We start from the raw sequence: 272,996 nt of genomic DNA, 5'->3' as shown, positions 1-272,996 counted from the left end.
TTGGTCAGACTCGAAATGTGTGCAAATTTTTGAGAAAACCTCAGCTGGACCCGCTCATTTCTGGTTTTCCACCCAGAAACTTTCATCCCAACCTTGGGTAACTATCCAATCAAAATTGTTACGTCAGATTGGTCAAGATCAGGTCCCTCGTTCCCGTATTCACCAATACCGTTCACGCGTTCAGCTCCCCAACGAACCTTTCTCCCATTATGTCCTTTCCAAAAAGCATTTAGCAGACCAAGCTTATACCCAGCTAGACTTTCAGGAATTTTTGTTAGAATGCGTTTTTAATATGTTACATGAATACATTCGTTGGGTCGGGACACGCTCAATTCCTGACTATCCTACCCTCCTAGAGCAAGTCACCTTGGTGGAACGAACCAAACACCTTTTTCGCAAACTGGAAAACGAAACAAAGACACATTCCACCACCGCGACCGATAACATAACGCAGGCTATTTCCGAACTAACAGATCAAATATCTCAAATTCGTCTCCATGTTAATATTCTTTCAAATTCCCAATCCGCATCTGTCCATTTTACGCCCTGCCGTCCCGTTCTCCAAGTCCTCATAACCGCTTCTACTCCTACAAACCATCCCGACCTTCTTCCCCGAACCCAACTCACTCACCTTCCTCCCACATTCCCATCCCACCAATTCTCTCAACCTCCTATCAACACTCCTTTTCGCCGACTCCTCCACATTTTCATTCCACTGCTTCCACTATCTCTTGTGCATCTTGCAATATGCACTCCCGTTCCCTCTCACATTCTCATACCACCAATTTCAGTACGCCCTCCTGCACTATCTGCAACCCACAGCAACATCAATGCTGCCAACACACTTCATCCTTACCTTGCCATCCTTCTCATAACTCCACAAACGAACCTTCATCTGCAAACAATCCCAAACAAAAGAACCCCAAGAAACGCGCTCCAGGCAAAACAAACAACCTCCTTCCCAGAATATTTTAACTACACAATCTACCCAAATACCTATTCCTCCCTACCCTTTTATCATCCTTTTTTCCAGTATCCCCCACCTCTGTTCACCCCCTTCTGCCCGTGGGACCACAAAAAAACGGCCTAAATTAGCGCGGGACTCACCCACCCGCGCGTTAACCACCCAATCTTCCCTCTCCTACCGCGAACAACCAGGACTACCATAGCCTTCCCTTGTAGTTTAAGGGTAATTCTTCCTATATACGAGGTACTTACGTAAACAAAAACTTACTTTTTTGCCTAGATAGTGATACAGACGTGGGATTATTCCCATTTGACATACGAAAACAGAACCGCATACTTTCTTCATGGCCTGTCAGATAAACATGTGCAATTAAATCGCGTTACTTTCCTCAAAATTTAATGATCGCAATTACTCCATTCTTTCTCGATTAGTTCTCTTCAAAAACTTTCCACCCCTTCTTTAGTCGCGTTTTGTGCAAGATCATCAATCCATTTTGGATTACTCAAAAGGCACTTTGTCCTTGAAACATTTTGGAAAAATGCCCCATACTGTAAAAGATAAAAACCCAGTTAATATTAACATCTCGCATTTGTTTCAAAAACACTCCAAACCTTAGGTTGTATTTTTTGCGCAGCGCACTACTGTTATTCCCCCTCATTCTGTTAGATTCGTACCACTTCCTACTAATGGTTATTTCCCTGACGCACAGTTTCGCCTACATGCACCGATTTCTAGGAATTTAAGTAAATGTTATATGCCACATACTGTAGTTTCCACACAAAACGTTGTTCTACCATTAGCTAATCTAACGAACAAAAAGGAAACAATTTCGGCTAATAATCCAGTAGTTATAGGTTCTCTATTTTCCCAACGGAAAAATGATCACTATCCTGACAAGCAAATATATTTTCCTACAGAGACGAAGATGCGGCACGCAAAAAAGAAAACCGTCTTAAAGAAATTGGTCACCTTATAGATATTAGTAAATTTCAGCTGTCTCCAGACATGAGTGAGGAACAAGAAGCCCAAATGTGGGAATTACTTTCCAAATAAGCCTTTTTATTACAATGGGCAAGTGACCATTTTACCAAGATAGATTCTTTTGTGGCAACATTAGATTTAGAAAACAGCACTCCATTTCAGTGTAACTCTTGTAATTCCGCACAAGGCCAAAGCGAGAGAATTAGTTATACAACTTTTGAACCAAGAGATATTTGAAAACTCAGACTCTCCCTATAAACACATCCTCTTTGTTCTAAAACGAAATTCTGAAATCTTAGAGCCGTATTCGATTTGAGGGTTCTCAATAGTAAATGCCGTACTTTGGCTTCTCCATTAGAGGACATACAGAACGTGATAGACTCGCTTAGTGATTCCACCTTTTTTTTACGAGTTTTGATCTTCATTCTTCTTTTTATCAGTTATCTCTTCATTCTGATGATCGCCTTGCAACAGCCTTTAGTTTAAAGGTCCTCTCTTTGCCCTTCAATCATATGCACCTCACTTCTATCCCACAGGGTTTCAAAAATTCATCTATTTTATTACAACAGGTACTGCAAACTATTTTTCGGGATTTATATACCAATAATATTACTTCCTTCGTAGATGACATGTTTATCCATGTTGATTCTTTTGACCACATGATGATAGTTTTACGCGCCATTTTTTCATACATTTGCAAAACATTCATTGCTGTTTAATATCAAAAAATAAATATTTGGCGCCAGACGTATTAAATGCTTAGGTCATATTGTGGAAAATCATACAGTCGAACCTGATTCTGAAAAAACCGCTGCCCTCGCCAATGCACCACAACCGACCACCATAAAAGGGTTAAAGAGCTTCGGCTAATTACTTTAGGAAACTCTTCCACCACATTTCTCTCATATTAGCCCCAGTTTATGAAGCTATTTCGAATGGATATCGCAAATTGATATGGACACCTGAACGGGACCGTGCCTTCGACCAGATGAAGCACCCTCACTTTCCCACCAGTTCTTGCTTTGGACTCAACAAAGAACACAGAACATAGTTTAATGTGCGATTCCTCCGCCCTAGGCGTTGGCGCCGTATTGTTACAAAAAGACCTTAGCTCTAATGTCATTCAGCCCGTCTGTTATGTTTCTTCCAGGCATCCAAAACCTCAACCCACTCCCGGTTTTTCATCAGGAATTATATGAAATTTTCTTTTCGCTTAAGAAATTAGAAAAATGCCTTTTAGCAAAACATTTTACCTTGATCACGGACATTTCTCTCCTCGCTATTAGGAAAGCTGTTGTTCCTAACGCAAAAATTCTCCGGTGGTTCACTTATATCAACACTTTCACTTTTACAATCAAACACGTAAAAAGCCAGTCCAATTCTATAGCCGACATGCTTAGTCGTTTTCCTCTAGACGTCTCACCAGATGCCATTGCCTTAGAGCAAGATGACACACCCGATGCCATCCTCTTTACCAATAATGACCAGACCCATCTACCCTTGGAAGCCACTCCTCCTACTGTTTTTACTACAATAGATAACAATACTGACCTACCCAATCTCCAACTTCAGGACCGTCTTTTTGGCAAAATTATTACGACTTTAAACACTAAAAATGAATCAGATCCGGCCTTTCAACGTCTCACAAAACAGTACGTTCTTAAAAACATCTTATATAGAAAAATGTATCCTGCCTCACAAATTCGTTTGCTACTTTGTATTCCGGACGCACAAAAACCTGCTTTATTTCAAGAATATCACGGTGAACTTACTCATGTAGGCTTTAACAAACTATTGGATGACACGCTATAAATATTACGTTCCACGTTTGAAACCTTGACTAGCGAGTGAACTCAAATCTTGCAAACAGAGTGCAATTTTCAAACGCAATTATTTGCCAAGCAACCCTAACATACAACGATTTTTCCAAGCTCCCCTATTTTCGGTTTATAGCTTGGACTTAGCAGAAAATTCATAGCCGGTGACCCAGAGAAATACCAATATTTCTATGCCGCTACAGAACATTGCACAGGCTTTACCATTACACAACCCATCACTACCCCAAATACTGAAAATTTTCTCCTCCATGACCAACCAAATCATAATTCCCTTTGGCGTTCCTTCCTGTATTTATACTGACCGTCAGTCAAGCCAACTTCCACTTTATCCCTGATCTTTCTCAAATCACTTAATATTACAGTTAAGTACGGATTACCATATCAGCATTTCACACGGCAAAGTTGAGCAACATCTGGGCATGTTACAAACTAGTCTTAAATTTCTCTGTCACTTTAACCAAAATATTTGCCACACGCCACTTCCGCACTTAACAGAACTCCGCTTACATCTCTGGTTGTCTCATCCCATGAGTTGTTATATGGAGTACCTCCTTGCCTACCAATTGATAACTTGCTGCATGTTGAGAAAGAACATCTCAATTTACAAGACCGTCTTTTGGCACTAAAGGAAATGCGGGATTTAGTTGAATACAAGAAGCATCAAGCATTCGTTGACTAAGAAAAAAGTCGAATCCAGCAAACCGCCCACAGAGTTCTTACCGGACTCTCAAGTTATGATTTTGGACACATCCTCTCAGCCTGGTTCTTGCAAACCACTGTCCAGACTTTATAAAGGCTCTTATCGGCTCGTATCAACTGTTTCTCCAAACGAAGTCTTAGTTGACATAGACGGTAAAACTACCCTTATAGGAAAGACTCGTTTGAAACATTATGTACCACCAACACCTAATCCGGAGTTCGAAATGGACTATAAGCGTTTTTTGAAATAATCTAATTAACGTTTTATGCTAGCAAAACTTCCGACTTCGTCTTTCGTTCTCTCATGCATTCACATTTCTACAGGAACCTTTTTTCTGTAACTTTATGTTAAATCTCCTGTCAGGTGGGCAACACACTTTACAATTTTTCTCTCGTGCATTATTTTCCGGCCATACAATGCATTCACATCTCACCTCCCAAATCCGGCTTTCATACTGAGGCATGGGTTCATTCCCGACATGACACCTTAACCTCCCGTCCCTTTCTCCTTTTCTCCTCCACGTACGTAAACCGCCACTTAACAATAGCGACCCAGAATTTTCTCAACCCACCCTTTCTTACAAATGCAAGGAAACATCATCTCACCCGCATTCAATTATTTCCTTTCTGTATCTTAATCTTGAACAGCTGGTTCTGTTCAAACACTTGAGCGCTCTGAGGATACATGAACGAAATCTGTTGAATACTTCATACAACTCACGCTCAATAGACATAAAGAAACACCCACCCTTCACCATTTTTCATCTATGACATAGCATCTTAATACAAAGTAACTAAATTTCGTTTCTTCCTACTTAAATATACGGTTAGGTCGTGACCCACCCCAACGAAATACTAACTCCGCCACTATGTCCGTTCCTTCCCCTACAATACAATACAATAAAATCACTCACTAATTCAGCATAGCCATATGGTTTATTTCTTTTACTTTAGGTGTTTACTTTATTTCCACAACAACAAAAAAGAATTTCTAGGTAATACTCACAAAATTTCTTCTTCCGGACTCTTACAATAACATCTCGTTCACACACAACCCAAACGAATACTAAACTTTCACCCTTGAACCTTCCTTTAACTCGCGCACAATTACGGTATAATCTCCGAGAATATACCTCCTCACGGATATTTATTCTGAATTCTCTACGATGCAGTATGACCTACTTTGGCTAGTGGACAAAATAGCCTCTCCATCCCGTTACTCTTCTGATACGAACACCAATAGCTAACTAACTAACTAACTCTATGGCCTATGGAACCCGGAGGTTCAGTGCCGCGTTCACAAAAGCTCTCCACTGACTTCTATCCTTAGCTAATTGCATCCAGTTTCTACTTTGTATTCCTATCTCTGCGAGATCCATCTTAATATTATAGCTAGTATAAAAATTATTTTGTTTCCGTTGACAATAAAAAATTACACCACATTATAGGGACTGAAATAATAATAATAATAATTCACTCCTACTTCCATCCTTTTTTCCTCCTTGCAGTTTGTGTTGTCCCTCGTTCCACGAGTTCCTGCCTTCGACTCCCGATTAGTTTCAATCACGGCTTTCTTCTTAAATTTTACTTGAATAATTATTGCCTCTTACAAACAAATTGCATTATTTTCTGTCTGTCACCGATTACATTTTTTTCACCCGTGACCTTTGTCAACAGTAATTCTTGTGATGCATACATTGTATCAAACATGTCCCATCATTTCTTTTTTACTCTCCATTTTCTTTTTTCTTTCCTCCTCCTATAATTCGATATCAAAATAACGAAAATCCTTGCCTACAATCCGACAGAGTTACTCATGCACCAGCGTACTTTCATTTCATAATCTACGACTTTGAGTTCCTTCCCATCAAACTTCCTGGACACTTTCTTCACCTGGCCATGGACAGCTATTTCCGGACGAGGGCTGCTGTCAACCAAAGCAGAGCCCAAGAAGAAATACAGCCAGTCCTGCTTCCAGTTCCTGTAGAAAACAAAAGAGATGCAGCAATCCTGCTTCCAGTCGTTCCAGTTCCTGCAGAACCCAAGAAGAGATGCAGCAATTCTGCTTCCTGTAGCACCCAAGAAAGGTGCAGCATCCTGTTCCCAGCAGTTCCTGCAGCAACCAAGGAGAGCTGCAGCAATTCTGCTTCCAGTCGTTCCAGTTCCTGTAGAATCCCAGCAAGATGCATCAGTCTTATGTCCAGCAGTTCCATTTCCGGTGAGGCCTTCTTACGGCGGATCATTGTTATTGATGAGATCTTGGCCAGAGGGTATGAGCCAATCCAATCCAATGAGTGGCGTCATCCTGCGTCACCGAGAAAAACAGTTTGGAATAACCCAACCAATGTGAAAGCTATGCTCATCATTGCATACGATTGGGATGGTCTAATCATAAACCATACCGTCCCCCAAGAACACACCGTTAGTGCAGAGTACTACTGCAATTTTTGCAAAACGACCTGCGAGCAACTGTAAGACGAAAATGACGCCACTTCCTGACGAACCCATCCATCATTCTGTATGACAATGCAAGGGCACATTCAGCAGGTACGGTCACTGATTAGTTGCATCGTTGGGATTGGGAAATGCTGTATCATCTCCCGTATTCTCCAGATTTAAGTCCCTGCGACCACGACATCTTTCCGAAGATGAAGGAACCACTTCGTGGGACACGCTTCCGTACAGTTGATGATCTCCGGGCGACTGATAGCTCCATTTGCACTATCCAGAGATTCAGCACTGCCAACAGCATCCAGCGGCTTCCACATCGCTGGAAACGCGTGATTCACAATGCTGATGATTACATCGAGGGCCTGTAAAACTTCGAACCTTGTAAGCACTCTACTTCTCAAGATATACCGTCGTTGCCATTAGTAAAAATTCAACCCTTGTGTACATGCAAATATGCGCTAAAAATCACGAATATATGCAAATATGCACTAAAAGGGATAAATATGAACCAATCAAAAGCTAAAGTTAAATGAGAAATTTTATTAACTTTTGGGAAAAAAAAGTTGTATTTATGCTCCTTGTTCCATTTCTCTAGACCAACTAGAGAACGAGTTATTGGTATTTCAAAATAACTATGAAAATTGCACTTCGTTCAAAAACTCGCACGGTATCTAGGGCCTTATATGGCGGTGGACTGAAGGTTAAATGTGTAAGTAAGGTAACAAGAAAAGAAAGACCTTTACAGACAACATGGTTCATATACCTAACCTCTCATAGAATTTCTTTCTAAACGCTGCATTCCGGAACTTGAAATTTTACGCTAAAAAGTATATTTTAACATATGTTGTTCACAACACAGGTTCCGCCTAATTAAGAGATTTAACACTTTTTTTACCATTAAACTCATGGCACCCTGAAATATTTCCGTTTAAGATAAATTTCCGTTTAATAAGGGGGCTGTTGAAGGCAGTTTTTACTATATTAAAAGTCTGTATTCAAAATCTTATGTTCTTGGTTACAAGAAAATAAATTCACTTGAAATTACCTTTTGAATTCAATTATGTGTAAATTCTAGAATATTTTCTTCTAGTGTAACATTGTCCGTTTGGAACAGCAATAATTTACAATGTATAATATTGATGCTTTAAATTGAATAAACTGATTTGAGCGAGACATGGAGCATGAATGGGAAGGAGGTAAAATTATTGAAAACATAACAGAATACTTAGTGAAAAAGTTACGTTTCGAGAGACCAAGGTACATATTGAAAGGAACACAAACTTGTATTTAAATACTTTCATAAACTGCTTAAAGGAAAACTCGGGAACTTATCTCACTGCGATATGTTTTAGATTTTGTAAACCAAATATTTTAATTGTTATGCTCATTTTCAAAAGGGTTGGTCATTTTTTTCTTCCGAAATACATTTTTCATCGATTTCTTTGGGATGAACTCTATCAAGTATGCAAAAAAAAAAAAAAACATCTGGGTTATTTGATAGTTGTATAAACTCCTTACCAGATTTCAAACTGCTATGAAAATATAAGAAGGCCAAAAAATTGGGCGCTGCTGAAGTTTGGGCTTTTGCTGTCGAACAAAATAGAAATGTCCTCTTCTTAAAACAAACTTACTTTCTTTGAAAATTTTACTTGTTTAGCATACAATTTGCAAAATATTTTTTTTCCTGAATTGTTAACGTCTTTGACTTCAATCCATTGTTTCAACAGATAACTTCTACAAGATGTTTCTTCCGGTAATCTTATACTTCCACAGGACCACACAATTTCAAATCCACACACACAACAGGAGCAACTTTAACTTCCGAGACGGGTAACGTGGAAATTTGGTTGTACGTAATTTGACACCGTCATTTATATCTTCTTCCAGAAAGGCCACAGTCATGCATCATTCCCGAAAGGATGAATCACTCACCCCTTTCTTATTCTCCTTTCACATGACTTTCGAAGATATTCTAAACAGACAAAATGAACCATTTCAAAGCTTTGAGTCTATTAGAAACTTGAAGAAATGAAATGAAATCTTTGAGTTTTACGTCCCACAGTTATGCCTGCTAGGCTAATGGAAATGGTGATGATGAGAAATGAATGAAATGTTGGGAGTGAAGAAAGCGGAAGGAAACGGGGGAACCCCGAGGAAACCCACGCACACGGTGTTTGTCCACCACAAGTTCACTTGGCGGGGTAGAAACTTGAAATTCCATTTATAAGGAAAGGTGTTGGACGTTAAAAATTATCAATTTGGTCGTTCCTTTAAATATGCATTTATATGCAGTAACGACGTAATCATGCACTATGCAAATATATGCACTATAAAACACTGCTATTTTACCCCGAAACAGCTGAAACGAATTTATGTTTAAAGAGCATATCAATATTACATCAGGAAAAAAACATGCAAATACGCGAAAATCCGAAGTCTACTGATGGCATTAAGCATTTTAGAGTAGTAAACAATTTTGAGGACAACGTTAGGATACAAGAAGACTTAAGTAGATTCATTACGTAGTGTAAAGATAACAGTATGAGTATCACTTGTTTAAAAACTAAGTGTATGAGCTATAGTAACAAATCGCGATACTACGTGAGTCAATACGAAATATAAGGTACTATAATGGAGGAAGTTGACGTAATGAAGAATTTGGGTGTAACGTTTGACAGGTCATTACGCTGTGGTGATCATGTACAAAATGTATGTAATGAAGCAAGAAAAATCATTGGTTACTTGTTTAATCAGTGGCCTGCTTTCTGTCAGTCAGATACTTCTGTACTCCTATATAAATTACTGGTAATATCAAAATTAGAATATGCATCGGTGATTTGGAAAAGTCTAACAAATACTTTCGTGAACAAACTTGAAATGGTCGGCAAGTGTTTCCTTAAAATACCTTGTTTTAATTTAGGACTGGATTATTACTCCAGCACATATTAATACTGGAAAACATATTTTGAACTAAAACCACTGGCTGACAGGAGAAAATTGATTGACAATGTATTTGTAAAAAAGATACTTGATAGTCGATGTAACTCGGACTATATTTTTAAAAAATGTGGATTTTAAAGTTCCTATATACGGTATAAGGGTAAAAATTTTATTGCAAGCACATAATACTGTAGATGCTATGATAGGAAACATGATAGATATGATAGGAAACATATTTTAATCTCTAGAATTTTAACAAATTACAATAGATGCATATTTTAAAATTACTTTTATTTTAGAATTTTTAGCATACCTTAGTAGTTGTTTTAATCTTTACTTTTAGTTGTTGACGTCTCAGTGTTTATAGGGATTGATATTAAATACACTGTCATAGTTTATCTTATTATCAATTCGCGTTAAATAATTAATCATTATTTATCTCTTTTACTATATTATAGTGTTAAGATAATGTTGTAAAATATGACCAAGTGCTGTATTTTTGCTGCATTTCAGTTGTTCTCAGCACGTAAGATTATGATGATGATTATTATTATTATTATTAAACTAACTGGTTTATTCGTTGTATTTCAATATTTATCATCCTACCTTGCAATAGGGATGCGTGAAGGAAGCGAAGAACATCCACAGTTCAGTAAATAGGTCTAAATTGGACTAGCAGTTTAATATTGTAAAATATGGATGGGAAAGGTTAAGAGCCTGCCTTACTAAAAATAACACAAAATTTACAATTTTTCTTTTGCTTGTTTTTCATAAGTGAAAGAACATAACAACATGCAACTTACCACAATCATAGACAATGTTCTACAACAGAAAATATGAACCTGAAGAATTTTCAGTGTTGCCATCCATAGAAATTACAGTGTTGCCAGAATAACAATTTCCCTAAAATCTAAGTTAAGGTAGCGACTAGAGGAACGAACTCAACTGCATTTGATTACGTATCATGTTGTTTTGGTTTCCTGTGAACCACTTTTTAAATAATAGTTGTATTTAGTTTGTAATAAACAAAATAGTTTTAACATACAGTTATTAAAACTAAATAATAATGCTATTTAAAAGTAGTTCACAGCGAACCAAAACAACACAATACGTAACCAAATGCAGTTGAGATCGTTCCTCCAGTCGCTGCCTTAACTTAGATTTTAGGGAAATTGTTATTCTGGCAACACTGTAATTTCTATGGATAGCAACACTGAAAATTCTTCAGGTTCATATTTTCTGTTGTAGAATAACATTATCTATGATTGTGGTAAGTTGCATGTCATTATCTCCTTTCACTTATGAATAAACAAGCAAAAAAAATGGTAAATTTTGCATTATTTTTAGTAGGGCAGGCGCTTAATGATGCAGATCTGTATTTACATTTGGCGTCAACAGATAAAGAAAAGCAAAACAAACAATAAAATGCTACCATCTATATTTTTGGACAAATCACTTTCAAAGTCCAATGCTTGTTACTTTTTTCATTGCATCTACTGACCATTTGAAATATAATAGTGACGAATGCTTTGGAAGATTTCCAATAAAAAGATTGCATATGGTCAATTAGCAACTTAGCTACTCTGTATCAGAGATAAACTTAAATTAGAATAATGGTCCTGGCAAAATATCATGATAAGTGCGTAACTTATAGAGTAAAAACTAATACATTTTTAAATAAATATGGAGAAATTACAAAAATGAAGCCAAGTTTACAGGTTTCACTGTACCCATTACACAATCTCTTATAAATAAATAATGTCATACTTTATTAGAATAAATAACTGCAAGGCTAATAAGTTAGGTATTTATTAATTATATAACGTTCTTGTTGTAATATAACGTTCTACACTATGTATACAACCTGTACAAATCTGTGTGATCTACTGAACACAAGACATAAATAAATAAATAAATAAATAAATAACATCTGATGTCTATGTTTAAAGATGTGATTGCCATGGACCCTTATATGAGTACCATTAAGACAATTGTTTGGGCTCCGAAATAAGATTTCCTTTACGCTATGTATTATTTTCCACACATTTTGCACTTGTTATCTGACATGCTTGTGACTTTTTTCTCACATTAACTTATCCCCAATTACTGTTATTGCTTATTAATCACGTTGTAAGATGGGCATAACCTGTTATGTACTACATACACAACAATTTTACTATCTTGAGCGTGTGGAATAATACCCAATAAAAAAAAGGTACTCAGTCATGTTTTTAATACAATTAGCCCTTTAGAGACGCAAAAAATATACGCTCTAGACACCATACAATCCTATGACAGGATATTGAACGACTTATTTAACAAATTACACGCAAACGAGGCTTATTAACAACACAGTCCACTCCGCCCAGATGTGTTTATATACCACAACCGCCCTATCCTTCCAGATGTTTATATACCACATTTGTGCTATTCATCCGTATTGTGTTTAAATACCGCATCCGTCCAGATACTCTGTTTATATACTACATCCGTCCTATTCGTCAGATGTGTTTATATACCACATCCGTCCTATCCGCCCAAATGCTGTGTTTATATCTCACACACGTCTTCAACGAAACAACTGATTGTGTGTTTATATACCATCCATATTTCTAAAGGGTATTTCACGTGGAGTAAAAGTTCTAGCATTGAAAGATGAAGTGAAAAGAGTATCCTATCTATACCAGTACTGTCAAAAATAAACAGAACTATTGGAAGGTTAGTTAAAGGTTACACTAACCTTCATTGTACACACAATATACCTTTATATATAACACTGTCTTAGGAGTAATAACCTTGAGGGAATTACGTAGTTCATATTAGAGTTCATACCATTTGTCACAACAGCTTTGGAGGCCATCTTTAGGGACCTTCATAACCCTCGTCGCAGACGTCCTGACTTCACCACCTGAAACAATCTCTGCCCTTCGTGAAACTGTTTACTTTTCGCAAAGAGGGAGTAATTACTTGGGACCAGATCCGGAAAATATGGAGCTATGGAAGGAAAGCATTGTTGTGGTGGAGGAACCAGTTATTGCTTTGCCACAAATAAGATCTTTACCGATGAACTGCATCATAAAGATGATGAAGAACAGCTACATATGCATGGCGACTGACAGTACGACCTTCAGGAATGAATTCGAAATTGATAACGAAGTAAACTTCTAGCACAGCCTTTTCCTTGAACCTGTCTGCAATAAATATTTCCTAGACAGGGTGAGAAAGGTGATTTCAAGTCGACAACTGCCGTTTGAATTGTGGGCTGTACAGGAAATAGGATGACTCTAACCAGTAATCACCTTGTTCAAAAAATCTAGATCTGGTCCACTCCATTGTTGAATTCTCCAGTGATCACTGTGCGCTCCTCCCGTTGTTCACATACACGTGGCTCTGCAAATCATTCGAAAAGATAGGATAAACCCAGCCATGAGAGAGTTCTGTCACGTTTGCCACATCATCTATGGACAGTGTGTGGTTTCGTCGGACCTCCTCCTGAACTCTGGCCATGATTTCTCCCGTTCTAGCAGATCGGAATTTTTTTACGTTTAGGTATGCATAGGGGTACGAGTTTTTCGCACTAACAATTTGAAAATTTCGAATTTTGTTTTTCATATTTCGCGTTTTGTCACACTTTCCAAATAAAGTTTTGCACTTTGTATCTCTTGTGGAAAAGACACATTAATATATACGATCCAGAAAGATAAAAACCATCATTTTCGAGCACTTTTGATTTAGTCTGGATGTTTATCTCCAGCTTCCCCATCACAGACAAAGTGTTACGGATCAGCACAATCACAAGGAAATGAATTGACACAACTGAACACGTCAGCTGCTTCAGCGTGTCATTCTAAAACGCAGACTTTGAACAAAGGTGACGGCGCGTTCAATTTGGCGCCAGCACTGGTGACAAGACAGGCAACGTGTTTTATGCGGTTGACCATGGCTAGCTAATTAAAACAGCTCCTCCCATCCAGCTGCGATAATAATAGCTAACGCACAACATGTTCTTTAAAGCCGTGTCCAAATCACTCAAAATGCACCGTTCATGCCTTGTTCTACCGTTCCGTCAGCGGAAAACTGGCGTTTTTAAATTAATGAAAACAGACGTACTTTTCAAATTTCGCGTATTGTTAGAAATTTCGCGCAAAACTGCTAACTTCGCGTTTTATCAATGAACGGAAACCAATGAAAATACACATAGAATATCATAAGACGTCAAGAAACTGAAAATTACTTAATTCTGAAGCATTTCGTTTTATCGCGCATTGCGAAAAACTCGTGTGTCTAGGTATACAACTACTTGTGAATTGCTTGTATCACTCGTGAATTTGGGTTTAGAGCAATGCTTTCTCCCCGTACGCTTGGCGTAGCAGACCAAAGTCTTTTGCAAATGCCTTAGCCAGTTTAACACACACAATTCTCACCCACTGATCTTGAAGCGTCATCTTACCATCCCGACGGATTGCGGTATCAGCACCAGCTAGCATTCACCGTAACATGGTTATCTTGATAATTCCACAAACAAAGTATCCACCGACACATGGCATAAAATACCAGCTAATTCCTCTATACAGCCACAAGCCAATCTTTGAGTTTTACATCCCAGGGTTGTGCCGGCTACGATAGAGGAGACAGTGATAAAGAGAAATGAATAAAATGGTGGAATAAAGAAAGTGGGAGGAAATGGAAGAACTCCGAGAAAACCCACGCAGTCGGTTTTTGTCCGCCACAAAGTTCACCTGGCTTGAACGGGGATCGGACCAAGGACCCCACGAACCAGAGGTGAACGCTCTACGGCTGAGCCACCACGGCCGCAGCCACAGACTGTTGTTGTAAACACAAGAGAGTGAGGGGAGGGGGGGAAGTTCACTTTATATTTTTACTGTACTAGTATACATATAATTTACACATTGTAATTGTCTAATAATCAAAGGAGAGAGAGAGAGATGGAAATCCTTCTTACCTAATTCAGTACATTTTACATTGCAGACTTATGGTTTATTGGCTGAAGGAAAAATCAAAGCGTTATTTTATTACAATACGCACTATCAAACACAGATTTGTGGTTTAAAGGGAGGAGAACTCTTCACAAATAACAGCCTTGTGCTCAACAGCCTAACACCTCTGTCTATTAGTCAATAAAAAGAATCTGAAAAAATTCTGATTATGGTGCATTCATAATTCTTACGATTAACCTTGAAATTGTAACGCGCAAAAATTGGATAAAAAGAGAATACGTAAAAATAATTAAATATTATCATCAATTCCCTCGAAAACAATTAATTTTTCGTCTACTGACAGATACTTTACTATTCTCAATATTAGTAAAACTAAACGTTTTGTTTGACTATGCAAAAATGAAGCCTTAAAAGTGCGTTAACCATAGAAAAATTCATCACAACTCGAAAGCAAAGGTAAAGCTCTCTGTTTTCGTAACTATAATTTATCAGTGTTATGCTAATTATTCATTGTATTTTTAAAAACTGTATTTAACCAAGTACTACCTTAAAAATTGTCAATTACACATAACAAAAAATGGAGACTTTCCAAGTAGTATTCATACTATTACAATCGTTCGATTTATGTTCCTTGACTCGGGACGGTGAGCGAACCAGGAACCCGTCCCAGCAGATGTGAGCGTCTACAACTCAGCTACCATGCTCCTATGACGATGTATGAACGAGCGTTGATACTTAACTACACAGCGGTGTTTGCATTCTGAGCTCATGCAATGTTGCTGACCAGGAAGGAAGATAAAGAATGCGTTTCACAGATTTCCTTAAAAGAAATAATAATAAAACCGTAAGGTTGGATAACCGACTTAACATCAGCACTCTGCTCAACCCAGCAGTATGAGTTCCTCGTTCAGGTAGCAACCACTTCAGAGCGCAAATGACGTAATATCCCACCTTATAGGAATATGAAGTTATTTGTATCATATTTCAATTACGAAACAGCCATATCTGAAATACACTTATTATTGTGACTTTTTGAAAATGAACAGTTAAAAAAAAAAAAAAAAAAAGTGGTGGTACGGAAGGTGTTCAGTTCTGGGGATCCTCGTCCACCTTCCACAAAAGCATTAGGACCTTCTGTACCTCATGTGGAGGCATTGTTATTGCTAATTTACTGTTGCCTCGCAACTAAGACCACATGGGCAGCGACTCGATTAAAATCGTCGTCTACTCGTGAACGTTGTACCAGTTGGAAACGAAACAGATTCTGTGATCGTCGTCACAAAATCTTTCAAACTGTTGCAAGCAGAATGCTAAATTCGTGATTTGTGTGGTTTGGCGGTTTTAATACACGACGCACGGAACTGTCACTCCTGAATTAGTTTTACGTTACAGAAGAAACCTGTAATCTTATCGTATTGACCTGGCAGTTATGTTTCACACTGTCTTTGGAATGTACGTTGAACTGGAATAAGGGACAAAGTTTCCATATTTCTCTCTTCATGAACATGTAACTAACGCTCGTGCTTGGTGTGTAAGTACTCTTGAGTTTGATTCTCGAAAAAATATTTGTCTCAGATCAAAACCAGTGTAGAAGCTAAGCAATATGTGCCGTCTCATACAGGTTTATTCCTGAGAGACGGTAAGTCCAATCAATCAACCGAACCGCAGCAGAAACAGTGAAACGAAGTCTGAATGCGGAAATATGGAAATTTAAGAGACGAATATTTGTTATGTGATCACAGAAAACAAGTGCAATCCATACCTTTAAAAATAAAAGATTTTAAAAGCCAACGAATCATTTATAATAACCCTAGATAATGTACTGACGAATCCGAAATAAAGCAACTGATTGTATTCTCGACAACACGGCTATTCAAGTGAAAACACAAGCGTAAAAATTTGACGTGAATAGAAAGCGTGACGTGCTAGTTGGAACAGCAACAATGACTTCATTAATAAATCAATAGGGATCCCCAACTGCGATGTCGCTAAAGGCAAGTTCAGAAGGGTGACAACTGGAGGCAACTTTTCAACTTCAGAAGATAGCTGTAAATGTTAATGTAATTCATACGACTATAACTTACAAAAAGTCCCTCTTTTCCCAAAGCATAAACAAATTAAAAACATGATTGCTATTATGATCATTTCTTTTTCAAGACTAACTTGATAGGGGCAGTGGGAGTAATTATGAGACACCCCTCATTGATCTTTAACTACTGTAGGATAAAAAGAATTAAGAGCACAGGCATTTAGTAATATCCTTCGCAATCCTCTGTATACATTTTTAAGTTTCAGTATATACAAGCTTGGATATACCATTTTTTAAAAGAAACTCATTCAATAAAATTTTGTTTTGAAATTTAAAATCCTATCATTAACTCTTATATCTACTAGTGCAGTGTTGGTGGAAGCCTGATAGGTCAGCAGTTATTTCAATTACACTTTTTTTTTTTAATATCATTTTGATTATATGGAGGGTAAATATGACAAGCATGCTGGAATCTGTCTTTGCATTCTAGAATGTTAAGTTTCAATAATCTATAATCTATGATATGTATTATAGATATTATATACTATAATCTTGTTTCTTAGTAACTTCCAAAATTGTAGACCTACATTATTTTGCTGAAAATACCATAGGTTGCGTATCAATATACTTAAAAAACACCTCTATGGAACCCGAAGGTTCAACGCCGCGTTCACAAAAGCTCTCCACTGACTTCTCTCCTTAGTCTACTGGATCCTGTTTCTGTTTTCTTTTCCTATTTCTGCGAGATCCATCTTAATATTGTCCTCCCATCTGCGCCTAGGTCTTCCTAATGGTCGTAATTTTCCGATTGGTCTTCCAGTCAAGACTTTGAAAGCGCTTCTACTTTCTTACATTCTAGCTACATGACCTGCCCACCTAAGCCTCCTAGACTTGACGACCCTAACAATGTTGGGTAAATCGTATAAATTATGTAGTTCCTCGTTATGAAGTTTCCACCATTCCCCGCTCCCGTTCCTCTTGGGTCCGAACGGTGATTACGGTGATTCGAACTTCACCTTAAACTGTAGGTCCACGTTTCATATAGCCTCAGCGCTGAAAACGGACTCTAAATTTCAAACAAACACAATGACGAAGATCTTTGAAAATGAGTATTAAAATGAGTTGTTTACAGCATTTAAATAAGTATTTTTACAAGAGTTCCTTGTTTTAACTGACTCATCACATAAATTCAAAGCGTAAAAAAAAAAAAAAAAAAAAAAAAAAAAAAAAAAAAAAAAAAAAAAAACGCAAGCAACACCAAAAATCACGCTACGAAATTGGCGCTTCCAAAGATTTCAAATGCGTCTTTTTCACGTGATCTTGACACACTTTCTTATACTTAAAAGCTTGGCCACACACAGGACACACGAAAGGTCTTTCATCAGAATGGACTTTCATGTGAGTATCTAAAGTTGATTTCCTATTGAATGCCTTATTACACACAGAACATACAAAGGCATCTACGTTGATATGAACTGCTAGAATATGCTGCTTCAAACTCTTATGCGAGTAAAAAGAGCTTTCGCACTGATCACATTTATAATCCTTTTGATTGAAATGAACCTTAACATGTTGGGAAAACAGATACTTCTCATAAAACACTTTCTGACAAACGGAGCACACAAGCTTCCCTCTGCCTGTATGACGACGGAAATGTTTGTCTAAGCTCTTTTTACACGTAAATTGTTTCCCACATGTGTCACACGTAAGTATTACAGTCTCTGTATGTGTTCTTTCATGGGAAATGAGGCTTTCACTTTTACAAAACGCACGACTACAGTACCTGCAAGGAAAATCTTTTATTTTTCTTCTTGAATGGGATTTTACATGCATTCTATAGCTCTGTTTTCTTCCAAATACAAGTCCACACACACTACACGTATGCTCTTCCCGAGGAATATGAGAAAGTAAATGTTCTCTGAAACTCCCTTTGTCTTTGAAACTTTCGTTGCACTCGTTACAGTGAAATCTTTCCAGTTTGTATCTCTCTTTAGAAGCAAGTTTCCTCAACTCTGCTTTTGTCCTCTTACGCCCTCCTTTACAATTGCGTGACAGATGTCGCCTCAGACTCCTTCTTTGTAATTCTTTGCCACACACTTCACAATTCATCAACGCTAAACGCTCCTCCGAGATTGCACGCGCTGATTTTAAATCTCCTTCAAAAAGTTTATCTTTAAATATACTATGCACAACTGTTGAATTATTACCGGTTTTTGCATTTCCAGAAACTACAGCGTTTGCGTTGGTAGTAAGATGTTCTATATTATTCTTTACCATATTTTCCTTGCATATGTTAGTCTTCTGGGCTATCTCTGGATTGGCAGCAACATTATCTTCTCTTATGCACCTGAAAAAAAGATGGAAAAGTACTTAGGCTACTCTAGAATGCAGAAATTTTCAATTGTACACGCTTTGCTTTAGTAGACTTAAATCCGATTTAAACTACTTGCACTGAAAAGCAAAACGTTTATCGTAAAAATTATAGACTTCTAACAGTTTCGTCAAGTATCCACTTTGGCTTCATCAGATACTATAAAGACAAGGGTATTGACAGATTATAAATATAAGAGACAGCGAAACAATTCCTGAATGCTGATTGGCTACCACAGGCTACTTCAGCCAATCTCCTTCAATCACATAAACAGAATATAAAACAAACAAAATTCGCTAATCCCTTTCCCCCCCCCTGTTGACATCATATACATACATATCTAATTTATAAAATAACCTTTACAAATAACTTAAATATGAATACTAAATAAATAGTAAAGAATAAATAATATTATAAAATAAAGAATAAATAAATTAATAATTCTAGAACTTACAAAAATAACCTGTGCAGTTAGCATATTCAACCTTTGGTGGACACACACCATGTGCGTAGGTTTCGCTGAGGATCTCCCGTTTCCTCCCGCTTTCTTCATTCCACCATTTCATTAATTTCTCATCACCATCGTCTCCTTTAGCCTAACCGGCATAACCGTGGGAGGTATATATTCTCTTCTTTGTTAATATATATATCCTCACTACGTACTACAAAAACAGACATACAATAGAACAGACTTAATGTATTTACATTATTATGTCAACGTTACAACGACATAATAATAATAATAATAATAATAATAATAATAATAATAATAATAATAATAATAATAATAATGGTGCCTTCCATTTCAACTCAGGCAAAAAAATATAAAATTATACCATCACCATCTCAGCTATTGTTGAAACTTTTTTTATAGCAACTAGACATGTTTTTAAAAGACCCATATTTTTTGTTTTGTCGAAAAAAATTTTCCCGTCAAGTAATGGACCATCAAAGACGGGGAGTACAATTTATGAATTGTAGAAGACATGGAAAATGGTCAACTTCGGAGCCTCACCATTCGGCTATGTAGACAGGTAGAGTTATAATTCTTGTTGTGGTTTGTACATAGGGATATAAATAAACTATATTTTATTATAGTTTGGTTTGCGCATGCGTATCTTTTTGTACATAAATTAACAAATGAACGTCAATTTATCTGAAATGTCGAAGTTTGCGAATTTTTTTCGAGCACTTCCGGTTCGAATTTTAAAATTCTGTTTTCACGGTTGGTAAGACCTAGTAACCCGCTTTCCGAAAAAGATTTTGTATCGCTTGTGTGTGCAATCGTTTTGTCGCAAAAAAGTTCAAGAAATTGTAAAATTTTCAAAAATCGCCATTTTTGGGCGCCATTTTCTCGAAAACACCATCTTTTAAAATTCTGAAATTTTGTCAGATGGTTCAACTTTACATGAATAATAAGTACACCAAATACCATTCTCGACCAATGCATCATGAATTAACTGCAGCCTTTTAAAGTTACCAAAGTTTCGTTAACTTTGATGTCACAGTTAGCAACACTGGGAACAACGAATGTGCAATGATTTCATGATGTCTGTGGTTCACATTCATTAAATGAAGAATAAAAGGTTTTCTTGACTTTTTTTTATTATTATTATTATTTTGATCAAAAGGCTCTCTGAAACAGTAAAATGAGCCTCTCCCTACTCCTCCGTTTTCTTAAACCGAAATAATCTGAGGTGGAAACTACGATAACGAAACACACAAATTTCAAGTTCACTTACTCAAAATTGTCTTCGGAAACAAAATTTCACTTACTTTTTTTTACTTCTCTTATGGTCTCCTGGAAACCTGTACCCTGCTGAAGGTCTATGTGGAAGCATAAACAGCACTTCAACTTCACGTAATTCATGATTTATTCATCATATTTCTGCTATGCACCACTGGTTACCATACATATATGTATGTAACAAAAGTTCCTTTTTGTAGATTTCTTAAATCTACACTTTGAATTGCAGAAGTTCGATTTTGGGGGAAGCATGAAGTTAGTTCATGGTGACCCGTTACTGCAATAAAAACTTTGCCATTTTCCGAAAGCCAAAGATGACTTTGTTGAATACCAGTTACCGGTCGCATACTTTCCCTTTTTTTCTTCCGGAAGTCGAATTCAGTTCCAGGCAACAAAACGAGAGTGATACCCGGAGTTTGTACTTGCACTATACTCACGAATTCTTATGCGGTTTTAGTGGGTGGCTCAGTGTAGAGCGTTCACCTCCGGTGCTTGGAGTCTCCAGCTGGCGGTTCGATCCCAGCTGGCGTCGTGTGGGTTTTGTGGTGGACAAACACCGTGTGGGTTTTCTCGGGGATATCCCGTTTCCTCCCACTTTCTGCATTCATTTCACTTTTCTTCTTCTGTGGTTTTAAAACTGTGTATCTGTTTTTGCCTAAGGTTATGCCCTGTTGCCACATTCTTTACCCCCCCCCCCCGATACCGTCGCAGAAACTCTTGCATGGCCGGTTTCACTGCAAAACCACTGCTTGATCGGACCTGTCTGCATCTCGAAGATCTAAAAGCAATTTTTAAAATGGGATTCAGCACCATAAGAAATCACTGACACGGTTTGGGAAATTGTACACTTATTTTCACGTATTCAAACCTATTTCTACAAAATATATTTTCGCTTTTCTTCGAGTATTTTTAGAATCTTGACTATGGCTATGAGTACATGAGGCGAATCGTGTGTTTTATCGTCGTTTATTACAACAAAACTATCAGTTATTTCATATTCCGGTAATAACTCTGAATTTCACTTTGCAGAATAACAGTCCAGTTTTCAACGAAGTCCACACGAAGTAAAATAGAATTTGTTACTTGAAATTTTATACGATGCTTTTCGGTAGCAATTAATTCTCTTTAGACTTTCTTGATGTAGTCATGAATTACAATTCTTACAGTGAAACCAGCAATGTACGATACAAAAACAGAAAGTGCACAGTTTTTTAACGAGATCATTGTTTTCCCATATGGCATACCTAACACTTTCATTTTCATCAGGATCAATAATTAAAGACTTCACAGTTATTCCTTCTACTCCAGGACATTCACCACATTCTTGAAGAAGACAGTTGTCATTTTCTACGGATCATACTACTAAAGGAAATAGGTCACTCATGACAGCTTCAATACGGGCTGCACCTTTGATTTGTAGCAACGCAGTAGGAGCTAACTTAAAATTCACACAACACACACATACACACTTCCCTCGCAGGTTGCGGACTGACCCACTTCAGTCGAATACTATAAAATTCCGAGTGACCCATTCTCATGCTGGGATTGTTGTTTAAAAAGTCAGTAAATTTCTTTGGAACGCGTAAGAAAACGTTTCGAATTTTTAAACTTTTTGTCCTTTTTCGATCACTGTAATGACATCGCACTTAATTGAGGCTTTGTCTGGAGCATTCCAAATTATCACTGAGGTAATAGTTCAGGCTTTTTATAGATCATCAGAATTTATTGGATGGTCATTTTAAGTAAACTTAAAATATGTGTGTTTCGTAAACGTAATTTCCACCTCAGATTACTTCGGTTTAAGAAAACGGAGTAGGGAGAGGCTCATTTTACTATTTCAGAGAACCTTTTTGATCAAAATAATAATAATTGTTCCCAATGTTGCTAACTGAGACATCAAAGTTAACGAAACTTCGCTAACTTTAAAAGGCTGCAGTTAATTTATGATGCATTGGTCGAGAATGGTATATGGTGTATTTATTATTCATGTAAAGTTGAACCATCTGACAAAATTTCAGAATTTTAAAAGATGGTGTTTTCGAGAAAATGGCGCCCAAAAATGGCGATTTTTGAAAATTTTACAATTTTTTCTTTAATTTTTTGCGACAAAACGGTTGCACACACAAGCGGTACAAAATGTTTTTCGGAAAGCGGGTTACTAGGTCTTACCAACCGTGAAAACAGAATTTTAAAATTCGAACCGGAAGTGCTCGAAAAAAATTCGCAAACTTCGACTTTTCAGATAAATTGACGTTCATTTGTTAATTTATGTACAAAAAGATACGCATGCGCAAACCAAACTATAATAAAATATAGTTTATTTATATCCCTATGTACAAACCACAACAAGAATTATAACTCTACCTGTCTACATAGCCGAATGGTAAGGCTCCGAAGTTGACCATTTTCCATGTCTTCTACAATTCATAAATTGTACTCCCCGTCTTTGATGGTCCATTACTTGACGGGAAAATTTTTTTTCGACAAAACAAAAAATATGAGTCTCTTAAAAACATGTCTAGTTGCTATAAAAAACTTCCAACACTATCTGAGATGATGATGGTACATGCTCTGCCTGAATTGAAATGGAAGGCACCTAATAATAAACCACCTTCTTTTCTTCTTTTGGACTAGTATAGAATATCAAGATCCGCTGAAATCATGTTATTGTTATAAACGCGAATAATATTGTTTTACACATATCTGAACTTCTCAAAATTACTTGGGATCATTTGGATAATATTAAAAGGGATGGTGACACTAGCAACTACCTTACGCGTGGAAAAGATGACTTATATATCATAGAACAACTGCATATGGAAAATTACATATCTATATGGGTGTAAAATCATATAATAAGCTATCTGGGTACATAAAAAATACCTACGAAAAGAGTTTCTTTGACAACCTAGTGCGCAAACTGCTATTAAATCACACATTTTATACAGTAGATGAATATCTTAGCAGCAAATTCTGAAATTCTGAAAAATAATCACATCCCAATTGTATATATCAGATGGTAAATACAAATATGCATATATGTAAAGTAATTACTAAAAAAATTCCATACATATATATATATATATATATATATATTTTTGTTATATACCGTAGATTGTAGAAATGGTATAAGCTATATATATTTTCACAACTTAAAAACAAGAGCATTGTTTGTTTTAAGTACTGCATCTATTTTATGTACTGAGGAGTTCTATACCATTTTGTACAAACGTACATCTCATATGGTTCACAGAATGATTATTATATCTAGTGTTGTAAAAAAAAACGTTTTTTTTCTCTGAAGTTTTTTAATAAAAAACATCGTTCTTTTTCATGTTTTTTTTTTCAAATGTCGTTTTGTTTTGGCAACTATTATTTATTGATTTATGTTGCAAATTATTGAAATAATCAACAGAACTTGAGTCGAAGCCCTCGTAAATTACAAATCGTTTGTTTCTTTGTACCTATACGAGCAAAATTGTGTGATTACTCCTTTCGAACCCAGGTTATTTTTGGCGTTTTCCTACATTTTCAGTTAGTGACTTATTGCTCAAAAACCATTCATTCGATTGATATGGTTAAGGAGTTGTTTTTTCAGAAAATGGATGTGGCTATTTTTTGGTGTAAGTTGCATTGCAGTGTTGCCACGGGTGGGAAATTGAGGAAAATGTAGGGGTGAGAATTTATAAAAAAAATCCCTAGCTGAATTTCAAAATTTTTTGTATCTAGCACAACTCCTGCTATATGGGTTCAAGACACCTAAAAAATTCTTTGGTGTGTTGACAAGGTACAGTGAAATCCTGAAGTCGCTGGCTTTCATTCAAAGAGGGAAATAAAAAAATTTCTGTCATCATACATATGAAATTTTGACACTTTTTACGCCTCAGAAGCAAAAATCAACAGGTATGCGGGGCTACAGCTTCTCTAATTATCCTATTGAAACTTTTTGAGGTGCGTTCTGTAGGGCAAAGAGGAAGTTTTCAGTTAGTGGTACGTTTGTTTCAATGTAGCCAGCTAGATGGGTAATAATAGAGGGGAAAAGTGATATTTTCCGAATTTCTCACCTAAAATCGGGAATTAATTGTTTTAGCTGGAAAAGCTGCCATCATACAGACGAAAACTATCTGAAAATAAACCTTAGTACTCCAAGAATATATCCTACAAGTATCATGGCGATATCTAACAAAGTAAGCATGAAATTTAAAAAGAAATATCTCATTCTACCTCAGAAATTCACCATTTTCTTACCATTTTCAGAACATGGTTTATTATAAACCTCAACTGTACTTCTTCTAATTATTCTATTGAAACTTTTTATGGTGCGCTGTGTAGGCTAAGGACACCCCAAAATAAATTTCTGTGAACTTAATTTATATCATCTTTTACGTAAAGGAACAGGCATTCTGGATATTCACAACTTTATAGCTATTCATAACATTGTATTACTGCTTATTACTATGTATTTGCAACAGAGATAACTGAAAAGGAAACAACAGAAATGTGAAATGTAACACAGACAGAGAATAATTTAGTTTTGTTTTACCTTACATTTATCGTGACTCTATCATTTTATGATGGCATTATGGGCAAACCCCGCAAGTATTCTACAATGTCTATAGTTCTGTACAATACGGCGAATTCTTTCACCTGTCTGAGTATATTTTCTTCTTTTCTTGGGTGGGTCTACTCTCTGACGCATTACCCTGTACACTAAGTCCCGCATTTTTGTGTCCTCCGAAATGTATCAACAAAGCGCCAAATCGATGGTTGGTCCATTTGAAGCTCCGACTGCATTCCACGATGAGCTGCTTAAGCGTGGTTGTTAGTTCTTGACTATGGTCATTGAGAACTCTGTCATACAAATTCCACATCCTTATTGGAAATAATAATCTTCTTCTTGTACCATGCGTTATAATAATTAATTATAGAAAAAAGTGCAAAAATGAAAATATGTACAGTATTGTACACACTTTAAGATAAATTTCATGTCTGACTCAAAAAGTCAAGTACACAGTGCAGTTGAGTTGAGTTGATTTTGAGTTTAATGTCCCTTTCAGCAGCGAGGCTATATGACACAGGACCTAAAGATTAACGTGGAATCCGAACCACATGAGCTCCCGCCGGGAATCGAACCCGGGTCTCGCACGCCAAAGCCGCTTACGCTAACTGCTTAGCCACGAAGGAGCTCTAGTACACACTACAGTATGAATATATAGTCACATCTTTAAAATAACTAAACATCCAGGGTTGGCAAAAACCATGGTTTTTATTTAAAAAACCAAAAAACCAGGTTTTTTTGGTTTAAACCCGGTTTTTTTGGTTTAAACCAGGTTTTTTTGGTTTAAATAATTTACTCTAAGTATTTATATTAGACATAGACAGAAATTAGTTTGTTTCGCCTTGGCGTTAATATGCAACAACAAGCTTATGCTGGAAGGGGTCACATAAGCTTAAAGCGGAATCCAAACCGCTTCTCGGTCTACATCCAAGAGAAATTGTCCATTTGGACACGAAACCGGGACTAATTGGTCACAAATGCGATTGCCGACTCATTCACGAAGAACTCCTGATAAAAATACGTTGTACTGATCTTTACATAGGCCTACTTGCTAATATAATTGTCAAGGGTCATTTCAGAAGGACAAAAAAATAAACAGTTACACAAGTAAAAACATTATACAGAATTATATATAAATAGAGAAACTCCCGCCTTAGCCATTGGGAAAATCCTGTTATTACTTTAAATTTATTTGCATGTAAAATTTTAAGGTCAACGTATCATAATCAGTACGCTAAAACTGAGGTATTAAATTACAAATTTGGTATGTAAATATCATTCAATAAAATTAAAGCCAAGTCAAATCCAAGCTGATGTTGGAAGCTACGTAGGCAGTTGATAAATTTTGCCAATTTCTATTAATATGTTTAAGCAACCTTTGCTTCTTTATAAAACAACAGGCATTCATTCAAGCAGAAATATATAATTTGGTTTCATTTCGTATGTTTAGGCTTAACATCCTTATGAAATACCAAGGTTATCACGGAGAAGACTTTCGCTTAGAGGGACACATCGAATCGCTACTTGGTTTACACTTGAAAGATGGGTTGTGGTTCGACCGAGAATTGAACATGGGTCCCCTTGATTAAAAGGTGAAAAATAGATAAACGCAATGCGGATGGTCTGATATGTGGAAACGTCACCATGAAGTTCACACGATTTAAAGCATTTTTTTGTTTTTTCCTTGGTTTAAACCAGCCAACCCTGTAAACATCAATGAAAAAGTGCGTTTTTTAACGAATTACATTTCTTCATTACATATGTCATATTTTATTAAAAAGAAATATTCTTTTAAAACAAAACCGCATAGTATGGTGACCGGGTATTCGCGACACGGATAGTCGAGAGTCTGTTGCAGTTCCTTCCCATTTCTTTTCAACTGGTAGAAACAAGTTGTGCATGATGATGTGCAGAAACTTTGCTGATGTTATTTTTAGTTTTTGCAAAATTATTTGTGGAAGCTTTTCGAAATTTCCAGTGCCTATTTTCATATTTTAGTGCCTAAACATCCGGACTCTAATTATGAAATACACTACAACATATGTAGGTAGGTAAACCTATTTGGATAAAAGGTCTTGCGCCCAAACGGCCGCGGCCAAACGTCTGCGTCCAAATGTCATGGATCCAATATTTTAGGGGCGTCATTTGAGCAGATCAGGAGAGTGTAATTCCCCTCCCTTGAATGTGATAAACCATATTTGATCAAATGTATAGTAAAAGACTGTATAAAAAGTGATACTCTTTATGTCGGCAAAGAAGGCTCCCCTCAACGCGCCGAAACAAATCTAAAATGACGCTGGTTTTAGCAACAAACCTATAGGGTTACGATAGCATATTGCTAGAGCACTTGCATTTGGCTTCAAAAGTCGAAGGTTTGATCCCAAGCCATGTGCGTTCATACTGGACGACATTGAGAGAGAGAGATTAAAATATGAAGACAGAGAGGGATGATTTACATATGCAAATTTAGAATTGGAGAAGAAATGATTGGACTTCATCCATATTATGACGAAATTTGTGATTGTGCGAAACAGAAATAAGTTTTCGAACTGCGAGGATCACATCAGGCAATTGCCGAATTAAGGTGAGAATTTTTTTAGAGCATCAGATGATTACGAAGGGAGAGAAAGATCTTAAGATGTGCGGAATTAAGAATTTAAAAATCTTGATCTTCCGAGACGGGTTTCGAACCACGAACCTCTAAGCTAACGAACCATGACTTTATTAATTCAGCCACGGAGAACTCTAGGCAATCATTCATATACTTGTTCTTTAGCGACGTTAAGAAACTAAAAGAATGGAATATTCCAAAAGTTGACTCGATGGGGGCAGTAAAAGTTTGTTACTACTGTGTTAACTGAGTTGCATTTGATAGAACCGTCTGATAAAGTAGTGCCAAATAGGCTACTCACACATAAATCACTTTTTGCGAAACTGAAGTGGAAAATGAAACAAATCGGGGTAAACATGTTAGAGTTTTGAACAGAACAAGTTTTTAAAAAGAAATGGAAATACGCATAAGATTGATACTTGGACGCAAACCTATATTTAAAAAAAAAAATAAAAATAAAAATAAAAAAACGTGCGTTTGCATCATTCTGTCTTAGATGAATGGTTAGCGTAAGGAACTCATACGAGATAGTCTTAGGTTTGAGTCTCGACCCTTTTTTTTTTAGCTACGCTCATACTGTGCATTCTAGAATTTCAATATGGAAATAAATGTAGTTGCAGCTAGTTTAAGCCGAAATTATTTTCAAATACGAGATTTGTTATTACATGCTTTTCTTTCACTTGTGATGCTTCAATTTTGATATTAAATTTTCAACTTTAACTCATTTCCCTACGTCATATCATGATGAAGTCTTGCACAATAACAACAGTCGGGCGGTAATACAATATTCCACTGTTACTGTGATATATTTATATATCTTTAAAAATTTTTTACTCAGAAAAAAAACGTACAGTGGATCGTATGACGCAACATGCGCAACTGAAGAAACTGCAAAAGAATTTATTATACATATAAATCACCATCTGAAAAATAAACTGTGTGAATATAAAATTTATGAATATAAGAAGACTCCTTAGTTCCACGTGCAGTAGTACTTTTTGCATTTTCCATGACATTAACAATATCATATTTATTTTCCTTAAAGCGCAATGGTAGTCCAGATAATTGCTGCGATTGAGAGTCCTAGTAAGGTGAACATCCCCAGCTATTCTGGTATAAATGTTCCTTCTGGTTTGACCCATATATCACAACTTATCACAGTGGCAAGTGACAGTGTAAGTCCCAGTAGACAGTTGAGAATTGATGAAATGCGACTTAAAGTTAGTTACATATTCTGCAATTGATTTTGGGGAAGGTTCTGAAGCATTAACACTATATTTTTTGTAATATTTTCTTTATCTTTGCAGAAACATGCGGAACCAACATGTCAATTCAATTCTCCATGTAATCTGGTTCGTTGGAGGGTGCAAGGCTTACAAATTTATTGTTTAACGTATTTCTACAATTTGATTAATGAAGATTTCTGAAAACCATTTTCCTGTCCTATTTTTACGATGTGGTCCTCAGGAATGTCTGAGAATAAAACGGCTCTCCTAAAAAAAAAGTTTTTCCAGATATCTTCTGAAACCAAAAGTTGGATAATCTCGCGTTAATATATTTGGTCCTGGCAGAAGATTCGTGATATAATAAGGTAATAAATTTACTTTTTCATGTTATATTCATGTTTCTACTTTTTAAATCTTTTTCATGCTCAAGTCAACTGATGATGAGGACCATGTCCCTCTAAAGTGCTACTGTTTTGTGATTTATTGCAGTAAGTATGAAGCATATCTTTTACCTCTTGTTGAAAACAGGAGTTTGAATACTGCTTTTCACTCACGCTAAGAGTGTTAAGGGGATCTCGCTCCCATTAGGGACTAAATTTGGATTTAAACGGAATCAGAAGTGCCACTAATTTATCGACGCTGAGAGCTAATGACGCTGAGAGTAAGATATTTTCGATATTTTTACATGGCACCATTTCACTCTCCGTTGTTCTAATGAGGGCTTTAATCGGACTTCAACGGCATCGGGATATCACTATCTATCTAACCGACCCCAAAAACTGTGGATTCAACACTAATATCGCTCGTTTTCTATCATTTTTATATTCCCACTCTGTCTTCTCCCTAGCAGTACTAGGGGAGGTCTTACCCGAACTCAAACCTTGACTAAAACTGCAGCAAAACTGCCACCAATCAACTTAGGGACCCCCAAAACTATAGATTCGACATTAATATCGGAATTTTGAATTATTATTACGTGTCACCATCTTCCCCTCAGGAGTACCAGCGGTATTTCAATTTCGCTTTAAACGGCATTGGAAATGTGACTATTCATCTCAGCGACCCCAAAGTCTACCGTTCGACACTAACATCTCGTCGGCGCGGATCCTTTTTATGTCATTTTCCCTACTCCCTAGGTGTGTTACGGGGTCTTGCCCTCTCAAGGGGGTTGAACTTGGACTTGAAGAGCATCGGAATTGTCACCAATCAGCTGTTGGATCCCGGAAACTATGGATTCAACAGTAATATGACTGGTTTTCGATCATTTTTATGTCTCCCCCTCACCTATCATGGGTCTTACCCCGACAGTAGTTTTTTCCAGACTGTAAATAATATGTGCAGTAAGTTTGGTTAAAATTGCTCCTGACGCTCTACAGTTACGCTAGAAAACACACACACACACATATATATATATATATACCCATACGAGGTGCAAACCAAAAGTATGTGGTTTTATTCTAAAGTCCACATTTTATTTATTTATTTATTATTATTATTATTATTATTATTATTATTATTATTATTATTATTATTATTATTATTATTATTTTCATTTCAAGAAAACAACTGGGCATCGCAGACCTCTATTCTTCGTCTCTACACAGTGCAGGTTTTGTTTACTAGATAGCAGCAGTTCAGTTACAGTGCATAAACGAGTAAGACGTGTTTCTGATACTGCCCGAAGACATGGCATTTTCAGCTGAAGAGCAACGGGTAATTGTGAAACTCTTCAGCGTAACTGGACGTTGCGCAGCCGATACTCGTCGCCAATTGGAAGGTGTGGTGCGGTGGTACTGATCTTGCAGAAAAGACTGTTAGGAAGTGGGTGCATGAGTTCAAAGCACGACGAACAAGTATGAAAGATGAGTAGAGGTCTGGACCTCCAAAAAGAGTATCAGCTGACACTAACATTGCCCGTATTGAAAATTTCATCACGGAAGACAGCCGTGTCACTACGCAGAAGATTTGCGATACACTGTGGCTAAGAATGGGAATAATGAAACCAATAATTACAAATGACTGGGCCTAAGGAATTTTACTTCTCTATGGATTCAAGAAATGCTTGATGACGATGAAAAAGAGGCAATAATTCGATCAAGTGTTGCAAATTTCACACGCTTCAGACGTAATTGGAAAGTGTTATGACAATGGATGAATCACAGATTCCATTATTCAACCCAGAATCAAAAACGATGCAGTGGAAACACAGATTCACTCCCCACCAAAAAAAAAAAAAAAAAAAAAAAAGTAAATAAATAAAATAGAAAAAAATGAAAATCGAAAAATCGTTAGGTGGCATCAAATGAAATGAAACGAAATGAAATCTTTAAGTTTTACGTCCCATGGTTATGCTGGCTAGCCTAAAAGAGAGGTGGTGATGAGAAATTAATGAAATGATGGAATGAAGAAAGTGGGAAGAAACAGGAGAACCCGAGAAAAGCCACGCATACGGTGTCTGTCCAAAAGGTTCAACTAGCGCGAGCTAGGATCGAACCAACGACCTCATGCACCAGAGGTGATTGCTCTACCACTTAGCCACCGCGGCATGAAATGAGAAAGTGCTGTACGCTATCTTCTGGAATTCCCAGTAAGTGATATTGCCCTACCTTATTCCGAAAGGTCACACAATTACGTGCGAGTATTTCTGTATACTTTTGGATACTTTTTTTTTTTTTTTTTTTTTTTTTTTTTTTAACTGACCGAGAAACTACTACAAATATCAAGTGGCAATTTCATCTTCCACATAGACAATCCACTGCCACACTTTGCTAATGTTGTGACCTTATTCTTGGCTGTCCACGGTATTGAATTTCAACAGATTTAGCCCGGAGTGACTTCTGCTCGTTTCCAAACATCAAAGATTCTCTTCGTGGACGCCGTTTAGCCAGTAGATCAAACCTAGAAAGTGCTATATTCCAGTTTCCGAAACATACCCCAAAAGATGACTATGCCACTGCCACATGCCACACAAAATGGACGGAGGGATGACAACTGTGTATCATAAAGAGGAAGTTTGTTCAGAAATACAAAGAAGTTAGTTTTTTATATTTCCTTGTTCTTGGAAATTAGAATGAAGAGAAACGTGCTGCTGCTGTGCACGTTTAAAAGGGAAAAAATGTGTTTTTGTACAATACAAATAACAATGGCAGAATAAACTAAATTTGTAGTCAGAAACAATATTAAGTATTGGTTGGAGCTATTATTTCTTATATCTTGAACCTATATTTAATATTGTTTCTGACTGTACAAACCTTGAGAAGAAGTAAAATCGTGATTTAATTTACATACTGTATCGACACCACATATTCGAGTTAGTTCTACAAAGTATTTTTCAGGCAGTAATGGGTAGTGGTGATACTGGTGCAGAACAAGTTTCGGACTTGATGAGATTTTGTTTAGAAGATCTAGGCAATCCTGGTCGTCCATACGCAACAGCAATAACCGAACCGCGATAGATATAACGGGAAGATGTCTGAGTGAGTATGCTGGAATTTCCTAGGCGGCACCCAACCCTATTTATCACATAACTGTGTAATACAGGGTTAGCTTAAATGATTCATCGGGTTTTAAAGCGCTGTTCATTTACAAGTATATGACGTACAAAGACAAGTGATACATGAAGAGAAAGATACACTCACCAAGTTTAAAAAGCCCGCCTCGTGACTCGAGTGCACGCTAGATGGCATACCTGCCATGGCACTGCACAAAATGGCAGAAATGCACGAGAAGAGTTTTTGTGTGTTAGAATATGCGAATTGTTCGATGTTACGAGCGTTCGGCGTGCAGTCGTACACAAATACGGAAAGGCTGCACCTGGTCACCAGAGCATTTTGCGTTGGTTTCGCCAGTTTCGTAATACTAGTGGTCTGTGTAAAGGGAAAGCACAGTGCGACCGCATGTCTCAGAGGAAATCGTGGAGCGTGTCGGACAGAGCTTTGTGCGCAGTCTACACAAATCAACCGTTCGTGCAAGCCGTGAACTGGGCATTCCTTTTCTAACTCCACATGGACATGCGGCAATTCAGTATCCTACACTCTCGCATTGTAACGACTCACCTTTCCCGACAGATGGAAAGTCGCCTCGTCGCTGAATATCTATGTCCCCGTAAATTCAACATCAACTTCCATAGCTTGCTGCATTCGGGTACAAACTCCAATCTGCGGACATAATCACTGGAGTCCGGCGTTGTAACAGTTAAAAACGGTACGGTTTGAAATGCAAACGCCGCTGCAGAACACTCCTCACTGCTTTCTGCGGAATACCCAGTTCACGCCTTCACAACATTTCGCTTATTCTAACACATAAAATCTCTTCTGCATTGCCACCATCTTGTAGAGTGTCGCCACAGGCCTGCCATCTACCGTGCAGGCGAGCTACGAGGCGGGGCGTTTACCTTTCATATATCAGCCGTCTTTGTACGTTTATACTTGTAAATAAACAGTGCTTTGAAATTCGATGAAGGTTAACTCAGTTTAATTGAGATTTTAGAAAAGAAGGTACAAAAGTATGGTAAAAGTTACCTTTTACGTTCATTTCCAGTGAAATCGTCTAGTTTATCTTCTACTGTGTCTACGAAAACTTTGTCTTCGATATCTGATTCCGTGTATTCCTTTTTTATATTTGGTAACAATGATTCTTCGTTTCCAGTCACATTTTCACATTCGCTACCTGGTAATATTGATTCTGTGTTTTCTGTTGCATTTTCATCTTCGCTATCTGGTAATACTGATTCTGCGTTTCCAGTAATATTTTCATGTTTGACATCTGGTGATACTAATTCAGCGCTTTCAGTAATGTTCTCAGTTTTGATTTCTGGCAATATTAAGTCTGTGCTTTCATTGAGCTCTGATTCAAACTCCTCCACTGGCTCTTCTTTTATATAAACAGTAACTTGGACTTCATTACTTTCAGTTTTCATAGAACCGTCTTCATTTTCCCCACTGAGCTCAGACTCCATCATGAAATTCATATGACTACAATGATGGATGAATTTCCATTGATCATCACAACTCTGCGCTTCGTTTAGGATTTAATTTCAAAGTTATACATGCAAGAATTTCTTCTGAATCCATGTTTCATCCTTCCCGTTCTTCATACAGAAAAACATTCCTACAAAAGAAAGAAAAATATAAATTTTAGTTTAATGAAAAACATATATATATACGGCTGATCAACAAAAACTGGGACTGACTATTGTACCGCAGTTTCCTTTGTCGTCGAACGCCGGCACGTTTGATAGTTGAAAGAGTTGTGTTTCATGTATACTCTCACTAGGGTGCAGCATTATCGTATCGGTAGGTTGGGAGTAATCCGCTGTGTTTAAGACACTGCTTTCATTTCGCCTCGCAACATGCTGTGTATATGCATACAATGGAGGTTATACGAGAAGAACAGTACGGAGCAATAAATTTTTTTTTTCACTTGAACCATACAGCTTCTGAAACATACGAAAAGCTCAAGCAAGCTCACGGTGAAAGTGCATTACCTCGAGCAACAGTGTTTCGGTGGTTCAAAGAATTCAAAAGAAGGGCGAATTTCATGCGATAAGCAAGGTGGACCTGGTGTTTTGGCCTCTGCTGTGACAGAAAGAAACATCAATACTGCTGCTGTGATTGCCCGGAGGATTGAAGGATCTCAATTATCACTAGAGATGAAACTTGATTAAATCACTAGGATAAAGAGGGAAAGCAAGCCAGTACAGTGTGGAAATCACCAGCTTCTCCCACACCAAAAAAGGCGAAAGCTATTCCATCTGCAGGAAAGGTTATGGTAATCATGTTTTTTGATTGTAGAGGAATGATTTACCAGCATGTAGTTGCCCCTCACATTACTGTTACAGGGTCATACTACACTTCCGTTTTGGCCACACTGAACTCCGCGGTACTCACTTTGAGAACTCTGAAGCAGTGGTGAAGAAGTGTGAGGCGATTCTGAAGGACACATTAACAAATGGCATGAACCACGTGTTCCAGGAATGGCAGGAACGTTATAAAAAGTGCATTCACTCAGGAGAGTGCAGGACTACTTTGAAGAAGATCATATAAACATATTTAAGTAATAAACACGTTTTAAAAAAATCAGTCTCAGTCTTTATTGATCAGCCCTCGCATATATTTATAGATAATTAAAAATAACTTATATAATCTTTAGTTTTATTAATTTTACTAGCGTTGACTACCTCTTCGCTGGGTTGAAATAAAAACTTAACATGCACTAGTCCAGTCATGTGTTGGTAAAAATTGACAACAAAAATTAAATATTACCATTGTGGGCTGAAATTGGATTTAAATGGCATCAGAAGTGTCACTCTTCATCTCAGCGACCCCGAAAACTATGGATTCCACTCTAATATCGGTCAATTTTAAATTTCTCCCCTCCCTCCCCTAAGTTGCACAGTCAAAGTGAAATGACAAACTATCCCAGCCCGAACCTCATCTATGTTGCAAATGAAATGAAATCTTGAAGTTTTACGTCCCACGTTTATGCCGGCTAGGCTAAAGGAGACGGTGATGTTGAGAGATGAGTGAAATGGTGGAATGAAGAAAGTGGGAGGAAACGGGAGAACATCGAGAAAACCCACGAGCAGGTGTTTGTCCAACACAAAGTTCACATGGCGCGAGCCGGGATCAAACCAGTGACCCCAAGCACCGGAGGTGAACGCTCTACCACTGAGCCACCGAGCCCCCCTCATCCATGTTGAAAGTTTGATCGAGATCGGACGGGTAGTTCAATCCGTGCGAAGTCACACAGGTAGTCATGTTCATTTTTATGTATTTTTCTGTATCACCCGTCCCCTTCGTTGTACCGTCAAAGTACAATGATAAAAGCACTCCCAGGCCAGAAAATAATCCTACGTACAACCAGAAGGGTGGCACTACTCTACTTCTATGCAAACAAAGCGATTAAACTTATAGTACAATAAATCAGGGGCTCACTTCGGCTCATGTCATCAATCTAAGATCACTCCACTTCACACTCACATTATTTTGATATCACGCTAACATCATCACGACCAGTCAACTTCACGCTTGCATCATGACGGTCTGTCAATTTCACGTTTACATCATTGGAACATAAACCTCACTTAAACTCACGCTTACATCATTTGGACATTATGCTCAGTCAATCTCATGCTTACATTATTTTGACAATACGCTCAATCAAACTGACGCTTTCATCATTTTGACATCATGCTCACTCAACTTTACGCTCATAAACATCATCGGAACATCATGCTTACTTGACCTCCGACTCACATCGACATCATCAGACCAACATCACTTCGACATGATGATTTGGAATTCGCGCTAACTCTGTCTCGTAAGATTGAGGTCGAGTGGCCCTGAATTTCAAGCTCGTGAGCATCAACCTTATGAGTTCAGAAACCTATACAATAAAACATTTTACAAAACGCTTGATTGCTGATTCGGATGAGTTATATATACAAGTCTCGCAAAAGTTTTACGAATTATTGATTTGTTGCATAAATAAATAGATTGGTGTCGATTATGAGTAACTTTAATAAGACTGAAGATAATGATTTATACTTGGATCATAATGTGAAGTGCTTGGGACACTTAAAAAGGGAAAGCTCTTCGAACAGGTCTTTTATTCACTGACGCCATTGTGTATGATGCCAAATCTACGGTTTAGTATACAATTTAAATAAAAAATTGAACCGAAGAGCACGAGTACAGAACACTATATATATTGTCAAACTTAAAGGAAAAAATGAAATGAAATCTTTTAAGTTTTACGTCCCACGATTATGCCGGTTAGGCTCAAGCAGACGGTGATCATGAGAGATGAATAAAATGGTGGAATGAAGAAAGTGGGAGGAAACGAAGAACCCCGAGAAAACCCACGAGCAGGGTGTTTGTCCACCACAAAGTCCATACCGTGCGACCTGGGATCGAACCACGGAACCCAAGCACCGGAGGTGAGCGTCAAACTTAAAGTACTCGGTACTTGTCAAACCCTCAAATATTCAAATCATTACTTTAGGAACAAAATGCAGAGATGTTATAAAAGATTGGATTCTCATTTGGAACCCATTATCGAACTACGTAACAAAGAAATTAATGGGATATAGAAATCTCCTAAAATATGGATTTTCCGTATTAGAATTATTACATTAGAAGTTTTGAAAATTAATCAGTTTTCGCTATACAGCCTGTTTCGCATAATCCCAGTATGTAGTACATCAACTTTTGCAAGGATTTAGCCTGGATATGTTACCCTTCTAACATTAAAAAAAAAAAATCTTCCATATTTTCCTTATTCTTATTTGCGCGGGTTACATATTATTATAGATTACTTTTTAAGTAACTATTTATTTAATAATCAAATCAGTCAAATAAGTATTCCCGCAAGACATCTACATTAGGTTTTAGCTCTTAGATTTAATACAGGACAGGTGAGACAATTGATTTCATTTGACTCTGAGTTTAGTGTCCCTTCCAGCAGCTAAGCTATGTAATTCATGGACCTACAGCTTAACGTGGGATCCGAACCACATGAGCTCTCGCCGGGAATCGAACCCATATCTCCCACGCCAAAAGCGAAATAGAAACAAAATTTACACCCTGACTGAAAATAACTACACCAGCTGTACTTCCTTTTTTTAAATCTTTAATCTGCATATTGTTTCTTTTTTGTATATCCTTACGAAATGATTATTACATTAGAGACATTTTAATCTCGACATTTGGAAAATATTAATTTGATAAATACCCTGCAAAAAGTAAAAAGCTAATAAAACTGTCATATTAAAAAAAAAACTGCTTTGGTATCAAACTTTACACTCAATTCTTGATATAATAGAGAAAAATTGATCTGTTAACGGTTTACATATTATTATAAATTATTAAGTGATGATTTACTTAACAATCGCATACATAAAATAAATATTCCCGCAAGATTTCTACGTCAGACCTTCGCTCTTGGATTTAATACCGATCTGGCCAGACAATTGATTTGATTTTGAGTTTAACGTCGCTTTCAGCAGCGAGGTTGTGTGAGACATGGACCTACTGATTAACGTGGAATCCGAACCAGATGAGCTCTCGGCGGGAATCGAAACTGTCTCTCCCAAACCAAAGCAAAATGCAAACAAAATTCACACCCGGCTTAAAAACAACATACATATATTTCTCTATGTTGCACCCTATTCCTTTTAAGGCTAGTTACATTTTCTTCTATATTGAAAATTTAATATTTTTCTCGTAATTTTCTGGATTATGTTTTATTTCAGTATCATTAGAGGCTTTGAAACGTGTAATGATACAGAAACATCGCGATAAACATGGCTCCTTTTAGATTTAAACATACATTAGGTTCTTAGAAAATTGCCCAACAGAAAACCATTTGTTTCTTGTTTCAACACACAAAGAAATGTCCCTCTCTTTTTGTCCGTAAATCTAACATTTCACAAGCTTCTAAACTATTTTCGGTTCGTTCGAATGAAGAAGGAATGTCTAATCCTTCAAACCTTTGTATGAAGTGTTTCAACTAGTTTTATCCTTTCCAATTCTCGGAATCATCCACCAAATGTGAAGTTTCATCTTTAGGGTTTTGAGCACAAAACTTCGCGAATCAAAATTTTGCCTGACCAATACCTCGCCGTCCAAAATCTCACGGGACAGAATCTTGCCTTTCGGGACGTAATCTCACCTAGAAAAAAGTCCTGTCAGTACAAATCCTCACTACAAGAACTTCCTCAGTGTAGAGTGTTTTATATATTGCTGTATTTAAAAACTTAAAAAGGTAACACATACATTATATTACAAGTGAAATATACGTAGAGTTTTGTTTTTCCTGCCCAAGACTGACCTTTCATTACTATTTAAACAGCACTGATTATGTTTTTGTTTTTCCAGTAATTTATAAATTCTATTGTGCGTAACTTGGGAGCTCAAAGCCTGCACTACCTAACATTTCACACGGTAACAAACAGATCAAAGTCTATCATCACGCTAAGTTTGATTCCGATCGGATAAATTTGGTTTTTGTTTCGAATTCCGGTGTATGGGTCTGTACTTCTTCAGATATAAGGCATACAAGAAAATTTTTGATTGAAATATGTTGGATCTTTTCATCCAAAAATAGTTGGGGAAACCTTAAATAGATTCTACTAGACACACTCAACAACAACATTGACAGGATGGAGAGAACATCGAGAAAACCATGGAGATGGAGGAACAAAAACGGGCGAAAACCACGGACATCAAAGGTTATAGAAAGTTGAATAATGAACCGAGAAGAGAGACGGAGAAAAGCAAAGAAAAATGCATGGAACAGATATGTGAAGAAATAGTGGAACTCCAATGGCATGATCTGAAGTATCAGAGAGCACAAGAATTAGGAGGGAGAGCTGACAAAAGTATACGCACGTTTGAAATCGAAAATGAAATGAAATCTTTAAGTTTAACGTCCCACGGTTATGCCGGTTAGGCTAAAGGAGACGGTGATAATGAGAAATGAGTGAAATGGTGGAATGAAGAAAGTGGGAGGAAACGGGAGAACCCCGAGAAAAGCCACGAGCACGGTGTTTGTCCACCACAAAGTCCACACGGCGCGAGCTGGGATCGAACCAGGGACCCCAAGTACCGGAGGTGAACGCTCTACCACTGAGCCACCGCGCCCCCCTACGTTTGAAATCGAGTAAGATCATGTAATCCCTGACCATGAAAGAAACTTTAGAACCTGGGAGGAATACAGAAAGGATTTGTATGATCAGAAGAACCGCCCAAAGGATACTGCGATCGAAGCAGATGAAGAGGTGAATGATGAACAAAAAAAGACCCAGTATATTAAAAAGTGAAAATGCACAAGCTTCAAAGAAAAAGTGAAATGAAATGAAATCTTTGAGTTTATCGTCCCACGCTTTTGCCTGTTAGGCTAAGAGGTACGATGATTAAAGAACGTGAATTATAACAGAAGAATTGGTGGAATGAGAAAGTGGGAGAAAACGGAAATACCCCGAGAAAATTAATAAACTTACTTGGCCGGGGGTTGAACCAGGGACCCCGCTTTACCACTGAGCCTCCGTGCGCTCCACAAACCTTCAAAGACATCCGGAGAAGGAAGGCCACTGGAGACAACAACATGCCAGCAGATTTGCTTACGAGATTAGGAGATAAATGAAAATACTCACTTCACTTATTAACAGGATCTACCTGAGTTGTGCATGACCAAAGGATTTTCTTGATGTTACAATAGTTGCATTACTCAAGACGTAGCAAGCAAAGAAGTACAGTGACCATAGAACCATTACTTTTTCTTCCCACACTGAAAAGATTATCGCGCACGTATAGAATAGAAGACTGGAAAGTAAGATAAGACAAGTGTTGGAGGAAGACGAGTGAAGGAGAAATATATAGCGTGAGGATTGGAAGAAAAGTCAAACAAACATGTAGTTTGTCCCCCCAATTATTCAACATTTAAAGTTAAGGTTTAATGAAGGAAGTATTAATGGGAATTGGAGATTTCACGATTGCAAGGCAGATCATCAACAAAATCATGTATGCGGATGATACGGTTATTATAACTAGAATAGGAGATGATGAACAAAATAGCTGACATAGGGAAACCATATGGAATGGAAATCAGCATTGAAACAAAAAAAATCGAACGTCATGAAAATATCTCGTGGAAAGCGCCCCTATAGGTCATAGTAGAACAAAGAGAACATGAAGAGGTAGATAGTTTCAGATATGTGGGAAGTATTTTGACGAAAGACGCTTACTGCACCAAAGAGACTAGGTCAAGAATTGCCACAGACAAGGAGGCATTCGAAAAGATCACTCTTAACTTGCAGGCTTAATACTAGACTAAGGAAAAAGTAGATCAAGTACTATATATGCAATATTTAACTGTATGATTCAAATACTTGGACATTACGGAAATTAGAAAAGAAATATTTAGAGACCTTCGAAATATGATGTTGGAAGGAAGATGTAGAAGATAAAATGGACGAAGAGAGTAACAAATGAAAATGTTTTAAAACGCATAGGAGAAAAGAGGACGCTTCTAGCCATCATCCTCCTTAGAAAGGCGAAATGGATTGGACACATCTTGCGAAGAACTTGTCTTCTTCATACCGCTAAAGAAGGAAATGAAGACTAGGAAGGAGAAGAATACAAGTGACCGATGATTTGAAAAACAGAAAAAAATATACGGAATTAAAAGAGAAAGTTGAAGATCGAGTAACGTGGAAGAAACAGCTCCAGGGCGAAACATTACAAAAAGGAAGTCCCAAGACCTCCCAACAGGCAGAATACTTATTAATAATAATTATCCTGGTCAGAATTGGTCATCCATGAAGTAGTTTTTTTTTTTTTTTTTTTTTTTTTTTTTAAATCTCCAGGACAAATGGCTCTACTAAATATATTATAAAAGTTTCTTTTTTGATAAATCAAACTTCTTAAAGAGAAGAGTAGCCCTCACAAGTGGTCTAGTGGATAGCGTGTGAGCCTTTGGTACATGTGCTCCTGGATTCGATTCCTGGTGGGAGTACAAAAAATTAAATTTCATTAATACTCATTTTCATGAATCATCCGTCTTCTTTAGCCTGTACGTTAAACTGAACTTGCATTTCACTTCACTTTTAAAAGAACAGTGATGTTAAAGGAGTACTGACAATGTAACACAAGTTCTTGAGTGTTTCCTATCTATGTGTCCATTTACGTGGATACTCGCCCTCGCTAACGAGCCACTTAATAAGAGACGTTAAAAGGGAGTTCGCTTGGCCCCGTATTTTAGAATTTTTTGGGTTTAAAAATGCAGATTTCGATGAGCTGTGTCCAATGGCACTACTTTTGATTTCTCAAAACGACCACTTCAAGGTCAAATTAGGGGTCAAAAATAAAAAGTGAGGGACCATTTGGGCAATGCGAACCAGTGACCGACTGGGCGAAATGGGTATCATTCGATTTGTATTCACACGTGCATGAATAATTGATATGTCATTTCCCGAAAATCCGGGATTTTGAGCAATGCGGACCAGTGACCGACTGGGAAAGTTTTCCTGTATTCACACGTACATGAAAAACTGATATTCCATTTTCCCGAAAATTCTATTTTTATCCTGAAAATTAACGAAAATTCAATATCCAAAATTCCAGATTTTCGTGAATATGAATTGAATGACACCCATTTCGTCCCATTCGGTTACTGGTTCGCATTGCCCAAATGGTCCCTCATTTTTTTTACCCCTAATTTGACCTAGAAGTGGGCGTTTCCGGAGTACCATTAGGCACAGTTCATCGAAAACTACACTTTAAACCAAAATATAAATCTTTGAGTTTTACGTCCCACGCTAATGCCGGTTAGGCTAAAGGAGACGGTGATGATGAGTAATGAATGAAATGGTGGAATGAAGAAAGTGGGAGGAAACGGGAGAACCCCGAGAAAACCCACGCACACGGTGTTTGTCCACCACAAAGTTCACTTGGCGGGGACTGGGATCGAACCTGGGACCCCAAGCACCAGATAAACCAAAATAAGTTTGAAAATACAAGGTCACGGTAACTCCCTTTAACCTACATCTTTACAGTGGCCCTCAGAGCTTCGCCACTGCCCTGCACGAGAATAGATGCAATGCTAGCTAGCTTCTAGTGATACGTTATACACAGGTTCGTCGTTTATGGGCATGATCACCTTTGCATTATTATATTCTGCATGCATATTGTAGACATATACGAAGTTATTAAGCTGCATCGGAATTACAGATTATAATAGATTTTTTTAACCTGTTTTGCGTCTAATATTTCAATGCAGTTTTAAAAGCTGTCGTTCAAAATAATAATAATAATAATAATAATAATAATAATAATAATAATAATAATAATAATAATAATAATTTTACGATTAAAATGAGTACAGATGAAAGAGGAATGTGGGTATTATATTAATTTCACAAGCGATGATGTATTTCCACAAAAAGTAAGAGAGGAGTAAATGAATGTTCTAGTTTACCTGTGTACCTATTACAATCATTTTCATATCTGTGTATAAACTCGGTTGTCTTTGTAACTTCTTCAACGCATATTTCTTCTTAAAAAACTTGATTCATTAGAAAAGACAACCGTTGGAGATGTCGTCACTCTTAAGAAGAAAAAAGCGCTGACAAGTATTACAGTGATAACCGAATTTATACACCGAAATAACAACAGATTTTAAACTTTCATTTATATGTTATGTACAATATCATATGCTACCTATTAGTAAATAAGAAAGGCGTATTTAGTATTCACAAGTTTATGGTTACCATTGCGAAACAAGCGCTATAAGAACTCATATTACTGTTGATATTTCTGAATACTCACATTAATCTTTGCAGTAGATAATTTATTTCTGTCACGAAAATGATTTTCTATACGTCATACATGTTCAAACAGTGTGAGAAACACATTTAAGTACAAACAACCATGATCGAAATGTACGGAAACTGCATGACTACTGCAGTGTATCACAAAACACAATTGAAAACTGTCCAAATTTTGTTGGCACTTTCTTAAAGACCTGCCCGATCGAATAAATGTTCGATATTCCACAAAACGAGCAGAGGACAGGAAAAATATTACGCGTACGAAGTTTCTAAGAAAATATTCATCCATAAATATATACCCACCATCGCTTCGCGCCTATTCCCTATGAACGCATTGAATAATACATACATACATACCAAAGCTTCGCACCTGCTCTCTATGAACACAACCCTCAGTTGCCCACCAGATTCACCCTCCCCTCAACAAGAACATACACAATTCGTGCTTATGAGGACCAGCTAGTGTAGGTTGGTGCATGTTATTCGCATGAATATCTGCTTTTATAGTATATGTTTGCAAGTATATTACTAGTCTCTACACATTTATTTGGACACCACATACGTAGTACAACCCTATAAAATTTTACGCAGTTCTCATTACTTTCATTTCTTTACCTGACAATTCACCCATTGAACACATTAGTTATCGGAACATTAAGTGCAGTTTGCCATAATGTGACAGCAAGAAATGTACAACCCCCTATAAAGAGACCCCTTTTGCGACACAAACAGCTGGGTTGGCAAAAACCATGTTTCAAACCTTTTTTTTTTTTTTTTTAATATTCTACTCTAGGTATTTATATCACATATGGACAGAAATAAGTTTATTACCTTGGTGTTATTATGCAACAACCGGGTTATGCTGGAAGAGGTCACATAACCTTAAAGCGGAGTCCAAACCGTTTCTCCACTTACATTCAAAACAAACTGTTTTACATTTGAACTCGAAACCGGGACTAATTGGCTACAAATGCGATACGTCTGCCGACTCACTCACGAAGAACTGATACGCTGTACTGATCTTTACATACTTTCAATATAATTGTCTAATTGTAAAGAGTCATTTGAGAAGGACAAAAAGCAGGGTTAGCTGGTTTAAACCAAAAAACGAAAAATGCTTTAAATCGTGTAAACTTCATGGTGGCGTCTCCACATAACAAACCATCTGCATTACGTTTATCTATTTTTCACCTTTTAATCAAGGGGTCCCGTGTTCAATTCTCGGTCGAATCACAATCCATCTTTAAAGTGTAAACCAAGTAGCGATTCGAGGTGTACCTTTAAGCGAAAGTCTCCGTGATAACCTTGGTATTTCATAATGATGTTAAGCCTAAACATACGAAACGAAACCAAATTATATATTTCTACTTGCCTGAATGCCTGTTGTTTTATAAAGGAGCCAAGGTTGCTTAAATCTATTGATAGAAAGTAGCAAAATTTATCAACTGCCTACGTAGCTTCAACATCAGCTTGGATACGACTTTGTTCTAATTTTATTGGATGATTCCTACATACCAAATTTTGTAATTTAATACCTCAGTTTTGGCGTAGTGATTGTGATACGTTGACCTTAAAATTTTACATACAAATACATTTAAAGTAATAACAGGATTTTCCCAATGGCTAAGGCGGGAGTTCCCGATTTATATGGAATTCTGTATAATGTTTTTACTTGTGTAACTCTTTATCTTTTTGTCCTGAAATGACTCTTGACAATTATATTAAAAACTAGTCCTATGTAAAGATCAGTACAACGTATTTTTATCAGGAGTCCTTCGTGAGTGAGTCGGCAATCGCATTTGTGACCAATTAGTCCAAGTTTCGTGTCGAAATGGACAATTTCTCTTGGATGTAAGCCGAGAAGCGGTTTGGATTCCGCTTTAAGCTTATGTGACCAATTCCAGCATAACCTTGTTGATGCATAATAACACAAGGTGAAACAAACTAATTTCTGTCCATATCTAAAATAAATTCATAGAGTAAATTATTTAAACCAAAAAAAAAAAAAAAAAAAAACTGGTTTAAACCAAAAAACCGGGTTTAAACCAAAAAAAAAACTATTTTTTTTTTTGTTTGTTTGTTTTTTCAATAAAAACCATTGTTTTTGCCAACCCTGACAAAAAGATAAACAGTTGCACAAGTGAAACCTTTATACAGAATTACATATGGATAATTTCAAAATACTGCAGAGTACAGAAGAACTGATTAAATCGAAGTTAGTTCACTACGACTTTTATTAGTCCAAGTTAAAGATATACAACGACTTAATTTGCATATCAATAAAAAAAGTGATTAAAGATAAGAATTATTTAAGTCCACTTTGGATCTAACCCATTTATACATAAACAGATACCAAACATACTTCTGATTTCAGTAAATGCCTCTCGTGGGGTTTGTTTGACCTCCCCCCCCCCCAAGGAAGTACGGTATTCGATGTATTTTATCAATGGTAAATTTTGTTATTAAAACGAAACAATATTTAGAATTTTTCTTTGATTGCAATTGCATAACAATAATAACAAACTATAAAAAAATCATAAAAGAAATGTTCATAAACTTATAAAAAGAAAAGTTTCTTTTGCAGTATAGTCTTTTTGAGTAATGAATGGGAATTTAGGTCTGAATATAATACGAATAATATACGGGAGTGAGACATGATAACCCAGAAATATGTGTTCATCAAGATTTTACGAACACTTACACTTTTACGAACATGTTTCGTTTTTTGGTTTAAACCAGTTGATTTTTTTGAAAGAAAAAAAAACAGTTGGTTTAAGCCACCTTGGTATAAACCAGCCAACCCTGACAAACATTAAGTGTTGCAAGAAACTCCACATAACCAGTAATTTTACTCTGACAAGCTTAACCTGAATTCGCATGGTTTTAAGGAATTTTGTCGGGGTTAACTTTACAACGCCGCCTGCAGCTGGTATATTCACTCAGAAACGATAAATCACATTCTATTAATTTTATGAAAACGGATCAAAACTTTCCTAACTTTAAGCTAACCTGTTCCTACCCCTAGTCTACTCATTCTTATCTTCCTCTACTCTACCCCACACTACGGGCCGTTGTGTCTCAGTGGTAGAGCATTCGCCTCTGGTGCATGGGGTCCTTCGTTCGATTCCAGCTCGCGCCAGATGAGCTTTGTGGTAGACAAACACCGTGTGTGTGGATTTTCTCGGGGTTCTCCCGTTTCCTTCCACTTCCTTCATTCCACAATTTCATTCATTTTTCACCATCACCGTCTCCTTCAGCCTAACCGGCATAATTGTGGGACGTAAAACTTAAAGATTTCATTTCTTTTTTCTATCCTACATTACTCTACTATACCCTTTTAAAGCGGTCCTACTTATCGATGCGCAGCTGTATCGTATATTGTAAAGTTTACCCAGGAAGTTAGGAATACCTTACAAAACATAGCGACAGCGAGCGAAGGAGGTTAGAAGCCCTGCAGGGTTCCATTAGGTATGGTTCCTTAGAATATTCTGCTCAAAGTGCACTTTTGCCGTTTACCGTTTTGTTGGCATGGCGATGTATACCCGGTTTAAATGGAAGTTATGCTTTAATCGTAAAATAGGTACAAATATAATTTCATACACGAAGCAAGGCTTCTCCCAACAATAATTCTTCAAATTTGACCTCAAAAAATTAGAGTAAATTAAAACTTATTTTGTGTTTTCATTGTGTTCATACATTTCACCTTAATTCTAGCTTTAACAAAAAGAATTCCACTTATAAGTCAACATAAAACAAATACAGAGCTTTCCGCAAATTATTGCTTTTTAAATTCAGGACATGACCTGAGTATATTATACGTCATTTGCTACGTCAAGTAAGATCTACTTAAGGTTGTAACTATTATCGTATTCGTTTTGATTTATCTAGGTAATAAACTGTAAATTTAGTATATCAGAATTTTAACGTATCAATTCATATTGTTCTTACCGATTGTTTTTCTTCAGTAAATCAAACAAATATATTACTCCTTGCACTTTAAATTAACATTGTTTACCGCAGGTTTCGATAATCTCTTGCTTCTCAGAGGACTAAAAAATTGGTTACGTATCTCAAACCAAAATAACAGTATTACTCAATTAATTATGATCAAAATTTGTCTTAATCGTTTGAGCTGAACTAATTACTAATTAAGAATAGCCTGTTGTAAAACTGGTTATTTTATGTTTAAATGAGTGACTTATAATTGAAAGGGGAGTAGTAGGACACTTGTAAGCCTAAAATATAGGTATATTACTATTGTATTTAATTCTATCGCCTGCACAAATTTGTTCTTTACAAATACGCTTTTATTTAAATTGTCTCTAAGGATAATCTGAACTCATCACTGCTACGCAACAGAATCGATTAATTCTAACTAGAAATCAGTTATGAAATGTGTACAGTGCCTCTGTGATTTTCACTTGACTATCAAGTCAACCACTTCTTTTCCCCTCTATCGTTTATTCCGGCTAATAGCACAAACAAAAATGTCAACCGCACAATCCAGCACAAATCTTAACACATTCGATTATATCGAATTTGAAATCAATTTTGAAATATTTTCAATGGTGACTATTGCACAATTTAGCAGAAACGTATCACAATCGGCTAAATCTACTTTCAAATTAGTTCTAAAATAATTTGAGTAATGGGGATTTTCACTTGACTATCCCCGTCTTATTTCCCTTATTATTTATTCCGATTGATGGCCCGACAAAAATTGTCAACCGCACAAATGTAACAAACTGACTGATCATTTTCGGATATATTTTAAGTAATCGGGATTTTACTTGGCGTCAAACTTGCATTGGCATCTTATTATTATTATTATTATTATTATTATTATTATTATTATTATTATTATTATTATTATTATTATTATTATTATTATTATTATTATTATTATTTAGTCTTGCTGAGAAGAAAGTATCCAAAATACATAGTCTTTGTATTGTAAATGTTGAATCTCTAACTTTTCACTCATGTGATATTAATCTTCTGTGAAATGAACTTTGTTTCTTCGACCAACAAAAACAAAAAAAAAAGTTTTTAAAAAGGAAGTCTTAGAAGTTAGAAAAATCGTTCTAATGTCGGACACTGGTCTTGCATATATAGGATGGTAATTTAATATGGTGTTTCAATAAATGTAAGTGTACTGCGAAACGGTTATACATTCTTACAAACTGTTACACTTACTCTTATAATAATACATTATTAAAACTAACTCTATGTCCTATGGACTCGGAGGTTCAATGTCGTGTTTACAAAACTTCTTCATTGACTCCTCTCCTTAGCCAACTGGATCCAGTTTCTAGTTTGTATTCCTATTTCTGTGAGATCCATCTTAATATTGTCCTCCCAACTGCGTCTAGGCCTTCCTAATGGTTGTTTTCCGATTGAATTTTCAGTTAAAACTTTGAAACCGTTCCTACTTTCTTCCATTCAGGCAACATGACCTACCCATCTAATCATCCTAGATTTTATGACCCTAACAATGTTTGGTGAACGATATAAATTATTTAGTTCCTCGTTATGAACTTTCCGGCATTCCCCATTTCCGTTTGTCTTGGGTCCAAATATTCGTCTTAGGATTCTGTTCTCAAACACCTTCAGTCTACGTTCTTCCTTCAGAGTAAGCGACCGTTTTTCGTAACCGTATAGCACAACAGGATGATTATCGTTTTATATATTTTAAGGTTTAAATTCCTCGACAGAATTCGCAACGACAAAATGTTTTGAATGGAATAAGAACACAAATTCCCTGCTTTTAGTCGACATTTAATTTCTTCATAAATATGTTTCTCTCTCTCTCTTTCTCTCTCTCTCTGTTAATGTTGATCCTAGATATTTGAAAGAATCCACTTTAATGCAAGTATTGTTTGATATTTTAACGCGTCCATAATTTCCAGTAGGCTATTACGATCTAGACGGACTTCAATGTATTTAGTTTTCTCTGCATTTACTTCTAAACCTATGTCCCTGCAACCGTTTAATAAGACCTCTGCATTTCTTTCTATTTTTCTCTTATCAGCCCCTACAAAATTAGCATCAGCCTATGCGATAACCTGGTAAATACCATTTAGCTCTAGACCATTGATGCTATCTTTAATTTTCCTTATAGCGTACTCCAGGACAAAGTTGAATAATAATGGCGAAACGCAACTCCTTGTTTCAGGACATTCTCGACCTGAAAGCTCGTGGACAAGAATTTTCCTACTCTGACTTTATTTTGGGATTCATTTAAACATGTTGGGCCTTATGCAGAATTGTTTTGAAGTATGATTAGCATCATACTAAAGGTCTGACTGCTGTAAGAACCATATGTTAGTCGAACTCTTTAGTATGTCCCTAATCATGCGTCAGAACGACTCCGCATAAGGCCCATTTTAACTAACCTAACTACCTTTTTCGATATTCCAAATTTTGTAAGAATGTTGTACAATGCTTATCTCCTGAGTCGTAAGCCTTTCTAAAATCAATAAATAATTTATGTACCGGTATCGTATTCCCACTTCTTTTCGAGTATTTGTCGAATGATAAATATCTGGTCGATAGTTGATCGATTTCGTCTAATCCGTACTGATAATCTCCAAGGGCCTTATGCAGAGTCTATTTGACATCTGATTAAAGCCATACTACGGAGTTGACTAAAGGATGGTTATCAAAATTGTATTTAGGCTCTCTGATTACGATGTAGTACTTGACGAAGTTAATCACATGTGACTAACTAATCTAGAGCAGAGGCTAATCTTTTACCTACGATTTAGCGTGCGGCACATTCCGTATTTCGTAATTCATGTATTTTCATTCTTACAGACTACGCATGCGCTCATCTACTTTTCCGTAGTTGCCACATTTATTTTCCTCACCGATGCATTGGGTTCTATAAGTTAATCATACCCAAATCATCATTTTAGTTTTACTGAAAGTAGACTCTGAATACCAAAAAGTGCATCTTCCTTAGTAAAGATTTAGTATGCTTACTAACTAGTCTGTGACTAACCTTTGATTAACGAATTCTCTCTTAATACCGCCCCAATAATTTAATCTGCGTATGGGGGCAATCTTGCTAATAGAATGTTTGAGAGTATTTTATAGGATGTTGACAGAAGAGAAATGCCTCGATAATTATTACAATCAGTTTTAAGGCCTTTTTTGTGAATTGGAACAATGATTGTTTCTTTCCACTCCTGTGGCAATTCCTCCATGTTCCAGATAAGAAGAATAAGTTTGTGTATTTTGTTCCACAATTTTTCGCCTCCATCTGAAATTAAGTTAGCCGGAACTTGGCCCCCAAATGTTTTTTTACTTCTAGCACCTACACTAATGAAGCACTAACGTTAGGAGTTGGTGCACTAATAAGCACTAACGATTGCACTAAGAGATGTCATTAGTGCTTTTGAATTTGGCGGTAATTTGACGCAATGAAAAATTCCGCATGCATTTCTTATGGGAGTTTTGTGACTTATAATTGGCTATATCTACACTAATAATGAATCACTAACGAAACTATTAGTATTTTCTAGAAGCACTAACGATACACAAACGAACGGCACTAATTTTTTGTTATTACTTGAAGTGGGGGGCCAGCCTGTACCATCGTTTTGACTCTAGAGTCTACACTAATGAAGCACTAACGTTAGGGGTTCGTGCACTAAGAAGCACTAACGAATGGCACTAGTTTTTTCGTTAGTGCTTGAAGTGGGGGGAAGCGTGAACTTGGCCCCTCAAAGGTTTTTAATTGTAGCTTCTACACAAATGAAGCACTAATGTTAGGGGTTGGTGCACTAAGAAGCACTAACGATTGACATTTTATCGTTATTGCGTCAAGTGGGAGCGCCAAGTTCACATACGTGGGGTTTGGGATACTGTAGCAACATTTCTACATTTCCTTCCCAGCAGTAGTGAAAAGAAAATGTATCACTATTGTTGGTCGGTACTCTAGGTCCACAGTTTATGCGCATATATTGAGAAAATGAACCATATAATGTTCTCCCCTTCCTTTCTTTGTATTAACAAAAATTTATTTGCGTAGTTAGTGAATCAAAGTAAAGAAGTGAGTGCTGTAGCTGCCAGTAGCGGTTCGTAGTCTGTACAAGCACCGGTTGCAATGTTGCAATATAAAGGTATGTAGGTACGCGCAAGTGTTCCCCTCCCCTAGCATTCTTGATTCTTATCCAAAAAATATTCAGGAAATATAAAGAGGAAAGTCTTTTAAGTAGAAATGACTAGATTTGTCAACGACAATAGATTTTATTGCCCCCTTAATTGCTTTTATGACTGTATACATTTGATGTCAATATGGCCGTGTCGGCCTTGGAGAGGCCGGCCCCGGGCTTGGGGGAAGTTTCTGGGGGAAGTGGTTTTATTACTTGTGCAATAGAGGTTGTTTGGAAAAGTGGAATGACCTTCTTTCTTGTTGAAACACGCTCCTATACGTTTATTGAATCGAAATTATAATCAAATTAGAATTAAAACTATGATTTAGATAATTAGAGCATTGGTATACGTCATTGAACGCGATCCCTAGCTTCAAACATGAAACAACACGATTTTTGATTGAGGATACGGCTTTGAATGCTGTTCTTAGCTTTAAACATGATTTAATACGTTTATTGAATCGAAATTATAATCAAATTAGAATTAAAACTATGATTTAGATAATTAGAGCAATGGTATACGTCATTGAACGCAATCCCTAGTTTCAAATGCGATCCAACACGGTTTTTGATTGAGGATACGGCTTTGATCGCTGTTCCTAGCTTTAAACATGATTTAGTACGTTTCTTGAATTGAAATTATAATTAAATTAGAATTAAAACTATGATTTAGATAATTAGAGCAATGGTATACGTTATTGAACGCGGTCCATAGTTCCCACAAGGTTTTTCCCCATTAATTTAATTATGATCTGACTTGTAAAGCTCGTAACTAATTGAACAGTCTTATTTGAACTAGAAAATTATGAATAATGAATATGATTATACCCTTTAAGCTCCAATGTTTAGCAACGATTTTTAATGGTGCTTTGTTTTACGGAGTAAAGTATTAAGATGGGAGGGAAAAAGGAAGGAAAGGAAGAAATATTTATTTATTTTCATTTATTTTTCTTGTTGCGAACTGCACTTCTTTCGTTTAGCTTGCGTGGTTCTTAAATGACAGACTTAACTCTGCTATTTTTCAGCGTTGCTCAGTACGAAATTCGCAGATACGCAAGGTTTTATGTTCTCTCCAAGCGCCATTGCAATACTGAGGGTGAAGAATGAAGTTCAGTTTTTCACACCCTATGCAAACAACCTTGCGATATGATTGGCCAGGAAAAAACCAGTTTGCTCCACCTCCAATGTTTAACCATGGGAGATAGATACCTTTAGTTTGAGTGAACGGGAGAACCAGCCCTTCCCCCACCTCTCTTTCCATCATCAATGTCTTGTGTGAACAAGTTTCTACCCGCTCCCCACCCTTCCCCGCATCTCTTTGTTCGCATTCTGTGTGATCAGGTTTCTACCCTGCGACAAGTGACACACATTTTTTCCCCACCCATCACTGCCACTCTTTGGCTGCATCCTGTGTGAACATGCTTATACCTTCTCTCCCCCCAACGGCGATAACTGACACATTTTTCCTCACAAAGGGTGTTTTTCAAACCAGTTCTGGTGGATGGTTTGCGGACAACAACCTCTTCCCCGCCCACTAACCTGTTGGACAAACAAGTAGGATGTCCTTGTACTCATTGCCAATAACCTGATGAATAAATGGTTGTCCTTCATTTTGACTACTGCAAAACAACACACACACAAAAAAGAACCTGTAGAATTACCACATACAATAATTGTCCTGTTCTTTTCGGCAAGATACAGGTTATTGAAACAGTTGTTGAAATGATAGCTATCTAGCTTACTGAATAAAGCCGGAATTTTAAAATTTAGGAACATTGTCGGCTGAACCCAACTAACGAATTTTATTGCTTGGTAAACAACTATTTGCTGTGAAAAATACGACAATTTGGCGTCTTTAAGGTATGAATTCAGACATGCTGGCGATGTTTTTCAAACTTTAGGCATTGTGTGAAAATTCCTTGGTATTACCTCTATAGAAAAGAAATATTTCCTTCGATTCGGCAAGAGACCGACAAAGGAATTCTTTTCTGATTCTTTGCAGAGCGAGGCAATGCTGTATTACAAGGCAAATTCATTTACTTTATTTTTTTTCTTCCCCTATTCCATTCCCCTTATGTTAATGAATAAATAAAAAATATATTATATAAATGGAGTACACATTTCCTGTATTAACAATTTTGCTCGTGAAGGCTTCTGCCTTGCTTCTGCCTTGCTTCTTTAAAGTGTTTTTCTGGATTTTTTCTGTGTTTTGTTCAAAGAAGAAGATAATATATTCAAGTAAGTTTTATATCATTATAATTGATTAGATATATTTGCATAAGTATCGAATGGTGGGACTCCTCCTAGAAAATTAACACATATTGTTTTTTCTTATGAAAATAATTAACACAGTGTAGAAACGAGCTATGAGTTTGCCAATATGTTTCAACTTGTGGGGAGCATAGCCCCCCAAACCTGAGGGAACCGCGTGTGACTTATAACAGCTTCTGTGTTTACCGAAAACCGAGGGGAAGCATACATGGGTGCATAGCCCCCCAAACCTTAGGGATCCGCGTGTGACTTATAACAGCTTCTGTGTTTACCGAAAACCGAGGGGAAGCATACATGGGTGCATAGCCCCCCAAACCTTAGGGATCCGCGTGTGACTTATAACGCCTTATGTGTTTACCGAAAACCGAGGGGAAGCATACATGGGTGCATAGCCCCCCAAACCTTAGGGATCCGCGTGTGACTTATAACGCCTTATGTGTTTATCGAAAACCGAGGGGAAGCATACATGGGTGCATAGCCCCCCAAACCTGAGGGAACCGCGTTTGACTTATAACGCCTTATGTGTTTACCGAAAACCGAGGGGAAGCATACATGGGGGCATAGCCCCCCAAACCTGAGGGAATCGCGTCCGACTTATATCGCCTTTTGTGTTTGCCAAACAGTGGGTTTACCAACACCGGAAAAGCTAGCTTCCTGAACGGTCAGCACGAAGGAACGAAATATATTTTTTTTAAATTGTTTGAAGACTATGTTTGAGTTTTGATTCCGTTTCGGTTGTGTTTTTGGACAAGTTAACCACAGGAAAGAGTGAAGAATGGAACTAGCATTATTATCATAGTTAAGAATATGTGGGGACACGAGAAATATCTTGGCAGTGTTAATTTTTTAGAGAAAAAATGCGTGGTGACATCCCTTAAGAAAACGCCAATGACGGATGGACTTATAGTTTTAGAAATGCGTGGTGACATCCCTTAAGAACCGTCAATGAGATACTTTATAGTTTTAGAAATGCGTGGTGACATCCCTTAAGAACCGCCAATGAGATACTTTACATATTAGTTGGTATTTCAGAAATGCGTGGTGACATCCGTTAAGAACCGTCAATGAGATACTTTATAGTTTTAGAAATGCGTGGTGACATCCCTTAAGAACCGCCAATGAGATACTTTACATATTAGTTGGTATTTTAGAAATGCGTGGTGACATCCCTTAAGATCCGTCAATGAGATACTTTATAGTTTTAGAAATGCATGGTGACGTCCCTTAAGATCCGTCAATGAGATACTTTACAGTTTTAGAAATGCGTGGTGACATCCCTTAAGAACCGCCACTGATGGACTTTACGACAAAAAATCAAGTGTGCAATTTCTTTGAATCTTTATAACTGAAATTGTGATTAAACAGAATTGCGTACTGTCCAATATTTTTGATGGTAGATTTTATATAAATACATTGTGTCTGAATGATTTGTCATGAATCTGTATTCATATTGGATTGTCTTTTCGGAAAATAAGCAATTTACACATAAAGAACACTTTTAGAACACATACATATTCAATATTTACTACAGATAATGTTCAAAATATATTGTTTAGTGTAAAATAATTAAGTTCAACAGAAAAGATAGACATTTGTCTTGCTTGTATCCCTAATATTTTAGAAAATCAGCCAGTATTAAGTGTTTTATATAAAGAGTTCTTAGATGTAGTGGATGCAATTTTCCAAGATACATGTGAATATTGCAATTTTACGTAAATGTGTAGACTTTTCTTTCCCACAGTTAGACTCGAAAGAAAAGAACTACGTTCATTGATTCATTTTGAATCATAGCAACGGACTTTTCCCTTTGAATTCGTGTTAGAATAGCTTGGCTATCACGAAACGTAGTGAATACTCAAATGGATCTTTTTCCAAGACATGAGAAATAAACGAATATAATTGAGTGAGAAGTGTTGGGAATATATTTGAAAAATGAACTTGCGTATTTTTAACATGTGTTGCAGTATTCAGAATCTTAATCATATGGTAGTCACATGGTTTTTGTACATACTAACTCTATATTAAGCAAGGTAATGAGTGAAAAAAAATAAATATTGGCTTTGTAAAAATGAAATGAAATACGAAATATTTTGTTAGGGATGCAGAAAGAGAATCCAATGCAGTGTGAACGCGCTCTTTTGCGTGGAGGAAAAGGGGGGGGCTATACCCGGAGTGAATTTCCCCTCATAACTTTTCCAAATAGTGAACGCGCTCTGTTGCGTGGAGAAGAGGGGACACTATACCCGGAGTGAATTCCCCCTCACAACTTTTCAATTACTGAATGCCGTCTTTTGCAGTGAGAGATTTTGGTTTTATCCCGTCTTTTTTGGCACTAGGATTTCAATGTAAATGTATGCAGCAATACTAGTAGAGGGGATCCCTCACTGAAAGACTGGGACTTCATACCCCAGAAATGATGTGGTACCGCACCACTTAAGTAAATATTTGCTCTGTCACTGAAAGACTTGGGTTTATATTCCTTATTTAATCCAATAGTTTTACTTATACTTGCTTGATCTTCAATACTTTGATAGAATATTAAGACCAACAGAATATACAAGCATATGCTATGGTTTATTACACATTGAAAACATATATACTATACTCACCTGAGAAATATACGGAACTTTGTCGCACACGCGTCAGCACTGCGGAACTTTCAACGCACAACTAATCTTTAATTATGACTTTTGCCGATAGGTGTCACTACTAGTTCTATTAAAATAGTATTAAATCGCTATTGCTAATGTACTGGTTCTGTTTTTTTTTCCTGGAAACATATTGGTAGTAGTAGTATAAAAAGTATAAGGAATCCGCAGACATAGTGTTTGTTCAGTTGGCATGACCTAGAATTGAACTACAGACCCCCTAAACATATGAAGTGAACACCTTACCACTTTTTAAATAAATAAATAATTTGTATAAATTCCGTTTTATAACATCAAAATTTTGATTGTTATGTTGTTGAAGTGGATTCATATAAGTTTTTTTTTATCGGGATTGAGATATAGGATTTTACAAGTGCAAGAGTTTTTGCGGATGAATTAGATTTATCTTTTATACGATGATAAAAGATTGATTTGATTTTATATTTCCGATCTCTAAACATTTTAACCTGTGAGATCAGACAATTTTCAGCGAGCACACTATTCGGGAAAAGAGGGAAATTAGGTATCATGCAAGACATTTGTTGGTGTAAATGAGAAAATCATTATTATTATTATTTTGACTAAATGCCCCGCCGGTAATTGGACCAGAACCGTTTGCTTTGAATACGTTTCCGGGTACGTCCGCGTCGCGACACCTTTATACCGGGAATCGGGCCCGGGGCCCGCTCACACTGAACGCAAAAGCGAAAGCAAGTACGCTACGCGGAACCACCCGCATTAAAGCCAAAACGCGTTAGCGACTACGCTGTGAGGGAACACTACTTCCCCTACCGGGAATTGAACCCGGTGGTGCTCGCACTGAATGCAAGAGTGTTAGCGAGTACGCTGTGAGGGGAACACTAGTTCCCCTACCGGGAATTGAACCCGAGGGTGCTTGCACCGAATGCAAGAGCGTTAACGATTATATTGTGAGGGAACACCAAATTTGATCTTAAGTTATCGGTACGTTTAGCTTTGGGTCTTACACAACACAGATAGTTTGCTTGTACAGATTTATTGAGAATTCGAAAATGTATAAAGTACTTTGCCAGAATCCTACATAGCTCTTGCAAACCAAAGATAGTTTTTATAGGCTAAAGAAACTGATTTTCGTACGTGGATAGAATAACAGAATTATTATTTCTATTAAGTATATATATATTGTACACATTAAAAACATTAATTATAATTGCACTATATTGGTGAAATTATGTTGTACTAATAATTTTTATTTTTTATTATTTTCCAGAAGAAAATGGATGAGTACCCACAACCATCAACATCATCATCCGCTTCTTCCTCCTCCCTTAACCATATCGAGTGGTTTGAAAAAATACATAATTTATTAGATGTAGCAGAGGGAAAGAAAAGGAGAAGAGATGAGGGGACATCACAAAGGACGAAAAAGACGCGCTACTCACCAGTGGTAGAAGTGGTTCAAAAAAGAAAAGAAACTACACCAGTGGAAGAAGTAACAGTGCCACTAACTCAAGAAAGAAAAGAACTTCGACCAGTGGAAGAAGTAGCAGTGGAAATAGTGGGGGAGCGGGGTAATAGCGGGGCAGCGAATGAAGCTGATATATATTTGAACGATGGGGAAGATTGGGTTATAGTGAAGGCAGGGGAAAAGTGGGATCGATTAGAGAAGGCAAGAAAATTGAAAGAAAAATTTTTGAAATAAATAAGTTGTATATATATTTGTAAATAAATTGTGTGTTTTTGTTGAATGGGTGCTGGGAAATTTGTGTTTTCTTTCCTATGAATTTTTAAATCCTTTTAACTTTTTAACAGTACTGAGGTATTTTGATAATAGTCTCAATAACTAATGTGCAAACATATAAGGTTTCTTCTTCCTTTATATATACTTGAAATTAATGCAGGTTCTATTTTGATGAATGGTTGAATTTTGAGTTTATTTTTCAGCAAGAAGTCTCTATTTTTTTTCTAAATTCTTAGAACATTCCTTGTAAGAATTAATCTGTTGTCACATGACCTATCTTCGGGAATCGAATCCTTGACGAGTGATATTAGAAAATGTTTTCGTACAAATAAAAATATTAAATGTCCAACACTGATGTACTATTCAGTTAGCCAAGACGATCATACTAACCACTTAGCCATGAAACAATTTTAGTTGGTACAGTAGAAAACAAACTGTACAAACCTTGAAGATTTCAAAACAATTGAAAAGAGAGAAAGAAAATTGCTTATTTGATTTTTCACCAGTAATATTTCTCTTTGTCTTGTGGTAAACTAATCAAAGTTTAAACTTGGATAGGCTAAAGGAGACAGTAATTATGAGAAATGAATGAATGATTTAATGTTGTTTCGTCTTGAAAAACTCCAAGAGAGTTCACTACAAGTCTAACTGTTGGTACTACCACTGACCCAGTGCTGTCTTATATTGAAATTTGAAATCAGATTCTTTACTAGTTAAATAAATAATTAGTGGTCTCTCTTCGCTATGTATTGAAATGATTTCCCCTTGACTGTGTATTAAAATGAAATGTGACACCTCACAATTATTTTGTCTAGGATAAAGCAATTGGTAAAATGAAGAAACTCTGAGAGGAACGCTTGGAAAATGCTCAAGAAAAAAGTTACAGACACAATATGTTCAGTCATAATTTTAGTTGGTCAACCCGGAATCTCAACCATCTAAGGTGAAGTTTGGTTCCACAATTAGTTTGAAAATATGTATTCGTGAGGATAGAACAGTAAGCAAGTGTATGTCAAGTCTCATTTTAACATTTAATTGGTGTAAACCTCCCTTGGTTTTGAATTTGTGAGCGTAATGTGAAAACAATCTTATTTTATTTGACATCACATTTGCGTGGCACGATTAAGGAAAACTTTACGTAAGATAGTCATGATTTGTATGAATTTGTTTGGAGTTCGCCATCATCAAAGCTATTTTCTTTGTAGTCCTTAGACAGTAAACTGATAGACTTTGAAGTTCTTTTAAACATTCTACTTGGGAATCAATCCTCTTATTACTTATTCTTTTGAGTATTTCTTTTATTGGATTATCGGCTTTGCGGTATGTATTTTGACTTACCAATTACAATTTTTTAAGAGTTCAAGCTCTGCTTTTGTGTTATTTCGTTTTTATTAAAACTCAGCTTTTGAATTCTTTCGTGTTATTTAATTTACATTGGATTATTTGCTTTTGCAAATTCAGAACACTCTTTGAGTGTGAACGTTAAAAAATAGTTGTTAAATGTTTCGAAACACTAAAGTCTATGAGCATATTAAGAGCTACTTGTGAAATAAATGGAAAATGATATTAGAAAACTATAAGTACGAATAAAATTTAGATGTCAAAGACATGTACGCTATCCGCTTAACCATACAAACTTTTGTTTCTTCTCGTTTCATCTCATAGGCAAGATAGAACAAAGAGAAAAACTATTCTTATTACTTTTACTGTGAAATCGATACATTGATCATTTAGTGTAATCTCCTTTCCTTATGCTCTGTAAGCTAAGAGAAATGAATAATGCTGACAATCAAAACAAAACAAAATGTACATTTAGAGGAAGAGAGAGAGAGGTCCAGAGATGGAGGGAGAGAGATGTACAGAGAGGGAAGGAGGGAGAGAGAGGAAGAGAAGGATAGAGAGAGAGAAGTTCAGAGAGAGGTCCAGAGATGTAGGGAGAGAGATGAAGGGAGAGAGAGATGAATAGAGAAAGGTATATATATGGAGGGAAAGAGAGAGAGAGAAGTTCAGAGATAGGTCCACAGAGGAAGAGAGGGAGAGAGAGAAGTTCAGAGAGAGAAGTACAGAGGGAGAGAGAGATGAAGAGAAAGATAGAGAGAGGTACAGAGATGGAGATAGGGAGAGAAATAGGATGTACACTACAAGAACTTTGTATTCAATAATCTTCATGGTTTTGCGGAATATGTTCCTATCTTTCTTCCCAACATTACGATCTTCAGAGTCAACTGAATTCCTCATAAGCAATACGAAGCTAGAACTAACCTAATGATGGATTTGTCAACAATTTCATAGTTCTCACTGTAATTTTTCGTATTATTTTAGAGAACATATGCGTAGCAGACTCCTTGTTAAAAAAATGTTTGAACACTAAATAATGATAAGTAAGCACTTCAAAATTAGACCTGATATATAGCTGAAGCTATTAAATACCAACAAGTTGAATGGGCTCAAGTCAGAAAGTATACTTGAACTGAAATCTTTATTTCTAGTGGGTATGAAGAACACCTCTTAAGACATGTGGGTGAATAAATGAAGGAAAACATGGGTGATGGGAATCGAATCACAAACTACCACATCAGAGATGTGTACCCTATTACATATAAAGCTATTTGATTGTACAACAGATAAATAAATAGGCGATATACTACACTTTATCCGTAAAATAAATTCCAAATTCATGAAAACGTAAGAAGGAAAGGGGGCAGAGGTTGATGTTGGAAACTTTTATAATTTGCTCAGTTTACTATAAATATTATTAGGAATTAGATTTTTTTCTTTCTTTCTTTGAGCTTATCAGTATTTAAGGACATGTTAGCTATGAAGGTCTCAGTATCTATTTATCTATAAAAAGTGTACTGCACTGTAATCAATATCGTCACTCGGAGATTTATCAACTGAATATGAGAATTTGTATAACTTTGTAGCAAAATAGCTGATTTGGACAGCGAGTACATCTGCAACATATATTCGCAACCTACACTAAACAATGCTGACAAACATTCTCGTTCTCCTTAAACAATGAAATCTTTGAGTATTACGTACCACATTTATGCCGGTTAGGCTAAAGGAAATGACGAAATGAATAAAACTATGAGGGAAAACGGGGAAAATTCCCAAGAAAAGTTACGAACACAATATTGTCCGGCACAAAGTTCACTTCTCAGATCCTTAAACAATTTATTACTCCCATTTGATCTTTCCTATGACCAGTATTATTTTAGGTAATCTTTTGTTGTACTTATCTGCCCACATACTTTTCTGCATTAGTAGAGCAACTACCCACATCCGGTTGACAACTCTGATGAATTTTACGCTGGAACCAAGTCAAAAGCAATACCAAAAGCAAATAGAAATGGGGAGTAAACCGCTAAGGCTTCAATGGGTAATAGGATAGGACGACTGTGGACAAAGTAGGAAACTCAGCATGAGAGAGAGAGACTGGTCAAAAGTAAGAAAATGATAATTAGATACAGCTTAAGAAAATTAGATACAGCTTAAGATAATCAATATTGGAAAATAACAAGAGCAAAGGACTACTTAAGAATCGGAAAATCTAGTAAACATTGTTAAAATCTTCCCTTTAACTTTTAAAGGGATTATTTATGGATCAAATCAAACTGTCACATTGCGTTGGAATCCAATACTCTAATTAAAACAAATACATGCAAAGGATCTATTGGTGTTCAGGTATCGTGATTTCTAATTATTAATCTAAATGTCAGTATATAGAAATTCAAGCAAGCGCGGGTAAACGGGATGGGTGACTTTATCTGTTTTAAAAAACTGTTGCAAAGATGAAATATTCAAGTTAATTTGCATATAAGAATCACTTCATAATCATAAAAGAAAAGCAGTTAAAACTAATGGGGGTGGAAACTATGAGTTTCAGGTCTACCTTAAACTTGTTCAAACCTGTTTTCATTGGTTAATCCAGATAATACAATACATCCTACGGCGAAACGTATAAATACCAGAGTTAACAAAGGTACATATAATAATCTTGTGCCGTTGTAGTCGATGAAAAAGATTTCTTCTCCGTATGGTGGGCAGTGAAAATATTTGTGCCTAGTGTTTTAGAAATACATAAAAACAATATTTTCAAACTGTTGAAAATTTGAACTGAAAAATGTCTAATGCTGAAAACGTATGGTTTTGTTTCTGCGATAACATTCGCATAACCACGCAGTGCTTAATAAATGCGTTTCAAGTGTGGGAATCTAAAAGAAGAAGTATGCTTCTTTGCAGTGGATGTGCACGCGGATTAAAAGACGCAATAAACCATGACTGTATTCTGTTAGATAAAAATATATTGAAAACAAAAGTACTAAGCATTGTTATGGATATTGATACACAGGATGAAATTTGGCATGAGTTTCAAAAGATGCACGGCAATACTTTTAATAAATTAGAACAGTTTTTTCATATATATGATGATGCCATTCATAATGATACATTTCTTAATCAACTGATAGAAATATTCTTGCAGAAAGATTTTAAGAAATTCTTAATTTGGAATAAAAACCATAGTGATAGTGATAGTGTTTGTGATTGAAAAATATGAAGAAATATAAAGAAATAATAGACGTATGGATGAAAATGTTACTCCTCTGTAGACGTATTACACATACAAAGTGTAAAAAGGATTTGGTATGACTTGATTTCTTCTGTGAACGTAAAAACTGATAACAAATGAATCTAACTGCTGTAATTCTCTAAGAAAGTTGACAATAGTTACTGCATAGTTCGGTATAGTGCGATAATTTTAAACATATGTTTGATAATGATGAAAAGAATGTGGTAAATGCTGCAAAGAACTGATTAACACCAATACAAATGAAAACTATGTACAAGTCAATTTAAAAATAATGAAAGATACGCTTCTGCTAGAATTATTTGGGAAATAAGTAATAGTAAGATATTCACTATAATACATGTAAGATCCTACAAACAATAACCACAAAAACATTGGGTTACAAACGTTTATGTATGTTAGTTATCAATTGGTTCTCATACAAGGTGTAAATTTTGTTTGCCATCTTTAATTCACGGGTATATTATACTCTTAACTCATTTGTTCTTCTCATAAATAATAATTATCTGGTGTTCAGAGGCTAGTTTGTTTTCGAACTTCTTCCCATCTGCATTAGTACAACCATGTTAATGGTCAATACTAACATTGGGATCAATGCACAAATCCTTAGTCTGTTTTAATACTAGCTCAGGATAATTCTTTAGTTTGTACATGCAGTTACGACGTTGATCAGTCTTACCCATTCCGAGGATGACAATATACATTGTTTCTTCATTGGGATGGAACACTTTTCCAAAGCGTTACATAATCTTCATATTTGGCTGAACCATGGGTTCGACCCTTTCCCTTGCGTGGATCTCCCTTCTTTCCAAATGTTCATTAGTATTTAAAACATTTTCAACTATATGGAACGATATATCGGGATTCAATTCCTTTTTAGGATGTCATGTCATGTACATCGTTTGTTTAATTTTGACGCGAACTTTCAATAGTAATACCGATAAAAATATCATCATCATTGACGTCATTTAGTGTATGTTCTTGTACAAATTCGAATAATGAACGAACATATGTTTGCGGTTCTTCGATACCACTAGTGTGCATACATTCAATGGTAACTTCCTTTCCACGCAGACCAAAATAAGGATATTGCATAGTTTTACTATTAACAATGCGAAAGTATTCCCGACTGCCTGTACCATACAATGTAGAACATATACTATGTTCTGGTGCAAAACTCGTGCTAACCTCCCGAAAAAACACCCATTAACTCGTCGGAATCATCGGTAGTTAAGACCGTAGTCTTCCCTACAGACACAAATTCACTAATTTTTTCACACGTAGCTTTCAGCATATTGTCTTGACGAAAGAAGCCTACACAGTACAGATCAATAATATCTTTTGCGGACTTGCAACTTTTCAACATAATAGTCGGTACACAGCCAAAATGCAGGAATGCTGCCTGCAGTAAGTTTACATATGTTTACCCTCAGACCCGTAGCATAGCGTTGCGTTAACACCAAGTAAAACAAAATCTTTTGTTTTGCAATAAGTGTGATCGTTATGTCCATTTTCCGTGCAATGAAGTGTAGATTGTTTCATGCATGGGTTCATCCTAATGTTATCTTCCATTAATTCTATTCCTTCATATACATGATACTCTTTCATGTATTTTTCTTTGTCTCCTTTGATTTGACATAAGGTAAAATCTTAAAGCTTCCTGATATATTTAAATGACTAAGCTCAGAACCAACAGTTCATAATTCCCATACTTCAATAATTTGCAGAATTTTATATCCAGTCTTTAACGCTTTATGAAGTTCTGGGGTACAATATGTATCTGTTAAGACATGTTGAGTGTCACAATGTGTGCATTCAATGATACCTTCTTCCTTACATGTGCAACATAAGCCAAATATAAGTCAACCGTTACACGTATATGTCCACTGTTACATGCATATTTCTTTACTTTGTGTATCATGAAACATTACAAGTGGATATAGTACTGTAACATTCAAATACTGAATTGTCATCCATTAAATCTGTATGAATAAAATCATACTTTCTCACACTATATTTTCATAAGATCATGTATATAATTAATGTTATTCTTAAGTTAATATTCAATCAAAATAAAAGTGGAGTTAGTCTGACGTATCAAATTAAATATTTTTTGATATTTAAAATACACAGAATCTAATTCAATACGTAAACAAATATTGTAATGGGGAAAACTTTTAAAATATTCATACTTATTTTCTGCGCATTTGTTTCGCGCATCCCCTACCTTTGCACTATAAATCCTGCGCATGCGTGTACTTGTACTAACACAAATAAAGTGGATGATACGTTGTTAAGATGTACAGTCAAAAGGTAGATGTTTCAGCAGTTGCAAAGCGAGAAATAAATAAAGACCTGCATAATGTTAAACAATTAAGAACATATTCTTCTTTTCATAATAAGAAAAGGAAAGGTGAAATTGAAACCAATCTTTCCTTATCGCAAAGTAAACATGTAAAATACATTTCACCACGTGAAAAACGTTTTGAACTTGAAAAACAAAAGAAAATTATTGTTGTACATCCAAATGATCCTGACATTCCTGAAGAAGACGCTGAAAAATATAGGATTATTTATCCAACACAAGAAATTAGCATAGACGATACTGTGTATAGACGAAATTTCAGATACCCAAATGAAATACCGTTTGAAGAGGAAGTAGTAGTGGTAGATCAAAATACAATTTCTAATGACATTCTGATATTCAATGATGTGAAGTGTGGTTGTACTCCTAATGAAGTAAATGAAGTTTGTGTAAAACAGTTACTAGAAAAATATAAACTTTCTGAACCATTACTTTGTGAAAGTTGTGCAATTCGTAGTGAGAAAGAAACTGAGCATAAATGTGTAAGTGAAAGTGATGAAGAATTAAATACTACTGTGTGGAATTTCCTAATTAAGAAATCAACACGCGAAGAAATATTAAAACAATATCTAAAAATTCATGTGAAATACATAGACGTAAACATTATTCCGCATCTTATAAACAAATTTAACTATACATATCAGCAGATTACATTTAATGATTATCACATTTCTGATTTAAGAGAAACATATCTTGAACACGATAAAAATGTGTATCAACAATCCATACTGTGAATACCAATGTCGTTTCCTAAATACATACAATTATTGTGAATATCGGTGTTCTTCTTTTTCTATAGATGAACAGTGTTTGTTATTATGTATTGACCGTTGGAAACCACAGCGAGAACTTTTGTGTTACGGGTGTTTTCAAAATCGCGCAAATTTAAATGAACGTGAGTGTATTACTTTAGACTATGATATGTTATGCTATAATGCATGGCGTAGAATGGTAAGCACACAAAGTTTTGATGACTTATATAAAGATTTTGCAACAGTACATTGTGATACTGAAATTGATGATTGGACATTTACATATACATTATATAACATTTTGTTAAACAAAGATAACATTCAGTTAATTACAGAGTTATTCTTACAAAAATATTTACATTATAATATGCACAAAAAGTAATAATGGAAAATAAAAACTTTTCTGCTAATCAATTACAAAATAATAATAATAACAATGTGTATAAATTAACAAAAAGAAGTGATAAAAGACTTTCAGCAAAAAATTGGCCAATATGTAATTGTACATATACTAATATAAATATAGATTGTATTAAACAATATATCAAGGAATGTTAAAATCACAAATGTATCTGTATGTAAACTATGTATATCTATATCTTATTGTAATTTGTAAATAAAATTTTATCACTGTATATTACTTGTTTTCATTTATATTATTTCCTTAGATGTATGATTTTAAAACTTTCTTTTGTGTAAATGCGTTTTACATTATCGTACTTAAAATTATTTCATACAACTAAAAACTTTAACATGTGCATATGAAACTTTAACATATGCATATAACAAAAATCCGTATGTTATGATCCACGTGCCTAAAATTTGTTTGTACACTTTTATATTGCATGCATGTGAGAAACTTCACATTTTCATTTTGACAAGTTGTATTTTCATTTTGACAACTTAAATTTTTAATTTTGAAAATTACATTTTCATTTTGACAACTTGCATTTTTAATTTTGAAAATTACATTTTCATTTTTTCACAAGTTGCATTTTAGTTTTGACAACTTGCATTTTCATTTTGACAAGTTGCATTTTTAATTTTGAAATTACATTTTCATTTTTCACAAGTTGCATTTTATTTTGACAACTTGCATTTTCATTTTGACAACTTGCATTTTCATTTTGACAAGTTGCATTTTTATTTTGACAAGTTGCATTTTAGTTTTGACAACTTGCATTTTCATTTTGACAAGTTGCATTTTTAATTTTGAAATTACATTTTCATTTTTCACAAGTTGCATTTTATTTTGACAACTTGCATTTTCATTTTGACAACTTGCATTTTCATTTTGACAAGTTGCATTTTTATTTTGACAAGTTGCATTTTAGTTTTGACAAGTTGCATTTTTATTTTGACAAGTTGCATTTTAGTTTTGACAACTTGCATTTTCATTTTGACAAGTTGCATTTTTATTTTGACAAGTTGCATTTTAGTTTTGACAACTTGCATTTTTATTTTGACAAGTTGCATTTTTATTTTGACAAGTTGCATTTTAGTTTTCGTAAGTTACATTTTTTAATTTTAATTTTGTTCAATCACTTCATATTTTTACGGATCGTATGTTATACATACTCTGAACAAATTTATTTGTGAACGTTTTAAAATTGGTGTTAATTATTTGTTTTTGAAAAACACTTTTCGACATTTATACCACATGTATGTGAAAAACTTTTGCATGTTATGATTTGCGTTTGTAAAACATTTTCTGCATGTTATGATGCTTGTATGAAAAACACTTTCTGCATGTTATGATTCGCGTTTGTAAAAACACTTTCTGCATGTTGTGATTCACTTTGTAAAAAACATTTTCTGCATGTTATGATTCGCGTTTGTAAAACACTTTCTGCATGTTGTGATTCACTTTGTAAAAAACATTTTCTGCATGTTATGATTCGCGTTTGTAAAACACTTTCTGCATGTTGTGATTCACTTTGTAAAAACATTTTCTGCATGTTATGATTCGCCTTTGTAAAACATTTTCTGCATGTTATGAATCGCGTTTGTAAAATTAGTTTCTGCATTTTTATATTACATGTATGTATGTAAAAAGTTGTTGCATTTTTAATCATACTATAATATTACTTCATAGTATGCATATTTAAATTCATTATTAGATCAGTTTCTGTTTTTATTTGTATTCTTTTTTCCCATTGCAAAGTCGGTGTTAATTTTTTGTTGTTGTTGTTGTATTATTTAATATCTCGTAATTATTTAATCGAACACTTTGTGTGAACGTATTAAGAATGCGATGAACAATCTTCTTATTTCGTTTTACTTACCGTAATACTCTTACATCAACATAGTTATGTAGTGTTAAATAATTACTATGTAAAATACTAAGGACACTTAAGTGTGAACTTAAAAAATCCTTTCTCATTGCAAAGTCAGTGTTAATTTTTTTTTATTGTAAATATATTAAAAAGTTTCTGTGGAACTCTGAACAATCTATGATTGTGAATATAATAAAAATTCTTGCAGAAACTCTGCTTACTTTTCTTAACACAATACTCATAAAGTGTAATTCATCAAATATTTGTTGCACAAATTCGTTCTTATTTATTTATGTGGATCTTTCGTTACATAAACTCTTCTTATTCAGGGTATGTTTTGTTTGTTACACAAACTTTGAGGATCTATGTTTCAAATCGCAAACTTGTAAAATACTCATCAAACTTTTAAATACTTCAAAGTATTAGTAAAATCAAGAAAAATATAAAACACTCATCAAATACCAATTTTAAACGATAGAAACCGTAAATGAGTTTCACTTTGTAAAATGCCAATGATAGCTTTTATTTAGGAAAGTTTCTTTTATTAAATAAAAATCAAGAAATGAAATTCGTATATATTTATTTGGAGATAAAGATATATACAAGCAAACAAGTATAGAAAATAATATACATGTACAAACACACACACACACACACACACATACACACACACATATAAAAATAATATATACAGATTATATTACATACAAAAAGAAATCAGTTTGTAGCGTTTCTATCTTTTTCTAATAAAATGTTCACTAGTCCTTCAATATAATTTGGGTTCTTTAATAAGTTGTCATAGTTTTCATGAAATAAATGTTCACTTCTTTTGTTAGCAGAATGTGATTTCACATAATTTGAATACACATTGTCTCTCACATTTTTGCTTGCCATAATTTTCCATGCTTCTGCTTCGAGAGTTAATATATTCACAAGAAGGCACCTGTGCCCGAACTGGTTGAAATAATGTAGGTTGCAACCAGGGCATAGTAAAACTGTATCTGGTTTCCACTTTAAAATACTATCTTTAACACAGGTTTCACTTACAAAGTCACTATTACACTCGCACTGGTACTGCACACGCAAATCCAATGGAACCTTTTGGGGTGAAGATGGATACTCCAACGGTGAAACACTTGGTGATGGCGTGCTGGGTTTGCACTCTTCTATCTCGTTGAATAACTTACAAATTTCTTCCTCCTCTTCCTCATTAAATAAATCAGGAGATGTTGATCTTCCTTCTTCTGGAAGTGTCCACTTTATCGTTGGAACTTGAAACTTTTGCTCCGGTGTTCCTGCTACTGATACTGGTGAAGTTGTTCTTGATCCAACTGGCGAAGTTGGAATTAATATTGGCTCTTCTCTTAAATCAATGATTTCTTCCTCTATAATGACATCTGGAGAAGCCGGTGAGCAAGTTTCTTCCTCTATAATAACATCTGAAGAACCCGGTGAGCAAGTTTCTTCCTCTATAATGACATCTGGAGAAGCCGGTGAAAAATAGCAAGTTTCTTCATCAATAAACAAGTCCGGAGATTCTCTATGCAATTTAAACTTTTTGTTGGGAGATTCAACATAGTCAAATGTAGAATCCCAATCTACTTCGTTGCAAAGTTGAATTTCTCGCTGTACTATACTGGTAGACGAATCCATGATGATACTATGTCAGTCTTCTCATCATACCCAGTATATAAGGAAAACTTATGTCGACGTCACATCACGTGGTACTTTAAAACACGCCCCCTTACATCATTTAAAATATTTTCAAATGTACTTTCCCAATTCTCTATACAACTTTCAATAGGTATAAGGGACGGAGAAAACATATGCTTACATTGCGTTTATGTGCTCATGTATCATTTATTGATCAAACATTCTTTTGAAACAACATTGTCAATATTATTTACATTGTGTTACGATCATTCACATCTTACAACGGTATTCCCTCAATAATGTTATTCATATCCTGTACTAATCACTTAAAATGTTATCTACGTACAAAGAAAAGTGTCAACACAATTCATACTGCAAAACTTCTTTTGTGTTTTCATTCGGTATCATATCAATGTAACAATCTTCTATTGCATTCAGTACCCCTTCATGTTTCAACATGACCAACACTTCTTTTGTATTTCCGTTCGGTGTCGCGTCATGTACCACAATTCGTGGTGCCAAACTTCTTTTGTATTCTTCGTCAACAATGTTTTATTACTGTGTTATTATCTACCGTAACCTTAATCTTCTTTGTATTCACCATCAACATTGTTTTGTGTTCACCTAACGCATTACCAAACTTCTTTTTATTACTCTGTTGGCACTCTGTGATGTTTACCTGTCACGACCTCAATCCTCTTTGTATTCTTCGCCGACAATGTTTTTTATTGTCATTTCACATACCAATAAACTTGTTTTTATTACTCTGTCGGTATTCTGTGATGTTTATCTACCGCAACCTTATTCTCCTTTGTATTCACCATCGACATTATTTTGTGTTCAACTACCCTGACGCCAAACTTCTTTTCTATTACTCTGTCGGCACTCTGTGATGTTTACCTGCCACGACCTTAATCTTCTTTGTATTCGCCGTCAACAATATCTTGTGTTCAACTACCATGACGCCAAACTTGTTTTTATTACCAATTAGCATAGGGGCATGATTCAACATGTTTACCTGCCACGATCTCAATCTTCTTTGTATTCGCCGTCAACAATATCTTGTGTTCAACTACCCTGACGCCAAACTTGTTTTTATTACCAATTAGCATACAGGTATAATTCAACATGTTTACCTGCCACGACCTCAATCTTCTTTGTATTCGCCGTCAACAATATCTTGTGTTCAGCTACCCTGACGCCAAACTTCTTTTATTACTCTGTCGGCACTCTGTGATGTGTATTAAACGTGTCGTCGGTTTTCCTTTGTATTTGTCTTCATGTTTTAACACGCACCTGTTACCCAACAACGCCATCTTTCCCTCTTGCCCAACGAGTTTCCAAAAAGCGCGCGAAAAGTTCAGTTCATGTCTTAAGTTCAGCAGCGAAAGACGTACGAAAACCACGCTCTGTATATGTACCAGCAATGCTTATCATACCGCAGTATACATATTCTATACACAAAATTTCTAGTATGCTCACACAGTGTTCGAGAAAATAAAAATACGATCCGTCAAATTAAGAAGTCCCGCATGAATAAAGTTTATTCCCTCCACCATTTTAATATGATCACAATCAAATTTAACAACGAGTATTATTATAAATAATACGAAAGAACAAAAAAAACAAGTTGCTATGCAAATGGTCAAATTAATTAATATAATCACAATCAAATTTAACAACGTGTATGCTTTAGCATACGATTTGGGAAAAATAATAAGGAGCTTGTAGGGCAAGCAATCCGTAAAATAAATGTTCCAATTAATTTATTAAAAGAATTAATTAATATAATCACAATCAGAGATTGTTCTATGGAGTATGCTTTAGCATAGGATTTGGGAAAAACATAATATTTTTATAATGAGCTTCTAATGAAGCGATCCAATAAATAAGCAGAGTATGCTTTAGCATACAATCCAATAAATAAGGAGCTTGCTTAGCAAGCAATCCAATACAAATTGTTCCAATTAATTTATTAGGAGAATACAAATAAAAGAATAATTAATTTGATCATAGCATAGCTGTTAGAAACAATCCTATCAAAATCATGTCCTTCAACCTCTTTTCTAGAAACTACTCCATCCCTCCTAACACTCAACCTTTTCCAGGAACCCGTCTAACCACCTAACAAACAGGGTAATAAAACCACCTCCCCCTAAACCTCCCCAAGGCCGACACGGCCATATTGACATCAAATGTATACAGTCATAAAAGCAATTAAGGGGGCAATAAAATCTATTGTCGTTGACAAATCTAGTCATTTCTACTCTTTTAAGCTCTATTTGTATGTTATTGATTAAATTATTTCTCTAATATTGATTTACTATATAAGCTATTTCCTTTTTTTCAAACAACCACTATCAATGTACGTTTATACACTATTTATATACAAAACCTCTACACTCATGTTATTTAACACGAGATAAATCGAATATATAGTATGTGCTATAAACCATGAATGATGGCGTTAATCCGAAAAGAAGAAAAAAAGCAAGAAAATTGCATGCACGCAGTTAAACAAAAGTATTTAATTATATAAACTATGCATTATTTTAGAATGGAAGGTCTTTCTTCCATCTTTTAGGCTTCAAATTTTTCTATGACTTTATTGAAATCTGAAATGCTGCTCGCCAAGTTTCTCTGCATAGAAAGCATCGCTACCGCAAATATTTTCCGCTTTATTTTCTTTAGGGTCCAGAAACACCTCTCTCCTCCGACAATATGCATTTTGTTAGCATTTCTTTGTATAAATATACGGTACAAAAAGTCCATTTTCAGAAACCACATATTTTTGTCTGTAAAGAAGCATGAAATCTAAGATGTTTTCCTTCGAAAATAATAATAATAATAATAATAATAATAATAATAATAATAATAATAATAATAATAATAATAATAATAATAAAGTTGTTTAACATTCCAGCAAATTAGGCTAAAGAAGACAGATGAGTATTGGAAGTGAATGATTTGATATTAATTTATGCTCTCCGCCGGAAATCGAACACAGAATCATGTGCACGAAAGACACAGAGCTAGGAATTAGACCAGTAGTAAGACATTTTCTTCTTCGAGACTCGATCGACCCCCCAGAATAGGATTTTTTTAAAAATAAATCTTATCCTAAGAATTTTCACCTTTGTATTATAAATGTTAAATAAAATCTATTGACTTCGAAAGACCGCCCCCCAAACTTTCAGCCTGGATCCGTCCCTGCTACCACCAGACTTATATTTGTTCTTTGCGAGTTTATGTTTTGTGAATAACTTCTTTCTTCCAGGCGTCTGTATCTCGCTCACCCTATCAATTGAGTCAAGCGCTGCTAAGCGGAGGAATTCGTAACTATTACAGAAGCTGACCAGTTGCGGAAAAAAGGCAACCGCATGAGACCAATACGGGAAGATAGGAGCGATGCAAGAATAAATCCACTTCCCCATGTTAAGAGATAGGAGCTCGCTGCCATATGCTCAATGTTACTGCTTCCAGTGGCAACGTTCGCTGCCACCGGAAATGTAAATCTCTCTCTTTCTTTCCGTTTTTTAATTGCCTTTTTTCAGAAATGCATCAATACTGTTTTGCGCTCAAGAGCAGAGGTTTATTTTTTACTGATACACTACTTTAATACTTAAAAATAGTTTTAGTATTAAAAAATATCCGGTTGCACAACCATGCAACATATAGTACCAGCCGCCGCTGGTAGCTGCTAGATTATGGGTTTGTTGTATTTTGCCGAATGGCGATTGAATGGTGTAATTCGAATCTATTGCGTGGTATATTAGAAGGATAAGAGCGCTGTTATTGGGTTCATTTCTCCAATGGTATTTCATCGAAATGATTTATGGCGTTTCTTTCCTGAATGCAACTGAAATTGGTATTGTCAAACAGACAAGGGCGCCGATTTCTCTGTAAATTTGGGGGGGGGGGAGATTCAGATGCAGAAGATATATATATATATATATATATATATATATATATATATATATATATATATATATATATATATATATATATATGAGAATTTAAAGACAAATTGCATTCAAATTATGCCAAATATTGTACATTCATAAATAAAATAGGGGGCCTACATGAGCTTTGGACGGCCCAGGCCCCGCAGGATCGGCGCCCTTTCAAACAGATTACGAAATGTTTTCCCTCGCAACTATTCCAGATATTGCAATGAAATTTGACACACATTACTATAGACCATACTACTTTCAATATATGTTAAATTTGGATAAATGCTTCAGGCGGCGCAAACTTTAAGGAAATGTTTTTTTTTTTTTAATTTTATCCTACATTTTCCTCCTTTCGTACATCATGCACATACGCGCATGGTACCATTTGAAAGCTTTTTTATTCTGAATTGAATGACGTATGCACTATGATACTCGGAGAATAGTACTGAATCGAGTAACTAAAACTCATTTTTTTTCTCTAAAAATACAACAATTTAAAAACGATAAGGGATATGTTTACACAAACTTTTGTTTTTTAAATTTGAAAGATCGATACCTTCATATGAGAAGATATTTAATTTTGTCAACTTGATGTCCAAAATGATGCAATGAGGGGTCTGAAATTTGCAAGATCCTTAACAAATTTGAAAAGTCCACACATTGAAAGAGAAAATATGAGATCCGTACAGTAAAAACATAGATAACAGCCTGAAAACGACTTCTTATGGAAGTTTCCTGTCTTTCAGAAGCGGTCATAATCCGATCTGTCATAAATAGGCACCACGCTAGAATATACTCTCGGCTTGTCAAGAATAGGGTCTAAACAATAACATACTGCAAGTTCGCTGAGAGCCTGGAGCTGACTGAAATTGTTCACAATTGGGCTCCGCATGTACTCTTTTGTGCTTAAAGGTACGTTTCCATACTCAAGACTCTTGTAGCTGTCATTAAAATATCTTGTAACCCCATTTTTCTGTTACTGTTTATTTATTTACAACTTTCTGAAAGCAAGAAAGATATCTCCACCCACGCGTCACTGCACTCTAATGGACAAATAGTGAACCTCCTCATTAAAAATGTGTATTTTGGTGCGCTTCTCCTCCCCGTCCAAAAGAACCCATCGTTTCCGAAGCGTCGAAACTTGTTTTTTCTTTATGTCAATGACAGGGTGATAGCAGGTAGCAAACGAGACGACCCAGAAAATTGCACATGGTTTCACTAGCAACATGTTGCATGTCCCTTTCAAGACTATATTTACATGGAGAAATATTTTAGGGTTGCAAGAGTTTTTTAAAATGACAACCGCAAGAATCTTGCAGCATGGCAACCTAGCTTTAGTAAATTAGCTTTTTCTCGAAAACTATGCATGATAATTTAATTTTATCCTTTAACAACCATTAAAAAAACATATAATTTATGTATATTTTGTATTGCATACCTGTATTTACATTGAAAACATAGCTCTTGTTAGCAACAAACAAATAAATTATCAGCTTTAAGAGGTAAGACTATGCAGGTAGCGTTTAGCAACGGCTACGTGAAGGAATCTTCTTTACTGGTCTAGTGACTAGCATACTTACCTTCGTTGCACAAGGTCCTGGGTTCGACTCCCGGTGAGAAAACTTGGTTTCAGACTCGCTTTGAACAATAGGGTTTCTCCTATACAGTCTTGGTGTTGACAAAGGACGTAAGACAACTCCGTCGTTGAAGGCCCCTAATTAGCTTCAAACATTTAAAATGTGTTTTCATATGATCCTGACAACTTTCCTTATACTTGAACGCTTTCCCACATTCCCTGCATTCGAATGGTCTGACATCGGAATGGACCTTCATGTGCGTATCTAATATTGTTTTCCTATTGAATGCTTTATTACATATACCACACACGAATGCACTCATATCAACATGAATAGCTTGAACGAGTTGTTTCATGTTCTTTAGTGAGAAGAACGCTCTTCCACATTGTTCGCATATAAAGTCCTTTTCGTTTGAATATAGTTTTAGGTGCTGCTCAAGAACGTACTTGCTACAGAAAACCTTTTCACAAATATGGCAGAAACCTCTCGCTTCACCTGCATGTTCATGTAGATGTGCGTTTAGTTTACTTCGTCTTGGACAGCTTTTCCCGCAAATGTCGCAAACAAATGGCCTCGGTCCAATGTGTAGTCTCTCGTGAGTCTTTAATGCAGAGTCCGTGCGAAAAGCTTCTTCACAGTAATGACATTTTAGGTCTTTGATTCCTAAATGAATATTTGTATGTTGCACATAGTTTCGTTTCCTTCGACACACAAACCCACAGGCGTCACAAGTGTATTCCTTCAAGGGGAAATGACACAGCAGGTGATACCTCAATTTCGCCTTTGTTTTAAAACTCTTGTTGCATTCGTTGCAGTCGAATCTCTCGATTTGGCGCTTCATATGTTGTTTGAACTTCCCTTCAGAAAAGAATTTCAACTTCGTTTTGCATACAGGGCAGTCCAGTAAGAACCTGTTATACATGTGGTTGTCTAATATATTTTTAAATAACACATCCTGTTCGTTGTTTGTATTCTCAGAGCTTTTAACTTCTGACTGGTTACTAAAATATTTATCCCTGTTCCATAAGTTGGCTACATATTTTATGTTTTAGGAGGATCTTCTGTTGTAAAACTTGTGAGTACATATCCTCCAAGTGTGCCTTTGTACACCTGGAAAAAGAGAAGAGATATCTTACAAGAATACTATGAAATATGGATGTTGAATTTAGCTAGATGACACTTATTATATTCAGAATGAATACACACAGAGTATTATTACATAAACATCTGTTCCATAACGTAGATCAATACCTTTAATCAAATCTTCTAAAGTAAAACTAAGGGTGACTCCAAAGTTGAACCCTGAATCTGGGGATAACCTATCCATGTTCTGAAAGGGTTTGTCGAGCAAGTTCCAAAACAGGTTTCAATCCCTTGTCCGGAAGTGACTCTACCCTTCAACTTGACCTATATATCCTATATATCAAAGTGCTCCGCATGACTAGTAGATTAAGAATACAATATGCACTACCCAACTATATCCTATATCAAGGTAATAAACTATATCAAGGCAATATGATTATTTCACTATAAATATCCTATATTAGTGAACCTCACTATCATGCAGTGACTGATCGTGAGACACTGTGAGTTACGTGGCCCTCACATCTTAAAAACAAAGGCCAAGTTCTGCCAGGCCATAATGTGTGAGTTACATGGTTTTCACATAGCCAAGTTCCGGCAAACAACACTCAGCCGGAGCTTTCTTACCTCTCATTATCTGAGCCTTGTCATGACTAAGAGGGCTTAAAACCTGAAGGGTGACCAATCGAGTTTATATAGCTACAATAATAATAATAATAATAATAATAATAATAATAATAATAATAATAATAATAATAATAAAATAAAGAGCTGTTCAGGTCTAGTAAATGAGTTCAAATTACTACCACGGCTAATTTTCCCTAATTAGTACGGTCATTCAAAATCAATTAAACGTTTTTGTACCGTGTGACCTATCAAACAACTCGTCTAGATGAGTAGTTGACGAATATATAATAGACATACTGATCTAACATCGTATAGAGGTTAAATCGAGGACAATATACAAATTCAAATACATAGACCGAATGTGTCACATTTAGCCATAGCAATGAGCCACAAGAATTAGTTGTGATACCAAATGACTTACTGGTGACTGAATATTATGGATAGGGTTGCCATAATTTCTTGATCCAAAATACGGACAAGCCTTAAAATGACGACCCATCAAAGATATGGAGTCCAAACACAGAACAAATATTTTGAAATTTCTTAATTAAAAATCACCTGTTTAGGTTATCACACAATTGTTTACTGTACTACTTAAAACACTATTGGAAACTAACATGTTTTACAATTTTTTCACTAACACAAATATAATAAATCATACAATTAACTTACGTATATTAAATCTAACCAAGAGAACTCTGGAATGGAAAAATGAGTCACCTTTAAAAACCTAACTTACTTTCTTAATAGTAACTAAAATATAAGTTACATGATGAAAACATAATTCTTTTCGTCTGAGATTTTAGCGATTCCCGACTCGGAAATCTCCGGGCAGCTCCAAAAACTGCCAAATACGGACATTTTTCTATTTCATGCTTTGTACTATACAGACCCAAAAATACAAACAGTCCGTACAAAATACAGATATATGGCAATCCTAATTATGGGTATGCTTTTCTCAGCTTCATAGATTCACTAATATAGAATATTTATAGTGAAATAATTATGTTTTTTGGTGTTACTCATTACGATAGGATATAATTAGGTAGTGCATACTATTCTTAATCTACTGCGGAGTACTTTGATATATAGGACATATACGTCAAGCTGTTGTATATATTGAATTGAAACTTTTTTGGACTCGACAAACCCTTCCAGGAAATATATAGATTATCCCCAAATTCAAGATTCAACTTTGGAGTTATCCCTGGTAAGACTAAAAGTAACTTTGTGTGACGGACAAGTACATTATAAACAGTAGTTAGTTTTTAAAAATTATAAACTAGTATTTTAGTATCATTATGTTGTATCTTTATGTGAATGTATAAAATGTGTACACTGATGTTAAACATTTTGTAATCTTTGACAAAACAATAAACTCGACAGTTTCTCAGGCGGAAAAGTAAATAAATATGGTTTGGTTTGTTCGAATGTAACGTTACTATATTTTTCATTCTTGGTAGAAGCATTGTCTGAGCAAATGCAAATAGGTAAAACTTCTACTTGGAAAGAAATTGTAATAATTTGATATGAAATGTCAAATGAGGATGAATATGTATATCAAGAATCACGACGGAAAGGCGTCAAGAAATAATTAATTCATAGAGTTACAAAGGTGTAAGAAAAATGTATAAAAGCTATAGTTTATACAGTGGCATATTTTGTGGCTACCGCGCTTACCGGTGGTAGCCTTAGAATATTACAAAATAAAGTTAATATAATATAAACTAATTTATATTTATAATTTTACACTTTACTACCTTCTTCCAATGTTAAGGGGACAACTACCTGGAAGTCAGTATAAGCATTAGTTCATTGCCTTAACCAACTCGTAAAGAAATGGCACATATTATTAATATTGCACTATAAAATAGAGTTACGCGTCAGCTACAACATAAGATAATATTTCCTGTGATTATGTCTTTTGTTATCTAAAAAAGTAACATATAAGAGGAAAACTTGGTGAGTTTTAAGATGAGTACGCAAGATGGCGCTTGCTGTTAGATTTTGCTACTCCTGTGCTCAATTTTATGAAATTTTTACTTACAAGCATAAATTATTTTATAAGTAGTCTCATTACGGAATATGGATATTATATGACCATTTTTCGTGTTATGTTTTACATTTTATCCAAACATAGTTCTATGTTTACGGAAATAGTTTTAGCGGCTGAATCTCATGCTTGCGCAGGACGTCATAATGCTTCGTTGCCAAACTTACATGTGTACTGTTGCAGTCACAGTAGTAGGGTAATTCCTTGTTAGCGTTTCAAGTTCAGAGGCGGAACCTGTGAATGGTGACAAAACTATTATAAATAATAAAAGTGGAAAATGGGAAAACGGAAGGAATCATATACAAAAAAGAAGAATCCAACTCAAAGTAAAAGATCGAAGAGCCAAAGAAAGCGAAGAGAAAGGGAGAATAATTTGAAGAAACAGCTAAGTGCTTTTTAATTTTTAACTGTTTGTTTCCACGTAAATATTATGCACACGTGTAATACAAAGGTAGTTGATTTTGACGATCATTTTGAACGTTAAGTATGTAATGTGTGTTCTTTCTGTTTTCTTCTTTCCTTTTCTTTATTTATTTTTGCTGAAACTCATTTTGCTTAGGTAAAATATTATATATTCTTGAAAATAATTTATATATGTTTTTGAGCTTTCATATATACACGAATAGTTGCTTCAACTCATTAGTGGAAAATACTAATTAATTTCACTTACTAGGGAAGATCGTGGGGTGATACTCTGGCTTCATACTGACACTATGCTCAGTTGACTCCTTTTTACATATGAAACAATTAGGCAACCGGAGAAATCCTCGAGCGCAAGCTTGTTCGAATTATGAGCGTTGAAAGTTCAAAATTGAACAGATTTTGAAAAAGGTTTGAAGTAACCACGCTTTTTGATATACACGCTTGTTTTGGTACTGGAATGTTTTCTTGGGTGCTCGACAAAATGGTGAGGTCAAAACGTACGTATTTTGCTAGGTAAGGAAACTTATTAAGGGAGAATTAATGGGTAATGGCGTCTTACAACTTGCAAATTGCATCCTGTTTGGCACACCGGGTCAATAGGCTAACAAAATGTATTTTCCACCAACTGTATTGTCATTCAAATGTCACTTTTCTGTGTGGCCACCTAAACATAAACAATGACATTTGTCTCCGAAACGCTTTGTCGCGGAATTAACTTGAACGGGACTCCCAACCCAGCTGGCCTCTGTGCATTGTGGAAAAAATGAAATAATTCGGTTTAACATCCAATGATTATGCCCTTTAGGCTAAGAAAACCGATGATTAAGTCAAGTGAATGGTGATGGGAGAATTGATGGAATAAGGAGAAGGGAGGAAACAGGAGCACCCCGAGAAAACCCATGGACATGATGGTATCCATTGTGGAAGACGGTGTTTCAATATTTCATCGCTAGCCATTTTTTTAAAATTTTCAACGGATTTTAATGGCGATTATTTGAAAATAGTGGCCAAACTTCAGGCAATATTTTACGGTATTCCGCGAGAAATGTGACCAAAAAACAAACAAATCGGCTAGCGATGATGTATGCAAACAGCGGTTTTCTCGAGAATAAAAGTCACCTGGTTCACAACTTTGAGCGCACATTCCTGCTAACCATTTTTTTCTTTCTTTAAATTTTTCGATCAATTGAATATCTTAGAATATTTCCTGGAGTTTGACCAATATTTCCCCACAATCGACATTCCAATTCTCTGAAAACTAAGTACATTGCTAGCGATTATGTATTAGAACACCGTATTCTGCCATGCACAAGCATAGGTCGATAGGGTTCGAAGTATCGCTCAGGAATTTCACGGCAAGTATGTCTGGCGCTGCGCGAGCTGTTTGGATCGCATTTACGCACGATTAGGGTCTAACTAATAAATAAAATACCGGTGGTATAAACTAATATTCGTATTCACCCTCAATGCCAGCCTTAGTAGATAATTTATTTGATTTAACTTCATTTTAACAATAACATGATTTTCGTTTTTCACATATGATACTATATTTTAGTGTGGCCCAGTGTAAAATTTTTGCTAAACAACTGATCCGGACAAAACAACAATTGGTGACAGAGCTTTTTGAGAAAATATTGGTCTTACTCCTAGCTACAGAAGGGGAAGAATCAGGCCTGTAGCCAGCCCGAAAATGTTGGGGAGGGGGGCGGTCCAACTATATTATAGTTCATCACCATATTATTGTTCATTTGCAAGCCTACCGTGAAAATTTAAGGGCGACAGTAAAAATTTAAGGGGAGTCCGTCCCCCTAGGCCTCCCATGGATACGGGTCTGGGAAGAACACTACAATATAGATCATCACAAGTTTAATTGTAAATACCACGGCGTTCTTCATTGAATTTTGCACGCCTTGCAAAGCGTTTTCAAGATAAATGCTTTGGTTCAATTTGAAGGACACAACACAGAAAGTGATATTTGAATAACAATACAGTCGAATAGGGGTATCAAATACATTTTATTAGCTTATTGATCCAGTATGCCAAATGGGGACAATTTGCTAGGTGTAAGACACCCTTCACACCCTTCCAAATGATTGCCCTTATCTTGCAAAATGCGTAAGGTTTGATCTTACTACTGTGTTGGGCATCCAGAACTCCCTGATGCCAAAACTGAAGCGTCTATCTCAAGAAATGGTTCTTTAAACTTTCTGAGAAATCTGTTCAATTTTGAACTTTTAACGCTCATAATTCGAACACGCTTAAAGGAGTCGACTGAGCATAATATCGATACGATGTCAGAGTAATATCCCGCGACCTTCCCTAGTTAATATTTAAAAAAATCATAAAACCGTAAAGCTTGATTATTTTTTTCCTACAATGAACAGAAAGTATGTGTATCTTCAGTTCAGAAACGAAACCACTCATGTAGAAATGCAAATCCTTTTTGTACTCCGGAGCTGCAATGGCTCCGTGGTAAGAATTGACATCTTGTATGTGGGGTCACTTTGCCAGGTGGGCTTTATGGTGGGCAAACACCATGTGTGTGGGGGTTTTCTCGAGGTTTCCCGTGTGCTCCTACTTTTCTCATTCTACCATTTCATTCATTCTTATCATCACAGTCTCGTTTAGCCTATATGACATAACCGAGAGACATGAATGTTTTTTTTTTTTTTAACGTCCTATCATTGTGTACCGAAGGAAAGGTGATGATGATGGCAATGAATGAAATAGTTGAATGAAAGAAAGGGAGGGACACGGAAGAAACCCACACATATGGTTTGTTTGTTGTCCACCACAAAGCAAACTTGGCACGAGCTGGGACCCAGCCAAAAATCTCACCCACCAGAAGTGAGTGCTCTATGTCTAACTCTTATTGATCCAATATTCTGGCCGTAAGTGATACGTGTACCACTTGCGGTTTCAACATAAGAATAAGGAGCGCAGATAGAACCTATGCTTGGGATGCTGAATTTATACCAACAAATAATTGCTTGTTATTACTTACCATCAGGGGCGTCATTTCAGACTTCGCTTGGAAGGGGCAAGAGCACCACTCACATAAGAATCTCATGTTTTGTACTAGTATATTACTAGAAAATCTATTAAAGCATATGTATTCCTCAAACTCTTTCCCCCTCCTGCCCTCTCCTGCCCTCCCTAAATGACGCCCCTGCTTACCATCTTTGCTCTATGTAAATTGAAATTGTGATAAGGGGCAATGCAGAGTGACTGGATGAAGGAGCTACAATCACTGACATAAGTCACGGTTCAATCTATAACATTTTCACGCTGTGCTCAGATTTCGGAATGTGTGCGCCAGGATGGTATCATGCCAGCTGATAGACGAACTGAAGCAGGATGTGTTGATGTGTGACGAGATTTTGCCACTCCGCAAACTTTCAGAAGAGATTCGTTATTTGGAATGAAATATCGGTGCGCTATTACATTCCGGAAGTAAAATATGAAATTTTAAAGTTTTACGTCCCACGATTATGCCGGTTAGGCTAAAGGAAACGGTGATTATGAGAAATAAATGAAATGGTGGGATGAAGAAAGTGGGAGAAAATGAGAGAACCCGAGAAAAACCACCCAAACTATGTTTGTCCACCACAAAGTTCACTTGTCGCGAGCTGGGATCGAACCAGGGGCGCCAAGCAACAGAGGTGAACGCTCTACCACTGAGCCACCACGCCCCATCCCGAAAGTAAGAAAGCGAGCATGCAATAGAGGCAGTATCCATTATTGGACACAATCATCTACAGGGAAGCTAGTACTTTCTTCTGGGACCAAAAGGGTGTCATTTTGGAGCATTAGAGCGTATGGAACTCAGTCAATAATAGCTTGTATTCCGGTCTCCAAAAGATGGTAAACCTACTATACGAAGTAACACGGACTTCTGAAAACAAATTTCCTCTACAACATAACAATACTCGGACTCATACTACTGCCTGTGCAATGGCTGCGATCATTGAAAATCTTTGTTTCATCCTCCTTGCGTACCGAATCTCGCCTCAGTGGTTTTCACATATTTGTATCTCTTAAAGGCACTAAAGAGAAAGAAGTTGCAATCTGATAAAGAGGTGCAACAAATGGTATATGACTGGTTGCGTAGCCAATTAAAAAAAAAAAAAAGTTCTGCAGAGGCATTGGGATACTTTGTAAATAATGGGAAACTTATTTGGTCTAGGAATTAATTCGTGCGGTTTTACAAAAGATGGCGTAACTAGCTTATTGTCCCATAGTTTCGTTGATCCAAACATGCGTTGAAAACTACTGTCATTGAGCATCTTGTTTAGTATATGTCAGTTGCTTGAAGCGGAAACAACAACATTTTTTCTTCAACTGAAAATGGCGCATTTTGTGCCTGATAAAGTGTTTTTGCGGGGAGTTATTCTTCATTGCTTTAACATGAAGAAAAGTGCTACCGCAAGTCATCATATTTTAGTGGAAGTGTTTGGTGACCATGCTCTAGCTGAGCGAACGTGTCAGAAGTGGTTTGCACGGTTTAAAGGTGGTGATTTCAGCTTGGAAGACCAAAAGCAATTTGGACAGCCAAAAGAATTTGAAGATGAAGAATTGAGAGCATTGCTTGATCAGGATTCGTGTCAAACGCAGGACGAACTTGCAGAAGCATTTGGAGTTGAGCAAACAACAGTTTCCAAACGTCTCAAAGCCATAGGAATGATTCAAAAGATGTCTTATTGGGTTTCATATGAATTGAAAAGAAAGACGTTGAAAGAAGAAAAACCGTTTGCGAATTGCTGCTTCAAAGACAGAAAAGGAAGGGATTTTTGCATCGAATTGTAACTGGTGATGAGAAGTGGATTCATTACGAGAATCCTAAACGAAAAAAGGCCTGGGTGAAGCAAGGTGAACCAGGTCCTTCACAACCGAAACGAGATATTCATTGTGCAAAGGTTATGCTGTATATATGGTGGGATTTGAAACGTGTGGTGTACTATGAACTTCTGAAACTTGGTGAAACTATTAATGGACACCGCTATCGACTACAATTAATGCGTTTGAAGCAAGCTCTGGCCTGAAAACGACCAGAATGGAATAACAGGCATAATAAACTTATTTATCAAGATGATAACGCTCGACCACATGTCGCAAAACCGGTCAAAACCTATTTGGAAAATGTCGGATGGAAAGTGTTACTCCACCCGCCATATTCACCAGACACTGCTCCGTCTGACTACTACTTGATCGATTGCATGAATAACGATTTGATTGGACAGCGGTTCACTTCTTCAGAAAATATCGAAAAATGGATCTTTGATTAGATTGCGTCAAAAGATGAGGAATTCTTTCGACACGGAATCCGTAAATTGCCTGAAAGATTGGAGAAAGTAGTGGCTAGCGATGGAAAATATTTTTGTTAACGTATTCATTTACTTTGTTTTTGAAATAAAGCTTCAATTTTTATTAAAAACCGCACGAATTAATTCCTAGACCAAATATATTGAGCGTAGAGTGGATTGTGTAGAAAAATTAAATTCATGTGTTTCATACTCGATCAAAATTAAAAGAAAAAGTTTTAAAGGTTTTTGACACATCATAAAACTAGAAAATTGTTGTTTCCGTAAGTATTTGATATGAAAGTGGAGATACAATTTAAACAACCGGTTCCTAGGTGAATGTCACAATTGAGCAAAGGAATATGCTTTGTCAACGATAAGGCCACGGGCAGCGGAGGCAAGGGAACAATGGCTTTACTCTGCATTTTCAAAAGGTGTTTGGTTGTTTCGAAACGTTTTTATCCAGAAACACACGTGAAGGCATATTATATTTGGTTACACCCATTAGAATATTTAATATAATTTAGAATATTTAGGCCTATTTAATGTATTCCACAAATTTATGCAATATGCTTCATTTTTTTTTTTAGGTAAGGAATTAGGTTTGGAAGATTTCTTTAATCATCTATTTTGTTTATTTCAGTATACTTGGTTTCATATCAAACAAACTAACCCCAGCCATTAGAGGGTTACGCCCTCTCTTTGGCATAGGTTTCCATACATGTTGATGGTGCTAGAACAGGTACAAGAGATGGTCTAAGTGCAATGTATGCTTCAATAATAATTGTTTTGCATTAAGCGTTATGCATATCAATGTATGTCTGGCTTTTGCCCCTTCCCCGCCCTTGGAAAAATCCTGCAGATGTTTCTGGATAGTCGTAAAAGTATTCTTATTTGGAACTGTTACAATCTTCAGGTGTGCATGTATAAAATGTGATCGTCTCTAAACACTTTTCTATTCGTAACTCATGTAGCAACATCGCATGTGTCGCAATGTGCTCTGCCATCTAGTGAGAAAGTTTTACCCTAAATGTGACTAGCGATCCAGCTTGAAAGTTTCTGCGAAATGTATGAATTTAGAAAATTCCACTAATTTTTTTCCCCGCACACTGTCTCGTTTCTTAGGAGGGCCGCGGTGGCTCAGTGGTAGAGCGTTCACCTCTGGTGCTAGGGGTCTCGGGTTCAAACCCTGCTCCCGCTAAGTGAACTTTGTGGTGGACAAACACCGTGTGCGTGGGTTTTCTCGGGGTTCTCCCGTTTCCTCCCACTTTCTTCATTCCACCATTTCATTCATTACTCATCATCACCGTCTCCTTTAGCCTAACCGGCATAGCCGTGGGACGTAAAACAGAAAAATTTCATTTCATTTCATTTCTTAGGAGAGTTTCAATCTGGCAACGCAGCGGGAAGCCGTCTGTAGTTACTCAACTGCAAGAAGAATCGTGTAGTTATGAACACGTTCCCCTTCTCTCCACCTTCGCCCGTACGTAAGAACGGGCTAGCAGGTAACACCAATTTCCTCTAAAGTAACCGGTTTCTTGGGCGTGAGCGAAAGTAAAGAGAAGTTATACAAGAACAACAACACATTTTGGGGGTCTCGGGAATTGTCTCGGATATCTTGAGCCTCGTTTCATAGCGGTTTGCGTGAACGCAATGCAAATTTTGTGTTTTACACTATTTTGCGATATTTGGCATAATTATAATTACTTGTTTCATAATATGCGTTATGTTGCGAAGGCTCTTACAGACTGAGGCTCTTTCGCTAATTGTCTATTTCAGCGTTCTCTATAAATCGCATACAGTGCTGCACCCACGGGGCTCCATAGGGGTGGACCCCTTAAAACATCCTAACTTATATTTGTACACTTTCTCAATATAACTATATTTGTTTTAACGGGGAAATATTTGATTTAGCATGAAAATTTAATCTTACACTTCATCTGTATTCTTTTTCTTATAAGAGGCCGCGGAGGCTCAGTGGTAAAATGTTTGCTTCTGGTGCATGGGGTATCTGGTTCGATCCCCGCTCACAGCAAGTGAACTTTGTGGTAGACGAATACTGTGTGCATGAACTTTCTCCCATTTCCTTCCACTTTCTTCATTCCGTCATTTCATTCATTTCTCATCATCACCGTCTTCTTTAGCCTAGCTAGCATAAGCGTGGGACGTAAAACTGAAAGATTTCAATTCTTTCTCTTATAAAAACAATCTAGTTCTACAACTTTTCCTTTGAAAATATAGGTGCAACCATTATTCGTGTATCACTTCAGGTTCAAAAGTTCTATTATCCCAAACTCCGGGTTGCATTGTATATTGGACACCCTGTATTTGTAACTGTACTGATACAACCGAACGAATTTGTACATTTCATTAATATTCCTTATTTTAATTGATTCTTCTTCCATTATAAATATAAGTTAACATAACGCTTTTGTTATACTGTACTTTGAATTGTATGTAAATCTGTTACGGTTTATACATTGACATGTTCCACATTTTCTTATCATTATGTAGGAAATGAAGTCGAAGTAATGCAATACATAGAGTTTCTAAGAAGATATCAGTGCTTGCAATGGCAAAACATACAGATGCTACTTCAGTAACTCAATTATATTAGTTTTTTTATATATATATAAAAAATACAGTGGAGTTCCGCTAATCCGAACTAATTAGGACCGAGCCCTGTTCGGATTAGCCGGAATAACAATTAAATCCCGGTTTGAAGCGGATAAACGGGTCTATTGTGTTGTAATATATAGCGTATAATATTTCAAAACACGTTTTCTGACTACAGTATATGTACTCTACTGGAAAGATGTTTAAAATGTTGGAAAAACTTGATGCCTTTATTTTCCCATGTACAGTAGTTTATGAGACGATGACGTAACTACGCGTCGTCCAATAGACTCTCTTCACTGCAATAAAAGACAATGCCTGAGTTCATGTCTTGCAACAAATAAAACTAGTACTGCACTATGGTACATACTAGTACAATATTAGTACTGTACGCTACCAGTATTGTACCTTCACTTTACAATACTGTATTTCACTCATACTAAACTTATAAGTTTCAATATTGTACAGTACGTACACTGTCTTCTATTTTAAATTTTGTGTAATTGTCGTAACGTGGCTTAAGGCCTAAATACAGGTATTAAAGAGAAAAATGTATTTAACGAAAGTTTACGTTGTTTTCTACGAAAACATACATCCTTTTTTATGCTTTCAGTTATTAATTATCTAAAACTGCGTATTTTCGCCACAAAAAAAGAACTCCCGGACCTATTCGGATTAACCAGATGTTTTGATTATACGTGTTCGGATTACCGTGACTCCACTGTATATTTAAATATGATTTTAAAATTTTAAATGTAATTTTATTTTTTTACTTTAAAAGTAAATTTACATTGGAATCGTGAATAATTATAGAAACCCATAACAAAATTATTCTGATCTACTACTATTAACATGAGCAATGAAAATGATGTTAAACTTTATTTTAATGAAAACAGTTGGAAAATTTTAAAATGAATTATATAATTGATATTGAATACGCTAACCATTCTTCTTGAACAATGTACAAGAACAGTTTTAAGAGCTTAGTAAAATAGCCATATTTATAAACTCATTCCCATATTTCTAATAAATATTCATCATTGACAAATCAAAAATGTAATAATAGGCCTATACTATTTAGTGTCGTTCTGTGTGTCGTAGACTTCTACAGTATATAGTAAATGGTATCTATCTCAATATCTCTGATTCTATTTATAAATAAATAATTAACTAAATAAATAAATACATGGTTTTATAATTATTATTTGCATGTATTATGTAAAATTACATAATTAATTTACACGCATTCGTTATTACGTAATTTGCAGTATTAACAACCTTTCTCACTTATCTTTCAATTAGTTATTAGTCTTTGATGAAAATGCGACTATTAATATAAGATACACTTATTGATACTCGCACGCATCCTATATATTCACAAATTTTGAACTTACAGGACCACCCAATGAAACGGGACAGTCCCGATTTCCGAATAAGCCAATATACTATTGGAGTGAAGTGGGTGGAACTTCCATTCTGCTGTTCAAGTCCAAATGGAGGACAATTTCTCTCGAATGTAAGCGGAGAAGCGGTTTGTTTCCGCTTTAAGCTTATGTGACCCCTTCCAGCATAATAACATCAAGGCGAAACAAACTTATTTCTGTCCACGTGCAATATAAATACACAGAACAAATTATTTAAACCAAAAAACCTTATTTAAAGCAAAAAATCGGGTTTAAACCAAAAAACGGGATTTTTTTAAAACGGTTTTTGCCAACGTAATACCAACTAACTTGATACAAAACAAGTCCAGAAGAACTTTCTCTTTCGTTTGGGGTCTGTCACACGTACCTATTAATATTCTCTTACTTAAACACAAACAAACTATTTGCTGAGCAAAACAATATATTCACATAAAAAAACTACATACGTGTTACAGTTTCGCCAACTAACACTTTGGCTTCGTCAGACATTATGAGATACAAAAGAAATGTACATTCTTATATACAAACAAGAGCTGAGACATCTTTATAAAACAATTCCTTGCTGCTATTAATCTTCGTGCTCGAGTTTTTCGAATGCCTTATACATACATACATACATACATACACACACACACACACACACACACACATATATATATATATATATATATATATATATATATATATATATATATATATATATATATATATATATATATATATATATATATACAGTATATACATACAAAGAATTATTCACAATTTTCGCAATGACACGTGTATATGATTTAACGACTCTATTGCCTTCAACTGTGTGGGTAAAATACGTATAACATCTTTATAGTACAATTAACAATTTAATTTAATCGTTTGTTTGTTTCTTAATCCGAGGTCGTCACATTGCTTGTATGCCAATGGATTGTGAAAGGAAATAAAATTTCCAGTCGTATGTCACAAGATAATGACTTACACGGTAAAGGAAATGGATGAATGATTTCAAAGCGAATTGATATAAAGAATCGGTACGATAAGAATGTGGGATGAAAACGGGAGAACAGCGAGAAAATCCACGTATATGATATTGTTCACCAGGAATTCACATAAACTAAGATAGAACCAGGGACCCCATATGTACCAGAGATGATCGCTCTACCACCAAGCCATCATGCCCTCTTGCAACAAGTTACCTGGGAATTGTAACAGTATTTACAATATACATAGACAATTTTATCTTAAGTGCAATTGAAATGCAATATGTATGGATACGCTATTTCAGCGGTAAGGTGTTTAAAAGTAGAACTTCAAACATTGGAGAAGGCAACACATATGGAGTCTGGGCCTCCAATAAATAAATAAATAAAACTTAAAAAAAAAAAGCTGTGTACAACACCAATAAGCCTGTCGTCCAGAAAAGGAAAATGAAATGTATATTACAAATTTACAAACAAAATCAGCTTCCAATAAATATAGCAATAAAACTGTCACTAGTTAATATCAAAATAATACATAATTGCGGTTGTTACTGGCTGAAACAAACAGCAGATGTTCTTTCAATGACACTAAAGGCAAGTTAGTGAGGTGTTAAATTTAAATTTTAAACAATATTATACATATTATAAAAGATTTGTCCCACTAAAATGGTGTGATTATTTTTTTTTTCTTCTTCTTAAGCCCTGATCGCTGGTCTAGTGGCTGGTACGGACACTTGGTCCCGGTGGGAGAATACAAACAATTTAATTTCATAATTATTCGCCTTCAATAATCATCCGTTTTCTATAGCATAATAGGTATGACCGTAGGACGTTACACTAAAAAAGAAATAATTTCACTTTTCCCTCTTATAACAGCGAAGAGATTGAGAGTAAGAGTGTTGATTTAGCTGCTTAACAGGTTAGATGAAATAAAGGGTAGTGCACTGTGATAACACGCGAACTATAATGATTATATACAGCACGGAACCATGTGTTCCATCCACTTCAAAACCTTGTTTGTTCGATATGCCAATGCGTGAACAAGAAAATGTTGAATACTAAACATGACCTCCTCAGCTCTCCTTGGTTATCTTTTACTTTCTTTGCTATTACCCACTCCTGCACCCCCTAAACTTCATTGACCCGATCTATATCTATAATAGGATCGTCCAAAGGACATTATTAAATAGAAGAAAATTGTAGTGACAAGATAAAGTGAATTGTTTGGTCAGTGCACCAGTTTTACCGTCACGTCAGAAGTAGAAAGAAAAAGTGCACACAATTCGTTACACGCGGTTGCTCGTGCGTGGTTAGTTATACAGAAAAAAAAAAAGAGGCAACGAAAACAGCCACTTATAGCGTGCACGAAAGGTTATTATCCAAAAATAACAACGTATATTTAGCTAGATAGGAAAGCTATTAAGAAAAGAATAACTTACAATCATATACATGTAATCTCTTTTTTTTTTCACGGCCGTATATTCAATAATAATAGTATAAGTTTTATTTCATTGTGTATATGTTTAATATTTGTACATATTTTAGTTAATATCAATAGACCAAATTCATTGTCACTTCTTACGTGTAATACAGAATATTTTATGGGCAAATATGAGTATTTAAAACGAATTCTCGGTGCTCGAGTTGTTATTTAATTAGGCTTTAAGTGTAAAACCTAATTTCAAAGCGAGAGTTAGGTTACGGTATGTACTTCGCTTTGATATGGAAGTAGTGAAGTATCCTTCGCGCTAGACAATTGCAGATAAAGAAAGGAGATAGAGTTAATATTCATTGTTTTTTTTCTTTTGCTTGTCAAATCAGGATAATTCATACATAACCGACCATTTTGCGACCAATCTTATCATTCAAGTCTTCCCAAGCTTGGATGGAGGTTGGCAAAGCATGTTTATGCATCCTGACGGAGGAGATGATTGGGAGAGTTTTACTTTGTGGTTAACGTAAATCGGAAGTGCAAGGCTAATTCACGCGACCTCCTTAATCAAGCGATAGCACCTTCTTACTCACAAGTATGAAAATCGTCGGTAGCTTTGTAAGGACGAGTCTTCGCCCTTACTGTATATATTAATATTAAATTAATAGTGAAGTATAATTATGCTCTTTAGATGTTTATAAATGTAAGTCTGGCCAGACGTATATATTCTATAGTATAATTAATAATTATATTCATATATATATATATACAGGGTGCGGCACGTAAAACCGACCCCTCGTAATATTCTGGTATATTGTGTTTTTGGCAACACTTAAATAATCTACCTTCCTACCAAGAGATGGCGTGTCACGGTCGGGTCGACTTACTTGACTTGCAGCAGTCACGTGCAGCCGCAGCCAGTGAAACTTGTCGAAACCAGTTGCGAAAAAGGCCTCGTTGTGTTAAGCCGGGTGAGTGTCAGTGTGTGATAATGCCGTATTCGATACCCGAGCGTGTTGCCATTGTTGAAGGGTTCATTCTCACTGGATCTTTTGTGAAAACAAAGAATTTGTTTCGGGAGAAATTTCCAGGACGTTCTGTCCCAGCAAAAAGCACCATTCAGGAATTGATTGAAAAATGGAGGCGTACAGGATCGGTTCAAAATGCTCCCAGGAACAGACGACCATCTGTCTGCACACCTGAATTAAAGATGCAGGTGAAGGAGATAATGACAAGAAGTCCTCGAAAGTCAACCAGGAGATTGAGCCAACAGGTTCATGCGAGTGAGAGAAGTTGCAGACGTGTTTTAAGGGGACTGAAGTTAAAACCGTACCGGATAAGTGTTGTGCAAGAACTGAAGGAGCCTGACCTGCAGAAGAGGGTGCATTTCTGTTCATGGCTGTTGAGCAATGTTGCCAGTGGTTTCTTGGATCCACTAATCAGGGTGGCCACTCATTTGGAATTTCAAAATTCCCTGACTTTTCCAGAAATTTTCCCGGTTTTCTAGAAAATTTCTAGAGAGATCTAAAATTGGTATATATAGGAACCTTGGGCAACTCAGGGACACGAACCCCTAAATTCCAGTAAAATTATTGCTTTTAATTATTCTTTTGTGATTCCAGGCCCCCGGGCATTTGTCCCCTATTCCCCCTCCCCTGTCGCCGGCCCTGCAAACCCGTAAACCATTATTAAACACAAATCATGTGAGTTATACGGCAAAGAAGTCCATGTGTTAAGAAAAAGAATTCCTCGAAAACATGGTATTTTGATCCAGGCCCATAGCTAGGAAATGGCCAATGGAGGTTGAGCCCGCACCCTGCGACAATCCTCAACTCCCTTGACTGAAATTTTCATTTCTTTTTTAAACAAATATATGTTTAAAAAGTAAGTTGTCAATAATTCTTAAATTTATTTTCTTGGAAAAACACCATTACAGAATTTACATAAAATCGGTTTAAAATTGCAAAATTCAAATCAAGAAACTGTTTTACTCATTATCTACTTATTATTCGTTAATTTGCAATCAAATATTTCTCCGGATTTAACAACAAATATACAATACATTCACCAGGTGTGCTTATTAGCAACCTCTGTCATATTGCAGTACAAGGTTATGCTATCGTTCTTTGACGTCACAAATGAATGGAGAGGACAATTATGGAGCTACCTGTATTAAGAAGTAGCGGACTTCGGTCTAGAAAGCCGGCATTAACAACTTTAGGTAGGCCCGGGTCCCAAAGGTTTTGTCGTGCCAGCAGTGGCGTGCGGTGGTTATGCAACCGGGGAACAGGTCGACATAGATGGGAAATATTGTGTAACAAAACAACGGAACTGAAGTAAATCAGCACTATTAAAATGTGTTTTTAAGAAATCAGAAAAATTTGTTTGAAGCTGATTTTTTTTTAAGAACAATAGTACATGCAGTAGCGGAATTGGGTGTAAAAACTAGGGGGAGGGGGATGCCATTACTTCAAATTGGTGGTCAAAAGGTCAAATATCTGTAAAAAAAAGCATGGCCAATTAATCGTGTGGCGCAAAAAGTACTGCCGTCACTGAGTACAAATGCATGTGGAATCCACACAGTTTTTGATTCCACATAGAAATACACGCATTAACCAAAATTCCACACATTTTGTGGAATTCGACACACATTCGGAACTCTTCCGGCAGAAATACTCAACTATCGTTCAGCCTTTATATTAATCACGTGACCACCAAAACGGGATGCAGGGGCGCAGCCCCGAGCGAATTCTGGAAATCAAGCAGCCATCGAACTAAACAAGTGTGTCAATTACAAAATGGTCCCGATTTCGCTCCAACTCAATTCATGGGCAGCACTAAATGACAAAAGAATATGAAGAAAGTATGCGCAGCCCAAACCAGCAGAGCTAGATAAACGAAACCTGGAAGGAAGGATAAATCTGGGGGCGAAGCCCCCAGCAACCAAAGCTATTTTGTATATAAATAAACCGGCTAAATGGCTAGGAATACAGCAGAACGTAAATTTTCTCCCGAGTAAAAATTCCATGTTTTTCATCAAAATTCCCTGACTTTTCCAGAATTAAAAAATTCCCTGACTTTTCCCGGTTTTCCAGGTTTTCCAGGTGAGTGGCCACCCTGACTAATGCTCATCATGAGTGACGAGGCGTTGTTCCACCTGTCTGGGTACGTAAATTCCCAAAACAACCGGTATTGGTCGACAGAAAATCCACACGCAATCCACCAGGTACCCTTGCATGACGAGAAGATTGGTGTTTGGTGTGCCATTTCCGCCACACGCGTTATTAGGCCCATATTTGAGACGACAGTGAACAGTGACGTGTGTATGGGAATCCTGGAGGAGTTTTATACACACTTGACCGAAGAGGAGCGTCAGTTATGTTACTTTCAGCAGGACGGTGCAACATGCCACACATCAGCTGCATCATTGTCCCTTGTGCATGAGATGTTTACACCAGAGAGGACAATCAGCAAAGGCTTGTGGCCTCCTCGGTCACCAGACTTGTTCACGTGTGACTTTTACTTATGGGGACTGTTAAAGGGAAGAGTATACGAAACAAATCCACACACAATTGAAGAACTCAAGACCAGGATCCAGGATGTCACCAATAGCATTACAACACAAGAACTGACAAGGGTATATATGAATCTCCTCAATCGTGCTCACATGTGTGTTGAAGTAGGCAGAGGACACTTTCAGCACCTGCTGTGAAGGTGAGTAGTCATATTCAATACATTACATTTCATTTTATGTGTTCACTTTACGGGCCGGTTTTACGTGCCTCACCCTGTATATATATATATGTTGATAGGATAAAATATTTTAATTCTTATTTTTGTAATTGTATATGCTGCGTTGTGTTTTCTTCTTGTTTTTTCAAGTTGCTTAACGTTATACTTTCGTTTTTTATATAGCTTTTCTAGTATGCAATGGAAAATTCCAGAGGGTAAGGACGGTTACAAAAGATTTTCAAACGATTTTTTGCGGATTCTTTTTAGTGAAAATAAGAAACAGCATAAAAAAAGAATATGGTCACTGGAGGATATATAAGTGAAGGGGGCCATTGCATTGTGCGGGAGTTGGAAATGAATCTCGGCTGTTAGAAGCCTCCCGTCGTTGTCTAGGTCATTGCCTCGCCTGGCAATCTTTTTTTTTTTTTTTAAACTTTTCTATTTGTTAGGGATCGGTTTGACTGATAACCGAATGACGGAGAATTAAGTTCTCTGGAGCCTGTAGACTTTTCTTAATTTTTTTTTAAATAGGCTTTCTAGAGGAACTAACCTAAATGGTGGTTAGAGCAAGGGAGAAATTCCTTGGGTCTGAGTGATGACCGTAGTTAGTATGGAAATATAGTTCAGATAGAAATAAGCTTGAGTGATAGCTTATCGGGATGAATGATTCCTGTAATCTTCTAGCTAGAAGAAAGTAGGATTTTGGGAAACTAAAAACCTCTGAGGCAAACTTCATTAAGGAACTATTTAATTTTTTTTTTTTTTTTTTTTTTTTTTTTGTTAGGCCAGAGAAACCTAAATGATGGTTTCCCTTTGAGATAAATGACCGTCTTTGGACTGAGTGATGTCCTTTGACATTTCTCGTTATTCTTAATTTTTTTTCATGTTTTTATTTTATTTTTATTTATTTATTTATTTTTTTTTTTTGGACGGAAGGTTGGAGTCAGGCCTTCCTGATAGATTTAGGGTAGGACTGAGCTGTGAAGAGATGACTGGTCAGTTAAGTCTGAATAGAGACTGATAGGATGTTGTTTTGCTTGAGCTTCAAACTTAAGAGACAGGGCTCCGAACTAAAGAGCCCTGAATAAGATTTCTTTCGCTATTTGGAGAATCCATTTTTTTAAATATTCTGATTTAATTACTGAATAAAGATTGTTCTTTACCTCGAATCTGGTTACAAGTTTTATTGAGAAGTATTCACCTGAGTGGGTTGGATTTTTTAAAATTATTATTTATGTTAGTGTTCCTAATTGTTAATATCTCCTAGAGAAGCCTGAAGAGACGTTAGAAAGGACCAGCGATAGAAGATAAAAACTAAAGGATGGAAGGAAACACTACATAAATTGGGGGCTCGTGGCGTGATTTTTAAATATTAGACGAAAGATAACGACCCACCTCATAATAGCAGAATTTTGTGTTATTAAGATCAGGCAGAGTATAGAAAGTAACCATGACAAGTACAATAAGCTTAGAAGAGCTGAAGAGCGCTTTGGGGTTAGAAGAAAGTGAGGAGGCTAATGTGGCCGATATACTAGAAGAAATTAAGAAATTAAGAAGTTCTAGAAGTAGCGAGGGAACAAATGAAACAATTTGTAATTGTAGAAAGCCAGAGGAAGTGATAGATATTAAACTTTCAACACCAACCTTTTCCGGTGAGAGGAATCAATGCCCTTTTGAGTTTCTCGATTTTCTCGAAGAATGGGCGAAACAGAAGAACGTGCCGGAGAAAGATATTTTGGACTTAGTACTTCCTGAAGTGTTACTGGAAAATCCAGGGCGCTGGTTTAAGTTCAGAAGGCCATTTGAAAACTATGCCGAATTCAAACATAGTTTTCTACAGGAACATTTCAGTTTTGATTATAATTCGGAGGTTGAAAGTATGATATCAAATAAGCTTCAAAACCCGGATGAATCGTTAGCAAGATTCATTAGAAGTATTGCAACCATGTTTTTAAAACTCAAGGACCCACCGACGGAAAACGAACAGATCTCAAAAATAATAGCCAAGTCCCACCCAAAATTTAGGCAATTTTTATATGGGAAGAATTTTGAATCGTTGAAACAATTTGAACAGGAATCATTAAGGATCCAGTCCTATCTTCTAGGAGAGTATAACTATATGCAGCAGGCTAGTTTTAAAAACTCAGATTATGCTCACGCTCTTGCAGCCATCAATAGTAGAGAAGGAATAGAAAAATCAGACGCGGCCCAGATAGCAATTTCCGCCTTAGATCCGGCTAAAGTAAATAGGTCGGGTAATGAGAGAAATACACGTAAATTAGTCAAAAAGAGGGAAAAAAAGTGCAATGCTTCGCTTGCAAGAAATATGAACACAAATGCTATGAATGTCCAGATAGGAAAAGAAAGACAGGAAAAAACGAAAACGTATCAGCCTCAGTTTTAGATAAAAATAGAATAAATAGGGAAAAAGAACCCTATTTATTTGGATTTTTTTACAAAAGGAAACATTATATGTATCTAGACAGTGGTTCTTGCATTAGTTTATGTAATACTAAGATAGCAAACCAATGGAGAGAAAGCTGTGCTCATTACGAAAAAAAAATGAAATTTCGCTGGCTAGTGGCCATACAAAAAGTGTTGCAGTTATAACTCCAGTTTTTTGTATAAAGTCTAGAAAGATTAAGCATAAATTCTACGTTTTGTGAGATTTAAATATTCCGCTCATCTGTGGAGCAGATCTGACGCAAGAGGTTGGCATATCTTTACACTTGAAAGATGGTGGGTGGAAATTCTCAAATGAGAATTACATAACTCCTTCTGCTAGACCAGATAGGGCAGAGGATGAAAACAGGTCAACATACAGTTACCAACGTAAGCGATTTAGAAACAGTAAAAACACTTCACGGGTATGTTTGCAAATAAACGAGCGTCGAGAGGGAAGAGAGAATATTCATGAAAAGATAAAAAGAAAGTGGGAGAAAAAATTCCGAAGCGGAAATTGTCACTTCACTAGGTCATGCTAGCGGAAAGAAAAGAAAAAAAACATATGGTTCTACGACGAGGGAGAGAAGAGCAAACGACCACAGAACGGAGGTTGGTGCTCAGGTGAGTAACCCTGAAGAAGGAGGGGTGAGTTCGGCGGACAACAGCCATAGTATAGAAAAACGAGGTACACAAGGGAAGATTCACAATGGAAATACCGTTGAAAAAACTTGAATATTTCTCGTTTTCAGCAGGGAAGTCGAAAAAAGCAAGAAAAATGTTTGTAAAGGAACCTTTAGTTAAATGTACAGTATTGTCAATAAATGACGTAATGTACCTAGACATTGGTAGCTCTATATGTTGCATAAGCCAGGGAACCGCAGGAAAATGGGTAAAACGGGGCGGAAAATTAAAAAGGATTCCATAGAAATTCTTTTAGCGTCAGGAACGGCAAGAACGAATGGCTCTATAACTGTTAATGTTAATTTTTATGGTCATACCGTTCGTCAAACCTTCCACGTGATTTCCGGATTGACTAAATCAATTTTGGTGGGGAGAGACTTCATTATGAAAGCCGGAATATCGATTCATTTAAAATCGGGTGGATGGTCTATAGATGATAATGAAACCCTAGTCTTTATTTGATCGGAGAGAAGCAATTCTTGAGATGAAAGATAATGAATTGAATCTCGTAAATGAGGAGGAAACAAATGAGATAGATCTCATGATTAGTAAAGTGAAATTAGACCCCCTCTCATGGATCAGTTTTTGGAAATAATAAATGAATACAGAGGAGTTTTTTCGAAAAAGCCAGGTTTGACTGACGTCACAGAGCACACGATAAAATTAAAGGATAAAACCCTTTTCACTTCGCGTTTGACGCCTTTGTCAGAAGAAAAAAGAAAAATTATGTCTGAACTTCTCGATATGGAGGCACAAGTGATTATAGAAAAAACTATATCTGATTATATAAGTTGCCCTATTTTGCATAAAAAAAGCAACGGTTCGTTCAAACACATGCTCGACAGCAGAAGGCTAAATTTAGCTACAGAGAAAGAACAAACGAGTATACTGGGACTTTTTGAAGCTCTGAGTTATCTGGTGAACAAGAAATATTACCTCAAATTAGACCTCGCTCATGCATACGCAAACTTGAGAATTGCGAAGGAGTGTCAAAAATACACTGCATTTATTACTCATAAAGGAGTGTACATGTTCAACCGAGGGGCATATGGTCTCTGCGGCCTTCCTAATACTCTAAACAGATTAATGCAGTTGGTTTTAGGGGAGTTATATTACACGAAAGTAATCTGTTACAATGATGATTTAGTGATATCCACTGAAACGAGAGAAGAAATGCTCAAACTTTTGAGAGAGCTCTTATAACGATTTAAAAAGGCCAATTTGACAGTCAGTCCTTCGAAGGCGTTATTCTTCACAGAAGAAATTGAATTTTCGGAGTTCCAAATAAAGCAAGGAATGGTGTCGTGCACAGAAGAAAAGAAGAGAATGGCGCAGCAAATTCAGAGACCAAGGACGAGAAAGCAATTGCAGTCGTTACTCGGTTATTTTTCATATTTTAGGCAGAATATACCAAATATGGTGTCACCGTCCTATAGCTCATTTTTTTGGGATTTAAAAGAAATATAGGAAGAATAGATTTATTCTGAACTTTATTAACCAACCCTCGTATAGTTCCAAATGTTCTAGAAACTCTTATCTCATCGCTTTGGTATGTCTCTTCGTCTGTGTTGGTAAGCCAGGGTAAGATTTTGTGACCATATATGGACATACGTTGCAGACAATGATTTCCTTTGTGAACGCTCTCTGAGCCCGGAAAAAACGGGAAAGTTGCAAAAACACTTTACTTCTTGTCGTCGCCCAACGCTGATTTGATTATTTAAAATGTCCGCACTTCTTCAGCCAAAGAGTGTGAACTCGTTATCATACGTCATCACCGGAGCGCTCCAGCCCCAAGAACATATACACAATAGCAAACTGAACAAAGCAGGCAGTCGCCCTGTGTCTAATCGACGAGAAACTTGTCGACGTCCGTTCGCGCATAGCGCGCCCTTCTAAAAGCAGCATTCAGGCTGCCTGCAATTATTGTACTACTAGATGGTTACGCGCATATAAACGTTCTGTGTTAAGTTAGAAGTGACGAAGTTTTATATATATACAAAAGTGACAGTTCGTATTTTCTCACAGTAATTTTTTACATAAGTGCACTTGTCTGATAGTGCGTCGATAACAACCCCATGGAACAGGACCCATACTTGCATCGCCAATTTGGGACTCAAACTTAGGACTGCAACTTCAGAAACCGTATATACTCGAATACAGGACATCGAAGGAGCAACCTCAACAGGCTAGCCGAAGAAACACGTGAGTTTTTTACCATTTTAAGCCACCACATTACTTACTATTTAAGCCACCACACCGTCGTGTTATTAATACTGAATTGTTAATTGTGAATGTATTTGAAACGTAAATGCATGTAATACTTGTGTTGATACAGTAATATTAAATATTACATTCTTTCTACCGAAAAGCAAGTTAATTATTTGTTGTATGTTTAATATTTAACTCTTTTATATGTGTAGCTTAACAAAAATTTTACGTTGTCTACATTTTCATCTGCCGTGCTCCCAGTCATCGCAAGTTGAAATTGTAGGCATGGGCAGTAATCATAATCGTCGTAGTGTAACTGGGAATCACAACTAAGAAAAAGGGGAATATATGAGAAATAAAAGACACTCCGAACCACGACGTAAATAACAATTACACTCGAAATGGCTAAACCGTAAACAGGACCTACTTCAATCTTCTGGATAAAATTGCATTTAATTATTTTAACGTTCATTTCTTAAAATATAACAACAGTAAGAACTTGAATCACGTAGTCATAAGCAGCCAACTTGGTGCAGAATCATGCGTAGATTGTTTCAACTCGTGAAGAGAAAGAAAAGAAAAAGAAAATAATGAATAGGATTTGAAACAAACAGAAAGTAAATATAATTATCACAGAAATATCATTAGCATAATTGGTTTTGTGAGAAATTAAAACATTTTATTTGTTCGCGAACTTTTCTTCCGTCAATTTTTTACAGCACGCACAAACGAAAACAACAAACAGCTGATCATAGCCACACACACACATACACACACAATTGTATTCATATATGCACCTTAGAGAGTAATGAATGAATAATAATTTGTTTGTTTATGTTAATTGTCTATCGAAACACTTTGCAAAATGAAATTTTAAAGTAAAATAACAGTTTTGTGTAATTGAAATGATGAGATAGTTTCAGAAAAGTGTTTGTTTACGCCACGTCATTGAAGTCAAGTATTTATTTTTAGATGGTTTATGTTGTAACTTAAGTAAATATGGAAGCGAATATTTTAGAACAATTTCAGGCAATGTTAACAGAACAATTAGAGAAACAGTCTGAGAAATTAGAGCAAAAATTAGAAAATAATAGTGAACGTTTAGAACATAAAATTGAAAGTAATAACGAGCGATTGGAATGCAAAATTACAGAACTAGCGAAGGAATGTACGCAAAATAAGTTAGAGCTAGAAAATAAGTTTGATTGTAAATTTGACCAATTGAGTACTGATATTACAACCACCAACAATTCTATTATAGAGGTACACGCTGGACTAATTACTGTGACAAATCAAGTTAATTTAGGAACTGCTGAGTTTAAAAACTGTGTAGCAGAATGCAATAAAAGCCTCGTCGAGTTTCGTAAATGCATGCAGACGGCACGGCTTAACCGCAATGAAGTGCAAGGCGTAAGTGAAATCGTAAACACTCTTGAATTCGCGCAGGCTCACATCGCGGAAGATAGATGCCTAATAGGTCAGAGAGTTAGCTACAGTCAGGAAAAGGAAATATGTAGTGTGGAGGTAGCAGTAAGCAAGGGATCGTTATGTGTACGTACAGACAATTACGTTTCTAGTGTATTTAGTGTCATTAATTTACCGGCTAGGGATGCCGATGGTTCACACGCAATGAATGGTAGCGTTGGGAATACGGGTACCCATCCTCTCCGAGAAGCCAGGGAAGGCTTGAGAGTTGAATTATTGTTTTTGTGTGATGATTTAGTTACAGTGTTGTCGCTTTTACGTCGCGGGCAAGTGGTCTTGCGCGACCTAACGGATTCAAATTTGTCTTTGGTACCATACACGGCCAACGTGAATTGCATTTTTGTACTGCAAATCTATTCCGACTTTACTAACTTCGAGTGCGGTAGTAAGAAACAGCTCCAGATTAGTAGTTTGAAGTGTAGGCCTATCCAGCGAATTTTGTTTTACGTGGTAAGCGCTTTATTTGTAAACAATTTGTCAGAAACGTTTATGGTAACTGAGCCTAAAAGTAATATTCTTACGCAAGTGCATGCAAACAGAGGGAAATTGTCACCAGTGAAAAAGTTGAAATGTAGTACCGAGGTCAAGAAGGAAAATGAGATAGTCCATGATAACCAATCGGGTCTTGCTAACACTGTAGTTTACATGAATTCAGTCTCAAGGCGTACTAACAGTGAATATGCCGTAGAAAGGAGTAAATTTGATTCTAGTGTTGTCACCTTTTATCAACTTAATGCGTTATCATTGCAAAATTGTAGAAAACAAAGGTTCAAATGTAGATCTACTCGGAAACAGCTGAACGTTCGTGATTAGGTCAATACTCGTCGACTTCAATGCAAAGTGTACTTGCAGCACGCACAATCCCGCACTAGGCATGCAGTGGAAGGGAGAGCAAGAGTGAGACAAAAGCGTTTTCGAAAACGAAAGTTAGTACCAAGCGATTGTAAGAGAAAGAGATCCAAGCGTAAATTAAAACTGGTATATCAGCGAACTTGTGAGAAAGTTAAGACGCGAAAAAAGTGTACGTCGACTCCGAAGAATGCTAAAAGGCTTAAGCGTAAATACGTGCGACTATTGTGCAGCAAATTACATAGTGAATACAGTGATAGTAGGTGTAAACGTAAAAAGAAATCTGTGTATGAATACATAATGCATCGTAAATTCAAGCGCCGTAAACAAAGACGCGTCATTGTGTGGAAGTTTGGTAAACACGTTGTGGAAAGGGAAAAAGTTCCGCGAATCACAAAAACTAACTGGAAAAGTACTCGTAAGCGTATGAAATTGCAGGCGTACAAGTGTAACCGGCACCGGTGGAAAATGAAAGTTGTAGCGTAACCAAAGCGCGAACTTTGCCCGAATTTGGACTGAATCCCGGAAAAGACGAGAAACTAAACACCGAATAAGACTTTTAAGTTTTTATATAGAATGAAAATAAAGATTATTACTCTTTTATTTTAATTATTCCCCACCGAATCTCGAAAGTTAGGAATTTGTTTTTCAGCTTTGAGTGTGTGCGCACCGCCCCTGACGCGCCCGTCCAAAGAAATCATCAATATCTATCCACCAACAGGTACGTTTATAGAAATATCATATTTTATTCTTTCTTTACAGTTTTGGAAGATGAAAGAGAAATGTGGGAAGCAGAGGAAGGACAGTATTGGAAATTTTAAATAGGTAATCATCTTAGATCGCGATTTCGGACTTTGAAAATTTTAGTAATACCCCTCCACTTTTGAAAATTATGGTTATCCCACTTTGGATACAGAACTTCCGTATCAAATTTTTGTTAGGATGTTTATGTTTTGTATGTCTTATTTCTTTTCAGGTGCTTCCAGTTTTGGGAACCAAATGCCATTAATAAAATTTTACCATTCCATTTTCTTTTGAGTTTTTATTCACTCACCTTTATGTTTATATAAACACTTAGCTGTCCCCATACCATTAGGCATTTAGAGATACTTAAAATTCAATTAGAGAAATACTGATGAATATTACAATTAATTATGAAATTTGGATTTTGAAAAAAAAAAATGTGTGTTCGTCAGTTAATGAATCTTTTCATTCGACTTTGTCATTAAGTATGTGCAAGAGCATAATGAGTTTTGTAATATAAGACTGGTTAGGCGTGGAAATACTGAAAATTAAATAATACTTAGTATGGTTTTTAAGTAATTGAAAATAATGTTGAATTTAATAAATTTGTTTATAAAACTATTCACATATAATGTTCGTTATGCAAAGTCAGTGGGTATTTGTTACGATGTTAATTAAGTTCAAATTTAGTTGAATTTAATTATAAAAACTGTTTTACAAGTTAAGAAGACGCAAAAGGTTGAAAACTATGATTCAACCCTTAGAGGCGTCACTATTTTCTTTCAAAATTAAAGTGACGAAATCGGGGTAGCGTCCGATTGGGTCTCAGCTAGTGTGTGATTTGGCAATTGTATACACACACTTCAAAATTCCATTTTGCCTTGTGACGTTTAATATATATATATTTAAGAACAAGATACTTAATTGACGCTTAAACATTCTGTATTTTTATTAGATGTTTATTTTTAATCGACTTAAAGGAATAGCAAAATTGCGTTTATTTTGGATCTAAGTAAACAGTCTTTTCTCTTCTTTTCCTTTGGCTGTACTGTATTGACAAGATAAAATAATAAGAGATGCATGGAATATTGTTACTATCTAATTTGTAAGTTTTGTTGTAGTATCGTGTCAATACGGTACACCCAACAACAACCAATACGATCTGGTATCGACGTATAAAGTGCCCATTTCAATTAGGTAGTATTACCTATAATACATGGTACATTTAAAGTGAAATATTTTATTAAGTGTGAATAATTTTGCATTGTAAATAATTCAATGTTGAAGTATTCTCGTTATTTGTTTAAGTTTGCGGCAGAACCTAGTTTCAGTTTAGTGAAATGATTCGGCAATCAGTTTCGTTCAATTTGAAAAAAAAAGGGGGGGGGACGTATAGTGGCAGTGAGTAACTGAGATACGCAAGGCAAAGGCCAGTTGTAATTTAAGAACTATGATTGGGCAAGAATGGATTAAAAAGGGTTAATAAGTAATTTCCATGTTGCGGGTTAATGCCGGTGTCAAAGGCTAATTGAAAAGCGGCACCGATGTTGAGTGTTAGGGTGTTAGCGATGATATTCGCATCGAAGGCGATCATAGCGTATAAGGCCTATAGAGAGGCAGACGCTTGTATTGAGGACCATGTATTATATCTTGCGAAGTGTACACGATGCAAAGGGCTATGAAAGGCCGCATCTGTGTTATTCGAGGTTGATTTTTCCCTCGTTGTTGTTAAGTTCCCAGCCATGGGTGCTGGAGGAGGCAAGAAGCCTATATATTTGTGCGTTTATGCTACTAAATGACAATGGTCCATAAGGTTGATATGTGTATCCCTTTATGTTCGATGTTGTGAATGATTAGAAAATACTTATGAGAAGCGCCCATGCTTTGAGGTGAATTTGTCCCTCTCGTGTAAATTGTCTTTTTAAAGACAACCGGAATATGGATTATTCTAGCTCAGTTTTGCAAGTGCCCATAACCCAGTTAGTCGCCATTAAACGTCCATCACAAAATTGTTGTTGATAAATTGTTATAACCAAGTTAAAATAAATAAATAAACTTAAGATATTAAGTTGGGATTTTAGATAATGTTTTTCAGAATTAAATTTATGTTATGAGAATACATCAACTTTATTACGTAACAGCAGGTGCTAAACTGTATTAAGGTTTAATGAACAAATTATAAACATTATGGAAGTTTGATAGTTAAATTTATCGTCGATTTTGAATTCACTAATTTTATTGGTTTAATTTCAGACAAAATTTGATAAATATTGTTTTAAATTTTGAAACGAGCGTATTTCAGAAATTGAGGGAATGTGAATAATAATTATTAAAGTAAAATTAATTGAATAACGAATATAACTCTCGATCGTAAGTGATACGGTCCAATGTAATGATTTATTCTCGGATGTGACTTACTCCCGGATGTGACGATATTACTGATGTTGATAAGTGCATTTTTGCCAGGAGGCCGCACATTTTCGTATCGGCTAGCGCTCTTTAAAGGAATACAATTGTAAACCTACTAATTTTGTAGGTAGGTGCGAGCCTAAAATAATTTATAGTTACTGAGTGATGATGATCTAGATGCAGGGCTGTAGTATCGAATGCCCCCCCCCCCCCAGGGTATTCTTAATGTCCTTTTCATATGTTTATTTTCTTAAAATACCTTCTTTAGGTCTAGGTACTGACAGTCCAATTGGGGTTGGAAAAATTTACCCGATTATGACATAGCTGTAATGCGCGAAACATTCAGCTGGGAGGGACAAGGTTTTAGTGCAGAAGCGATGTATTCAAATCATCGGGGAGTTCAGCGACCCCGCACACTCCAGTTATGTGAGATTGTAAGTCGGTGCCTTTTGGTCTTCGGGACCAATTCATTAACCTATATTTTTGTTTAATAGACGACTTACAACCTGTGTTGTCAACCAATGACACTCAGGATGGCACTTCGAAAGGCTTAACCGCCGTTTAACTCACGTATATTAAAATGTAATGCAAGTATATAAATTAATATTTTAACTATTTTGTATACAATGATAATGCATAAAAAATGTTAGTATATAGGTAGATTTTATTCAGTTTGAACTTTACCAGTTTTATGAATACATTTTGTATATTCAGTGAGAAAATGTAATTAGAATTTGAATTTCGTTCACACATCATATTACGTTTATATATTATGTTCGCATATTCGAATCATTATTTTGGAAGATAGATATTTAGAAATGAAGAAGTAGCCTTAATGTAGAAAACATAAAAAAAAGTTTGTTTTCATAGTTTTTACAAGTTTATCTATTGCTCAATGACTCACACAAAGGAGAGAGTACCTAATTTAGTTTCATTTTGTCTTACATAATTCATACAGGTGAAAAAATTTGGTTTAAATCACTTTGTTAGAGTTTTTACCTATGTCAATATGAGAGAAGCGTTAGTTGGAACTTTCGCTACATGGTTCATTTGAATAGAATGATTGTGATTAACGAATTATTTTGTTGTTTAACCGATTATTTTTATAATCAAAAGTTTGCAAGGAGAGAAAGTGTCGTTTCGAATCAGCACTTGTCAATAAACTCACATAATAATAATAATATGTAACGAAATTTAAATTGAATTTGGGAATTTGGAAAGAAATAATGGAAAGAAATTGGTTTATTGTAAAATTTAATAGTAATTAATAGATTCCATTATTTATAGTATGTTGAGGCAATTAAGTTTAAATCTGTTAGTCACGTTGGTCATCGAGCGAACAAAATCATTGCGTGTAAAGGGTTTCGAGCTGTATACGTTTGAGTTTAACTGAATGGCAATTGAGCAGTACGAATGAATTAGGGCTATATTTAAGATGCCAAAGGCTGTACAGAGCGGCATTCTTATATGAAATGAAATGAAATGAAATCTGTGAGTTTTACGTCCCACGGTTATGCCGGTTAGGCTAAAGGAGACGGTGATTATGAGTAATGAATGAAATGGTGGAATGAAGAAAGTGGGAGGAAACGGGAGAACCCCGAGAAAACCCACGCACACGGTGTTTGTCCACCACAAAGTTCACTTGGCGGGAGCAGGGTTTGAACCCGGGACCCCATGCACCAGAGGTGAACGCTCTACCACTGAGCCACCGCGGCCCCGGCATTCTTATATGAATTTGTTGTTACGGCGTACATGTACTTTACCGTGAAACCAAAGGCCATTAGAGGGCGGCTCACGTTTGGAGATGAATACTCCTTGAATACCTAGCTTGGGAATGCTAGAAGAGTAGAGAGAGTTTGTTCTAAGTGTTTAATGTTTTTAGAGGTGGATTGTAAATCCCTCTTGTTATGTGATATGCGTTTGTGACTAATGCCCGTAGAATCGAGTTGTAGTTTGCTTTTGCCAATAAGATGTTTGTTGAAGATGGGATTAGATCATAATCGTATCAGCCAACAATCGTACGTTCGCTAATGATATAAAAGATCCGTGCACTAGTGTTGATGCCCGCATACTTGTTGCAATAAATAAATAAATAAAATAAAGAGTTTACGTTTGTTGTGAGTGATGCTGATAATTAAAAAAAAAAAGTGAGTCGACATTGAATCCAAATTCATTTGAAACAACCCAATAGAGCTTCTGTTTGTTGTTTGAGCAATATGATTATTGAAACTCCATAATATATTTGATTTTGAATTTTTTCAGTATTTTTGATTTTTAGTAAATTGAAAATGTAGTATTTTGAATAATTAGCATGTGATTTACGTCATAACTATTTTACGAATTCTTGTTTTGAAATTTATTTTGGAATTATTAATATTTTGCATGTGTGAATATATATTAGTTGATATAATCATTTTGATGTTATATTGGATGTTTATGTTTAATAATCGAATGTTATAAAAATTTTGAATAAGAAAATTTAAGTATTAATCAAGTTTGTTGTAAAAAGGTGCATATATACACACACCATACTACACAAAACACAGATATTAGGAATTCCGATACTATCGTTTATTTCATTGTTAAGCTACACTTCCGAAATCGGTATACACATTGTTGCTATTGTTTAGTGGTTAAGTATTTTTTGTGTTAGTGTTCATTAGTACATTTATTTGGTTTGATATGTTTGAATATATCATGTGTTTAGTAAAAGATGATTGAAAAGTAAATCAAAGTACATTTAATCATGGTGAGAAACTGATATTTGAAAAAACAAAGTAAACAAATAAAAGGAACTATAAACTGGAAATATAAACGAATTAATAATGAACAATTTATTAATGGTGGCATAAAAGTGGCTTAATTAGAACTTAAAGGTGGCTATATAAAAATAAAAGGTGGCTTTATGAACCTAATAGGTGGCTTGTTGTCATACAGGGTGAACAACCTCACAGTTACAAAGTGAAGTGTAATATATACATTGCAGTCCCAATACACCGAATTTTCACAGTAAGTCCCCAGTGACATTAGATTTATATACAGAGTGTTCCGCAACATAGTGATTTTTCCAGTGACATTTCAGCATGGACCATTAACCCTTCGACGGCCAGGGTTCTCTTCACAAATTGAATCAATTTGCTCGGACACTGTTCAGGTCCCAATAGGTTGTCACCGTCCTATAGCTCATTTTTTTGGGATTTAAAAGAAATATAGGAAGAATAGATTTATTCTGAACTTTATTAACCAACCCTCGTATAGTTCCAAATGTTCTAGAAACTCTTATCTTATCGCTCTGGTATGTCTCTTCGTCTGTGTTGGTAAGCCAGGGTAAGATTTTGTGACCATATATGGACATACGTTGCAGAGACAATGATTTCCTTTGTGAACGCTCTCTGAGCCCGGAAAAAACGAGAAAGTTGCAAAAACACTTTACTTCTTGTCGTCGCCCAACGCTGATTTGATTATTTAAAATGTCCGCACTTCTTCAGCCAAAGAGTGTGAACTTGTTATCATACGTCATCACCGGAGCGCTCCAGCCCCAAGAACATATACACAATAGCAAACTGAACAAAGCAGGCAGTCGCCCTGTGTCTAATCGACGAGAAACTTGTCGACGTCCGTTCGCGCATAGCGCGCCCTTCTAAAAGCAGCATTCAGGCTGCCTGCAATTATTGTACTACTAGATGGTTACGCGCATATAAACGTTCTGTGTTAAGTTAGAAGTGACGAAGTTTTATATATATACAAAAGTGACAGTTCGTATTTTCTCACAGTAATTTTTTACATAAGTGCACTTGTCTGATAGTGCGTCGATAACAACCCCATGGAACAGGACCCATACTTGCATCGCCAATTTGGGACTCAAACTTAGGACTGCAACTTCAGAAACACCGTATATACTCGAATACAGGACATCGAAGGAGCAACCTCAACAGGCTAGCCGAAGAAACACGTGAGTTATTTACCATTTTAAGCCACCACATTACTTACTATTTAAGCCACCACATTACTTACTATTTAAGCCACCACACCGTCGTGTTATTAATACTGAATTGTTAATTGTGAATGTATTTGAAACGTAAATGCATGTAATACTTGTGTTGATACAGTAATATTAAATATTACATTCTTTCTACCGAAAAGCAAGTTAGTTATTTGTTGTATGTTTAATATTTAACTCTTTTATATGTGTAGCTTAACAAAAATTTTACGTTGTCTACATTTTCATCTGCCGTGCTCCCAGTCATCGCAAGTTGAAATTGTAGGCATGGGCAGTAATCATAATCGTCGTAGTGTAACTGGGAATCACAACTAAGAAAAAGGGGAATATATGAGAAATAAAAGTCACTCCGAACCACGACGTAAATAACGATTACAATGGCTAAGATAACTGCTTGTTTGACAGATGTCCTCAAGAAGAGGGTGAAATTTAAATGGGAGGAGATTCATGAAAATGCTCTGCAGAAATTAAAGGAAGCTTTAATTGCAGGCAAAAAGCTCTTACTGCCCAGGCAAGGGAAGGAATTTTTTGTTTGTAGATTCTTCAAATGTAAGCACGGGTTGCCCTATCGCAGAAGAATGAACAAGATACGCTGTGTGCCGTAGCATACGGTTCGAAAAAACTGACGGATGGACAAAGACAGTATAGCACGACAATGAAAGAATTACTAGGAATTTTATTAGCGGTAGAAAGATTTGAAGTCTATTTAATACATGCCTCGTTTGTGTATGTATATACAGAGCATGAAGCTCTTCTTACTATGTTGAAGTCCCATAAGCTTTCAGCAATGCTAACTAGATGGACGGCTAGACTGGCTCGATTTCCAATAGTGCTCAAGTATAGGAAGGGAACTAGGCACTACGTAGACTATCTATCAAGAATAGAGAGTGGTTATACACAGCCGATAGATTTTGAAGGCTCTGAATTAGCTAATGAACATTTTCCTTTAGAATCGGAAAATGATTCAGGATATTTTAAAATAAAAAAGTGGATCTCTGGTAAACTGTGACAATTTTCGAGGTGAAGAAAACTTATTGATAGATATTGAATTTAGTAAAAGAATGAGAGAGTTCAAGAAGGAGCTTAAAAGCAAGAAAAGGAAGAAAGAAGAAACCTATAGTGGGAAAAATGTAATTAGAGATAAAGAGAAAGCTGAGATGCTGCGTGAGTTACCTTTCTGCTTAATCGTAGAAGATAATAGGAAGGAAGAAGAGGGAAAGGAATAAGGGAAACACGAAATTTTTACAGACAAGACCCTGGTGGATATGAAGGAGGTACAGAGATTGCAAGAGGAAGATACGTTTTTTATCTCCAGTAATCCGATATTTAAAAAACGATATAACTGGGTTAAGTAAAAGTAAGATCAAAAAGCTGAAACTGAGTACGAAAAGGGCCTCGATTGCGAGAAATGGAGCACTTCTGAAAACTGTGAAAATTAAAGGATCAGAGCGTGATGTGATTTGGCTACCGAATTCCTTAAGGGCAGCTGTGTGTGATGTATTCGGGACACCCTAGTTTTAAGGACACCTTAATGAGGATAAGAAAAAAATACTTTTTGTCTTCTATGTGTAAGGATGTAAAAGAATTTTCGCAAGCATGTCTAGCTTGTGCTATTTTTAAGGACTCTGGAAAGGTTTTATGGCTTTATGTCGAGTTCCTTAGTGGAGGCCCCTCGTCAATGTGCTTACATCGATTCCCTGGGCCCCCTCAGCAGATCAAGTACCGGTGGACATATGTACTGTATAATTATAGTGGATGCATTCACAAGACTAGTGAGATTTTTTCCACTTCGAAAGGTCACATCTAAGACAGTAGCGAATTGTCTTATAATTTTTTCTGTGACCAAGTAAGTTTTCCTCGGATTATATCAGATAATCACGCAGTATTTCACAGTAAGCTATTGAGTGAAACGCTTGAAATTTTAAACTCCAAGGCAATTTATATATCTGCATATAGAGCATGTGCCAACAAGAGCGAAGTTTGGGTAAAACAGTGCAAAACCAGTATTTCCATCTATAGTGAAAAGCATAGTTACTGGTCGAAGGATATTAAGTTGTTAGAATTTGCAGTAAATTCGAAAACTTGTTCTTCCACAGGCTACATGCCTATAGAATTGACCTATGCGAGGGAGATACAATTTCCGTACCACCCGACGGAAACAGCTGAAGGGTCCCATGCGGTGACCGAACACAATTACACAAAATTCGTCACGGATCTAAAGAAGATGAAATCCGCCTACGAATGCGCTAAATTGACGCAGAGGAAGAGACACGATGAGTCTAAAAGGTTTTATGACCGGAGTAGGAAAGCGCATAATTTTATGGTAGGACAAAAAACGTGGGTTAAGGCAGTGAGATTATCTTGTGCTCCCAAGAATATATCTGGTAGTTTATTGCCAAAATACCTCGGTCCATATTTGTTGTTTAAGAAACTGGCTGAAAATACATTCCTAGCTCGGAACGTTTTTACAAATAAGATAATAAAAGTAAACGCAGATCAAATGAAAATATATAGGAAACCCCCGGAGTTTAGTAAACATCTTTTGGAGCAGAAAGAGGACTTTGTTCTGAGAACTCCTGAAATGGTGGGAAGGGGGAGACATAGCCCCAAAATTAAACTACCGTTCAATGAGAAGAGAAAGTAGCTTGGTGAGAAAGAAGAAAAAAGATGAGGGGTATTTTTTTTGTGGGATGCTCTTGTTTATATTCTTTTAGATCACTTACAGAATTTAGTTTAAAATTAGATACCACTGTGAACAGGGGTTAAAAAAATTTCCAGAGACATGGCTAGTAAGTTTAAGAAGCCATTCCCAAAGAAGTCAATTCCTAAGAAGAGAAATGTATTCACTTCTTGCAGACCGAGTTCAAAAGACCCGTTTGAACTCGAATTACTGTTTCGACTCGACGAAAGTAAGTCGCAAAGATGCCATTCTAAAGAGGAACTTGGGTTAAACCAAGTTAATAAAGATCCGAGGTTCTGTATGCTAGCAGAACTAAGAGCCCTTAAAAAGGCGAGATTGGACAACGTGGTGGACGAATCCAAGCCTGGACCATCTAGTTCCACAGCTCATGTGCATTTTGACGGTGACAGTGATGAAGATGTGCTCTCTCTTTTTGCTGTGGACATAGAATTTCCAGATATTCCTCCAACGCCCGGTAAATTTCTGGAGGTGATGGAAAAGAATATAACGAAGGATTCAGTGATCCGGAAATTATCATTCTAATAATAATAATAATAAAAAGACTCATGCTGCAGTTGTGACAGGACAAAAACTTTTCTACGAAGAGCAGGCAGTCCAGCTTAGTGAAACCGTGAACAAGTGGAATGGTAAAAAAAAAAAATAACTGTTAGAGACAGTGAACTAGGCTCATAAAAGCCATTCTTAGTTTTTTTTTTTTTTTTTATTTTTGTGTTGTGAAATCTGTGGTTACTTAAATAATGTATTAAGTGAAAAAAAATTCGAAGATTCCCAGTGAAAAGACAGTGAGAGACAAAAGAAATGAATGGGGAATCATTTTTTCTTTTTTAGTTTTTGTTGAGTGCTATGTAAGGACGAGTCTTCGCCCTTACTGTATATATTAATATTAAATTAATAGTGAAGTATAATTATGCTGTTTAAATGTTTATAAAGGTAAGTCTGGCCAGACGTATATATTCTATAGTATAGTTAATAATTATATTCATATATATATATATATATATATATATATATCTTGATAGGATAAAATGATATTTTAATTCTTATTTTTGTAATTGTATATATGCTGCGTTGTTTTCTTATTGTTTTTTCAAGTTGCTTAACGTTATACGTTCAAGTTTTTTTTATATAGCTTTTCTAGTATGCAATGGAAAATTCCAAAGGGCAAGGACGGTTACAAAAGATTTTCAAACGATATTTTGCGGATTCTTTTTAGCGAAAATAAGAAACAGCATAAAAAGAGGATATGTAAGTGAAGGTGGCCATTGCATTGTGCAGGAGTTGGGAATGAATCTCGGCTGTCAGAAGCCTCCCGTCGTTGTCTAGGTCATTGTCTCGCCTGGATTTTTTTTTTTTTTTTTTTTAACTTTTCTGTCTGTTAGGGATCGGTTTGAGTGATACCATAATGACGGTGAATTAAGTTCTCTGGGGTCTGAATGATGGCTTTAGATTTTTTATTTTAAAATAGGCTTTTTAGAGGGACTAACCTAAATGGTGGTTAGAGCAAGGGAGAAATTCCTTGGGTCTGAGTGATGACCGTAGTTAGTATGGAAATTTAGTTCAGATAGAAATAAGCTTGAGTGATAGCTTATCGGAATGAATGATTCCCGTAATCTTCCAGCTAGGAGAAAGTAGGATTTTGGGAAATTAAAAACCTCTGAGGCAAACTTCATTAAGGAACTATTTATTTATTTATATATATATATATATATATATATATATATATATATATATATATATATATATATATATATATATATATATATAGGCGAGAGAAACCTAAATGATGTTTTCTCTTTGAGATGAATAACCGTCTTTGGACTAAGTGATGTCCTTTGACTTTTTTTTTTTTTTCACGGAAGGTTGAAGTCAGGCCTTCCTGATATATTTAGGGTAGGACTGAGCTGTGAAGAGATGACTGATCAGTGAAGTCTGAATAGAGACTGATAGGATGTTGTTTTGCTTGAGCTTCAAACTTAAGAGACAGGACTCCGAACTAAAGAGCCCTGAATAAGATTTCTTTCACTATTTGGAGAATTCATTTTTTTTTTTTTTTAATTATTCTGATTTAATTACTAAATAAAGATTGTTCTTTACCCTGAATCTGGTTACAAGTTTTATTGAGAGGTATTCACCTGAGTGGTTGGATTTTTTTTAATTTATTATTTGTGTGTGTGATAGTAATTGTTAATATCTCCTAGAGGAGCCTGAAGAGACGTTAGAAAGGACCAGCGATAGAAGTTAAAAACTAAAGGATGGAAGGAAACACTACAGCTTTATTACAATAGCTGTGTTTCAGCTTGGCTAAACCTATGTTTATTTAGTACTGGGACACTGTCCCACTCCTTCCTACTCACAAATATGAAAATAGTAGGTAGCTTTATTATAATTGCTGTGTTTCTGCTTGGATAACGCTGTGTTTGTACTTTTTCATATCTGTGTTTCACAAAAATACCACGCAAGTAGAAGAAGATAAATCTAGACCACATTCAAATAGCAAAGAGTGATATTCTGCAAGCCGTAAAGATATTAATAGAGAAAAATAAGAGTATACGAGAGGTACCAAGAGAACGCAACAGATCGAAATCGGCCCCTGCTAGACATATTAAAATGTACAAGGAAGCCGTAAATAAAGATGCTGCGATATTTAAAGGAATTCTTTTTTGTGGGAAGATTTCCTTACCTCAAGTAAGATGAACTATGGGCTTATACGAAGCAGGTATGAACTTTGGATTACATATATGCAAATGCCTTGAAAAGATATGCCGGAATCTTAGACTGTGCACAAAAATGCGGGGTATGACTGATTTAAGAGTTTTAGGGAGCGTCACCCTCAGTTATCACTGCGATCGCCGAAATCAACAAGGTTAGCAAGTACCAGCTTCAATAAACACAATTTTTTGAGCAATTTGAAATTAGTATATGAGAAATATAAGTTCACTGTAGAGTGTATTTATAACTGTGATGAAACTGAATTTAGTACCGTATACACGCCACCGCGAGTGATAGCTTCACGAGAACAGAAACAAGTCGGACAGGTAACTTCAGCGGAACGTGGTGAACAAGTGACAGTGCTATGTACCGTGAATGCGATTGGGAATAGCATTCCTCCAGTTTTCAAATTAGTCCAGGCTAGCTAGGAGCTGAACCCGGACATAATTGTTGAATTCCTGAAACTTCGCTCACAGAGTCCTTGATGTGAATGTAATAACATATTAAAAGTCCCCGCCCCTCCCATGTCTGCGTCATCCAATATGGCCGCCAAGGAGTATGTTAGGTACATAGGGTTTGAAATAAAGACACCCTGCTCTTAAACTACATAACATATTAACATCCGGTAAACACCATATTAAACAGCATACATGTAGCTATTATAAACTACATTTTCATATCCATATGATAATTATTTTCTACGTAAGAAAACTTTAAAGCTAAAATTACCTGATATATTTTGCCATTCAACACAGTTTGTGCTTTCATACAGACACAACTAAAGTGATTTATGACTTTTCTTTAATATTGTTGAGTAGAGCACTTAGTTTGCAAAGATTATAAATTTGTTTCATGCTGATAGGCCCAATAGTAGCTGAATTAGAACGTTTTTCATAACATGTTACAAATAAGCAATTCACATTCAAAAAACGTTAGCGGTCGTCGACATGCCCAGTCTAGCTAACAGTTTACTTTGCACATAACTGTTGAAGTCACGGAATCTTGCACACCGAGTCTTTACTATAAATTTAATAACGTAATAAAAAGACCTCATCTCTGCGATGTTTACTTTATATAATATGGCAGCCAGGAAAACTGTGTTATCCGATCTTTTTTATCATTTTCCCAAGCTGCAATATTGCAACTGGGATCATTTCTATCTAAACTGACGAAATTGTGTAGTTTTGTGGTGTTTTTTTTTCATTTTATATTATGTACTGCATATTTTTATTGTATATTTCATATAATATATTTTTATTATTGTACATATATATTTAGTAGCAGGCTACATTTATTTTAATTTTATCTTTTGCAGGTATTAATGGACATCAGGTTTACATGAAAAATATTTGCAAGTAGGAAGTTAGATTGAAGATGTCAGCATATACAGGAAGTACATGTATTTTGTGTGGGAGAGCCCTTACAGAGTCGCTTACTGTTGTAGTAAAGAGAGGTCTGTCAACTCTAATTGCATCAAGTGAGCAGAGGAGTGATGGCTTGCGTGAAGAATTATCCAAATATACATCTATAGTAGTGCACAGTGAGTGTCGAAAACGATATACTCGGCAAACATCAATCAAATCTGACTTCGAGAAATAGTGATTGTGATAATCCAGACACTGTTTTTCCTAGACTGTCCACTCGTACCACATCCTCTCAGTTTGACTTCAAAATTCATTGTCTCTTCTGTGGTGAAGAAGCAGATATAGACAAAGAAATCAAGAAAGCTAAGCAAGAGAGAAAGTGCATCAGTAAAGTAACCCTCTTGAAAGTGAAAGACAATATTAATAAGTATGGTACGGCTCGTGCAGACAAATGGGGAGTTGCTGTGCAGACACGTGTGAATAGTGCTATTGATCTCGTTGCAGCAGAAGGAAGATACCACCAGCAATGCTATAAGTCATTCTGCAATCCTAGATCAGTGCCTCCACCACCGTTTTGAGAAATAAGTGATTCCTTGCATAATCCTGGGAGACCATTACTCACAGAGAAGCATCAACATTTTGTAAAATTGTGCCGTTTTATGGAAAGTGAAGATGAATGTCAGTATTCTATGGAGGAGTTGGTAGAAAAATTAAATGAATTTGGACAAGAAGGTGCGACGTACAGTGACAAACAGTTGAAACGAAAATAGAAGGATTACTTTCAGGATCGTGTAATAATCACAGATATTCCAGGTAGCAGAAGTATTGTTACTCTAAAAGATGTAGCATCAAATATCTTAAATGAGGCTTGGTACTGTGAACGCAACAAAGATCCAGAAAAGTAGAAGGAGCGCATTATTAGAACTGCAGCAAATCTAATTCGACAGGACATACAAGAGTGCACATACACAGCGGATACATATCCAACTATTGAAGACATGAAAAAAGGAGGAGTTTCTTACATTCCAGACTCTCTTCAAATATTCCTTCAAGAAATAATAATGAAGATGAAGAAAGAAAAAGATACATGGGAAAGAAAATGCGTATCTATAGCGAACTGCATAGTAAAAGCAACCAGGCCTCATTCATTTATATCACCATTACTTCTGGCTGTAGGAATTCATGTTCATCGTCGGTACGCATCCCGACAGCTGGTAGATCTTCTTCATAGCATTGGTTTCAGTGAAGATTACAGTGAAATTCAACGTTATGAAACATCTGCTCTTTCACTTCCTGCAGAAATCACTGTGGAACCAAAAGCATTTATGTAGTCTGTGTTCGATAATGCGGATTTCAACGTGAGAACCATGGATGGTCATGGAACATTTCACAGCCTTGGTGGTGTGCAATGTGTGACGCCAGTTGGTGCTGTCAAGTTTTCTAGTATTGTTGAGCGCCCAAGAAAGGTAACACCTGGAACCAGCATTGGTCAATTTGGTGCCATTCCCATCTTGAAATACAAAAGTGTCTCGCAGAAACCAGTCATCAAAATTGAAGATATATCTACTTTGGAGATACTTGAACCGCCTACTGTATCTATTGGAATGGCTCTTGACTTCTTGTGGATTTGGAGTTTTTCAACAGGACCACAAAAACTTCCTGGATGGAGTGGATACATTCAGTGTATCGAACAAAGCAACAAGGAATATTCCCCTTCCAGCATTTTCATCTTGCCATTTATTAACCTGTCTCCCTCCAATCCCAGTTCATTGTATAGTGCATTGAGCTTTGCATCTCATATATGTGAAAAGCAAGGACGCAAGTGTTTTGTAACATTCGACCAACCGTTATATATTAAATCTCGGGAAATTGTTGAAGTTTCTAAGAAAAATGATGAATTACATAATATTGTAATTCGCTTAGGAGGATTTCATCTTTTCATGTCATATTTGGGAGCAGTAGGATACATAATGTCTGGCAGTGGAATTGAGGAATTGTGGAGCGTAGTGTATGCACAATCATCTATTATCAAAATGTTGTCAGGTCAGTCGTATGCCAGAGCTCTTCGTGCACATATGTTAACTCAAACAGCAATTGTGAAAGAAAACAACTACCATCTTCAGCCGTATTATCAGACATATTGAAGCAGGTAATGTCACAATTAGAGGACAAGTTGCACTTACTGGCTGCCAATAGTCGTGCTAGCAAGCTCTGGCTTCAGTACATACATCAGGTGGATCTCATGCGCTTGTATGTCAGGGCAGAACGAACTGGAGACTGGGATTTGCATTTGTATTGTGTACAGAAAATGTTACCACATTTCCACGCTGCAGGCCACATACACTATGCCAAATGTGCCCAGCTGTATTTGAAAGAAATGCTTCAACTCAGAGAAAATCTACCTCCAGAGGAATCCTCAGGCTACTCAAATGGTTACTTTACAGTGCGCCGATCACAGAAGCCATGGACAGGTGTGTGGACTGACATGATTATAGAGCAAGTTCTGATGAAATCCATGAAGACTTCTGGAGGTCTGACGCACGGCCGTGGTTTTAAAGATAGCGCACTTGCAAAATGGACTTTGTCAGCGCCAACGTGTTCTCAAGTTTCTGCTGCCCTTGAAGATTTCAGTAGTGTGCTCAACATCACATCAGATCAACATGTAGAATTAAGAGATTCTCGCATAGGACATGACGAAAAGGCTCTTAACATGTTTCAGAATTGGCTATTGGAACATTATCCTTTTCAGACCACAGGAAATACACTTTTATATATTTCTACTGGAGTTGTAGGAGGGGTTGAAATTAACTGTGATTCTGCTATTGAATGTGGTACAAAGGCTATGTTAGCTATGACAGGGAAAAATATTTTTACCGTCCAGCTGCAAAGACGAGATAAAGTGAGACCATTATCATCAGTTAAAAACCAGGTTGTCAATCCGAGGAGAAGAATCTCCAATTAATCACTTGCAGCTCTTCCACTGAATGTTGTGTGTTGTAAGGAGTGAAGAGGAATTACGTCAATGTTTTTCACATGAGCTTTCACAAACTCCTTCATCTCTGTTTGTTAATGGCTGCATGAGGAAAGCCAAGAAGGCTAGCATCATACCAGTCCTTGAAAACAAGGTGCCTTGTGAGACTTCAGTGCCTTGCTCTGCTTATGTCTGTGATGGTGGTTATTTACTTCATAAAGTTGTCTGGCCATCAGGATGTTGTTACATTGATTTGTACAATCTTTATGTTCAGTATTTGCAAAATAAATATGGAGACAATATAATAGTAATTTTTGATGGTTATTTAGACAGCCTGACAACAAAAGGGGAAGAGCGAAGACGACGACAGCTGGGTAAGAAGTCTGCTGATATCGTGTTGATATCATAAACCACAAACCAATCCGAGTTCCTTGCCAATGAACACAATAAACCAAGATTCATTTCCGGTCTCACAGATATCCTAGTATCAAGTGGCATTCATGTGAAACAAGCAGATTCAGATGCTGATCGTCTAATTATTGACACTGCTATAGGTCTGTCTACAACAAATGACTGTGTAGGAGTAGTTGGAGAATATACAGACCTGTTAATGTTGTTACTTTCCAAGGCACCAGCAAACTCAAATATAATGTTTGTAAACCAGGCAGTACTGTGCGGTCTGAGAAAGTATACAACATGAACAAAATTCAGAATCAATTGTGTGATGTGCAGAACAGTCTCTTATTCCTGCATGCTGCTTCAGGCTGTGACACCACATCAGCACCATTCGGAAAAGGAAAAAAGTCCTTCCTTTTGTTGTTAGAGAGAAGTGAATCTCTTTGCCAACTTGTTTCAGTATTCACACAGCCAGATAAAACACAAGAGGAAGTAGCAGTTGCAGGGGAGAAATTTCTATTGCATCTATATGGTGGTTCTTCTGACGGAACATTCAACTCTCTTCGTTATTTGATGTACGTGAAATGTGTAGCAAATCAACGTTTGACATCACAATTTAACCTTTCCACACTTCCTCCAACATCAGATGCAAGTAGATTACACTTCATGCGTGTGTATCACCAGGTGCAGTCCTGGTTAGGATACAATCTGAATTTAAATGAATGGGGATGGAAGACTTTGAATGGACAGCTTCTTCCTATTCCGTGTCTTCAACCTCCAGCACCAGACTTCCTCCTGAAATTAATTTCATGTGCATGCAAAACTGCTGAATGTAGGCGCTGCAAATGTAGGAATGTTGGTCTTCGATGCACAAGTATTTGTACCTACTGCCATAGCCTGCAATGTGGAAATTCATATATTACTGATTCTGATACAGACAATTCAGATGATGAGCTTAATGATGAAACAAATGTGCGTTCTCAGAAAGAACCAAACGTTAAACGATTTAAGCTGAGTGTTCAGAAATCACAGACAGTATTTGTTATTGTTAATAGCATAGTGATCATCGCAGAGATGAGGACTTTTTATTACGTTATTAAATTTATAGTAAAGCCTTGGTGTGCAAGATTTCTTGACTTCAACAGTTATGTGCAAAGTAAACTGTTAGCTAGACTGGGCATGCCGACGACCGCTAACGTTTTTTGAATGTGAATTGCTTATTTGTAACATGTTATGAAAAACGTTCTAATTCAGCTACTAATGGGCCTATCAGCATGAAACAAAATTATAATCTTTGCAAACTAAGTGCTCTACTCAACAATATTAAAGAAAAGTCATAAATCACTTTAGTTGTGTCTGTATGAAAGCACAAACTGTGTTGAATGGCAAAAGTTTAAATTGAATCAGGTAATTTTAGCTTTAAAGTTTTTTTTACATAGAAAATAATTATCATATGAATATGAAAATGTAGTTTATAATAGCTACATGTATGCTGTTTAATATGGTGTTTACCGGATGTTAATATGTTATGTAGTTTAAGAGCAGGGTGTCTTTATTTCAAACCCTATGTACCTAACATACTCCTTGGCGGCCATACTGGATGACGCAGGCATGGGAGGGGCGGGGACTTTTAATATGTTATTACATTCACATCAAGGACTCTGTGGGCGAAGTTTCAGGAATTCAACAATTATGTCCGGGTTTGACCTAAAATTATGCCAGCTAGACTGGACTATATTTCTTCCTGAAGGGAACACCCCTGGTGGCTTGGCATTAGCAAGTCGTAGTGGATGGACGACTGCTGAGGTATTTGCTGTTTCCTTAGAACACATTATCCGAATTTCAAAATGTTTAAAAGAAAATCCGATCTGATTGCTCCTCGACAACCACGTACATATCACTATGATAGAGAAGGCTTATCGAAATGGTGCGGTTATGCTTACATTTCCCCCGCTTTGCAGTCACAAACGTATCGGTTGGACCAATCGGTTTATGGACCTCTGAAGTCCCACTACAATCGGGTGTGCAATGACTGGCTGCTTAATAATCCGGCAAAAAATATTTCTCTTTATTCTATTGGTGAACTTGTAGGATTGGCATATCCCTATGCTATGATACAACAGAATATCATGTAGAAGTTTACAGGTCTACCAGTTTTGAGAAATAGGCCCCGAGACAGTCATTTATATCTAACTTTATCTAGCAATAGATCTCTAAAAATACTAACGTTGTTTCACGGATATGTTAAGTACTCTTAGTACATGATTACTTCTATTAACTTCGGAAACCATCCTTTTGCTATTAAATACACCACCACCCTACATTCACAAAACCTGGACCTATCTTGAAACGGATAGGTAGCTTAACGCCACCTATAGTCTAATACTAAAACCACTTGTAAAGTATTTCCAAATAACAGAGCTCAGAGAAACGGCGGTGGCACATGTATTTTTAAATGATCTCGGTAATTCTTTTTGTATTTGAAGCTTTTCCCGCACTCTGTACACACGAACGGTCTCTCATCAGAATGCACTTTCATGTGAGTATCCAATGTTGATTTGGTATTAAACGCCTTACTGCACACAGCACACACAAAGGCACCAACATTGATGTGCACTGCTAACGAATGTTTCCTTAAACTTCTCCGCGAAAAGAAACCTTTGCCACACTGTTCACACACAAAATCCCTTTGGTCCAAATGCATTTTTAGGTGCTGGCTAAGAAGACTGTTTCTATCGAATGACTTTTCACAAAGAGTGCAGCTAAATTTTCCTTCAGTGGAATGACTACGAAAATGGGTGCTTAAGCTATATTGACTTGGATAACTTTTGCCACAAATTTCACACATATACGGCCTCACACCAGTATGTAACCTCTCATGCACGATTAGTTCTTGTCTTCTGCGAAACGCGCGACCACAGTACTGGCACGGAAAATCCCATATATCAAAGTGAACTTTTAAATGAAGCATATAGCTTTGCTTCCTTCGAAATACACACCCACACTCATTACAAACGAATTCTTTGAGAGGAAAATGACGGACCAAATGGTTCCTCAAGTTGCCTTTGGTATTAAAGCTTTGGTTGCACTCGTTGCAATAGAACTTATCCGTATGGCGTTGAAGATGTTCATTGTATTTCTCCTCAGAATAAAACTTGGCGCCATCTGTCTCGCAGATAAAAGTCTGACATTTGACAACCTTTTCTAAATGAAGTTGTAGATGCTTCTTCAGATTTCTTTTCTGTAATTCCTTTCCACATATCTTACAATTGATCGAAGTGAAAGGTTCCAAAGACAAATCCTTATGGGGCACTTCACCTATAAACACATCGTGTAATAACACTGATGCACTATTATCCTCACTTGTTTTTTCGGGTTTACCTCGTTTCGTATGAATCTTAAGATGTCGTTTTATATTCACTTTTCTTGTAACTTTGTTGCATAGTTTACATTTCACCAGAGGCTTCTGCATATCATTTTCTGAATTCACAACCTCATAATATCTTCTTAAAAACCTAAAAACAAACAAAAAAACAAAGTTAGGAGTTAGGCTATTATTACAGGTATAAAAGGAAAACATAAACATTGAATTTAGCAACAAAAAAAAGCATCTATATGCCGGGAATTAAGAATAAGTGACTTAAAAAAAAAGATTAACTATGTATTTCAATTTCTTATACACAATAACACACTGAGCAAGGCTCTGTGATAATATGTTAAAAAAATAGTATCACGTAACAGTTTCAACACAATAACTGTGTCTTCATCAGACTGCTCAGTGTGTTATTGTGTATTAGTACAAAATGGAAACAAGGCCTGATAGAATAGTTCAATTTCTTATTTCAAATGCTACAAACATAATTATATCTTATCAGATACCAATAATTTTGAAAGCTGAGCGGATGTCCTTCCTTCAAGTGTATGGATTAAGTTCTGAAGATAATCTATTGATCGATAGCCTAATGAAATAATCAGGTTTCACACTTATTGAAGTACAATAAACGTTTGTAAAAATAAAAAATAGCAGTCACTTTGTATTTTTATCTTATACTCACTGTTACTATTCAAAATAACCTTCTTATTGACAAAGAGTTAATTCCAATAGTTTTCTATACATACAGAACACTAATTGTGTTATACAATTGATTCTTTATTATCAAAAGCACTAACAATAAACACATTTTATACAGGTGTAACACATTTTATATATGTACAAAGAAAATAAATAAATTCCTGGTTATAAGCTGATACTGTACAATTCTAAAGTAACATTATTATTATGTTGAAGTAGTTTAAATATGCACGTTATGTAGATTGCTAACTACCTTCTGTTTTTCTTCAGCCTTTCATAACCAACTGAGATGAAAATTTGGTGTAACTATACGAACTAATCAGGCGTTTTTCTTCTTTTTTTTTATAAGCTGACGAGCACAAATATCTATTCATACTATATATTATTATGTACAGTATATGCTAATAACGTTAGATATCAAGAAGTCCCATTTTTGTCTAAATTTCCTTTATCTTTGTGACACATTGGACTTTTTGATCTAATGAAAAGAAATTCAAATTCATTTCTCTCTAATAATAATGATGAAATTGGTATAAGACTTAGACCTCATTTACATTAAGTGGGTGGTAAGTGTTTTGCTAAGTCTCACATAACAGCACTGTCATTCTTAAAGTCTTTGATACGTTCCTCAATCCTAATGTGGAGATTAGCTTTGTCGTGGTTATAGAAGTACTAGTTACCCGCTTTGTTGGGCTTAAAGAAAATAGTAATATATTCCGTCAGTCAGTCACTTTTTACTATTACTCTTATATCGCTCGTTTTGAATCATTTTTATATATCTTTCCCTCCCCGTCTCAAGTTGCGGGGCTGAATTTGGGATTAAGCGGCATCAGAAGTGTCACTGTTAATCTCAGTGACCCCGAAAACTATGGATTTGGCACTAATATTGGTCATTTTCGATCATTTTTATATATCCCTCCTCTTCCTCTCCCAAGCTGCACCTTCAAAATAAAATGATGAAACCCATTCCAGGACCGAACCTCATCAATGTTGAAAATTTGATTGAGCTTGGTCAGGTGGTTCTAAAGTTATTGAGTTTTATTTGTTATATTCCCCCTCTTCCGTCTACCCTAAGTTCTACCGTCAAAGTGAATAGATAGAAACACTCCCAGACGTGAACGTCATGTATGTTGAAAATTTGATCGAGATCGGTCGGGTGGTTCAACAGTTATCACAAACATAGTCACTTTCATTTTTATTTATATAGATTATCCCACTTGTATACCGTATAACCTTGTAGACTGCAGCACAAGAGTTGTGATTCATGGAGTAATTTTTATGTTTATTGGAGGTTTTAATCTTGAATTGAAATTGTATTTTGATCTATTTTTAAGAAATTTTGTTAAGAAAATGTCTTTTATATATTTATGCCGACCACCCGTCCACCCCAAGATTGAAAAAAAAAAAAAAAAAAATCTGTTGACCAATTATCATCAAATTTGGTGAAAATGTAGAGGAGTCAAAAGTTAACTTTTTCGAGACAACATTGAAACTGGAACTGATGGCAGAAATTAAGAATTTTCGGTTTTAACGCTGATCGCTATAGACCAAAAACGGTAATAGATTGAGAGATGTGATTTCTTGCAGTTAGTTAAGCGTCCCAAGAATACATTACACCTCCATCTACTAAAACCGGAAGTGGTACAAATTCACTAAAACTTCTGGTTTCAATATTGATTTACGTAGATCAAAAACGATGACATAGCTTTTTTTTAAAAAAAAATCGATTTAGTGTTTAAAGAACGGCTACCATCTTCTCTCTTAAACCTCTATTCAAACTGGAAGTAGCAGAATCAGTCACTTCTGGTTTTGACGTTGATTTTTAGAATAAAAACCATAATAGATAGAGAGAAGCAATTTTCTGTAATCAAGTAGGTGTCCCAAAAATATACTTGATGTCTACTCTAATCTTTCTACGCGGCCGCAGTGTCTCAGTGGCAGAGCATTCACCTTTGGTGCATGGGGTCCCTGGTTCGATCCCAACTCACACCAAGTGGATTCCTCCCACTCACTCACTGATGTTTTATGCCGTTTCCTCCCACTTTCTTCATTTCATTCATTTCTGATCATCACCGTCTCCTTTACCCAACAAGGCATAGCCGTTGGACGTAAAACTTCAAGATTTCATTTCAGTTTCCCATACAGTACAGGAAAGAAGTACCCGGCATTGCTTCGCTGGAGTCTCCCAGCGATCTAAATGGTATGAGTTTGAAGATATTGACTGATCCATGACACAAGTATGCACATTTTTTTTTTAACTTCACAATATAAATTCTTACTTATTAAATTTATTTGTTTCACAAATAGCAAATAATCAAAGAAACTTATATATATATATATATATATATATATATATATATATATATAGCACATACATGGACAGAAATATACGAAACTTAATAGATACCGACTGTACATAAAATGTAGCCTTTTCTTTTCTTGACGATTGTCCAATGTTACAGAAAGTTCCTTAAGAGACCGAATGTTTGTGTAGGATAAACCAGGAACATTAACAAAAATTACATGATGTTTTATGTGAAGTATTCGCGTAACGAAGTACTGTAGTTTTCTTTTCCAAGGTGATCTTTTTATCTGCACAATATTATTATGAACTAGTCTTTGCCTAGCTGGGGGCTCGGCCCCCAGATCACCGCGTTCCCTTGACCTACAGCCTCGCACCCCTTACGCATCACCTTTGCATCAAGAGTGAATTTGGTGCATTTGCTCTTTAATTACATTTCCTGTATTTGGCCCAGCTGGGGGCTTCGCCCCCTGACCACCACGTTTACTCGGCCTCGCATCTCTTAAATCCACAATTCTATCAAATTTCAAGTTTCTTTTTGTATTTCAACTACCTAAAATATAAGATTTTGTATCCCAAGAAAACGCCCATTTAAATAACATGGGAATTTCTTTATCAACTCTTTAGACCCTTAAAAACTAAAAATATTCACTTTTGGCAATTTTCCTGTGGGTTAGTCCCGGAAGGCTACAATCATGTCAAATTTCATCATTCTAATCTTGCCGGAAGTGCCTAAACATTTTGTGGTGTAGATGTCCCATATAAATAACATGGGAAAGATTTTTCAGTTCCCCATAAAAACACTCTGCACTTGCAAACTTTTTTTGGCTATTTACTTACGTAACGATAACGAAAACATACAAGCATACCGAATTTCACGTTTGTATTTTAATTCCAAGTATCTAAAAAGGCCATTAGGAGATTATAGGCCCAGTTAAATAACATAGGGAATTTCTTCATCGCCCCTTTAGACCCCCTAAAAATTAAAAATATTCACTTTTGGCAATTTTTCTGTCGGTTAGTCCCGAAAAGCTACAATCATGTCAAATTTCATCATTTTAGCCCTACAGAAAGTGGCCAATAATTTTGTAGTGTAAAATGTGTCTTATATGAATAATATATAGAGATTTTTCAGTTCCCCGTAAAACCAGTCTAAAGTGGGAAACTTTTATTTTTAGTGATTTACTTTGGTAACACCAACGAAAACGTACAAGCATAGCGACTTTCAAGTTTTTATTCCAAGTACAGAAAACATGAGATTATAGGGCCAAAAAAGGCACATTTAAATAACATGGAGAAATTCTCCTTTCCCCCTTTAGACCCCCTAAAAATTAAAAATATTCACTTTTGGCAATTTTCCTGTGAGTTAGTCCCAGAAAGCTACAATCATGCCAAATTTCAACTTTCCACGTCAACCGGAAGTATCCCTTTCATTCATGTCAGTTCATGTAGTTTTATATATAGTTAGGATATTAAATACTACAATTTTTCAAGAGCTCTCAACCCCAACCTACAAACAAGCTTATGCTTCAAATAACAGCATGACAGATTTAGGATTATAAAGATTGTCACTTGAAGTAGCTGATTCGTTGGTTGGTTAATTTCGAATTTAGTGTCTAGTTCAGCATCGAGGCTATATGAGATAGACCTCAGTTAAACATGAGTTTCCACTAAATCGCTTGAAGTACTTTCGGAAGCTGAATGATACACACCATTAAAAAAAAGATCATGCTTAAATTGTTCGCGATCATGGCTTTGACCCGGGAATTTCCGGTGGGAGCTCAAATTGTTCTTAATAGCAAGCGTCTTAATAGCAAGAACATGATACAATTCAACTTAGATTATGTCATTCTCAATGAAAAACTGTATTCCCCCCAAAAATCTTACGGACGCACCCCTGTTAAGTTGCATATGTAAGTCACATATGCATAGCTTGGTATTGAAAACAAGAGTTAAATCAAAGTAATTGGTAGGGACGTAGGCTACAAAGCTTTCGAATGTTTTTTCATATGAATTTGACAAACACTGTTATATTTGAAACCTTGACCACACTCTGTACATTTGAAGGGCCTGACATCAGAATGTACTTTCATGTGAGTATATAATGTTGATTTCCTGTTAAATGCCTTTTTACACACGGAACATTCAAACGGAGTATTAATGTGAATTGCTTGGATGTGTTGCTTCAAACCTTCTCGAGAGAAAAAACTATTCCCACACTGACCACATACAAAATCCTTTTCATTAGAATGTATTTTAAGATGTGGAGCAAGACGATGATTCCCATACAATACTTTTTGGCAGATGGGACAGACACATTTTCCTTCACCTGTATGGCGACGACGATGCATATTTAGCCTATATTGACATGAAAAGCTTTTCCCACATGTCTCACACAAAACAGAATTCACCCCAGTGTGTTGTCTTTCATGAGGAACAAGACCCTTTTTTGAGCGGAACGCCTGACCGCAATACTTGCACACAAAGTCTTTTATCCCCAAATGAATTTTTAAATGTTCAAGATACGGTAATTTTCTTCGAAATACATAATTACACTCGTTACACTTGTATTCTTCGAGAGGAAAGTGTTTAAGTAGATGAGCCCGCAAGTTGAATTTGTTGTAAAAACTCTTATTGCATTCATTGCAACAAAATCTTTTCATGTGACGCTCCAGATGCCTCTTATATTTCTCTTCAGAAGAAAATTTCATGTTATCAGTATCACAAACAAATTCACATTTTCTTTTAGAATGAAGTAGCAAGTGGTTCTGCAGATTTCTTCTTTGTAGCTGCCTGCCACACACTTCGCAATTTGCCAAAACAATAGCCTTTGACGACGACAAAGCTTCCGGATTCAAATCACAAATTTCATTGTTATATACACGAGGTACGATTAAAGATCCAATATCATCAGTTCCATTTTGAAGTCTTAAATGAATCTGAAGATGATGTCCTATCTTAGGTTTTCTGGTAATTTCATTGCATATTTTACATTTGACCATAGTCTTCTCTACAGGAATTTCGGGATAGACAACGTCATAGTATCTTTCCATCCACCTAAAAACAAACAGAAAATACTGGCAGTTAGCTCATTCGATACGTAGACAAAAACGACGCACTTTTACTAAACGATATTTATTTGACTTGTTTAGTATACAGAGTGGATTATTTATCTTGAAATACTCTTGTAATTTTTGGACTAACAGACAGAGGACAGTGAATTTTGTATGATGCAAATATCTCGGATCAACATATCACCATTAAAATACCAAAACCATATCCACGAAGAAATTAAATGTTGACTGAAAGTAGGGACTTCATGTTATTAGTCAGCCCAAAATCTTTTGTCTTTGCGAATCCTGATGAACAATTTGAAGCTTAAAATCCATAAAACAATAATTATGCTTGTTGTGTTGTACGATTGCGAAACAGGATCGCTTACTTTAAGGGAACGCATTCTAAAAAGATTTGAAAAAAAAAATCCTAAAATGTATATTAAGACCCAAAATGGACGAGAATGGAAAATGGTGAAAACTTCATAACGAGAAACCACATAATTTAATCCGTTTACCTAACATTGTTAGGGCCATTAAGTCTAAGAGCAGGTGGAGAGGTCATGAAGTCAGAATGGAAGAAAGTAGGATTGCTTTCAAAGTTATAGCTGGAAATCTAATGGGAAAATGACCATTATGAAAACCTAGGCACAGATGGGAGGACAATATTAAGATGAATCTTGCAGAAATAGGAATACAAAGTAGAAACTAGATCCAGTTGACTCAGAACAGAAGTCAATGGAGAGCATTGAACCTCCGAATTACACAGGTCATCGAGTTAGTTATTTACGATTGTTTCACTTGCGTTAGCATATTACTGTTTTGGAGACCTCCGAAATTTTGATGTTTGTAATATTGTAGCGTCCTTCATTCGTAACACTGATTAAGAAATAAGGTATTGTAAGTTTTCGTTATTTTAAAAATTGCCATTTTATTTTCGGTTTCAACACTTAATGTAGTCGTATTGCAGAGAATGTTAAACAATGTCTCCCCCTAGACTTTGCATCATACAAATTTTCAACTTTTTTCTTTAATATACTTGTTTAAAGTTTAGAGAGAAACGGTTCACCCGAAGTGAAATTAGCGAGGGATTTTTTGTTTGTTTTGACTTCCTAATGAGAAGGAAAATGTAAACAATGTTAAAAAAAAAAAAAAAAAAACGCCAAAAATACCGATACAAAGTTTTCGTATAGTTTTCTTTCTCTCTTTTTCTTTTCTTTTTAAGAGAGAGAGAAAAGAGGTGCTAATTCAGATTCTTTAATTCCTTGACAGATGCCTCACAAGAGGCTTGGAGATCGTAAACGCTTTGAGTTTTAAATATTTGAAAAGGCTAATTTTGTATAGGGGCAACCTGCTTAACGAATCCAACCAAATACATTCAGAATTAAGTTCAGCATGGAACATGAAGATAATAGTACGCTTAATTACCCAAAGAGGCACAAATAAAATTGTTACTTCAGCATATCGCAAACCTTCGGCCGGTGCTAACATTCACTTTATGTCACCATATTAATAGGCTCAGAAGATGAATATCTAGAAAAAAATCTTTGGAGAATCATTTATATGTCAGATGTCTCTCAGGATCTCAGTAAGTCAATTCAATATCTTATAAAAACACCAGATGGCAATAGCTTTCAAATGTTATTAATCAAATAACAAAAAAGTTCAGCAAGAGATCTGCAAGCCTTGCATTAATCCTTTTAAGTTCTTACGTTTTGGGGGTATTTTTTTGACTTTCAGTCAAGCAGCTATTACATCGTCACTATTTATCCTAGAATCATGGTTCATACTTCATTCTCTTCAGAATAGAGCAGGCTTTCAAATGATACCACTTACATGCCCATACCATATACCAGGAGAGGCAAAAATTGAGGGGAAAGGGGAAATTACCGAGAAATTTTTTGTCACACTTTGGGCCCCTCTGGAACGGCCGTGTGTGAACGTGGAGATCTGAAAAATACTACTCGGTACACTAAATGTGTGTATCACATTTCAAGCTTCTATCTTGAATAGTAAGGGCGGGAAAATATTTATCAATAATCCCCACAATGCCCCAGATTACCGCAAAAGACCCTGATCTCAGGTAAAAAATTTTCTAAGACGTCCATATTTATTAAATCATGGTCCGTCCATCATTCTCTTCAGAATAGAACTGCCTTTCAAACAGTACCATTCACTTCCATCGTAAACCTGAAGCGGAAAAATAACGAAGAAAGGGATTTTTTTGGTTAAAATATCCCTTTTTTAAAAACTTTTTGCCCCTCTGGACCCCCCCCTGTTTTAAATCAGAGATCTGAAAAATCTGATAAATACTACTCGGTGGACTGAATGTTTGTGCAAAATTTCAATCTTCTAGGTGCAAAAGTAAGCCTGCCAAAAACTATACCCACAATACCCCAAATTCCCGTATAAGAAAGGATCTTGGGTAAAAATTTCCTGAGACATCCCTAATTACCCTAGAATCATGGTTCGCCCACCATTCTCTTCAGAACAGAACTGCTTTTCAGGCGGTACCATTCACATGTCACTATCATGTATTTGAGGCGTAAAAATAGCGAAAAAGGGATTTTTGATAACAAAATATCCCTTTTTTAAAACCCTTCTCCCCCTCTGGACCCCCCTGTGCTAACGCAGAGATCTGAAAAAGAATCTGATAAATACTATTCGGTGGATTGAATGTTTGTGCAAAATTTCAATCTTCTAGGTGCAAGAGTAAATCCGCCAAAAAATAATGAAAATAGGCCTAACAAACGAAAAAATATTTTTTAAAGTTATAACGTCATCACCTCCTATGTCTCGAAGCAGGAAGGCGTGAAGCCATGTGTAACGTGTTCTACAATGCCTCCAGACTTGGGAAAAAAAAAACGGACGAAAAAGGAGAGTTATAACAAAGTACCATAAAACACCCGTATAGTACAAATTGTTCCAAAGATCTTAAAAGGGTTAAACAACCAATAAACCTGAGTACGCAAAAGTGGATTGGTGTTCTTCCAGTTCCGCACATTTCTACAAAGTAAAAGAAAAATATTCCTCCAAAGTTATAGAAAATACTACAGAAATGCTTAGTAGATAATATTAATACTTTAGAAGTTTTCCCAGAATCAATTGGGAAATACCTAACGAACATCAAATCATATTTTACTGATTCTCAACAATCTAGTGGTAGTAACAATGTCATTTGCCAATGTGATAGATTCAGGTTTGGCTGGTTTAAACCAAGGTGGTTTAAATCAGCTGTTTTTTTTTTTTTTTCTTTTTAACTGCTTTAAACCAAAAAACGGAAAATGTTCGTAAAATCTTGATGAACACACATTTGTGGGTTATCACGTTTCAGTCTGGTATATTATTCGTATTATATTCAGACCTAAATTCCCCATTCATTGCTTAAAGAGACTATACTACAAAAGGAACTTTTTTTTTATGAATGTTTCATTTGTGATTTTTTAAATAGTTTGTTAATATTGTTATGCAATTGCATTCAAAGAAAAATTCTTTTTTTTTTTTTGTTTTAGTAACGTTTCTATTGGTAAAATACATCGAAATGCCGTACTTTTTTTTTGGGGGGGGAGGGTCATGCAAACCCCACGAGAAACATTTATTGAAATCAGAAATACATTTGGTTTCTATTTATGTATAAAGGGGTCAGAGTCAAAGTGGATTCAAATAATTCGTATCTTTATTCACTTTTCTTACTGATATGCAAGGTAAGTCGTGTATTTCTTTAACTTAAACTAATAAAAGTCGTAGTGAACTAACTTGGACTAAATTAGTTCTTTTGTACTCTGCAGTACTTTGAAATTGTCCATATATAATTCCGTAAAATGGTTTCACTTGTGCAACTATTTATCTTTTTGTCCTTCTGAAATGACTCTTGACAATTATATTAACAAGTATGTAAAGACCAGTACAACGTATTTTTATCAGGAGTCCTTCGTGAGTGAGTCGGCAGATGTATCGCTGATAACCAATTAGTCCCGGTTTCGAGTTCAAATAGAGGACAATTTTTCTCGGATGTAAGCTGCGAAACGGTTTGGATTCCGCTTTAAGCTTATGTGACCCCTTCCAACATAACCCTGTTGTTGCATAATAACACCAAGGCGAAATAAACTTATTTCTGTCCATATGTGATATAAATACATGGAGCAAATTATTTAAGCCCCCCCCCCCCGCTCACAAAAAACTGTTTTAAACCAAAAAAACGTGTTTTTTTTCAATGAAAATCATGGTTTTTGACAACCCTAGTTGCATATAAGTTAGACCGAAAATAACATTTGTACCAGAATATCTGAACTATATCAGACGGAAAGAAACATTTGTACCAGAATATCTGAACTATATCAGACGGAAAGAAACATTTGTACCAGAATATCTGAACGTATATCAGACGAAAAAAAAAAAAACATTTGTACCAGAATACCTGAACCATTTTATCATACCGGACTCTTGATAATGCTTTTTTCTGACTGTCATTATACCTTTCGGGAAACAAACGTAGTATTGGTAATGTGCGCTTATTGGAGAAAACAGAAACTGCGACTTAACGTAAAAGTAGATTCTTATATATATAAAATAGAACCTACACTAAATCTGTACAAAAGTGAAATTAATCCAATATGGAGGAATCTTTTCATCTTACACTGCCCCCATTTTAAAAGAAAAAACAATAACAAAAGTGAATTGTGATCGAAGTTGGTTCATTTCCTTTAATGTTTCACAACGTGAAGTTTTGGGTTGCTTCTAATTTGTCATTATCCTTTCACTTTTCTTCTTCTTTTTTCTTTTTTTACATCAGACTTATTGAGGCTGATGATGAGGACCGTGATCCTCGACAACGTGCATTAGTTTTTATAAATATTAACCTTTCTCTTTTGTTTACTCTATTTATTAATTTTGTTTGACAGATAGCAAATAATGTAAGAAAATAAAGTATACATACACACATAGGAACAAAAGTATACGAAACTTAATAGATATGGACTGTATATAAAATGTAGTATTTTATTTTCTTGACGACTCATTAATATCTCAAAAGTGCCTCAAGGCTTTGAGAGACAGAACGTTTATGTAGAACAAATCAGTAATAGGTAAAAAATTCGCACGTTCTTGTCAGAAGTATTAGCATAACACAATCTGTTGCTTTCTTTTCAAAAGGGTATTTCTTATCTGTACAATGACATTATGAATATTTAATATTACATTTTTTTTCAAGAGTTCTCAACTCCAAATTATAAACAAGCTAGTGTTTCCAATAACAGCATCATAGATTGAGCCTGTAAAGATCATCACTTCAAACAGTCGGTTAATTTGGAGTATAGCGTCCCTTTTAGCACCGGAGCTACATAAGTAGTGAACCTACAGCTTAAAGTTGATGCCAACCACATTAACTCCCATCGGGAATTGCATCCGGGTCACTTGAAGTACTTGCACACACATCATAAAAAGACAAAATCCAGCTCTCTCATGTCCACGTTTCTACACATATTTAGATGTCCAATACATAGGAGGCAGCTTCACCTGGTGGACTGTAGTGCCTTCTTTTTAAAACACAATCATTGTATCTCTCTTTATGCCTCCCGCCACAATGTTGTCCTTTCCCTTACTCTTTGCTATATCAATACTTTTAAAATAATATTTATGCTAATATTTAAGTGATTATATCTGATGATACGAAATGCGAACGTTAAATAAAACCAAGGATGAAAATGGTGCAAGAAACCTTTAGGAGGCAGAAAATACTGTTTTGTGGGTCGAGAAAAATAAATCTTAAAATGCTTTGTGTGGAGTATTGTTTTGTATGGGGTCAGAAACATGAACATTACGCAAAAATGATGAAAAACGACTGGAAATGTAGGTGTGGAGAAATATAGCTGGGTCGAGCGGAAAATGAATGAGAATATGTTAGAAATGTTGGAAGAAATAGAACAATTTAAAATATTAAGAAGAGGAAAACAAACTGGTTGAGACATTGGCTAAGAAGAAACTGCATCGTCAAGGACGTGCTAGAGGATACGGAGGCAGGAAAGAGAGGGAGCGAAAGAGGCTACAATTAATGAACGAAACAAAAGCAGAAAAATCGTACGTGAAAACGAAGAGGTTAACTGAAGACGGTGGAGCATCAAGCTTCTTAGTTACGGCAAGTGACCTGGCAATACTGATAATGATGATGATTCACGCTAAGATCTTTACAGTTGGCGTTCTAAAAAGCATCATTTTGGCCTAAACTAAAGTCCTATTCGATGAAAAATTATGACCCTGTCGCGTAAAAAAATAAATAAATAAAAAATAAAATGTTACCGACGCAACCTGCGCCCTTAAGACACCTTATGGACACAACTGCCAAGATGCATGTCTAAGTCGAATGGTGCTAAAAAGGAACGTTAAATCAAAGTAAATGATAGGAACATAGACTACGAAGCTTTCGAATGTGTTTTCATATGCACTCGACGAACACTGTTATATTTGAAACCTTGACCACACTCTGTACATTTGAAGGGCCTGACATCAGAATGTACTTTCATGTGAGTATATAATGTTGATTTCCTGTTGAATGCCTTCTTACACACAGAACACTCAAACGGAGTATTATTGTGAATTGCTTGAATGTGTTGCTTCAAACCTTCCCGAGAGAAAAAAGTATTCCCACACTGACCACATACAAAGTCCTTTTCATTAGAATGTATTTTAAGATGTGGAGCAAGACGATGATTCCCATACAGTACTTTGTGACAAATGGGACAGACACATTTTCCTTCACCTGTATGGCGACGGCGATGAATATTTAGCCTTCGTTGACAAGAAAAACTTTTCCCACATGTCTCACACAAAACAGAATTCACCCCAGTATGTTGTCTTTCATGAGGAACAAGACCCTTTTTTGAACGGAACGTCTGACCGCAGTATTTGCACACACAGTCTTTTACACCCAAATGAATTTTTAAGTGTTCAAGATAAGTTAATTTTCTTCTAAATACATAATTACACTCGTTACACTTGTATTCTTCGAGAGGAAAGTGTTTAAGTAAATGAGCTCGCAAGTTGCATTTGCTGTAGAAACTTTTGTTACATTCATTGCAACAAAATCTTTTCATGTGGCGCTCCAGGTGCCTTTTATATTTCTCTTCAGAAGAAAATTTCATGTTATCAGTATCACAGACAAATTCACATTTTCTTTTAGAATGAAGTAGCAAGTGGTTCTGCAGATTTCTTCTTTGTAGCTGCCTGCCACACACTTCGCAATTTACCAAAACAACAGCCTTCGACGACAGAGCTTCCGGATTCAAATCACAATTTTCATTGTTATGTACACTACGTAAAATTAGTGATCCAAAATTATCAACTGCATTTAGAAGTCTTGAATGAATTTTAAGGTGATGTTCTATATTCAATTTTCTGGTAATTTTATTGCATATTTTACATTTGACTATGGCCTTCTGTATAGGAATTTCGGGACTCACAACGTCATAGTATCTTTCCATCCACCTAAAAACAAACAGAAAATATTGGCAGTTAGCTCATTCGATACGTAGAAAGAAGCGTTGCAGTTTTACTAAATGGTACTTACTCCATTTATTCACTACATAGGATGTCCTAAATACCCTTAGGTTAATCCATTTGAAATCACTTAATTTCACATTAAATAACTACTGCAAAATGCCATTCATTTTCTTTAGATTTTATGAGCTCCCATTTTGTGTAGGGAGTACGTATCTCTATTTTGCACGTTACAAAGGGTTACGGTAGACACAGTAGTTCCATTATATTTTTGGAGATTAAAAAATTGCTAGAAAATGTCTCTATTTATTGCACATTTAAGCTTTCTGGACTAGAAATACCACACAAATTTGCTAAAACTGAAGTTTAAAAAAAAATTCTTCAAATTAAAAATTTAAAGAAAAAATCAAATTATTATTATGATTATTATTATTATATCTAGATACTGGTTTCGTATACTAGTTTCTGAAGAAGTTTTATATCTGAGAACCTTATCTGTTTTTGAGTATGAGTCTTCAAAAGGACACACTTGAAAAGTCTCAAATCTTCACAAAACAATAGTTATTTGCGTAGTAACAAATGATTAAATTTTAACATTCAGATTTGATTAGTTTGTAAGTTATGGCTTTTTATATGGCGAAATCATAGGCTGATTTCTGTATATATTTTCTTGCGGATATTAAAGCTTCGACCTGTAGCACAGGTGAACTCAATTAGTGATTGTTTCCTAGCACTTATGAGGTGAACTAGTAATAGTTCTCTTAGGACCGTACTAATGGTATCAAACTTCGTCATCTTTATAGATCTGAAAAGATGTTTTGGAGTCATGTGATTAAAAAAAAAAATGAATGTATAGATGGTTATTTCCCTCACTTGTTTCCTCAATTTCTCCTGATCCATCAGTTCTTGTCGTAAGTGCAAGGTATAGCACTACTTGTACATTTATACTTTTAATGGCAATACACTTTCTTGTGAAATTGTAATCTGCGATCAGCGAACTCTTTTGAAAGTGAGTACATATAACATCTGATATTTGTTTGAGTTAAGAGATACAAATCTACCTTGACCACGGTTCTTTTTTTTTTTTTTTGTTTTGTTTTTGTTTGTGTGTTTCTTAAGTTGCTGTGAAGATATAGGGCTATTCAAAAAGCGCGCCGGTTTTGTTACATCAAATTATGAACTTTATTTTTTCAAAACACACTATTGTGCTGCCAAAATGTCTTGAGCCGTGGCAAAAATGCGAACTAAAGCTCACACTCTCACACACCCACGCGTTGAGCCAATAAGGGTTCAGCTGTTGCTAAGCGAGAGAAAGTGAGTGGAGTTCCTTCAGCCGATAGCAGCGTTTGCAACGAAAGACTAGGTATCAAGTCAATGTGGCATATCTTTAACAAAATTCACAATACATTCCAATTTCAGGTATGAGTGACATCAGGTATATGACCTCTACTGTGCTGGCATGCAATAATTCTGTTTCTAAAATTTGCTACGACTGCCTGATGTTTTGCTGAGAACGACCACCATAAAGACGCCCAGGACTTTTAATGTGCACTCTTGCACCCGTTTCAATAAACTTTTTCATAAGTCTGTGAACTGTTGATTCATTCGGTGCCTCATTTCGCCTTAGAACCCTGCGAAGTCGCCTGTTGCACAAATTCTTTACTCGTATTTGTGTGTATACATGTATTTCCTCTACGTACGATTTTTTCCCCATAGCTTCATGTGTAGCTTATGTACTGCTTTCGCTAGAATTTGCTTGTTTTAATAACTATATTTGATTTATCAGAATTGCCATTGTTACTATCTATCTATTAAAATGCTACAATAGCAACAAACGCAACTGATCTCCAACATATAAACTTTGATTTCAAACCTTTGATTTACGGTTATTTGTGATTTCACGTTCAACAGAAACAAATATTTTAAACTATGTGTACTTTAAATAAATTATTTAAGTAGACCTTTTTTCATATAAAGTTTACTTTTTTACATTATTGTTCAAAGCTTTTGTATTTTAATAAGCCTTTTCCAAAATCAATGCAAATAAATTGTGCTGCCATCTTTGGAGTTCTTTTAAACTATACGTTTGTGGGCGTTTATATGATTGTAGCCAAACACTCTAGAAAGATGACGTTTTCACTGATTGATTGCAAATGTTGCGTAGATTGTCCAGTTCTCATTGAATATTAAAAAAAATATATGGAAATTATTTCTTTATTACATGTTTATGGGTATAGTGAACGTGTTGAAATTAAAAAAAAAAACTAAAGCATAATATCCTACGAATTATACATTCCAACACCACATTATTGTATACACAGGGGTTGCATATCTCTGAGGTGTTTGTTTTATTGTCAAATTATAATGAAAACGATGGATAACCATTTCTCTAATCTAAGTCGAATCTTTATTCTTTGGAGTGTTTTGCCCAATTAACACCATATATCATTGACATTATAATTAATTGTGTACGTAACATAATTGCTTATTACATACAGCATGCAAGAAGAAAGAAAACACTGATCATATATGAATTAAAAACTCCAACCGGAAGTAGGTTCAAATCTTGCAAACGGTGAGATATTGAAAAAGTAATCGAAAAAATCTCCCCTTTACGGTATATCTTGCTGATTTTTATCAAGACGTCTTTCACTTGTATCTGTAAAGGAACATGTACAGATGTGAGGAATAACAAGGAGATTCATGCTCAGATGTGAATGATGCGCTGTGTAGAGAACGCAGGTTCAGCTAGCCTATATTAAAATGCCAGGTTTATATGTTTGTATCCAATCCTTTTGACAATGAGATCTCGATAAACCACAAGAGCTAGAAGCATGCCGTTTTCACTGGTCGATTCCAAATTTTGTGAAGATTGTTCAGTTCTAATTGGATATTTCGTTTTAAATGGCCGTTATTTCTTTATTTCATTTTTAGAAGTACACTGGAAGTACTAAAATTTTAAAAAGCATCATATCCTACGAATTATACATTCCGACATCACAAATCTGTATACGGGGTTAGTATATATCTCCGACGTTTGTTTCATGGCCAAATGATAATGAAAAACGAAGGATAACCATTTGTCCAGTCTAAGATAAATATTTATTGTTTGTAGTGTTTCGCCCAATGAACACCATGTATCACTGACATTATAATTAATTGTGTTTGTAATGTATTTGCTTATTACATACTGCATGCAAGAAGAAAGAAAACACTGATCATACATGAACTAGAAACTCCAACTGCAAGTAGGCTGAAATCTTGCAAACGGTGCGAGATATTAAAAATAATAATAATAATAAAAATGATACTCCTTGCCAATTTTTATCAAGACATTTTTCAATTGTGCTTGTAAAAGGACATGTACAAATGTGAGGAATGACAAGGAGATTCATGCCCATATGTGAAATATGTGAATAATGCGCTGTGTAGCGAGTGCAACTTCAGCTATTTTATTTTTATTATTATTATTTTATGGATAGGAGGAGAGATGTCGTTGCGTTAAAATATGTTATTAACCATTTATATATTTGTCATTTATTCGAAGCTAACAATTGATTTCTAGAAAAGGAACTAAGTTCAAATGATTAGAATGTATTTCTTATGAACATGTAGAGTGTATTTGAAGATTATGTGGACTATAGTTTCCGTATCTTCGTTACCCATACATTCGGGTGTCCTGTATTTTTCTTTTATATTGAAAAGACGATGTTATGAAGTCGTAGCCCAAAGATTGGGATTACATGAGATCTTTTCCAATATTTAATGATATTCCATCCCAGCTCTAGATTGATTGCGTATTTTGGATTTCGTTACATTTTATTCATTTGTTTCCTCACTAATGATACAAAATTGAAATAAGCATATCTATACGATCCGCATTAACCTACGGTACACGAGTCTTTCACACTGGCATTTTGAAATTAGTCATTTCTGACAAGAGTGTTTCCAAATATTTAGTAAAAAATGTAAGCACCGGAGTCAATCCAATAACTAACTGATTCATACTAGCTTTGCTACATTCAATAACTTACACTAAAAATACAAATCGCTGAGCAAAGCAACGTTTATTTAAAAATTAATAAATGTGTAACAGTTTCGCCAACTGATCATATTGGCTTCGTCAGACATTGTCTTTCAGTGTCTTAGCTTCATCAGACACATCAGACAGAGTGTGATAAAGCCAATATGTTCAGTTAGTTGGCGAAACTGTTAACACATTTATTAATTTTTAAATAAACGTTGCTTTGCTCAGCGATTTGTATTTTTAGTGTAAGTTGAAAGATGTGACTAACCGGAATGAAAACATTTTTTAATGAAACAGCCATTAATCTACACAAGTATTAGGCTACGCCTCAGATGGGTGTTTTTATTACCAGTTCCGTGTGTTGTTACGTGATTTTATTTATTTTTCGAGAAAGAAAGAAAAAAAGCTAAAATCAGTCTTCAACGACCGACTCCAAGACAAATGACGTAGTCCCTGTTTCACTCTCTAGATGACAAATGCTTCTATCTATATCCGTAGCACACGTAAAATGAGAATAAAAAAATGAAATCTTAAAATTTTACGTACCACGGTTGTATCAACTAGGCCAAAGGAGACGGTGATGATGAGAAATAAATGAAATGGTGGAATGACGAAAGTGGCAGGAAACGGGAAAACCCCGACAAAATCCACACACACGGTGTTTGAGAACGACAAAGTTCACTTGGCGCGAGCTGGGATCGAACGAAGGACTCCATGCGCCAGAGGTGAACGTTTTACCATTGTTCCACTGCGGTTCCAGCGCATGTAAGATGGACAAGGCTGCTGCTTCGTCAGATAGAAGCTATCTGTAATCCAGAGAACATTTTTATATTTACTCCTTTTGTTTCTGTTTAAAAGTTTTCACGACGTCTAACTATGAAATATTGGACGTTATGAACCGCGAATATTGACTTTTGTGCATTGAAACTTTATATCCCGTTTGACATTAGTTGAAATGTAACAAAAGGAGCTGTGAACGAAGATAGTTATGTCAAATGAACTGTGTGATAAGTATATGGATTGAATTAAAATGTGTTCGACAGCATTAATATTTTCTTATTTATATTATTATTTAATTTGAAAATTCCTTCAATATTAAACGGGTTATCAGATTAGTACTATCATATGACGAAAAACGTCGAAAATGTAATTATTTTTATTAGTCAAAAAGGCTCTTTAAGGCTTCATTTCTTTGGAATTTTGTTTTCTACATTTCTACATGTAAATATGTTTTATTTTCCTATATTGGCCAACTTCTGCTTTGTTGATTTCTAACATTTACTTGCACCGAGAAGCCAATTTCCGAACTATTTTTACTTGGGTAAGTTTATGGGTAGCATACAATAGCGTGTGACCTGCAATTATTATATTGGATATAATCAAGCAGTCAAATTGCAGTTCACTCCATTATCATTATCATATTCTGCCATTATTGGCAAGGAACTTGCTGCAACTGAGAAGTTTCCATGCTCCATGGTCTTCCACTAACCTCTTCCTTTTTACGTACGATTTCTCTGTTTTCATATCGTCCATTAATTGTAGTCTCCTTCACCCCCTCTCTCTCTTTCCTGCTACCATACCCTCTAACACGTTCTTCATGGTACAGTTTCTTCTTAGCCGATGTCTCAACCAGTTTCACTTCCTCTTCTTGGTAACATTTATAATGGTTCTTTTCTCCCCTACCATTTCTAACACACTTTCATTTGCTTTCCGCTCGGCCCAGCTAATTCGTTTCATTCTTTTTTCACACCAACATTTTGAAAGCTTCCAGTTGTTTTTCATAATTTTTGCGCAACGTCCTTGTTTCTGGTCCATACAGTACAATACTCGACACGAAGCATTTTATGAGTCTTTTCCTTTCAGTCGTTATTCAAGGTCCCACAAAATAGTATTTTCTTCCTCCTAAAGGCTTCTTTCGCCATTCCTATCCTTGCTTTTATTTCACGTTCACACTTCATATCATCACTAATAATACTACCTATGTATGAAAAACTCTTCTATTTTCTTCCCTCCTTCTTCTATATTTGATATCGACCGCTTTGTTCCAATCACCGTGGCTTTTGTCTTTCTGAGATTTATTTTCATCCCATATTCTTCACAGACCTTCCTAAAGTTCTGTTAATACCTCTTCATATTTTGCAAACAAGCGCCACATCATCTGCAAACCGTATACACCTGATCATTCTAACTCTTACTATAATGTCATGTTCATTTTGTAGGCTCTTTTCTACTATCGTTTCTAGAAATAGATATTAAATAATGTTGGCGAGAGACGGCCTCCCTGTCGAACTCTCCTTCCGATTGCGCGCCATTAAGTAAATCTTAAAACACCATAATAAGAGAATACAGTTTTCAATTAACTACAATTTACTGCTCTAGTTTTCATTTTTTCTTAAAATAATTCGAGCAACGATTGGAGAGAAGAAAATACGATGATGATCACAAGAATCGAATTCCACATATCAACTAATTTACACATTTTATGGCTCACTTATGCGTAAAAGCAGATTTTTGTATGTTTGCCCATCTCCTTCCGTTTATCTAGATGTAAATGTGTGTACTCGGTTAAAAGCCAACATATTGAGATCAAATTTTAAACTTAATGTTTTTAAAGTGTTCTTCAAGGGGTAGGAGTCAAATTTTCCTCGTATCCTTAAAATAAAAGTAGTTTACTGAACGGTGAAAATCAGAATTTGCTATTTTCCCAAAATAGTTCCAACAATTTTGTTCGCATTTCGTAATTCAATGTCCCACAAAAACACTATAAAAAAATAAAAGCCAAATTCTGACCAAAGCATATCTTATCTAATAGATAATAGTGTTACAGTTTCGGCGAAGTATCTTTGCCTTCATCAGACACATATCCTTTAGTAAAGTATAATTCGTTTTTCTTTGCAAAAATCTGAGTACTTTACTCGTGGGAACTTTTCTTTATGCCGATCTTCTCAGAAACAAAAACTCAAGCGATTTCATTTATATGTCATAAATAAATATTTAATTAATAACCCTATAATACGGAGTAAGCCACTTCCAAAAGAAATCTCACGGGGTACCTTATCCTTGGTGTAAGTTTCTTAGAAAAAATCTCTATTCCATAAATATTCCATAATTTTGTTAATAAAACTACACTGGCGTAAGTGGTTTCTCATTTAAAAATCCACAAACGATAGTTTATTTAGTTTATTCTTGAGGGTGAATATGAATTTCAGTATTCAACCAGTTGACAATCCTCGAAGAGTATTGCCAGAACGAACTTGAAAAAGTTCTTCGAAGTTTAATTGTGAATTAAATTTATTTGATTAAATCCAATAGTTAACAGTATTAATATAAATAGTAACTGTAATAACGTAATTAGAAAATAATATCATTTCTCTCTGACTTTCCAGCATCCGTGTTCCCGAGATATGGCTCCTTAACTCTGAAATCGGAACTTTTCTGGCCAATACTTCGGAAACGATGAGAGTGGCGCGAAAAATTCAATCACTTCTTTCAGATAATTTTTGATGCTTCATCGAATAGCGGCCTCAAAATTGAAAAATTCGCAAATAACAGACCCACACATACAGACAGGCATAAAGAATTCAGTAACGAACTTAATAACTAGAAATAAAACACTGAATAAAATCAAAATTATATATTTTAAAAAATCTGATTATCCCTGTAACAAAGTTTATTTTCAAAACAAATGAAGTAAAACTACATTGGCCATTAGTTTATTACGTAGGATTTTTTTTTCTAATTCTAATTCGAAATAACTTTATATAATGCTTCTCTATTACAAAATTTTACAATAAAAAGAAATACATTTCAGTAGTAAAACTTTCCATAGACTAATATTTTTAGCACACATTTTACACTATTGTTGTTTCGTGGAATGAAAGCATGATAGTAGGTAGCCTATAACCACTCTAAGATTAGGATGACGAAACCGCTGAAAGTTTCATGAAATACATAAAGTAGTTTTGAAACATTGGCGAATACACATACAAACAAACGTACTCATGAAGCTCAACTAATAGGCTGACTATGAAAGACAGAGGACTAGGTGGTGTCCTAGAACTATTATCAGATGTGCCTGGTATGCCTGCCTTGCGAAAGGCGTGCTGGAAATCAGTGACACAAGATGGCGGTACCCTTGTAGGTTTGCACCAACGTGGACGAGCGAAGTGTAATTAGATTATTGTTAGCTGAAGGGCTGAAACCAATCGAAATTTACTGTCGGATGGCAGTGCAATATGGTGAAAGTTGTTTTGAGTCTAACACAAGTGTACGAGCGGGCACATAGGTTCAAACGAAGTGTAACAAGTGTTGCAGATTCACCACGCCCAGGACGCTCTGTTTGTGCAGTCACAGAGAACAACATTGCGAGAGTTGATACAGGAAAATAGGCGTATTACGGGGTGATGCTGCAGCAAAGATGAACATAATTGGCGGACAGCCCATCATATTGCACTGCCATCCGACGCTGAATTTCGATTAGTTTCAACCCTTCAGCTAACAGAAATCTAATGACACTCCGCTGCTGCACGTTGGTGCGGCTATTTTGTTTCACTCATTACCAGTATCCCGTTCGTGAGGTAGCTGTGCCAGGCCCATCTGATAATACTTGTAAAACACCACCAAAAAATAATAAAGAACCATAACTTCGTCGAAGTTTCGTATTTTTATACAACTTTTTCTGTTATTTATTGAATGGACTTTGTATATATGCTTTATAATACGAATATAAACAAAATGAAAGATAAACTGAGTAAGCAAAATTACATGTATATGTTGAGGAATGGCGGTAACAACCAATGTATTTAGCTTCGTCTCTGAGACAAATGGAAGTTCCCTCTGAAAATTTCGGCAATTGTATGACAGACGTATACCAAGAATAGTCCAGGTTATTAAATATGACAGACGTATACCAAGAATAATCTAGGTTGTGAAATATGACAGACGTATACCAAGAATAGTCCAGGTTTTGAGATATGACAGACGTATACCAAGAATAGTCCAGGTTATTAAATATGACAGACGTATACCAAGAATAATCTAGGTTGTGAAATACGACAGACGTATACCAAGAATAGTCCAGGTTATGAGATATGACAGACGTATACCAAGAATAGTCCAAGTTATTAAATATGACAGACGTAGACCAAGAATACACCAGATAAATAACCATGTAGAGTAATGTACAAATTATGATCAGGATATTGAACTGACAGGAAATGTGGATTGCACCGAAATTTCGAACATAAATTGCTTCACTCATTTCAAAAGGTATTACATTACACACTTATCATGCTTCTTTCTCTCTTCCAATGTTATTTGGTTTACAAAATACATAAAATAAATCATATACACTTTTAACAAGGTTTTGAATGTACAGCTTTCATATGATCCTGACAAACTTTCCTATACTTGAAACCTTTCCCACACTCTGTACAGACGAATGGTCTATCATCGGAGTGTATCCTCATATGAAGGGCCAGTGTACTTTTCCTGTTGAATGATTTATCACACTCAGGACACTGAAAAACAATGTTAGTGTGGAGAGCTTCCACATGCTGCTTCAAACTTTGATTTGAGTAAAAGGTCTTTCCACACTGGTCACACTCAATATCCTTTTGGTTCGAATGAATTTTGAGGTGTCGAAGCAGACGCGGCTTTGCATAGAAAATTTTGTCACAAACCGTACATTTATGTATTTTTTCACCTGTGTGGTGACGTTTATGGAAATTTAAGCGTGATTCGCTTGGATAGCCCTTCCCACATACTTCGCACACAAATGGTCTGGCCCCAGTGTGCAGTCTCTCATGTGGAATCAAGTCTACCCTTCTGCGGAATGTTCGACCACAGTACATGCATGTGTACTCCCTTACATCTAAGTGAACTTTTAGATGGTACTCGTACGTCTGCTTTCTCCGAAACACGCATCCACACTCCTTACAAACATATTCTTCGAGGGGGAAGTGACAAAGCAAATGATCCCTCAACTTGTTCTTCGTCAGGAAACTCCTGCCGCATTCGTCACACGTAAACACCTGCATGTGATTGTCCACGAAATGCTGCTCTATCTCTGTTTTCCGCACTACTTGTTTACATTGTTGGCAAACTATCATGGACTTATCACACGTTCCGTCCTTTGACGATGGTACATCTTGAACATCACTTGTATTTGTGGGGCTTTCCATTTCCTCTACACCATGAATATTTTTAAGATGATTCTTCATGTTCTTCTCGTACATATTTCTGTTACACATTGTGCAGTACACAAATTTCTTCTGTGTAACAGTCTCATCCTTATTTCCCGTTTTATGCCTATAAACAGAAACAAAATTGAAAGTTAGGTTTTTCTTGTAGGAAAATTAGAATATAAAAAACATTGTTGTTTCTAAATCATATTTATTATATTCATCTCAAATACATTTCTTCGATATAGTATTCACTCAAGGTATTTATTTATTTATTCAACACAACAGGTTCTAGTTCCAGTTATTCCAGTTGCAGTGGTGTTCCTTACAAATACATTTAACCACAGTTATATATTTTTTAACAAGATTATGATTACTATATATATTTTTAAGTTTATTCTTATATACTGTCTCCGACATTCCAAAATCATTTATAGCAGATATCCTTTCAATTGCATTGTAGGAAGCACTCATTCTCCATACAGGAGACTTAGTGAGGATATTTGTTCTTGCCTTTTTGCAGTAAAATGTGCTGCTATTTCCTACGCGGGTTTTACCTGACGGGACATGCAACTGAAGCTTCGAAGTAAGATTGGGACAGTCAATTTTAACACATAGTAATTTGTGTAAATATAAAAGATCCCTATGTTCTCTCCGTTGTTTCAAAGTGTGCATATTGAAGTTTTGTACTATTTCTGAATATGACTCATAATTTGGATACGCGCCAGTTTTTCTAAATTTCAAGACAGGGTCACATATCCCAATTGCGATATCACACAGCAGAAGTAGAGTTTCATTAATGTAACATCGTTTTGAAACTTTTTACCTATTCTTATAATAAAGCCAAGATTTCTGTATGAATTATTAATAATTGTTTCAATATGATAGGTAAAACTTAATTAAAAATCGAGGAGTGCTATTAAATCCTAAATTAAGTTAGATGTCTCTAAAATAGTTTCTTCAATAGAATAGTCAAGTCCAATGCTGTTTTCTTTGCGGGTAAAGGAAAGAGTTCTGCATTTAGTCTCGTTCAACTTAATCTTGTTATTGTCACACCAGTTCTTAATATTTCATAAGTCTATTTGCAGTTTTACATAGTTCTCAAGCGAATTTTAATTTTGGAGAATATTTTAAGGTCGTCCGCGAATAGAAGAGTGTTAGAATAATGAATGCAAGACGGTTGATCATTTACGACTAACAGAAATAAAGATTGGACCAAGATTTGAACCTTGAGGGACTCCAGATAAGGCTGTGAATTTTTTTAGAAACATATCGTTTGTACATGACGGCCTGTTCATGATTTTGCAAATAGGACTTTTTTTTTTTTTTTTTTTTTTTTTTTGCTTGTATAGACAAATTGAAAGTCGTTAATTTTTGTAACAGTACATCATGCTCTACCAAATATTTATTCTGTATTGTTACTGAATGTCTATTCAGTAACAAAGACAAAACAGGTAAATCAGTACACTATGCCTTTAGTATCAAAGCAGTTATTTTTAACCAAAGCCCCTATACGGACTGACCTCTAAAGTGTATCATGAATTAAATTCATTTATTACTCAACTACAGTACAAATCAGCATCCAAGGTATATTTATAATCATTTAGAATTACAATTTCTCTTATTTTAAACTGCATTAATATTTAAGTAAAATCCTAAAAGTAATTAATTTTTAGTCAACAATAACATACAGAAGGTAAAAATGTAATTTCTCACTTACCCCAAGACTAGGACACAACCCTCTTTACAAATTTTAAATGACACAACAATGGGTTTTAATCTTTATTCGAAAACTATTCTTGTCTCTTAACTTTTACGAAATACGTCTCGAGATATCAAATGCGATTTCTTCAGAAACGAATATTTATTTTGTTGAATAATGCACTGCAGAAAAGTAATGTAATGCAACAAAACTTTTTTTTTTTTTTTTTTTTTTTTAATTCTACAAGTTGATTTGAAGCAAATTTTCTGCTGCATTTTGATTTAGCTTGAATATAGTGTGTTATAAAAGCAATATATCGTTCAACCTGGTTCGAATTTACTCCTGTTAGCAGGTGAGCTGTGTTTATTTCCATGCTCTTTCCTATCTTATTTTGTGAGTTATTTTACATTACTGATCGCCAAATTGTCGATCGAGAACATTTTCAGCAGATCGCGTTAACGCTCCGGTTGGCCAACCTTAATTCCTCCACTGAGCTGACGCTGACAATAAGAACTCCTTGTTTCTCCCGTGCAACTGCCATCGTCAGCCTCATCTTACAGTTGATTGTATACGCGTGGAGTTGTGCACGTTATAGTTTTTCGTATGTATATTAGACATTTACTAACTTTGGTAGTTCTATTAGATATTTATTAGAAATGCAGTTTACAGGCAATAAACAAATGTAAGATATATATTAAATAAAGTTGGTAATTCTTTTGGTTGGTAGCTCATAGTACGATTTAAAAACGGTACAGCAGCACATCGTTAAATCTCTAGTTGACCAGAAGCACCTGGGTGAGTCCTCGAACTGTATAGCATTCTATAGTATTTAATTTCATTTTGTCTTGTAGGACATCCTGTAGAGTCATTTTCCTGTGGCCCGTGATCACCATTTTTAGAACACTTTTTTTTTTTTTTTTTTTTTTTAATCAACTAACTATAAACTGCCAGCCGTGGCGTCTGACATTATTGTTAGTATCTTTGTCATCAATAGCATTTCTATTCTCACATGATGGAAACTGGCGTTATGTCCACTACGTTATAATGGAAATCAGAAATATCTTCATTCTATATGTGATCAAAGAAATAAAAAAATACTTCACTTAAAATAATACATTCAAAGCAAAATGTGGGGAAGCACCATCTTGCTTAAACAACACTTCATGTACTTGACCGCATTCAAAAATCAGCCAGTAATGTTAGGAACTGGTTCAATGAACACTTTTCAGAACATTGGATAGGGCGGCAGAGGCCTCGGCTAACCAACAAGATGTCCAGATCTAATTCTTTACGATTTCCTTTTGTGGAGGAGGGCTAAAGAACTGTATTGCAGAATACCCCAGAATCTTGAAAATAAAATTGGTCAGGTCGCAACCGGCATTTCTGTTCAGTTGTTGGAAAAGAACATAGATCATATAGGCCCTACCTGTTCGTTCAAGGAAATGTACAAAATGATGCAGCATACAATATATCAAATGTCGGAGAAAACATTCAGCTTTTAAACAGTTTAGAAGCTACAAATATTGGCAGCCACGATAACAAACATTTGGCTTGCCTACTTCTTATTTGGTCGAGATATCACTCTACTTACAGCCTTTGGCACACAACTGTTAGTTGACGTTAATGTGTTATTATTATTTTAAGCCAGTCAACAAATTGTATATTAGTACAAAGCTAGGCGTAATAAATGCTTTTACTGGTATGTTTACACTATCCAATGATAATTAGTTACCAGTTCCAAGGTTCACGTGGTTTATTTATTACTCTTCTGTTACACTATATTCTTCATGTGAATAAGTAATAATCCGATTCTTTTCTACATTAGAAATGTCTCTCAACTACATCTTCTACGATAACATCACCGTAACTAAATAAAATTACTCCTCTGTCTACGGGTTGAGTAGACTTTATTGAGCATCTTTTGTCCAATAAGAAGGCTCCGTAGTCCAGTGGTTAGGGCGCTGGAAGCACGTCTGCGTGAACCTGGGTTCAATTCCCGGTCAGTACTTCCCAATTTTCGGCATTTACCCAGTGTCGTGAGACAAACTGGGGAGTCACGTGAATAAAAGCCCCTGATACGCCTGTTAGAGACAGGGCGAATAACCGCGTTCACCACGTGTTCGTTGCTAGGCTAGACGCAGTTCAGCCGGTCGCTAACAGATGGCGTTGGAGCGGCTCAGGTCCACAAAGGGTTGTCACGCCAGTTGCCAATTTCTTTCTTTTTTTTTACGTTTATCTTTTGCCCAATCTAAATATTCAACGACCAACAATAATAACTCTGAATATAAGCAGAGACATTACAGAATAAAAAATACAAATATAGGAATCTTGGTTTTATTATCAATAAGGTGATTTTTTTTCAACTCATTGCGATTTTCATTGCAGAGGGGCAATATTAAAATAACATCTATGTAACAAAGCACAATACTTTACTTTATTTGTTTAAATTGACAAGTTGTTTGGTCAGAAAATCTTCATCGCAGTGTAATTTGAGTCCACTAGAAAATACGTATCTTTAGGACAAATTAAGCTTTAATTTGATTCAAATTTTCTGCTGCGTTAGAGGTAAGCTACGTTTATTTGCCTGTAAGAAAACTGCTCTTTCCCTGTATTCTGTGGCTCCGTACTCGGAGTTTCTTACGTAAAATGCTTTAATATTCTCTTGTTCCCATTTCCTGCAGCCAAACTTCTAATTACAAGGGTTATTCTTTCTGAAATTTGTGATAATCATTATTTTTTCTGATAAATATTTTTTTTCTGCGCCTGAATCGGAGTTTGTTCCAACAGTATGCATGTAAAAATAGTTTTAACCATCTTTTCATTCCTAGTAGCTGATATAATTTCCAATATTTCGAACATTTTAGTGAATATCCATCTTCAAGAACCATAGATGTTTAAATCATATTTAGCATTAAAATCTTCAATCATATTTTGCATTAAAATTTTCACATGCTTACAGCTTGAACATGAGTTAAGTTTTTAAGCTTATACTAGCTAAACCTCCGCTCTCCACACAGCGCATCATCCACATCTGAACATGAACCTCCTTGTCACTCCTCATATCTGTACATGTCCCTTTATATACACAAGTGAGACATCTTGATAAAAATCGGCAAGGGGTCATATAGGGGATTTTTTTTTTGTTTATTTTTTTCTATATCTCTCTCACCGTTTGCTTAAGCCTACTTGCAGTTGGAGTTCCTAGTTCATGTATGATCAGTGTTTTCTTTCTTCTTGCAGGCAGTATGTAATAAGCTAATACATTACACATACAATTAATTATAATATCAGTAGTATATGATGTTCATTGCGAAAAGACTCCAAATAATAAAGATTCATCTTAGACTGGAAAAATGGTTATTCTTCTCTTTTCATTGTCATTTGGCCATGAAACAAACACCGGAGAGGTATACTAACCCGTATACAAATGTGTGGTGTTTGAATGTATAACTCGTAAGATATGATGCTTTACTTTTTTAAAATTTCAACACTTCCAGCGTACTCCTAAAAAATGTAATAAAGAAATAACGGCCATTTTTAAATATTCAATTAGAACTGAAAAACCAAAACAAAATTTGCAATCGATCAGTGAAAATGGTATTTTTCTAGACCCTATGGTTCCCGAGAACTCACTGTCGAAAGGAATTGCGACAAACATATAGACCTAGAATTTTAATATATAGATACAAAGTATAGTCTTTTTACGAAGTAACGCATTCTAAAACAAAAAATAAAATAAAATAAAATAAAAATAAAACTAATAATGTGGAAGTTTCACAATTCTATACGTTTCTACACAAAACTATGTTAAATTGAAAAGTGCACTTAACACAAAAATTATTATCGAACTATAGTTTTGTCACTTTTACTTTGCAGATACAAAAGAGTATTAATATCCACTTCAAAGCCCTCTTAAAGAGTCTTCTACGTACATTAACCAATGGTTATGGAACTCATGGGAAGTTCAGTGTTGTTAAATAGAATTTTCGTACGTATTAGTGATTCTGTACTTTTACGACTTTTCATAAATGACCAAAACTTGTTCAGAGTAGTAATCAAGTAAATTTATAATGTAATATGAATATTCTAATCTTCCGCTAATACATGCATTTACAACAAAATTCGTCTTATGTTGGAATAATAAAGGTATATGCTTACAAGAATAGACTATTTAATATTCAACGAACTTTAAAAATTCGTTACTGAATTTTCTGTGTGTGTGTTATTTGCGAATTTTTCAATGTTGAGCCCTCCATTCGATAGAGCATCAAAGACTATCTGAAAGAAGTGATGGAATTTTTCAATGTTGAGCCCTCCATTCGATAGAGCATCAAAGACTATCTGAAAGAAGTGATGGAATTTTTCAATGTTGAGCCCTCCATTCGATAGAGCATCAAAGACTATCTGAAAGAAGTGATGGAATTTTTCAATGTTGAGCCCTCCATTCGATAGAGCATCAAAGACTATCTGAAAGAAGTGATGGAATTTTTCAATGTTGAGCCCTCCATTCGATAGAGCATCAAAGACTATCTGAAAGAAGTGATGGAATTTTTCAATGTTGAGCCCTCCATTCGATAGAGCATCAAAGACTATCTGAAAGAAGTGATGGAATTTTTCAATGTTGAGCCCTCCATTCGATAGAGCATCAAAGACTATCTGAAAGAAGTGATGGAATTTTTCAATGTTGAGCCCTCCATTCGATAGAGCATCAAAGACTATCTGAAAGAAGTGATGGAATTTTTCAATGTTGAGCCCTCCATTCGATAGAGCATCAAAGACTATCTGAAAGAAGTGATGGAATTTTTCAATGTTGAGCCCTCCATTCGATAGAGCATCAAAGACTATCTGAAAGAAGTGATGGAATTTTTCAATGTTGAGCCCTCCATTCGATAGAGCATCAAAGACTATCTGAAAGAAGTGATGGAATTTTTCAATGTTGAGCCCTCCATTCGATAGAGCATCAAAGACTATCTGAAAGAAGTGATGGAATTTTTCAATGTTGAGCCCTCCATTCGATAGAGCATCAAAGACTATCTGAAAGAAGTGATGGAATTTTTCAATGTTGAGCCCTCCATTCGATAGAGCATCAAAGACTATCTGAAAGAAGTGATGGAATTTTTCAATGTTGAGCCCTCCATTCGATAGAGCATCAAAGACTATCTGAAAGAAGTGATGGAATTTTTCAATGTTGAGCCCTCCATTCGATAGAGCATCAAAGACTATCTGAAAGAAGTGATGGAATTTTTCAATGTTGAGCCCTCCATTCGATAGAGCATCAAAGACTATCTGAAAGAAGTGATGGAATTTTTCAATGTTGAGCCCTCCATTCGATAGAGCATCAAAGACTATCTGAAAGAAGTGATGGAATTTTTCAATGTTGAGCCCTCCATTCGATAGAGCATCAAAGACTATCTGAAAGAAGTGATGGAATTTTTCAATGTTGAGCCCTCCATTCGATAGAGCATCAAAGACTATCTGAAAGAAGTGATGGAATTTTTCAATGTTGAGCCCTCCATTCGATAGAGCATCAAAGACTATCTGAAAGAAGTGATGGAATTTTTCAATGTTGAGCCCTCCATTCGATAGAGCATCAAAGACTATCTGAAAGAAGTGATGGAATTTTTCAATGTTGAGCCCTCCATTCGATAGAGCATCAAAGACTATCTGAAAGAAGTGATGGAATTTTTCAATGTTGAGCCCTCCATTCGATAGAGCATCAAAGACTATCTGAAAGAAGTGATGGAATTTTTCAATGTTGAGCCCTCCATTCGATAGAGCATCAAAGACTATCTGAAAGAAGTGATGGAATTTTTCAATGTTGAGCCCTCCATTCGATAGAGCATCAAAGACTATCTGAAAGAAGTGATGGAATTTTTCAATGTTGAGCCCTCCATTCGATAGAGCATCAAAGACTATCTGAAAGAAGTGATGGAATTTTTCAATGTTGAGCCCTCCATTCGATAGAGCATCAAAGACTATCTGAAAGAAGTGATGGAATTTTTCAATGTTGAGCCCTCCATTCGATAGAGCATCAAAGACTATCTGAAAGAAGTGATGGAATTTTTCAATGTTGAGCCCTCCATTCGATAGAGCATCAAAGACTATCTGAAAGAAGTGATGGAATTTTTCAATGTTGAGCCCTCCATTCGATAGAGCATCAAAGACTATCTGAAAGAAGTGATGGAATTTTTCAATGTTGAGCCCTCCATTCGATAGAGCATCAAAGACTATCTGAAAGAAGTGATGGAATTTTTCAATGTTGAGCCCTCCATTCGATAGAGCATCAAAGACTATCTGAAAGAAGTGATGGAATTTTTCAATGTTGAGCCCTCCATTCGATAGAGCATCAAAGACTATCTGAAAGAAGTGATGGAATTTTTCAATGTTGAGCCCTCCATTCGATAGAGCATCAAAGACTATCTGAAAGAAGTGATGGAATTTTTCAATGTTGAGCCCTCCATTCGATAGAGCATCAAAGACTATCTGAAAGAAGTGATGGAATTTTTCAATGTTGAGCCCTCCATTCGATAGAGCATCAAAGACTATCTGAAAGAAGTGATGGAATTTTTCAATGTTGAGCCCTCCATTCGATAGAGCATCAAAGACTATCTGAAAGAAGTGATGGAATTTTTCAATGTTGAGCCCTCCATTCGATAGAGCATCAAAGACTATCTGAAAGAAGTGATGGAATTTTTCAATGTTGAGCCCTCCATTCGATAGAGCATCAAAGACTATCTGAAAGAAGTGATGGAATTTTTCAATGTTGAGCCCTCCATTCGATAGAGCATCAAAGACTATCTGAAAGAAGTGATGGAATTTTTCAATGTTGAGCCCTCCATTCGATAGAGCATCAAAGACTATCTGAAAGAAGTGATGGAATTTTTCAATGTTGAGCCCTCCATTCGATAGAGCATCAAAGACTATCTGAAAGAAGTGATGGAATTTTTCAATGTTGAGCCCTCCATTCGATAGAGCATCAAAGACTATCTGAAAGAAGTGATGGAATTTTTCAATGTTGAGCCCTCCATTCGATAGAGCATCAAAGACTATCTGAAAGAAGTGATGGAATTTTTCAATGTTGAGCCCTCCATTCGATAGAGCATCAAAGACTATCTGAAAGAAGTGATGGAATTTTTCAATGTTGAGCCCTCCATTCGATAGAGCATCAAAGACTATCTGAAAGAAGTGATGGAATTTTTCAATGTTGAGCCCTCCATTCGATAGAGCATCAAAGACTATCTGAAAGAAGTGATGGAATTTTTCAATGTTGAGCCCTCCATTCGATAGAGCATCAAAGACTATCTGAAAGAAGTGATGGAATTTTTCAATGTTGAGCCCTCCATTCGATAGAGCATCAAAGACTATCTGAAAGAAGTGATGGAATTTTTCAATGTTGAGCCCTCCATTCGATAGAGCATCAAAGACTATCTGAAAGAAGTGATGGAATTTTTCAATGTTGAGCCCTCCATTCGATAGAGCATCAAAGACTATCTGAAAGAAGTGATGGAATTTTTCAATGTTGAGCCCTCCATTCGATAGAGCATCAAAGACTATCTGAAAGAAGTGATGGAATTTTTCAATGTTGAGCCCTCCATTCGATAGAGCATCAAAGACTATCTGAAAGAAGTGATGGAATTTTTCAATGTTGAGCCCTCCATTCGATAGAGCATCAAAGACTATCTGAAAGAAGTGATGGAATTTTTCAATGTTGAGCCCTCCATTCGATAGAGCATCAAAGACTATCTGAAAGAAGTGATGGAATTTTTCAATGTTGAGCCCTCCATTCGATAGAGCATCAAAGACTATCTGAAAGAAGTGATGGAATTTTTCAATGTTGAGCCCTCCATTCGATAGAGCATCAAAGACTATCTGAAAGAAGTGATGGAATTTTTCAATGTTGAGCCCTCCATTCGATAGAGCATCAAAGACTATCTGAAAGAAGTGATGGAATTTTTCAATGTTGAGCCCTCCATTCGATAGAGCATCAAAGACTATCTGAAAGAAGTGATGGAATTTTTCAATGTTGAGCCCTCCATTCGATAGAGCATCAAAGACTATCTGAAAGAAGTGATGGAATTTTTCAATGTTGAGCCCTCCATTCGATAGAGCATCAAAGACTATCTGAAAGAAGTGATGGAATTTTTCAATGTTGAGCCCTCCATTCGATAGAGCATCAAAGACTATCTGAAAGAAGTGATGGAATTTTTCAATGTTGAGCCCTCCATTCGATAGAGCATCAAAGACTATCTGAAAGAAGTGATGGAATTTTTCAATGTTGAGCCCTCCATTCGATAGAGCATCAAAGACTATCTGAAAGAAGTGATGGAATTTTTCAATGTTGAGCCCTCCATTCGATAGAGCATCAAAGACTATCTGAAAGAAGTGATGGAATTTTTCAATGTTGAGCCCTCCATTCGATAGAGCATCAAAGACTATCTGAAAGAAGTGATGGAATTTTTCAATGTTGAGCCCTCCATTCGATAGAGCATCAAAGACTATCTGAAAGAAGTGATGGAATTTTTCAATGTTGAGCCCTCCATTCGATAGAGCATCAAAGACTATCTGAAAGAAGTGATGGAATTTTTCAATGTTGAGCCCTCCATTCGATAGAGCATCAAAGACTATCTGAAAGAAGTGATGGAATTTTTCAATGTTGAGCCCTCCATTCGATAGAGCATCAAAGACTATCTGAAAGAAGTGATGGAATTTTTCAATGTTGAGCCCTCCATTCGATAGAGCATCAAAGACTATCTGAAAGAAGTGATGGAATTTTTCAATGTTGAGCCCTCCATTCGATAGAGCATCAAAGACTATCTGAAAGAAGTGATGGAATTTTTCAATGTTGAGCCCTCCATTCGATAGAGCATCAAAGACTATCTGAAAGAAGTGATGGAATTTTTCAATGTTGAGCCCTCCATTCGATAGAGCATCAAAGACTATCTGAAAGAAGTGATGGAATTTTTCAATGTTGAGCCCTCCATTCGATAGAGCATCAAAGACTATCTGAAAGAAGTGATGGAATTTTTCAATGTTGAGCCCTCCATTCGATAGAGCATCAAAGACTATCTGAAAGAAGTGATGGAATTTTTCAATGTTGAGCCCTCCATTCGATAGAGCATCAAAGACTATCTGAAAGAAGTGATGGAATTTTTCAATGTTGAGCCCTCCATTCGATAGAGCATCAAAGACTATCTGAAAGAAGTGATGGAATTTTTCAATGTTGAGCCCTCCATTCGATAGAGCATCAAAGACTATCTGAAAGAAGTGATGGAATTTTTCAATGTTGAGCCCTCCATTCGATAGAGCATCAAAGACTATCTGAAAGAAGTGATGGAATTTTTCAATGTTGAGCCCTCCATTCGATAGAGCATCAAAGACTATCTGAAAGAAGTGATGGAATTTTTCAATGTTGAGCCCTCCATTCGATAGAGCATCAAAGACTATCTGAAAGAAGTGATGGAATTTTTCAATGTTGAGCCCTCCATTCGATAGAGCATCAAAGACTATCTGAAAGAAGTGATGGAATTTTTCAATGTTGAGCCCTCCATTCGATAGAGCATCAAAGACTATCTGAAAGAAGTGATGGAATTTTTCAATGTTGAGCCCTCCATTCGATAGAGCATCAAAGACTATCTGAAAGAAGTGATGGAATTTTTCAATGTTGAGCCCTCCATTCGATAGAGCATCAAAGACTATCTGAAAGAAGTGATGGAATTTTTCAATGTTGAGCCCTCCATTCGATAGAGCATCAAAGACTATCTGAAAGAAGTGATGGAATTTTTCAATGTTGAGCCCTCCATTCGATAGAGCATCAAAGACTATCTGAAAGAAGTGATGGAATTTTTCAATGTTGAGCCCTCCATTCGATAGAGCATCAAAGACTATCTGAAAGAAGTGATGGAATTTTTCAATGTTGAGCCCTCCATTCGATAGAGCATCAAAGACTATCTGAAAGAAGTGATGGAATTTTTCAATGTTGAGCCCTCCATTCGATAGAGCATCAAAGACTATCTGAAAGAAGTGATGGAATTTTTCAATGTTGAGCCCTCCATTCGATAGAGCATCAAAGACTATCTGAAAGAAGTGATGGAATTTTTCAATGTTGAGCCCTCCATTCGATAGAGCATCAAAGACTATCTGAAAGAAGTGATGGAATTTTTCAATGTTGAGCCCTCCATTCGATAGAGCATCAAAGACTATCTGAAAGAAGTGATGGAATTTTTCAATGTTGAGCCCTCCATTCGATAGAGCATCAAAGACTATCTGAAAGAAGTGATGGAATTTTTCAATGTTGAGCCCTCCATTCGATAGAGCATCAAAGACTATCTGAAAGAAGTGATGGAATTTTTCAATGTTGAGCCCTCCATTCGATAGAGCATCAAAGACTATCTGAAAGAAGTGATGGAATTTTTCAATGTTGAGCCCTCCATTCGATAGAGCATCAAAGACTATCTGAAAGAAGTGATGGAATTTTTCAATGTTGAGCCCTCCATTCGATAGAGCATCAAAGACTATCTGAAAGAAGTGATGGAATTTTTCAATGTTGAGCCCTCCATTCGATAGAGCATCAAAGACTATCTGAAAGAAGTGATGGAATTTTTCAATGTTGAGCCCTCCATTCGATAGAGCATCAAAGACTATCTGAAAGAAGTGATGGAATTTTTCAATGTTGAGCCCTCCATTCGATAGAGCATCAAAGACTATCTGAAAGAAGTGATGGAATTTTTCAATGTTGAGCCCTCCATTCGATAGAGCATCAAAGACTATCTGAAAGAAGTGATGGAATTTTTCAATGTTGAGCCCTCCATTCGATAGAGCATCAAAGACTATCTGAAAGAAGTGATGGAATTTTTCAATGTTGAGCCCTCCATTCGATAGAGCATCAAAGACTATCTGAAAGAAGTGATGGAATTTTTCAATGTTGAGCCCTCCATTCGATAGAGCATCAAAGACTATCTGAAAGAAGTGATGGAATTTTTCAATGTTGAGCCCTCCATTCGATAGAGCATCAAAGACTATCTGAAAGAAGTGATGGAATTTTTCAATGTTGAGCCCTCCATTCGATAGAGCATCAAAGACTATCTGAAAGAAGTGATGGAATTTTTCAATGTTGAGCCCTCCATTCGATAGAGCATCAAAGACTATCTGAAAGAAGTGATGGAATTTTTCAATGTTGAGCCCTCCATTCGATAGAGCATCAAAGACTATTGAAAGAAGTGATGGAATTTTTCGTGTTCCTCTTACCGTTCCCAAGATATTGGCCAGAAAAGTTCCAATTTCAGGAGATCTAAGGAGCCATATTTCGGGAATCGTAAGTCGTAGAGAGATCATATTGATGTTGATCAATACCAATATTAATTCAATATCAGCACCAGTTATTGATTCAAAATTAATTCTTTTTAAGTTCGTTCTAGCAATGCTTTTCAACCATTCTAAACTGGTTATTTATGAAATTAATGTTATCCTCTTCTTTGTTTAAGTTCCTTTTTCCAGTGTTGAGTTTTGTATTTTCATTCTAATGAAATATGCTTCAAAAACGTTTCTTTCAGTTAGTGATGTAGCACGGTGTAAAACCTTGATATACGGCACAATATGTTCAGTTTCCTTTCTAAACGTTTATATATATATATACATTATATAAAAATACATAAACGTTGGCAAAAGAAATTAAACATACTGTGCAGGATATGAAGGTTTTGCGGCGAGCTGATTTATTTATTTTAACACATAGTTTATCGAAATAACTTAGATTTCTTAACAGTACTCACCTTTTGGCCAAAACAAGATAAAAGGACATATAACCGAAATATCGTAAATAATAATTTAAGATCTGGAACACTGTAAAGTGAGTAAATCTTTATTAGACGTTTTAGTTTAGAAACACAACCATTCTCACTTTTCGGAATTAATTCTGTGAGTTCTGTTATATCTGATGTATGTTCATTTATTTAATAGATCGATTTCTCTTCTTTCTCCGTTGTCAATGATTTGCGAGAGAAGCATTAAGGACAGACTTTACAGGTTCACAGTTCCTTATTTGAACATTGCACAGCATGGCTTCCTGCAATACAAATTATGTCTCACCAATGCTCTAAACTGTATCTCAGAAACTTTACAACTGGATGTAATATACTTAGATTTCTCCAAAGCTTTCGTTAAAATTGACATCCACTGCTTGTTTACAAGCTATCTAATAGATTTAATCTTCATGACAAATTTCAGCATCTGCTAAAGGATTATTTCACTAATCGTATGCAACGTGTTGCCCTGACAGATGCATCATCCAAATTTATTCCAGTTCTTTCTGGAGTTCCCCAGGGTAGTGTTCTATGACCTCTGCTATCTCTTCTTTACATGGATGATATCCCTTCCGTCCTGTCCTGTAACTACGAACATTCTTCTCTTTGCTGACGATTCTAAAATTTTCCATAAAATATCTTACCACAGAAGATGCCTTACGACTTCAACAAGTTCTCACTAAACTTACTGACTGGTGTGCGACTTGGAATTTAAAACTAAACCCTCAAAAATGTTGCACGCTCAGTATATCTTTGAAAAAACATAAAATTTATCACAGATATCGTATTAACAACAGTCCTATCGAAAGAGTTGCAACACATAAAGACCTCGGAGTATTATTCGATGAGAAACTCACATTTGGTGATCATATTACCTTTACTGTTAAGAGTTTGAATGAGAATACTGGATATTCTTTACAGATTTACTGACATTCGCGATTTCAAATAACTCAGTGGTTTCTTCAAAGTTTTGTATCTCCTAAAACTGAATATTGCTCACCGATATGGAATATGGCCTATGCTTCAAACTCATCCCGTTTTGATTCTGTCCTTAACTTTTTTCTTGCTATTGTGAAACAAAGAGTTCTTTCAATGTGTAGTCTTAATAAAACAGTGCTCCTAAGCAAGCTTAATTTTCAGACTCAACTTACTCGAGGGATGGTTGCAGACTTGCTGTTTCTCCATTAAATTATCGTAGAGAAAAGAAACTTCGAATTATTGGTTTCCGTTCTCAATTTTCGCGTGCCTTCTCGCCTTATTCGCAATAATCATATGCTACTTACATGTAACAGCCAGATTATCAATTATAAAACGTTCCATATATCTCAGGCTGGCATCATTGTATAATAGTTTATCATCACATGTTGATATTTTTGACTCTGAGAATCATTTTAAAAATAAAGTCTTTGTAAATATGGTAATATTGTATACATGTTTTGTTATTTTTTATTATTTTTAAAGATTTTTCTTTCTTTTTTGTTATTTCTTTATACGTTGCAACATTGTTTCAGTATAAAATAGACACTGATCTGTAGCTGAAACATTTATAAATATATAAATATTTACAGACTGATGGTATTGAGTATATAATACATAACTACAGTGATTCTCGATTGGTCCACTAATAATCCTGTTTTACTTGTGCTAGTTTGCCAACATGCCTCTCACAGAGAACTGTTACTACAGCTATGTACAGTACTGTCATGATTAAAGGTGCAATAATGAGATAATAGGTACTCTATTTGTAATTTAATGAGAATCATCCAATGAAAATAAACGTTTTTATTCGAGACCTATGTCTTTGGCTTGAAGCGATCTGTACACAAATTACACAATTCAGTCGGAAGTTAAGAAAATAATAAGGGACAGGTAAAAGTGATTTTTTTAATTGTTAATTAAATAATGAACGAATGGATTAATGAACATAGCTCATAAGGTCATAAAATTCAATTTTATTCTCATGGACTAGACAACTACAATGCTTTTCTTCGATCCGCCTGCAAGCTCCTTAAATAATGAGACAGCTAGTTATCATAGACTCACGCCACAGAGTTATCAGTATTAAAGTAATTTTTCCTACGGTATGGTTATAAGAAAGAAAGTATCCTGTCCATATTTGATACAGCAAGGAGAGTTACCAAACACATTAATATTCCCACTAAAAGTTTTACAAGTGTAATGTAAGTTAATGCTTCGATATGTGGGTCACTGACCGAACACAAACAATATGCTAGCAAAGTGATAGTACATAAATAAATTCTGGTCAACAGTAGAAAAGATGACATACTAGAAGTTTCATTTTCGCCCGCTAGATGTCAACAGCTGAAGGATGTCTGCTACCATATAACGGCATGATGTGTAACTCCTATTATCTTTAGAAAATACAGATTAAAAAAAAAAAAAACTTTTTTTCGTTGAAAAGTTATTCTCTGAAGTAACGAATGGACGTTAGTCACCGTTACACGTTAAGATGTTAAAGAATTGGCTCCGTTAACGAACTCGGCTGAGATAATTGCTCTAACTATCTACTGCAAACAACAAAATTCAAAAATCCACTTTCGCTAGAGAGCTACCGTGTGTACTAACGGATAATGGTAAGTCACCGTAACCTCTTAAGATGTTAACGGATTGACTCAATTAACAACTCGACTGAAACAATCGCTCTAGTAATCTATTGCCAAAGCACAATTCACAACTTCAAAAGTTATTATGAAGAGTAACGGGTGTAGTAACATTGCAATATTAGAAGTCCCCAACAATCTATTCGAGCACAACAGAAACTATAAATTACTATTGGCAAGGAGGGACACACTTTTCAGTTGCATAAAAACCCATCTTTCTAAATTTTCTCGAAAACGAAGTATGAGCATCTATCCTCAAGAATGTTATTCTACTCACCTCCATTGATGTGTGTCTCAATATTATACGAGGGGTGTCCTGTAAGTTATCTACCTAGACGAGGGAAGGAGCAAAATAACGCCTGACACGCAGGCCAAGGTCACTGTGGGGAACCCCGCTGTGTAATCTGAGGTCAGTCGGAGTAACATATTGACCGTGAGCATTAGTGTTTGTGTACGCCTCGCAGCGAATGTTTGTGTGATGGCCCGGAAGATTCAAGCTGCTGTTCCTGACTGTAGTTTCCAAGTGTTGAATCATCTTCCCTACAATCCAGACATGGCCCCTAGTGAGTATTTCCTCTTCCGAGACCTGAAGAAACACCTGCGGGATACCGTTTTTCGTCGGACAACAATGTTCAACAGGCCGATGTTCACGGAGGTCTACCCAGTGATCTGGCCATGACAAACACTATTTTTTCTCTGGAATTTCTTCGCTGCCCACAAAGTGGCAGACCTCCATTCGGACTACATCGAAAAACAATGATGATCAGTTAAGTTTATCTGCATTCCTCCCTGTCTAGGTAGATAACTTATTAGACGCCCCTCGTACGCCAAAAATTAAGGTTTAGCAGTTAATAAGTTTGGAAGGCATCTCCTTAACTACCCTGTGCACTGTCATCTTGCCATGTCCTAATAAAAAAGCTTCCTCCTTTAGTATCACTTTTACCTTAACAGATGGCGGGTTTATTGTATACCACCAATTTTTAGGTTTACAATAGAAAGTTCGTTTCTCTCGAAAACTAAGCATGAAGATGTTAGTTAATCCATTTATTCAGTTCAGTAACATTTATCGATTGAGATACGTCTTTTCTTTCTGTTATATTGTACTACTATTGTACAATTTCTTTTATAAGTTTCAAACTATTGTTGTGCTGAACAAAAACTGTTTCTGTTTTAAAAATATATAAACAGAATACTTCCAGTCTTCCGTCATAATTACTTAGATAATTGTATAAAGACAGTTTTGAGTTTTACATGATACAACGTAGGAGTCTTTACACTGCTAATGCCAAGGAACTGATTATGATCTTACACTATCATCGAATAGATTCTCTGATACAACGATGAGAAAATCCTTCGTATTCTATTTCAGAATCAAAAACAAACCAATCTAACTCGATATGTACTCCAACACTTCAGGACCCTTCAAGGTCTGATCTAGTGATTGGCGTCAGGTTTTCAATATACAGCAGGTTCTCAAGTGGACCGAACAGACAACATAATACAATAGTGCGTGCCGCAACAAAGAAAGAAAGAAAAAAAATGCAATTTTCGTACTTAATGTTGCATTTAAAAAGTTAGTAAATATATAAAATCTTACCTAATAATATAGTACTTTAAAAAAGTAGAAGAAAAAATAAGAAATGCAGGTAATAGATGGATACCTATTGTTTACTTTCGTACACTTGGCATTTTTTCGTGCTACCAGCATTCGGATATCTGGGGACTAGCGCTTTTCAGAATAAACTTCAGATGAATATCTGCTAACCTGGATATCGGTGGAAGAAAACAAAAGAACCCCGAGGAAACCCACGAACATGGTGTTTGCCTACCAGAAACCCCACTTGGCACGAACTGGAATCGAACCAGAGATGCCACGCACCAGAGGCGAACGCTCTACCACTGACGCAGCGTGCCCCTTCAAGATAGAGAGGTGGGAAACTTAGAGTATAAATAATGAATGTCATATGAAAAAAAAAAAAATGCTGGTTCTACATACATATGGCCACGTAAGGCATCCGGAAAGAACCTGCATGACTTGATACAATTTGATGAATAATGTAATGAAAGATTTGTCATAATCTCAGAAATAACACTTGATATACGGCATCAGGTGAAACAAAATATGTAGGACCTAATGCATGTAGAAATGAATATATATATTAGTGAAGCAAATGAAAGGGCTTAGCGAAATGATTCAAAAGGGGGTTTACTATGTATAATGAAGTTATAAATGAATAAATGAATTTATTTATAAAGTTACAAAATGTATTTTGAGCACAATACTAAAATTGTCATTACTGCCTTAACTTAGATTTTAGGGTTGTTGTTTTTCTGGTAACATTGTAATTTCTATAAATGGCAACACTGAAAGTTCTTCAGGTTCACTAACATTGCAGTATATTTCGACTGAGGTGCGGGTTGGGGGAGTAATAATTCCATATTTGCTGGCTAAATTTACCGCTTATTCTTGATTGAGGATTACGGACAAAACTCAGAGAAAATACCTATAAGATTGTATCAAAACATAATGAGCTTTGTGAAAGTTACAAAAAAAAAAAAAAAAAAAAAAAAAGTTAAATCCACTACTTTATTCTTTAACGATTTTGATTTTGATTGATTCCATGGAGATGATTAAGAATTCTCAATAAAAGTATTACATCAAAATCAAAAACATTTTTATAAACGAAAATTATCGTGGAACCTATTTTTTAAATTGGCGGAAAAAAGAGGGCGTAAATTCATCTTTCAGTTTTGACAGATTCTAATCCCAATCTGTGGATGGTGGGAGGCATTAAGAAACTCTACACTATGTTCTGCCATAATTTAATAATTTTTATGTAGTTTATATTGAACATTTGTCTTGCATGTATAGGTTCAAAGTTACAACAGGAGGATACATTTTAGCTTGTTGCTCGTAACCATGGAAAACGGGTTTCACATAGTTGGTTAAAACACCAAGAATGCTAAAATTCAGAAGCATTACGTGCAATCCATATCACATACCTATGATGATTATCAAACAACTATAGAAATCACGTGGACACTCCTAGAGTACACGGTCGTGAAACAAAGTAAAACGCTAGTGAGATGGTTTTGAGTTTTGAGTGAGTGTGAGTTCGCGCTCTGGGCTGTCCGAAATAATACTAATACACTGGGGAGCTCTAATTACCTTCACAATGGCCAAGTGCATAATTTTTAATCATTTAATCCACTGAAACATTTTATAGTACTTAACTGCACAGCCCTTAATATAAATATTGTCATCACGATGAGTAAAGTTGATGTGACAGTTGTCGAGTTTTACTACTATAACAACCAAAAAATCTAGAAAACTGCTAGAACCAATAAATAACTGTGTAAAAAAAGAAATGAAGTCTTTGAGTTTTACGTCCCACGGTTATGCCGGTTAGGCTAAAGGAGACGGTGATTATGAGAAATGAATGAAATGGTGGAATGAAGAAAGTGGGAGGAAACGGGAGAACCCAGAGAAAACCCACGTACACGGTGTTTGTCCATCACGAAGTTCACTTCGCGGGAGCAGGGTTTGAACCCGGGACCCCATACACCAGAGGTGAACGCTCTACCACTGAGCCACCGCGGCCCCCAGAATACCTGCGTATATTTGAAAAAGGAAAATACCCTAAACAAACTAAAACAAACGGAAAAAATCTCATTCATCACCATCTAAATGGCCTCCGCAAGGCCATTACTTTATTAGCCATTTTCTGCAGAATGACTTATTCGAAAAAATTTCGCCCTACAACAGCCAAACTCTTACAAATATACATTCTCAACATAGAAAATGTCATTCAAAATAACAGTTTTTACGAAACTGATGCAAATTGACACTTCTCTGAAGAAATGGCAAAGAGAAAGAATGGCAGGAATGGCATAAACGGAACATTCAACACTATGCAAAAGATGCGATGGGTACTCCTAGCACCTCAAGATGAAATATAATTTTTTTTAGAAATACGATCGAAAACTTTAAAGGGTTGAGACGGATGGTATTCATACTAAGTAAATTATTGGAAGAAACGTCACCCAATTGTACGAAGCGTCCAGAGGGAAAATGATTACAGATACAACAGCTAAACTTCCAGCGAGAGAAACGCGGAGTACTTTCCGCACTTTTACCTGACCGCTCATTCCTTTTTTCATGGGATTGTGTGTACTTCTTTCTTTGATAGGAATAGATGTTTCTTTCAAACCGCTGGACGCACATCTACGAAATTTTCTATTTGGACATTCAGAATACAAAATGATTTCACCTGGACCAATATTCGAAATTCCTCACCGAACATGATAGAAAGGGGCAAATTCCACAATTACTACCTTTGGATATGAATGTATGATATTTCGTATATGTAGGCTTTTTTGCTTCAAAGAATGAGGTTCTGTCATTCATTTAAACAAATTCAATATCAGTGACATAGATGAAAGGACCATAAGTTATTTATCAATGCGATGACAACATGAGTATATTTGTTAAGGGAAAAAACCTCCGTTTGATAATCAATGACATACACTCGCAGACGCAGAACATTTATTATACACGTGAGAAAATCAGAACATTACATTACTTTTCAACATATTCACTATTCAAATTGAGGCACTTGTTATAACATTTACGTAGGAAGGTTTGAAATTCCTTCTTAAAAAAAAAAAAAAATCCCGCCTGAGAATGAAGCCACCCTCTCATAGCACTGTAAAGTGCATTGTCACTTCTCGAAAAACAATCCGAGAAATTTGGAGAAAGGAACACAAAGGTGAGATATCGTGCACTCATGGACTTCACCGACAGTTTTGTCAATTTCATTGCTGACTATAGATGAGCGCGCACATCTTGATCCATCGCGCACGTCAGTTCGTCCATCTTTAAATATGCGGCACCATTCACGCATGACACCTTCACTCATCACGTTTAGTCCGTGAACACCACACATTTCGAGATGAATCGCCGTTGCCGAAAGTTTTTTTTTTTTTTTTTCACTCAGAAAGCGTATTAACGCACACACATCACATTTGGCGGGTATTTCTATTGGAGCATTCATTTCAATTGTTACAGTGGACGAATGAACTGGAACACAACCTTCCCCTTCCACTGCACACAGCGCCACAGGACTGACGCCGCTCTTCACGCTCATTTCTCGCACATGCGAAAACGGAGATTTATTTTTTCGAATTGCCCTAGTAATTTAATATTCTACAATTATACCGTTTTAGGCTAAAAGAGGTAAATGATTAATAAAAGAGAATGATTATGAACGAGCTTACAAATAATAAATAAAGAAATAACAAGAATAACGTTAGGTTTCTAAAGTAGATTCCCTTTCCATTATGCCAACAGTATCTTAAAAAAGACTTGATGTTACCAAAAAATATGGTTCTAAATTAGTTCTCAAATCTCCGACGAATTTAAAAAACAACTTAACTGAATACAAAAATTACCATGTAGAGAATCACAGCAATATATTTAGTAACATGTTAATGTCTACAAACTTACATTGGAATGACAAAAGTAAATGTAACTACTATATACACAGTGTGCTAATGAACTATACCAACAAACTGTAAGAGATGATTCCCTACATCAAAATAAGAGAAAAAGTTCACATCGACCAATGGCGAAAAGTGCATAGTTTCAAAGCTAGGGCTGTCCAAAATCAAGAAAAAGCTAAATTTCAATAGGCCCTATTTCGAATTCCTGAAACTGTGGATGGTGATTCTTATCAGCGTAAAGGAAGCCAGGCATACACAGTCCAAAAGCGCATATTTCATCAATTGTCAATGGAATTCTCAGGTGTAATTCTCAGATATGCTCTCAATAGAATTTTCAGATATATCCTGATTTCAAGAAGGGTCCAAAGTAGGCATTAGGTAAACCTTGACAACAATGGACATCCAATGCTTCGGAGAGAAGGTAGAAGTGTTAGGAACCGGCAGCTCCATGTTTCTTTGTGTTCGCAATAACGTGTGATGGTATGTATTTCGTGACGATATATTTCACGTTTTCTTCACTTTATAAGCGTGAAAGAAAACATCGCACCATGCGTTTTTGCGAATACAAGAAACCGTGCTGCTGACGATTTTTAACACTTCCGACATTGCGCCAAAGGATTTCGTGTTCTCTGCTGTCAAGGCTTATCGTTTGCCTACTTTGGACCAATCATAAAGCCAGAACATATCTCAAAATTCGGTTGATGGCACGTCCGAGAATTTCACTCTCCACGGAATACTCTGTACACCCATTGAACATTAATGATATGGATTTTTGGATCGCGTATGCGCGACTTCCTTCACGCTGATAAGGACCACCATCCACAGTCTCTCGAATTCAAAATAGAGTCTCTCGAAATTTGGCTTTTCCGCGATTTTGGACAGCCCTAGCTCTAAAACTATGCACTTTTCGCCATAGGTCCATACGAACTTTTTCTCTTATTTTGATATAAGGACCTTACCTCTTGCAGTTTGTCGGTATGGTTCATTAACATCCTGTATATATATATATGTACGAGGGTAGGGGCAAAATTCATGGCAACTATTTTTTTCTTGCAGATATGCGAACGGACCACAAACTTTTATGTGTCGTGTGGAAGTTCTGCAGGCATAGTGTGTATGCAGAACAACAGATGGCTCTGTGATAGCTGGTAGTAGCACAGCGAGGGCTGTGAAATCAGTCAGTTGGTGAGTGTCGTGCGAGATGGAAGTAATCCGTGTTGGGCAGCACTCTTACATCAAAATAGCCGTTCTCCGAGGGAGAAATGCGATCGAATGTCACAGTGAATTAGTGGAAGCCCTTGGGAATAATGTCCTACCATACCGGACAATAGCACGGTGGGTAGGAAAGTTTCAGCAAGGACGTGTGTCGACCAGTGATAAGCAACGTTCGGGACGACCTATCAGTGCGCGAACCGACGTGGCACGTGCCGTCATCGAGCAGCTCCTGGATGAAGACAGACAACGGACGCTACTGGAGTTGGCGGAGGCAAGCAGCATCGAGAAACGCACCGTCCACAGGATATTGCGTAACGAGCTGCAACTACGCAAAATCACATCGCGGTGGGTACCGCATGTATTGACGGAAGTTCAAAGGTGGATGCGCTATGCAATATGCTCCGACCACCTTGCACGCTGGCAACAGGACGGCGATCAATTATTGTCACGAATAATCGCCATAGATGAATTTTGGGCCAGGGCATACGAACCAAAACTGAAACGTCAGTCCGCGGAGTGGCGACATGCTGGATCACCAAGGAGGCAGAAGTTCCGTCAGAATTCTTCCCCAGTCAAATTGATGGTGATCGTCGCGTATGACGTCAGGGGTGTCATTGTTTGCCACTTTGTTCCACATGGAAAAAAAGTGACCGCACAGTACTACAGGGACTTCCTGGTGCGACAGGTACGACGTGGCGTTCGGGAGAAACGTCCGGATGTTGTGGACAGTGCCATAATCCTGCACGACAATCCAAAACCACATAAAGCAGAGTGTGTAGGGCAGCTACTGCGACGTTGAGGATGGGAAGAATTGGAGCACCCACCGTACTCTCCTGACATTTCGCCCTGACTTTGATCTTATTCGAAAGATTAAGGAACCACTACGTGGTAGGCGGTTTGCAAGACGCGAGGACATTGCTAATGCTGTGTGTGAACAGGTGACCCGATTTATATATGGTGCGGCAAATGCTGAAGCGGATGGTATTCAGCGCCTCCCACATCGTTGACAGCGTGTGGTGCAAGTAGCAGGGGACTACTTTGAGGGTCTTCAGGCCCAGGTTTGTCATGCCAACTGTATGCGTACTGTGTTGTCATTCTTTTGCACCGTGAAGGCCATATTGCCCTGTATACTACCGTAATAAATTAGTGTGTTACGATATTTCAGTGCTATTCACTGTTCACACATGTAGTTAACACCTTGTCCTTTCGTCTGTATATATCACATTTTCCAACCGGATTGGTAGCTTCAAGAAAGAAAAAAAAAAAAGTAGTTGCCATGACTTTTGCCCCAACCCTCGTGTATATATATATATATATATATATATATATATATATATATATATATATATATATATATATATATATATAATAGTTTTAAAAGGGTATGGTCTCGAAGTAAACATTTATCCACTTCAAACCTTCCCCCTCCCCCACACACAAAATAAAGGTACACCTGCTTTATAAGACTACTTTCCAAATCGGAAGACCTACTTATGAATCCTACTTTATTAGATCTAAAGAGGCTAAACTCAATCTCGTTAATGGTCCACTCGACAAGAGTTGGCATTATATTATTATCTTCGGAATACTACGATAAATTATTAATCATTAATTTAGATCTGGAAGCATTCGAATTTTTTTTCTTTCTTTTCCACACTGGATATGTAAGAACTTTTTCAGCAATTTCTTCGTACATTTTAAGAACTTAACGGATATACTGAATGGCAACTCTGGAACTATTTTTTGAAGAATAACAAACAGTCTTTCGTAAGTTTACAGATCAGCTGTCTATTTTTCTCAGTGATTTGGAGTGAGTTTCACTGATTAAACACTTTTGGAAGTTTCAGTTTTTCAGGAGGAGTTAAACCTATTATTTTTGGGAAGAAATTAAATATTAAATGTATAAAAATCAAGCAACTCGGTTGGAAACTTCAAGGTACTGTAGCCCGGAAGATGTAAGACATTGAAATGATTGGCATACAATAAAACTCCAATATGCTAAAATATAGTATATATATTATTGTTAGATATTCTTATTATGAGCATATGAGTTTCTTATTTCCAGGGCACGGATCTTGTTGACAAGTCAACTTTTTTCTGTTACGCATAAGACAAGGTAACTTCAAATAAAAACGTTATCCGTCAACTCAAGGTTCTAAAAGTGTATTGTTTTAGGGTCAACTTTTGGTCACTTTTTGCCTTTTTGAAGTTTCAGGTCATTTTTTAATATTTTAAGGTAACTTTCAGGTAACTTATGGTCTTTTTAATATTTTTTTCTTATACATAAGAAACTCTTAAACTGAACACTGTTTACGGATTTGAAAATACAAAGTTATATCTTTTCCTGCTTCCTGACCATTTGGGGTGGAAAACTGCATTTCTAAAAAGCTAATGAACACTAAGCTGTAGCTGGTTGATTAGGGGTAAGGACTGGTACGTGTCCAAATAGATGGATTTGGATTATTGACCACAAAGGATGTGATCACGAGAATAACTAAAAGTGTATTAGAAGACTTGCAGAGATTTTAAACAGTTTTTTTAATCTATTATTCTCATGTATTCAGTCTACACTTGCGAACTTCTATTCTTTAAGTGTGCTCTTAGCTTCAATCCGGGAGTGAATTGACGCTTTCAATACGTAAAATGCCGTACAATGGACTGATCAATAGACTACAGCTAACTGAAACAAAACTTTTGGGAATGAGTAAGAAATGATAATTAAAGTCCAATAGATATTCAAAAAATGACATGTTTAACAAAATAAATGTTTTAAAAAAACGTAAATTTTAAGGTCAATTTTTGTGAATTTTAGGGTCATTTTACAGGAATTTTAGTGTAATTTTATAGGTCACTTTCTAGAAAATTTTAAGCCAACAAGATCCGGGCTCTGCTTATTACGAAAGAAGTCTTGGAGTGAGAATGTGCGAAGGAACGGGAGAACCACAAGAAACCATACAGACACAATTTTATCCACCAGAAAATTAAATAACCTTCGTGGCTTAGTGGTAGAACGTTCCCTCTACTGTGTGGTGTCCTTGATTCGATCCCGACTGGTGTCACTTAGGTTATGCTGGACAAACACCGTGTAAGTGTGTTTTCTCGTTTCCTCCCACTTTCTTCATTCCACTATTTTCATTCATTCTTATCACCAGTGCCTGCTTCAGCCTACACGGCATAAACTTCTTAATTTCTTTTTAATTTTTAAGTAGTGTAGGATGGGACACGCGGCTTCTCCACCAGAAATGAAGTCTATCACTCAGCCAACGTGCCTCATTGAAATTAAAGTCTAGATAGGAAAGACGGCAGTGTGTAGCATGCACTGCATTATATAAAAGGTCTAAATCATAAAGGTTTTGGGGGTTTAGGACGAAATATAACTAACTAAGTAACTCTATGGCCTATGGAACCCGGAGGTTCAATGCCGCGTTCACAAAAGCTCTCCACTGACTTCTATCCTTAGCTAACTGCATCCAGTTTCTACTCTGTATTCCAATCTCTGCGAGATCCATCTTAATATTGTCCTCCCATCTGCGCCTAGGTCTTCCTAATGGTCGTTTTCCGATTGGTCTTCCAGTCAAGACTTTGAAAGCGTCTCTACTTTCTTCCATTCTAGCTACATGACCCGCCCATCTAAGCCTCCTAGACTTGACGACCCTAACAATGTTGGGTAAACCATATAAATTATGTAGTTCCTCGTTATGGAGTTTCCGCCATTCCCCATTCCCGTTCCTCTTGGGTCCGAATATTCGTCTCAGGATCTTGTTCTCAAATACTTTCAGTCTATGTTCTTCCCTCAGAGTAACTGACCATGTTTCGCAGCCATACAGAACTACAGGCATGATTATCGTTTTGTATATTTTAAGTTTCAAATTCCTCGACAGAATTCGCGACGACAAGAGATTTTGAACCGAATAGTAACACGAATTCCCTGTGTTGTCATTCTTTTGCACCGTGAAGGCCATATTGCCCTGTATACTACCGTAATAAATTAGTCTGTTACGATATTTCAGTGCTATTCATTGTTCACACATGTAGTTAACACCTACAGGACGTAGGACTAAATATGCTAGTTAGAAAACATCAATTTCTCAATTTGTTTTTAAGTTTATAAAATTTCCTGGATTTCTAGGCTAATAGCAACTTTGTCATTATTAACAATGCAGCCAGTCAAACTAAAAGAAATGTCTAACTTGTCTGAGCTTAATCAGAAGGAAGTGCCCCAAATACAAGGCAGTTACGGTCCCTCAACTGAATAAATGTCACACTTGCAGTAGACACCTAAAAAATGAACACGGTCGTAAGACAACTAAATTTGTTATTTTTGACAGCCGGTTGTTATGACAATGACACCAAGCGTCCCTCGCGTGGTCTGCAAAAAGCGCAACCAAACTTTCAAGCGTTACCACACCCACATATGGAAGCAAGTGCATCCCCAGGTCCAGGAATTATAACTTTTTGTCTTCGTGATATATTGTTCATTATTGACTACGATACTCTATAGCTCTGACTTACTAGGATTTTGTTTAATATAAGTGTTCTGCGGTAAGCACATAGAATAAGTGTACCTGGTGTTGAGTGTAATCAGCACACATTATTCCAATTTTAGTCAGGAATGATTGAACACAAGCTCAGGGCACACTTTAACCCAGTATATAAGCGAGGACGCCCAAGGTTTTATTTTTCAAAAGAAGGATTAGTGTTAGCAGTTAGCTTTCTGGGCTTTCGGCATCTGTGGCCACGTTAGCCCGTTACGTATGAGGAATGGTGTTCCTCGATGGTCACACTATCCGAGGAAAGGAAAGATGGAAGCGGCCTGTGGCTTATATGTTAGGTATCATCCCGGCATTTGCCTGGTATGAATTAGGAAAAGCCCGGAAAATCTCATTCAGGATGGCTGGCCTGAAAAAAACTTTCTCGACAGTGTCCCCCACCGGGGATCGAACCCGGAACGCTCGCTCTCTTCAAAAGAAAAAGTTCAATGAATGAAAAGTCAAGCTCGTGAAATAACGTGCGCGGTGAAAAAAAAAAAAAGATAAAATTAGGGATCTATGAAAGACGTAAATAACGTTCTCGAATGACCGGCCACTGCTGTAAAGACAAGCAGACACTGTTACAAAAATCAGGAAAGAAAACGACGAATGAGAAGGGGCATTGTCATTGGAAGTTATCCTGAGTTCTCTCGAAAAGGAAGGGGAAAAGTGGGAGGATAAACAATTACGAAGTTGGAGGACCCCAACAGGAAGCTATTCGGCACTTGTTATATTACGAGAAAAGAGTATCCAATATTCTAGCCCTGAAGACACAAATCTTTTCCATCGGATTAAGTCATGCCTGAAAGTATGCCAATTGAACCTTGGCTTCCAATTTGAAACTTTCTTCTTGTACAATACGAACGGGGAGGATGACATTGTTGCCTCGTGAAGCAGATTGTCTGAGAGCAATTAGCAACGTCAACTATGCAAAAACATTGAGACACGGATCAACACTGAGCTCGCTTTAGATAAAAGATACGATGAAAAGGTTAATGCCGGCAAGGGAGGGCACGGCTACTACTTCAGGATTATTTTCTCCTTAATTGCTTATTGCTCTCTCGATGCAAAAACACACGAGATTATTATAAGGAAATGTGTGCTGATTCATTCTCTGAATGGTTTAGAAATTGCATATTGAAAATAATGCTTAATTTCCATTATAATCACCCTACGATTCTGTAATTAGAAACGAAGTTCCAACTAGTCAGTAACGTAAAGTACAGATTTTACCTTGGTTAGTTACAAATGTGGTAAGCAAATATGAAAGACTAAGTATTCAATCGGACTTAAGAAGGCAGAACTCATGGATTTGGTTGTCATTTATAAAGGAAAAATACTTATATACAATCGACTATATCAGCGTTTCTCAACCACTGTGTTGCGAATATACGTCAGGAGTGTCGCGAAATTTTTAATGTCTTCTAAGATCTTCCGCACATAAATTACCTTTAAAAAAAATAAAAATTTAACGCCAATCGACTTATATGTCGTGATAATCTTTCTTTCTCATATTCCTGCTTAAGAGTCATAAGCTTGTTTTGTGTTAATATGTATTTATTCAAGATGCTTGTAAGATTCGTATCTCATAATCGTTCCAAAATAATTAAAAAAAATGTATTGTATGTATTTTTGTGTTTGTGTTTTTGCATCTAGGAAAATATATCATATGCAGGGGTGTCACGAAAGTTTAAAATCTACTTTAGTGTGCCCCAAAGGGAAAAAAAAAAAAAAAAAAAGTTGAGAAACGTTGGACTATACTGAAAAAAAAAGATACTTGCAGTTATTAAGTTTCTATTTTATCACGATCGGAAATTCAGGCCGCAATGAAACATTATGTGGCGCTAATAATAGAACATAATAATAATAATAATAATAATAATAATAATAATAATAATAATAATAAAAGCTAAAAATGTAGGCACGTAAGGGTATACTAGAAGAAGGCGAGAATGAACATGTGATATCCTTGGGTTTCGGCTTCTTTTCTTTTGTGAAGATAAAGGCAGTAGCAGTGCTTTGTCGCTGTCGCGATTACAAATATATTATTTATTTATTTCTCTAGGTCTTGTAGATTCGCTAACATCTAACTGAATTTATAACATCTAACTGCATAACTTTACATTTTGACGTGCTGTGTACTTAATGGGACTCCTAAATTAGAAATCTTTATGCGAACAATAACAGCAGACATTGATATATGTACAAACAATTATAAGAAATTGTAAATAAATTCTAAGAATTAAACTATCAAATACATATCTTGTCACAGATTGTGTTTGTACTCAACACGTAACATTCAAAAATAAAATTGTATAACAATAATGACGATATCTTTCTTCTCTATTTTGTTCCAAAACATAACAATTATTGACTAATATTCAATGAATATTTTTTGTTTTCCATTCCTTATATATTTGTCATTGAGGCTACAGAAGATGAGATAATGAAATAAGAGTTGAGATAACCAAAAGAGCGAAATAGGAAACCCGAGAAGAAAGCACACGTTTCCTCTTGGTTAAATTTTCATCTAATTGGTGAAGAGTTCTTTATTAAATTAAAAGAATTATAAATAAAAGCAATTAAAAACACACAAATAAAAGGTTTTATCATTCCAGAAACAAGATATATTTCAGTAAATTTCCCATAAAAAGCAGAGATCCATTCTGAGAACTCCTTAAACAATTTACGTGTTACGGAATATCCACTAACCGAGAAACAGCCTTCATACAAGACAGTTTCGGTTCTAAAATTCTAACAACATCACCATTACTGGGTTTCTATTCTCCTTAATGTTGAATAAATATTAGTCTTTTTCTCAACTTTTTTTGAATACAATACCAGACCAACTACATGATGTATAATCGTACTGAAAGAAAAATTGTCCATCTGCCATTTTCAACATTCTTTTTCGTTATGTATCACAAAGGAACGGAGCAGATTACTCGTACTGCGCTGGCCTCCTCTAACTAAGTACAACAAACACAACATGTTCCTTATCTTCTTCTATATAAACATAATCTTACCGGATTCATTTAGAAACTATTCTCAGACAAATCTTTTAAGCAGCTGCACCGAAAGCTTCTGAGCACTGCTGATTTTTTTTAAAACTCTTCACAGCTGTCTTGACAAACAATCGTCCACATCCTCTTAATTGTCCGTATGAAATCCCAACATTTTAACTTAAATGATCACGGTCAAGGCATAATTCAAATATGGGTAACTAGATTTTTTCCTAATTACACAAGTGACACAGGGAAACGGGAAATTTTGAATGTTAGAGTTGGCAAAACTGTAGTGTCGGCAGTTATTCGGAAGCGATGCGTGGTTGTTGTGAACCCAATGCCATTTAGCAATCATGCAACATTGGAGTGTTGCGGAATGTGCTATCGATGGCTTGCTAATTTTTGTCGAACAAAAAAGGAGAAACTTCTGGTATTTTCGATTAGAACAACTTCTTATTGTGCATAGTATTGAACCCAGACTACTCAGTTAATTGATGGTGATAAAATACGTATGTTCAATACGCAACTTTCTTATTAGTCATCTTATGTCAAATAATTATAAATTATATAGTTTAACACAATTTTCATACTCAATTAGTACAACAGTCGAGATTAAAGATTTATCAGGTTATTGTCAAACTTTCTCAGAGTGGAAATACTAAATAGTATTGTCTTGCTAAAGATAACACACAGTTCATGTGTGCTTTTTCTCACGTACTTTAGAAGTAGGACGTCATGTGATTAATGTCTAAACACTTTTGACGTAAAGTTAGTTTTCTGACACCATCCACTTCTCCAGTAAATTTCACATATGAAAATCTCAGTCAATCGGTGAAATGGAAAATACATTCAAAGTTCTGTGAATATTTAGTCGTTTTTTGGACTTTTCGCGTGTCGAGCCATCCACCGCGTTACGCGATATGTAGCATGGACTTTTAGAAAAGAAATACACAATACATAAAATAAAGATTTGTTTGTGTGACTGTCTGCGTGCGGACTGGGGACCAGACGAGTAGATCGAGAGTTACCAAATGTTGGTCACGGGTACCTTGGTCCAGGCCTCAGACAAAGACGAAGCTACTTTTTCAAAATTCGAAACAGGGGGAGGGGGGCATTTACCGGCACATTTAAAAGTAGTAGAATATGACTCATATTAGTGTCAAATTCAAAGTTTTCGCCGTCGCTGAGATCAATGGTAACACTTCTATTAGCGATGACTTTCAAATTCAGCTACCATTGCATGCGGGCTGGGGTCACCTGCGGGGCGGGGGGGGGGGTAACGAGACAATGTAAAAGTAGTAGAAAATGACCGATATTTTTTTCCTTTCGTTGTTCAGTTTGTTTACATAGATATTTTATCTGACCCATGCGAAGAATGGGTATTTCAGCTAGTGCAACTGTATTTTCAACTATTTTTGAATTGTTTCATTATACTGAACTAATGATTCTTGGGTTTTCAGGACCGCCTACACCAAGGACTCTCGTGCACGGAATAACTCGTGCTACGATATTTTGTTTTACTGTTATACGTGAAGGAAACGTGAAATATACCGTGACAAACAATAAATACAGCTGACTCAGGTCTATTTGGCAACTTCTGTACTATCTAGTCTAACTGAAAAAGAAAAAAAATCCCCGTAATAAAATGATGATTCTTTTCAATGATCTGGTCGACTTTTAATGACTTCATATAAAAGGAACTTTCCAATAAGAAGCAGTCATCTAACAAAGACTTTTCAAGAACTTAAAACCGACCACCATGAATAGAAACAGTTGGTAATCCGAAGAGGTAAGGTCAGGACTATATGCTGGCTGTGGCTAGTTCGATGCTATCAAGTTCCAGACTTTTTTCTTTTTCTTTTTTTTTTGGGGGGGGGTATTTTTTAGTCAAGTGTGGTTTTGTGTTACCGTATTTACGCGATTCTAAGACGCACTTTTTTGTCGATTTCTTTCCCTTCCAAAATCAGGGTGCGTCTTAGATTTGAGTTATGCAAATTTAGGCCAGATTAGATGGAATTTATAGTCTTGGCCTGAATACGTAAGACTTATGACTGACCTTTGCATGACGTTCGAACATTTTGAAAGATTTGCTTGGCCGTAGCGCCTAAAGGAGGCCTTAGAGGGTACACTATTATAGAACATTTCTGCTTTATTTTTACCTCTGAAACAAGTTTTCTGTGGGTTGTATGCGCAATTTCTAGAATGCCCTGTACATATACATACATATATATTGGGAAACAATATAAACACGGTTTGTGGACAGTTGATGGCTTAGCAAGGGATAATCCTTGTCACCCATTCTCTGAATCGTTACGAACAGACAATCTTAAAACTAGATTACTGGAATTTAACTACATGTTACTTTGATACATTAGTGATCAATTTACGAAAGCGAACAATTTTTGATTCAGATTATGAACAAAATACTATCTAATATTAGAAAAGCAGCTGCATGAGAAAACAAGAGAGCATATTTAATTTACTAGATTTATTCATTGCAGAAAAAAATATATGTAAGACAAAAATATAGGCTAAACCAGCAATAAGTTGGCAGTGCAGTTATGTAACATGCTTTCTGGGCAAAAGTCAGTTTATGGGAAACTTCTTTCTTTAAAATGCCTCTAATTTATGAACCAGCAGACAGGCTGTAACGGAGAAAATATGTATTTAACGGATTCTGGGAAAAAGAAATGGTTTCGAGTAGGATACCGCACAGCATATAATTTTCTACACGATCAAAAGGTATAGAAGAAATAGGATGGCATTTAGTATCTCCCCCAAATCCATTGACAGCTCCAAAGTCGGTACTGTGATTTATAGTGAGCTTTTGTAAACGTCCTAGTTTATGCGTATACCCACCATCGCTGACGCGCCTGCTCCCTACCGGGACCCCTGGTACGCTCCTGCCCTTACTCGGTTAGATAGTACTCGTCCTTCTTAGTGGCCATGGTTCGTGTTTTATGCACTGTAGTTTCTATGCAACACGCCTGCACTGTATTTATACTCATTACAAATAACGAACCGTAATCACTACCAAGTGATTTGCAGGAGAAACTAAATAATACCCGAAGAAATGTTTAGGTTAAGCCATACTTTGATTAGCCTGTGTTCTCCCTTAGGTTCTCAATATTTACTGTCTTGGGGATATCAACATGCTGTAATTTCTTTCGTCTCTTTGGTTTGTTGAATCACCCCTTTACATTCCCCGCCGAAGCAGATTAACTCCTATCAACCACTTCTTCCTAAATATAATGGATGTTTTGCCATGCTTCGTCAATACTGGTATTTACTTACTCTTATACTGATATTTTATATTACGACTGCCGCGGATACACATTTCAGTAGTAGTTCCAACCCTATTTGAAGCAGCAAGGGTACTTTGGTAAGTAACTTGATTTGGTACTAAAGGAAGTAATTTGATTTTAATAAGTCTTCTCGGGCTATCAGCCAAATGAAGATATTGACACAAGATGTTTCGAATGCAGACATCGCATTCATCTTCAGGGATTGGAATGAAGAGACCACAGACGTGAGCATGTATATATAGTGACTATTTAGGGGCAGAGTTTTAAATGGGGCTTCCGATTGGCTGTTGTAGAGGCTACGAGAAATGGCTCTGTTAAATGTCTGCTTTTATTCCTAAAAAGGGTCGACCAGGTAGGGCTGAGTTGAAACCCATTGAATCAGTTGAGTCTGTTCCTTTCTCGTGAGATAGCTATGGCTTCATTTTTTTGTTCTGCTGTGCTCTGCTACACCTCACTTGCTCTGATAGTGTTGACTTTACAAATCACAAGCCCCCATCCGTAACTTTGCCCCTAAATAGTCACTATATCATCACTATATAGTCACTATATCATGGACATAACCGAAAATTTCGGGTATCACAGCTGCTTTTGGGACTCCTCAGCGTAACGCATCTTCAATACTTGTTCTGACACGCTTAAATTCATTTACCCAAAGACGAACACTTCCATAGAAAGAATACGAGTCGCCCAATATAGGTAAACTCCTTTCATGAATTTCCTTCGCTGTTTTTCTTTCCAGGGAAAAAAAAAAAAATTGAATCACACCATTAATTTCAATTTTAACAATTTCTTTCTATTATTCGAAACACTCCTGCTTAAGTAACTATCAAAAAACAAATAACTGTCGGAATTACTTAAACCACAGATTATTTATTCATAGAAATGAAACTTTATGACTACATATAAATATTAGATTAGCGCCATCTATTAACATGCGAACCAAGTTATTTATCAAACTGTCCTCGTATGTCTTAAGACATCGATACAGAAAAAGAACGTTTGATTCTGATCAATCAATCATCTATTTACAAATGGTATTCTGATATCAACTTTCTATTTTTTATTTTATTTATTTATTTATTTATTTTTAATTTAACAATCATCACATCTCATAGGCCATTTTATACTGGATATCTAACAACAACAATGACAATGGAAAATGATTTGGGAAGGTATCGGCCAGTGCTTGTTTAGTAGGTATAATCCCAGCATTTGCCTGGTAGGACTGAGGAAAACCCTCGAAAATACCAGTCAGGATAGTCGGTAGCGGGAATCGAACCCACGACCTCCCGAATGCGAAGGCAACGCTCCACCACTTGACCTATACTGTATTTCTTTTTATGCTCAAAATCTTATACACTGGATTTAATCGTAGATACTCAGACGGTACAGAGCTAACATAATTTTCTTGTACGAAAACATGTTAAGCACATTACAATCTGTGACAAGATGTAAAGAGAATAGTAAAACGATTGATACTTACATTTCACCTGAAGTCCCTGGAACTGCATCGTCATCCTTTCCTGCTGTGTTACTGACAGCAGCAGATGTACTAGGCACGTCCTCAAGAGTATCTACCGGCATAACTTCTTCCTCATCATCACTACCTTCATCATCATCTTTCACCTCCGTCTCAGAGTCACCAGCAACCGGGGTAACTCTTTCATCTTTGTCAACCATGTTCGAATCTTCTTGCACTTCTTGCAGGGTCACTGAATATTTCACTTCCACAAATGCTGTACAAGACTCGTTTTCATCATCGCTAGCTTTGCCGCCCATTGAAGTGTCTAATGCACCATCTACTGTGCCCCTGCTACCCATACATGATTCACGTTCGGTTTCAGATTTCGGTTCACTATTACACAATTCTGCTGACTCTGGCGATTGTCTTTGTTCCCCATCACTAGTAGGCTGCTGGTCACAACTGCTTAGAGGATCCAATTCATCTAAGTTGTGGTACTCTTCTGATTCAATTGGCTCAGTTTTCACCAATACACACTGCTGAGATTCAGCCATATCGCCCGCATCAGCTTCGGATGGCTCACTGTCTCCTTTCTAGAAACAAAAGACATTCAATGAATCACAGTTATTGTGGAATACAAATAGTACAGATGAAGTTTACATTAAAACTTTTTTTTTTTTTTTAAATTTGAACTTTCAATTTTCATTTGACTGATAGCGAAGATGCGTCCTGTTAAATTATATAAACCAAATAAATCTAAGGATAATGATACCATTTACATGGTAAATGTTTTGTCCTTCAAAATTAATACATCTTAATACAGTAACACATGTTGTTAACTTCCCTGCGTCGGTGTCTAAATTTGGGGATGATGACACAGGAAGTTATCTTCCGTTCACCATCGAGAATGAACGGGAAATAAGCTAACTGACTTAAATCATGTAAGAGACAAAATACTTGAAATAACAAATCAGATTTATAATGAATTATGCTCATGTATTTCAAATATGAAGGAATATTCGAATGTGTGAAGAGTGAGTGAGTGAGTGAGAGAGAGAGAGAGAGAGAGAGAGAGAGAGAGAGAGAGAGAGTGTGAGTGTGTGTGTGTGTGTGTGTGTGTGTGTGTGTGTGTGTGTGTGTGTGTGTGTGTGTGTGTGTGTGTGTGTGTGTGTGTGTGTGTGTGTGTGTGTGTGTGTGTGTGTGTGTGTGTGTGTGTGTGTGTGTGTGTGTGTGTGTGTGTGTGTGTGTGTGTGTGTGTGTGTGTGTGTGTGTGTGTGTGTGTGTGTGTTTGTGTGTAGCGGTCCTGCCAGATCTCGATAGCAACATTGCTGGACATTATACCACTGATAACAGATTCAAAAAAGGAAGACGTGGGCTTGCAGACACAACCTCCTGGAACGTCAATGGGCTCGGTCTTCTCCTTGCGTCAACGAGGTCCTTCTATGGAGTCTTAAACGACCATTCGTGAACTTAAGTACACTCGGAGTAAAGTGGCTCTTATCTCTCGGATGACTTATACTTCTCTAGTTTGATGTCACTTGTTATAACTCACTCCGTCATGCAAAATCTCGCGTCGTTAGTTGTGACTCTCTTTCCTCCAACTTCTCTCTCTACTGACTTCCTCGTCCTCCGACTAAATTCAACTCCGACTCCCTCTCTGACTTCGACTGCCTCCGAGCTCGACTACCTCCGACTTCCTTCTCGAGACCAGCGACTCTGGTTTTGTTCAGCTTCCTTGCTTCTGGATTCCGCTTCATCATCATTACGTCAGAGGCATCATGTCCCTTCTCCAGGAAGCTTCTCAGTTACCTCATTGTTAATTAGTGATAAAATCTCCAGAATGCCTACGTACGCCATACTTGCAGTTTTAACATTTCCAAAATTGTGTCTGTGTTAACAATTATTTACAAAATTTAGTTACATCAAATTTCCTTAATTCTTTCCAAGTAATGATTATTTCAGGTTCTTTTCTCTTTTACTTCAGTTACAATAATGTCTTCCTTGATGCCAAAGTTATATATAATCATTACATAAATCTAACTACACAACTTGTAGTTTGCGAAATGTTTTTGTTATTTAATATTTCTTAACCTCATTCTGCTAAAATAATTCAATGGATAATTTCTGACTTCTCAAGAAAAAAAAATATGATTAATCAAATAGAAAATTAAATGAAATAAATATTGAAAATATAGGCTCTGGGCTACAATATCTTTAGCGGAATCGAAGGGGACTCGTTATGCAAAGAAAGTGCATGCATATAATGGACATACTGAATATATTAATTAATGAATGCTTTACGTGTCCCTTCGATTCCGCTAAAGATATTTAGCCCGCCATATTTCAGATCCTAATATTTTCAAATTTTTTCTACTACGAATTTATACATGCAACACTTACAATGAACAGAAAAAATATTGTATACATGTTAGCTTAATTTTCCCAGTAGTCAAAGAGGGTTTTCTGTACATATTGGGTACCACACTAAAGTTAAGAATATCAGTGTCATTTCGACGTAAGGTAAATGTTGCTGTTCTTTTAAACTTTTGACAGAATCTTGATAAAACTTTAGCCTACACTCTCCTTCCAACCATTTCTCTTCTTTTTCCGCCTCCTCCTCCTCTTTCTGATTTCCGTATAATTCTCAACTAAAGCATTATCCGTCGTGCCTGCTAAAAAAATATCTAACCTCTCAATTAGAAGTCTAATAACTTTCTAAATGCCGCATCCGAAAGCTGAAATTTTACGTTAAGAGGCTTATTTTGATTTCCATTGATCGCGTAATACAGTTTCCGTTTAACTAAGGGAACTTACCACGATTTTCGCCAGTAAATTCACGAGACCGTAAAATGATTCCGTTTAACACAAGTTTTCGTTTAATAAAGTGTTCATTGAAGACAGGTTTTACTGTATGTATAACTGAAATAAAGCATTTATTTTTAAAAAATGTTATAAACGTTTCACTACGTTAAAATGTAAAACACGTGTTCTACGTAAGAACAATTAACCTCCAGGCATCTATTACATTTGTGTCTGCAAATAGTGCCCATTTAATACCTAAAGCAGATGTACTGTCTGGGAATACCAAGTCACTGGATCGTGGTAGGAATATTCCAGCAAAATACCACATGCACGCAGGTGGTAGGTGAGGAGGAAAATAAAGAAAAACATAGTCTGTGATAATAAAGCGTTGTTAAAAATATCGATGTTTGTTACACAGTGTGAAATGTTACACAGGACCCTTTTCACAACAGAAAAATGCTCTTAATTTATGAATGAAACTCTACGAAGTCTCCAGATATTTTTTTTATCTTCGAAACGTTTCAATATTTGTATTTTTACGAAGTTTCCCTTAACGACGGGCCTTGTATGACTGAAAATAATATTTACAAGGACAATTCTCTAACAAATATTACGTACTATTCTGTACCACTGCTCTGTTCCACTAGCAACATCAAACAAAAAACCAGTTATGTTAAAATCCAGACAACATCCACAAAGAAAGTAATCCTAACATTTACATACTGCAACAGTAGGATATTTCTCGAAGTGAGTGACTTTTAAAAATAACAAAGTATATTAGGACATAACAGAAGATAATATTCTCTGAATCCTGATCCTAAGTGAAGACGCACTCTCATATTTGGTACGAGCAATCTCGACTTCAATTCTCGACGGGGGTACTCAGTCGAAAAGGTGTCGAAGCCTTTTCAGGTTAGCCATCATGACTGAGTTTTTCTGGGTTTTCCTAATTCACAATACGCAAATGATGGGATGGTACTTAACATACCGCCGCCAGGCCATTTACTTCCTTTCTCACTTCCCCCGACAGTGTGCTCGCCGAGGGCCGTTATCCCTCAAACATTCAAACATGACAGGCTTAAACATGTAACGCCAGCAATGCCTAGAAATATATATAAATAAATACAGGAAAGAAGACTCCTTCTGGTTCTCAACCCTTCAGCTATTACGCGATAGTCTTTTTGTGTATCGCATACGAGACAAACGAGCCATCTGGGTCTCAAAATATGAAGATATAGGCATATTCTACATTAAAAAAAAAAAAAAAAAAAAAAAAAAAAGTAAATGTAGCTCTTAAAACGGAAACCACACACGTCTAAAACTGCCTTATATCCCCTCAAACAAACAAACAATCATTCTTTGTTACATTCAGTTCCATATTCCCTAACCAAAAAAAAGGGGGGGGGGGAGGGGGAGAAAAATAAATATTCCCTAACTAAAAAATAGTATTTCAAAGCGTAACCAGGACCCCGCCCTATTTTCTGCCAGCAACGTATTGCGAATTTTACATGTCTTTATTTTCACTTATATCCTGAATTCATTGAAAGTCTGAAAAACCTATATCTTCTCTCAGACTTACGAAAAATCTTATAAACCTGGGTGAAAATTAACGAAAGGCAGACTTACAGGCTAGATGTTCCCAGCCAGCTAGGTTATAAACACAAACCATTAGTTTTAAGTATATGTAAATAAATAACGAATTTTCGCACAGCGCAAAAATCTTACTATGTACTAAGTTCGTTGTTTAAACTAATTCGTAGTTTTATTGATATCTGTCTACACATTAAAATAATACTGACCCAAGTTACGCAGTTCAGTTACGAGGGTTGTCCAGGAATTAACAAACGTTTTGAAATATTAAAAAAATGTTACAGAATGATCAAACCAAATTGTATTATATACATTTGAAAGGTATACACTGAAGGTCCAAAGTGGGGGAAAGGGGAGAACCCCGAGAAAATCTACGAACATGGTGTTTGTCCACCACAAAGCTCCTTTGGCGCGAACTGGGATTGAACCAAGGACCCCACGCACTTGAGGTGAACGCACTACCCTGAGCCCCCGCGGCCCCCAACAGTCTGGAGGAATATATGTCATTAGATGTTTAAAGTAGGAAAAAGTCTTTCATAATTCGTTTCTTATTATTTTAATTCTGTGGATGATATCAACGAAACTAGAAACTACAGGTTTAGTACATAACAAGTTGTTTTTGCTGGGTGAAATGTCATTGTTTTCACGTAAACCTAAAATTAATAAACTCTGTTTATTTATTTTGGTATCACAACACTAGGAATATTACCAAAAAATAGAACAATCTTTTAAGAGTTTCTTACAGGAAATTCTACGGTTTGTGCGCTACGCTAGCGAGGCAAAACAGCGAAGATTAGCTTGACTCAGTATGTCAGAAAAAAAAAAAGCTCGCGTTATTGATGTTTTTAGAAATTTTACATGCGACTAAATATGATCTGTCATAACGGTCCTGTTTGAAAAAATATTTTATGGATGCAACTAGTATTGCAAAAGGATGGGTCATGATAAGGGTCGATTTCTGCCTATCAATGGATTTTTATAAAAATTGATACCTGTTATTTACACGATATTCCGCGTCAAAGGTCGTTTAGATTATGTTGAGATTATTTCCGGTTGTCCCTGTAGAGCGTTCGGAAGTTACCCCTAACTCCAACCTTCGAAAAGCCGACGTAGGTGCGTGAGAAACGGATTCTCGTGGAAAGCGCCAACATGATGGCAAAATTCTTAATAATGTTTTATTCTGCTGATAGAGTCACATAAAATAACCAAATACCAAGACAATAGGTTGATTTGTTACATCATGAGAGCAATTTCTTTAGGAAAAAGCGTGTTCGGTCAACCCGTATTTCGCTATCAATATTCGTTTTCGGAGTTGTAGTTACAAAGAACGGACACTCAGAACAACACCAAAAATTGCCAAACTGTAGTCTGATATGTCTACTTGAACATACTAGAGACTCAGACTGTTCTTGAAGTCCGCTATATATAAAACAAGACGTTGCACTTGAAATCGCATGTATGATATGAATCCACAGTAAAGCACAACAAAATCAATTATGCAAACAATAAACTATCAGGGGAAAATATGTGAAGAGTTTTGTGTTAAATATCTTCCTGAAGAATGCTTGATCGTATTCTGCATCGTCAGTTCAGTCATCATCCACTTTACCCTGGGCATCTTCAACGTAATCCTCCTAAGATGCTGCGCTATGGATGCGGTTGGGTCGTGCGTGAGAAACCCTAGAAACCACAAGACCGAAGCTACGTGAGCCCAGCAGCCTATCACCCTGGCACAGCCCTTACTCGGGGAGTACGATTCCAGAATATCAGCGGGGGGCGCGGTGGCTTAGTGGTAGAGCGTTCACCTCCGGTGCTTGGGGTCCCTGGTTCGATCCCAGCTCGCGCAGTGTGGACTTTGTGGTGGACAAACACCATGCTCGTGGGTTTTCTCGGGGTTCTCCCGTTTCCTCCCACTTTCTTCATTTCACCATTTCACTCATTTCTCATTATCACCGTCTCCTTTAGCCTACCGTGGGACGTTAAACTTAAAGATTTCATTTCATTTTTTCCAGAATATCAGCAACATCGTACTTTATCCAGAGAGTGTAGGTGCGGGAAGCCGTGTGGCGAGACTGGATTTTAACACGACTGACATAATCCTTTTGCTGATTAAGAAAGTATTTATGGGCGAATCCAGTGTGCACATGCTCCCTAGTATTGCTTTATGCTTGTTTAAGTTGGAAAACATTGATAGTTATTTTACGCAGCATTTCTTCGGATAATCCTTTCCGGAAAATTTGAACCTGTTGGTAAAAAACAGCTTCTCTCGGGATTTTCCCGGAATGTTGGAAAATACAAAAATCTTTGTATTAGGTTAATTTTACGAGTAATGAAACCATTTTTTTTCGAACGCGTGAAAAACGTTAGTTGAGAAATTTTAATATTGCGAATATTCTATTTTTTTTATTTAAAAAAAGCACTCGAAAATAAAATTATTGCAATTATTCTTGAAAATTAATAGTCTGCACTCATTTTCTTTATGTGCTTTTTAGTCGTTTATTCGCGGATGCGCATTCATTTACAGTTACATACAAATCTGCCATCATGAAGCGTTTCTGTAGCAACAAATAGCACTCTTAAATGAAAGTGAGTTCTTAACATTCTCTTTGATCTGATGAAGTTTTGTAAATTTTAACCAAATTACTTGTTAAAAGAAAAAGCAGTAGGGAAATTTCACTAACACATGTGCACTAAAATAAATAATTATTACCATTTAATATTCTAATATATAGTTTATGTATAAAATCTTGTAAGAAAACTTTTTTCTTTTCTAATGGGTTCAACATTTTTGGAAATTTTACACATTACAAGATAAGTCTATAAAATATATATAGATCACAGATGACGAGAGGAACTCTAGCAGAAGTAGTGTGACGTAGGTATGGGCTCGCCCACTTTTCGCACGAGGGTTTCAAATGACACCACGGAATAGCACACAAATAACTACCCGGAGCAGCAGACGACATCTAAGTATAGACCACACCTCAAAAAGCGAAAATGGACTTTACTGTGTCGTTCACCTTTCCCCGTTTCCCTTGTTTTAGGGTTCTTCTCGTCATCTGTGAGCTGTATCTGACTCTAACGTATTAACTAATGGCCCTATTATTTTAACACTTCTTTGCCATCAAGCGGGAACCCATAAGATTTCTTTAAGATAATTTAAATATGTTTATATTAATTAATCTAACTGGTATTACACTTTAGTATTTTTGTAGCAGTAATTCCATTCTATCACGGTGCTAACTTTAAAGTGTTTTGCCGCAAAATTTCCCTACTCTAATACAGGAAACATAAGTACTCAATGATCTTAACTCTAAACTAGTAAATGTAAAATAGTTTTCATTTTGAAAGCATAGTATAGTAAAATATTCGAAAATTTGAATTTTTCCCAAACTTTCCGTGTTCTTTGAAGCTCGCGGAAGAAACTGTTCTTTACCCAACGTTTCTTTTATTATTATTATTGTTATTATTATTTATTTAAGGCTTTCATAACACTAGATACAACATATTGTTGAATGAATAACAGATTTAAACGTATTTCTCCTCACTTACCTCTGCACTAGGAGATCTTTGGCCAGACATTCTGTAGACAGGAATGTCATCAAATAGTTTTTGAATTTGTAGCTCACAAGTCGCAATTCATAGTTATCCAATTACTTTGCACCCTACAAGAAGATGGCGCAAGGGAATACATCATCCTCACATTTCTGGAAAAGATATTTTACTTTAGTTCGTATGCTGATGACTATCTAAGAATAGTATGGCCGTCAGTTAATCGAACATTTGTGCTCCTGACTAAGTGTACATGGGACCATCCTACTCAATTTTAGAAAGGGTACCATGGCCCACCCCCTTGGAAATTTTGGAAATTGTCAAATTTGAAAATTTGGTATTAGTATAGAATCGGGGTATGTATCCCTGTAAGTTTACTTACTGCATCTTGTTACCTTTCATGGGTCGAAAATTGTGTAACCAATCTATGGTTTTATTATTTTTACTCTAGCGTACAATGTATTATGCGCATTCTGCCATTACAGGCACATCACTTGGCGGAACCAAGAAGCTTTCATGCACCCACGATTTCTGTGTTCTAATATTATCTATCAACTGTAGCGTTTCTTGCCACATCCTTTTTTTTTTTTTCTGCCACCAAAATTTCTAGCATGTCCCTCATAATTTAAATCATATGATTAATTCCGAATGATAATATATTTGCAAAATAATCAAGATCTATTTAAACACAAAGACATTATTTATTAGTTTCAAGTTTTATTGAGTTGTGTAAAAACACGATCGAAGGTGTTTACATCGCACACCAATGAAGAAATTATATTTTTCATGAAAAAAAAAAAAAAAAAAAGAAAAAAATGCTTTTAAGAGCCTAAATACATTAATGTAGAATTATCTACATTTCAACCACTGTGAACTCTGACACCTATTGTTTCACACAAGCATATTTTCGAATGGAGCCAAGTGCTTCTTGATGTGTATGATATCACTGTACCACTATTTCAATGTAGTTTCTTTTTCTGACTTGTTTTCGATATCTGGGTAGTATTTTTAGTAATGACATGAAGTGTGACCGTGAAATAAAAGCAAGGATAGGAATGGCGAAAGGAGCCTTTAAGAGGAAGAAAAGTCTGTTTTGTGGGACTTTGAATAAAGAGTTGAGAAAAAGACTCATAAAATGCTTCGTGTGGAGTGTTGTACTATATGGGGCGGAAACGTGGAAGTGATGAAAAACGACTGGAAGCATTCAAAATGTGGGTGTGAAGAAGAATGGAAAGAATGTTATGTTGAGCGGAAAACGAATGAGAGGGTGTTAGAAATGTTGGGGAGAAAAGAAGACTTTTAGATATGATTAATGAAGAGGAAGAAAAACTGTTTCGGACATTGCCTAAGAAGAAATTGTATCATGAGGGACGTCCTCGAGGGTGTGGTGGCGGGAAAGAGAGGGAGGGGCGAAGGAGACTACAATTAATGGATAATATCAAAACAGAAAGATCATATGTGAAGACAGGGGTTAGCGGAGGACAGTGGAGCATGGAAGCTTCTCAGCTGCGGCGAGCGATGATGATGATTTCTGACTTGTTTCAGGTGTTCCTTCCAGCCGTTACTTTCTTTTTTTCTTATTTATTTTGAAATTTTATTGGAGAAAGTAAAAACTCTGAATGGATTCGAACCACCGATTTTTTACTTTATCAGTTACGTTTTTCCTGTTACTTTAGCACGGTTCGGTTGTAATTGGGGCTTATCCGCTGGTTTACATAGAAAAAAAAACTGTGAAAGAAGTTTGCTGTTCATATATTTCGACTGAAAAATTTCCCTCGTTTATATCGCATATATGTAAATCAATGTTAGAAATATTAGGATTCTACAGCTAATATTTATAATAATTTCGTAAGAGAAAAAGATTGGATAAGATTTGATAAAATGGATTTTTAGGATTTATATTTCTGTGCTTTCGGCTTCTAAGGCCATGTTAGGCCGTCACGTATGAGGGATGACGCCCTTCGGCGAGACACTGTCAGAGGAAAGGAAAGCAAGAAAGGATTGCGGAAGGAAGGAAGCGGCCTGGGACCTATAAGGTAGGTACCACCCCTACACTTGTCTGGTGTGAATGATGAAAACCCAGTAAAACCTCATTCAGAATGGCTGGCCTGAAAAACTTTTTTCGACAGAGTGCTCCCACCGGAAATCGAACACGGAACCGCTCGCACCAAAGGCGAGAGAGTTAGTGATACGCTAATTTGACAGAATGTTTCGTACGTGGGTCTAAACCCACGATAGGCTCGATCTTCGGAGTCAAGTTGCAATGTTGAGCATTCAGGAATACGAATTTGTTATATCAGCGTACCAAGACATGCTTTACCGTTGCTAAGCTTTGTATCTCATCAAGGTGCTCATTAGGAGAGTAATTGAATTAATTCCGCGGTTGTACCAATCCTAAATTTTGAGAAGGAAGCATCGATGTATCCATGTCCAATGAGAGACCCCTGTACTCAACAATGAAATCATATAACGCAATAAAGTTTTAACAAAGAAGATAAATTAGATTAATAATCTACCACACGTGCTACGATGTATTGCTTACGTTTATATTTTTACCAAAATAAATAAATAAATAAAAAAGGAAGAAGCTGGAACAACCAAATTTACAATCGTATATATTTGGATCCTGGAGAACATTTTATTAAATTTTGATTTTTGTCAGTCCTAAATTTGAAGGATGACACTATGTACCCTTCCCAAATTTTCAAAGGAGTCTGTCAATGTTCCCATGCCTTATGGAAGGGAATGGACCCGTGTACTAATTTTATAAACCATATAAGGTAATACAGCTTCATTACAGAAAAATAGACCAAAAATCACCAAATTTGAATTTCAGCAATTTTTTACTCATGAAACGGAACGAGACAGACGACTCAAACTTACGGAGGTAAATATCTCGGAAAATTTGTACTTCCATACCAAATTTTTAAATTTGGAAACTTCCAAACCTTAAGGGGGCGGAGTCGCCCTATTTTCCCTTCTAAATAAAAGGGGCGGGAAAAGGTACCCTTGCCAAAATTTAGAAGGAGTAGTCTTATGTACTCCTATGTCAGTATTCATGTGTTAGAGACCATGAACCCTTAGCCAAGGAGAGAAAAGATCGACTAACTGACGCCCCCACTACTCTAAGGTATCAAGTTCAACACATAATCAACAGAATTTAGCAGAAACCAATTATAAAAGATCAGATAATTACAGTCGTGCTGAAGTTTGACTCAACAGACACTCTTCGATGCATAATAAGGGCGCTTTCAGTCGTCGCTTGTAAAGCACACCAATAAATACAGGATGGTGTGTATTGTTGAATCTACCAACTTCAAATGATAACAGAAACATGATGGATGCAATTAGTAATTTAATAGTTACAAAATACAACAAGTACATAATCTGGCAATTACTACAGTATGTAACACACATCGACAGGTCTCACTACACCTTGAAACTAACTTTGGGGCCGCGGTGGCTCAGTGGTAGAGCGTTCACCTCTGGTGCTTGGAGTCCCGGGTTCGATCCCAGCCCCCGTCAAGTGAACTTTGTGGTGGACAAACACCGTGTGCGTGGGTTTCCTCGGGGTTTTCCCGTTTCCTCCCACTTTCTTCATTCCACCATTTCATTCATTTTCACCGTCTCCTTTAGCCTAACCGGCATAACCGTGGGATGTAAAACTCAAAGATTTCATTATCATTTCATTTTGAAACTAACTTCGTTCCCCCATTTTCTTGGATGCACTGCTGAAGGCGACGTGGAAAAGCTTCCATAGCATGCCTTCACATATCCTGCGGAATGACGGTTATATTGCGGCAAATGGTAGTTTTAAGTTCGTGAATTGTCTGCAAACGTTTCGCGAAGACTGTCCTTCACATAACACCAGAGGAAGTAATTCGGAGCTGTTAAATATGGAAAATGGGATGGCCAAGTCACACCACCAAAGCGGAATATCAAACGGTATGGAAACGTTTGTCGAAGTACTGCTGGCGCATACTTTGGTGTGCTGTATATACCATTGTACTGAAACTAAATTGTATTCAGTAGCCCTGTTGGAATACCAGCTGGCATTCACAGTTGCTACAGTTCGGCTTCACACTCAAAAATAGTGACAAATAACCGCACACATGTCAACTGCACACCATACCACAACCTTTAGACTCGCCTGGAGATTTCATGTAAACATTGTGGATCTTCCTAAAACCAATACCATTGCTTATTAACATATCCACTCATGAAAATGTTTGTTCCATCGGCACCAGCAATTATTGGAGAAACAGCGCTCCTCGGTCAATCACTGCAAGAATGGTCAGTGCAGTTGGCGTGTCTGTTTTGCTTATGAATGTCTCTCAAATCTTGAACCACCTGCAGTTTATACGGATGGAACTTAAAAAACATGCAGTAAGCGGCCAAATGGACGTCGCGACAGTTGTAAAGTATGTGAATGTCACCGTGCTGAACGTCTCGGACTGCGTTTGAATGATAAGCACACTTGTTCCAGGTTCTCACACGTCTAAACACTTCTTGCGCAGCCTTGTCACTTTCGGTGTAAAATACAACCATTGACCCTTCATTGTCTCACCCAGTTGAAAATACTGTGCGTCTCGGGTACAGCCACATGGTGATCATCACTGTTCCGACACAATTCGCGCCTACACACGACCACCGCTCCATTGCATATTAATGGCATGATTTCCTCCTATTCAGCGATTTACGCATGCGCAGTAATTGTACGTGCATTTAGTCACGGTTGCCAGCTGCAATTGCTAGATACAATATGCGCCACGCTCTATGATCAGCGCGCGAAAGAATTCCATCTATGTTTAAAATGATTGATAATAGTTTTTTTCGAATACATCGAGGGGAAAAACAAAAGTTCTGAGCAGAATGCTATACATTTAGTTAGAAATTTGTTTTTGTGTATTCAGGTGGTGACTAAATGAGCTCACAAGTAATAAATGTGGTAAAGTCACTACCTTCACTGCGGAATCCACCACAAGCAAACAAATGTAGTACTTCGAAAGCGTGTAACATACTCCATTACTAGCTCTATATTATTTTTACTCTGAGCTTACGCAGAATGGTGCAGTCATTATTTGCTGGCGAAGGACCTCATTTACTAACGTGACAACTCACATATTCAAAACACTTGTAATTGGAACATTAAATCGTGTTTGCCATAGACTACTACAGTTCCATTAACTTCATATAGAGCCAATTTCATTCTTATGTACAGTTACGAAAGAAAGTATTCTTCAGTTGACAAAGTTCTTTCCTTAATAACTCAACAATAAATTAACCTATTACACTACCGATTTTGGCAAGTTATCAAATCATAACTATCCTATGAGTAACAACAAGAATATTCAAATTAATTCATTTGTTCCCGAGTTATTGGAAAAAGAAAATTTTGTCAACTATCAAATACTTTCTTTTCTGTGTGTACAACACCTACAATCACCATACTATGGTCCTGCGCTCCTCGCTAGATCACAAAATAAATGTCATTGTGCAAGGATCCTAATAAAAGTGGGCAAACACTTATCTTATTTGACAGAACCTAGTTCTGCTTGTTGCTGTATCCTTGCCACTTTGAAATCTAACTCGACAGAATAGTTCATGTAATTCGTTCGGAGGAAACTGCGAAATGCAAATTTAACAATACGGGGATATTTTATTTTAATTTTAATGTACAAGTGAAATGTATAATGTTTAAGAGTTTTATGTATATATACGATCAACAGTTAAGTAATCTGTAAATATGGAAACAATATTGAAAATTGTGGTTAATCTTACGCAATCGTAATGCAAAATTAGTTGTATTGATCACCTAGCACAGACTGAAGCGTTTTTTTTTTTCTTTCTTAGTAGCTAATCATTTTAGTACCACATTTTTGCAGGGATATTATTTATAAGTCTGTAGACAGATTATAAATCTGTACAGTTGGTGGATAGGCGACGAGAAGATAAACCTTCAAGACATTACCCGATCATTAGTTGCTGCTTGTTTTCTTTTTGGCGCACCACACTTTAGAAGATTTACAGGCAAAACTCAATACTTTGCATGAAAAGGCGTTTATAAACGACATATTTCTCCAAGCGCTAGAAATAAATACAAAGTAATACAGCTGCATTTTAGATTTACAAGCGTAAGTTACTAATGTAAAATCATTACAAGTGCTTTACAACGGATAAAATAAGTCAACGCATATGAAAGATCACTGTATGTGAAACTACTATTTTCCAGCGGCGATGTATTTCTGCACAGCGCGCAGAAGCTCAATTTTAGGTTTACAAGTGGACCGCATTTATTATGAAACCATGGCAAGTGTTAATGAAACTTACATCATTGCCAAAATCAACTCGTTTTTTCACTACTCTCGCTTACGCGTATATCCACTTCGCTGACGCTCCCCCTCTCCTCGGACGTACCTAATCGCTACCGCTTGGGCCCCCCAACTTCACCCTGCCATGACTCGGTTGCATAGCATTTGTTCTTTTCAGTGCCCACCTCGCACAAGCTGTTTTATGCTTTGGCACTGTAGTTTTTATGGATACATCCGGACGCCTCATTTATACACAAATCTTAAATGGATTTTAATTTTTCAACAATTGCTTATAATGGCCCCCTTTAACTTATCTTTGCTATGTGAGATATTTTCACGTCGGCAGGCAGAAATAATTATGAAACAATAACAAGGAAATTAGGGAAGGAATTAAAATTTTTATATATTTCGTGTGTTGTGCCAAAAGGAAAGCTACACACATTAGTCAAAGAACTGTTATTTTTAAATTATTATTTCTGTTAATGTATTTTATACTTACCTGTTCAAAGTCGGGTGTTGGCATGTGCCAACAAAAAGACTATGGAAGGCATACAATTTGCACGACGATTGTTTGGTTGATTTGAGTTTAGAATGCCTTTTATCAGCGAGCAGACGGTTACCAAATTTTGACATATTTCTTACATTTTCAGGTCGGATTACAACTTTGTAGCCCTATTTCTTTTAACAGAGCATGGACTAAATGAGGAGCTCCATTACTACGCGCACACTGATTTCAGTAGGACTCAGTAAAACACAATGCAGAAGAATGATATAAAAACTACAGGGCATAAAATAAGAGCCAACTTGTGCTAGGTGGCCACTATAAAAGCACGAACACTATCTTCCTGAGTAGGGGCAGGAATGCTGCACGGGACCCCAAACGGAAGCGAGAGGGTGTGTCCTTAGTATACTGGCGCGTCAGCAACGGGGGGTATACGCATAACGAGGATAGTGGAAGAACACACTTACTTTCACTATCACTCAGAATTAATTTCACTATGCTATGCAGTGACAGTAACTACTTATATTGGCAAGTTTTTACTTTAGGCAAGGCAGTAACAATAACTAATTCATCTGAAACGGTTCACAGTTACAGTTTCCTAGAACGAAAGACAGAAATCTACTTGCCCTGCGGGGCTCTAACCCGCCTTCACTCGCTGACGATCGCTCGGCAATACTATCTACTGACAGGATATCACTCACTTGCCCAAAGTAAAGAGTTACCCTTACATTCACTGTCATTCTTTCACGAAAATGTTTCATATCGTATTTTAACTATAAATTTTCTATTTGGTAGAACCTTTTGCTCAAGAGAATTCCGACAGCTTAAAATGGGTCACGAACCACGTAACCTGCCGGGAATCGAACCCGGAATCCCACGCTTATTTCCAGGATGAGGTATTTCACTGTCATATAGATATTCCCGCATTCTTAATGTACACCCGTTTCCAGTGATTCTGATGAAATAAAATGAACAAATATGCTCCTCGAACGTTTCCTATAATTCAACATTTTCATACTTACTGTACGAGAAAGGTCAAAATTTTCTGTAGGATGTTCCTTCGACGTTCCCTTAAAATGTTATTCTGACGTCCATGTAACCAAGTTAGAAACAAAAATGATAGCTTGTCTGCTAGTGCACTGTACAGTTGAACATTCAGCAAAGATTTTAGTTGATTCACACTCTTCTTCGATTATCAAACATTTTACCATTTCTTGTCTATAATCCAGAAACAAACCTAGTGGAAGTCGACAATAAACCAGAGAGAGTAGTGTATATAAGAACCCTGCTCACTGTTATACAGATGGTATTCCTCATACGTTCCAGCCAAATGGCATCCAGGAAAATGATTAATTCCATCAAATTATTATAACTTTGTACTACAATAAAGACGTTCATACTTTTAAATTTCTTATTGTAGAATATTACTTATAGCTAACATAAGACACATAATCAATAAAAAATATTTTATCTTGTGTTTTACTAGTATATAAAGTAAAATCTTTGATATTTAAATCGCACATTGCAGACTTTAAAACCAATATCTGAGAAGAATGCGTATTAATAAAACAGTGAACAACTTATCATGGGTTTGTTTTGGTGTTGGGAAATTCGATTTGTTAGCTGAGTGCACTCTTATAACCTGAAGACGAAATAGAAATAGAGAACTGATTTATTCCACAGTTCAACTTATCAAGATGAAGCAGATTTTCCTTGCGTCTGTGAAGTTTTGAATAATATATTACTTTGTGTTTTTTTTAACGCACCTTGATTGCAAAGAGCGAATCGGTATGTATAGCTTCGAGTAGACATTTAACGTGAATAAGTGCTTTAACAATAGTACTAATTTTAGTGCCAGTATAACTAAAGTGGCTGTACAGATTGAAAATAGGCGTCCGTGGATTTCCTTTTCTCTAAATTGGCTATTTTGTATGCTATCTTAAACCTTCACTAAACGGGTTGTGCCTGGCAAGCACACAATAAAAAAGTAAATTGATTTTTTTTTTTTTTTTTTTGTAATTTTATTAAGAGATAAATTGTGTCACTCAGTGTACCGTTCATTGAGGTTACCTGCAATGAATTGTTCGTAATCCTGTGGTTATATAATTAGTTTTGTCAGTGACTGACATGGACTTAATTTTGCTATGTGCCTGTCAGACACAGGTCATTTGCTTGCATATTTGATACAACCGTCGGCTTAAGTTTTAGAGTTTCCCCTCCAGTCTGAAGGTGCCCTTGGACTTTGCAACATACAAAAAACAGTGCTCAAAGTATTAAAAAATTTTTACATTTCACTTGACTTCAGTACTCCGTGGGCTTCACAAAAATTTAAAAGGTTTTCTTCATTATTCTTGCGCATCCTGTTACACCTGTTCGCCATATTTTACAAGCACCATGCTGCTGAAACCTTCCGCATCCGGCAAATAGTACTAACTTCCACATATCTTTTCTCGCATTTAAGGCTGTTGCTACCTCTTTGTCAAGTCGAGTTTTCCCCTATCTAATAACATTGGAACTTTTTTCGAATTTTTCTCAGTAAGCAATGAACAAATCCCTACAAAAATTTGCATGGAGTCAGGTCAATAACAAAGGATTCCTTATATGAGCTTATAATTTTACTAAAAGTCTCCAATTAAGTTATTCATTCCTCCCTTTTTTTTTTTTTTTTTTTTTTTTTTTTCATGTGAAGATTTGCAACAGTGCGATCTCTCTTTCTTCCTGTTTGTGTTAGCAGCGTGCGAGAAATTCAGGCTAGCCATTTAAAACAGGTTTTAAAACTCTGTCCATAACGCATCTGCGGAATGAATGTTTCCAGCCCTGTCGTCTTTTTCGAGGACAGATTTATGGCACTCAGGAAGAGTGGGCGCTCTTTCTTTTCTTTGCTGAACCTATTGCTTTTAGTATATTCGTCCAGTCTTATTGGAAGTTTTTGTGGTTACTTTCAAACCTAGCAAGGCGCCTCTTGCATCTCGTGTATTTCAAAGTCTTAGATTTAGTGATTGGTTATACAAATATAAATTAACAGACGACTGTGATACCAGATCAATCTCCTGTGTGAAATATTATTATTATTATTATTATTATTATTATTATTATTATTATTATTATTATTATTATTATTATTATTATTATTATTATAGGGAATCCGTGGAACAAGAGCCTGTAAGGAGCAGGTGCGGCTTTGACACTAGTAACCTAGTTAAAATATGAGGTCACCACATCGGTTGAGCTTGCCGGTAATGCTCGTTTCCCTGCCGCCTTTAGCGTGGGTGATCCTTATTCGATTCCCGGCGGGAGCTCATGTGGTTCGGAATCCACGTTAATCAGTAGTCTCGTTTCATATAGCCTCGCTGCTGAAAGGGACGTTAAAATCAATTCATTGTTTCCGTGCCGACATCAGCTGGGTTTTCACAGTGAATGAATACACTAGCGCTCTTTCACTTTTGTAACCTCACGGAAACAGGTAAACCAGTTAAGTTAGCATTTTGGACTAATAATTATAATATGTATCGCTTTAACAACTTTGAATACCATTATAGAATTTTTATGCTAAATAGTAATCATTTTTTTTTTTTACCACATGCGAAGAAAATTTAGAAATAAACCTTCTTTTGTTAGACAAATTTGTTCTTAGCGTGAATACTGTCAAATTCTATTCCTAGTGATGACAAATTTTTCGGTATTGATTCAGTATCGCGAATCAATTGGGAAATTGAGGAACTGACCACACATTACCCTTCTTACAGAGCGCATTTGTAGGAGAAAGTGAACTGTAGTATCAGGGATTCTTTTATTACACAAGAAAGACATCTATACATAATGAAATAGGTACTTTTAATGTAGACACAAATATCATTTTCTATTATTAAAACTTTTCGAAATATGAATAGGGATTTATTTCTTGGTTACAGGATATAGTGTAACCTGATAATAATAACCTTGAAACTTATGCATTCTACACATGGAATATTTATTTTCAAACGGTGGAAGTGAAATTTCATATATGGCTACAACACATACAGTATTATATAAATAGTACAACATATATTATTAACAGAATAATTTTAATTTTATACATTATCTTTTGATGTTTCATTTTATAATACAGGCCTTACTTTTTATTGAAGTACACCCGTTTGTCAATGTCATACTTATTCAACTAAAACATTTTCGCATGAGTATAAAAATATGTGATGGAATACTGTTTCATGAAGCTACCACATTAATGAAATTCGAGTCGAGACAAAAAATATACAAGTTAAAATATACACACACATCAGCGATAACATTATGACTATCTACCTAATTGTCAGTATGTCCACCTTTGGCACGGATAACAACGGCGACACGTCTTGGTATGGACGCAATGATCCTTGGTAGATCGCTGGAGAGAGTTGGTACCACATATGCACACAGGTCACCTGATTCCCATAAATTCCGGGGAAGGGGCGATGCGCTCTGACGTCACGTTCAATCACATCCCAGATGTGTTCGATTGGGTTCAGATCCGGCGAGTTGGGCGGCTAGCACATCACTTGGAACTCGCCCTTGTGATCTTCGAACCACTCTATCCCACTCCCGGCCTTGTGGCATGGTGCATTATCTTGTCGAAAACTGCCACTACCGTTGGGAAACATGGTCGTCATGAAGGGGTGTACGTAGTCTACAAACAGTGTGACGCCTGGGCCGTTATGGTGCCTTGCTCGAGCTTCACTAGACACATGGATGCTCCCAGAAATTGGTTTCAAAACTGTTTCTGAGTGAATATTTTCTTCAAAATAATATTACAAATTATAGAAAGATGTTCGAGACATTAGAGCCGAGTCGAGATTTTTACGAGCAGTCTCGAATGGAAAATTCGAGTCGAGAAATAAGTTTGTCTCGACTCGTCTCGAATTTTACAAAGTGTGTCTCGACTCGAATTCGAGTCGAGATTCGTGACATGTCTCGACTCGTGCGCATTCCTAGCTAATGCCGTTTATAGCTTGTTTCGAGTGTTATTTATGAATACAGTTAGGGTAAACTTTCTGCTTAAGTACAAGGAAGCCCGTTGGGGGATGATTTGAACGTGGCAAGTATATAACATGCTATTACCCAGAAATCACATCTATGGTATCCTTTTTTCAAAGTTTCATTTCTTCCGCGTATACGCTACATGCAAATAAGATCTCTGGTTCAAGGAAAGTTCGAAACACCATCTAAGTAGCAAAGTACGTAAAGCAGCGATCCCTACTGTGAAACATTTAAACTTTTGATAGATAATCAACAAGGAGCTGTGCTGTTAATCTTTTTTATTTCGTTTTGCAGTATGAACTGGCCCTTATTTGTTATAAATTTCCTGAGTTTTCCAGATGGAATTGTCTTCCAATAAGAACATAATAGGTTATCTAAAGCTCAATAAATCCATTTCAACTGGAATACAAAATTATTTGCAATGTCGTATAATATTGGTAACGTTATGTTCAAAAATCACTTACAGTTGACATAGAAACCAAGGAACACTAATAGCGTCTCTCGTATTTTTGGGAGAATTAGTTTTAATGAGCAGCTTTTCCCTCTTTCTACCTTTGATTTATTGACCTTTGAAAACAACAGTAATAGATGTTCTTCTCGTACAAGGTTTTTAAGAGATGAAGAAAATATTATACCGTGTGCCCAATATAAACGTAAATAGGAGCCCAAAGGTAAGGAACACCCGAAAATGAGACTACCTTAATGCGTCCGAATTCCAAGATAGATAGATAATCAATTTACACGGTAACATGTAATGCATGTCTTGATCAATGAGGAAATGAAACTTCTACAAAACTAAGGTCAAGTTGGGCAAATGGCCAATTTTAGGGTTACCATATTCTGAAATGTCAAAATGTGAGCATACTTCTACGTGTACTTCCCTCCTTACCTGGGTAATATGCGGAAAGCTTATACTAAACACAATAGTAAGAAGTAGAGTCCCGGTGTGACTAGATTTAGCCATGTTCAAGACAACGAAACAATTTGGTCAGGAAATGTATGTGGATGGAAATTTTAACTCTCAAAATACGGACATGTCTGTAAAAATGCTAATGTATGGTAACCTTACCCAACGTACTTAGAGATGTGGGCAAATTAACAGTTTTATTTCTGTAATATGAAATCTGTGGTAGTTTCCATTAAGTTTCTTGGAGTTTAATTAGTATAAAAGTGCGGAACATTTTTTTTTTCTTTTAAAATAGTATACGAAGTTGTGACTATAACTGCAAAGGCAGTTATTTATACATATGCAGTAATTTATATTATGCATGAAATATAATAATAATGCATTTGAAATTTGTTTCAGGTGGAAAGAAAAGACAAAGAACAGTTACCGGATACAGATATAGTGATTATACATAAAAATCTGCTCCTAGAAACGCTTTAGTAAATAACGTTGTTCAATATAGATTTTCTAATGGAGTTATGAATAACCATTTTTGGACAATTTTAGAGTGCTAAACACGAAAATAGCACTGAAAAAGCGAGATTAGTTTTTGTTTTGAATTGTCGTGGAGAAAAGGGTGAATGTAAAAATTACACTATTCTCCAAACTTTAGTAGGTATTGTGTAACGGAGACATAAGCAGACATTATTGGATAAGGGTGCTGAAGACGAAAATGGCAAAGGGGTTTCTTGTTTTGATGTTACAGAGAAAAGGGAGGAAATGGAAATAATGGAAAGTTTATGTATTTTTCCGACTTTCATGTGGGAACTTCACAAATTCTGCACATTTTTCAAAGCCACGCATATTATGGCCTTTGTATTATTTTTATATGTTTTGTATGCCACTTTATTCAAAAAAGTTATAATGATAATAATAAAGTGATATTCGCTTTCGTATACACTAAAAGTATCTTTATTCAATAGAGACAGTTCGCTTCTAATTGCTTACAACTGTCTATCCATGAACGGGGGAAAAGCTAATGTAAAAGAAGAATGGATTTGTTCTCATTGTTTTTATTTATTTTTTTCTGCTTTCAGCAAAGAAAACGTACTCCAACGCCTCCTCACTGAAATGCCATAAATGTGTCATTCTTAAAAAGGGTCATCTCGCAGCTGTGGACAATGTTCAACCTCAAAGTAACCCTCCGCAACCTGCTAGAAGAGAGAACCGAGTATCGTCAATGCGTTGTTGCGAATCTTCACATGATAAAAAAGGGGGGAATGAATAACTTAATTGGAGGCTTTTAGTAAAATTATAAGCTCATATAAGGAATCCTTTATTATTGACCTGACTCCATGCAAATTTTTGTAGGGATTTGTTCATTGCTTACTGAGAAAAATTCGAAAAAAGTTCCAATGTTATTAGATAGGGGAAAACTCGACTTGACAAAGAGGTAGCAACAGCTTTAAAACATAACTATCCTGCCAAACTTACATTCCTAAACATCAAATAAAAACTTCAAATTATCATTTCTTACCTCATTTCTCTTGTAAATTTTCCTGATTTTTATAAAAAGCGGAGGGGTAACTCTAAACTTAACCCGAACCGTCTGTCGTCTGCTCCAGAAATGCCTTCGGTTTTTCGAGACAATGATTCGGATGGTGATCCCACTTTCCAAGTTGCCAGTTCTCAAACAATAGGAAAGCTGGAGTTAGCAAGCAGTCTTTCTGCCCATGAAACGAAAGTAACATTGCCTCATGCAAAACTGACACGTACCTATAAAGGAAGAACAAATGTCAAATGAGAAAGTCTTCACTTTGGCCATTTCATTCAATTTTTTAAATTCAATTCAGTGATTTGTTCTTTCGGTTCTAATGCTCCAGCTGCGCATCGAGAAGTAGGACCTTTAAAAGGGTATAGTGTAATAGAGTGGGGTAGAGAAGAGCAAAATAGGGATAAGTAGGGTAGGGGTGGGAACGGGTAAGCTTAAGGTCAAGAAAGTTTTGGCATTTATTCCGAAGTTGGTCGGTCATCCTCCTAGTTATTAGCCAATAGAGTAATAATTGGTTCCTTTCTGTAGCAAGGTTTAATATTTAATTCACATAGTATTGGCGAGCGAGAGTTAGCGAGTGAAGGCGGGTTAGAGCCCCGCAGGGCACGTTGTTTGCAGTCTTTATTACACCTAAATGGAAAGGGGAATCTGTGTTCTAGAACCTTACAGCCATGTCGGTTATGTTAATTACTGTTACATTGAAAAGTATAACTTTCTCCACCTTTCTTTACAGTTGTTTGCTTACCGCATTTTCAACAATTCATTTTTACATTTATTAAGCAATGACTTACTTTAAATAGATCTTCCTGATTATCACTAGCAATGTTTACAAAACAAATGCTCATTACATTCCCATAATCCTACCATGGAGTAACCTTGCGCAGAGTTGCTCCCTCCGCTTGCGAAATATTTCCATGTGTAGAACCGTTTATGTAAGAAAATAATCACAACTTTCGCTCTTGTTATGCATTATCAAGCACACAAACTAGCAAATTATTCATTGCTTTCCGGTAAATTTTCGAACTTTTGCTAGAAACGGACGACCAACTTTGGAACTTAACCCGAATTTTTGACCCATTTTCATAAAATTGTGCGGAACCGAAAAAAAAACAAATCACTGAATCGAAGAGTCGAAACAAAATGAGTGAAATGGCCAATGTAAAGACTTGCCGTCAAATGCTCTGGAATGTCTTGGGATGAAAGGATGTGTACTGAATGTGATGTAGATAGAAATGTACTTTTTTAAGCAATGATGAACATTGGTGGTGTAAACGCATATATTATATTTGAACCAATACTAATAAAAGTAAATTATATATTAAGAGGGCACTTGCTGAAAAACTTAGGACTGGTCATATAGAACAAATGAGTCAAAGCGGGTTGGGTATGAATTTTGGGTTTCGATTAGAACAGTGAATTTCGGAAAAGTATTTATTGAAGCTTAACAACAACTCAAAATGTATTACTACACAAAAGTAGGCGAGCAACCCAATGGGGTCCGGGGTACCTAATTTCTACATTTTTAAATATTTTGAAATATAGAACTATAAAATGTTGTAAGGAACGTTACTGATATCTGTTTACCAAAAACCGCAAGTCGATATGCCTTATGGTACCGAAATATGGGAAATAGAAATCGACACCATAAAAATGTGGGGTTTGCGTACTATATGGTGAAATTAGGGGCCTCGGTGGCTCAATGGTAGAGGGTTCACCTCTGGTGCTTGGGGTCCCGGGTTCGATCCCAGCCCCCGCCGAGTGAACTTTGTGGTGGACAAACACCGTGTGCGTGGGTTTCCTCGGGGCTTTCCCACTTTCTTCATTCCACCATTTCATTTATTACTCATTATCACCGTCTCCTTTAGCCTAACCGGCATAATCGTGGCGTAACGTTCAAATATTTCATTTCATATTTTATATAGTGAAATTTCGAAAAAAATAATTGCTGAACCCTAACAACAACCCTTCTTCTCTTTCCTGCCACCATACCCTCTGACACGTCCCTCATGATGAAGTTTGTTCTTAGCAATGTCCCAACCAGTTTCACTTCCTCTTCTTAATAATGCCTAAAATTGTTCTTCCTCACTATTTCTAAGACCTTCTCATTCGGTTTCTGCTCGACCAAGTTAATTCTCTTCATTTTCTCCACACCCACATTATGAAAGCTTCCAGTCGTTTTTCATCATTTTGCGTAATGTCTATGTTTCTGGTCCACATAGTACAATTCTCCACACGAAGCATTTTATGAGTCTTTTCTCATCTCTTTGTTCAAGGTCCCACAAAATAGTATTTTCTTCCTCGTAAAGGCTTCTTTCGCCATTCCTATCCTTGCTTTGATTTAGTGTTCATACTTCATATCATCACTAATAATACTACCCATGTATCAAAAAGTCTTCTATTTTCTTCCCTCCTATTTCTATAGTTGACACTGCTTGCTTCCAATTACCACGGCTTTTGTTTTTCTAACATTTATTTTCATCCCATATTCTTCAGAGTCCTTCCTCAAGTTCTCTAACATCCTATTGATTTTCTTTTCAGATTCTGCAACAAGCGCCATATCATCAGGAAGCCGTATACACGTAATCATTCTACCCCCTACTGAAATCCTGTCTTCATTTTGTAGACTCTTTTTCACTATCTCTTCTAGATAGATATTAGTAAATGAGATTCACAAAATGTTTAATAGATTTGATTCTAAGAGTTTGAATTCATCTTTTATAAATAAATTTGTATTAGATTCGGGCATTAATTGTTATTACTTTTCGGCATTGTGTAGTGTAATTGAGTGACGGACAACTTCTGATGGTTTGTGGTCGAAGACTAAAGCTGTTTCCGACGTATGATACCAGTGAACGTTTATTAGTTTTTCTCGTTTGTTATAACAGGAACTGTGCTCGTTTTTTATTATTATTACTTTAAAAACTAGGAAATGTGTTTTAATACCGTTTATTTTATCCAACTACTTCTATTTTTTAAGGGTTTGGGGAGGCAGTAGCACTCCATGTGGTTTTGAAAATAAGTTTTCTACATTTTATTGATGATATATATATATACAGTGGTCGAAGTGAGACGGTATGCGGCGGTATGCCATACCGTCTCTCGTTTTTCAGTGATGAAGGCATAGCATCTCTGTTTTTTCAGTGATCAGACATACCCTCACGGGAAAGTAGGTACTTTTAATAAACAGTAATTGACGAATAGCTTTGCGCGTACAAGGATTTTATTTCTTATGTAGAGTGAATGAATGAATGAATGAATGGATGGATGGATGGATAGATGGATGGATCTGGAATATAACAATTCTTATCAGTTGTATAATGAAGATATAAGGTTGTCGTTTAATGATAGTAGTGAGCATTAGTTTTGCCACTTACAACTAGTTCCGGACCGTAATCTCAGTTGATAAACTGAAATTCATTGTTTGTTTGGACTATAAATATTGGATAACTAACTGGGAAATTATAACTGTTTTTCTCAAAATTTGAAACCTAAACTAAGAGTTACTTGAATTAAGGAACTATTGTGGACTCTCATCCAGTATAAAAAAGAAGTTTCTGATTTCTGTTTAATTTTCATGCAGTTGTGCCAAATGATTAGCTTACACCTCTAATGTAATGCAAATCCCTAACGTATATACTTAATGTTTTATGGGCTGCAGACCTTTATTCTTTCACTTGATATTTAATTTAACCTTTGATCGACTTCGTCCAATAATCAGCCATTTGTATTCATCTGTTGTTCTTTTAATTCATCTGTCATTCATTTACTCGTCATATTGTAATGCTGAGAAAAGAGAAGACTGTATATGTTCACCGGTGACATACTGTTAAATAGAATATTAATTAGTAACTTGTATTGATTGTTCGCGAACATATCATGTCTCTTTGTTTTTGTTTTTTCTCTTTTTTGTAACCTAAATTATCTATCACTCTTCAATTAATTTTTAATGAATTGAAATTTATTCATAGTATATTTAATTATTTATTTAGTTGTTGAAGGTGTTTAGTTTTTATTGTTTCTTGTTATCCTTTTGAAGAATAAAGTGTTAACCCCATATCTCCCTTGTGATTATGTTTTAAAAATCATTTACCAAAATACCCTGTAATTAATTCACGTTTGAATTTTCGAGGTAAGGTACGGTATTTATGAAGGTAGATCTAATTGTTGGTGGAATTTTCGCATTATAGATTTCTTCCATTTTCGCTCTTCGGAATTGCTCGAACGCCGATGAAACAGAAGAACCTGTGAAATCTCAAAAAATTATAGACATGTTGTCATGGCAATAGGGATTCAATTGGAAATTATCAATCAATACTTCCACTTTATATATATAACCTTTATGAACTTATAGTAGTTAAAATTTAATCAACCTTTGTTTTGGGATCACAGTCCTTGTTATTATGATCATATGTTCATACTTCCGTACTACTGGAAATTTCGATGTACAGTAAAGAAAGCTGCATTTTCGAAGAAAAAGAAGTCGCAAAAGAAGTACTCGAGAAATTTCCGCAATTGAACGCACAAAGCATCGGAACTGAATACTTCAACAATAAAACTATTTATTTTACGCTGGAAGATATTTAATTTTAAACATTTACTGTATAAAATATTAATTGTATCTTCGTTAATTGTTTAAAACTAATTTTCTGGAGAGAACCGTCTTGCAACAAGTGCTCGGGAAATTCCCGTAATTGAACGCACAAAGTATCGGAAGTGAACTTCAATAATAAAACCATTTATTTTACGCTGGAAAATATTTGTCGTATAACACATTTTGAAACATTTATTTTATAAATATGAATTATATTTTTGTTTTAAATTAATATATTTGACGTTTATATATGGCGAATGTCACTGAGCCAGTGCCGTAGCATACATTTATTCTGGGGGTCAAGCATTAATACGTGTATTTTGACCCCCTAGAAAAAGTTGTTTTACTAATTCTTGAGCCCCATCTTTCCTTTACTGGTTATGGGCCTCCCGGAGCTTGTGGGCACTCCTGCACTGCAAGGTCTGAGGGGCCGTTAGTTACGCTCCTGGGTCCGTTCCATACATGACAAATTAAGGGACAATATTGACAAATTTCAAAACCATGCAAGTAAATATTATTTGTAGGGCTCCTTATAGTACTTTTTTTTTTCTGAAATGAGCCCATGACTAATTTTTGTTTTATTTACCTTTTGTGTGCTGTTTTATGTAATGTAGTGAACCTGTTTGATACTTCATTTATAAATTCATGATCGTATTGTATATGGAGTAAGAAAATTTTGTCTTGAAGTGCCCCCCTCTCGAACGGCGGGGAGCTTCCTTTGGGAGGCAGTTGCCAACTGCCCCCCACAAGCTACGGCCCTGCACTGAGGCTACTGGGATGATTCATTATACATTTGTTTTTTCGTCTGCCTGTACCATACATACTACAGGGTACCACTTTCGGTCTCGTACGTTTAAATTTTCAGGGTACAGGCACGAGACAGTAAATTTCCTGTAAAATTTGGCGGCATACCAACGTAAAATTTCAAAACGGCTGCCATTTAAAAAAAAAAAAAATAGCAATGAATACAAAATTGTTGCAAGTTGTGACAATGATAATCTTGAAATATAAATCACATTTTAACACTTTTACCCCAAAGACATTGAAATATTTCGAAAATACCCAATTAAACCCGAAAAAACCCATATGGGCCCAGGTGGGTGGGGCGTTTTCAGAAAAACCCTGGTTTTTTCAAACCCTGCTATAGATAGATAGAGATTATTTACAAAGTTAATCTAAAAAGATTAGAAAGTAAACTTGTTAGAATAAAGATGATCCAATATCATTTAGAATGTGAATAATGGCTCTTTTTTTTGCTTTGCAGCAGTCAAGATGAGCTCTCGTCGAGGGAAAGGAGTCTCATTTATTGCTAACGGCGTTCGAAATGATTGCCATACGCTGTTGGAAAAATTCCGAGCCAAAAAATCCACGAATTTCAGCTCCTTTGTTGAAGTGTGGAAAGAAATGTACTTTCCTTACATTTTCCTGTAAGTAATTTGAGTGGCTTATACAACTAATGGAACGTATAAAATACATTCTCAAAATAAACCTTTATAAGTATTAACTTGAAATGGATTCTTTCACTTATTTATAATTAAAAAAATGATATGGAGATAATGTGTCAGTAGAGCCGGTAATGCTAAAAGATTGATTATTATCTACTTCCATTCGTTCTACTAGACCAGTGGTTCTCAACCTTTTATGACTCACGACACACTAATACTGAACGTACAGGACATAGCGACACCTTGTTTGATATTTTTATTATAAATAATAATAATAATAATATCTATTATAATAGTGAAACAATTTTGTTTCTATAATGACTGTATATAGCACTGAGCATTAGTGCTACCGCTGGAAATGTTGACTGGTACAATCTGTCTCGATTTTAACTAATTATTATTAAATTCTTCATAATTTCTAAATTCTAAAATCAGGGTTGGCTGGTTTAAACCCTGGTTCAAACCAAAAAAAAATGTTCGTAAAAGTGTAAGTGTTTGTAAAATCTTGATGAACACACGTTTGTGGGTTATCACGTTTCACTCCCGTATAGTATTTGTATTATATTCAGACCTAAATTCCCCATTCATTACTCAAAAAGATTATACTACAAAAGCAACTTTTTTTAAAAAAAGTTTATAAATGTTTATTTTGTGATTGTTTTGTAGTTGTTGTTATTGTTATGTAATTGCAATCGAAGAGAAAATATAAATATTGTTTCGTTTCAATGTTTACTATTGATAAAATACATCGAAAATGCCGTACTTTTTGTGTGTGTGTGTGTGGGGGGGGGTCATACAGACCCCACGAGAGGCATTTAGTGAAATAAGTATCTTTGGTATCTATTTATGTGTAAATCAGTCTGAGCCGAAGTGGACTCAAATAATTCGTATCTTTATTCACTTTTCTTATTGATATGCAGATTAAGTCGGTGTATTTCTTTAATTTGGACCAATAAAAGTCGTTGTTAACTAACTTTAACTAAATTAGTTCTTCTGTACTCCGTAGTACTTTGAAATCGTTCATATGTAATTCTGTGTAATGGTTTCACTTGTGCAACTGTTTATCTTTCTGTCCTTCTGAAATTAGTCTTGTCAGTTATATTAAGAAGCATGTAAAGATCAGTACAACTTTTTTTTTTTTTTTTTTTTTTTTTTTATTTTTTTTTTTTTTTTTTTTTTTATCAGGATTTCTTCGTGAGTGAGTCGGCAGACGTATCGCATTTGTGGCCAATTAGTCCTGGTTCCGAGTTCAAATGGAGGACAATTTCTCTCGGATGTAACTCGAGAAGCGGTTTTTATTCCGCTTTAAGCTTATGTGACCCCTTCCAGCATAACCCGGTTGTTGCATAGTAACATCAAGGCGAAACAAACTTATTTCTGTCCATATATGATATGAATATATGGAGCAAATTATTTAAACCATAAAAACCTGGTTTAAACCCAAAAAAAAACGTTTTTTTTTTGTTTTTTTTTGTTTTTTTTAAATAAAAACCATGGTTTTTGCCAACCCTGTCTAAAATTTCAAGACATACCTTTAGGGATTCTGTATTGCGACACATCGGTTGAGAACCATTGTTCTAGACTACGCTCAAAGAAAGAAGCATGTTTCATGAATGATGAGGATACGTGGAACGATCAGATAACTTTTATTCCTCATGTGGAAAGTGTTGTGCTGTAGGTACGAAACTTAGGTAGCAAGTGTACCCATGTCTTCAGATACTAATGAGTAAGTTTCTAAAAAAAGAGGTTTGAAGTTATGACGTCTTGAATGAGTGAAAGTGTCAAACTGTGCTCACATTTTTTCAGATACAGCAATGAGTTGATTGTGAATCCGAAGTGTTGATCCTCAGGATACGCAGTAAGAACGAATTTTACGATCGTCTTGCAACTATGGCCGAGGAACTAAAGTTATGAATAAAGAGTGGAAGCATTCCCTTCCCCATACAAAATATCCCGTGTGCAACCTTCCTCTAAGTAAGTTTCTAGCCCTAATGTTCATTGATTACCTAATGTACGATCGTAGCGTGAATGCGACATTTTACAAACGCTGCTGCAAAAGCAGCACTGAAAGTAAAACATGTGTGTGTGTTAGTTGACAATGTTTCTACCTACAAAGTCCACGAAATACTGAATGTTGTGCAAACAGTTGGTTACCAGTTAATTCCCTGGCTTCATACCATCATACTCCTTTTTATTTCCAAAATGAAGCAGTTGCTGAAAAGAAGGCTTTTTCTTCGGATGCAGAGTTCATTTCCACTGTCAAACATTGCTTTTCTAGGCAATGTGACACATTCTGCAAGAAATCGCTGTGGAATTTTTAAAGAATGTTTTCAAAACTGTTAGTTTACCCTGAATGTGGAAAAGGCCGAGTAACATGATTCAATTTCGAACTTCGAGCTCCATTCTCTGTACGAGGGCAAAAACATTGATCGTCTAGCGTAAGAATATATTTTATAATAGCGCTTTCGGAAGATCCTTCTTCCATCTTCAACTCAGATTCAATTAAGGGCAAGAATGTGGATAGGTAAATATGGTTAAAAAGATTAAAAAATTTGAAGCACAAATCTTCTGTCAGAAATGTCATGCATGCAGAATAATGCCAAGCACAACAGCATATTTGTAGAGCCCATTTGGTTTTAAAAAAACTGAGCTCCACCTCAAAGTACGCGGTTATTCGGGAAGCGAATTGGATATCGTGCTTAGTACATCTGCAATGTACGCCGATGACTCAGCTTCGATTCCGGACGCAGTCGCAAATTTCTTGACCCTGAATTCCATTATAGAGTCGCTAATGAGATGTTTTACAAATGCCAATTAATTGCATAAATCCATCAACATCAAACATAAATTTATAATTATGAAATATTTCAGACGTTCGCAACACAAAATTTAGAAGTAGCTATTTAATATTAAAGATATTCGTTACATATTGTGATGGATTTACAGCATGCTCTTTAATAGAAGATTTACAGAAATAATTTCCATTTATTAGGGAAATTCCTTGTGCTTCGGCACCAGAATAAGTTTAGGTTGATGCGAATGAACAGTATTAATAAAATACAGTTGTGTTCATTACTTTCGCCGGAAAACAAATAGGTGGAAGGAGTGCTGGAGCTTTTCTATAATAGATAAGTACTGCTTTTCAAAAACGATTGATACATAATGTACCAGGATTTTGAAACATAAATGTTCTACTATTTTTGGTTTCAGTGGCCGCAAAACGTTTGCGGAATTATGGGAACTGACAGAAGAGATTTTGCTTGCAGCCAAAAGCTTCATGTTGGAGCCACATCCGAATTTAACAAGGATTGGAGCCATATACTTGACTTACGGTCTTTATATGAGGCAGCCAACGCAGTGAGTAGTTTATTTTCTTTGTTCGTTGTATTGTTTGTGGGGTAGAGCGTCTTTGTTTTAGTTAAAACACGTGTATATAGGTATTTGTAAATAATACTAGTACTTGCATATATGCAAGTACCTGAATAATAATACGAATTCCCTGCTTTCAGTCGACATATAGTTTTCGTCTGTTAATATTGATCCTAGATATTTGAAAGTATCCGCTTTATCAAACGCATCCATAATTTGCAGTATTAAAGATTTTAACACTATATTTGATGATTACACATATTGAAAGGGAAAAAGAGTTTCATTAAAAAATCTTGTTTTATAATTACAAATGCTTTTTTTTTTTTTTTTTTTTTCGTACCATAGTTTGAATCAAAGACAACAAATGCTCCACTTAAAAAAGGAAATTACAATGAAACCTCTCTAAAGCGGACAGCCATGGGGAATCAAAAATTGTCCGCTATAGAGAGGTGTCCGTCTTAGAGAGGTTTCAATATTTTATGACGTAGATTAGTAAACAAGGTAATAAGCAATTAGAAAGCAAATATTTTTGCATGAATCATGTATTTACGAATATTACAAGAATGCCTGAATTATCCTCCGCCACCCAATACTCTATGTTCGAGGCACAACATGAAAATAAGTTGGTATAGTTCTCTGCTCTTTACATTTGCTATTACTTAATACATTTTCGGTGTGTTGTTTTAATTTGTGAGTTAATTGCAGTCCAGTAGTGTCTGTTTTGAGACAATATGTGTACCCGCAGGCCAAAAATTCCAAACTTGTCTTCTGCTTGCTTACAGATTCCAGCGAAGCAATACCATAACGTATCATCCCAAATTGTGGGTAACTGTCAAACACTTCTGTCTAAAACAGTTTGGGTGGGAGTGGAATGCAAGCAAAGGGCATGAGAGTGTTGTTAAACAGAGACTTCGTCTGGGTTGCTGAGCAGCCAGTTGAGGAGACAATATGTCACAATGCTCCCTTGATGACACATGTATGAATTACTAAAAATGCATTTTTACTGCACTTTCCAACTTGTTTCTAGAGAAAGTGTCCGTAATACAGAGGTAAATAATATTTATAAAAGACAGGAAAGACTGTCCGTGTCCGTACTAGAGAGTGTCCGCTTTAGAGAGGTTTATCAATATGTTTTTTTCCTATTACAGTGTTTGGGGATTACAAAATATGTCCGTTACGGGAGGTGTCCGCTTTATAGAGGTGTCCGTTGGTAGAGGTTTCACTGTATTAGAGATCTACTATTTTTTCAACACTACACCTGGATAATTGTAAACATAAAAACGAAGATGTATCGTCTGTTTTTACGTTTCCTCTGCTTCTTGCAAACTGATATTTAGGTTCTATGTGCTGGTTTGTGTCGTCGCCAGTTCTCATGTAGGATTTTTGTTTATTGATTTCTTAAAATCACCTTTGGTGTCAGAGCCCTGCAATCAGTTCCTGGCGTTAACTTATGTGATTCAGATCTCATGTTAAGCTTTAAGTCCATGTTCAGATCTCATATAGCTTCGCTGGTGAAAAGCGCACTACACTCAAATGATTAAAAAAAAAAAAAAGTTTATTTTAAATATGCTTTTTTTAAACTTACTTTTTCAAACATTCATTTCACTTCCTTTGTGCTTCCGAATTCGTGTATCAGAATGTCTGACACGAAGGTCACGAGATCAGAAGACTGTCCTGAAAGTCAAGAAATGTAGTTTTTACCTCACGATTTTTATTATTATTATTTTTTTATCTGTACAAATGTAAGTACAGATTGGAAAATTTTGTTCTATAAAACGTCAAAATTCACTACCAAAAATGTCTATTTTAGGCTTTAGAGGCCATCAAATCGGAAGCAAAGCAGCTTCTATCTCATACATGAAAGTTCGGGGCCTAATTCGTATCCAAATTCGCTCTTGAGAATGTTACGAAATCTTATGGTTTAGTAAAGAAAAGGTCACGAAATTTCATTTTGGAATTTTAGTAGACATCCTTTATATGCATTTATAAGACATTTCATTGTCCACTTTCGTATTCTTTTTCCCGTCCAGTTGTTCTCCCATAATATTTTTAATGTAATTTTCATCAGTTCTCTTCTCTACTGATTTAGGTTCGTGTTTTGGTATTTGCAAATCTACTTTCTGAATTAAAATTTACCTCTAAATTTGGTTTTTTCGTTAGTTTTTTCTTTATATCTTGTTTCCATTCTTCGGTTTAATGTAAACTTAAAATAACCATTCATTCCCACTTAGAAACTATTTTTATTTCAGTGAGTTTTTTTTTTTTTCTATATTTGGTCTGTAATTACGTACTTATCTTTCTTTCTGTATTACAGGTATCTTTGGCATTCATTAATCCATCTAATCGTGATTCTTTATCTTTCACAAAAGTTTAGTAAGAAACTAACTTTATATTTTTCTACGAACTCCGAAACGGAGATTTGAAAATTGTGATTAAGATTGGCATTTGACTTTAAGCTTAGAAATGAGCAACAACGGTTCATGTTGCTGTCAGATTATCGCAATGATAAAACGAAAATATTTTAAACTTTGATCACTTTATTTCATAGTATTTTTAAATATAAAACGGCTATGAGTGGGTTTTTGATACGAAAAACCGGCGGCAGATACACAAGTTTGCTTGTTATTTGTAATTTAATGTTTACAGGAAAATGGTGAAGGTGCGAATAACACTTGAAGAATTTCGGAGCGTCGTCGCTTTCATAAACAACGTGATTCTCCCACAGAGATTGCTGGAAGTCTATTATGTGTTTTGTAAGATGATGTACGAAGAGGCTTTCCAATACGTAGCCAAGGCCAGAGAGGTAACTCCACTTTGCTCATTTTTTATTTGTTTTACTGTTTAGGAATGATCCAAAGTTCTTTAAGTTTAATAATTTTAATATATAGAGTGTAACTAACTGATTCATACTAGCTTTGCTGTATTCAATAACTTACACTAAAATACAATTGCTGAGCAGAGCAACGTTTAATATAAAATAATAAATGTGTGACAGCTTTGCTAACTAACTGAACACACTGACTTTATCAGACATAGACACTGTCTGATAAAGCGAATATGTTCAGTTAGTTAGCAAAGCTGTCACACATTTATTATTTTATATTAAACGTTGCTCTGCTCAGCAATTTGTATTTTAGTGTAAGATACAGAGTTTGTACAAAAAGTAGTAGAGCTGTTTTTAAAAATTTATTCACAATTTTGACACATCGGCTTCATAATTTGTAAAATATGCCCCGTCTGCATCTCAACACAGCGTTTCCAACAACTCTGCCAATCATTGAAGGCTCCCTGAAACGCAGAAACTGGAATGCTCTTCAGCACCCTCGTTACGGCCTCTTGAATGGCCTGGACTGAGCCGTGGTGGCGCCCTTTCATGACTCTTTTCAGTCGGGGGAAGAGAAAGAAGCTTGTAGGAGTGACATCTGGACTGTAGGGTGGCTGGGGAAGCTGTGTGATGCCATGTTTGGTCAGGAAGTCCATGACAGCAAAAGCGATGTGGCTCGGCACATTGTCCTGATGAAGCTTCCATGATCTAGCGATTGCTGGGCGGACGCGGGCAACTCGTTTTCTAAATCTTTCAAGTACTTCCGCGTAGAATGCAGCATTCACAATCTGATCAGGCGGTACAAACCCTCTGTGAACCACTCCTCTGACAAGGCACATTGTGAAGATGACAAGGCACCTTAAAAGGGGTTCACCTTAAACTCGATCCACACTCCGAGAAGGCTTGGACATGTCTGACGACTGGTGCGTTGGTTGCTAAGACCAACCACCGCAGTAACACCCCCCTCCTTCATCACGTTTTGGCGGGAAAAGATCAGTCCTACTACTTCCTGGACAAACCCTGTAAGAAGGCTTCGTGTGTATAATGTATAGTATAGAGGGTGGTAAAAGAATACATCAAATTGGAGGAAGTGCTAGTAAACATGAAATCAAGAAGAAGAAAAAGTATAATCAACATGAGTCGTAAGAGACTTTGAAAAAGCGGCGTAGGCGTCGATAAAATGTTGAACGTTTCATGAACACGGAAAGATATCGCAGTCGCGTCTAAAAATTCACCCGGCAAATGAAATGACGTACAGATTGTGGCTGAGTACTCGACCTTCACCGGGAATCCCTATAGAGAGATGGAGAATCGATAGATGTATTTCCTCCGTCTTACCGCCTTCTATAAGTCCAAAGTTAAATGTATTTTCTAATTGTCATCTTTTAAAAATTCAGATGTTAAGGCTAAGAGTTGAAATCTTTTGTGAAAATAAGTGAAACGTTTGTACCATTTTTCAGGGTGGATTGATTTAAATCAATCTGGTTTAAATGAAAGATTTAAATCACGTGATTTTTAAAATTAAAATCGTTCAGTTAAATCAAATTCGAAATAAATTAATTTGAATTGAAAATAAGTGAAATCTTCTGTTATTTCAGTTATGAAAGATAATCATAATACAATGAGACGCAAATGTATGTACAGCACAGTATGAAAAGGGGTGTTTCATGCAGAGGATGATTAGGGAAAATCCCGTTTTGAACGAGTAACTGGGAATTCTACTGTCTTCTCTTCGTAACGTACGGTTTGTAAATCGTTAACTATTCCAACAGGGAAATCTTCATCGACATATAAGACGAAAATTCTTGTGTGCGCGCGCCAGTTTGTTTGCTATCAGATAATAGGGGCGTATTTAGATGTATCCAATCCCCCCTCTGAAACTTAAACATTTTATATATTTTACATATCTTTAGGTGAAATTTACGTATTTGATGTGTATTTCGTGCTGCAACTAGCTCTTGACTAGTGTTGTAAATAGAAAAAAAACCGTTCGTTTTTTTTCAGAAATGTACGTTTTTTTTAGAAAAAAAAAACATTGCCTCTCGTTTTTTTTCTAAATTTCGTTTTTTTTCAAATAGTCATTTGTAATGTATCTTACGTCATTTAAGTCTGAAGTATTTTTATGTAGGTGTAATTACCATAAAATGCAACATAAATTAAAAACTAGAAACTGATACGGTACAAATATTTTACAATTTATATGAGTAGTGTACCTACTAAGAATCCGGGTTTCTGTAATGTTTCACCAATATCAACGAAGAAATAAAAGTAGAAATGAACATTTTTTTTTCGTGAAAGTAGGCCTTTAATAAGTACGAAAATAATATAACGAACAGTATAAAACGCAAATAACTTGTCTAAAGGTAAAAACTAAAACTAATTTGCCTACTAATATTTTTCTGAATATCATATATAAATAATTTGTCGACTTGATATATGATATGCATTGCTGGCTCTATCATATGTGCAACACGTGCATTTCCACGGGGCTGCAATATCTGTCATAAGTATTTTATTTAAAATAAATATTTCTTGTTGGAGACAGACTTCATGATCATGGTAGCTAAATTTACTAAGCTGACCTTCTATTTGAATACTACATTCATAAATTATGTTTAGGTCTCATTAGTTTAAGTCTCATGATCAGTGCTAAAGCAAATGGTAAAATAAATCCCAGAATAAACTGCTTGATTGTTGTCAAATACAGGAACTCAATTCTCGAATGCCTGCCCCCTTTGGTTAGTTAGCAGAGCTTCTCTTGTCTTTGTCGCAAATAGGATCGTTATCATTGAAGGTGGAAACACTTTAAAAAAAAAAAAAATAACAGATGTAGAAGGAAAATCAAGAAATAAAGGTAAAAGAGCTAGTTGCACTATAATTGCAAACTGATATGTTGAGATTGAAACTCGATATTGAATTCTATAAAATGGATTACCATCTTTCAGATGTATTTGCTTTATCTTTCACTAACATAATAGATTAATATTTAAAGGAAAAAAAAAAAAAAAAAAACAGACACAACAATATTGTATTTGTAGTAAGTATATAAGCCTTTCTGAGTGCGGGTGTAGTTTCCCTCCCTTTCGTTGTTCATGCTGGAGTAGCATACTTAAAATCGTGACTTTTAAGATTTGTTCTTTCTGGAGAAAGAGGTAGGCGGCAAATTACATCATTGCGCGGGCGACAAATTGCCTAGGTCAGGCCCGATAATATGTACACTCATGTCCAAAATGATTGTTGCATATTTATAACTGTTTTCTTGTAAGAATATAATTTGATAATGATTTTGCAGGGTACTTTTAATACTGATGCTGTGTGTATAATCTGAAAATGTATATTTATGATAAATTTCAAAGGAAAAGAATTATAAATACGAAAGTGAGAAAGAGTAAAAGAAAATGGACAAGAAAGTTTCATTTTCGTTTTATTGTTCTTATTTACTGCTGTTTTGACATGAAATTTTCCACATACATGTCTTTTCCGATTATACCATACTAACATTATAAGAAATACCAGGCGGATTCGTTATCAAATTATATTCCTAGAACAACATATTTATAGACATGGAACAATAATTTTGGACATGAGTGTACATACAAGACATGAATATAGGATAACATAATTTGAAGTAATGCAGGGTGTTTCAAAATGAATATTAGGGTTTTGAAACTTTATAGTATCTATTACAATTATAAGTATTATCAAATAAAAGAGCAACTCAAACAGTTTTGTACACACGCATGCCATGCATTGTTTCCTCTGTCTGCCGTTAGAAAGAGCAAGTAGCAAAGATGGAGACTAGAGACCAGACAGCTTTGTGTGTTTTAACCTTGCAAAGACTGAATCTGTAGTTACAGTGCAACCGTCTGTATGAATTGAATGTTTTGTGCCATATGGCGGAAAGTTTATAGGCCTTTCTCACCTATTGACTCAATGTGTGCCATGTGACGAATAAAGCTCACATCGAACACTTGAAGCAAAAACTGTTTGAGGTGTTCTTTTATTTGATGTACTTATAATTGTGCGTAAAATGTAATAAGTACTACGAAGACTTAATTCCCCGATATTCATTTTGAAACACCCTGAATTTCTCAGCATCAGTATTGAAACTAAGATGTAAAAAGGAGAGATTATGATTGTTTACAACAACGATATTATTATTAGTCAAGACTATAATTACTACAACAAAAGTTAGTAGTCAAAAAAATGGCAATGTTTCCAGCCAAAACAATTAATTCCCGATTGTAAGTGAAAAATTCGGCAAATTTCCCTTTCCCCTCTATTATTTCACTCTTGCTCGCTACGTTGGAACAAATGTACCACTACCTGAAAGCCTTCTCTCTAGCCTACAGAATACACCATAAAAAGTTTCAAATAGGATAATTAGAGAAGCTGTAGCGTCGGCATATCTGTTGATTTTTGCTTTTGAGGCGTAAAAAGTGTCAAAATTTCATGTGTATGGAAACAGATTTTTTTCTTTCTCTCTTTGAATGGAAGCCAGCGACTTCAGGTTTTCACTGTACCTTGTCAACGCACCAAAGAATCTTTTTAGGTGAGTTAGACCCATATGGCAACAGTGGTGCTAGATACAAAAAATCTTGAATTTCGGTTAGGGATTTTTTGTAAATTTTCACCCATACATTTCCCTCAGTAATTTCCCACCCGCTCGCAACACTGCAATGTAACGTACACCAAAAAATAGCCACATTCCTTTTCTAAAAAACAAGGTCTTAACCATATCAATAGTGTAAATGGTTTTTGAGGAATACGTCACTAACTGACAAAGTATGAAAACGCCAAAAATGATCTGGGTCCGAAAGGAATAATCACACGATTTTGCTCGTATATGTACAAGGAAACAAACGATTTGTAAGTCACGAGGGCTTCGACTCAAGTTCTATTGATTATTTCAATAATCTTCAACATACATCAATAAATAATAGCTGCCAGAAAAAAAACAGACATTTGAAAAAAAACATGAAAAAGAACGATGTTTTTTATTGAAAAAAAACTTCACAGAAAAAAAACCGTTTTTTTACAACACTACTCTTGACTGCCTTTCTTTTTTTTTTATGTCCCTGCCAAATATCAATAACTTTGGTGGGAAAAAAAAATGCCATGTTGATAAACGTTGCTGTTCTTTTTCTTTAATGCTTAAAAAAGACTGTTTGGGATTGAAATAGGCTAACGATCGGGGATTAATTCAAAGTTCAATCCCAATACTTTGACTTAAATGGTATAATTAACATTTAATACTAATTCCTAATGTTTTTCTTCAGTTCTCGATTTGTATTATACGAGGAGAAAGATGTGGTTTAAATTTAAAAAATCGATTTAAGTAAAAAAAAAAATATTTTCTTTTAAATTTTTTTTCTGTCCTCCTTTTTTTTGACATAATCTTACGTAAATTTACTTTATCGATGGTGTAATTAAATTTAGCGTAACTATGGTAACTTTGAAGTTTTAATCACACAAAACTCAGATTATTCTTACAAAATGTGTTCAATGTGCTGGCCGTGTTGTGCTATGCATGTTCGCAGATGTGTCTTCCAAACTGTATGAACACGGAGCAATGTCAAGTGTAATTCGTGCACATGGATTCAGTACCCGTTGCTCCAAATGATCCAAATCCATAATCTTTTTGGCACATACCGTACCCTTTAAGTGATCCCATGCTTAAAAGTGCAGTGGTGATAAATCAGGTGATCTGGCAGGCCATTCCACTGGCCCACGTCGATCAGTCCATCGACTAGGAAATTTTTCATCGAGATACTGACAAACCTGCAGTCTATAATGAGGTGACGTTCCATCACTTTGGTAAAATACAGCAAAACTGCCATCCGGAGCCGTGTCCAAGTAACTCTATGCAGTTAAGGTATCAGAGCTAACAAATGGGCCAATGAGATGTATTCCCCAGATCCCTGTTCACACCATGCCTTTTACCTGCACCATCATTTTACACGGATCTGTCCACTTCGGGTTATCTGGATATCAGTAGCATAGATTTTGTTTGTTTACCTCCGTTGTAATGTAAAAATTTGCTTCATCGGTGTGTAAAATTTCCGTTGCAAAGTTGGTGTCCTGCAATTGTCCACTGTCACTCTCAAAATTACATTCTCCGATGTGGATCATCCTGAGAAAGATGTTGCTGCAACTTGTTAGGGTGCCATTTGAGCATCTGTAATATAGTGCAAATGGAGGTTTGTTTGACGTAGCATTTTCGTGATATTCGGTGTGTGCTGTGCTGTAGAGATTTAACAAACGATCCGAGTGGTGCCGTATCTATGTCTTTGTCAGTGACAGTTCTGGGTCTACTTGATCATGACCTGTCCTTGACTGTACCTCTCTCATCGAACTTGGTCAGTAAATGTGCCACTGTAACGTGCGAAACTGAAAAATGTTGAGGATGCCTTTCATTGAAATCACGAGCTGCAGCACAGACACTTCTGCCACCTCACGTCTTAACGATCTTGACGCGGTCGGCTTTGGCTGATGGCATAGTTCAGCATCTAGAAATAAGAGATAAATTGAGGAGCTTGCTTCCAAACACCACCTAAGTCACTTTTTTTTTTTTTTTTTTTTAATTTTCGGTTTTTGCGTTTTATTTGTGTATTAGGAGTAGATACACATGCCTGACTATATAACCTCTCAAAACTCACATAAGTCGTCTTGAAATTAAATGCAAAAAATCACATTTTTTTCCAAAATGCGCCTATGTCATTAAAAATATTAATTCCAGACTCCACTCAAGTTACGTCGGTATTTTTATGTTCTTTGAAACTTTGATATTCATTGTTACCATTTCTCTGATTGGGGATCATGGATGTGCAAGAACTTTCAGAGATTTTCCAAAGAAGCGTTGAAATCAGCAATGCCAATAAAACTGTCACAAGTGCGTGTACTTTGGTTGTGCAAAGAATATAAATCTGTTGGTACAGAAATACTTATGCAGGGTCAAACTCTTACTCAGCTGTTGTAAAGAGGAGCCTTACAAAAGCTCCAAGCTTCAGAATTTCAACTACTGTTCCCAGTGTAAAGAAAGAAGACGTAAAATAACTTTTAAAGTTTATAGAGCTCAGTGACGACGACCAAGCTCTGTATGAAGAGACACTTACTAAGGAGAGCGCAGAAATTTCCCAATGAACTGCTATACAAAAATTTCGAAGAGCCTTTCGTATAAAGACTGTGGGAATGTCTGGAAAAATGTTTTATACTTCATAGGTAACAAAATCACAATGTCTCTTCTTTGTTGTACTGAGTACGAGCATCGTTGTTGCTCCAAAATTATGTAAATTTTGTGTAATTGGTTTTGTTCAAATATACAATATCCAAAGAAATGATAAAATATAAAAGTACATTAAAGAATAAAAGTTTAAAATATAAATCTTAGAACTAAAATAAATAAAAATTCATTAAAAACATACAAATCATTTATTCTTAGTGTAAATAAGCACCTACTATAATCAAATATAAATTATAATTACTATTTTATATGTTTTACAAGATATAATGATAGTAGAGTGTAATCACTATCAGCAGCTGTTTTTTTTTTTTTTTTTTTTTTTTTTTTTTTTTTTTTTTTTTTTTTTTTTTAAGAGAAAACATATGATTTAAGTTGTTTTAGGAAAGAAATGAAACATTTTCCCGCCATTTAGGCCTAAACTTAAAATCAGACATTTCTTAAAATGTAGCATGTTATTATGTACCACTATACATAAAAGATATCGTTCAAATATTCTTCATTAAATGTAGAACAAGAGCGATACATGTTTTTCGCTTCTCCTGTAAAATTACAAAAAATGGCTTAAGTGCAAACAAGCTCCTCAATTTGAGATTCATGTGTTTGTAATTTGTAACTCCAAAGTCATTAAAGGTACGTTAAATCTGGTTACACTATTGAGTTTCTCTCAAAATTCTAGCTCTTTTTCATATATCGCATGACCCCCTTCCCATTTAAACTTTTTAATCAAGATCCAAAATGGCGGATAGCAAGATGGCGGCCGTTCAACTGACACGCACCATAAAGTTTCCCCTTGGCCTAACATATCCCTACAATTACCAATTCCGGCTATCTACTCTCACTTTCATTTTATAAGGGGTGGTAAGGGACTTTTGACACACCTGTATATTAAATGTATTTACTTCTAGGAAACAATTTAATTTCTGTGGTAGCTGAAGGCTGCTACCGGTAATTAGAAGAAACAATCTGCTCATAGTTATGATAACCAGTTTGACAGTGGAATTAAATTTCAAACAAAAACATCGTTCTGCTGTCGAAAGGTATAGAAGTTTGAGTGACGTGCATATGTTCAATTTTCATCTTCAACTGTGCACACAGTGTCACACCAGGTTGTTTGAAGGTGAACATCCCAGCATAAGCCTGCGGTAGTGTTTTCCTATCGCAAGTGTATTGTGTATTGATCTTAGCTCCCGAAGTGAACAAGTGGCATTTTTTACAGCTAAGTGTGTGTCTAAAATTGAAGATTGGGAGGGGGGGAGGGGGAACCATAGGATTTCCTATTATCAAGATGATAATTAACGTAATTAAGCGTTAGGAAATCAAAAGATTCCAGCTATTCACCAACCAAGGGGTGTTGAATGCGACCGTGAAGTGTAGTGACTTCATATGTGTTTTAGAAGTTTGCTCTGAATGGCTCTCCAGAAAGATCCCATACAAAATTCGCAATGACCAGATGGCTAAACAAATGCCAAAGAACTGTGAACCACACCCTGCGCGATAAATTAACCTCCGGAAGGTATTTAAGTGTAGAGGGCATTATCTAAATGAGGCAATTCGTTGGGAGAGAAAGAGCAAATGGTAACTTGCATTTCGGCCGATCAAAAGCACCATTCACAATTCATCCATCGTTGCAAGACAACTTTCTCGAAAGAATATATGTTCATCATGAAATACTACTGTAATGGAAGATTCACTATTCGTCAGATGCCTTAAAACTGTAAAATGAACTCTACGTATTATCAGCAACACCTACTGACACAGATGCCTCGTCTGTATAGGAATGCCGTAAGTTAAGTCCGTTCGAACCAAGACAAGCCCTTATCATAGTTATCGTAGCCCTTTATGTTACATCTCATTTTATGCATAGATTTCTGCAACGAATGGAAACAACTACCGGTTTTTAAGGCTATTTCATTTGAGAATACCAGTGAAGTCACCATATGCAAGCTCTGTTGATTTTCCTAAAGAGAACACTTTCGTCGCGTCGTGCACCACTTTGCAGAAGGGTTTGAAAAAACCCGTTTTTTTTTTTAATAGAAAAGCCCAGCCCACTTGGGTCCATACGGGTTTTTCGGGTTCAATTCGGTTTTCTCCAAATATTTCAATGTCTTTGCGGTAAAAGTGTTAAAATATGATTTATGTTTCAAGATTATCATTGGCACAACTTCTAATAATTTTCTATTCGCTGCTGTTTTGAGAAAATGGCCGCCAAAATATCTACAGGTAATTCAGTGTGTCTCGTGCTTCTACTCTGAAAATTTCAATTTAAAAGACCGAAAATTGCGCTTTGTAGCGTGGATACCCGCTATTTTGAAAAAAAATGGCCGCCATTTTGAAATTGTACGTTGGTATGCCGCCAAAATCTATACAGGAAATTTAATGTGTCTCGTGCTTGTACCCTGAAAATTTAAACTTAAAAGACCGAAAGTGGTACCCTGTAGTACGTATGGTACAGACAGACGAACGAACAAATGTAGATCGAATCATCCCAATAACCTCAGTGACATTCGCCAAATATGAATACCAAATATATTAATTTAAAACGAAGATATAATTCATGTTTTACAAAATAAATGTTTCAAAATGTCTTATACGACATAAATATTTTCCAACGTAAAATAAGATCTTATTGTTAAAGTTCACTTCGATACTTTGTGCGTTCAATTACGGGAATTTCCCGAGCACTTGTTGCAAGATGGTTCTTTCCAGAAAATTATCTCAAGCTAAAGTATGTGTATTATCATTATTATTATTATTATTATTATTATTATTATTATTATTATTATTCATTGAGTGCATTCAGAACTTCATAAAGGTCTTATGTTGAATGTTATTGTATACTTTAACGTGAAAGCATCTAATTCACCCAAGGAAAGTCCATAATCTGAAAAAAAAATCGCTTTCAACGTGAGCACCTTAGTTGTACCAATAATATACTAACAAAAAACTCAAAAATCTAGGTGTTTTTTTTAAGGCGGGTCCAACCCGAAAAAAAACCATGGGTTTTTTTCGGGCTGGGCCCACTTGATCAAACTCTGCTGTTTAGAGCTGTGGAAAACCTGCAAAGATTCTCCTGTCTTTGCTTCGTAGAAAGCTTCTACAATGGAAGTTGTGGTAGGAGGCTTTATCAGAACACGAGAGTCACATTAGGACTAACCGATAGTGGCACTGTATTTTTTCTTGAGCTAATTAGGATGCACATACACGACTCAAACTTCTCCATATCGCTTAATTCCTTGTAATCTAGTAGTATTGTTTACATATAATTTCAGGAAATTAAAGAAAAGTTGATGTAACTTTTATAAAATAAAAACCAGACCAAAAGTAAACTAATTAAGGATAAAGAGTATGACTGTTATGATGATGGACTAGGCAATATAGTGGTTAAGGTACGGCACAGTGAGCGAAAAAATTCGGAAGTTTGGTCCTACCTTTCCACCTTTTCACTCTCAGTTTCATTAAAGTTCTAGCATACAAAGCACTGAGGCAAACCAGAAACCATATGTTTAACTGGTTATGAGAAATCAGCCCATTGGCTTCCAACACCATTTTCTTTTAAGGTAGAATTCAATATGTCTTAAATAGTAGCTGAAATACCCGGCATCTCCCAAGAAAAATTCTAAATGTGCTATCATCTTTAAAATCTTGCCAGAAAGCGCTTTATTTATAATCAGAAAAATCTTGCCCTCATAAAGTAAACCTGTACGGAAGTAGGAGTTGTTTATTGATACTAAGAATCGATTTTGTCGATAAGGCAGGATAAATGTAATGTTTTTAATCTACACGAAGTGTGGATTTATATAACGGACAAACAAACAAACATCCAACTTTGTATATAAGCCTAGCAGAAGTACCCGCTTCGTACTGGAAGAATAATGCATATGTACAGTATTTGAAAATGAGAAAGACTTAGTAGAATAAAATAAATAAGAAGCAATGCCCTTTGGCGTTGCTTCAGACAATTCCCAAGCCATCTGACATGCACATTGTTGACTGAACTTGGGTTTAAATATCATTGTTGACTAAACTTGGATTTAAATAAATTTCCATCAATCAACTTAGCGATCCCGACTGTCGATTCAGCATTAATGTGAGTCATTTTGGACATTTTATTTGTCATCCCTTCTCACTACCCGTCCCAACTTGGACTAAAAGAGTATCGGGGTATTACTGTTCATCTCAGCGACCCCGAAAACTGTGTATTCGACACTAATTTCGGTCATTCTCGATTGTTTTTACGTATTACTCCCTTCCCACCGCCGAGGGTGCCTTATCCCAACAATATTTATTCCTGACTATAAGTCACATGTATATGTCCACTTGTTTTTGAAAATGAGTACATACCGAGTGTCATGTTCCTAAAATCAGAAGATCATGAGACTTTATTTTTGGCACACAGTTGAAAATGTGTAAGAGCTTTCTCACAGCCATCCTGAGTGATGTTTTTCTGGGTTTTCCTTATTCACATCAGGCAAATGCCGATGATATCTAACACAGAAATCCCAGGCTGCTTCCTTCCTTTCCTTTCCTCTGATAGTGTGATTGCCAAGAGACATCGTCCTTTATATGTGACGGGATAACATGGCTATAGATGCTGAAAGCCCAGAGATCCAATTTCTAATCCTAATCTATTTTTGGCATAAATTTTAAACCAGCTTTCATCCTTGAACCCTCCTCCCCCGCCCTTAGAATACGCATCAAAACATTCGAGATAGCCTAGCCTTTTCCAGGCTTCGGTCTCTTCGATGCGGTTACTTAGAAATATGCCAAGGCAAAAGTGTGGATTTGTATATCGGATGTACACTTATGTCCAAAATGATTGTCGAATATCTATAACTGTCTTCTTGTAAGAATATAATTTGATCATGATTTTGCAGGATACTTTTAATACTGATACTATGTGTATAATCTGGAAATGTATATTTGTGGTAAATTTCATAGCAAAATAATTATAAATACGAAAAGTAGAATAAGACAAAATGTTGCTAAATGGACAAGAACGTTTTATTTTCGTTTTATTGTTCTTATTTACTGCTCTTTTGACGTGAAATTTGCTACATACATGTCTTTGCCAATTATACACATACTAACATTAGAAGAAATACCGGGCGCATTTGTTATCAAATTATATTCCTACAACAACATATTTATAGACAAGCGACAATAATTTTGGACATAAGTGTACATAATACATACAAACTAACAGTTATTCATCTAATATAAGCACAAAGAAAATAACAAGACAGAGATGTAACGTAAACAGCCAAACCTCTACGCAATTTAACAAGGAATCGCACTAATCGAGCACCTGATGGCTCTGACAGTATGAGATTAAATATTACAGGAATTTTTATATTTCAGCGATCGACTGCAGAGCTTGCTTCTTGATTTCCTCGTGAGAAAAATAATTAAACAAAAGTTAAGCTCCACGATACCGAAATTCCTGAAATATTGTATCATTTCAAAAGACTGTCAGAGCCATCTAGTGCTCGATTACTGCGATCCCTTGGTAACTTGCGTAGACGTTTTACATTACACCTCTGTCTTATATATATATATATATATATATATATAAAACATTATATTGTCTCATCAATTTCTGAATCAGCACCGAAAGTTTTTTTACTGAATCATCAAAAATTAAAGCCGCAACCACACACACCAATCATCTGTTTGATCGCTAAAATATATAGCCACTTAAATACTGTATTACTGAAAAATGAAATCTTTATAAGTTTTACGTCTGACGGTTATCCTGCTAGGCTAAAGGAGACGGTGATGATGAGAAATGAATGAAATGGTGGAATGAAAAAAGTGAGGAAAGCCGAGAAAATCCACTTCACGATGTTTGTCACCACAAAGTTCACTTGGCGCGAACTGAGATCGAACTACCACTTAGCCACCACCGCCCCTACTGTATTATTGTAAGGTAAACATTTTATACCGAAGTAATCGCAGTAATATTGCCTATGTAGTAAATTCCAAATTCAAAACAGAACTTTACTTACGAGATAATTACTTAAGAGTATAATTATGTGTTTTTACAGTTTACATTACAAAATAATAAAAATGGACAAAATTTCTTCTAGTTAGTTACTCTTGCGTCATAGCAGAAAACAATCAATAATAAGTTTGAAAAATTATCGTTAACATGGATCAATTGCTATCGTTAAATAAATTTTCCTTCTGCTAACACTTGCGCATTTGTGTTTGTGTAGTATGGTCTGGAAAGAAAGTACCGCAAGTACTTCACCAAAAGTGCCACGGAGCCATTGTCACAAAAGCAATCGGACCTGCAACAAATTTTTGACGACAAAATGCTGGAACATTTGGGTGCATTGGAGCAGAAATACTACAGGATGAAGTGTGGATTACAAGGTAAGGCAAATTCTACTAACGTGAAATATAGTGGGAAAGTAAATGCAAATGTACTTACTGTTTGGTACGAAATAAAGAACTGTAGCCTTCAATATATCCTCACTGCTTATGCTAAGGTTTTCTTCAAAGATTAAAAAAGAGAGATTTTTTTTTCTTTTCTTAAAATAAGTAATAAAACACTAATTTACAAGCAAACATTTACCCTATATAGAAGAAAAACATACGACTAAATTATAATGTGGTCTTCAGTGTCAAAAAAAAATGTAACCGATTCACGGTTCCATGACTAATGTGACAATTTAGTTGCAATGTAAAAACTGTATTGTGTTAAATTCTTACTATTGTGACGATTTAATTGCAATTTAAAAACTATAGTTTTAATTTAACCCTTAAGTACTCGCGCAGGGTGTTCACAGACCCCCAACCAGGTAACTTTAGTGTTGCTGGCTAGAAGTCCTGATGAAAAAGTATTAAAAAATGTCTCAAAACGAGTTCAAAAAATCTGATTGCAGCAAATACTTTTAAAAACATGTCTAGAGTTACGCTAAGTATTAAATATATATATATATATATATATATATATATATATATATATATATTATTGTAATAAAACAAATATCAATTTGGGGGTCTACCGGACCCCAGCGCGAGTACTTACGGAACTATTGTGATGTTTTAATTGCATTTGCAAAACTGTATTGTTTGAATTTAAAACTGTTGTGACGATTTAATTGGTTTTAAAAGTGCAGTGTTTTAATTTGAAACTATTATGACGATTTAATTGCAATTTTAAAACTGTATTGTTTCAATATAATTATTTGATGATAGTGAACATGAACGTGGTTTGCTGTTCATTATTAGGACAAATAAAGAATTAGAGGTTTAAATTAAGCACGATTTTAACTTGTGGTGTTCTGTAGGCTTAGTCGCAACAACTAGTTAAGTATAATATTAACTGTAACATGTTTGTTGTTAGGTGGAACTCCAACAGGACCTCCTCGTGAGTTGAACTTCGCCAAGAAGTCTGTAGCCTTCGACATGAAAAAGCAAATCAGGTCCATCACATCCAAGGACAAGGAGGACGGCTCGGAGACAGAGGCTGGAGACAAGAATATAGGTGAGAATTCGTTAATGGTTTGTTTAGAGATGAAGGATTCTTTGGGAAAAACATTCTGCACTTTGACCACAAATGCTTGAAAGAAAGAAAAAAAATCTTAATCATAGTATTGGACCATGCGTACAAGAAGCATACCGTGTGGCAGGTGCGTTGCATTCAAACATGATGACGTCATCAAAATGATGAACAACTCGATTCAAGAAACAAGCATTATCTCCGTTGTTTACGGACCGATTTTCTTTTCTCATAGCTGATTTTAAAGGAAATTAAATTCTCAGTAATACGTTATGTAAGTCCTTTTTGAATTTTAAGCCACCCGATGAAGAAAGAGATTTCTTCCGAAAGCGCTACTCGTTACATGTAAAAAAAGAAAAAAAAAACTCTCTATATATATCTTTTGCGGTGAGAATTAGCCTTTTTGCTTTTCTCATTAAATATCATCACCGCTTGGAATACTGTGACACGTTATGTAACTGTTTGCTCTAAAAGAACAAAAGAAAATCGAGAAAAAATACCTGAGATATGATGTGTAATGTGTTTGTATGATGGAATTTTCATTTTGATGACACCATATTTACACACCATGCACCAGGGAGTGACACCATCGAAATTATTCACCAAAAGGCTCCTCTAAATAATAATAATAATAATAATAATAATAATAATAATAATAATAATAATAATAATAATAATAATAATAATAATAAACTCACCCTCTCATCTTATCTTCACGAAAACTGCCACCAGATGACATGCTTGCCTACTATTATGGAGAAAATAAAATTACTTTTCTGATTCTTTGCCCCAAGTCTTCCTATGTGGAAATATTTTTAAGCAGTTTTTACGTAGACATGGTGGTCTCAAATTTTTGATGGAGGACAAATTTAGGCAAAGTTGGAATATTTTGGGCAGATGATTTTTCTTCTCACATAGCCTAAGATTTTTAAGATACGTCGTTCTGCTAATGTATCGTAAAAAGATCACACTTCTTAGAAGTGTTGGGGAGCGCGGTGGCTCAGTGGTAGAGCGTTCACCTCCGGTGCTTGGGGTCCCTGGTTCTATCCCAGCTCGCGCCGTGTGGACTTTGTGGTAGACAAACACCGTGCTCGTGGGTTTTCTCAGGGTTCTCCCGTTTCCTCCCACTTTCTTCATTCCAGCATTTCACTCAGTTTGTCATTATCACCGTCTCCTTTAGCCTAACCGGCATAACCGTGGGACGTTAAACTTAAAGATTTCATTTGTTAGAAGTGTAGATCACACGACTTCCATGTAATGTACGCAGTCTTATTTCACATAACGAGAATTTTAGGAAAACTAAAATGGATTAAAAGATTGTGATCTTGGTCAATAATTAGTTTTGGATCAGGGGCCACAAAATTTTTCAACGGCCCCTGAATCGAGTTTTCGTATTTTCTACGGAATAAGCACATCATACTGAATTAACTGATAGTTTGGGTTTCACAACATATATGTAGTTCTTCAGATAAGTATAAGGTCTACAAGAAAATTTTTGTTGAAATATAAGTTAACAGCACCAATAGCTGACACTTTAAGGATGCATTTCTAAATCTAATGCCTTGGTTTGTAAATAAAACAACATACAAGGATTATGGCTTTAATAACTAAAAGGTTTAAGTTTAAGGAAAGGTTTTCAATTGATATGAGACCTTCAGATAAACATATTAAGTTACTGAAATTTATATGGAACATAACCCACTTGTACCAGTTGCTGACACGCAGAAAATACCAATGATCCAACGCCTGACATAGTAATGTACCAAAAGCTGACAGTAAAATGAAATCATTTATATTAGTAAGAATAACATCAAATATTCTTTCAAAATATAGGTTAAACAGAAGCAACGGTAGAATCTGCTCTTTGGGTACTTATTCAAATGTATCTGTTTTAAATTCCAAGACATTTCTTACATTTTGTTAACATGGTATTTGTGAATTTCTTCTATCAGATATGCATCCATCTGGGAATCATATTTAGGTATTGATTTTTTTTCAAAATGTCGTCATATGCATACCATAGCTTGTCCTGAAATTTCGGCCAATACCAGCCATATCCAGTCTTCACCATGACTTTGACAAAAGCTTCGTTTTGCTCGGTCTTCAAAACCTTTCCTGGAAAATATTCACTTTCGTACTGAACAATTACATAATCGTTGACGTGAAAATTGCCCTCGGACTCACTTCCACTAGTTGACAACCTTCCCTGATACCAATCGCCACTGTTTCCGTCAGATTCAAGTTGAAGCTATATGGAAGAGTCGGATGATTCCTCGAAGACAATGCCACATTTTCTCCTTCGTCGAACTTTTACTTTCTTCTCTTCCTTGACTTTCTTTGCTAATTCTTGTTGCTTTCTTTATCTCCCTTTTCTCCCTGGATACGTTCCTTTTCCTTTCGCTTATTTTCATGATATTTCTTCCACTCTGCCAAAATAAAGCTCTTTTAAATGGTGAGGGAATTAGAGTATTTTCCTTTGCTTCCTGTTCTTTGGTAGAAACATCAGTTTCTGTAGTATTCGAAGTCCTTGGAATTGAAAACATAGTTTCAGTTCTTTTTTGATGAGTAGATATTTTAATTACTTCTGTAATTTGTTCCTGCGTAGGAACGTCAGTTCTTGTAGGTTCTGAAATGCTTGGAATTGATATGTTAGTAGTTTCATCTGTATTTTGATGAGTATATATTTCTTCTGTAACTTGTTCGTTGTCTATTCTGGGTGGAGGATCACATCCGTTACACACTTCTCTGCATGCAGCTTTATAAATTTCCACAGAAGGAAAAATTTTTTTAATATTGTATGTTGCCTAACTACGTGCCATTACCATCGGACATATTTTAACTTTCTCAGTACCAATTCATTGTTCTAGGAAACATAAGAATTCAATTATTTGGCCATGATTAGTTTCCTTGTAGAGATTTTAGAGTTGTAACTCCTTTCGTGAAATTTTGATAGTCTATCAGCGTTGAATGGGTTAAGACCGCATGCTCTGAATAAATTCTGTATTGTAGTTGGTGTAATTGATATTTTCATTGTTTTTCTTATAAAAGAGATGCAAAGTCTTCGTTTCTCAGCTTTCTACCGTCATGTTCGATGCTCCACTGATGCACACCACATTTCCAGGCGCTCTTGACTGGATGGAAATCTGAAACATCCATTGGCTGAACAACATGAGTGGAATTCAGATACAAAGCTACAAGTTACCATTGTTACTACAAAAAATGCTTAGAGGATCACTGAGATGCGATGCATGACCATCAAGGAAAACCAACACAGGAGTTTTGATATTTGATTTTTCAAGCCATGGTTGAAACACATTAGTCATATATTCAAAAAATATCTCTCCTGTCATCCAACCTGACTCAGATCTACCAATACCCCAATTCTTAGGCACTATATTAACTACAGAAGGTGGTATACGTATGTAACTGTATACAGCCATCGGGGGGAGCCAAAATACCCGAAGCACTAGCTATAACCAGCGTTATCATACATTCTTTTCCATCATTGCTTGCATGTGTATACATTTTCTTCTTCCTTACGAATTAACACTATTTCCTTTTGGACATAAAAAGAATGCAGTCACGTCTGCGTTAAGAATTCTGGATGGATCTTAAGGTGCCTGGATAAAATACTGTTGGCTGTTCCAACAAGCTCACACACCTCGGGTCATCCAATTTTCCAACAAGAGGAGGAAGTAACACTATCTATCTCTGTTCTAATCAATGAAAAGTTAAGAAAAGCAGGTCATGAATTTTTGTCTTAAATTTGTTTAGAGCAACCACAAAATACTTTTTTTCTGTAAAATAACGATGTTTGCGTCATTGCGTTGCTCAAATTCAATGAAATTTTTTTCATCTCAGGTCTTGGTGCAAAACAATATATTGTTGCTCCAGTAAGTGACAGCCTCTGTCAGCATTTGGGCCGAGATATCCAAATTTAGTGAAATTGATAACAGAAGACAAATGTTACTTTCTCGTGTAAATTATCTATGAAATTCATAAATTAATGCCGTTATGCTGTTTACCAATGCCTGACATCAGTGTCAGCTACTGGAAGATCCTACACAAAATGACACCAATACCTGACCCCCCCCCCTTCCCTGAAGTTTTAGAGTTTGAAATTTAACAAAATATTCCTCCAGCGATTCACTACCCTGTTTCACCAACACTATACATATTCAACATGCTACTGAACTAGAAAAAAATAATTAATTAACATAAGAATAACAACGTAAGTAGGCTTACCTTATTTCTTAAGAATTCTTCTCACTTCTGCATATTTCCTAATAACACGTAATTCAACTTCGGCATACTTCTATCAGTTGGGGCGCAAATTAACCACGATTAAGCAAAATGCTGCCAAACCACCAAAAAAGGTTTGTGCGTTCATAAATCTGTTAATGATCACAAAAAATCTTATTATGTTCAATTTAAGATAAAAGTGTCAGCTATTGGAACAGTGTCAGCTACTGGTGCACTTACCTTATTGGATCTTTTAGACCAATTGAATCAGGGGCCATAAAATTTTTGAACAGTCTCAAAATCGAGTTTTCTTGTACCCTTATAAATTCTGGTACATGTTTTTAGGTACTAAAGTAGTGTCTTCATTATTCGATTAAAAATGAACCAATAAAGCTTTTTACTTCGGGTTTTTTTTTTTTTTTTTTTTTTTTTTTTTCCAAGTCTAGAGGCATTGTAGAACACGTTACGCATCGTTTCACGCCTTTCTGCATAGAGACATACGAGGTGATAACGTCATAACTTGAAAAAAAATGTATATTGTTGGGCCTAATTTTATTATTTTTTGTCGGGCTTACTTTGCATCTAGAAGATTGAAATTTTGCACAAGCATTCAGTCTACCAAGTAGTATTTACCATTTTTTTTTTCCAGATCTCTGCGTTAACACGGGGGAGGGGGGTCAGAGGGGCAAAAAGGTAAAAAAAAAATACCAAAAAACCCTTTTTTCGCGATTTTCCCGCCTCAGATACGTGATGGAGACATGTGAATGGTACCGTTTGAAAGGATGTTCTATTCTGAAGAGAACGATGAACGAACCATAATCGTAGGTTAAATAGCATGTCTCAGGAAATTTTTACCCGAGATCTTGATTTTTTTTATTTTTTTTATTTATTTATTTATTTATTTTTGTTAGGTCTATTTTTATTATTTTATGGCGGGCTTACTTTTGCACCTAAATTTTGTACAAACATTCAGTCCACCGAGTAGTATTTATCATATATTTTTTTAGATCTCTGCGTTAACACGGGGAAGGGGGATTCCAGAGGTACAAAAGAGTCACCAAAGGTCAATTTGAACCAAATAGAAAATCCATTTTTTTCGCTATTTTTCTGAATAAATGAAAGAATGTACTATTCTAAAGAGAATGAAGTACGAATCATGACCCTAGGATAAATAGGGATCTCTCAGGAAATTTTAAACCTGACATCAAGATCTTTTGCGGTAATCTGGGATATTGTGGAAATCATTGGTAAATATTTTCCCGCCCTTACTATTCAAGATAAAAGTTTGAAATTTTGTACACACATTTAGTACACCCCTTAGTATTTTTCAGTTAATTTTCAATCTTTGCGTTAACACATGGTGGGGAGATCCAGAAGGCCTCAAAATTTGGAAAAAAAAAAAAAAAGAAAAAAAAAAATTAAGAGAAAAATCCCGATTTCTCTCAAAATTTCTCGCCTCAGGGACATGATAGGGAAATGTGAATGGTACTGTTTGAAAGACTGTTCTATTCTGAAGAGAATGAGGTACGAATCATGATCTTAGGATAAATAGGATGCTGTAGCCGCTTTACTGAAAGTCTATAATTTACCTTAAAAAAGCCGGAATTTATAAGGGTTTAAGGACGCACAGGTAAGAATCTTTATTGTTAAGAAGTAGTAATGTAGTTTGTTTTGTTGCAGGTTCTGTTCGAAAAAGGATTAAAGACCGCGCTTTTTCTCACGTGGCTGCGTATAGTCGAAGCAAAGGAGTGTGCAGCGGAGGCGAGAGCATTGTAGAGGAGGAGGAGGAGCTTAAAAAGCGAAGAGGGTAATAATTCTTTCAATGTTTTATTCAATAACAAATCTCCCTGTAAATGAACAGCAGTGTTTACAAATGACTATTCGATGCACTTGGTAATGGACAGGACGCATTTTTCAAGTTGTAAAATACCTGAAAATTCTAAAGTAAATCCAACAGTAATGATACTTAAAGACTAATTGTTTTGGCATGCCGCACCGAAAACACTTAAAATTATCTTTCAATTTTACACCACCCCAGTAGTTTTATCTTTTAATTTTACACCACTCTAGCAGTTTATCTATTACCTTTTAATTTTACACCACTCTAGCAGTTTTATCCATTATCTTGTAATTTTACACCACTCTACTAGTTTTATATATTTTCTTTTAATTTTACACCACTAGCAGTTTTATCCATTATCTTTTAATTTTACACCGCTCTAGCAGTAGGGGCCGCGGTGGCTCAGTGGTAGAGCGTTCACCTCTGGTGTTTGGGGTCCCGGGTTCGATCCCAGCCCCCGCCAAGTGAAATTTGTGGTGGACAAACACCGTGTGCGTGGGTTTTCTCGGGATTCTCCCGTTTCCTCCCACTTTCTTCATTCCACCATTTCATTCATTACTAATCATCACCGTCCCCTTTAGCCTAACCGGTATAACTGTGGGACGTAAAACTCAAAGATTTCATTTTCATTTTCCATTTTCAAATCATGTGGTCTGAGTGAAGAAACAGCGATTACAGGAGTAATACATTGTATGACTGCTCTGGGTAGCGTACTGGTTAACGCATCGGTGCGGTGCGCTGAAGGTCCCGGGTTCAAGTCTCGGTCCAGCCGTGATTATGTGTATTTTTGAATTCGCACCTATAGAGGTGTTGGTGTATTAAAAATTGTTTGTTTCCTCTATTCGTTAATGAATCCCACGGTTATACTGTAGGCTAAAGCAGATGGTGATGATGAGAATGAATGAAATGGTCAAATGAAGAAAGTGGGAGTAAACGGGAGAGCCCCGAGAAAACTCACTCAGATCAAATCAGGTATCCAACGCACCAGTGGTGAACGCTCTACACTGAGTTCCCTCGGATATGCGAGTAACAACAGAAAAATTTCTCGAATAAAGAATATTAAAGAGTAATTTTGACAGCACTACGTCAAATCTCTTATCGTGTTATTTCGTAGTACTAGATAACACAGTAATTTCCGTAAATGGTGTTCTGTGCCGTACTGCTCATATTGTCGGTGAAGTGCACGGAAGGAACAAGGAGCAGAGAGATGACCTGGTGTTTATAAGGACACTGATAACATGTAAACAGGAATATCAGATACACTACTCGTACTCCTGCAACACTTGCTTATTACTTCCGCTCTGTTGTTCTAGATGTTCTCCCTGTCGTTTTTCCGACCATGAAAGTGTCCTCATACGTCATACATTGGCCAATTGAAGAATAGCACTTTCTCCAAAAAATAGTTTGGCTTTATATTTGTTTACGTTTAACGTTCCATTTCAGCACTGAGATTGTATAAGACATGTACCTACAGTTTCAGGTGGAATCCAAAGCTTCCTTAGTGCATTTAGTGCTCTTCAACCGGAAGTGGAACTCGGGACCATATGCGTGAAAGGCACATGCACTAGCCATTCGATCAGCGGTAAGGGCTACATTTTTAACAGTTAGGTAACGCGAATATTTGACTTGGAATCAAGGGAAATTGCCGAAAGAAGCTAGCAGGGTAGTCTAGTAAGATGTGAATATAATTGAAGAAATAGGACTGCAGTTCATTTATGATGTAAAAGAATCATTTTAAGCTTCGTCTTACCAAACACACTTTCTATTTTAAACATCATTAGAAGGACCGCTGTAAAATGCGAATGTAAAATGGTTGTAGTAGTAATGGAAGACATAAGTTCGTTAGTAAGACTAGTCATGGCTTTGGATTGATTATTTTAACGAAAGAAACACTGACCAAAGCTTAAAACCCACTTTATTTTAAATTGTAATTTGTAACGGTTTCGGATATCTAACATATCCTTCTTCAGACACTATCGACAATAAGTGAAAATACAGACATATATATAGTCATTGTTATGACAAAGTTTAAATTCTTTTAACAGACATATATATAGTCATTGCTAAAGTGGGTTTTAAGCTTTGGTCAGTGTTTCTTTTGTTAAAATAAGTTCGTTGTAATAGAAGACCTAAGATAAAGTGTGTTCATCAATATAAGTTCTAAAATGTAAGATCATTAATATTTTATTTTATTAATGTGTGCTTAGGTGAAGAAGTTTGAGTTTTTAAGACCTTTCCAAGTGCTGATGCTAATGAGGTATTGACATATAGTTTAAAATTAAATCCGAACCACTTTAATACGTCCCGGTACTAATTCAGTATTGCTACGTAGATTCAATTATTTATTTCCGATTGTATACGATTTCTTTCTATGATTTTGTAGGAAGCCAAAGAAGCAGAAAGGCGATCGAGCGTTGGTCAGGTTCCTTGAAAGCGAGTGCGAAGAAGACTCCGAGGAAGATTTTGACTCTAGGAATACATTGTCAATTCCTGACATGCCTGATCTCAGTAGTGGTAAGTTATTTCTTCTTATTCTATTAACCTTGATAACTTTCTCCAATAAAGGATTTTTTTTTTTTTTTTTTTTTTTTTTTTTTTTTTTTTTACGAAGTTTAAATTTTGTATATTCTTTACTTGGAGAAGGGAACGGTGGCTGAGTGGTAGAGCGCTTACCTCTAATGCTTGGGGTTCCTGGTTCGATCTGAAGCCAAAAGTTTGTGGTGGACAACATCGTGTGCATGGATTTTCTCGGGGTGCTCGCGCTTCCTTCCCTTTCTCATTTCACCAGTTCTTCCATCATCATACACTCCCTTAGCCTAAAAGGGAATAATCATAAAATGTTAAACTAAAATATTTCATTTGATTTTCATTTTCAAATCCTACTTCCACACTTTTTCTTTAAAAAAAAAAAAAAAAAAAAATTGACGTCGTTCCGTCGATGTGCATATCTGCTTTTTCGGAGAGTATGGCTGCGTGCACCAAGCTCTAATAAGCGATTTGTTGTTTGAGTCGCAGATATTGACATTTTCTCTTGTTCACCGATGAGTTACTTATTCCACTCCATAGCGTCGCTGCTAAAATAGGGTTATGATAGCCAGCAACACATTCGTACATTGTATGATCCTGTGGGAGATGTCTGTACATATTTCATCCAATCTTTATATGCCTTCCATACTCTAGTTCGTGTGTGATCAACAAGTAAAGCTGTTTCCAAAATTGACTCCAGCTTATCCACTGAGTATTACCCAAAGCCAAATTGGCGGACGTCACCACCTCAAGACAAATGTCTCGTACCATACATAGAAGTAGTCAAGGTATCATGCCGTGGCTTCCAATATTCGCAAGCACATGAGGTATATACATTGTTCTCCCTAAAGTATGTAAACGGGACAGCAAATTAGCACAACACATATAGAGACGGGTAAATGTTCGTTTCATTGTTTCTTTCAGGTATAATTCCGGGGAAGGCAGCGCTTCCGGAAGCAGCAAACTTTTTTCCCTTGAACCGACGAAAAATTAAATTCCAACTACGTAAGACTCGATTTTAACCATTAGCACAGGTGATTTTAAGCATCAAATTCAATTGCGATTACGTTCTACAGTAAATAGTTTCCCAGTGTTTTCCCCTTATATTTTGATTTTGCTCACTGAGACAGTGTTTTCGGAAGAAAGCGTGGCCCATTTTAAGTTTAACTTCGAATAATTCATCGTTTTCGAGGCATGGGAATTTGGCTCAGTAACGATTATACGTTTAATACTTGAAAATCAAAATATTATTATAATGCAGATCAACATAAAAACGAAGTTTCATGCATTTCCACATCTATGGGCAGTTTTAAATGCTACCCATCCATATGAAAGCTTCTTTTAAAAAAATATATATATATATATATCCGCGCGTAGACTCCATCCCACTGCCCTGCGTAGAGTAGTCGCTAACGGTCTCGCCTTTGGTGCGAGCGGAGCTGTGTTTTAAGCCTGGTGGTGTTACTGGGTTGAAAAGATGTAACAGCTTTTTCAAGCCAGCCATCCTGAGTAAGGTTTTTCGTGGGTTTTCCTCATTCAGACGAAGCAAATGCCGGGATTGTACCCTAAGTACGGTACGTTACAATCTATTGGAGAGTTTATGAAGAAGATGAATGTGACTGATAGAATCAAAGGCCTTCGAGAGATCAAAGTAGATAACATCTAATGAGTATTTTTATTCATACATTTGACTGCACAGGAAAGAAGAGTACTGAGGTTTGTGAGCTTCTCGGTAGAAAGCCGTGCTGAGAACTGTAAATGTAAGGTGAGGTGAATTTAAGTAGCCTGTCTTTGATTTTTTTTTTTTTTTTTTTTCGCAGATAAACAGATAATTGATATTACAGAAAGAAGAAATATTGGCCTATAGGAGGATACATGATCTTTAAGTCCTGATTTATATATTAGGATCACGTGAGCTAGTTTCCAACTGGTGGGATAATACCCTTCCTTGAAGCATCTATTGAATAAGATAGATAGAGGAAACGCAATAACTGAGGCGGTTTTGTTGAGAAAGAGAGGGCCAATGTTATCAGGTCCAAATGATCTATGTAGAGATTATGATTGCAAGAGAGCCAGAACTTCGCCCGGGATGGTAGAAAGGTTGGATAAGGTGTCCGAACAGATAGGGTGGAGAGGGGGAAGATGGGTTGTAGGGGGAAGGGAAGTAAATGTCGGGTCTTTGATCATCACTCGCTTCAGTATTTTCATCTTGAACTGTTGCCGGTATGCCCGGAGATTTTGATCTAGATTTAATTACAGACCAAAAGAGTTTAGGGTTGCCAACAGTAAAATCACCAATTGAGTCCATGTATTCAAAATACTTACGCTGCTGTACCTTCTTGGCAAGGCTTCTAGTTTTAGCAAAGTTTCTGTATTTGTAGTCATTCGGATGTGATTTCCATAGAGTCCAGGCAAGCTATAAATTTTTCATTGTTCATTTATATATATATGTTTAGTAATGTGAACAAATAATCGTTTAAAATAACAGTGTAATTGCGTAGATAAAGGGGATGTAATTTTACAGAACATGAGATCGGATTTGTCTTCCTACCTTTAATGCTCATTGTCATTTTTTCTGAAAAATTTTTGCGCTTCGTTGCGTTGTATTTAATCAAGAAAGGATAGTAAAACGATAATTTTCGTGTATAATTAATCATTTTGTCTATATATGTGTGTATTTTGTTCTATAAAATCCGGTAACATTCCAAAGATTAGTGAGATTAGCTTAGCGAAGACCTTCAATACAAAAAATTCTTGTTTAATCTGAAAGCATGCCAGTTCGTTGGTATTATTTCGATTTATATATATCTTCTCCCAATCCTCGTTCTTTTTTCATCCCATCGGCTCTTTGATCGTTATTTAGTTCCATATGTGACATTCTTTTTTTGTGTTAAAGAAAACACGTAATTCCATTAAATCATATATATATATATTGAATTTTCAACTAAACATCTCAGTAATGGAAATCTTGAAGCGGAGTGCCTCATTCTTTTTGTTTTTAATTGTTCATACTTCTTGAGATGACCTCAGTTAGGAAGTTTCGAAGCCAAAAAAAGCATGGAGTACTGGAACATCATCCACTTTCTTCAACGAGTTTTAGAAAACATTTAGAATAAGATATGTGGGTTATCGGGTCTATACTTTAGGCATTAGCAAGTGTTCTAAAAGGTAGTGTTGCTTTATTTAAAAAAAAAAAAAAAAAAAACCTTTTCGCTGTAGGTTACGGTATATTCTTCTGTCCAGATCCATGCTTAAAAATATTTGATTGCTTCTTTTGCAGCTGCTTCAAGTGAAGATGAGGCAGATGAAATAGGGAATGAAGAATTCGAGAAGCGATTGAAGGAAATTAAAAAGGAATTGTTCAACAAGAAATTTGCTCCAACAAAAGAGAAGGATGAAACAAAGAAACGTAAGTTATTCAAGGAAGTAAGTTTTCTCCTTAACATGAGGTTTCACTTCACCAATTTACGATTTTTCCCTCGTTAAATTGTCCCTCATTCATTAACGTGCATAGCATTGCATTGGCTATGTACATGATAACTGTTCGCGGATGTCGTAGCTGTTAAGTATTAATCCTTTCAGATCTGATTTTTTTTCTAATCGTTATATAGATTTAGAATATCGGTACAAACTTGTATGTTATCAAAATGCTTATTCTAGTACGTGTTCTTCGTTTTTAGTAGGTATGTTTGTACGAGGGAGTCTGTTTTGCGATCCAGCGATGGCGCACGAAGTAGCTAATAGCAGTGAGGGTTAAGTTGCAGGGGTGGATGCTATTGCAATCATTGAAGGGGTGCAAATTTATGCACTAAAATGAGTATTTCAGTGCTCACTGTTCTATCTTGAAATGAATATATTTAATTCACGATTACATACAATAGCATATAATGAATGACTTTTTTTTTTTTTTTTTTTTTTTTTTTATGGTTTCTGTGTTTAGGGTTAGACTCCTAAATGACGCTTTCGTATTGGATATTTTCTACAAGTCAGATTATTTAGATTGAGAAAAAGTTCCTGACATAAAGAAGTTCCTTGAACCTTATCATTCCCTTCTGACTTAACTAGTTTTAACATAATTCTTTGGAAACGTGCCTGTGACTGAGGGTTACAGGATTCGTAAATGGTTACCATGTACATAGCCACTGCCAAAAGTATAGGAAATACTTCGAGATCGTAGTAGCCTGGCATCGTAGAATACGTGTGCGTAGCGGAGGATCTTTCAGCCTTTTAATCCAACTTCGGCGTCAGAAAATTACGGACCACGAAGAAAGGTAATGAATTTCATGAGGCGTTTTTACAGTTGAACATTTTTTCTAATTGCGTCATATTTAGTTAGTAATTGTTCTAATATCTCGGTAATTCTCCTTGTCCATAGTTATTTCTGCAGCAATCATGTAAAAACATTATATATTGATTGTGGTGTGTCCATTTTTATCTACACCGTTTCATTAACTCTGATTAAGGGCAAACTGTGTCTTAGTGACTTATTCCCAATAGGGTGTGAGACATCTAATCGGTTGGATCTTAGAACTACGCAAAAGGATAGAAATGAAAGAACAGAAAATGTAGTTTAGGTAGACTAAAAATTTGGGCTGAAAAAGTGACTGTGAAGTGAAATCAAGGTAAAACTCAAACGATGTGTTCTCAGATCCATTAACTCGGAATACAGCCCTATGACCCTTTTAAATAAAACAACCTAAAGGGAAAAGTAGCACTCACAGGCCTATAGTCCTTCTAGATAAGACACCTATACACAGAGATAATACTTTACTATTTCAGTACTGTTGTTATCTTGTATCTTTGAATATGTCTGAATGTATAGTACCTGTGTTTTTTTTTTTTTTTTTTTTAATATAAACATCTTGTATCTTCTAATGAGACATGAACTCAAGAGTTCCTAACATGAAAAAACATAAATAAAAGTACCCACAGACCTATGACCCTTCTAGATAAAAAGAACTATACACGAGACCCTTCTAGATAAAAAAACTATACAAGAAGATAGTACTCACAGTTTTGTAGCCCTTCTGCATATAACACCTATACATATCCCTTCTAGATAATATCTATACATAAAAATAGTACTCACAGCGTTATGTCTCTTCGAGATAACACACTTAAACACAAAGGTAGTATTCAGAGCCTTATGGCTTTTCTATATAACACACTTATACACGAAAGTAGTACTCATAGCTTTATGCCTCTTCTAGATAAAACACACAAAAGTAGTACTCATAGCTTTATGCCTCTTCTAGATAAAACACTTACACACAAAAGTAGTACTCATAGCTTTATGCCTCTTCTAGATAAAATACTTACACACAAAAGTAGTACTCATAGCTTTATGCCTCTTCTAGATAAAACATATACACAAAAGTAGTACTCATAGCTTTATGCCTCTTCTAGATAAAACATATACACAAAAGTAGTACTCATAGCTTTATGCCTCTTCGAGATAACACACTTATACACAAAAGTAGTACTCATAGCTTTATGCCTCTTCTAGATAAAACACACACACAAAAGTAGTACTCATAGATTTATGCCTCTTCTAAATAAAACACTTACACACAAAAGTAGTACTCATAGCTTTATGCCTCTTCTAGATAAAACATATACACAAAAGTAGTACTCATAGCTTTATGCCTCTTCTAGATAAAACACACACACAAAAGTAGTACTCATAGCTTTATGCCTCTTCTAGATAAAACACTTACACACAAAAGTAGTACTCATAGCTTTATGCCTCTTCTAGATAAAACACTTACACACAAAAGTAGTACTCATAGCTTTATGCCTCTTCTAGATAACACATAGGTAATACTCACAAGAAAGTGACTTACCTTGTGCCTTGATATTTGTTCCTTTAATTGTATACACTATTTCCTACCTCACTGGGGACATCGTCAGCCACAGTTGTTAATTGCATTACCTGATCCTTACCTTTACATTTTCTATTGTAGTTTTGGTTTCCTTATAAACAACAATGTACACTGAGTATTTTGTAAACTTGGTTGCCTGAAACTAGCAAGAAGTAAAGAACATTAATTTGGCTAGAAGAAATCCTAAATTCACAATAATGTTTGTGGAGTGTTAAATATGTCAGTAGAAGACAGTGTTTAAAACATTCACATGGCAACTGGATTTGAGTTGAGTTGATTTTAGTTTAGCGTCCCTTTCAGCAGCGAGGCTACATGAGACGTGGACCTACTGATTAACGTGGAATCCGAACCACATGAGCTCCCGCCGGGAATCGCACCCGGGTCTCCCACACCAAAGGCGCGTAGGCTAACCGCTTAGCCACGGATGAGCTCGCAACTGGATTTGAATAACAAAATTAAAGAACATATTGTGAAATATATATATATATGGAAGTGACTATGTTTGTGATTTAATAACTCTTGAACCACGCCACTGATCTCGATCAAATTTTCAACAAAGGTGAGGTTGGAGCCTAGGATGGTTTTTGTCATTCCACTTTGACGGTCCAACTTAGGAGAAAGGATATATATATATATATATATATATATATATATATATATATACACAAAAATGACCGATATTAGTGTCGAGTCCATAGTTTTCAGGTTCACTAAGACGAACAGTGACACCTGCGATACCGTTTAAATCCAAATTTTTCCCCCATTAGGGGGGATGGTGACATGTAAAAATAATTGAGAATGACCGATATTAGTGTTGAATTCATAGTTTTTGGGGTCCCTATGTTGATTGGTGACAGTTTTATTCCCTTTATGTCCAAAATGAAACGTATTCTCCGCGTACGAAGAACTGGCAGTCTGCTAGTTCCACATAAATTGTTATTTTAAAAGAAACGAGTTGACTGAAAAAAAAATGATAATAATTAGTGCGGAAACCGAAATTAAATCTACGGAATACTCTGTGTAAGTTGTTCTTTATAAGAAAACCAATACTACAATAGGAAGTGTAAAGGTAAGAATCTGGTGACGAGTAAAAAAAGATCTTATGAATATGTACCTGATAGTATGCATCAGTAGATATTGTAGTCAGAGCATGGGTCCTTGTGCACGTGCTGAGTCGTAGATTGTAGCTGCTGAAGAAGGCTCATGTAATACGGTTGACATTCATGCAAACACGTTACTAATTCTTCGAGTCTCTTTTTTTCCTCGTGAGTGTGATCCGTTTGTCGGGTATCGTTCGGTATATATTGAATATTAAAATGATACCGCTACGGGGTGTTCATCGATAAAGATCTTGATTGATTCTCACCTCAGTTTATGTAGGTGATTATCAAGGACATGAAAGCGTCTCTTTAACGTTCCCAAGAAACTGCTTATTGTAAAGAATTGATGACGCAGATGAGAGGTATTGATTGTCAGCGTTCCCGTGAGATAGGCTAATATATAAGCACCCCAAGAGAAAGTATGTATATCATCGTGGGGAACTGTGTGATTCAACTTTGTGGAATTCAAGGTTATACGAGATTTTAAACTGAAGGTTGAAAAAAAGTAGTTAAAAGAGAGAAACAGCTGCAAGTGAAAATGAGTCTGCAGTGGAAAGAGACTAAAGCAGCGTAGAATTCCATTGCGTCCAGGCTTTTCCTTAACTATGAAAGAAAACCACCAATGCTTTCATGACGTTGATTATTAAAAAACGGATATTTGTAACTCTTCCGTGGCGCTATAATTAACTGAAGTATAAATTATTTACTGATAAAAATTATTTCGTAGGCACCGATCTCTAGTAGAAGGCCGTGAGGAAAAAACGTTCAGATTGTAAAATTTGTCGCTTACAAAGTGTAGAACTCATCGAAACGATTCAAGTGTTAAAGTGTGGCACAGCAACATAAGTTTTAGTAGTTATCAGGTGGATTTTCATCCTGTACGTTCGATGGAAGGTATCCAAGAATTGAATGGGACAGACGAACACCTTGCATAATTCTCCTTTAAAATGTTCGAAATTTGAAGGCCACACTATAGGGAAATAAAGTAATTAATTCCACATGTTTGAAGCCTTCGTAGTAAACTATGGTGTGATTTTTCAGTGTTGCATTTGTACAGTCAGAAACAATATTAAGTATAGGTTGGAGCTACATTTCTTATACCTCCAACCTATACTTAATATTGTTTCTGACTGTACAACACAACACTTAACGAGAATTGTCAGAATCGAATTATTACTCGTACATTTTTAAGTAATCGAATAGTCATATTCAGTTAGAGTGATGATGGTCGGCAGTGGACTTCACTGCACAGTCTTATACGAATAACTGCTCCGCCTCCGTTGATAAAATGTTAAGCGACTACTTTCTGTGCCACTCTTAGTGAGTAGAGTTGCCTTGAATACAAATCCCAATAGAGATTGATTCGGATTCTACTTTAAACGGTCGACCTTTTTCAGGCCTAGATTGATTTCTTTTGAATAGATATAAGCAAAAGACCTAGAGTAGCAGTGGAATCATTTCGGTATATTCAGTAGACCGTAAGGATTACAATTCTATAGTTTGCTATTGTGTTAATATTAATTCCGTAATATATGTTGAGAAGCTTCCATGTTCAACAGTTTTCAATTAACTTCTTCGCCTTGACGTACGATTTTTCTGTTTTCATACCGTCCATCAATTTTAGCCTCCTTCGTCCCCTCTTCCCTTTCCTACCACCATACCCTCTAGCACGTTGCTCATGATACAGATCCTTCTCAGCCAATCAGCTAACCAGTTTCTCTTTTTCAATAATATCTAAAATCGTCTTCCCCACCATTTTCAACACACTCTCATTAGTTTTCCGCTCATCCCAAGTAATTCTCTTCATTCTTCTCCACATCCACATTTCGAATGCTTCCAGTCGGTTTTCATCACTTTTGCCTAATGTCCATGTTTCTCCCGCATACAGTCCAACACTCCATACGAAGCATTTTATGAAACTTTCTCAATTCTTTATTCAAGGTTCCACAAAATATTACTTTTTTTCCCTCCTAAAGGCTTCTTTAGCCATTCCTATCCTTTATTTTATTTCCCCTTCACATTTCATATCATCACTAATAATACTACCCAGGGATCAAAAACTAGGCACCTATTCTATTTTATCCCCTCTTACTTCTATATTTCACACCGACCGCTTCATTCCAGTCACCATGACTTTTGTCTTTCTAACATCTATTTTCATCCTACATTCTTCACCGCCCTTCCTGAAGTTTTCTAACATCGTATTGATTTCCTTCAGATACACTGGGCGGACTTTTATCTTGATACATTCTTATAACTTTTAAACTAATAGACAAAAAGCGATCACATTTTGTACCATACAGATATCTGCAGGGTGACTTTCTCTGGCATATTCTCAGATACCACCAGGTTAACAGTGTTGTTAACCGAACTTGAAGTTATATTTTTTTCAAATTGCAGTACGTGAGGTTATTTCACATTTCAAATATACATGTTAATACCTCCAGACACACGCGCCCTGCTTGCATCAAATCCATACGCGTTACAGGGATTCCCTCAATCTCAGAATAACTAGCCATAACTTTATATTTTAACGTATTTTATTTAGCTATTTTTGCTATACAGATATATTGATATATTTATTTCTTAAGAACATAAAAAAATGTTTCTTAATTTCTATAGTAGGTGCCTCGAAATCCCTATTACCTGAAGTAGCTGAAAGTGTTAACAGTTGCATGGAGATTTTCGAACGAAATCACACGCAGTGACAGGGATTGTTCATACTTTACAAGCTTCCTATGCTCATAACCTCGAGCACCATGTTTCAACCTTTTCTAAAACAATTCCAAAGCACGTGTTTGTTCTTCATAATACTCTATTTTGATCACAATTATATGTACAAGAAAAATAGTACAATCGTTAAAAGAAAAAAATAGAACAAATCCACACGCGGTACGACTTTTCCTCGCAAACATATTTCTACAACAACAACTCGTAGAAAACAGACAGTATGATGTATGTGCACAATCAATCAGAAGACGAAGCTAGAGGGCGCCACACCTCCCAACGTAAAGCTAGTCTCAAACAGTCTCATTGTTTCTTCAAAAGCTGGTAATTCCCGTCAACGCGTGTGCTTGAGCGTTAAACGCAAACCTAAAATATTACATTTGTTACTCAGTGTTGCAAACTAAGGACACTACAGTATCACAAACATTCAAATTTTAGTGACGACAACAACAGTAATAATCCAAGTGAGACGAACAGAGTAATACACATCAACGTACTTTAGTGTCTAATACTTTGATCTTGATATGACATATTTGGATTGAATAGAAACAAAGTTATAAGGGATTGAAAATTTGACTCTTTTCTCAAGCCTTTATTTCTAAAACGTGCTTCGGTAAGTACCTGATCCAATTGCATAAATGGTTTTCAATAGTTGTGAAGATCATAATGCTTTACAGCAGTTTGATACGAGAGATATGGTAAACAGTTGTAAAGTTTGCAACACTGCTTAAACTTATGTTCTTTCGAGAACTGGTTGTAATTACACCTATTAAAAAGTAGTATTATTATTATGTTATATAAAGATAAAGTAAATCGAGAATCTATATATTAAAATACTACGTTTATATGTTTGTGGTCAATCCTTTCGACAGTAAGTTCTCAGGAACCATAGATTCTACAAAGATGCCGTTTTCACTCATCGATTGCAAACTTTGTGTAAATTGTTCAGTTCTAATTGAATATTTTTAAATATCCCGTTATTTCTTAATTACATTTTTTAGGGGCACACCGAAAGTATTGAAATTTTAAAAAGTAAAGCATCATATCCTACGAAATATACATTCCAACACCACATATTTACATACAGGGGTTGCATGTCGCGCAGAAGTTTGTTTCATGACCAAATGATAATGAAAAACGAACCTTTTCTCCAGCCTAAGATGAATCTTTATTATTTGGAATGTTTTGCCCAATGAACACCCATATATCATTGACATTATAGTTAATTGTGTATGTAATGTATTTGCTTATTACATACTGCATTCAAGAAAAAAACTGATCATACATGAATTAGAAACTCCAACCGGAAGTAGGCTCAAATCTTGCAAACGGTGCGAGATATTGAAAAAATAATCTCAAAAATCTCCGCTTTATGACATCCTTTGCCGATTTTCATCAACACGTCCTTCACTTGTGTCTGTAAAGAGACATGTACATATGTTGTGAGAAATGACAAGGAGATTTATGCTCATATGTAAATGATGCGCGGTGTAGAGAGCGCAGGTTCAGGTAGTTGTTTTAATACGTTCCTACAAATACACCATTTTAAGCAAATATCAAATTTTACCATTTTTTTCTTATCTCCAGAATGGTTTGAGATACTTAATTGCTGTAAACTGCATCAAGATCTTTATCCCTATTGGAAGCCCTATTGGACATTGTTAAATATGATATTTATCTAAACATTTGATCGAAAAAAAAAACCTTTGAAAGAAGTCAAATTTAAATTTCTTGTAACTTCGTTAATACTTGTTCGAAACACGTTATAAAGATAACAGTAGTGTTTTGACACTGAGGTACTTAAATGTACATTACCTCGTCCAAATCACTTGCGTTGTTAATGTTGTACAGATCTTCAAAATGTGGTTCTTTTTGCCCTTAGTTTGCAATAATGCACAGCAAGTGTGTAACAAAATTTTAAATTTTCGTTTTACATGTAAATTAGAAATGTGTAATAACTTGCCGTTTGAAGAAATAACTGTTCGGTTGGCAACACTGTTAACCTCATGGTGTGTCACAGAATATGTCAAATAATGTCCCCCTCTCGGCATTTACATGGTGCAAAATTTTAGCGTTTTATGTCCGTTAGTATAAAAGTTACAAGGGCATAGCAAGGTAAATGATCCACCATGTCTATGTCTATATACAGGGTGCATCAAGAAGGACTTTACAACTGTGAAAACTCTTACTGATTTATTCATTTATCTTACAGAAATAGTTTTGTAGCAAAATACATCAAGTTTTGACTCATGTAGTACACTAGTTCAGAAACAAGCTACCGCAAGCACTAGCGGCAGTTGCAGCAAAGATGGCTGCCTTTACTAGTCCCGAGTGTGTTAGCTGTGCTTTTTGGTTTGAAGAATCCAAGTCTGCGACAACTGTGCAACGTAATTTTCGTTAAAAAAATATGGTAAAGATCCTCGCAGTACGCCTACTATAGAGTCCGCTAGAAAAATGTATACACTCTTTGTCATCTTGTATTAGGATACTGGCATTGACAATTGTTCTGAAATTTAAATATGTTGTAGTATATATATTAATGAAAGAAGGAAACAACCGATTTATTTTACACACCACAATCCTCTGTAGGTGCGAATTAAATAAATTACAGAGTGAAAAAGTGGCTCTTTGGACCGGGACTCGAACCCGGGATCTCCGTCATGCCGTGCTAATGCGTTAACCACTATGCCGCCCAGTCCGCTTCCCAGAACAGCCAAACACTCTCTCACTCCTGCAGTCGGTGCTCTCTACTCAGACCACATGGCTTGTACCACAGCAGTTTAGAACACTGGATTGTCCAAGCACAGCAGCTTAGAACACTGGATTGTCCAAGCACAGCATCTTAGAACACTGGATTGTCAAGCACAGCATCTTAGGACCCTGGATTCTCCAAGCAGAGCAGCTTAGGACACTGGATTGTCCAAGCACAGCAGCTTAGGACACTGAATTGTCCAAACACAGCAGCTTAGAACACTGGATTGTCCAAGCACAGCAGCTTAGAACACTGGATTGTCCAAGCACAGCATCTTAGGACACTGGATTGTCCAAACACAGCAGCTTAGAACACTGAATTGTCCAAGCACAGCAGCTTAGAACACTGGATTGTCCAAGCACAGCAGCTTAGAACACTGAATTGTCCAAGCAAAGCATCTTAGGACACTGGATTGTCCAAACACAGCAGCTTAGAACACTGAATTGTCCAAGCACAGCATCTTAGGACACTGGATTGTCCAAGCACAGCAGCTTAGAACACTGGATTGTCCAAGCACAGCATCTTAGGCCACTGGATTGTCCAAACACAGCAGCTTAGAACACTGAATTGTCCAAGCACAGCATCTTAGGACACTGGATTGTCCAAGCACAGCAGCTTAGAACACTGAATTGTCCAAGCACAGCATCTTAGCACAGTGGATTGTCCAAGCACAGCAGCTTAGAACACTGGATTGTCCAAGCACAGCATCTTAGGACACTGGATTGTCCAAGCACAGCAGCTTAGAACACTGGATTATCCAAGCACAGCATCTTAGGACACTGGATTGTCCAAGCACAGCATCTTAGGACACTGGATTGTCCAAACACAGCAGCTTAGAACACTGAATTGTGCAAGCACAGCAGCTTAGGACACTGGATTGTCCAAGCACAGCAGCTTAGAACATTGGATTGTCCAAGCACAGCATCTTAGGACACTGGATTGTCCAAACACAGCAGCTTAGAACACTGAATTGTCCAAGCACAGCAGCTTAGGACACTGGATTGTCCAAGCACAGCAGCTTAGAACACTGGATTGTCCAAACACAGCAGCTTAGAACACTGAATTGTCCAAGCACAGCAGCTTAGAACACTGAATTGTCCAAGCACAGCAGCTTAGGACACTGGATTGTCCAAGCACAGCAGCTTAGAACACTGGATTGTCCAAACACAGCAGCTTAGAACACTGAATTGTGCAAGCACAGCAGCTTAGGACACTGGATTGTCCAAGCACAGCAGCTTAGAACATTGGATTGTCCAAGCACAGCATCTTAGGACACTGGATTGTCCAAACACAGCAGCTTAGAACACTGAATTGTCCAAGCACAGCAGCTTAGGACACTGGATTGTCCAAGCACAGCAGCTTAGAACACTGGATTGTCCAAACACAGCAGCTTAGAACACTGAATTGTCCAAACACAGCAGCTTAGAACACTGAATTGTCCAAGCACAGCAGCTTAGGACACTGGATTGTCCAAGCACAGCTGCTTAGGCTGTAGTACAAGGCATGTGGTCTGAGTAGAGAGCACCGATTGCAGGAGTGAGAGAGTGTTTGGCTGTTCTGGGAAGCGGACCAGATGGCGTAGTGGTTAACGCATCAGAACGGTATGGCGGAGATCCCGGGTTCGATTCCCGGTCCAGTCAAGCCACTTTTTCACTCTTTGTACGTTGTTATGTTGTAGTATTTTTCTTCGCCGAACAGATGTCGGCATTGTCAGTTGTTTTCAGTTAAAATTATGTTGTAGTACGGATTTTCGCTCAGCAGATGTCGGCAGTGTCAGCACGGTTAGTGAAAATGGCAGAAGCACGCTTGACATTCGAGCAGCGTAAATACGTTTTGAAGCGTTTTCTCAAGTTTGGGATTGCCATCAAAGTGCAGCGTCAGTGGAGAGGGGAATTTGGTACTGAACCACCAAATGCATTGTTGGCAATTTTACGCTTGAGAACCTTCGCTACAAGATTACAGAGGCATGTGCATCGGTCTCCATTGATATATTGACCCCCTGTAGCTGCAGCAACCGCTCGTTGTTCTGTTAGGTGTTTGGCCGCCAACGGTCAACAATTTTAATATCTAATGTAAACATATACTTACTTGAAGGTTTGTAACACATGTTTGAACAAAAATGCAATTAAGAAATATGATATATAGTTTTTTTTCTTAAGTAATGTATAATTTTTCTGGCGGACTCTGTATTTATTAGTGGCATAAGTGTTTTATTGAAACTGGATGTTGGGTAAGATACAACAAATCTCCGTATGTCTGCAGACGATGTAGAGCAAGTGACACATAGCTTTGTGAACAGTCCTGGAAAATCAACCCGGCGTGTTTCTCGACAGCTGGACGTCTCACACATGACAGTTTGGCGTGTGTTGAGAAAACGGTTGCATCTCAAACCATAAAAATTACAAATAGTGCAAGAATTAAAACCACACTGATAGAATTGCTTTTAAGGAATTTTGTGTTTGGCAAGAAATCGACTTCAGATAAGATGTGTACGGCGTCACCAATGGAAGCAATATTGAACCTCTTTAGGTATAAGGGGGCCGCGGTGGCTCAGTGGTAGAGCGTTCACCTCTGGTGCATGGAGTCCCGGGTTCAAACCCTGCTCCCGCCAAGTGAACTTTGTGGTGGACAAACATCGTGTGCGTGGGTTTTCTCGGGGTTCTCCCGTTTCCTTCCACTTTCTTCATTCCACCATTTCATTCATTTCTCATAATCACCGTCTCCTTTAGCCTAACCGGCATAACTGTAGGACGTAAAACTCAAAGATTTCATTTCATTTTTCTTTAGGTATAAGGTTAAAAAAAAAAACTGTATTTTGCTACAGAATGACCAACACCATGTCTGTAAGCTAAATAAATAAATAAGTTTTCAAAGCTCCAAAGTCCTTTTTGATATACTATATACACATATATATATATATATATATATATATATATATATAACCTACATGTTTAGATCATAGGCTTCTCCAAATATAATTAGCTTTTATTATTATTATTATTCAAAATAACTAAAATAAAAGACAAAATTGAAGAAAATAGCTCGTAGAGTGTATAGTGAAATATATTGATAAGAGAGCTTACTGACAACTACGTCACGATCATTTTATTATATCATGTGTCTATCACGTGTTTTGTGTATTGAAAGTACTATTTGGTAAATTGTACAGATGTATTTGTATTTCGTGCTTTAAAACGTTGAAACCTATTTTTTTTTTCATTGTTTTTAGGTAAGAAGAATGTAACTCCGAGGAAGAAAAAAAAGTATGAAGTTGAATCCCAGTCTGAACAGTCTGACCCAGAACAACCAGGCACATCTGCGAAAACCACAAAGAAAACCACCCGTAAACCTGGAGCCAAGCAACGAGGGCGGAAGCCAAAGACACCGGAGTCTCTCCATGCCAATGAATCGATTCCAGAACGAGGAGATAGTGCTTCGGAATTGGAAGAAATACCTGTCGTAGATAAACCAGTGAAGAAACGAGGGCGGAAGCCAAAGACACCGGAGTTTCCTCATGTCAATGAATCGATTCCAGAACAAGGAGATAGTGCTTCAGAATTGGAAGAAATACCTGTCGTAGATAAACCAGTGAAGAAACGAGGGCGGAAGCCAAAGACACCGGAGTCTTCCCATGCCAATGAATCGATTCCAGAACAAGGAGATAGTGCTTCCGAATTGGAAGAAATACCTGTCGTAGATAAACCAGTGAAGAGGCGAGGGCGTAAGAGCAAAAAGGCTCTGGCGGAGGAATCGCAAAACCCTGGTGAAGTAGCTGGAGCCGCTTCAACTGATCAGTCAGTCGTTACTCCAGAGGCTGAAGTGAAAGTGAAAAGGAAGCGAGGTCGCCCAAGGAAAGTACGGGTAGAGGAGGTCCCAAGTGTTGTTACCACGGAAACTAGAGATAGCACCACAGCAGACGATAATACTACAACAGGAGATGTCACTATAACGGAAGATAATAATAGAACAGGAGATACTACCACAACGGAAGATAATACTAGAACAGGAGATATCTCCGAAACGGAAGATATTACCAGAACAGGAGATAATTCCGAAACAGAAGATATTACCAAAATAGAAATTGTGTCTGAAACGGAAGATATCATTATCTCCGAAACGGAAGATATCATCTCCGAGACAGAAGAAGAAAAGAAGAGTAAAGAAAACAACTAACGGAGCACGATTTCAGGAGATTAATTCATAATGACTCTCGGGTTCCAGACTTCAATAGCACAGCAGCAAACTGAAACAGAATAAAAATTAGACTGTCAGCAGGCAGAGAAACTTTCCAAGTTTTAATGTGTTACAAAATTTTAAGCATGGTTAGAGGTTTAACCGCCAGAAAGTAGTCGTGGCGTATCATGGCACTCACTGGTGTAAAGCAGTAGTTTTGTGTCTTGAAATTTCCTTGAATCTGCAGCACAGATTTCGGAACAAGTTTCAAACAAAAACCTACAGATAAAAAGAAATCGTCATAGTATACCCTGCTCAAAGAGACTGTATCGTTCATGCAGTCATGAATAATCACCGTGATATGTTGGAACGTGTATGCAAGAACTCCAATACAAGATGGATGTTTCCCGCGTCGCCAGGTGTATCGATTTATATTATCTATCTATATATCTATCTATCTATCTATCTATCTATATATATATATATATATATATATGTGTGTGTGTGTGTGTGTGTGTGTGTGTGTGTGTGTGTGTGTGTGTGTGTGTGTGTGTGTGTGTGTATACCGAGTCTTGAGAGCACAAATGTCATATGTGCAATTTTTCTCAATATTGACTTCGTCAGGTATTGCGACAGTTCGATACGTGCTAAGCTAGGTGCACAAATATTAAGTGTCTACTGTAAATAGCTCCTTCGCAATACACAGTGAACAGTTGTCGCAAAATTCAAATTATCTGCTTTCCTAGGGCACACTTATCGCTTCCAGTCTCCTGAAAGATTTAGAAAACTGCACATATGATATTTTTTGTGCTCTGAAGACTCGATATATATATATATATATATATATATATGAAAAACTTTAAGGTAGATCAAAACTTGGAGATATTTTCTACCTCATGATAGCTTCATTTCTGCTATGTCTTTCTTTTTAACTGTTCTATCGAGGTGTGAAACCCAGGAGTGAATTATGAATGATCCTGTGCAGTTTAATAGACTATTTTGTATATACAGTAAAAGAAAAGAAATACTTATCCGAAAAATGAACAAGAAACGTACCGTTTAAATCTTACAAACTCAAAAACTAAAGAGTGTTAAGCATAATTGTTGTGCTTCCTATAAATTCTGCAATGTTGAAGTGCGACGAGTTTTTCAGTATTAATGTAGTATATGTTTTTTCTTGTTTCAATATCAGTTATTTCGTTAAGTCAAAACTTCCAGTGTACTTTTTTAAGAGAAACATTGAAGAATATATAAGTTGTGTCGCTGTTATGTTTCTTGCCTCTGGTTTCAGTTGAGTGATCCAAGAGACCTATGGCCATTTGCTTAGAAAGCGCCTTTATTCAGAACAGTTTCTTTTATGAGTTTATGCATGTATGGCATGGAATTCATTTTCAGTTTAATAGGACAAAATGAAACTTGATAATACGACCTTCCGTGACTGAGTAAAAATGTTCCTCTTTTCCTTTTATACTTACATTTTAAAGAATAAAATAGATACATTTTAAGAAACGAAACAAATTGTTCCTAGAATTTGCATTTGTTTATTTTAAATTGTTATTTGCAATGTAATTTCATCACGTTAAAGATAAAATTTAACCCTTGGAGTACTATACTGGGGTCAATTTAATCCCAGAGAGATATTTTGTAGTTTTTTTCTGAGTTTAAAAACAATATATGCTGAAATGATGATCTAGAAATTCTTCTATACGTGTCTCTTTAATAATTTTGTATACTAAGTAAGTTTTGTTTGTTTATTTACACAAATGACGAATGGGATCAAATTGACCTCATCTTAGGCAATCAGAAAATAAATTACAGTTTTTAATCTAACCTAACCTAATAGGTATTATTGCAACTGGTTAGGTTAGTTTAAGGTTAAGTTATTGTTATAGATATGGCCCAGTAGGTCATAAAATGTTAATGTTTTCGTAATTCTTTTTTACTTGAAGTTTTGTGCTAATTTAAACATTCGAAATGATGTAAAAATCATGTTTTGGCCCTTTTTAATAAGTGTCGATTGCCAGTATTTTATCAATATTTTATCATTTGACCAATTTGCTTGTCCTAACATTACAAAAACCTATGGGGTCAAAATGACCCCATCTTAGGCATCTAAGTAATATTTTGATCTTAATAGTCGAAAGGTTAAAAGCGTAATCAGCAACAAGTCTTACACCTGTGCTGAACTGAGGCCAAACGAAACTAAGTTTTATCTGGGTATAAGTGTAGGAAAAATAAGGACAAAGATTGTGGATAATGTACATGTTAACTTACTAAAATCCAATCTACTCACATTATGTATACTATTTGACTGTTCATGAATTAGCAATGGACATTTCCAATAACATTTTTATTATTATTATTAACGCAGGCAGTTATCACGGAATACAGTTTTCATTCAATAATTTATTTCTCTATATTTCAGTTCGAGAAGTCGGAATACAATGAAAATAACCTCATGTTTTATTCCTCCATAATCTATATAGGTCTCAACCCGTTCTCTGTAATTAAACAATATAACCGCTAATAGCCACCTTACTTTCAATTGTACATAAGATACGAGGGTCATTTTAAAAGTTCCGCACACTGAAAGATTATTATGTAATTAAGTAATTTATTGTTCAAAATACCTTTACAAGCCTTCAACATAATCTCTATTCTTGGGTATGACAGCTTCCGAACGTTTTGGTAAATTCTGTATTCCGGATAGGACACCTTAAATGTTGAGATGTTTGATCACCTCACTGGAACTTTTCCATTGTGACGACTGAGACTTCAGTTCTAGTTGAAACTCTCATATCCAGGTTTCATCAATTGCAACAATCCTTCGTAGGAACTGATCTCCTTCTGTTCCGTAAATTTGAAGCAATTGTGCGATTTTTTTTTTTTTTTTTTTTTTTTTTTTTGTGTGTGTGTGTGTGTGTGTGTGTGTGACATGCTTTCTGCTCTTCACTCAGAACATGCGGAATCCATCTGGCAGCGATTTTTCTCATCTTTAAGTTTTCGGTAATGATTCTGTAAACTGAAGTGACAGACATTCTGGCCTCACATGTTTTTCGTCGATCCTCTCTCAAAATGTTATTCATAATAATCTCAGAAGTGTGGTCTATTGCAGTTGATGTTTTTTTATTTCTTGGGTTGTTCCATAGTGCTTACACGACCTTCATGGAAAGGAATTGACCACCGTGATACAGTGCTACCATCCACTACACTATTTTCATAAACCTCTCGCAAAGCATTGTAAATTTCAGTTGGAAGTGATTCTTTCCACGTCTAGTTTCGATTTCGATATACGAACGCTCATCACTGTGTGTAATCCGACCTGAGTTGGCTTCACTTACCATTTTAACACTGAATTTCTCACAACACAGCCACGCGAACCAGCAAACATAGACACAACGGTCAAGTCCAAACGCGGACTCACAACTGACATAAAATTGAACTTGATCACACCACTCAAACGGTCGTGCATGCGCTGTGTGCAAGACTTTTGAAATGACCCTCGTATATATATGATTTTCTAAAATGCTTAAAATCACTATTCACGATATAGTAAACGGTTGCTGTTTAAGCGAATTGTGCTTTATTAGCTTTAGATGTGTTTTTGTTTCATTTCTACTTAAGTATGTAAGAAATATTCAAAGGCGAAGAGGAGGCCAAAGCTTCAAGTATAATTTAATCTCGCGATATCACTTTATATATATATATATATATATATATATATATATATATATATATATATATATATATATATATATATATATATATATATATATGGGGTGTTTCAAAACAGCACCTACAACGTTTGGGAAGTGATTCCTAACACCAAAGATAAAACAAAAGGTATAGACCAACCTGGGTGCACAAATGCTTCCTTTCGAAGTTATAGGCTGCCGAAAACATGAAAAAAAAAAATTAACTTTAAAAGTCCATAGCTCGAAAACTAACGAACCTACATAGTTGGGGCAAGACTTCACTTAAGAACTAATATATATGCTATCCAAAAATACATGTTTCAGAATCCTAAGGTACTCACGCAACAATTTCTATAGAGGAATTTTTTCTACGAGCATATAATCTGAAGTACTCACCAACTATATCTATAAAAATTGATGCGGAATTACCACAGGATTCTGAAACATGTATTTTTGGATAGAACACATACTAGTTCCTAAGTGAAGTCTTGACACGCCTACGGTAGGTCCATAGTTTTGGAGCTGTGGACCTTTAAAGTTCATATTTTCGGCAGCCTATAACTCCGAAAGGAAGCAGCATTTGTGCACGCAGATTGATCTATACTTTTTGTTTTATCTTGGTGTCAGGAATCACCTCCCTGAAGTTGTCGATGTTGTTTTGAAATACCCTGTATATATATATATATATAACTTAAGTATTTTGGAGGAAGTGAGGGCTGTAAATATATAATAAAAAAGAACTGAGAGTGTGCTTGCATAAGTTTGAATACGTTACACCATAAATGACTATTAATCGGGATTATTACTTTTTAACAATACTTAGATTTAAATATTCGTCATGCGAAACGGAGTTAAGAAAGAAAACAGCTGAACTATTTCGTAAAAAAAACCTTTAGATAGATGCTTTACCCACTGATCTGGAAGTATAGTCATAATATTAAGGCAATACCTTAATAACTGTCAGAAGGCCATGAAGGTGATGACATTTGTCTAAAGTTTTTTTTTTTTTTTTTTTTTTTTTTTTTTTAATATCACAAATATTCGTACGAGGATCCTATTCTGCTTTTTTAGTTTCTAATTGTTAGATATAATAGAGAAGCACAGTGCCTATTTTTATACTTGTGAAATACACTATGTACCTGAAAATATAAACCAACTATGTTATTATACAGAAACTTCGATTTTAGTCTCGTTAGTCCAGTGTTGAATTGTTTTTTGTGTAATTCTTGCATTACAGAAGTACATTGACTAAAGTTTGTATTGTTAACCTTCAATTCGGTTGTTAGCTGACAGTATCAAATAAAGAAAAGTATTATTCTGTAAAACAAACATTGTATTGTGTAAAGAAAAAGAAAAGAAAAAGTGTAAAAACGGTCAGAAATAAACATTAAGAGCTCACAGAATTTGTTTCCAATGGTTTGATTTTTAATTAAATTGCACTGGGCAACTTTTTCTGTTAGTTTTTCAAGTATCAAATCACCGAAAATTCTCACCAGTTCAGATAGGCTCTAGGTGCAGTAACTACGAAAGTGGAGGAAAAGTTTTCAACCCAACACGGAAACAAAAAATCCAAATAGATCAGTGTCATACGAGATTGCTCAGTACATTACCCTGAAAATCAGTGTATTTCTCAGAACGAACCTGTGACCAAAAAAAAATTCATCTTTGACCTGCAATTGATAGTTGACAGCATCATGCTTTGGATTAATGTAAAGCAACTCCGAGGATGCTAAATCATAAAAATAAGGTGGACACTTAAGCATTTCGGAATTTAATTTTGACGTTGTTGGATGAGCGTTGTGAGAAAGAATCATATGTTCTTTTACAGAAACAAAATTTCTTTCGCATGAATCTTCATGGTTCTGAATCGTGCTTCATACAAATCAAGAAAACCACTGAATGATAGAAGACCTGCAACGTTGTATATACATTTTTGTTTCGTTCTTTCTTTTCGTATGATTGAATCACGATGCAGAAAGCTCGAGGAATGCCTTTCAAAATGTAACACAATATTCGCAGTAGCAAGAACTTAATGCTGTTTCTCATCTATGTTTAGCTGTTTGAGAGTCCACTTTGCGGATAACTTGTATCTCATTCCCAGTTGCTAAATAAGAATGTAGCGAATACAATCAGGAGCTACAAGTACAACTTCTGCAATCTTCTTTAAGCCAGTTCATTTTCTTCCAATATCAAATCATGTGCAGCATTCACATTTGTGGAGTCATTGCAGTTCTCAATTGCCCAACGTGAACTGTCAGTGTTTTGACTATTCAAAAGTCAGCAGCCCAGTCCTTGGATGGTGGTGCATAAAAGACAGTACATCGATACTTCTTCTCAAGTCATTATTTATTTCTTTATTAATGCCATGCATTCACTCTGCAATAAGATACATTAATAATACTCCATTCTCCAAATTTAATATGGATACGGGAGTTACTTACCTTATACTAATAATGTGTACATATATTTTCACTGTTTTCTCTTTAAGCCAGGGACTCTTCCGCCTCCAGTCAATTCTTTACTGTAATTCATGTTTCCTATCTTCATGTTAATCCAATAAACACTTAGGAAAAGTAAATTATAACGAGAAAAATGTTCAAATATGTAAACTTTTGTTCTATTTCTTAGTTTGCCAACAAAGAAACATGTAGTCCTTTCCTTCACCATTACAGGTCGTTCTTTATTGTTGGGTTGTTATAGTAATGTTATATATATCTTTAAATTGTTTACTCTTGCTCCATTATGGAAATGCCTTCCTAACAATACTAGTTTTCCAAGAATAGGGAAAAAATTAGGTATATATCATAACAATTTTACTTCTTTGTAACAAGAGTATTATTGTCAAATGTAAAATGCTAAAAGCTTATTTCTCATTTCAGTATTATATTCTTGATTACGTAATATTAAATGTGTATCAGTATTTCGTGTAAAGAATCTGATATTTTACCGATAAGTAATACAGGAAATATGAGGATATCGTAGAAGTCTAGTTTTTGACGAAAATAGAAACGAAACAAGGAATCTGAAATATGCAAATGGAAGGTTGGTATATACATATAAAAATTGTTACACGTAGGCAGTTGGATGAACAATACATATCTCCATCAAGATATAGCACGTAAAAAATCAGTACAACGAATCTTCCGTTCCATACGTGTATTAACTTTAATTACAAACCATTAGTGAAATTCAAAAACGCATACCAGTAGCACCTAGAGTTCCTCGAAGTAGTCTTCCAAAGAGTCCACCACTCACTGCCAACGATGTCGAAGGCGCTGTGTACCCGTGGCCTCCCTTTGAGCGAATCTTAAGATTTCAGGGCTCGCTACTGTGTCAATGTCGTCCCGTGTTCGAAAGCATATTCCATGCAATGGCTCCCTCAGATTTGCTGTGAGGTCGAAGTCTCAAAGTGGTAGGCCTGGTGAGTGCGCTGGATCCTCAACTAATTTCCATTCCCATCACGCAAGAAGATCCTGCACACACGTTGCTACTGTGGAATCATAGTCTTGCCAGTTAGTGGGTTCTTCGCGAGACTACTTCCAATGACTTTAGATGCCTTTTGGGATCTACGGACAATTAATATTATATATGTAATCTATAATTTGAGGTAAAACATATATGAAACAAAATTTGTTATTCTCGTTTTTTCTTATTATAGCTTGATGAAGATATACGTGTTCTTCCAACTCTGTACATGCAAAGTTATATATATGTACTAATAATGCGGGCACTAGCCCATGTCACATGTGCAGTTTTATATGCCCTAATTTTGACTGCTGCGTGTTATTACCCACTTAAAAGAAAGTACATTTCTTTTGATCATCTGATCTGGTACATGGACGTTTAGTCGCTATATTGGATTCAAGATGGCGGATAATGGCCTTCTTTAAACGCTCATGACTCAGTCATTTATGGACCGATTTTGATCTTTTTCCCTTGGAAAGGGAACATCATACAATTTCGTGTTCATGCACTTTTCGTAGAATCTGCGCCATTTTTCCGGAAATTCGGAAAAGGTAAAATTAAAGATAAAATTTTATTCTATTTTCGTAATTTTCTCGAAAATGACTTATAATTTAACATTTTATTAAGACACAAAAAATAATTTAATAAGCTTTAAAATGGTATACAATAAGCTGGATTTAGTTTAAAACTACTCTATATATTAAAGGAAAACTAAAAGTATATGTAATTTTAATTGTTGTTACATAAATAGCTTTTCCGCCGTTTTTACCTTCTAGCAATATATTTGTACTGCAGACGTTAGCCCATCTCACATGCTAAGTTTTATGTCCCTTAAGTTTTGTTAAATACCTATACGAGTATAAAAAATGGTCACATGATTCAGATCATGGTCGTTTGGTTGCCATATTTAAAAATGGACGCCAAATTGCTACATTTTTTGTTTAAGTATATCTCCGTACCCAGTGGTCCGAATTTACAACCTGGTTGCTCATTTTACTCCTTTGTAAAGTAAATTTCGTAGTTCTAAATTATCATGTAATTTGAAAAATGGAGCAACGACGTATTTCTAGATACATGTTTTAAAAAGTGGATTCAAAAAGCAAAAAATATTTTTACTAATAGAAGAAGTATGTACTTTTAAACAAGTACGTCGTAGTGGACAGAGCCGTAGCTAAGGGGGGGCCAGCGGGGCGCCCGCCCCGGGCGCTGATGCAAGGGGGCGCCGAACGAGCAAGGAGAAAGAAAAAGTGGTGTTGGACATGAGTAAAAGCCGAGTCGCCCCCAGAGAGTATTGGCGCCCTATTCGATCAATATTGTTGTCGGTTATCAATGAAATACTTAGATTTCTTAAAAATTTTCTTGCTCGCTTCGCTCGCAATCCACTGCTGAGTAATGACTTATAGTGTGCGCAGGAGCATTTTCAAAATCAGAAACGAGCGAAGTCGTGTTCGGTGTTTTGACAGTAATGAGTTTGCTTAGTTCAAAACGTTTTTCTACCCATTCGGATTAATCTCAACACACAGTGGGGCCAAAGCACTGAATTCTTGGCAAAAATAAGAATTCGCAATATGAAGCAGAAAATTGAAAGAAAACCAATTATTTCGGTATGTGCAGTGGCTACAATAATGTTATTTCGACATTATTTCATCAAAAACAGAGTTTTACATCATAAAAGGAAATATTCCTTATATTCACTCCTAAATTATATAACAGATTATATGATTGGCATAAACAAACGCATGGGTAATATGCTTTGATTTGGCAATTCACGATTGGCTTACATTCTTACGCATGAAAGGAAAAAGTGTACTTATTCATTTACAACTGAAGAGTAATAAAATTGAAGAGAAGTTCTTGCTTCTCAAAATTATTTCAAAGTTGTGGAGGATTCGTTATAACAATGAAGATGCAAGGGCGCTTCAATACATAAAAATTATCTCATCGCAAGTTCTCGATATAAATATATTATCAGATATATTAAACATATGCCGCCTTATGCAGAGTCGTTTTCACGTATGATTAGCGTCATACTAAAAGCCTGACTACTGCAGGAAACATATGTTAGTCGAACTCTTGAGTATGGTACTAATCAAACGTCAGAACGACTCTGAATAAGGCCCATTATGATTTTCAAGTATCAGTAACCTGTTCAAGTTGTTTCATATATTGCATCGTGTATTACGTGAGCTCATTTCAGAGCTTGATCGGAACACTCTTAGCTGGAGCAAGCGGAAGTTCATTACAGTTGATTGCAATGTCACTTCTGTGCACGCATCACAAAAAACACAATAGTGAATTGATCAACACCATTTTTAATATGGTTCTACCTTATAGGCCATAGATGGTTTAGCATTGGTGTTTCAAAATGTCGCCACCATTAATCAAATACGTTTGACTAGAGTTTAGTTCTGTTAGTGAATGCCAGAGAAGTATGGCTAGATGTTAGAAACAAGATGGGTTCTGGGGGCGAAGCCCCCAACGAGATCTGGGTTCAAAATTCCAGAATCGACCTATATTCAACTTTGTCACTGCGTGCATGGGGATCACACGTCTAATAACCTAACACTTGCTCTCACATTCATTCCAGCTCAATTCAAAAGCAGCATTGCATCCAGAATGCGGTTTTCCTTAAACATTTTCATGCGCTATATTTCTCAAAAGTGCAAATATGTGCAGGTTTTCTCTTTGCATACAGTAAGAACAATGTTTCCGCTACGACATATTAAAAAATTACAGACATATTATGCCATATTTTCTACTAAAATGCCATTCTATCGCTTGACCATAGTTATATGCTTTCAGTACCACAACATTTTCCAAATATGATATTAAGTAGGGGATTATCATAGGGATATGATAAATATTAGCATCATTTCAAATATGATTATTGAGTACACATCACATCTACATTCTAAATATACAAAATGATACATACATGTTGACCGTGCCACCATGTTTACCAGCCACTAGGGATGCGCACGAGACAAGATTTGTGGTTTTCTCGACTCGAAAAAGTGCCGTAAAAGCGATGTCTCGACTCGAAAAATGTATATTTCTCTATTGGAAGAGTCGTGTCTCGACTCGAATTTTGCCAGGAAAATCCTGTCTCGACTCGTCTCGTGCGCATCCCTACCAGCCACTGAATATCTACACGCAATGTAGGAATAGTTGCATTCAAAGTCAATTTCCTATCTTCTGTCACTAAGCAGCGCCTCTCCGGCTTCGGCGGATAACCAAATTTACGCGTCCCATAAGTTCATTGTAAACTGCTATAACTTCTTTTCCTGTACACTATCTTATGCGTACACTATTAAGGTTTCATTATAACAAATTATGTCGAGTCAATCTTTTACTTCATTTTTCGAGTTTTTGCTAAGAATTGCCTGAGAGATCTTAAGTTGACAAAACGAGAGCACCACACAATATGACGTCACGCCTGGCCCCATTGTGTGACGGTGAGAATGAAGGTATGAAAGTGAGAAGAGTGAAGAGACACATACAAGCTGCTGTTTGTGCGGGAATGTTAAAAATAAAGGTAAACGAGGGGAACAATAATATTTTCGAACTTCAAACAGTTGTAGGATAGGGGCTTAAGGGGTCAGAAATTAGCACAACGAAGTTCGACTTTTTCAGACACTTATCACTACCAATGATTTATTTTTAAATTCCATTGACATATCAAATGCTTCCAATTTGGAGGAATTTATTTGGGTTATTTTTCAACTTTTTGTATCGCCAACATATTATTTTCTGCATACTGCGTGCTAAGCGAAAAAGCCTTAACTCCATTTCACATACTTTAGAGAAAATAAGCAAATCGTGTTTTGGCTTAGGCTGTACGTTCAAATTTGTTGTATTTCAGTAAAACTTTATTAAATATATATTCACGATCTAAAATTTGTGTGGTAATACAGTTAAATATATTTGCTTATGAATTGCCCCTTAAGGTCTTTTTGCTTACTTTCAGTTACAGTTTTGAACATAAGGTAAGCACTCATGACGTTATTACCCCCTACCTATTGGTCAAATCACGTCAATTTCACTTTAGATAGATGCAGAATTGTACTACGAACATTCCCATACCAATATCTCGATTTTCGAAAAATGTGGAGCTAAGGTCTTTTCGCTTAGGACGGCAGCATACGTGTCTAGTTGTGTGATGTTTTTATCTATCTACATACATACAAAACATAAGTACACACATTCTTTATATATGTACGTGTTAGAGTACTTTAATATGTTAATTAATAATAAGTACCGGTACCTTAAATTCGGAACTTTCAATCATTAAGAAATTAAGTAATTACTATAATTTCAGACATTTAGTAGCCAAAGTATATTTTGGATTTTAAGTACGAACATTGAACATATTCTTCAGCTCCATCGATCAATATTTAAAAATTCATAAAGAAGGCTTCTTCTGAATTTCCATTACATTTCACAGAATATATTTTACAGTTAAAAGATCGAAATTAAAATGCTATTGATGTGGTCACATACAGAATAAAATTAAAAAGTTTACAATTATTACTGTTACCATTTCGAACAATTTAAAAGCACATAGTTTTTAATGTATTGAAATTTCATTTCTTATCGATAGTATGAAACGTTGTAAATAGTAGTAACTTTCCATAACTGTTCTCCCAGTGAATTTGTAGACAACCAAAGGTAATTTTGTCAAGTTTAACAAAAAGCCCAAAATAAGACTCTTGAAAACAGCTCTTATTTGAAAAAGGATACATAATGATCGTTTTTGGTTTTTGCAATGGCAATACCTTTTTAAGAAGATTAATAAAAATTCAGCGTATCATAACAACAAAAACTGCTTTTCTTTATATATATATATATATATATATATATATATATATATATATATATATATATATATATATATATATAATTATTGGTGAGTGTAGGGGGCGCCGAAATCTCTAGCTACGGCTCTGGTAGTGGATCATACTGACACAAATTAATAACATAGTGCCAAAAATTAAAATGAATATTGCAAATCTTTCCAAGTCGAGATAAAGGCTAAGAAAATCATTTATGAAGGTTCCTGCATTGGTCCAAAATAGTACTTTTACATTTTCAAATGTCTCAGCACATTATTTCCAATTTTCTACAGAGACATAGTTTCTGGGAAGCACATCTGGCAATTACATGGCTTAAGAACATCTTCAGGCTCCCATGGATCGTCTGTCACTTGCAGAATTAAAGTACCGTCTTCCTTTATGTAACCATAGTCCAACGGATCGAGTTCCTCATACAGTTTCAAAGCATGAATCCATTTATAGCATTGCAAATAGCTTCATTTTATGTGAAGACTGGTGGATCTTGAGGTAGGGCCCAAATCTTCAAAGTTTAGTATTTTTTAATTAACTTCTAATTAACTTTAAACTTTAGTAATTTTTTAATTAACTTGACGAGAAACGGCTTTCTCACAAAACCGGAAAAATCACAGGTGGTTCATGAAGTAAAGAAAAAAACTTCAAACCGCCAAATTTCGAAATTCCTTAATCACCTGGTAAAGCTACAGTTATAGACTTTATGACAGTTGCAAGGTAGGTTCCAACAAAATATTTAACCTTGAAGATACATGAAAAGCTTGTAAGAAGCATTTGGAAAGCTATGTGCGAAATTTTCACACAAGTGGGTACATCGAGATTGTTTCCGACGTTTATAAGGAGAAAAGTGTAAAAGCGCCTGAGAGGTCCAAGGGATCACGGAAACAACCTGTAGAATATGGAGCCCCAAATGACAGCACTGACTCCTCATCTAAAAACAAAGAATTGTTGCAGTCATACTTTGTTGATTGGATATCCCTGGAAAAAAATTACTTCTGTCCCGAGTTATTTTGGTCGTGCTGTAAAAGATGGTCAGCCATGTGTGGTATGATGGTTGAAAACGAACTTATCTTGGAATCTGATCATGAAGAAGCAGATGAGAGGATCCTAGGCCATATTTCTCACATGACACTGACTTCTAAAGTAAGTAACTTGTTATTTGTTCTACTGATACCGATGTTTTATTTGGTGCCCTCTTGCGTTACGTACAGAAGTGGAAAAGTTTAGGGTTCCAAGAACTTTAGATTTTCTTTGGAGTAGGAAAATCATCGCGGTACATTCCACTCCACTCATTTGAAGGCAGAGTACTGCGTGCTGTTTTAACAGCTTTATCAACAAGTCATTTTTTAATCGGCTGCGACACTACCAGCAAAATAAATACGAGGTTAGCAGCTTTGAAAGCAACAGAATCTTGTGTGGAAGACCTCTTGTTAGATTTTGGCAAAAATAACTTGCCCAGATAGCAAAAATGACTTGCAACAAACTTGCAGCAGATTTGCAATTCAAGCCTGGCAAACTTGCAGCAGACTTGTTTTGCAAGTCTGCAAGTTTAATGCAAACTTCCTAGTTGACGCTCTTCGAACTTGCAGCGGTAAGTTTGCAAAGCAAGTTTCTGCAAGGGGTTTACTTGCACAGCAAGTTTCTATTTGCACTACAAGTGCACAGCAAGTCGGCAGCAAATTAGTGCAGGTTTGACACAAGTCTCTGCAAGAATTGTGACGATGTGCAGACTCCTTTGGACAGTACACAATATAAACCAGTGGTCGCGAAACGAACGATTTTCCTTAAGCCAGAACAACTGACTAACCCTTCTAATGAAGGTGCAGTTAGTTCCTCTGAAGAATCTCCTGGCAATATGACGAGTGATTTTGAGTTCGATCCCAAGTTGGCGTCAACACCTTTTAAGAAAGAAGAACAGCAGCATATAATTGCTCCGAAAGCGGTCAGGGATTATTTTCCATTTGACATACCACCTCATGTGGGCGAACCCTTGAAAAGTAAACTCCCAGAAAGTTCACCACCTGAATCAAGTAAATATGATTCAGAAGACGAAATTAAACAATTGGCAAAGAAGGAGCTCTACCAGGAAAAGACTGCACGTGACGTACTAACACCGAGTCCTTTCTCATATGACTCAGGCGAATAATTTAAAGAGTTTATAAATGAAAAACCTTGTATTGAAAATCTAAGTTTTCTTAAATATCCGCAAATTGCTTCTCACCCTCCTCAAATGAAATATTCCCCCACTGTCGATAACGCACTTGAATTTTTGTTATATAATAATATTAGGCAAGAAATTTTAAATAATCATGAAGTGAAACTCCCTCAGAGGATTCATTACCCTTAGACGAGAATAAGGCAATAGAAGTTAATTCACCCCCTCCGAAAGAACCCCAAGTAGAAAATAGACAAAACCTTGATGAATCAAGTGCAAGAGAAGAACATGAAGATCGAGTAGCCAGTGTACCGGTATTGAAATTGCCGAAATTTAAAGGAAGTCCTAAAGAATCTATTACTAGATTCCTTGATGAATATCAGACCATAGTCGAGAAATATGATCATAATTTGGCAAACTAATTGAAGAAATACGTGTCTACTTCTCCAGAAGGTTGGCCTCTATTTGTTAGAACTGCTTATTACGCTTCTAATACTGCGAGACACGAACACCATCCTTATTCTCCTTTTGAATTGGTGTTTGGTAGAAAGGCTGTATTAGGTATCGAAGTCGAGACACCATGTCGAACCCTGTATGGGAAACTCGTGAAAAAGAATCTTAGTCGTATAAGAAAACTAGCTCAAAAGACCTTAATTAGTCAGCAGTAAAAACAAAAGCAAAAAAAAATAAATAAATAAATAAATAAATAAATGATAAGTGTAGGAAAGCCCATACGTAAAAGGAAAATGATTTAGTCTTCATTAGAAATTTGGCAACTAAGCCGGGGTTATTTCTTAAATGTAAACGAGGAAGATCAGCCAAAGAAAGTTAATGTTGAACGAATGAAATTATATTATCTAAGTTCTCTAGTTCCAAACCTGATCGATTTTGTTAGATCATCCCACACTGCATAGTCAAATTAAAAATGTTATTTTAATAAGTTATTAAGGTAGGCGTAGGAACTTCTAACGTGAAATTCAATGTTGATGCAGGCTTTCTGAAAGAAATGTTATGTTAATACATAAATAAATCAATCAATAAATAAATAAATAAGTAAATAGGTACCTAACCAATTAAGTAAATACATCTATGTGTATAGGAAGGAATAAATAGAGAAAAGAGTAGTATAGAGAAGTACAAGATAGTTTAAATCCATATATGGTCGGAAACCCTGCTATAAAAAAGAAAAAGAATAAGAAAAGAGAATAAGAAGAAAATATAAATATACAACTAAGGAAACAACTTAATTCCTTGCGTAGGTATTATATTCCTGGTGTTGACAGACAGACCGATGGCCAGACAGACAGACAGACAAACAAAAAGAAAAACACCAAGAGAAAGAAAAGAGAGAAGTGGTTAGAAAAACAAAAGTTATTTTTATTTGCTAAAGGTAAAACTTCCGTTAGAAGAATTGAGAATCGCATTAATGAGAATATAATTACAAAGAGAGAATAATAATTAAAAAACAGGATACTCCTTTGTATTTTGTAGGTAAAGATAGGCTCTTGCCTTCGCAGCCTCATTTGAGCTTAGTGAACCACTTGCCTTGATTGGCAAGATGGAAGAAAACATCTCATGAAAGTTTTTCGAATTATTTTTTGCAGTTCAAGGAGTATGTAACAAACTAGATTTAAGATGAGTGAAAACGATAAATATTAGAAGGGTTGGACCCCGCGCGTTGGAAAATATCTTACTCTTAAGCCAGGTCGTGTATAAATAAAGTTGATTGATTAAAGTTGAATGGATCTGCTAAGGTTAAGTAGGTTTACGTGTTCTTTCTGGTGTTCCCTTGGAACTCAATAATGTGAAATACAGTCAACCCAAATTAAAATCAATCGACAGAGTGTAC

The 272,996-nt window shown here is 36.0% G+C and overlaps 3 protein-coding genes across 8 annotated transcripts; 1 reads left to right on the top strand and 2 right to left on the bottom strand.

The window, feature by feature from the left end:
* Positions 1–11,669: 11,669 nt before the first annotated feature.
* LOC145691022 (uncharacterized) lies at positions 11,670–47,772 on the bottom strand. Its single transcript, XM_081766564.1, has 3 exons — positions 47,654–47,772; positions 33,897–34,485; positions 11,670–19,210 (listed from the first exon to the last, which is right to left on the bottom strand). The coding sequence occupies exons 2-3, from the start codon at positions 34,343–34,345 to the stop codon at positions 18,133–18,135; spliced, it is 1,527 nt and encodes a 508-aa protein (XP_081622690.1). The 5' UTR covers positions 34,346–34,485; positions 47,654–47,772; the 3' UTR covers positions 11,670–18,132.
* Positions 47,773–75,562: 27,790 nt separating this feature from the next.
* Positions 75,563–198,754, bottom strand: LOC145691021 (uncharacterized). Of its 6 annotated transcripts, XM_081766562.1 has the most exons (5): positions 198,339–198,754; positions 190,504–190,658; positions 182,581–183,152; positions 128,997–129,724; positions 123,675–123,808 (listed from the first exon to the last, which is right to left on the bottom strand). In XM_081766562.1, the coding sequence occupies exons 2-5, from the start codon at positions 190,531–190,533 to the stop codon at positions 123,801–123,803; spliced, it is 1,338 nt and encodes a 445-aa protein (XP_081622688.1). In that variant the 5' UTR covers positions 190,534–190,658; positions 198,339–198,754; the 3' UTR covers positions 123,675–123,800. The 6 variants fall into 6 exon arrangements, with proteins under 6 accessions (XP_081622689.1, XP_081622686.1, XP_081622684.1 ...); XM_081766563.1 differs by lacking the exons at positions 123,675–123,808; positions 128,997–129,724 and adding an exon at positions 75,563–76,780 and having other exon boundaries at positions 198,339–198,629; XM_081766558.1 differs by lacking the exon at positions 128,997–129,724 and having other exon boundaries at positions 121,876–123,808; positions 198,339–198,648.
* Positions 198,755–198,921: 167 nt separating this feature from the next.
* Positions 198,922–258,922, top strand: LOC145691020 (uncharacterized). The gene is made up of 10 exons (XM_081766557.1): positions 198,922–199,104; positions 210,623–210,785; positions 214,014–214,160; positions 216,819–216,975; positions 230,455–230,614; positions 231,591–231,731; positions 237,669–237,795; positions 240,212–240,342; positions 243,635–243,763; positions 256,045–258,922. Exons 2-10 carry the CDS (start codon positions 210,631–210,633, stop codon positions 256,986–256,988), a joined length of 2,091 nt encoding a protein of 696 aa, XP_081622683.1. The 5' UTR covers positions 198,922–199,104; positions 210,623–210,630; the 3' UTR covers positions 256,989–258,922.
* Positions 258,923–272,996: the final 14,074 nt, after the last annotated feature.

Source organism: Thermobia domestica, chromosome 7 (assembly GCF_964235325.1).
Source record: "Thermobia domestica chromosome 7, izTheDome1.hap1.1, whole genome shotgun sequence".
Lineage (NCBI taxonomy): Eukaryota > Metazoa > Arthropoda > Insecta > Zygentoma > Lepismatidae > Thermobia > Thermobia domestica.
This window is presented reverse-complemented; position numbering and strand designations above follow the sequence as displayed.

What these genes read in the sequence shown, in the direction of transcription:
- LOC145691022 (XM_081766564.1), bottom strand. Translation starts at nt 34,345, where the DNA reads ATGAATTTCATGATGGAGTCTGAGCTCAGTGGGGAAAATGAAGACGGT. An exon ending in ACTGGAAATGAACGTAAAAG is followed by an intron (nt 19,211 to 33,896) that starts GTAACTTTTACC and finishes TCTTTTTTTCAG; the next exon opens with GTGCATAAGAGAAGATAATG.
- LOC145691020 (XM_081766557.1), top strand. Translation starts at nt 210,631, where the DNA reads ATGAGCTCTCGTCGAGGGAAAGGAGTCTCATTTATTGCTAACGGCGTT. An exon ending in TACTTTCCTTACATTTTCCT is followed by an intron (nt 210,786 to 214,013) that starts GTAAGTAATTTG and finishes TTTTGGTTTCAG; the next exon opens with TGGCCGCAAAACGTTTGCGG. An exon ending in CATGCCTGATCTCAGTAGTG is followed by an intron (nt 240,343 to 243,634) that starts GTAAGTTATTTC and finishes CTTCTTTTGCAG; the next exon opens with CTGCTTCAAGTGAAGATGAG.
- LOC145691021 (XM_081766558.1), bottom strand. Translation starts at nt 190,533, where the DNA reads ATGTCTGGCCAAAGATCTCCTAGTGCAGAG. An exon ending in AAAGATCTCCTAGTGCAGAG is followed by an intron (nt 183,153 to 190,503) that starts GTAAGTGAGGAG and finishes TTTTGTTTCTAG; the next exon opens with AAAGGAGACAGTGAGCCATC. An exon ending in CCAGGGACTTCAGGTGAAAT is followed by an intron (nt 123,809 to 182,580) that starts GTAAGTATCAAT and finishes GTTTGTTTTTAG; the next exon opens with GTTTTTAAGAAGATATTATG.